At 44.7% G+C, this 245,000-nt stretch overlaps 9 protein-coding genes across 26 annotated transcripts in view; 2 read left to right on the top strand and 7 right to left on the bottom strand.

Moving 5' to 3' along the window:
* Positions 1–643: 643 nt before the first annotated feature.
* On the bottom strand, positions 644–70,626 carry LOC124882873 (filamin-C-like). 11 transcript variants are annotated; one of them, XM_047389491.1, is made up of 50 exons: positions 68,329–70,626; positions 52,116–52,364; positions 50,014–50,111; positions 49,467–49,617; positions 45,619–45,737; positions 45,460–45,537; positions 44,837–44,999; positions 44,506–44,706; positions 42,289–42,411; positions 39,723–39,860; positions 39,158–39,284; positions 38,814–38,950; positions 38,055–38,248; positions 37,851–37,964; positions 37,611–37,754; positions 37,326–37,449; positions 36,753–36,913; positions 36,573–36,663; positions 36,211–36,380; positions 36,013–36,130; positions 35,550–35,812; positions 33,903–34,500; positions 28,304–28,477; positions 26,204–26,366; positions 25,954–26,114; positions 25,706–25,873; positions 25,112–25,235; positions 24,879–25,035; positions 24,552–24,626; positions 21,102–21,291; positions 20,998–21,021; positions 18,069–18,316; positions 17,629–17,712; positions 17,187–17,286; positions 16,467–16,607; positions 14,952–15,080; positions 14,648–14,821; positions 11,931–12,092; positions 11,469–11,672; positions 11,243–11,395; positions 10,156–10,278; positions 9,764–10,021; positions 6,802–7,071; positions 5,689–5,826; positions 5,377–5,492; positions 5,133–5,265; positions 4,516–4,692; positions 4,224–4,442; positions 2,754–2,960; positions 644–2,681 (listed from the first exon to the last, which is right to left on the bottom strand). In XM_047389491.1, exons 1-50 carry the CDS (start codon positions 68,711–68,713, stop codon positions 2,494–2,496), a joined length of 8,406 nt encoding a protein of 2,801 aa, XP_047245447.1. In that variant the 5' UTR covers positions 68,714–70,626; the 3' UTR covers positions 644–2,493. The 11 variants fall into 11 exon arrangements, with proteins under 11 accessions (XP_047245447.1, XP_047245446.1, XP_047245456.1 ...); XM_047389490.1 differs by having other exon boundaries at positions 24,510–24,626; XM_047389500.1 differs by lacking the exon at positions 68,329–70,626 and adding an exon at positions 61,046–61,621 and having other exon boundaries at positions 24,510–24,626.
* A 150-nt stretch (positions 70,627–70,776) lies between these two features.
* LOC124882877 (protein mono-ADP-ribosyltransferase PARP12-like) lies at positions 70,777–78,533 on the bottom strand. The gene is made up of 8 exons (XM_047389506.1): positions 78,072–78,533; positions 76,831–76,966; positions 74,662–74,941; positions 73,725–73,817; positions 73,461–73,587; positions 73,213–73,381; positions 73,018–73,138; positions 70,777–71,730 (listed from the first exon to the last, which is right to left on the bottom strand). The coding sequence occupies exons 1-8, from the start codon at positions 78,386–78,388 to the stop codon at positions 71,612–71,614; spliced, it is 1,362 nt and encodes a 453-aa protein (XP_047245462.1). The 5' UTR covers positions 78,389–78,533; the 3' UTR covers positions 70,777–71,611.
* A 473-nt stretch (positions 78,534–79,006) lies between these two features.
* On the top strand, positions 79,007–85,231 carry ovch1 (ovochymase 1). Of its 2 annotated transcripts, none has more exons than XM_047389504.1 (13): positions 79,007–79,253; positions 80,037–80,132; positions 80,233–80,416; positions 80,505–80,580; positions 80,709–80,898; positions 80,979–81,118; positions 82,528–82,678; positions 82,973–83,011; positions 83,100–83,328; positions 83,414–83,571; positions 83,849–83,947; positions 84,791–84,924; positions 85,057–85,231. In XM_047389504.1, exons 1-13 carry the CDS (start codon positions 79,142–79,144, stop codon positions 85,213–85,215), a joined length of 1,767 nt encoding a protein of 588 aa, XP_047245460.1. In that variant the 5' UTR covers positions 79,007–79,141; the 3' UTR covers positions 85,216–85,231. The 2 variants fall into 2 exon arrangements, with proteins under 2 accessions (XP_047245460.1, XP_047245461.1); XM_047389505.1 differs by having other exon boundaries at positions 83,106–83,328.
* An 818-nt stretch (positions 85,232–86,049) lies between these two features.
* stab2 (stabilin 2) lies at positions 86,050–130,887 on the bottom strand. Of its 2 annotated transcripts, XM_047389502.1 has the most exons (69): positions 130,811–130,887; positions 129,713–129,837; positions 129,498–129,613; positions 128,561–128,646; positions 127,053–127,119; positions 126,878–126,973; positions 126,479–126,601; positions 124,312–124,508; positions 123,337–123,464; positions 123,120–123,253; positions 122,776–122,855; positions 122,532–122,681; positions 121,346–121,489; positions 121,197–121,259; positions 120,600–120,716; positions 120,456–120,509; positions 120,297–120,377; positions 119,926–120,078; positions 118,693–118,752; positions 118,499–118,600; positions 118,327–118,413; positions 118,139–118,250; positions 117,865–118,045; positions 116,652–116,745; positions 116,415–116,573; positions 114,637–114,732; positions 114,415–114,507; positions 114,291–114,338; positions 112,525–112,658; positions 112,345–112,447; positions 112,087–112,164; positions 111,918–112,007; positions 111,721–111,828; positions 103,498–103,629; positions 102,936–103,064; positions 102,772–102,834; positions 102,016–102,114; positions 101,733–101,928; positions 101,572–101,667; positions 100,357–100,414; positions 100,192–100,265; positions 99,993–100,118; positions 98,469–98,542; positions 98,304–98,375; positions 97,973–98,092; positions 97,850–97,894; positions 97,688–97,774; positions 97,410–97,559; positions 96,967–97,095; positions 96,779–96,850; positions 96,325–96,501; positions 96,037–96,126; positions 95,811–95,957; positions 94,690–94,743; positions 94,486–94,609; positions 94,214–94,363; positions 94,037–94,141; positions 93,077–93,184; positions 92,797–92,990; positions 92,576–92,717; positions 92,092–92,225; positions 91,837–92,002; positions 91,136–91,242; positions 90,945–91,064; positions 90,725–90,871; positions 90,519–90,629; positions 90,311–90,442; positions 86,439–86,588; positions 86,050–86,341 (listed from the first exon to the last, which is right to left on the bottom strand). In XM_047389502.1, the coding sequence occupies exons 1-69, from the start codon at positions 130,877–130,879 to the stop codon at positions 86,282–86,284; spliced, it is 7,668 nt and encodes a 2,555-aa protein (XP_047245458.1). In that variant the 5' UTR covers positions 130,880–130,887; the 3' UTR covers positions 86,050–86,281. The 2 variants fall into 2 exon arrangements, with proteins under 2 accessions (XP_047245458.1, XP_047245459.1); XM_047389503.1 differs by lacking the exons at positions 118,499–118,600; positions 118,693–118,752.
* Positions 130,888–134,626: 3,739 nt separating this feature from the next.
* wnt16 (wingless-type MMTV integration site family, member 16) lies at positions 134,627–140,612 on the bottom strand. Its single transcript, XM_047389822.1, has 4 exons — positions 139,834–140,612; positions 138,829–139,058; positions 136,729–137,018; positions 134,627–136,543 (listed from the first exon to the last, which is right to left on the bottom strand). The coding sequence occupies exons 1-4, from the start codon at positions 139,923–139,925 to the stop codon at positions 136,088–136,090; spliced, it is 1,068 nt and encodes a 355-aa protein (XP_047245778.1). The 5' UTR covers positions 139,926–140,612; the 3' UTR covers positions 134,627–136,087.
* Positions 140,613–140,738: 126 nt separating this feature from the next.
* On the bottom strand, positions 140,739–161,831 carry cped1 (cadherin-like and PC-esterase domain containing 1). 4 transcript variants are annotated; one of them, XM_047389818.1, is made up of 22 exons: positions 161,337–161,822; positions 158,093–158,264; positions 157,179–157,273; positions 157,019–157,097; positions 156,863–156,932; positions 156,385–156,532; positions 156,170–156,297; positions 156,019–156,091; positions 154,993–155,148; positions 154,768–154,872; positions 154,535–154,638; positions 154,411–154,460; positions 153,949–154,135; positions 153,701–153,869; positions 145,097–145,196; positions 144,355–144,491; positions 144,057–144,277; positions 143,876–143,977; positions 143,638–143,725; positions 143,417–143,563; positions 142,675–142,845; positions 140,739–142,544 (listed from the first exon to the last, which is right to left on the bottom strand). In XM_047389818.1, exons 1-22 carry the CDS (start codon positions 161,523–161,525, stop codon positions 142,428–142,430), a joined length of 2,808 nt encoding a protein of 935 aa, XP_047245774.1. In that variant the 5' UTR covers positions 161,526–161,822; the 3' UTR covers positions 140,739–142,427. The 4 variants fall into 4 exon arrangements, with proteins under 4 accessions (XP_047245774.1, XP_047245775.1, XP_047245776.1 ...); XM_047389819.1 differs by lacking the exon at positions 161,337–161,822 and adding an exon at positions 160,624–161,153; XM_047389820.1 differs by lacking the exons at positions 158,093–158,264; positions 161,337–161,822 and adding an exon at positions 157,701–157,879.
* An 8,345-nt stretch (positions 161,832–170,176) lies between these two features.
* On the bottom strand, positions 170,177–177,917 carry ing3 (inhibitor of growth family, member 3). 2 transcript variants are annotated; one of them, XM_047389485.1, is made up of 13 exons: positions 177,759–177,917; positions 177,577–177,648; positions 173,625–173,725; positions 173,450–173,515; positions 173,149–173,245; positions 173,005–173,076; positions 172,798–172,914; positions 172,551–172,714; positions 171,484–171,674; positions 171,218–171,410; positions 171,104–171,142; positions 170,889–171,015; positions 170,177–170,427 (listed from the first exon to the last, which is right to left on the bottom strand). In XM_047389485.1, the coding sequence occupies exons 1-12, from the start codon at positions 177,784–177,786 to the stop codon at positions 170,899–170,901; spliced, it is 1,257 nt and encodes a 418-aa protein (XP_047245441.1). In that variant the 5' UTR covers positions 177,787–177,917; the 3' UTR covers positions 170,177–170,427; positions 170,889–170,898. The 2 variants fall into 2 exon arrangements, with proteins under 2 accessions (XP_047245441.1, XP_047245440.1); XM_047389484.1 differs by having other exon boundaries at positions 170,177–171,015; positions 177,759–177,916.
* A 2,999-nt stretch (positions 177,918–180,916) lies between these two features.
* tspan12 (tetraspanin 12) lies at positions 180,917–187,539 on the top strand. Of its 2 annotated transcripts, XM_047389487.1 has the most exons (8): positions 180,917–181,040; positions 181,162–181,425; positions 181,797–181,879; positions 182,601–182,736; positions 184,512–184,577; positions 185,598–185,705; positions 185,796–185,939; positions 186,053–187,539. In XM_047389487.1, the coding sequence occupies exons 2-8, from the start codon at positions 181,360–181,362 to the stop codon at positions 186,395–186,397; spliced, it is 948 nt and encodes a 315-aa protein (XP_047245443.1). In that variant the 5' UTR covers positions 180,917–181,040; positions 181,162–181,359; the 3' UTR covers positions 186,398–187,539. The 2 variants fall into 2 exon arrangements, with proteins under 2 accessions (XP_047245443.1, XP_047245442.1); XM_047389486.1 differs by having other exon boundaries at positions 180,927–181,425.
* A 1,231-nt stretch (positions 187,540–188,770) lies between these two features.
* LOC124882867 (potassium voltage-gated channel subfamily D member 2-like) overlaps positions 188,771–245,000 on the bottom strand; it is a 64,810-nt gene continuing 8,580 nt past the window's right edge. The window contains exons 2-5 of the mRNA XM_047389483.1: positions 200,989–201,151; positions 196,710–196,805; positions 196,373–196,608; positions 188,771–194,176 (exon numbers count right to left, since the gene is read on the bottom strand). Of these exons, the coding sequence (XP_047245439.1) occupies positions 193,993–194,176; positions 196,373–196,608; positions 196,710–196,805; positions 200,989–201,151 (679 nt within the window). The 3' untranslated portion in view covers positions 188,771–193,992. The remainder of the gene's footprint in view (positions 194,177–196,372; positions 196,609–196,709; positions 196,806–200,988; positions 201,152–245,000) is intronic.

The raw sequence follows: 245,000 nt of genomic DNA on the forward strand, positions 1-245,000 counted from the left end.
CCTTATTTTGAGCTTGGCTGAACAACCACTCTCCAATCAGAGGTCTACAGTTTTTACTTCAGCCCATAAGACAAACTTTTTGAGAATAACAAGGCTTGGGACATCACCTGCAATACACACAACCTGCAAAAGGTTATTCAGACTAAATCCATGGATTGGGTTAGAAGGCTTTCCTCTTGGCACCACAAAGGTTTTCTTCTTAAGATGTTCCAAGCCATGAGAAGGATGATCCATCAGACAATATAACTTTGCACCAGTCTAGCTGTCCTTCCTGCAGAACGTCTGCCTGTCCTTGATGGTTTCCTTGGACAGAAGGGGCTTGTTATCTGCCCTGTTTGTCCAAAAGTCTTCACCTCCTTGTGTGAGCAGATGCACCATCTGCTGCCAGGGCTGAGCAAGCTCTACACTGGTGGCTGCATAATTCTATAGCAGCTTCCTCAGTAACTCGCTGGACTCTGCAGGTTCCTGTATTTGAGGAAGCACTTTTTTTGGAGGTACCCCACAGGTCACAATTCTTCATATAGTTGCTCCAATTGAAGGTATAGTTTGGTCGTTCCTAAAGGATCTAGTTTAGAAGAAGACAGTGAAGATACAGTTTAATGAAGTAGAAGAAGGTCTGAAAGAGCAGAGCAGCACGGACGGGGAGGTTGCAAAGAAAGTTTTTATTATGCCTGCACAATGTTGCCATACTGAAAGTTTCACTCATTCACTTGGATACATACACAACTACAACATGTCTTTCTAATAAAGTGTTTCTGCAACTTCTGCATAAAACCTCCTGTTTCATCATTTCACAAGACAACATGTAACTGGATCAGACTCAGCTCCTCTCATCAGTAAGACCATTTCTGTCAAAGAAAATCAAAGAGAGAATAAATAAAAAGTCACTGCACAGTTTGATGCAGCAGAACTCAAACATCTTGAAATCTACAGCTTCATGTAAAAGAAAGATCCAAAGGTGTCTGCTGAGTGAGAATTGTTGCTGAAACGGTTTAAAGGTGAGTTCAGACCCATTTCTTCCTCCCTTTCCACAGGTAATAATCAGGTAAGTTATGTAAGGAGTGCAAAAAGATCTTGACCCTCTCCCAGGCTTTTTTGTGATACAGACTGAATTGTGACCAAACAGCTTTCAGTGGAGGAACCGGGCTGGTTCCTGAAGGATGGTTCCTTTCTGTGTTAGCTCTGCAAATAAGGAAACTGAATTGTTGCAGCATCCAGGAAATTCTAATCAACCTGTGGGATTCACTGCTGCTACTTCATTCTCAGGTCCACTGAAGGTTTTAGAAGCCAAGCTCAGATGTTAACAGGGGAGACCTTCCACTGATGTTCTCACTCATTAAGGTGGGAACTTAACCCATCGTTTAGCTTTATCACAGATGTTCCTCTGAAGGACAGAGAGCTCCATCCATCCATCATATCCCTCAGTGACAGTCTCCATCTTCTTCTGAAGGACCATACCAAGTTCTACGACCAGGAGACCTCTGGAGAGGTCTGGATCTGTCCCTAAGGGAAAAGATGAGTCCAGGAGGCCTCCTGATCAGATGAACCAACTCAGCTGACTCTTTTAGATATGGATGAGCAGCAGTTTCAGAGTCCAGACACCCTACAGAAGAAGCTTACTTCAGCTGCTTGGATCCAGGATCTCATTGACCTGGAGGGACTTCCTTCAGTGGATAGAAGATGGATGAAAAGCCTCCTGCATCCAGAACTTCCAGATTTGCAGAATGCAAACAATGAACATGGAGAGAAGAGATTAGCGTTCCTTGGCTGATGTTAAGATCAGGACAGAACTGAACCACAGATGGATTCTCACCTTCTTCATAAAATCTGCTCCATGTGGCCTCAGAGTTGCGATTTCTGACAATTTGAACATGATCTCCAACCAACCTCAGCATTGGCATGTAGCCTTTGTAGAAATGGAAACACTTTACATGCAAACAAATACTATGAAAGCACTTTTTAGCTTCATCTGCACAGAAAGCTGCAGAAGAAGCCAACCTGCAAGGTTCTCAGGAAAAGGCAGGTTTAAGCTTTTTGGTACAATTTCATTTGTGTACCTTGTGAGATTTGTTCAGTTTTGATAAAAGAAAAGCACATATGAGCTCCGTCTCAGCGGATCCATCTCTGCAGGGTGATGGACCTGTAGGGATGGACCTGTTGATCAAGATTCCTGCTGCAAACAGCAAACATGAGAAATTCTGCCAATGTTCCTGCAGAAGTATGGAGTGTTTGAACATTATACATCCTGGATCACCTCCCCAGCAGCTGTTCAAGCAGATTAGATTGTGCTCTTCAGAGGTGTAACAGTCATCAGCATACAAGGCTATCACATTGCATATTGTGAACTGATACCAAAGGTTGTAGATGACGTAACATTTGTTGTAGAACAAGAAGTCAGCAGAAAACAGAAGGAAATGTTTCTTCCTCTATGTAGAAAAGTCTTCAGTGCATCGTGGAGGACGAGGAGTTACTGTGTGAAAATGCAGAGTTTTTTTAAGGAACGGTGACGTGGAAAGGACTTCCAGGTATGTTCTCATCCCCCCACTTCACGATGAGGATGTAGCTGCCCTGTTCCTTCACGGTGTACGTCACGTTGTACATCCTGTTGCCCATGTGCTTGACGTAGACTTCCTCACAGGGGATCTTTGGCCCGTGGACACCGACCATCAACATGTTGGTGCCTACAGACCCAAAACAAGATCAGAGACTTCCAGGAAACATCAGGGAACAGACTCATTCATGTTGTTTCTCACCTGCTTTGCTGCAGTCCACCGTGAACGTGTTCTTCTGACCGATGAAAGCTTTAGACAGGCCGGCGCCACGGGAAATGACTTTACTGGCATCTGAGGAGAATTTGGGGAAGGAAGCGAAGGCCCCGCCCATCGCCGACGTCTTGGTGACAGTTTCTACGAGAACAGATGACATCTCATGGAGATTGTGACCTCCTGACAGGCGAGGTCCTGCAGGGAAATGAGAACATTTTACTCTCTCTGCAATAGAACTGAATTGGATCTGTGTAGAAGGAAACCACCTCATGGTGTGATCCCTCAGTGATGGACTCGTGACCTTAACTGTGACCCATTTCTGCTCCTGGGTCAGTTAAACATGGAGACACCATCAGCATCAGGAGCCAATGGACTGTTATCACTTCTGACATGCAGATCATAAATATGCTTAATCATTATAGCTTCTGGGGGCTTAGAGCTTCTTTCTCTACAAAACCACTGGATTTTTGTCACATCCCTGCAGACACATCTGGTCCAAATGTCAGCAGTCTGGTTTCTAACAGGCTGTATTTGTGATGGCCTTTCTGGACCAGTACCTCCTTTCAGAGGTTCTGGTGACATGTAAAAACCTGATGGCCTCAATGGAGTTGGTGACAGAGTTTATAGACTGAGCTAAAAATAGTGGTTCTACATAGCGACTCTGGGGTACACGGACTTACACGGATCTACGTTCACCACATAATGGACATCAACATTATTCTGGAACAGAGATGACCTTTCATGTTGGTAAAGCTCAGTTTTTATTGTTTATGTCTCAAATTATCCAGAATAAAAGTTAAACACAGAACAGAAATGTTAATTATTTATTTGTCTCCATGAGCCTGCATCTCCTGATGACAGTGGCTCTTTGACCTTTGACCTTTGTTCTAGAAAAGACTTTAACTAAAGAACCGTTGTTCCTGTGCCAGAGTCAGGTACCTACAGTGGAACCAGAGAACAAGCTCTGGTTAAGCCCTGCACCAGTTTGGGGGCTTTAGTCTTAGGACACTCTGGGCTTAATTCAGGAGTCAGGACTATTCTTCTGGAGAAGGTTCTGTTGCTGAATGGACTCAAAGTTCTGAACTTCATGTTTGGTGACCAATAATAATATAACAATAATATTCAGTAAACGAAGGACTTAAAAGTAACAATAATAACCAAGTGAGCATTGACCTGCTCCAAACTGCATTTGATTTGGTTTGTACTCTGTTCCCAGTTTGATGGTTCATGTTCTACTGGAAGTTCTGGAGTTGCCTTGAGGAACGCTGCTAATTTTAACAGCTTTTCATGATAGTGTGACAGAAACATCAGGCTTTATTTTCCAGAGAACACAAACCTTTAGACAAAGAGTGCACTGTACTGGGAACAACAGGAAGTCATGCTCTTCCTGGGTTTTCCTCTAAAGGGAAACTTCAGGAAACTTTGAACCAGTTTCAGATCAGAAGACCACTGACCCACCTGACACTTTAGCTTTGAAGGGGCTGCCTACGATGTGCTGCGGTCCTCCATATTTAATGGAGATCAGGTAACTCCCTGGAGCCATGGGGGTGTAAGCCACTTTGTAGCCCTCAGGACACTCCTGACAGTCCATCTTGACCTTTGATGGCCCATCAATCGTCACAGATAGAGCTCCAGAACCAGCATTGCAAGTGTTGACCATAAACTCTGATGCTACACCTAAACAAACAGACACATGGATGTTTAAAACCTCCTGATGTTTAAAGCAGAGGATCTGAAATATAGTTTGTACCTGTGGTTCCTCCTTCCAGCCCTGGTCCAAAGGCAGACACAAGTCCTGGATCTCCAACCTGTCCTGGTTCTCCCACGCAGATCTTGAAAGGACTGCCAGGGACATGGCTGCCATTGAAGCGTACATCTATGGAGTGAACACCGTTCTCCTTCGGGATGAACCTGATGGCGTGCTGATCTGCAAGAAAAATTATAGAAAGGTTCAGTTATTCTGGAACAGTATCAGGTGTAGTATTAACAATTTCTGCTCAATTGCTAAAATACGAGAGACACTAGATGCATGATTGTGAACAGATGTACCAGGAACAAGACAATCTGAAATGTGAGGGGCTCAAATTTAAACCCTGGAGTTCCTCTAATGCAGTTCTGCTCGGCATTGGTCAGAAGCCACCACCATTAATCAGAAAAGGCAGAAAAATGTTGAAACATAACAGCGTCTCATCTAAACGTCATCACTGCAGTCTTCATTTGGAAATTATGTCATTTTTACAGTCCTAAATAGACCACATTCTATCTTGTGTAAAATTATGCAGACTAAAACCATCTGATCCTGCTCTGGTCATCTCTACAGGTTGCTGTCCAGGACTCTGGATTCATCAAGGAGCTGTTGGGTCTTACCACTGTCCAGCTCTGTGATGTGGCATTCCTCTGTGGCCCCTGATGGAGTGTGGATCTTAGCATCTATGAGGCCCCTGGCTCCATTCAGCTGAACAGCAAAGGAGGCTTCCTGACCCACCTTCAGTCCCATCTCCTGGAAAAACACAGGAGGCAGCAAAGTATGATGTACATATTACTCCAGTCAATCCAGACAGAGAACATGTATCTGTTCCATCTGGTCTGATGAAGACTCAGATGTTCTCACCTGCAGGCTGGTGATGGTGAGGTGGCGGGCGTCATCCGACAGGCTTGCAACCGGAACAATAAAAGGAGAGTCTGGGATGTGCTCCTCATTAAACTTGATCGAAACCTCATAATCACCTGCAGGTTTCACACAGAGGTAACCTCAGTGTTCTTGTGGTGTTCCTAAAGAACCTTCTCTCTAAGTTGTTCCTACCATGAATGTGTTCTTAAAAACAACAACTTCACAAAGGCAACATACAGCAGATTGTGATATCCTGTCAAAATACCCCTAAAGTCCATAAATCTGACCTGGGGTCTGTGTTTTTACTCTTACCAGGCTCCTGGACCACGTATGAGACTCCACAGGAACCGTCCTTCTGGTCTTCAAAGGTGATCTCAGCTTTGCTGGGTCCTTCCACAGCGATTGAAAGACCTCCAGCTCCAGCTTCCCTGGTCCAGATACTGAACTCAGCTGTAGAGAAACACACAGCATTAGCACATAGTCCAATCCGCCCTTTCCCAGAACCTAAACAGTACTTTCTCAGAATTTACAAGGTACATTTGCAGAGCTTGCATGCTACCTTCCAGGAACCTAGAGGGTACTTAATCTGAACCTAAAGGCTACTTATAGAACTTAAAGGATACTTTTTGACCCTTACAGGTTACCTGAAACCTAGGAGCCTCTCTCCAAAAGTCACCTAAAATGTAATCTATGCAGTCATCATGGGTACTTTTAGGACTGGGCAGTATTAAGAGGTCCTTTTTTGTAATTTTTTATGTTTTTGTTTGTTTTAATCAGGATATTTCTCATGTTTTTGTGTTTTAATGTGTTGTTTTGTTCATGATTTTGATGTTTGGTGTTTTTGTTTTCTCTGTTCCTTTGTTTTGCCCATGAAGCACTTTGAGTTACCCTGACGAGAAATGGTGCAACACAAATAAAACTTTCCTTACCTTAAATGTGAATCTGTATTTCTGGGAAATTACACAGCAGGTTCAGTTAGTAAACTTAAGGCCAGAAAATGAACCTGTGAGTTTAAGGAACGTAACTCGTAGGTTTGAGGAAAGAAACCTGTAAGTTATGAAAAATGACCTTTATGTTCCAGAAAACTACTCTGTAAGCAAAAGGAACGTAACCTGTAAGTTCTGAAAAGTATCAATGTTTTTAACTATGTAAATGTAACAAAGGGTTTGAACAGTGAATTTAATCCCTCATAGATGGAAGCCTGGTTGGCACCAGGAACATTCAGCTCTCAGCCGAGGAGGTCCTGATGAGAGGGAGAACTATTTATGTTACAGAGGTTTTGTTTTTTAATGAGTAAACTGAATAAAAATCAAACAAATGTAACTTCTGGTGCAGAGAAGATACAGAAGAAGCACCAAAGATCAAGAATGAACCAGACAAAGAAACAAAATGGGAGAAAATAGTAAAAAGTTCTGTCCAGCCTACCGGGTAGCCCTGCCACTCCACGGTCCAGTCCGGTTCCTCCTGCTCGGACCTTGTGGGCCCCTCCCTCCCCCAGGGGCCCCACAGTGAACTGGAAGGGGCTCCCAGGGACATGTTGGCTCCGGTATTTAACATTGACAATGTGAGGTCCCATTTCCTGAGGGACGAAGCGGACGCTGTAGGTGCTATCCTCTCCTTTGATGATCTCTGCACCCTCTGTCTTCCCGCCAGGACTCGTCACCTGAGCTGTCATCTCCTGGTTCCCTGCCTCACCTGAGGGAAGGAAGAGGGTGGAGACAGATTGGTTTCAATAGACTGAGAGAACGAAGATGAAAAATCATCTGCTGGTTCATGCAAGGTAAGGTTGTAACTAAGCTGCTAAAGATTAAAAGGAAAATATTTTAAATACTAACCAGGTGTAGGTCAATTAATATTTGTCTAATTCATTAATGGCACAAAAGTATTAATAGCAATAGACAAACTCCTATATTTCTACTTTGGAACAGGAACAAAACACTGCCACCATCTGTTCAAACGGTATATTACAGCATTTCCCCACAGATGGTTCACCCGTATGGAGTTAAATTTGTCTCAATATTATTCAATCAAAAAAAACTAATCTCAATCAAAAAATATTAAGTTGTGATCAAAACTTTCAGAGTTGTAACGATTTTTTTTATTTTTATGGAATATTTTATTTTGGGGAGAAAAAAAAATTGTTTAATAAAACTTTTTTTGATTAAAATGACTCATTTTTTCTCACAAAGAGAAAAAAGTTATTTGCAAAACATAAACTTTTATTTGCGCATGTCAAAAATCTTTGGTTACGACTCTCTCTTTTGGTTTTGACGCTTTCTGTTTTTGGTTGAACTCAAAGAATTTTGAGTTCTGGAAACATGAACATCCTGGGCGGGGCCTAAAGACGAACGCTGTAAGACGTTTCCCTATTGGTTAGCGCTGACTAAAGCTGCAAACTCTGATCCCCCGCATCTCTGAACTTCTGCTCGAACTGCAGAGTTTGCAGCGTCGCTTCAGTGAGGAGACATCAGCTGTACAGAAGAAAACTGAGCCGACAGTCAGAAATACGCGGTGACGTCAGCCGACACCAGCTCTCTAAAAGATTAGCTCCGCCCATACAAGGTGCATTACAGTAATGGAGCAGAAAGGACCAGATCCTGGCAACGGTTGAGAAAATAAGAGAAAAACAGAAAAGTAACCTTCAGAACATTTATATTAATTACATTTTTATAACTTCCACATTCATGTTTTATGTAAAAGAATATTTAATATTTTACTGTACAGTTTTGGAGAAATATCTTGTTAAAATACCTCAAAATGCTCAACCCTTAAATGCATTTGTCCCACTTTCAGGAATTTATTTCTCCAAAACCATGAGAGGTGACAACACAATCTCTTCAGATTATATTAGAGGGTCATCTATATTATAACCAGAATTAGTATTTCATAATTTCACTGTAGGTTTCTGGAGAAATACACAACTACCCCAAGTGTAGTATAAACAGAGTCCATGTCGGGCAGATGGCATCCCATAATCCTGTGTGCTGTCCTCACAACCCGTGATACTTCCTTCCTCTCCTGTGCAGTTCCCTCACCACACTGTCATGCTGAGACACAGAGTGCTTTCCACCGTGGCCCTGTAGACATCTGTAAGCAGCTGAGGAGATGAAGAAGAGCTGTTGTATCTTCTTCAACAGGCGAGGGGCGTTTCCGGTCCAGGAGAGGTCAGAGGAGATCTGGATGCTCTTGCACTTTAAGCTGTCCAGACCACTTCCCAGAATCTCATCGACCTCACCAAAAAGAAGCATTTGTGGTACTTTGTTGGGGTAGTTGTGTATTTCTCCAGAAACCTACAGTGAAATTATGAAATACTAATTCTGGTTATAATATAGATGACCCTCTAATATAATCTGAAGAGATTGTGTTGTCAATTCTCATGGTTTTGGAGAAATAAATTCCTGAAGGTGGGACAAATGCATTTAATGGTTGAGCATTTTGAGATATTTTAACAAGATATTTCTCCAAAACTGTACAGTAAAATATAAAATATTTATTCTTTTACATAAAACATGAATGTGGAAGTTATAAAAATGTAATTAATATAAATGTTCTGAAGGTTACTTTTCTGTTTTTCTCTTATTTTCTCAACCGTTGCCAGGATCTGGTCCTTTCTGCTCCATTACTGTAATGCACCTTGTATGGGCGGAGCTAATCTTTTAGAGAGCTGGTGTCGGCTGACGTCACCGCGTATTTCTGACTGTCGGCTCAGTTTTCTTCTGTACAGTTGATGTCTCCTCACTGAAGCGACGCTGCAAACTCTGCAGTTCGAGCAGAAGTTCAGAGATGGAGGGGATCAGAGTTTGCAGCTTTAGTCAGCGCTAACCAATAGGGAAACGTCTTACAGCGTTCGTCTTTAGGCCCCGCCCAGGATGTTCATGTTTCCAGAACTCAAAATTCATTGAGTTCAACCAAAAACAGAAAGCGTCAAAACCAAAAGAGAGAGTCGTAACCAAAGATTTTTGACCTGCGCAAATAAAAGTTTATGTTTTGCAAATAACTTTTTTCTCTTTGTGAGAAAAAATGAGTCATTTTAATCAAAAAAGTCAGTCAGTCAGTCATTTTCTACCACTTATTCCACAGTTTCTCCCCAAAATAAAATATTCCATAAAAAAAAAAAAATCGTTACAACTCTGAAAGTTTTGATCACAACTTAATATTTTTTGATTGAATATTATTTTTTTGATTGTGGTTAGGTTTCTTTTGATTGAGATTAGTTTTTTGTTTGATTGAATAATATTGAGACAAATTTAACTCCATACACCCGGACTTAAAGCAGAGTTGTTAGAGAAAAACATTAGAACAGATTTCTGACAGCAGAAAGATTTAAAGGTAGAAGATCTGAGCCAAAGTAGCAGCAGGAAGAGTTAGAAGCTTCACAAACACACACCGTCCTGCAGTTGTGGTCGGCTTCCCGCTGGCATCCCACTGAACCCGCTCAGACTCTCTCGTCCCAGAAAATCTCCAAACACATCTCTGAAAGGATCTCCTCCAACCTGTGTGCTCTCCTCTACCCGGACCTCTCGTTTGGTCTCTCCGGCTTGGGTTTTGCTGATCTCGGTCCGTTCAGTCCGAGTGTAGGTGTGGCTACTGCGGGTGAACGTCCGGGTCAGACGTTCCTGAGCTGAAACCATTTGAAACCAGTTTCCTACAGCCAGGAGGAGAAGCAGGCAGGTAGGAACAATGAGGAGAGGAGTAAGAGGAAACTGGTGAAGAGGAAGAAGCAGGAAGCTGGAAGGGTGGAGGAAGAGGAGCAAAGAGGAATCTGAAGACAAATCTTACCTGGTATTTTCAGGTTGAGGTCACAGGTGCTGCCTATTGTGGCGATGGAGGGGGCCTGGCGCTTCCTGGTGATGCTCTCCTTCATCCGGCCTTCGCCAAATGTTTTAACGGTGAATGGACTTCCTGTTTGAAAAACATCACAAAAACGATCAGCAACATTAAAGCGAACAGAGACTCAGGGCTGAAATCTATTACTTCAAGTTAAATAGACTGTAACATCTGTTTTCTGTTTCTGCCTGTAGGGTGCAGTGTTACTACAGATGTTGGCTTCAGGTCAATCTGCCTCTTCACCATTTTGCACCAACATGATGCCGTTTTGTCCCTTCCTACTTATTTCCTGTAGCTGTAAAGAAACATTTCATACCTATGTCCTAAAGTATTAAAATGCTTAAATCTGACATTGATTTAATTCAGTTGTTTATCATTATTTAAAAACTTTGTCTTCCACACTATTTTCATTGACTGCAGATCTGATCCCAGTTTAGATCAGTTTGCTCCTAGAAAACAGAAGAGATAATGACCCCTGACAGAGTCAAAAAGACTTTCAGCAACCTCTGCTTGTAAATATCATATATGTCTGATGCCTATATCACTGATGCCTCATCAGTAACTGTGTCTTTTTCTTAACCTCATTTTAAAATGTCAGGAGGTAAGGGTGAGATGGTTGGAAAAACCTCCATTGGGAAAAACAGTTGAACCTAAACACCATTTAACTGACATATCTACTTAAATATCAGGTTAACAGTATCACAATTACATATTTCCTTGATATTGTGCAGCACTAGTTTCAAGCATCTGGCATCCTGAGGTGAGTAAATCTTCATCACCACATACTAATTGCATAGTATTAGATTAAATAACATTATTTTTCAGGCATTGGTGTGATATGTGAGGCACAGTTGCATCAGTTTGCACTAATGGGGAATGAATGATGTGTGGAAGCTGCTGTCCTTATATGGCAGAATATTTGACAGGACTTAATGTCCCACAAAATCTGCTTCATTCCTCTATTTTAAATCCACTTTTTCTAGTATTCCAGCATACATGGCAAGGTAGGAAACAGTATAATAGCAGCTTTGCTTTATACCTGGAACATGTTGGTCAGCAAACTTAATGTTGATAATGTAGTTTCCAGGTTCTGTAGGGCAGTAGGTAACCTTACATGTCCCATCCTCCACATCCTCACAGTTAATGTCCACTTTACTGGGACCTTCAATGGACAGACCCAGACCTCCGTAGCCTTCCAAACACAGAAAAGAAGTTAGGGCCGAAACCCTAAACCCTGACTCTGAACAGATTGTTTGAATCCTCACCTGCATTCCTGGTGTCCACAATGAACTCAGCAACCTCAAAGGTGTGTACCTCCACCAGCCCCTGTCCATAAACCATCACCCTGCTGGCATCTCCAATCTCAGACTGGCCCACCATGATCTTAAATGGACTGTTAGTCACATGTTTCCCACTTTTCTTCACACTCACAACATGTTCGCCCACTTCCTTTGGAGTGAAGGAGATTCCTGCATCAACAACAGATCATCAGACATCACTAATTCATATTCGGGTCTGAGTGTGAAATGCAATAATAATGTTTCTGTCACAAGTCAGATCTATATGGGAGTTTGGTTTGGTTTGGTTAAAGCCAAGAATTTTCATTGCTCAACATTAAGGAGACCAACTGATCAACATTTGGATCCTGTTTAAAATTGTTAAAAAATGATGGTGAAGCTTCTCTGGATACCAGGTAAGACCTGTCGAGGATGAAAATCAGAATGTACCGATGTGTCTGTTGGGGAGCCTCTTCAGGAGACACGGTTCTTCATGACCTGATGGTGCTCTGATGGTTGCCATCAGGCTGCTCAGGTCCGTCTCTGTGATCTTTAAGGAAACCTCTGATGCAGTGCCAACGTTGAGCTGTGATGTCCTCATGGATTCATCTCCTGAAGAAGAAACATGTGAGGAAATAAATAACCAGCCCAGTTTGTCAAAGTTGGGTTAATTCCCACAGTATGTCCCGACAAAGCAGGAGGTGGAGATCTGCAGGGGTTCAATTCATGAATTCTGCCATTAACAGGAAGTTTTACACCAGGTGACCTGAATCATGGCTCCTCTTGCAGCTAGTGGAGCAGAAACCTCATCTGTTTTCTAATCACATGTTCAAACCACCTCAACTGGGTCCATAGATGAACAGAAGACTCTTCGCTAAACTCCTCACTCTGTCCCTTAGAGATAGTCCAGGAATTCTGCAAAGGAAGTTCATTTCACCTCCTAAATATCATAATACCTGGGGTCATCACACAGAGTTCATGACCTATGGTCAGTGGTTGGACTGGTAGACTGAACTACAAAAGCTGAGTTCTGTCTTCTCCACAATAGACCAGTACAATGTCTTTATAACCGCAACTTCAGCACCAATCTCCTAGTTGATAGGTAAGGTCCTCCACTTTGGGGAGTTACAGGTCCTTCTCAAAATATTAGCATATTGTGATAAAGTTCATTATTTTCCATAATGTCATGATGAAAATTTAACATTCATATATTTTAGATTCATTGCACACTAACTGAAATATTTCAGGTCTTTTATTGTCTTAATACGGATGATTTTGGCATACAGCTCATGAAAACCCAAAATTCCTATCTCACAAAATTAGCATATCATTAAAAGGGTCTCTAAACGAGCTATGAACCTAATCATCTGAATCAACGAGTTAACTCTAAACACCTGCAAAAGATTCCTGAGGCCTTTAAAACTCCCAGCCTGATTCATCACTCAAAACCCCAATCATGGGTAAGACTGCCGACCTGACTGCTGTCCAGAAGGCCACTATTGACACCCTCAAGCAAGAGGGTAAGACACAGAAAGACATTTCTGAACGAATAGGCTGTTCCCAGAGTGCTGTATCAAGGCACCTCAGTAGGAAGTCTGTGGGAAGGAAAAAGTGTGGCAGAAAACGCTGCACAACGAGAAGAGGTGACCGGACCCTGAGGAAGATTGTGGAGAAGGGCCGATTCCAGACCTTGGGGGACCTGCGGAAGCAGTGGACTGAGTCTGGAGTAGAAACATCCAGAGCCACCGTGCACAGGCGTGTGCAGGAAATGGGCTACAGGTGCCGCATTCCCCAGGTCAAGCCACTTTTGAACCAGAAACAGCGGCAGAAGCGCCTGACCTGGGCTACAGAGAAGCAGCACTGGACTGTTGCTCAGTGGTCCAAAGTACTTTTTTCGGATGAAAGCAAATTCTGCATGTCATTCGGAAATCAAGGTGCCAGAGTCTGGAGGAAGACTGGGGAGAAGGAAATGTCAAAATGCCAGAAGTCCAGTGTCAAGTACCCACAGTCAGTGATGGTCTGGGGTGCCGTGTCAGCTGCTGGTGTTGGTCCACTGTGTTTTATCAAGGGCAGGGTCAATGCAGCTAGCTATCAGGAGATTTTGGAGCACTTCATGCTTCCATCTGCTGAAAAGCTTTATGGAGATGAAGATTTCATTTTTCAGCACGACCTGGCACCTGCTCACAGTGCCAAAACCACTGGTAAATGGTTTACTGACCATGGTATCACTGTGCTCAATTGGCCTGCCAACTCTCCTGACCTGAACCCCATAGAGAATCTGTGGGATATTGTGAAGAGAACGTTGAGAGACTCAAGACCCAACACTCTGGATGAGCTAAAGGCCGCTATTGAAGCATCCTGGGCCTCCATAAGACCTCAGCAGTGCCACAGGCTGATTGCCTCCATGCCACGCCGCATTGAAGCAGTCATTTCTGCCAAAGGATTCCCGACCAAGTATTGAGTGCATAACTGTACATGATTATTTGAAGGTTGACGTCTTTTGTATTAAAAACACTTTTCTTTTATTGGTCGGATGAAATATGCTAATTTTGTGAGATAGGAATTTTGGGTTTTCATGAGCTGTATGCCACAATCATCTGTATTAAGACAATAAAAGACCTGAAATATTTCAGTTAGTGTGCAATGAATCTATATGAATGTTAAATTTTCATCATGACATTATGGAAAATGATGAACTTTATCACAATATGCTAATATTTTGAGAAGGACCTGTAGTTATTCCCTTCCAAGTTTCTCGTTCTGCAGACATATCACCTACAGATGGCGCTGTAGAGGGCTGATGAGGTGTGGATGGAGCAACAGTTGAAGCTGGTATTAAAATTGTGAAGTTTATGACCTACAAGTTATTATTCCAGCATCTCCATTGCTCCAGAATGTCGCATTAGAGGCCACATAAAGGCCAACATTACAAAGATAAACTACTAAAAACTGCTGAAGGTTAATCTAATTAGGCTGCATGAAGCCTTCAGACACCCAAGTTTAAACAAGTATTATGTTCATTACCTAATTCTGAAAATAAAAACAGATTTAATTTGTTTTATTGAGAAGAATCTTTGAAATTCCTGCAGCTAATTAGGCAGACCAAAGGTTTCTTCTCCACCAACACAAAGATCTGTTTCAAAGATGCTCCTGTGGAGTTCCCATACCGGTGATCTTTGCCATAAACGGACTTCCTGGGATGTTCTTGTCATCAAATTTGACAATGATGCTGTAGTCTCCAGGAGCGGTGGGCAGGTAGGACACCGTGCATGTCCCATCTTTGTTGTCTGTGCAGCTGATCTCTGCTTTGGATGGACCTTCAACAGCCAAAGACAAACCTCCTGCAGAGGGACAGAGGAAACACCATGAAACTCATCCTATATCTGTTTTTTGTTGATCATAAAATAGAAAATATAAATTAGACCAGTCCGGTTGCTGGCTGATTTAAATATTCCATAATGTCACTGATACCTTCACCAGCATCTTTGGTGACGATGGTGAATGTGGCTGGTCTGTTCACAGTGCCGTGGCTCAGACCAGGGCCGTATGCAGTTACATGGCCACTGTTGATAGCGTCCACAAAGAACTGGATTGGACTTCCTAAATCACACAGGATGAAAGTTGATTTATAAGAAGGACCTGAGCCAAACATTGCAACCACCAAAGTTAAGTCTACAGTATCCTTGCCTCTAATGCAGCATAAAGGTTGTTTTTAAGTGCTGCAAATGACAGAAAGACAAAAAACAGTTAAACCCAGAGTTTTACTTTTAGCTCATCTCCTTCTTCATCTCAACAGACAAAAAAATCATGTAATGTTTCCTGCTTCATCTTTCCATCACTTCTGAACAACATTAACACAAACAGGTCCCTGAGGCTTTCCAACGTGACATTCTCTTGTCCATGACTTTCAGAACACCATGCAAACCACAGACAAGGTGAGTGAGAAGGGGAGCTCTGGAGGAGACCAACCTGTGCTAGAATGAAGCTTAACTTTGTCCTGGAGATGCAGATACAGCTCTTGGTTTGGTGATATATGGTCCAGCTCACTAAGCAATCTCAACAGTCTATTTTTCTGCTGCACCTACCACAAAATTCCTTGGAGGAAAGCAGGCTGAGTGTGATCTGCTGATATTTAGGACATGCTCCCTGGTCCCCAAATGAAGCCTCCACCCTGGTCTGTAACTCAACAGGTGTAGGTATCCATACATTTCATTACCACCAGCAGGTCATAAAATCTGGATAGGTCATTACAGGGAGATATCTTTATGGTCTCACAGTTATCTGGTGGTAGAGTAAGGAAGAGATGTTTGTTAAGTGAAGTAATGCCAACAGTTCTTCTAGAACTAGTCTGAAGAGCTGCCTGCTTGCCAGGAATCGCCTGTTGTTAGAGTCTTCACTGCTGGGTTTCTGGGCTCAGCCTGAAACAGCAACTGGAGGCCACCTGCATGGGTCCCACAACCAATTATGTGATCATTTAAGACTGGGTGGCCTGTGAGTCAGGTGGAGTGAGAGGACCAAGAACTGGGTGTGCTGCATCCTAGTGTTATAACCAAGCTTCTGGGATGTGGAATGGCTTGCAGGGGGACTCGGTTCAGCCTTCGAGATGTGTTGAGGAGCTCTGCCCCCTACGGGAAGCTTTGAGTGACCTGCTGACCCCCCCCCCCCCCCCCCCCCCCTCTAGTCTGGAACTTCCTAGATATCTCCCAGAATGAAGTGGAGAGAGTTGTAGGGAAGAGGAATTTTTTTGGTTTCCCTTCTGGACCTGGTAACCTTCAAACCGAACTCAGATAGCCTGAAGACAATGGATCAATAGTTCAATGTAGCAGTGAAATGAGACATTGTTCATTGAGCCCAAATGGAGCATGAAACATCCGGCACCTAAGAGTCAGAACAGTCTTAGATTCCCCCTGAACTCATCATGTTTGCTGATGATCTTGCGTTTATAGTGAATGAATCCAGCTGACTTTGACGTCATGGAGAAGTTACCTGGGATGTGGTTTCCATCATATTTGATGTCCATCTCGTGTAGTCCTCGTTCAGTTGGGGAGTATTTCACAGTCACCGTCCCGTCCTTGTTGTCAGTGATGTTGGGACAGGCCGTTTGACCCGACGGCATTCGTACTTCACCTGCAGGAATCAAAACACCACCAATGCTTCAACTTATTACTGCGACAGAGATGTTTTAGGAGTCCATTTATGCTTGTCGCATATTATAGTCTATCCTAATGTCTGACTGCACTGAAGGTTAAATGAAATAGAAATGACGTCATTTTGGATTAAAGAGGCAAAAAGTAAATGTGTTAAAGAGGTGAAAGAAATGCATTGTTTTTATTTAATAAACATATCAAAACTAGGTTTAAGAAAATCTAGAAAAACTGAGTTTAAAGAACACAGCAAATGAAAACATGGAATCAAATGGTTTAACTATAAATTAGAGGTTTATTTCTAGCATTTATTCAACTCATCATATAATGGTAATACAATTAAAACTGAAAGTGTGGAAAATGTCTGGTTCAGAACATCTGGACAATTCGTTTCTTCATTAGCACGTCATAAATAGGTTTAACGCTGCTCTGTTTTTAAACTGAGCTAGAAATGCAACTTACCATGAGGAAACCACCTTAAAACTGCATCAGCTTTGGTACAGGACCTCAGTCCCACTCAGCCTGAAGCCACTTCTGATAATAAAAGAAGCTGCGGCCATACCTGTAATTTCTCCTTTCTGTACAGTGAAGGGAATAACCAGACTGAAGGGACGCAGCACCGGCTCCATACCATCTGCAGGACTGATGGGATCATCTGTTGCCTAAACCAGAGCAAAGGGGAGGAGTGTCACTGATAACATACTAGGAGCTCTGGGAACTGGTCCAGAAACAGAAGGGAAGAAGATGAGATCCACTGTGCTGGTCCATGACAGCATTAGCCAGCTTTATACTGGTCCTAACCCAGCAGGATCAAACTGTGAAAGTGATGAAAATGAGTTTAAAACAAAGGGAAGCTTTGGTTATTTCAGCCCACAGCAGGTTTCATGCAGCCTGAACATGCAGCAGCCAGCAGATGATCGATCAGTGAATCTGGGTCGTTATTGTCTATGTGGAGCCGGTTTGCAGCAGCAGATTAACAGCAGGTGAGGATAGAGAACTGATACCCAGTGAGGGGAGAGGCCCACATTGGGCTGCTGTGACTGGACTTTGTCACATGGTTCCTCGATTATTGGGACGGTGTCACTCGCCTGACGAGAACAAAATGGAGCAGTTAGAGCAAACAAAACAGTTAGCGGTAGGGAACAATCAACCTCATCTGGAGGCAAACACTGGCGTGAACCTTTACTCAATTTCAGTTACTTCATTCAGTCTGGAGACATTTAATCATCTTATCCACAAAATAGGTAGATAAATTAGCAGAAGTCAAACTATGCTCTTTAATAAGTCAAATTATGGTGCTGATAAGGAGCCATATTTCTTTAATATGTAAATTAAACCCAAGTTAAACCAAACCAAGACTAAACCAAAACCATCTCAAACTAAACCCAAACCAAGAATCAAACCAACTCAACCAAATCCAAACCAGTCTGCAGCACCTACTCACCAAAACATGGAAGGGGCTGTTGGGAATATGCTCCCCTCCGAACCGGATGGTGATGATGTACTGGCCGGGCTCTGGAGCCGTGTAGTAAATATCAAACGTTCCGTCTGCGTTTTCCACCACATCCACGTCCAGCTCCGCCCCGTCCGGCGTTGACACCTTACAGGTGACTTTACCTTTCCCAGCAGCCTTTGCATCCACTGTGATGACAGTCTCTTTTCCAATCTGGATGGTCTGGCCAACACCCGAACCTGATGAGGAGAGCAGCATCTTGTTGATACCAGCTAGCAGACTGGGAACTGTGGCAACTGTGTTCTGGTTCAGAGCTGCACATACAATAACAATAAACCTTGGTTAACTCCTTATCTGAGGCAGCTGCGCAGGGATAAAAAGAGGCTCACAGCAGTGGGGACCGGGCCCTGTATTAGCAGGCCAGGGACAAACTGACCAAGGAGATCAGGGCAGCAAAGAGAAGCTACAGTGAGAAGCTAAAGAAAAGTTTCTTGCATGGAGACGCTTCTGCTGTTTGGAAAGGTTTGAAAAACCTGACTCCTACAGGATCTCAGAGGAAGATGTAAACAGGCTCTTTCAGCGCCTGAAAACAAGGAAGGCCTCAGGACCTGATAACGTCTCCCCATCATGCCTGAGAGCCTGCGCTGACCAACTGGAGCCCATCTTCACTGAGATCTTTAACAAGTCTCTGGAGCTGTGTGAGGTTCTCTCCTGCTTCAAATGCTCCACAATCATCCCAGTACCCAAGAAACCCATCATTACAGGATTAAATGACTACAGGGATGTCGCCTTGACGTCTATGGTCATGAAATCCTTTGAGCCTCTGGTGTTGAAGCACCATTACAGGCCCCTTGCTGGACGCTCTGCAGTTTGCCTACTGGGCAAACAGGTCGCCAGATGATGCTGTCAACTTGGGACTACACTTCATCCTGCAACACCTCGACCGTCCAGGGATGTAGGCCAGGATCCTGTTTGAGGCCTTCAGCTCAATCTTCAACACCATCGTACCAGACATCCTCCACCAGAAGCTCATCCAGCTCAAAGTACCAGCCTCCACCTGTCAGTGGATCACCAGCTTCCTGAAGGACCGACAGCAACAGGTGAGGCTGGGAAGCATCTTCTCCCGCACAAGAACCATCAGCACCAGCACCCCCCAGGGATGTGTTCTCTCCCCACTCCTCTTCTCCCTGTACACAAGTGACTGGACCTCAATGGACCCGTCTGTGAAACTCCTGAAGTTTGCAGATGACACCACTGTTATTGGACTGATCCAGGACAGTGATGAGTCTGCAAACAGACAGGAGGTGGATCGGCTGGTACACTGGTGTGGTCAGAACCACCTGGAACTTAACCCACTCCAGACTGTGGAGATTATAGTGGACTTTTAGAGAACACCACCCCCACATACCCCCCTCACCATCCTCAACAACACTGTATCGGCCGTGGACCACTTCAGGTTCTTAGGAACCACCATCTCTGAGGACCTGAGATGGTCTTCACACATAGACAATGTTCAGAAGAAGGTCCAGCAGAGACTGTCCCGCCTGAGGCAACTCAAGAAGTTCAACCTTCCACAGGAGCTGTTGGTCATCTTCAGTCTGTCCTGTCTTCATCCATCTCAGTGTGGTTTGGCTCATCCACCAAACAGGACAGGTCCAGACTGCAACCAACAATCAGGACTGCAGAGAGAATCATCAGGGCTGACCTTCCCTCCATCCAGGACTTATACAGGTCTAGGGTCAGGAGAAGGACAGCTAACATCTCTGCAGACCCCCTACACCCTGTACACAAACTGTTTATGCTTTTACCTCCAGGTGGCGCTACAGAGCACTATCTTCTAAAACCAGCCTCCACAGAGTTTTGGTACACTGCGAAATGATATTACTAATCCTGGTCCGGGGAAAGAGGAGTAGCTCTGCATCCAAAACATGGTTTCTATTTTTCATCCATGAAATATGGTTCCTCTGATTCTTACACGTCAGGGTTCTTTGTCCAAAGTAGGATCATTTGGCTAATGACATGTTTGTCACACCTGGTTACCGTTTGAAACGAGGTGGATCAACCTAGTTTGGATTTGGTCTTTTTACAGTAGGAGAAGTTGGGGAATTGAGGGGAAGTCCTGCCAAGAAGACTACAGTTGAAAGGTGAGCAACCAAAGGACTCTCGAGTCTATAGAAAAGACTCTTAATGTGAGCCAGAAGTGGCATCTTTAAAAAGCTCCCTACACCTTTTCCTCCCCAGACGGGAGGTCTTCCCATCATCTGTGGCAAATAGTAGTGGGACCAATCAGAGGACTTAACTGAAAGCTCCGGGCTGTGTGGATGAAGAACATATCTGTTAGAATGATTATAACATCCATACAGCTGTCATTCACCTTTCCTCTCTGGTATGCACTTCTTCAGCTTCCAAGACAAAATGACTATAAACAGAGCAAAGATTGCTGTTGCCATGGTTTCAACCACAGAACGCCACAGTGTCCATGTGAAGATGGTCACCATTGTTTCTAATTATCTCCAGGTGTCCAGACCACATGGACACAAGAGCAGCAGACAATCTTCAGGTTAATGTGGACAGGGTCTTATGAGGAGGATGTGTCAGCTCAGTAACCAGCATTTCCTACTCTGTGGTTTCTACCTGTTGGGATTTTATCCACCTTTAATCACAGGGATTTTCCAGGATGCATTTATGTGAACTACTGCAAAGATAACATGAAGCTAATTAGAAGATACATAATATAGATGTGGGAATTTTTTCAGGCTAAACTGAATCTGCCGGATCAGAGCTAAATAGCAGTAAAACTGGAGTGAATCCTAAGGAAACAGAGTCCTGGGAATGTCAGTAGAACCTGAGGGAAGATCCCAGTGAAACAGCAGAACACACTTTGGTTACATCACATTCAGGAGAGTTGTAGGATACTCACCCAGCCCATGTCCTCCAATGGAAACTGTAAGGAAACAACATAATCTGTGAGGCTGAATCACTGCATATAATTGGTGACCGAGGGACTGGTGGGTGCAGCCTGACCTGTGACCAAACACTTGCTGGCATCCCCGGTGGGCACAGCGTGGATCCTGTAGGGCGAGTACGGGATCTCGTCTCCTCCATATTTGATGGTGATAGTGTAGCGTCCTGCAATGTCCGGTACGTAGGACACCGTGTACGTCCCGTCCCTGTTGTCCCGGATGGTAGCCTTCTTGGGTTTTCCCTCTGGGTCCTGGTTCAACATGGACAGGAAGTTAGTGGTGTGAATGGTTTACAGCAACATTCATCACTGGTCTCTGACCATCAGCTACCAGGTAACTGAATTCTGATTGGCTGGGACGTTCTTCTGTTGCAGTTTCTTTTTACTTTGGTTTAGCCATTCAGTGTTCCAGCTTAAAGCCCAGTTCTGAACCGAGGACACGTGAGGATCTATCAGCATTCCCTGATAATCCTCCTTCCTGGCTTTTCTTCCCATTAAACTCAACACCTGATGTTGGACTTTGGATCGATCCACCTCCACTGTGTTTAGCTTTGCTCATTGTTGTGGTCAGAAGGAAGCTTCAGGAGCTTTCCATTTCATTTTCAGACATGGTGCTTACAAAGTCACATACAGAGCTTCCAAAGGTATTCACACCCTGTGAACATTTCAACATTTTGTTTTACAAATAAAAAGAGCAGCATGGATTTGTATTCACCCCCTTCTGAGTCAGAACTTTGTAGAACCAGCTTTCTTAGAAGGTCCAGCTGGAGGTCTTCTGGGGTTTGTCTCAACCAGCTTTGAACATCTTCAGACTGAAAGTTTTACTCATTTTTTTTTTTTGTAAATCAGCTCAAACTCAGCCAGATTGGATGGGGACCATCTCTGAACATCAGTTTACAAGCCTTGCCACAGATTCTCAGTTGGATTTCAGTCTGAACTTTGACTAGAGTGTTCTAGCACATTAATCTGCTAAACCACCTTGTTGTATCTCTGGCTTTATGATCAGGGTGGTTGTCCTGCTGGAAGATACACCTCCACCCCAGTTTCAGGTCTTCTGCAGCCTCTAACAGGTTTTCTTCCAGGATTGTCCTGGATTTAGCTCCATCCATCTCCCAATTAACTTTGACCAGCTTTCCTGCTCTTGCTGCAGAAAAGCATTGCCACAGCATGATGCTGCCACCACTGTGTTTCACTGTGCAAATGGTGTGTTCAGGGGATTTACAATGTTACTTTTCTCATCTGACCAGACCATCTTCTACATGACTTGTGACAATCTTTAAACAGAACATCTGGCATTCTTCTTCTTACCCTTCTACAAAGGTGAGATTTATGGATTGCAAGACTAATAGTTGTCCTGTGGGCAGATTCTCCCACCTGAGCCTCAAATCTCTGCAACTCCTCCAGAGTTACCATGGACCTCCATGCTGCTTCTCTGATTAATGCTCTCCTAGTCCAGCCTGTCAGTTTAGGTGGACGTCCATGTCTTGGTAGGTCTACAGCTGGTCTCTCCATGTTCAGATGATGGATTGAACAGAGCTCTGGGAGATGTTCAAAGCTTGGGACATTGTTGTAGAAACTAACCCTGCTTTAATGTTCTCCACAGCTTCTCTCTGATCTGTCTGGATTTTATTACGGGGTGTCAAAGGAGGATGAATACAATTAATGCCAAAATGTAGATTATTATTAGTAAACTGTTGTCCTTCCACTTCACATTTATGCTCTGCTTTGTGTTGATCTGTCATAAAATCCATAGAGGTTTGTCCATCGGGAAAAAATGTGGGACTATTCACACCTTTATCCTGGGTTTGTGAATAGTTTTGTGAGGTTCTGCGTGAGGTGCAGCATGAACATCTGTCTTGTAGCATTTAGTCAAGCGTAATGAACAGCTGGCTGACCAATCAGAGCGCTAGACTGTCATTTAAAGCTTCTGCAGCTGCATACAGAACCTGGATGAAGCTTGTAAAGCAGCTGCAGCAAAACCTCAGTATAAACCTGTGGCTTTTTAATCAACCCATGTTCCACCTTCTCTGTTCCAGGTTTTTCTTTCAGGGATTCATGAAACATTTCCCATCTTCCCAACATCATAAAAATGCTGAGATCATGTGATAGCGGTTTCAGTGGAGGACTGAAGCCTGATTGGCTGCTGATGGTCTGAGAGCAGTGCTGTTGGGTCAGACTCTACTCAGGGCAGCGCAGCAGGACGGACGGACGGATAGAAGCAGGTTTATGAAGAACGAGGGTTAGTGAAGATCTGAAAGGACATCTGCCTGTTAGCTCAACCCACATACTGGATGGAGTCAGTCTACACGTAGACCACACAGAGGGGAGGGGTGGAAGTATGACACACTGCAGGAAAATTCAGCTTCTACAAATCTGAACCAGTTCCATGAACTGGCAGCTGGTTTATGAGGAGCGCAGCTGTCAAACCTTTGACCAGCAGGTTTTTGTTTGTTCAGCCAACATCTGATGGGGATTATGTGTTAGAACATCTAACTGGATCTCCTCAAACATATTTTGTTGATTATTATTTTTGAGCCACAGGATGAAACCTGCAGTCTTATAAAAACCCAAACTTCTGCTTCAGTTCTAAGCCTCAGACCCGTTGCTCCATCATTATCCTTTTAGATAAAACTAAACCAGAATGCAGAAGCTCTCTGAAGGTCTCACCACAGCATTTCAATCAGCTTGAGGTCTAGACTTTGACTAGGCCTTTGTAAGTCTTGATCTTACTTTAGCCATTCTGTTGTAGATCTCCTGCTGGGTTTGGATTCACTGTTCTGTTGATGACCCAGTTTGGTTCAAGCTTCAGCTGTTGGACAGATAGACTCACATTTGACTCAAGAACACTTTGGTCTACAGAGGAGCTCATCTTCTACTGAGTGACTGCAAGGAGCCCACATCATCATCCCTTCACCACCATGCTTGCCAGTTGGTATGAAGTGTTTCTGCTAACCTACTTTGTTTGGTTACCTCCATCATGGTTCTGTCCATTCTGGTCCAACATCGGCACTTTGGACTCATCTGTCCAGGGGACATTGTCCCAGAAGTCTTGTCCCTCATTCAGATGCAGTGTTGCCAACCTACATCCTGCCGCCATCTTGTTTTCTCCTTCAACCCTTCCAAGCAGCCAGACTAGTTAATTATTCCCAGCTTTTGGCTGCCTTCTGCAGTCAGGATAGACATTGCTTTTCATGGCTTCTGCATTTTAGTTTAGTTTTACCTAAACTGATGATGAGAAGTCAAATTTAATTTAATTTTAATCACTTCTAAGAATTAAATTACTTGATTCTGACCCTAAAACTGAAAGATCATGATGTATTTGTAGGAAACATTTGGTACAGGAGCCAACCAACTCTGATGTAAAGGTCTGTTTGAAGGAGCCAGGGAGGCAGCGAGGGAGGAGGAGGAGGGAAGGGTGAGGGTGGACGTGAGATGAGGTGAGGTGAAGGAGGACACAGCGCCGGCCTTACGCAGCCTCTCTTCAGAATACTGAAGGGAATGGTTTTCTTTACTATATGAGTCTGCCACACCCTCCTGCCCCAGTCCTCCACAAACACCGAGGCCTCACGCCTGCACCTGTCCTGATCCTGCAGCGTCATCAACCAGCCGCCGGGTTGGGTTGGATTGGGATTAAGAGTCAGAGACAGATAACAGAAGACGGGTGAGGTTACACTTCAATTACCTGCCTTACTAAGCTGTTATTTTCTGATATAGTTCACTGAAGCCAGAGTTCACTATGATTGCTGAAACTATCGTTTCATTTCTACAGCTCCTATCTAGGAGAACAATGGCTGTAAAGGTTCTGAAGATTGTTTGGTAGCCCACTATCTGTGACTCACCAGGATCTGGACAGTGAGGAGTCCTTCTCCAGCATCCCTAGCATCGATGGTGAACTCCACTGGCAGACTGGCAGGGACCCCAGAGGCGTTGAGGCCAGGACCTCTGGCTCGGACTTTACTGGCATCATGAGCCGGTAAGGTTTTGATCTTAAACGGACTGAGAGGACACGGTTTGGCAGATTACATCTGAACTGTAGGTCAGGTTTTGGAAGTCTGATCTGCTCAGGACAAACCTTCGAGGGACCTCCTGGTCGGCATATTTCACGCACACCGTGTACGGGCCATCACTTGCTGGCGTGTAGTTAACCGTATGAGTGCCGTCTCCGTTGTCTGTGACGCTCACTGGCTCGGTCACACCTGAGGACAAATCAGAAGATGTTCCACATTTAAACATGCATAGAGAAGAAGCTCCATACGCTTCTGAATGTCGGAACCCTCAGGGATCTCTGTGCTTATTTGGGAGTTCTTAAGAATCCCTGAAGACCTCACTAAGACCTTGCAAAGACCACCTACATCTGTCAGAGTTCTTAGTTCTTCATCACATGGTCTTCAACTGTTGTGAAGTGAACCTGAACCAAAGCTGAACTTTCAGAGGAAAGTTGCTTCTTCATAAACACTCAACATGTTCTGGTTGAGGATTATGAAAAGAAATTGACTACTTCCATTAGTTAATTAGAATAAAACATAATGTGTTGATTCTTCAGGCAGACATGGAGGCACTATTAGACACCAAAAGCCCGACTGATTCTGATAAAAGGGCCTGTTTGTAAAGGTCCATACGAGATGCCTCCCTGGACATTAAAACGTGTTTTAGATGTTTGTCTCACCTGCTGGTCCATAGATCTGGACCTCCAGTGGAGCCACTCCTGCCTTGCTACTGTCTACAGTGAAGGTCTGAGGAACATGAGCTCGGACTCCTCCTCCAAGACCAGGACCAGAACACCTCACCTTACTGGGATCAACCACCTGCTGGACTGGGACATGAAACGGGCTTCCTACAAGAGAATCAGAAGGTCCGTTTTGTAGAACACCATTCTCTAACAAGATGAAACAGTGCACAGGGTGGATCCCTCACCTAGGATAGGAAGGCCTCCAAAGGAGATGTTCACATCATATTCTCCAGGAGTGAATGGGATGTAGTCCACACTGCAGCTGCCATCTTTGTTGTCCTGACATGACATCTTTGCTTCTGACGGACCTTCAATGGCCAGACCCAGTCCTCCAGTGCCTGCACCCCTTAAAATGACAAAAGGAAATTCTGTCCAAAACATCCCAGTTCAAGTGAGCTCTGTCTGGTTCTACACCAGAACCAAGACTGAGGTTACCTGGTTTCAACAGTGAAGCTGTTCGATTTGTTCACAAGTCCTTCCTCTAGACCAGGACCAAAGGCCCGGACTCGACTGGGATCACAGCCCTCTGTAACCGACACCCTGAAGGGACTCTTTGGCACTGAGACATTATCTAATAGAACTTCAATCAAGTGCAAACCTGGAAACAAACAGAAAATCCCTGTTAAAGAAGTGAAGGCATCAAATGGTCAGTGAAGGCATCAGGGACAAAGCTGCTGTGACTCAACCGGTGTTCCAACATTTTGCTCCTCACCATCCAGCCACCACTTCTGAAATAAGATGATAAAAAGGAAAGGATGGTCTGGAGCACAGAATCTGCTGCCATTGGCTGCCTCTTCATTGATCATAACCCGACCCACCTCACCTACCTGTCAATATGAGAGACTCGAAACCCAGAAATGTTTCCTGACATCACAAATTCACCTTACACAGGACTGACCTCCAGCAGAGGTTACATCATGGTTCATGTCAATGTCACACCAGTGTCTGCTGAAATGGGAGATTATTTCACATCAGGATCAACATGAGAGTCCGGTTTCACAGAAAGGGTTTAAATTAGAGCTCCAGACCCGTTAATCAGGCAACCTGACAACAGACCCAACTGGGTTCATTGGAGTCTCCATCCTAAGTAATGTGAATGTAAACTCATCCCTAGCAGTCTGAATTAAACTGGATTAGACCTTAGAATGGTATCCATCAAACCCAGCATGTACTGTAAGGTTTTGGACTGCAAGTGAGAACCCAGAGATAACTACGGTGGCCTAGAGGTGTCAGGTCAAATACAAAAGCCGCAACACAAATACAAAAGCCACATGGCGTTAACCTATAGATATGTTACTGCACTGCGGTCAAGTGAGCCGACAGAAATACACGGTCACGCCAGCCGACGCTAACTCTCTCTTAAAGATTAGCGTCGCACATACAAGGTGCATTACAGTAATGGAGCAGAAAGGACCCGATCCTGGCAACGGTTGAGAAAATAAGAGGAAAACAGGAAAGTAACCTTCAGAACATTTATATTAATGACATTTTTACAACTTTCACATAAATGTTTTATGTAAAAAAAAAAAAAAATTTTTTATAATTCTACTGTACATTTTTGGAGAAATAACGGGTCAAAGTATCTACTAATGCTCAACCAGTATATGCTTTTGTCCCACTTTCAGAATTTTATTTCTCCAAAACCATGAGAGGTGACAACACAGTCTCTTCAGATTATAGTAAAGGGTAATCTATACTATAACCACTATTAAAAGCAACAAAGGCATTGTATTTGTGTTGCGGCTCTTGTATTTGACCTGACACCTCTGGGCCACCGTAGATAACCATGCCTGCACCAGGATTTGGATTCAGACCAGAACCTTTCATCTTGAGGTGTTAACACCTGCTCCCTATGCTGACCAACATCTAAAACCATTTTCAACAATTTATAACAGCGGGTTCCTCAAGCTGTTTCTCCCTGCGTTCTGAAGGTCAACGTGCCTTTTTAAAGCTCTGGAACAGACTGACTCTAGAACTGTTTGACACTAACCAGGAGGAGATTTAAATGCAGTTTGTGATGATAGAAAATAGACAGTAGTTTGATCCCTCTGTTCCAAGTTCTTTGCTTAGGGTTTTATTATAAAGGCAGACATGCATCAGGTTTTGGAACCAGCAACCCTTCAGTAATTGAGCTGTTTTTGTCTAACTGGAAATACACTCCCAGTATTTCTGTCCCACAATGCACTGGGCCCAGTGTGTTACTATCAGTGAAAAACATGCTTTTAATAGAAGCATCTCAGTGCTTCTTTAAACAGATGCTTGAACATCATGAAAGCTGCAAAACCCAACAGCGCCAGGATGGAAGCGTGAAGCCCACATGTCCCACCCAGTGCTCTTCTTTATGGTTGCAGAGGAAGAGCTTTATGAGGGCCTCACAACTCTTAACTTCACAGTTATGAAGTGTTGCTGTGGAAGGAAAACACCATAAAACAGCAGTTGGTCTTCTCCAGCCTGGGTGAAGCTGATCAACACTTTGAGACTCCAGAGAGCCGAGACCACCGAGTCCCTCACAGCCCAGCTGAAGAAGACTCTCACCATCTTCGTAGGGCGTGTACTCCACTCTGTAGGTCCCGTCTCCCTGATCCGAGACGTAGGCGTCCGTGTTGGTACCAGACGGGTTGGAGACATGGACTTTAATTGGACTGCCTCCACTTGTATGGTGAGCTCGAGTATCAACCATGAAATGGGTTGTTACCTCCCTGAGGATGCCTGCAGGGGCAAAACACAGAGTCAGTAGGAAGACAAGGAACCTTCAGGAGGTCTGCAGCATCTTCTAAACATCTTCACAACTTCAATCAGTCACAGAGGAACCACATTAACGACACAAACCAGGCGACAGAGACACGAGCAGCAGAAACGTTGTGGAAAACTTAAAACGCCAGAAAACCATCTTCAAGACCCACAAGACCAGCAGAGATACTAAACAACACAGGGACACATCCAGAACCACTGTTATGGACCTCCAATATACTGGGACACATACAGAACCACTGCAATGGACCTCAAACATACTGGGACACATACAGAACCACTGCAATGGACATACTGGGACATCTACAGAACCACTGCAACAGACCTCAAACATACTGGGACACATACAGAACCACTGCTATGGACCTCAAACATACTGGGACACATACAGAACCACTGCTATGGACCTCAAACATACTGGGATACATACAGAACCACTGCCGTGGACCTCAAACATGCTGGGACACATACACAACCACTGCAACAGACCTCAAACATACTGGGAAAATTACAGAACCAATGCAATGGACCTCAAACATATTGGGACACATACAGAACCACTGCCATGGACCTCAAGCATGCTGGGACATATGCAGAACCACTGCAACGGACGTCAAACATACTGGGACATCTACAGAACTAATGCAATGGACCTCAAACATACTGGGACATATACAGAACAACTGCAACAGACCTCAAACATACTGGGACAACTACAGAACCAATGCAATGGACCTCAAACATGCTGGGACACGTACAGAACCACTGCAACGGACCTCAAACATACTGGGAAACCTACAGAACCACTGCAACGGACCTCAAACATACTGAGAAACCTACAGAACCACTGCAACAGACCTCAAACATACTGGGACAACTACAGAACCAATGCAATGGACCTCAAACATGCTGGGACACGTACAGAACCACTGCAACGGACCTCAAACATACTGGGAAACCTACAGAACCACTGCAACAGACCTCAAACATACTTGGACAACTACAGAACCAATGCAATGGACCTCAAACATGCTGGGACACGTACAGAACCACTGCAACGGACCTCAAACATACTGGGAAACCTACAGAACCACTGCAATGGACCTCAAACATACTGGGGCATTACATAACCACTGCAATGGACCTCAAACATACTGGGACACATACAGAACCAATGCAATGGACCTCAAACATGCTGGGACACGTACAGAACCACTGCAACGGACCTCAAACGTACTGGGACATTACAGAACCAATGCAATGGACCTCAAACATGCTGGGACACGTACAGAACCACTGCAACGGACCTCAAACGTACTGGGACATTACAGAACCACTGCAACAGACCTCAAACATACTGGGACACGTACAGAACCACTGCAATGGACCTCAAACATGCTGGGACACGTACAGAACCACTGCAACGGACCTCAAACGTACTGGGACATTACAGAACCACTGCAACGGACCTCAAACGTACTGGGACATTACAGAACCACTGCAACAGACCTCAAACATACTGGGACACATACAGAACCACTCCAATGGACATAGTGGGACATCTACAGAACCACTGCAACAGACCTCAAACATACTGGGACACATACAGAACCACTGCAATGGACCTCAAACATACTGGGACACATACAGAACCACTGCTATGGACCTCAAACATACTGGGACACATACAGAACCACTGCTATGGACCTCAAACATACTGGGATACATATAGGACCACTGCCATGGACCTCAAACATGCTGGGACATATGCAGAACCACTGCAACGGACCTCAAATATACTGGGACATCTACAGAACCACTGCAACAGACCTCAAACATACTGGGACACATACAGAACCACTGCTATGGACCTCAAACATACTGGGACACATACACAACCACTGCAACAGACCTCAAACATACTGGGAAAATTACAGAACCAATGCAACGGACCTCAAACATACTGGGAAACCTACAGAACCACTGCAATGGACCTCAAACATACTGGGGCATTACATAACCACTGCAATGGACCTTAAACATACCTCAAACATACTGGGGCATTACATAACCACTGCAATGGACCTCAAACATACTGGGACAACTACAGAACCAATGCAATGGACCTTAAACATGCTGGGACACGTACAGAACCACTGCAACGGACCTCAAACATACTGGGAAACCTACAGAACCACTGCAATGGACCTCAAACATACTGGGACACCTACAGAACCACTGCAACGGACCTCAAACATACTGAGAAACCTACAGAACCACTGCAACAGACCTCAAACATACTGGGACAACTACAGAACCAATGCAATGGACCTCAAACATGCTGGGACACGTACAGAACCACTGCAACGGACCTCAAACATACTGGGAAACCTACAGAACCACTGCAACGGACCTCAATGGACCTCAAACATACTGGGACACATACAGAACAACTGCAACAGACCTCAAACATACTGGGACAACTACAGAACCAATGCAATGGACCTCAAACATGCTGGGACACGTACAGAACCACTGCAACGGACCTCAAACATACTGGGACATTACAGAACCACTGCAACGGACCTCAAACGTACTGGGACATTACATAACCACTGCAACAGACCTCAAACATACTGGGACACATACAGAACCACTCCAATGGACATAGTGGGACATCTACAGAACCACTGCAACAGACCTCAAACATACTGGGACACATACAGAACCACTGCAATGGACCTCAAACATACTGGGACACATACAGAACCACTGCTATGGACCTCAAACATACTGGGACACATACAGAACCACTGCTATGGACCTCAAACATACTGGGATACATATAGGACCACTGCCATGGACCTCAAACATGCTGGGACATATGCAGAACCACTGCAACGGACCTCAAACATACTGGGACATCTACAGAACCAATGCAATGGACCTCAAACATACTGGGACATTACAGAACCACTGCAACAGACCTCAAACATACTGGGACACATACAGAACCACTGCAACGGACCTCAAACATACTGGGAAACCTACGGAACCACTGCAATGGACCTCAAACATACTGTGGCATTACATAACCACTGCAATGGACCTCAAACATACTGGGACAACTACAAAACCAATGCAATGGACCTCAAACATACTGGGACACATACAGAACCACTGCAACAGACCTCAAACATACTGGGACAACTACAGAACCAACGCAATGGACCTCAAACATACTGGGACACGTACAGAACCACTGCAACGGACCTCAAACATGCTGGGACACATACAGAACCACTGCAAATGACCTCAAACATACTGGGACATCTACAGAACCACTGCAATGGACCTCAAACATACTGGGGCATTACATAACCACTGTAACGGACCTCAAACATACTGGGACACATACAGAACCAATGCAACGAGTCCTCAAACATACTGAGACACATACAGAACCACTGCCATGGACCTCAAACATGCTGGGACACATACAGAACCACTGCAACGGACCTCAAATATACTGGGATATCTACAGAACCAATGCAATGGACCTCAAACATACTGGAATATTACAGAACCACTGCAACAGACCTCAAACATAGTGGGACACATACAGAACCACTGCAACGGACCTCAAACATACTGGGACATTACAGAGCCACTGCAACGGACCTCAAATATACTGGGATATCTACAGAACCAATGCAATGGACCTCAAACATACTGGAATATTACAGAACCACTGCAACAGACCTCAAACATAGTGGGACACATACAGAACCACTGCAACGGACCTCAAACATACTGGGACATTACAGAGCCACTGCAACGGACCTCAAATATACTGGGATATCTACAGAACCAATGCAATGGACCTCAAACATACTGGAATATTACAGAACCACTGCAACAGACCTCAAACATAGTGGGACACATACAGAACCACTGCAACGGACCTCAAACATACTGAGACACATACAGAACCACTGCCATGTACCTTAAACATGCTGGGATATTACAGAACCACTGCAACGGACCTCAAACATATTGAGACACATGCAGAACCACTGCCATGGACCTCAAACATACTGGGACATCTACAAAACCACTGCAACAGACCTCAAACATACTGGGACACATACAGAACCACTGCAACGGACCTCAAACATACTGGGAAATCTACAGAACCACTGCAATGGACCTTAAACATACTGGGGCATTACATAACCACTGCAATGGACCTCAAACATACTGGGACACATACAGAACCACTGCAACGGACTTCAAACATACTGGGCCACCTACAGAACCACTGCAACGGACCTCAAACATACTGGGACACATACAGAACTTCTACAAGGAGAGATTGTAATCAAGCCTACTAAAAGCATTTTTATTTAAATATTTAGGGTTACTGATGACAACTGACTGTTTATCATTTATTCTATTTTCAGATTACTTTTGTCCACATTTATGAGAAGAATAAAATCAGTCTAAACAACAACAAACTGTGATGAGGGAAAATAAAAACCCAAAGGACCTGAGGTGAGCCGCTGAGAGTTTATGGACTCAATTTGGTTTGTTTATTGGCCTTCAGCACAGAGCTGAAGCCAGGTCACGCTGGATACAGAACATCATTGGAAAAACTGACCCCAGAGCAGCAGAGAGGATGGAAAAAGAGCTTTCTGGTGATTAAAGGTTTATCTTTAGTACATCTAGAAAAATAAAATCATTTGAATAATTTATTAAGAGACAGAAACATCAATAAAATTAATAAAGTCAGGCTTTAAATTCAATAACAGATAATAAATGTGGCCTAATGTTGAGTCAGCATCATTTAAATGAGAACAGAACAGACTAGAATCAGTGGAGAACTTGATTTGCTTTATTTTCTGCTTGAAGTGAAACATATTTAGACTTTTAAGGAGTCCTGGCGATGGCATTCATACATCAATATACTGTTAGTTAAAAACGTTTCATCTTTAATCCATAAAGCTGCGTGATTTTGAAGGGAGTTAATTTCTTGGTTTCTGAAAATTTTTTAATGCTTTATTACCTGTTTCAGGTTGTATAGTACAGAAACATAAACCTTCTCATGATAATTATCGAAATCGTTTAATAGAGAATAAAAATTTTGATAATTTCTTTGTCCATGTGGTCCTGCTGCATCTAAAACAGGGACTACTGTAGATACACGGAGAAACAGTTGAGATTATTAGATGTTTTTAGGGTCAACTGAGGATAAATGTTCAGAATTTTAAGGGTTAAGTTTACAAGGATTAGAGAAGTTATTTTTATTTTGGCAGGAATTAAATGTTTTTATTCTAACAGATTTATCTTAATAAACAGATTGGATTTTTGTTTCGGTCTTCACCTCTTGGTTCCACTCCTGGTCCATACACCTTCACCCCACTAGTGTCGACAGCTGGATCCACCTGTAGATGGACTGGGAACTTTGGGACCATGTGTCCTCCATATTTGATGGTGATGGTGTACATGCCTGGGCACTGAGGGATGTAGGTGATGGAGTATGTCCCGTCACTGTTGTTCTGAACATGAACCTCTGCTTTGGATCCATTGTCTGATATGATCTCGATGGTGAGTTCAGCTTCACCGGCCTTGGAGCTGTCCACTATAAAGGATCCAGTCTCATTGACCTTTCCCCACTCCAAGCCGGGGCCGCTGGCCATCACCTTGCTGGGGTCGAACACAGACTGGACCACGGCCTTGAAGGGGGACCCGGGGACATGCTGGTCTGCAAACAGGATGTTGATGGCGTATTCTCCAGGCTCGGTGGGCAGATAGGACACAGAACAGGATCCATCACCATTGTCCTGGCATTCAATCTTGGCCTCACATGGACCTTCCACTGTCAGGCCAAGACCACCGGTTCCAGCTCCCTTAGTGTTGATGGCAAATGGAGCAGGTTTACCCACCAAACCACCCTGAAGACCAGGACCGTAGGCTTGGACCTGGAGGTCAATGTGCAGAAAGGCAACGTCTCAGGATTGGTAAATAATAACAGATCAAATGTAACATTTAAAGCTTGATCAGAATCAGAAAGAATGGACAAACATTTATTTTATCTTCAAAAACCTCTGCTAAGAAGCAGAACTGGGCTCAGAGTAACTGGGACAAGAAGAACATATCAGAAGTAAGGGTGGACTAGATGAGGTTCACTGAGGCTACGAGGTTTAGCGGGACCATTTGCTTTAAACAGTCAAGGTTTACAGAATCATCTTAACCTGGAGTTTCCTGGTTCACAAAAGCTTTTCTCTTTGTCAAAAATATTCTCCCCCATGATCTTCTCCGGTTCCTCGTAGTGGATCCCAACGTTTTCCTGGGCCTGAGAAGATGCCGAGTCCCCCCAGAGAGTTCTTGCTCTGCTCTGGGGTCTCCTCCCAGTGGGAAATGTCTGGAAAAGGAGGCTTTCTGGTCTAAAGGACCACCTAGGCTGACTACTTTTGATATGGAGAAGCAGCCGATCTACTCTGAGGATCTATCCGGTTCCAGGATCCAGGAACCAGATAGATCCAGGATGTTGTTCTTAGAGTCATGATGCATATCTCAGGATTATAGGTAAGGGTTAGAACATTGACAGACTCATAAATCAAGAACCTTCCTTTTCCCTTATCTAATTCTTCACCTAGACAGACCCAAGGAACCCATAAGTTACTTTAGACGAAACTCTAATCCATCTAGCCGTCTTCTGCTCCATCCTGACATCTGGATATTGGAACTCCTCTGTTAAGAGGAAGTGACTCACTTTTTTCCCAGTTCAAAACCATCAACTGGTTATTTGGATTCACTTTGGATTATTTGGATTACATTTTTCTCATTTAATGACAAACTCTTCTTCGTTGGTTACAATATCTTCTTGTAAATGAAACCTTCAGTATTTTGTTTCCTCATCATTTCACATTTCATGCTGAACCTCTGTCCAGCCTGGAGAAAAACATTGTCTTTGGTTGTGTTAATTTGAAAGTTCTTCGTGTTTTAGGGGGTTAAAACATGTTTTCACCTTTGAAGGATCAGGGGGCATGATGCCCTCCACCGTGAATGGACTTCCTGGGATGGGGTTCCCATCATAGCTGATGTCCATTCTGTACAATCCTTCCTCGGGTGGGATGTACTTCACCGTGTGAACCTCATTGGCTGTGCCAGACTCCAGCTTGATGGGGACTGGATGACGTGATGGAGAGGTGATCATCACATCCAATTTACCCTGACCTCCGGCTCTTCGAGTAGTGATGGAGAAGTCCTGATCCTTTCCTACATCCACCTCTTTGGTTTGCACACAAACACATCAGGAAGATCAGTTCTCCAAAGAGCAGTAGGTTGAACTACTTCATGCAGTATTTTCAGGAATTTACCAGATGGGTATTAAAGGTTTTTGCAGGAAATCATCTCTGGGACAAACTGGAAGATGCAGCACATCCACCTCCTTCATCTTCCTGTTTGTAGCAGATTGTTGTCATACTTACTGTTGTTGAGTCCCTGAACTTTAACCTTGCTGAGGTCGAGAGGGGGGGCCACGGTGATGCTGAATGGACTTTTAGGGATGGGGTCTCCTCCATGGCACACAGTGATGGACATGTTCCCCTGAGAGACACACAGACTGCAGTTATCTCAAGTTTATCAGTCAGACTAAACTCAACCCGGAGCACGCAGCGAGGAGATACCTGCTGCACCACGGTGTAGCGGACCGTGTACGAGTAGTCATGGTTGTCGATGATCTCAAAGTCTCGGACAGCTTCAGCTTTAGCCACTCCAATAAAATGAACCTCTGGTTTGGCTTTACCGGCTCCCTTCGTGTAAATGGTGAAGTGGGTGGGCTTTCCAACCTCAACACCTGCCCAGGTCAGAAAACATGGAGTATCACTGACTGGGAGATCTAGGTCTTCCCGCCTGCTGCTTTCCATTTCTTTGACAGTTTTTCACTGTGCAGTTATCTGGGCTAATGTCTCCTTTAAACCCTCATATTTGATGTTTTAGCTCTGCTTTACCTCCAGTGTTCTGTGTGGTCCATATGAAACAGACTCACCAGTCCTGTTGAGTCCAGGTCCTTCAGCTCTGACTTTAGCTGCATCGTGGGAAGGATCCACCTTTATTCTGAAAGGGCTGATGGGGATTTCCTGTTTTCAACATTCATTTGAAAGGTTCGATTGGTTTAACCTTCAACACAACACGTATTCAGTGGTGATTTATGTGTCGGTGCCCTCACCTGATCAGCAAACAACACCATGATGGTGTATTGACCCGAACCCGGAGGCATGTACTTCACTGTGAACGTGTCATTGTCATTCTTGATGATGTCAAAGTCAATGTCCGCCTCCGCTGGTCCGACCACACCAGGAGCACACTTGATCCCGATGCTGACGTCGCCTGACAGGTAAAGAGAGATTGTTTGTGGGTTCAGGTCATCAAACCATCGTGTCTAAGATCAGTGGTTCTACTCTCGGGTAAAACTGAATTTCATATTGTTAAATATGTTTTGTCTATAGAAAATGTGCATGATGCAAAAATAAGATGGAAGAAGAAAATGCAGATTACACTTAAAAATAAGATTCTCTGAAATCAGACACTTTAATTGGCAAAGATTTGAAACATCTAAATGTTTTCCTTCACACATCTTGGATCAATCAGGGGAGAAGAAATTTCCTGGAAAATCTGCTTTCCCTTGATAACATTTCCAGATAATGCAGTCAGACAACATAATGTCCTGCACATGTTGAAGTCAGGAGGTGAAAGCTGGAGAAAGGACCAGACCTGGGTGGGATTTTGGATGACGTCTCACCTTGTCCAGCCTCACTGCAGTCTACAGTGAAGTATGTTGGCTCATTGGCCTTCAGGCCAGTCTTCTCCACACCTGGACCGTAAACCTTCACGTTCTCTGGATGGCTGCCCTCTCCAATTATCACCTAATCATCAACATGCCGACAATCATTTGGACTAGAAACTTTAAAACATTTAACACAGACCAAAGGGGAGACATTCCTGTTTGACTTGAGGCAAACTGGAGCTTCAGAAATGCTCCAAGTTCCAAACAACAAACAAAATTGGTTATTTATTGATTTTGTACCCTGAAGGGGCTGTTGGGAACATTGACTTCACCCCAGGTGATGATGACTGTGTGCTTGATGGGTTTGGTGGGAATGTAGACACAGAAGTAGGTGCAGTCTCCATTATCTGTAATCTGGATGTCAATAGGGAAACCGTCTGCATCCTGGTGAGATACCCACAGATTGACTTACTCTCCACTACAGCGAGGAAAGAAAGGGTATCATGTTCAGTGAAACTTAAAGAACCCTTCAGTTCTCACCTGAGCGTAGAGCCTCAGCTCTCCTCTTCCAGCTACACTGCTGTCGATGGTAAAGTCAGCTGGTTTGTTGACGATGCAACCCAGAGGCTCCAGACCAGGGCCATAACATTTCACCTGAAGAGCAGAAAGAAAGCTTAGCTACACCACATGTTTTACAGTCAAAATCCTGAGAAACCATGGAACCCAGTCAGGTTTTGCTCAGACCTTCTCAGGAAACACATCAATGGCTGCAGGGAGGATGTGAGCCATGAAGGGACTGTCCTTGATGTCCTCATCATCACATATGATGTGGACAGCATAGTCGCCTGGTTCAGTGGGCCAGTATCGGACATCACAGGATCCATCGCCTTTATCATCACACTCGATTTTAGCCTGAGAGGGGCCCTCGATGGAGAAACCTGCGCACAAATCATGACAAGAGGAAGTGAGGGTTGTTTTAAGCAAGGTGGCCTCATAGATTTCAGTTACCACTCTATGCTGATGACACTATGCTGTATAGTTCTGTTAGGAATACAAAGTTAATTCATTTTAATGAAATAATGAACTCTTCAATTATTTGTTAAATTATTTGTGACCAGAATTAGACAATTTTTAATTTTTCTAGCTGAATGAATCTTGACAGATACTTCAGTAAATGGTGTGCTCCTGACAGAAATAATTTCTTTCAGCTTAGATCAGATAATTATTGTGATTGTCAGTATTCTCTCACACAGGATGAAGACATAAAACATAGCCAGAACATTGATGGAGTTGCAGGGTCCTGAGGAGGTCTTCAGAGTAAATGAAGAATACAGTAGGTGTTAGAGAAATAGACCACAGAGGGTTTGGAGCATGCACAGTAGGCAGGTTGTGGTGGTTTGTAATGAGCATGAAATCTTTTGGTGTTTTTAGCCAGACAGATGTTGGTATGAATAAGCTTCCTTATGTTTAACTGGAACTGGACTGAATTTGACAATAACGTACCAAGAGTTCCCACTTCTGTGCCGATGGCCTCCACCACAAAGTCTGCGCTCTTCCCCACCATACCAGTCTCCAGACCTGGACCCAAGGCCCTGACCTTCTGAGGTCCTGCCTCCTCACTGACATGTACCTCAAATGGGCTGAAAACACACAAACATATGAAGCAATGTCAGGTATAAATCAGTGGACCATTAGATGCCACTCTATGGAGGACCTCAAGGTGCCATACTGGGACCTTAACAGTTCTGCTTTTATCAGGAGGTCTGTTATTAGATGGTGAATATGTTGAAAAAGAAAGCAGCAGCGGTCACAAGTTATGAGAACAATATAAAGTTTATAATTCCCACCTGCGGGGGATGCTGTGTCCTCCCCATGTAATGGTTATGATGTACTTTCCTGTCGTGATGGGGTAATAATTGCATTCATAAATGTCATTTTCCATCTCAAGCACCTTCACTGGTTCTTCTAGGCCCTCTGAGGAAAAATTAAATATAACTCAATCAGTGTGACTCACTCATATAAAGCTGCATCAGTACAAGAAAGATAATTTACAGACAGTTCTGCTAATTGATTCATGGTGATTAAATCTAAATGAAGTTTAATTAATTATAGTTTTCCTTATATTCATAATTTAATACAACAAAAACCTAAAATATCTTAATTAAAAGTATTTCTAGCTGCAGCAGACCAGTTAATTAGTTTATTCACCCAGAAACTGATCAACAATTAAATGTTTTTATCTCTCTGTTAAACCACCACAAACATCTGTGTGCAGAATGTTCATAATTAAAATATGGCAAAACTAAACAAACAACCAGCTTTTAATTATTAATAATAACTCTAACATTATTAAGTGTCATTTGCTCTCATTTTAAACGGATGTGATTTTGTTTTCAGCTCATGGTGTCTTACTCGGCCCCTTCACTGTGACTTTCAGCTCTCCGCTGCCGGCTCCTTTAGTGTACACTTTGAAATCGGCCACTTCCTTCACTCTCAGGCCCTTCTGCTGCAGACCTCGGCCTGATGCTCTGCAGGAGTTTGGGTTACAGGCTGTCAGAACCACAGGGAAACAGGTTAGGGTACTGGTTAGACTGGGCCAACAACAATAAGCACACTTTCCATCCAGTTAACTGTTTGCATTCAATATAACATTTCATCTAAGCCATTTTGAGCTGCAGGAGCTTCAGTTAGTCAGCTGCTGAAAGAAGCAGCAGTTTAATGAAGCTGAAACAGAAAGAACAACATTGAGACCAAAAGGTTTGGATCTCCAGGTTCTGGAAACATTTCATCTGATCCAAAATGTTAAAAATCACAGATCCCAGCATGATGCATTTAGGTCATAAAGCTTGACAATGAGAGTTAGCTGCAGAAGGAAGGACTAGCGATGCAAAGGTCAGGAGAAAAATCAGCCGCTTGATGAAGATGATCATGGTGTATGAAGATTCTCCAAAGAAATGTGGTTTTCTTCTGCTTTCAATTAGAAGGTGTTGAAATGACAGAGATGATCCAATAAACAGAACCATTTGTCATGTTTTTTATTGAACTAATTTAAACTGTGTGGCTGAGCTAAGGTTTACCTTTAGTTCAGGATGATGTCCCACGTTCCTGCTCAGAGCAGCTTAAGGTAGGATCTAGATCTTTCAGATGTCTGATACCCTGAGAAACAGTAAAACTGCTGTCGTCTCCAGATGTTGAGACGAATCCCAATCTAAGCTCCTCTGGATCATGCTAGTTCCACATAACCAGGTCCAGTGTACCATTTAACCATTAACCTGATTCTATATTAGCAAATAGCTAATATACAGATTTGGTTGCATACTGTATTTTGCCTGCATAATGCTGCATTTCATAACAACAATAGAGTTCTATGGTCTAAAAAACTAAGCAAACCACTGATCTGAACCAGAGGTGTCCAAAGTATTGCCCTGTGGCCATTTGCAGCCCCTGGAGGAATTTTGTGTGGCCCCCCCATCTGTTTGCACAGGTGGCTGATGCAGAACTGTCACGGAGCGACATTTCTGGACTCTGTTTGTGGCTTTGTGTTTGTTTACCTTTTGCTTAGATTTTTCTATTTTGGTTTTTGTATCATGTTTTTCTTTTCTCCCTCTTCTGCCTCCTAGTGTTTACTTCTTAAGTTATTTTATGGTTGTTTTTCTTATTACTTTGTATGGTTTATTATTATTATTATTGTAATTATTATAGTTCTTGATCTTCCCTGAATTCTCTAGTTTTATTTCTCTTTAGTATATTTGTGGTTAATTGTGTTTTATTTGTTCCTTTGCACTCTTCTTGTTTACTAGTTTATTTTCTGTTTCCTTTCCAGTTAATTCAGTCAGTGTGGTTAGGTTTCTTTACTTTTATATTCAGGTTTTCTTTATGGGTTCTATGTTTGTTCTCAGGTTGTTATTGTTGTTCCTATGTTTCCTCTAGTTTCTCTGTTTACTTTAGTCATGATTATTCTAGTTTTCTTATTCCCCATTTGATTATTTATCTTTGTCTATAGGTTTACTTGGTCTGTGTTTCTGTTTATTAGTTACTTTGCCCATCCTCAGCCTTTGTAATTGTTTCACCTGTTCCCTGTTTTCTCTGATTACCTGCCCTTTGTTATCCCTCAGTATATTAGTTGGTTTTGTGTCATTGTTTGTTCCATGTTCCTTGTGTTTGTCACACCTCGTTCTCATCCATGATTATGCTTTGTTTTTTGCCATGTCTTGCCTTGGGAAACCTGCAGTGACTTTGCTACGTTTTTGACCTTGTTAAATAAATCTTTGAATTACAAAGATGATCCTGCCGAGCTCTTGTCTGCACTTTGGTCCGATCCAAAACCACATCGTGACAAGAACGAGACATTTTTAATTAGGTCATTATGACCGTCCAAATAAAATATTAGGTACCACATCCAGAGGTTTTAATAACCCCAACCCTAACTTGGCTAAAAACAACTGACTCAAATCATGTTCTTATTGCTGAGAATTGACTAAATCTTTATTCAGATTTTTATAGTTGAGCCCAAACTGTATGCCTTTCTTTTAATAAGGCAAAACCATTTCTAACTTTATTATTTTTTGCCTGCCAGTACTTTTGACTTTGGCCCACGTGTCAAAAGCTTTGGACACCCCTGATCTGAACAATGACGCAGGTTTAACTAATCAAATGATCTTTGTATGGACGCTTTGAGATTATGTCCAGAATCGAAATAATTTCTGACCCATTTCCTGCAGAATTAGAAAAGAAATGAATTATGTTAAAAGATAAACAAGCCATTCACCCATAGGGGACTCCACACAACCACAATCACTCTGTTTCTGTAGAAAAAAAAGGTAGAGCTCGGGACCAAGCAGTGCCGGCACATGCTGTGAAAGCTGTGAGGAACCGTTCCACTGGGCCGAGGTGGAGAGGTTCTGAGCTCAGACTGAAAGGACCAGACGAGCGCAGGCAGAATCCATTCATACCCCCATCATCCCGGGCCTGTACTAACTTGGTCGCCTGGGTTTTGGTGGTGTTGGTGGGGGGGCTCTCCTGGTCTTTTCTGAGGGTGGGGAACGTATGGACTGTGGTACAATCTGGACCAGAGAGTCAGGAGGAGGCGCGCTCTGTGAAACTGAACGAGGGAACAACAGTCAGAATAAGGACATAAGCCACCAAAACTTTAGAGGGCAGCACTACCAAACAGGCAGGCACACGTGGTATTTGATGTGGTATATATGTGTTTGAACCACTATATGACCCATGTGTTAGACCCCCGGGGGTTCTTGTTGGTGCTAGTTGTGTTAGCATTCAGATAATCTTAGTCCTACTTCCTGTTAATTTCAACCTGAATTAGTCACTAAATCCTTGGATCAATGGCAGACCCAAAACAAAATCTCAACAAGGCCAAGAAAGAAAGTCCAGGAAAAACACCTAAATACATCCATGCAAGTCACGAAGAGTCAAACTCTAACCTTTAAACTATGAGGTAAACCTTTAAGGCAGACAGCAAGATCCAGGTCAAGAGGTACAACAGGTCAAATCTCATTTTGACTAAGATAAAAAAAAGTATTGAAACCAAAGATGGAAGCATGGAGCTGAGCAAGGAGCGGGGGATGGAGCTGGGGATGGAGCTGGGGATGGAGCTGAGGATGGAGCTGGGGATGGAACTGGGGATGGAACTGGGGATGAAGCTGGGGATGGAGCTGGGGATGGAGCTGGGGATGGAGCTGGGGATGGAGCTGGGGATGGAGCTGAGGATGGAACTGGGGATGGAGCTGGGGATGGAACTGGGGATGGAGCTGGGCATGGAGCTGGGGATGGAGCTGAGGATGGAGCTGGGGATGGAACTGGGGATGGAACTGGGGATGAAGCTGGGGATGGAGCTGGGGATGGAGCTGAGGATGGAGCTGGGGATGGAACTGGGGATGGAACTGGGGATGGAGCTGGGGATGGAGCTGGGGATGGAGCTGGGGATGGAGCTGGGGATGGAGCTGAGGATGGAACTGGGGATGGAGCTGGGCATGGAACTGGGGATGGAGCTGGGCATGGAGCTGGGGATGGAGCTGGGGATGGAGCTGGGGATGGAACTGGGGATGGAACTGGGGATGAAGCTGGGGATGGAGCTGGGGATGGAGCTGAGGATGGAGCTGGGGATGGAACTGGGGATGGAACTGGGGATGAAGCTGGGGATGGAGCTGGGGATGGAGCTGGGGATGGAGCTGAGGATGGAGCTGGGGATGGAACTGGGGATGGAGCTGGGCATGGAGCTGGGGATAATGGTGGGCATGGAGCTGGGGATGATGCTGGGGATGGAACTGGGGATGGCTAGATGAAGTAGAGCCTTGTTCTAGTCTGTGGTGGTGAAAAAAAGAGTTACACCAAAAAGAAAAGTTCTGATACACTGCTCCATCTGTGTTCCAACCCTCACCCATGGTCATGAGATTTGGATCAGGACCAAAGGGACCAGATCGTGAATAGAAGCAGCTGAAATGTGTTTTCTCTGCGGACTCTTCCTTAGAACTCAGGTAAGGAGCTCCATCATGCAGTGGAAAATTGTAGAACTGGTGCTCCTCCACATCTAAATGACTCAGCTGAGGTAATTCGTCTGATTAGGAGGCCTCCTGGATGCTTCCCTTTTGAGGTTTTCCAGGTATGTTCTGCTTGGAGAAGACCCTGTATAATGCTCAGAACATACTGGAAGAGCCATATTTTTCTTCTTCTGATCAGGCAATGCGATGAGATTCTCCAGAATGACCGGAAAGTTTCACTGAGAAACAAAAAGTTTCCCTCCTGCACCTGCAACTTCGGACGACTACGGACAACTGGAAAACGATGGATGGAACTCAAGAATAAGAGATCTAAAACCCTAAATCAAGTTTCTGTAAAGAAATAAAGTCAGGCTTATTAATGTCAAGCCCTTGGTTTTGTGCTACCTAAGTCAGCCAATGTAGCTATTCTCCAAGTCATGTCATGTATTTCAGAGGAGGTCAACATCCAAGAAGGGGAGAGCAAATTCAAGCTTTAAATCAAGGTCCAAGTGAAGCAACATCTCTAGGGTCATGTTCAATTTACTAAACTATTACAGACCAAACACCCCAACTGGCAGAACAAAGTTTCAAAGCCAAAATTCCTGATCAAAAATATCTATACTGGAGCTCATCAAAACAGAAATAAAATACATTAAGAAGATAAAGTCATGTTTCTAAGAAAAATGTGTGAAACCCACCTTCAGAGATGCTGACAGTGAAAGGACTTCTGGGAATCTGCTGCCCAGCAAAAGTCACATAGATAGTATGAGGGCCTTCCAGGACAGGCACATAGGTGCACCGGAATATACTGTCACCTCTGTTCTCCAAAACAATCTCCACTGTGTCCCTCCGGCTGTTTGAGTCCACAATGATGACGCCTACATCCCCAGCACCCGCCCCTGGTGGACAGAGAAAGAACAAGAGGAAGAAAGAATGTGGTTGTTTCTGAAACAGCACCAGAGAAAATGAGACAGGAAACATCTTTATGTTCTCCACATTCATCTCAAAATATCTGCTTGAAGAAGTTACCTGCAGTATAAATGTCAAAGTATGTGGGTTTATTGGCCACGTTTCCCATTGGCTGCAGTCCTGGCCCACGGGCCTGAACCCTGGTGGGGTCCCCCATGGCCTTGGAAACGTTTACCATGAAGGGGCTTCTGTCTATGTCCTGCCCAGCAAACAGCACCTTGACCTAGGAGGAGGAGATCAGGAGGCCTTTAGGCCTGTCCATCTGCAGCAGCAAAACATCTCTAGAAAATACTGTAGCTACACCTGGAAAGTGGCGGGTTGGAAAACCTTAGAAACACTTAGTGGAAATGGTTGTTCTAGTTTGATCAACGTTAGTTTGTGAATTTGAGGAACTTTTATCCAGGAGCTAAAGTCTTCTTTCAGGATGTAGTTGAACTTTGTTGTGTATTAGTTTAAGATTATGAAACGTTATATTCTCTGACTGGTTTTCAGGAGCAAAAATCTTTAGCAACTACTTTTTTTTACTCAAGCCTTTGAATTTAAAAGCAACATAAACAGCTAAAAACCAGATGCCACCAAGACCTTTACCATAAAATCCCATCTGGGAACGTGTGCATTGTTTCATTAAAAGCATAAACCAGATAGCATCCTGTCTTTTAGCTGCACTATAAAGTTTCCTTCACCTTATGAAGACCCTCCACTTTGGGCAGGTAAACCACAGAATAGGTTCGGTTCTTGTCATTGTTGGGAATCACTCGGGCCTGACAGAACCAGAGATAAATAAATATGAATTCTAGAGACGGGTAACTTTAACTTCTTTCTGATTGTGGGGTTCTACAAACCTCCTCGGTGTGTCCCTCTGGATCCTCCACATAGACCAGGACCTCCCCCATTCCAGCCTCCACTGTCTCCACCAGAAACTCTGCTGGTTTCAGAACCATGTTACCTCGAGCTTCAACACCTGACAGAAAACCACACAACATGTATGAGACAAGAATAGTATGCATGTTACACCACTCAGTATCCCCAGAGACATGGACTCCTTGGTCTGAAAACCCTTAGCTAGTTCCCAGTAGTGAGAAGATGGACATGATGGATCCTTGGGTTAGCTTGTGTCAAAATGAATATGAAGAGAAACTCAACAGGAATTAAAGTAACATCTTAAGGTCCAACACACTGAAAACAGCCGGACCCTTAATGACAATCTCCTCAATCATGAGGGAAGGAAGTTCATTTTGCCAAAGGGTCACATGTTGAGATTGGATCATTAGATGAACTCAGTTGTTCCAAACCTCTGATTTTACACAGTTGCTGATAACAGCAGTCATTACAACTGTACTACAACATGTGACATCCCCTACAGTCAACACGAAACCTGACATGATACTGATCTTTTAGAAGAACATGGACAATCAGCAGGTTCCTGTTTAGTTTGATGATGACACTTCAAGCTGTGGTCCCTGAGAAGAACTGGATGTTCCCCACAGACACAAATACTTCCATAACTCTCTGTGACCTTCAGCATGAGGGGCCCCAACATCTGCATGAGGTGTGGCATCTACTGCAGGGAGACTCCATCTATCAAGCTCAATTATTAACATGCAAATCAGAATTCATGATAACTGGAAATAATAACCAGGAAAATACTGCCCAGCACCCTGAAGCTATGTTGGATCGTTTTTAAATTAACACTTCATATAAGACGTCCCCAATCTTCTTCAGGACTAGAAAGCACATGGGAAGCTTCAACATCTGCACACACAAACATTCCCATCAGATAAATCAGAGCCGTTACTGAAACTACAACATGCATCATCTGGTAATTAAGATACAGAAACCTATTATTCATTTTTAACGACTGCGATGAAAGACAGAAAGACAGATATTTTCCTGATTATTTGTGCTGTATTTAAAGCTGAGTGGATCTCCATGTATGAGTCCAGGTTAAACATGGCTTGATGCTGGAAGCTCACTGAGATAAACACAAACAAGGGAATTTCTTTGGATTCCTGGCCTCGCTCCCATTTATGCCTCTTGTTTTTTTTTATCTGTGCTGCTCCTAAAATAATATAGATGGTAAATACTCGTACTCGTCGTCCTCCACTTATCTGGGACCGGGTCGCAGGGGCAGCAGACTCAGCAGAGACACCCAGACGTCCCTCTCCCCAGACACCTCCTCCAGCTCCTCCGGGGGGAGCCCAAGGCGTTCCCAAGCCAGCCGAGAGACATAGTCCCTCCAGCGTGTCCTGGGCCGTCCCCTGGGCCTCCTTCCGGTGGGACGTGCCTGGAACACCTCCCGAGGAAGGCGACCACGAGGCATCCGGTATAGATGCCCGAGCCACCTCAACTGGCTCCTCTCGATGTGGAGGAGCAGCGGCTCTACTCCGGGCCCCTCCAGGATGGCCGAGCTCCTCACCCTATCTCTAAGGGAGTGCCCCGCCACCCTACGAAGGAAGCTCATTTCAGCCACTTGTATCCGAGATCTCGTTCTTTCAGTCATGACCCAAAGTTCATGGCCATAGGTGAGGGTAGGAACGTAGACCAACCAGTAAATCGAGAGCTTCGCTTTTCGGCTCAGCTCTCTCTTCACCACAACGGACCGGCACAGCGCCCCCATTACTGCGGCAGCCGCACCGATCCGTCAGTCGATCTCCCGCTCCATTTTTCCCTCACTCGTGAACAAGACCCCAAGATACTTGAACTCCTCCACTTGAGGCAGGAACTCCCCTCCAACCTGAAGAGGACAAGCCACCCTTTTCCGGTCGAGTACCATGGCCTCGGACTTGGAGGAGCTGATCCTCATCCCAGCCGCTTCACACTCGGCTGCGAACCGCCACAGCGCATGCTGTAGGTCTTGGCTAGATGGGGCCAGCAGGACCACATCATCTGCAAAAAGAAGAGACAAAATCCACTGGTCCCCAAACCAGACCCCCTCTGGCCCTTGGCTGTGTCTAGAAATCCTGTCCATAAAATATATGAACAGGACCGGTGACAAAGGGCAGCCCTGCCAGAGTACAACATGCACCGGGAACAGGTCCGACTTAGTGCCAGCAATGCGGACCAAACTCCTGCTCCGCTTGTACAGAGACCGGATGGCCCCTAATAAAAGGCCCCCGATTCCAAACTCCTGGAGCACCCCCCACAGGGCATCATGAGGGACACAGTCGAATGCTTTCTCCAGGTCCACAAAACACATGTGGACCGGTTGGGCAAACTCCCATGAACCCTCGAGTACCCTGTAGAGGGTATAGAGCTGGTCCAGTGTTCCACGGCCGGGACGAAAACCACACTGCTCCTCCTGAAGCCGGGGTTCGACTATTGGCCGGACTCTCCTCTCCAATACCCTGGTGTAGGCCTTACCAGGGAGGCTGAGAAGTGTGATCCCCCTGTAGTTGGAACACACCCTCCGGTCACCCTTCTTATGAAGGGGGACCACCACCCCAGTCTGCCAGTCCAGAGGCACTGTCCCCGACCGCCACGCAATGTTGAAGAGGCGTGTCAACCATGACAGCCCCAAAACATCCAGAGACTTGAGGTACTCAGGGCGGATCTCATCCACCCCCAAAGCCCTGCCACCGCGGAGCTTTTTAACCACCTCGGTGACTTCAGCCTGGTTGATGAAAGAGTCCAACCCTGAGTCCCCAGCCTCTGTTTCCACCAGGGAATGCGTGATGGCAGGATTGCGGAGATCCTCGAAGTATTCCTTCCACCGCCCGATAATGTCCTCAGTCGAGGTCAGCAGCCTCCCACCCCCACTATAAACAGTGTTGGCGAAGCACTGCTTCCCCCTCCTGAGGCGCCGAACGGTTTGCCAGAATCGCTTCGAGGCCAACCGGTAGTCCTTCTCCATGGCCTCACCGAACTCCTCCCAGGCCCGAGTTTTTGCCTCTGCAACAACCCGGCTGCAGCACACTTGGCCTCACGGTACCCGTCAGCCGCCTCAGGAGTCCCGCAAGCCAACCACAGCCAATAGGACTCCTCTTGCAGCTTGACAGCGTCCCTTACTGCCGGTGTCCACCACCGGGTTCTGGGATTGCCGCCACGACAGGCACCGCAGACCTTACGGCCACAGCTAAGGGCAGCAGCATCGACAATAGATACTGAGAACACGGTCCACTCGGACTCTATGTCTCCAACATCCCCCGGAATCTGGTCAAAGCTCTCCCGGAGGTGGGAGTTGAATCCATCCCTGGCCAAGGGCTCCGCCAGACGTTCCCAGCAGACCCTCACTATGCGCTTGGGCCTGCCAAGTCTGTCCGGCTTTCTCCTCCTCCAGCGGATCCAACTCACCACCAGGTGGTGATCAGTGGACAGCTCAGATGGTAAATATTTCCCTTCAATTGGAACATTTTCCACAGAACCTGAAGACCTCAGAGATCCAACATGTTTTATAGAAATCAATTAGAAGTCCTCACTGATCCATATCCAAGACCAAAGAAAAAGCAGCTTATGGTCAAGTTGACCACTTTATAATAAAAATGATCTCTGCGGGGTTTCGCTGTCAGGCTTTAGACCACAGCACTGAGACTGCATCGGGCCATGTTCATTTAACATCTGGCTCAGCTTCTAGAGGACGACAACATCTCCTACCATCTAAATGCTGATGACATACAGCTTTTTATCTCCATGTCACTGTGTGACAGTGGGTCAGGTTGTGGAATTTACTTTGGTTCTGGTTAGTTTTCCTCACCTGGACCATAAGCTTTAGCCCTCTTTGGATGCAGCGTCTTCGCCCGCAGTGGTGCTCCGGGCTTCAGCTTGGCTTTGGGGAACTGGGACAGGTAGGTCATGACAGAGTGCTCATCCACATTTGGGTCAACAATCTCCTCTGGAGCAATCACCTGGACAAAACACACGGAGAACATGTCAGGTTCAAAATCAATGGATGGATGGAGTCACTGAGGAAAATCCTTCCAACCAGAGAGACCAGCTGCAGAGCATCCTGAGCTGCAGCAGCCACACACTGCTGAAGATCAGCTAAGGATGCTGAAGATTTTAATGGTCTGTGTTCATCACTAACGGAAATATTGTTTAGAAACAAACTGGGTTTAAAACCATGGGTCTAAAATGTAGGAATGACTGGATTTAATTCCAGGAAATATACCTGTATTGGTCCTGTAAATATTCCCACAATGCTCAAACATCTTGATTGACAGCTGCTGCAGGACATTAATTCTGCTGTTTTATTTCAGGAAAATAATATTAGTCACATATTAGCAGGAGGAGCTAATCGTTACCTGCGGGACTCCCAGCCAATCGTCGGCATGCTGCATGGCCTCCCGGGCATTCTCCACCGGCTGACTGGGATCCCAGGTTTCCCAGTCTGGACACAGACCTGAAGCCAGCACACAGACAGAAGAAAACAGTTTTGGTTTTGAAGATCCACATCTAATCACACAGGTCAGATCAGTCAGATGAAGATCAGTTCTGCTGGTGAAGGCTACTGTGTGTTTGTGTGTTACTGTGAGGACCATATTCTGTTCCAGTAAAGAGGGAACGTTATGAAACGAGGTCAAGTTTGTCCAGCTTCCACATGAACAGTCCCTGCACAATAGTCCCTATTTACACCCCTGAACATTTTCAGATTTTGTCAAATGAATGCAACATTTTCTTTTTTACCGTTTCCTGTCCGGCAGAGCAGCTCAGAACTGTTGTCTGAGTGCCAAGAAGAAGCACAATTCAATTCAATTCAGTTTATTTATATAGCTCCAATTCACAACACGTCATCTCAAGGCACTTTACAAAAGTCAGGTTCATACATTCCAATTAATCGTAACTATTGAACAGTTCAGTCAGATTCAGTTATTTATTCAAATTGGATAAAAAGTTTTTCTATCTAAGGAAACCCAGCAGATTGCATCCAGTCAGTGACTTGCAGCATTCACTCCTCCTGGATGAGCATGTAGAGACAGTGGACAGTCACTGGTGTTGACTTTGCAGCAATCCCTCATACTGAGCATGCATGTAGCGACAGTGGAGAGGAAAAACTCCCTTTTAACAGGAAGAAACCTCCAGCAGAACCAGGCTCAGTGTGAGCGGCCATCTGCCACGACCGACTGGAGGTTTGAGAGAACAGAGCAGAGACACAAAGAGAACAAAGAAGCTCTGATCCAGGAGTACTTTCTATGGGAAGGAAAAGTAAATGTTAGTGGATGTAGCTCCTTTAGTCGTTTCATCTAGAAAGAAAGAACAGATAAACTCTGATCCAGTTTTCAAGGTTAGAGTCTGAAAGAGAGCACGCTTAAAGCTCTGCTTGATATTTATAAAAGAAACTTTATTAGAAATTGCTTTCGGATTACTTAAATTGTTACCGACAAGGAGACAGAAACAAAAAGGAAAAAAAAAGAAGCAAGAAAGAAAGAAGTGGGGCAAAAAGGAAAAAGGGAGAGAAAGAGAAAATAATATAGAGAGAAAGAAGAATGAAGAGAATACAAGATACTAGAAGACTGCATCTAGACCTGCAGAAACATATATAACGACAGCAACGTTACTGAAAGTGCACGGTACTTATGAATGCAAGATGTATTTAGTGGTAACTGCAGCTCAATATAGAACATCTGTGTATCTGTTAACACCTGAATCTAAACACCTGTGGGTTTGAGTGTGAGTGCACTCAGTGTATACAAGGTTTCTCCATAAAAATATGCAATAGTGAGTGTGAGGAGCCAGAGACCGGCCCCCCTAGCCAAGACAGACACTGAGGAGTTCTGAGCACAGTGCAGAAGCCCCAAGGAGCTGCAGCGATGAGCCCACTGGCCCCGCCAGCAGCCGTCTACGCCGGAGCAAATCCAGCCCTGGACCCAGAGGCCCGAGACCCTGGGACATTTCACTCCCCAAGCAGAGGCCCGACAGAGCCAGGAGGCCTGGGCAAGCAGTCACTGGGAGTGAGCCAGCACACACCAAATTACCCAGCCCCAGATACTGAGAACCCTTAATAAACCAGCAGGCAGACACCAGCCACTGGCAGGGAGTGTGGCGGGGAGGGAATAGGCGCCACATTTAATGGGGGGGGTCTAAGCTGATCTAGAAGAGGGAACAGCCCTGAATCCCCCACCACCCATTAACCCCCACAGATGAGCTCCACTCCCAAAAGGCAGATGAAGACGCATCCTTACAGCGCTAGCTCCACACACTGCCCTGCGACACTTTTCTGCTTTTAAGTAAAAACTGTAGAAAACCACAAATCATTCCAGCTCACAGTCATGTGCTACTTTGCATCCTGATAAATGCATTAAAGTTTGTGGTTTTAATGCTTTAAATCAAACCCAACATCTTTTAAGCCAGTGTCAGTCCTCATCATTAACCCAGTCAGTTTATCATGATGATTTAGATGTCCTACCAGGGGCACAGTTGTCCACCAGTGCTCCCAGTGCTTTTCCATCCCTCCAGTCTCGGTGGAAGTTGGTGATGGGCAGCTGGGGCACCTTGTTCTGGATCCAGCCCAGCAGCCGCTGCTTGGGGGTCAGCTTCTTGGCGTCCTCATCGCCCTCGTCCTCCCACATGGGCATGGAGATGGAGTAGTGCAGGATCAGGGTCCAGATCAGACCCAAGATGAGCTTCAGGTTCCCATCCACGATGGCCTTGGAGTCTGGAGGACAGAAAAGAAGTCAGTCTGGAGGGACGTCCACTTTAAAAACCTTTCATCCAATATTTTGTTATTTTAGACATAAAATCTAAAACTCATACCAAAACAGTTTTCTAGTGGAAAGACCTTAGAAATCCATTTTTGCAGATAAAGCAGATTATAAGACCCTCAGTCAGTGACTAAAGAGCATTTTATGGTCTGAATGATGCACAGAACATATTTATTTCCTGTTGGGTCAACGTTCTGCCCCTGAGATAGTTCCTCCTAAAATTTTCAGTTTACATAACTTGGACCTGTTTCAGACTTTCGGTGTTGGTACTGTTAGACGGCACAGCGGGTTCTTATAGTTCTAGAGCATGGACTGTGGATAATGGACCAAGTTAAAGAACTCTGAACATAAATACCCATCATCAAACATGTTAAACTACAGGAAAATGAAAAGTTTGATCCATCCATCCATCCATCCAGTTATGAGGCAACAGGTCCAGCAGGGGCATCCTTCTATCTAGAGTCTATAGCTCCTCCCAGACTGTCTAGGATCATCTCCATCAGATGAAACTCCTCAGCTGACTCCTTTTGACGAGGAGAACCTGCAGCTCTATTCTAACCTCCTCTTGATTGATGAAGCTCCTCTCCTGATCTCTAAGGCAGAACCCAGCCACCATACAGAGGAAGCTCTTTTAGGCTTGCAACCAGGATCTGGTTCTTTCAGTCATGATCCATATCAGGACCATAGGTGAGGGATGAAATGCAGATGGATCAATAGATCAAGATTCGACTTTCAGCTTCTTCACCACCACAGACCACAGCAAAGTCCTCGCTACTGCAGATGAAGGTCTAATTCATCTATCCATCTCCTGCCAAATACCAGGAGCAGACCTGGAGAAGTCCAAGCTGCACTGGGAACAAGATGGACTTTGTGCCGAGGAGTCAGTCCAGCTTGTTTTAGCTTCTCCTGCTGGATGTACAGAATCTGCTGCCAGTTTTCAGTGTTGAGGGAGTTTTTATCCAGTCATGGACAGCAGAGTGAAGCTGGATGAGGAAGAACGTGAAAAAGTTCATAAGTGTTGGAACAGTTCCTGATTGTTTTCAGGGAAACATCTGTGTGGAGAGATCTTTCCTGTAACATCAGTGACCTAGTTTCTGCTTCTGATGAGCTGAGCTACAATAAAATTTTATTTTCCAGACATCAGAACATTTTTATTTTTTTTGTCATTGTGCAGAAATGTTTTATCCATCAGCAGCAGTGAGCAGATCTGCAGCAGGATGATGTCATGCCTGAGCCAAGGAATGAGGTAATTTTAAATAGGAAACACACACACACACACACACACACACACACACACACACACACACACACACTGGAGGGAGGACATCGGCAGCTGACAGAAAACCATCGTTTTGTTTCCCTGCAGCAATGTCACCGAACATTCACAGCGTGAGCTTCTGTCGGCTTTAAACTCAAAGGAAAACTCTGCAAAATTCGGTTACAGCCTAAAACAAGTAAAGTCACTGTGAACTCTTAAAAACAATAACTGATTTTAAATTAGTTGCTGTGATCCCCAAGGCATGTCTCAGCCACTTTTGCTTGAGGGAAATGAAACGATCACATTACATAACATATGTAAAATCACACCTTACTCAATAGAAGCAAATAGCTGCAACAGAATGTATATTTATTTTACAGACACAGGCTTCATCGTTTACTGCTGTCTATGGCAGAGGACTTAGGAAAATTAACTCTGGTTATAATTACAACCTGATGTATACAACAATAAAACACCACCATTAGGTTGTTTACAAGTGGAAACTCTCTGGAACATATCTAAAACCACTCCAAATTCTGTGAAAGTATGTATTTTCAATGATTTTGTGGCAGCAGAGAAAGGAAGGTGTGGTCTAATCAGAAAACACATGCATAAGTTACACCAATGAAAGTTTTACAAACGATTCATTCACAGCGGTTACACTCTACTACTTATATACATATAAATATATATATGTGTATATATATATATACACATATATTCAATTAAATTCAAAAATACTTTATTAATCCCAAAGGGAAATTAAATATTGTTATAGCTCATATTATGAAGGTTTCTTCAAAGACCCGTTGTAGATGCTGATGGCTGTGGGCAGGAAGGATCTCCTGTAGCGCTCCGTCTTACAGCAGATCTGAAGAAGCCTCTGACTGAAGACACTCTGTTGTTGTAGGACAGTCTCATGAAGAGGATGCTCAGGGTTCTCCATAATGTTCTTCATTTTATGAAGAATCCGTCTTTCCACAATGATCTCCAGAGGTTCCAGAGGAGTCCCCAGAACAGAGCCAGCCTTCTTTATCAGCTTGTTGAGCTTTTTTAAGTCCCTGGTTCTGATGCTGCTTCCCCAGCAGATGATGGCAGAAGAGATCACACTTTCCACAACAGACTTATAGAAGATATGCAGCATCTTGCTGCAAACACCAAAGGACCTAAGCTTCCTTAAGAAGTACAGTCTGCTCTGTCCCTTCTTGTAGACGGCTTCACAGTTGCATCTCCACTCCAGTCTGTTGTCCAGGTGAACACCGAGGTATTTACAGGTCCTTCTCAAAATATTAGCATATTATGATAAAGTTCATTATTTTCCATAATGTCATGATGAAAATTTAACATTCACATATTTTAGATTCATTGCACACTAACTGAAATATTTCAGGTATTTTATTGTCTTAATACGGATGATTTTGGCATACAGCTCATGAAAACCCAAAATTCCTATCTCACAAAATTAGCATATCATTAAAAGGGTCTCTAAACGAGCTATGAACCTAATCATCTGAATCAACGAGTTAACTCTAAACACCTGCAAAAGATTCCTGAGGCCTTTAAAACTCCCAGCCTGGTTCATCACTCAAAACCCCAATCATGGGTAAGACTGCCGACCTGACTGCTGTCCAGAAGGCCACTATTGACACCCTCAAGCAAGAGGGTAAGACACAGAAAGACATTTCTGAACAAATAGGCTGTTCCCAGAGTGCTGTATCAAGGCACCTCAGTGGGAAGTCTGTGGGAAGGAAAAAGTGTGGCAGAAAACGCTGCACAACGAGAAGAGGTGACCGGACCCTGAGGAAGATTGTGGAGAAGGGCCGATTCCAGACCTTGGGGGACCTGCGGAAGCAGTGGACTGAGTCTGGAGTAGAAACATCCAGAGCCACCGTGCACAGGCGTGTGCAGGAAATGGGCTACAGGTGCCGCATTCCCCAGGTCAAGCCACTTTTGACCCAGAAACAGCAGCAGAAGCGCCTGACCTGGGCTACAGAGAAGCAGCACTGGACTGTTGCTCAGTGGTCCAAAGTACTTTTTTCGGATGAAAGCAAATTCTGCATGTCATTCGGAAATCAAGGTGCCAGAGTCTGGAGGAAGACTGGGGAGAAGGAAATGCCAAAATGCCAGAAGTCCAGTGTCAAGTACCCACAGTCAGTGATGGTCTGGGGTGCCGTGTCAGCTGCTGGTGTTGGTCCACTGTGTTTTATCAAGGGCAGGGTCAATGCAGCTAGCTATCAGGAGATTTTGGAGAACTTCATGCTTCCATCTGCTGAAAAGCTTTATGGAGATGAAGATTTCATTTTTCAGCACGACCTGGCACCTGCTCACAGTGGCAAAACCACTGGTAAATGGTTTACTGACCATGGTATCACTGTGCTCAATTGGCCTGCCAACTCTCCTGACCTGAACCCCATAGAGAATCTGTGGGATATTGTGAAGAGAACGTTGAGAGACTCAAGACCCAACACTCTGGATGAGCTAAAGGCCGCTATCGAAGCATCCTGGGCCTCCATAAGACCTCAGCAGTGCCACAGGCTGATTGCCTCCATGCCACGCCGCATTGAAGCAGTCATTTCTGCCAAAGGATTCCCGACCAAGTATTGAGTGCATAACTGTACATGATTATTTGAAGGTTGACGTTTTTTGTATTAAAAACACTTTTCTTTTATTGGTCGGATGAAATATGTTAATTTTGTGAGATAGGAATTTTGGGTTTTCATGAGCTGTATGCCAAAATCATCCGTATTAAGACAATAAAAGACCTGAAATATTTCAGTTAGTGTGCAATGAATCTAAAATATATGAATGTTAAATTTTCATCATGACATTATGGAAAATAATGAACTTTATCACAATATGCTAATATTTTGAGAAGGACCTGTATATATACACCATGAAAGAAATAGTGTTTGACTTTTTCCAGTTTCTCTTAAAATCTACAATCATCTCCTTTGTTTTAGTCACGTTCAAAATGAGAATATATAAATAACTTCTGGGTTTCCAGTCTGGCAGACAGGAACCTAAATGGGATACATATACAGTACAGACCACAAGTTTGGACACACCTTCTCATTCAAAGAGTTTTCTTTATTTTCATGACTATGAATATTGTAGCTTCACACTGAAGGCATCAAAACTATGAATGAACACATGTGGAATTATATACTGAACCAAAAAGTGTGAAACAACTGAAAATATGTCTTATATTCTAGGTTCTTCAAAGTAGCCACCTTTTGCTTTGATTACTGCTCCACACACTCTTGGTATTCTGTTGATGAGCTTCAAGAGGTAGTCACCTGAAATGGTTTTCACTTCACAGGTGTGCCCTGTCAGGTTTAATAAGTGGGATTTCAAGCCTTATAAATGGGGTTGGGACCATCAGTTGTGTTGTGCAGGAGGTGGATACAGTACACAGCTGATAGTCCTACTGAATAGACTGTTAGAATTTGTATTATGGCAAGAAAAAAGCAGCTAAGTAAAGAAAAACGAGTGGCCATCATTACTTTAGGAAATGATGGTCAGTCAGTCCGAACAATTGGGAAAACTTTGAAAGTGTCACCAAGTGCAGTCGCAAAAACCATCAAGCGCTACAAAGAAACTGGCTCACATGAGGACTGCCCCAGGAAAGGAAGACCAAGAGTCACCTCTGCTGCAGACGATAAGTTCATCCGAGTCACCAGCCTCAGAAATCGCAGGTTAACAGCAGCACAGATTAGAGAACAGGTCAATGCTACACAGAGTTCTAGCTGCAGACACATCTCTAGAACAACTGTTAAGAGGAGACTGTGTGAATCAGACCTTCATGGTAAAATAGCTGCTAGGAAACCACTGCTGAGGACAGGCAACAAGCAGAAGATACTTGTTTGGGCTAAAGAACACAAGGAATGGACATTAGACCAGCAGAAATCTGTGCTTTGGTCTGATGAGTCCAAGTTTGAGATCTTTGGTTCCAACCACCGTGTCTTTGTGCGGTGCAGAAGAGGTGAACGGATGGACTCTACATGCCTGGTTCCCACCGTGAAGCATGGAGGAGGAGGTGTGATGGTGTGGGGGTGCTTTGCTGGTGACACTTGTGGGGATTTATTCAAAATTGAAGACATACTGAACCAGCATGGCTACCACAGCATCTTGCTGCGGCATGCTATTCCATCCGGTTTGCGTTTAGTTGGACCATCATTTATTTTTCAACAGGACAATGACCCCAAACACACCTCCAGGCTGTGTAAGGGCTATTTGACCAAGAAGGAGAGTGATGGGGTGCTGCGCCAGATGACCTGGCCTCCACAGTCACCAGACCTGAACCCAATCGAGATGGTTTGGGGTGAGCTGGACCGCAGAGTGAAGGTAAAAGGGCCAACAAGTGCTAAGCATCTCTGGGAACTCCTTCAAGACTGTTGGAAAACCATTTCAGGTGACTACCTCTTGGTTTTGATGCCTTCAGTGTGAAGCTACAATATTCATAGTCATGAAAATAAAGAAAACTCTTTGAATGGGAAGTTGTGTCCAAACTTTTGGTCTGTACTGTATATATATATATATATATATATATATATATATATATATATATATATATATATATATATACCCCTCCACATTCCATGGAAATGAGAAACTGCAACAACTTTTACAGGAATTTCACCCACATAGGCACATTTAATTGGATTGGTGGCAGACGACATAGGAATGGGAGTTGCAGTTGGGATTACAATCTAGTGTTTTACAGCTACAAAGTGGGATTTACACAGTAAAACACAAAAAAATCATTCCAGACACTGAGAAAATATTTAACAGAATGCTTATGTTGCTACATAGCATTCCCTGGGAGTTAGTGTTTGCTTTCAATTGTGCCTCGGAACATAAACACTGTAAAAGGTCCCAGCATTATTCATATAAAATCTTAATATACAGTTATGATGAAAGTGTTTTGTCTTTTTAATGCAAAATAATAAACGAATCCACCATTTTTTATTCAAATCTGTTCCTCAAATTCCACTGTTGGAGGACCTGTTGGAGGAGGATGAGCAGACCTTCTGAGAGGCGTTAGAGGACGTTCGCCAACAGTTATCTCCATTTTAGTCTCAGATCAAATCATTTCCACCGCCACTCGTTATGCCTCATGCCTCTTCCGCAGTTGTCAAAGTCAGCTGGTTGTTTCCACATCAGTCCTAGCAGGGTTGCCCAACACTTTTGTTCCCGTTCCAGAAGGTCCAGCTGGCGAGAAGACTTAGCTCGGGTCTGAGCTCCCCACATACTGCTTCCACTGAGGGTCCGCCGGTTGCCTCAACTTCAGCTCCTGCCTCTGTAGGTCTACCATCACCATCATCCTCGGCTGACCAGACATCATCACTGCTGTTCCTGAGTTCCGTGAAGAGTTTAAGGACAAACTGCCTCCGTTTTCAGGACTCCACCGCAGATCTTCAGGGCTCCGTCGAGGGCTCCAGTGGATCCTGCACCAGTATCCCGAAGTCTCCAGAGCCCCTCCAAGGGTTTAAGTGCCCTATGAGCTCCTCCATGGGTTTAAGTCCCCTATGCTTCGCAGCAGTCCTCCAGACAGGGATCCTCGTGGGTCCTCTACGCTTCGCCAACATCAAAGGTGCCTTCTCAGACCCTGCCGCCGACCTCCATGCGCCCTCTCCATGGATTCCCTATACACCACCACCACCACAAGCAGTCTCTAGTCTTCCAGCTCCTTCGTCGCCGGCCCCCAGACCACCTGCTCTTTTGTTGCCGGCGGAGGCTGGGGTATTAATGTCAGAATCTGCTTGTGTCAGGTTTTCAGGTTTCAATTCTGTTTACCTTCTTTGCACTTCCATGTTATTCACTTGCTTTATGTTCAGTTTACTCAGGCTTATTAGATTAGGTCTGTTAGACTAGTTTTGTTGTTCTCCATGCTCATCTGTGTTAATTAGTCATTCTCCCTCAGTTCTCCACCATTCCCTCTTTCACCAGCTGTGTCCCATTCCCTCCTTGAATACCTCCTGAGTTCATTGGTCCATTTCTCCACTTCCCTCTGTATTTATTCTCTCTGGTTTTCATTGTTTGTCACCGGCTCCAACTGTTTGCTACCTGGTCCATGTCCGTTTGCATCGTCTGGTTTCCCCTGTAACTTTGTTCCTGTTTCTTATTATTATTAATAAAGAAAAGCTCTTTAACTCACCATGCTGCTCCCAAGCGTTCACCTGCACGTTGGTTCTACAAAGACTCAGCATTATCTGACAGGAAGTGTTGCTCTATAGGATCAAAACAGGATTTTATGTGATCCCAGCTATGAAATCATGTTTTCCATCACACTTTCAGGACGCTCCAGAGACTGTGGTGATCAGCTCTGAGAGGAAATGTTGTTTTCGGAGCATCACTGTAATCTTTCAGCAGGAAACAGGAGCTACTGCCTTTATTTTCATTGCTGGAAAAACACATTCTGGGATCAGATTATCTCAGAAAGCATTGCCACATGGTTTCCTGCTGAAGACTTTCAGACTTGCTTTAGGGTCAGAACTTCTCTAAATTCTTGTCTTGTGTGGGTAAAAAAAACTTTGTCTTTGTGTCAGGAGGAAACAGGAAAATCAGGGATGGACTCCCGTTGATCTGCCGGACTCTTCCTGAGCTGCACAACCACTCATTTGTTTGAACACAACTCAGCCCGTTCGTTAACAGCACGCTAGCTGGTTGCCAACGGTTACCAAACAAACAAGCTAAAGGTCGCCGAGCTACAGAAGAACAATGAAGTCCTGACTGTAAGACAGGAAAACACCCTCACCTCGAACCGAACAGGCTTGGAGGGGTGGGGGTAACGGGACACAGAAAGGCTTTATGGGACGGATGGGATGACGACGGAGAGAAAGAATTAAGAAGATTAATGAACGCTGCTAGAGAGGTTCTCACATAAAACAGGAATGTTTCTGAGATGCCGTCAGTGGAAGCTTCTATGTTTGAATCTGAAGTTTCAGTTTCTGTAGACATCTGTGCTTCAGGTTTTGACCCGGGGACCAATCAACAGGTTTTCACAGGCAAAGCATCAAAAACTGAACTAAGGAAAGGTGGAAAATACCCAACTGAAATCTGAATGTTTTAGGTTGAACAGAACCGGACTTGGATAAAGTCTTGACTCTTTCTGAGCCAGAGGAATCCATCAAACTGTTCAAAACCTGAAAACCTGACAGACTAAAGGACTAAAATCTATTAGTGTGATTGGTGGGGAAACAAATCAGGTTCATTCTGAAGAGATGAAGTCAAGATTAAAATGACCCAGATGATGACTGAAACCTGGAACTTCTCTTATAACAGCCTGACAAAAACAGAACCTTCAGATTCCTGCCAAACTACGAGATTAATCGAACAGGAACATTTTACAGCACACAGAATTTCTGCAGCACTTACAGAAACTGGGAGCTGGTTCCTCGGGAGAGGAACTGTACCTTCATCCAGACTAGAAGATCTACCAGGGTCCTCCTACAAACTCGTGAGGCTGGAGGTCGAAGCTCAGATCCTTCAACACTGATAGAAAAGCTGCTGCTATGAATCAAACATAGAGAATCACAGAGATGCTGCAGGAACGTCATCCTGCTGTGATGAAGCAGCTCTGAGGGTGGAGGAGGTCTGATGCAGACCAGACGGTTCCTGTCAGTGCCAGGCTCGGATTCATGAGCTGATGACAACATCCGTGTTATCTGCAGGGCTGGAGGTCAGAGGTCAAACTACAGATAGGCTGGAGGTTGGTGAACACAGCTCCACCAACAAACAGTCAATGTTCCCCGACTCCATAATCTGGGATAATGAAACATTTCTAAAAGAGTTTCTCGAAAATAAACCTCTGTCAGTTAGGAAAGGTTCTGCAGCACCGACTGGAAGGAAACCAGAGAAAAATCCAATGATTTTTCTGCTTAAAGCCACAGATTTCTTCATCTGTGGAGCTTAACTCAAACTGAAACTACAGTTCTTCATTAAGTTAGAAACTGGTTCTTCATGACCATCCACATGATTGAACTTCATCTCCAACCTCCTCCTCCTTCTGCCTGTGAAGCATGATGGAACCTCTGCTAACCAAAAAAAGCTGGAGATCTGAGACACAGGCATGGCCTGCGTCTTATACAGCCAGAAGGTTGCTGGTTTGAATCCTTTCTGAGCTGCTTCTGTGGTTCTTCCCTCAGTGCAAACATGTGCACATCGGGTCATGTGACTGTGGGCGTGTATGGCTGTTTTGAAGGGAAGGAGCAAGACAGATGGAGGTGAAGATAAAAAGGAACCAAGGTGTTAAAATTTAGTGATACATCTTGGTTTTACTGAAGTTTGTGTTCTTTTGGATCATTTTCTCTTTGGTTTCAGTGAGTCTGTAGGTTTAGAACTTTGGTTCTGGTTGTTGTTTTAGTTTCTGGTTCCTGACGTTTTCTCTGCTCACACCTGAAGGAGAACATCATTTATCAACTGTCTCTAAGAACGGAAACAGCCCCAGAAACACCTAAGACTGAAACAAGAAAAGAAAGAATAGAAAAGTTATAAAACATGAAAGTAATCAGGTTGTGTCAAAATCCTCAACAGATAAATTTAAAGAATCGTCATCTATGCACCGAAGGTTCTTATTACCGCTGGGTTACAAGATGAAGATGAAGGGTGTAGGAACCAGGGTAAGATTAAGGATTCAAGATTCTTTATTGTCATTATGTCAACATAATGAAATTTAGCTGAGATCCGGCTCAAGAGATGTAGGTTATAGACACTCACAAAATTTAAAAACACTTCTAGAAAAAGATCAGTTGGTCCAAATAAAATGATCTCAGTACTGTTTTGGTTTTAGAAAGTTGAAGGTCAACCCGGCGGAGCAGTTCAGTAAAGGCTGCAGTGACTCTTTAGATTCTGTTTGTAAGGGCTGACAGATCGGCATCATTTGGTAATGAACCTAGAAGGAACATGAGGGATCAGGACGGGGACCAGGATGGAGGTCTTTTCTGAGGAACCATCATTGTAGATCAACGTCTGATGTATATGAATGGATATAAACTGGTCTGAATGGATCTGAACTGGTCTGGGCGTCAGACTTTATATCAACATGAAGGAATCTCTCCAACAACAACATTCCCAGATGAAGTTCTTTCAGTCAACACTGGATATTTGCTGCTGATCCAGTCCTCTCAGTCTGTTGATTTCATTTATCCAGATCCTGCTTCTAGACCCACAAACAACCTCTGCTCAGAACAAACCAACCAATCAGAGATCAATAAGTGAACCAATCAGAGCTGGTTATCTCTGAGATCTGAAACCCTCGTTCCATCTGCTGCTGCAGCAACAACTGTGACCACAGCTGACACACCCACAGGATCACGTGCGTGTCTCAGAGACGGAGTGGGCCAAAGTGTCAATGGACTCTTTGTTTCCTGAGTCTCAGTGTGACAGTCAGCAGATCTCCTGCTGGAGGATCACCATCAGACCAGCTGAGCAGGACCAGGCTGCAGAAAGCTGCTAACAGAACCATTTCCAACCTTAACCCACTGAATCTTAGAGACAGACCCTGTGGAAAAACCTCAAAGATAGATAGTGGTATGTGTCTTTAGGTTGCCATGGTTACAGTCACCTATCTGAAATAAACAGCTGTCTCTCTGCTGCAGCTTCCTGTCTCTCATGTTGGGCTCTTCTTTCTGATGTTTTGTGGTCTGCAGTTGTTCAACTTGACCCAGTCCCCTCCTCCTGTCTTTGCTCCCATCCCTGGTCCCGTCTCTGGTCCAGTCTCTAATCCAGTCTCCGGTCCAGTCTCTGCTCCCGTCTCTGCTCCCGTCTCTGGTCCCGTCTCTGCTCCCGTCTCTGGTCCCGTCTCTGGTCCCGTCTCTGGTCCAGTCTCTGGTCCAGTCTCTGGTCCCGTCTCTGGTCCCGTCTCTGGTCCCGTATCTGGTCCCTGCCACTGCCTCCTTTGCCTCACTGACACCATGACAATGCGAGCTGAGAGAATCAGTCGGGTCAACAGTTAGAACCAGCAGCCGTAACAGGTTCAAAGAACATCTCAGCAGATTTATTGTGTTTTCCTCCTTATTTTAGTTTTCATATGACTTTTAGGTGGGAAGTCCAGAAAATGTACCAAAATAAGATAAATGAGCCCAGGGGTCAGCAGGTTGCTGGACACACTGCTTGGATTGTTTAGTCCAGACCAGAACAGCAGCAAGGGTTTGCAGCAACAGGACCGGTTCTGAGGTGAACCTTCAATAATTTATGGTACTTTCTTCCTGCTGCATCTGTTCAGCAGCTGATGGCAGCGACAGATGCAGCGACCCATTTCTGACTCAGCACTCCAGGCTGAAGACAACTGCTGGTAATGAACTCACATTACGTTCAAAATATGTTGGACACCAAACAGGAGCAGCAACAGGTGAAAGGTTTTTCCAAGCAGCGGGATGAGCTTCAGCTGCTGCTTTACTTAATAAACTAAAGTTTCTCCACTCAGTGGTGCTGCAGCAAAATAGGCTTTATCTGGAACACTGAATTACAGCTTATATAATCATGGCAAATTGGAAAATACAATATAACCTTACCTCCAATGTAAGAAAGTAAATATTTAAAAAGAAAAAGTTGTTTTAAATGCTGAATAATGCAGTTTTTCTAACACTGTAAATCAAATAAAAGAAAATAAAATATTCATTTAAAGGCAGACAAAATAAATAGAAAAATTGACATAAGATGAAATAACATGAACAGAAATTATAGATATAGGAATAAACAAAAACATTAATCAATCTATCTCCAGCAGTCTTTGCCTGAGAGGCAGGGTGGACAGGTCTCTAGTCCACCACAGGAGGAAGCAGGAGTACCCGGAGAGAACCAACTGACATACGGGGAGAACATGCAAACTGCAGAAAGACCCCGGGCTGGGAATCAAACCCAGGACCTTCTTGCTGCAAGGCAGCAGTGCTACCAACTGCACCACAGAAAACATCTAAAGAGCTCCATGAGAGGACAAAAATGTGTCTTTTTAAGTTAAACATGGATTTAAATTAATTCAGATGAACTAGCAAAACGTTGAACTTTACCCTGACTTTCAATCTGACGCTGACTGAGGACAACGAGCCCAAATAAAAATTTCTAAAACCAAAACCTGCACCAACCTGCTTCTGCAGATGAGTCTGAGCTTAACGAGCTGTCAAGGGAAATCAACCCAAACTGGGTCTGCTGGTGATGGACTAATTTTTCAGGATCTCCTCACTGAGCACTCCAACTTTACTTCAGGAAAAGCAGACAGTGCCAAGGCTAGCATCTTAATCCAATTAGCGTTTGGTGGAAGGTGGACAAACTGGATCGTGGCAAGGTCCCGTTCTGTGGAGCTGAATAATCCTGATTGATAAAGAAGACTGTTTTTAATCAGTGAAATCCTCAAAGATCCAACATGGTATTGGTCCTGGATTCCATTGTTTTTTTTTTCCAACCCAAGACCTTCTTGCTGGAAGATCCTGGGTTAGAGACCTGTCCAGGGTGGACCCTGCCTCTCATCCCTTGACTGTTGGAGAGTAAAACACATCGACTCCAAACAGAACCACTGATGAAATTTAAACCAGCTCACTGACCAGACCAGTTCTCAGTTCCTGGTCAGTTCTCAATAGATCCAACCTGAAATTTCAGAGGAAGTCCCAGTGAGTCACAGCTCCAAAATAAGCTGTGTGTGTGTGTGTGTGTGTGTGTGTGTGTGTGTGTGTGTGTGTGTGTGTGTGTGTGTGTGTGTGTGTGTGTGTGTGTGTGTGTATGTGTGTATGTGTGTGTGTGTGTGTGTATGTGTGTATGTGTGTGTGTGTGTGTGTGTGTGTGTGTGTATGTGTGTGTGTGTGTGTGTGTGTGTGTGTGTGTGTGTGTGTGTGTGTGTGTGTGTGTGTGTGTGTGTGTGTGTGTTAGGGGGGTCCTGGCTTCAGATGGACATTCCTGAGAGCTGAGTGCTGCAACACATGGCAACCATTACACTGACAGACAAGCACGTACAGACAGAATTAGAAAATAAAAGACTGGACCTTCACACAGGGAACTCTGATAAGGCTCTGGATAACTGAGCTGATCCAGAATGAAGCAGACGTTTCAAAGATCCAGATCAAAAAACAAGAACTGCTAAAGCAGAAGAGCTCAGCTTTCAGAGACACTGAGAATAAAACAAAAGAAATAAGCTACTGCAGTCCTGAAAGAGTCCACACACTGTCCACAAGCTGATGACAAGGAAAATATCTGACTCCAGAAAAAATAAAAAACCTAACAGAAAGGACCTTAAACAATCCTGAATGAATTATTTTCAAACAAAGTCAGGGAAAGACAATAAGAAATCAAGAGATCCTGAAATAAGATAAATCCTAAAAGTCCTGAAGAAAACCCGAAGGAACCATAAATCCTGAAAAGTTCTGAAAGAAATCAACAATCAGGAGATAAAAACTAATAAAAACAAAGGAATAAAGAAAAGAGAAAAGCTAACAGAACATTAATAGGAAAAAGATCTAAATTAAAGTTCATCTTGAACGTTGAAATTGCAGAGGTAATCCAGAAGCTACTGGTGGAAAAAATTACATTTAAATTGAAGGGATCTTGATCTTTAAGATTTTCTGAAACTAATAACAAGAAATCCACAAACAATTTAGACGTAAAGAGCAGAATAAAGCAGATTGAAAAGATAAAATCTAAAGCAAATAACAGCAACACTAACTCAAACTGAAGAATCAAACAGCAAATTCTGAAATACTCCTGAGAGGGAGATGCAAAAACACGTCAAAACTATTGAATAATGTGGAAAACCCTCGAACATACAAAGCTAGCAATGATGCTGCTATTGCCAGAAAAAATCCAGATATCAAGGTATACAAACCCAAAAAAAGTTTTCAAGGATTCCAAAGAAAGTCTAGAAGCAAACTTGAAAGAACATAAACCTACAAGAAACGATGTTGAAACTCCCAAAACTATCTGGAAACTAAAGATTAACCAGATTCAATCCCAAAAAAAGCATCCCAGAGCCTGAACCCTCCAACTGTTTTAGGATGTAAATAAAATATTGATTTGAATCCAGAAACTATCCAGAAGCCTTGAAGTTGTTTTAGAAATAAACCATTCAGTAACAACACGGTGTTTTCTTGCTTTAATCACAGAGACTGAAACAGCTGAGTTGTTTGGATCAGGATTTGTTCTGATTCCGGAGGAAATTCTTATCACTTTATCACAATTGTATTTTTCAATAATTTTTCCTCGGGGAGGGGGGTCTGAGGGGTACATTGGGGCCTACAGCAGATCGTTGTCCCTGGGGCCCATCAGCAGCTGGGACCAGCCCTGCTGCATTCAGCTCTCACTGGTTTCCTCTCTGAGTCTATTTTCAGCAGCTGTCTGTGGAGATATGGAGGAGCTCAGCTGTCCTGCCATCAATCACCTCATACCCCCCTGCACCCCTCAGACCTGCAGGAGACTCCCAGCAGCTCAGCCTTTACTCACTGAAGCTTTAATGAATGAAACGTTCCAACCAGCAGCTACTGGTCCATCCTCTGCACCTGGAAACATCACCTGGGATGTTTGTATGGAGTTTCATGCTTCAGTCCGGTGTGAAGAGAGGAAGACCATCTACAGGTGATGCTGCAGGCAGGAAACCAACACAACGCTCAGCTGAAACTGCAACGCTTCTTTAAAACGTCACACACTCATGGAGAACGTCTCCAAGAACGCTAGAGTCTAACTGGCATCTTGCTTTTAGAGCTGACAGAGCACATCATCTCCAGAACTTCTTTTTCTCTGGAAACATCTCTAACCCTTGAAAAGCATCTTCTCTAGAGCTGCTGACCTCTACCTGCAATCGTCTATAAAGAACATGACCATCTAGAGCGATAAGGACATCTTCCAGGTCTCCTGAATTGTCCTAAAATCTGTTTAACTTCTCAGAGATGGAACATCTAATGAAAACTCCTTCCTGATCTTTTTGTTTTTCTGATAAAAACTTGAACTTGAAGTTCTCTGAGGAATTAAAACCTCAAAGCATTCATCTGCAGAACATCCAAGTTGACTCTTTTAAAAACCTTCACTGATATCCAAAAAACCTCAACCTGCCATTTAAGAACCCAAAGATCTTTAAAAGGTTCTGCATTTCATCCATAATTCCGTTTGAATAGCTCTAACATCAGTAGAAGTTTCTTTGTTCAAACAAGGATCTACAAGTCTGAGGGACATCCACAAAAATCTCCGCAAACGACGTCATGTTTCTATATTTCTTCTGATGGTCTGAACAATCCATCTAAAAGCTTCAGAGCATTTTAAAACAATCCAGAAGCTTCTGGAAGTTGTCTGAAATATCTCAGAGGATCTAAAACCTCCTTGTTGCCACCTCCGACGTACTCAGGTCCATGTATGTTGCTCCTCTAACTGGTCTGAAGACCCCAGGAACTGTAAGGACTGAGAAACATTTTGCTTTTCTAGAATGTCTTGCTCAATATTTTGGATCCAGATGAACTCTGAGTTAAGATGGGCTTCTATCTGCATCCTTACATCTATGAGGGAACTTCTGAAACAGCTTTAGTACCTTTTATTCTACCATTTAAAACTTCTTCATCAGTTTCAACCTTAAATAAAGTGACTTCACTCTTTGTAGACAACTTGTGGAACCATCAGTCAAGTTCCCTCACACCTGTCCTATCTGTCAGAACCACATGGAGCCCCCAGCCATGGGCAGAACCTCTTACCGATAGAGACCAGCTTGATGTGCTCCCTCTCCAGGAACTCCAGCGCGACAGAGACGTTCTCCAGCTTCATCTGGCGAAAGTTGGGTCTCAGGTGGTACTTCCTGTACATCTTCTTCTGGCTCAGCACCTCCAGCAGCCCAATCAGCTTCAGACCGTCGCTCAGGTCCTTCTGTAGATCCGCGATCCGCTTGTTGAGCACCTTCAGGTGCTCGTTGCACCACCTGGTAAAGGTGTTCTGCTGGATCTTCTTCCAGGGCGCGTCCTCGGCCAGGTCTTTCTCGGTGGCCGGCATCTCCTCCTCCTCCTCCTCCTCTTCCTCTGCGGGATCTGCGGGGCTGTGGAAGAAGAGCTGCTGCGGCTCCAGGAAGCTGCTGTTCTTCATCATGCTGCGCTCCTTTATATCGGAGGAACCGAAGAGAAGAGGAGGAGAATAAGAGGAGCGATAGGGGCAGAGCCAGGATCAGACAGTCCACAAACTGAAAGTAAAGTCCGCGGGGAGGATCCCAGAAAAGTTCGGGTTGATCCAGAGAAAGACGCGCCGACTGCGGGGCTGTGGCCCGGACTGACTGAGGCTGGGGCCCAGGGGACCTGGAGGTTTAAAGAGCTCAGCGTCACTCTGCTGGACTGCCAGGAATGACCCCCCACCATCACCAAATCCATCTGCGGGGAGGAGAGGGACCCTCCAATCCCACAGAGAGACCGAGGCTGCAGCTGATTGGTCCGCCTCTGGGCAGGGGGCGGGTCCAATCCTAACCCCCCAGACAGGAGCAGGACCCGCTCCTGGAGCTCCTCCGTCCTCTTGACGCCTCCGGATATTTTTAGAGCTTGTAAAAGCTGAGCAGGGGAACCAATAGGATCCCAGGAAAATGTCCAAATTGTGTCTTCTGACAGACACTAAAGAGAGAACAGAGGTGACAGCACGCAGATCCAAGAAAACATTTAATCAGTTTAAAACCTTTTGATTACATTTTTATTTCACACACTGTTAAAGATCAAAACAGTTTCCATGTTGAAACCGAAAAAGAAAATGAATTTAAACGTATTGAAGTTTGTGTAGTCGGAACCTGCGTGCAGCTGCAGCGCCATCTACTGGAACACGTTGAACACTACAACACAGGTGCCACATTTCCATTCAGATCAGATGTTTGTAATCAGGATAAGATCATCACTGGTGCTTCATGAGGTCATCAGATCTTAAGGGTCTGCTAACACCATGTTCCTCTTTCTCAGCGCCTCCTCTGGCTCCTTCTTCCCCTGCTCAGTTGATCCTGACAGGTTACTGGTCACGCCTGTCTACTGTCAGCCAATCAGAACACAGCTTTTCTCTGCTCTGAGTTTGATGATCAGATTAGTTCTTCCTCAGTCTGTGACCTTTACTGAACATCAGAACATCACAGCTTTATAATCCAGGAGGCCCGGTTCACCCAGGACACACCTAGACGGGCCAGTTAACCAACATACAGTTTTTAGATTGTGGGAGGAAGTTGGAGTATCCAGAGAGAGTCTATGCATGAACAGGGAGAACCTGTAAAAACACCTCTGCTGGGACCAGCCAGACATTCATGGTGGATGGCAGCAGTGCAGCAATACCTCTTCATATGGTTACTCTTATCCCAGTCTAACACCAGAACTGTCCAGTTCTTCACTTCCTCCAATCAGACATCCTGTTGAAACCTGGAATCTGAAACAGATTAAAATCAGAAGATGTGAGCTGTGTGTGAATAACACCCTCCTGGTCCCTGTGTATCAAAGGGAAGGTGGGGAATTACATGCACAACTATGGCAAACCCTTACACATACAATCTAGCAGAAGATTATCACTGTCAGATTTGCTGAAGAGCAGGCAGTCGTTTCCTTGGATCAGGTTACGTCCACCACATTAGAACTGGTTCACAAAACCCTAACAGGAGGAAATGTTCCACCACACGGTTCTCTGGTAATCTTTACATCATTAGAAAAGAAAATACACCCCTTTAAGTCCTAGTGTTCTATGCACTTTATGTGTATCAAGGGTTTTTGGGGTGCACTCAGTATATACTAAGCAAAGATTGAGTTAAAATAAAACTAAATGAGTGGAATATGTTCTGTGCTTTTTTCAACACTTGAGGGTGGTAAAAAAGAACTAATTAAAACCTTAAAATGGACAGATGTACTTTCTTTTCCGCAGTGAAAACGGTTAACTTCCACAATTTTATCCATCCTTTAGAAAGGACACCTGGACCACTGCCCACTTTAATAATGAGGTGGAGACGTGGACCTGGCCGTGGCTGAGTGAGAATTGACCAGTAGGGGGCGTCTCTCTCAGATGTGATGAGATCCAGCTAAAATTCTGGATTTCCAAATAAAACCCGACAGAACCACCATCATGGATGGAAACATTTCATTAAACTGGAGGAGTCTGAGCAGTTAAACTCACTCTGCCTGAAAAAAATCAGTCAAAACACGATAGAAAACCAAAGGTTTTACTCAATAATAAGGTGAGAAATTTACAACAAATCATTGGATGTTTGATACATGAGGATGAGCCATCCATGTTCATATCAAACATGTTACAGAAACCGGCTCTGACATAACAGAATAACATAAAAGCTTCTGAAAGTGCAAACAGCAAGAAAAATCTATTTTTCATGAAAAAATACAAAATAATGCTAAAAAATAGCAGACAGCAGCATCTAGTCCATCCAGTGCAATATCAGCTGTAAGTAATGCCACTTGAGGTAATGAAACATCATGCAAAAATATTTATTATTAACACCAGTCTTTAGGTTCAGTCTGGAAGAACTTTTCTTTTTAATCCATTTTCTGAGCAAACTAAATGTTTCCTGCTTCAGCAACTCGTCAGTGCTTTCTACACAACATGCCTAGTTCCAGATATGAGCCCGTCTCTCTTCATGCTTTCTGATGAATCATTAGTTATCTGAGTCCTTTAAATGATGGAGACCAGCTCAGCCTGTGTTCTACAACCACCGGCACAAACCAGATGATTCAAACACTAAGCTGAGATGCCAGTTGCTGCTGAGGAGAAGAGACAGCTCAACATGCAAGAAAAAGATTTCAATAAGCTTTTGCTCTAATTGAAGATAACTGGTGAGGCTAAATCTAAATGCCAAGAGCTTTTCTGCAACTAAAAACAACAAAAACGGAATCCACCTGATTATGAACAGGAGGTAAGCTTCCTGTTTGGTGGTGTCAAATATGTTTGATTGTCATATGGAGCTGCAGACTCTGTCCATCTGATCCATGGTTACAGACAACCTGAAACCAGAAACCACAGGAAAGGCAATTATCCGGAACACTTCCGCGGATTAGCCACCAGTTTGTCCACCTCAGCCTTGGAGACGAAGCGGGGACGGCGGCAGACTCTCCGTTTTGTTTTTTGTTTGGGATTCCTCTGGTACATGTCTGCAGAGTGGAGGACAGAAACCATCAGCACCTCTCTAATAACAAACACTAGTGTTCTTCAAGGACTTGTGTTAGGGTCCTTTTTATTGTAACCCATCTAAAGGATTAAGACAAAATATGTTTATATGCTGATGATACTTTTATTTATAAAACAGTTTCTTATTTGAATTCAACTGCAAAAATGAAAAAAATGTCCTGAATCCATCAATCCATCTATCAATCCATCTATCCATCCATCCATCCATCCATCTTCAAATTCCCAACTGTTGTGTTCCTAAATCAGCCATAAAATATAACCTCTCCAGTAAATCCTGTGTCTGGCTTTTGCCAGTGGGACATAACCCAAACACCTCCCTAGAAGCAAATCCAGAAGGCATCTTCACCAGATGCCTAAACCACCTTGAGATGCTCATTTCGATGTGGAGCAGCAGCGACTCTCCTTTGAGTTCCTTACTGTGTTCCTGAGGACACCGGACAGCCTACCTGCAGAGGGAGCTCTTTTCATGCGGCCGGTATTTAAAATATTATTTGTCTTTAGTCAAAGATCCCAAGGATAGGTGAGGGTCGGAACACAAAGTGAGTCTACATCTCATTGAAAATGAGTCTGAATTATTACTAGTAGGACAAACCAAGCACTCACTGCTGTTGTTCCGTGACCAAATGGTCCTGAGAAGAGGGCCCTAAAATCTTATGCTTCTGAGTTACCCCTGGTACACCCTTGTTTGCTCTCTCCAAGTCATTACATGCAAGAAGACCTGAACTCTTGGCTTTAAACCTTAAAGATGCCTTTTATATTTCTGTTGGGGTCGTCTGGACCTCTAATACTTCAACAACAAGGCCTCCTCAGATTTAATAGAAACTACATATTAAACAACGTGCTGAGGGGCGTGGTGGTAGCACAATGCTAAAGTGTGCAACACATAAACAGAGGCTACAGTCCTCGATACGCCGTCAAGTGTTCGAGTCTCGGCTCGTTGATCTTTGCCACTTTGTCTTCCCCTGATTCTCTTCAGCCCATTTTCTGTCGGTCAACTCATAAAATAAAGATCACTAGTGCCACAAAAATAAAAAATAAAGAATATGTTCTGAATGTCAGGACATGTCATGAAAATGAAAACACTTGATTATGTTAAACCTCCTCTGAACATTTGGACGGACCTTAGAATCATCAGTCTTTACATGTTTCCTTTATTTTGAGTAAAACTGGGATAACTGGTCCAGACTCAATGATCCAGACTACCTAAAGAGGCTGATCCAGGTGTGATAGGAGTGGACTGATAATGGTACCTTTGAAGGAAACAACATAAACCCTCCGGCCCTTTATCACTTCAACTTCAGCCTTTTTTCCAGACAGAAAGGCTTCCTCTAAAGTCTGGGATGTCACTGACGTTGATAGCTGCTTCTCTTCCTGACGGAACATTAACATGATATTACAATCTGAGAGTATTTTGAGATCCTCCCAGAACCTTTAGATTAACTCACCAGCTGTCCATACTTCACCCAGTCCCCCTGGTCCCCCTTGTAGTACCACAACCACTGAGTCGTAAGACTGTAGTGAGGCGGCTTCATCACTGAGGAGACCGTGGAGAGGCGGCGGACGGGCATTGACTCCAATGTCATTGTCACAAAGTCCACCTGCTGATAATCTGAGCTGAAGAACAAGAGAAGAGATTTTCAGAAAATGACCTCATGAACCCCAAACTGACCTCAGGTGAGCTGTCATGCCTCACCTGCAGGTACTTGCAGGGTTGCAGTAATCCTGTTCAATCTCCTCCATGTTCTCCAGATCTGACCAGTTGGTGCCGTCATAGACCTCCCACTTATAAGGAAGGTGGAAGTGAACCCGGCGGCAGTTTTCTACACAAAAAACTCGACATAAAACCTGCAGAACTTCTAAACGTATACTCGGCCGCCCCCTACAGGACGAGCTGTGCAGCTACACCAACAACATGCATGCTTCGGTTTGGTGAATGAGATGTTAGAAGTAAACTCACGTTGGAACCTGCAGCTGTTCCTGATGAAGTACAGACAGATTTCCTCAGTCTCGTCTGTCTGAGCTGCTTTACAGAACCAAGCAGCATCTGTGTCTGAGAGACAAAAACACAAAGAACATCTTCTCACCTGACAGGAACCGTCAAAAACAACCAGAGAGGAAATAAATCATCATATTTATTCCAGGACAGGTAGCTATTTTTTTATACAACTATTTTCTCATAGCTATCAGAAGAGACTATGGTAATGTTGATTTTAATTTAAATTTTTATCCCATTTTATGAGAGAATACTTTTTTTTTCTTATATGTTCTTTGGTGATTTACAATTTTTAGATTATTTTCTATACAGAACAACAGGCCTGTATTTATAGTATATACTGTCAACCTTCTTGAAATAGACCTACTTGATCATATGCACAAATAATATTTTCTAGTACGACGTGTTTGTGAGGTGCACAGTGGCGCAGTTGGTAGTCCTGTTGCCTTGCAGCAAGAAGGTCCTGGGTTCGACGCCGGGCCGGGGGTCTTTCTGCATGGAGTTTGCATGTTCTCCCCGTGCATGCGTGGGTTCTCACAGTCCAAAGACATGCCTGTTAGGTTAATTGGTCTCTTGTTTGTCCAGGGTGTACCCTGCCTCTTGCCCATAGACAGCTTCCCCACAATGGGATAAGCAGTAGAAAATGCCTGATTGACAATTTTTTGTAGGCACTTTATTTATTTACCCAGTTATTAACATTTCGTCATATCTGTGCAGCAGCTCTCTGATGTTCTGTCTGGTTTACGTTATGTTGCATTTTTGTCATTTCTATGTTCGTTTCTCTGTTCGTCTCTGTTTCGGTAACGCTGCAGAATGTTTGTCTCCTGATAAAAATTCGAAGGTCTGACTAATGTTGAATCAGATTGAGTTTGCATGTGTGAGAGTATATTTTTCAGCTCACTGTCTGCAGCAGGTGATGCAGTTCCAGGTGATGCAGCAGCGGCTCTGAGGTATTGGATGTTCCTGTAGATAATCGACAGGTCTTTGATGATGTCCCTGCTCACCCCTCTCTCCTCCAGGATCCTCTGACCGTGCCGGTCGATAGCGTGCTGTCGCTTGCACTTGTGTCCGAACATGCAGTCTCCCTGAACGAAGTGCTGACACAGGTGAACTTTGGTGCAGGAATCCTGGAAGCTGCAGCAGCCATGAGGAGCTGAGCCTTTGTTGTAGTGGAAACACACCTGAGGAACACCCAGCAGGAATCTTCCATCAGTTCTCTCTGATAAATGGTAAATGGCCTGCAGTTGTATAGCGCCTTACTAAGTTCCCAGAGACCCCAAAGAGCTTTACACTGCATTCAGTCATTCACACATTCATCCACATTGTAGACAGAAGTGAGGCTGCCATACAATCAGCGCCACTGTGTCCTCTGACCACCATCATCAGGCAAAGTGGGTGAAGGGTCTTGCCCAAGGACACAACAACTGAGACAGGGGTTCGAACAGACAACTCATCAGTTACATGACGAACCCCTACCACTGCTGCCAACATCACTCAGTTCAGTTCAGCTGCATAAATCCAATAAGGAAACCAGGCAATAATGATTTTAATATAGAATGTGACAATGACAAGTTTTACTTTACCTCCAGAGGATGCATTGGGTGATACAAACTTAGTTTATTTCTTTATTATTTGATGCGATTTTTGAAACATTTCTTCTTATCTTGCATTCTCTCTGTTTTGCTTTCAGCTGTAAACTTGAACAATTTCTTTCCTGTTTTCTCAGATCAGTCAGATCTTCATCATGTCTTCCTCCATCCCATCCAGGCACAGCAGGAGTTAAACTGGTGCAACTGGTTCCAGTCAGCCAAAACACAAACATAAAAACTCTTTGAAACATCAGAAAATGAAAACTGGCAGCCAGTTGCCAGATCAGGAGTTTGATTCCTGAACGTCTCCAAACGTGTTGGAAATTGTCTGATTTTGGTCAGAAGAATCTTCATTTTTTGGCCACATTTCAACAGTTTGAACTCTGACCTGAACAGACTAGCTCTCTGGGAAGTCCTCAGAGATAAACTGAGGTGAACAATGATGGAAACAGAAAGACAGCCAGCCCAGGTCGGAGATTTTTAAAATAAAACGGGAAATGTGAGTAAATAAATCAAGTGATGGTGTAGATCCTCAATTATCCGGACAAGTGCTCTGGTAGAAGGTAACTGGATGTCTCGTTTCTCCTCTTATCTAAAAAGCTTGTTCAGACCTGAAACCAACACTAACAGGGGAGGTGGCTTTTGGTTTTATCTTTCTAACACTGCAGGCCTGGCTTATCTTCCCAGGCGGTTTCTCAGTGATTCACACCTTGGGACATGTGACCTCAACATTAGTGTCTTTAACAGCCCTAATAGTGTGATTGTTCTGCTACAACTTATAAGCTCGTTACTTCCAACCACGTTCAGAACTGAAGAAGCCTTTTGGATGAGAGGCGAAACATCTTCAAGAAATAGGAGAAGACCTCCAGTTGTCTTCTACTGAAGCTTGAGTGGAACAATTACTGCAAGGAGAGGCTCATACACCAGGAGTAAGATTCAAGAGGAGCCCTGTCTGGAGCTCCTCTAGGAGCGGAAACACGTCACGTGATGAGGAGCTGGAGCATTTTGATCTGTCTGATCATTTCCATCTGAAGAACCACACAAACACATTTCTGTTTTACTTCCTCGCTGCTAATGCCATGTCTCGTTGATGTTCTTTCTACATCATCTTCCTTCTCCTGGATGCAACAGCACACCAAACTGTCCTGGTTGTAAAGGATGGACCAGAGGTCTACTTGGGATGGTGGACCTTTGGTAAAGCTGGACACACAGTCAAACTATCCTCCGTTGGTGACATCTGTCTATGATCACTGGAATCTTCTCAGATCCTGCACTGGTTCTAACATCAGGTCCCCATCACAGGTCTCCATGTAAAGCAGTTTACAGCCAGGTCAGTTCTGTAAACCGGATCAGAACAGGACCAAAGACATACCCAAACATGTATGTAGGGTGCCCTGAGATGATCTGAGGTTTTCTGAATCTCAGCGACAGGAGGTGTGTGAGCCACCTGAGCTGGCAGGTGACGTAGGTGTGGAGGTTACCTCAGGCAGCAGCTGCGGGTCGTTCTGCAGCAGCAGCAGGAACAGCTCATTGTCCTTCAGCTCGTGCAGTGTGCACTCTCTCAGTAATGCAAAATTATGAGCTGAGTGGACATCGTGGGATAGTTTACATAGCTTCCTGTGGAGAAGAAAGACAACATTAATGAACTAGAAGCCACAAAACATCCAGTTTTATTTAACTGAAGCAATCTGGCAGGAAACATCAATCATCACAGTCACCAGATCTCAGTTGAACCTTTTAGTTATAATTATTCCTGGATGATCCGATCATGGTGAAGATAAAAATATACCCTGGATTTGAATAAAACACATGTATACAAGTCACTAATCGAACAAACAAACAAATAAATAAACCATTTTATGAATAAATGAATAAATAAAATGTATTATTAAGTAATAAGTTAATTTATTTATTTTTAACAAACTGATTAGTTAAGTAAATAAAAAAATGGAGAGGATTGAAGACTTAGAAATTAAGTTCCGCTGTTTTACCGCCAGATGGAGACATTTATGGAGTTTAACTTCTCTGCTTTTATTTTTGCTTACGCAGATATTCAGGGTACACTTCCGTCCCGATGCTATAAATAACAACATGAGGTTAAACCCAGAGAGAAGATTCACATTTTAAAGATGTGAATATAAGAAGTCGAAAGGTTCTGTTAGAACCCGATGTGAGCTGCGTTTCTTTAATTCAAATTCATTTATTTTATTTAAACCGGATTTTGTGGGTTTGTTTGGTCTCAGTCCAAACAGGATGCTTGCTTTCTAGTTTCGTTTCTCCTGAAACTCAAACTCAGCTGAATGCTCTTTCTTTCGTGACGTCAGAGTGATGTCAGAGCTTTAAAATTGTTCTGTTTTATAAAGCGTGTAGAGATCTTCGGTCAGGTTTATGGAGCTGGTCTCCTGCTGGGAACTCAGGACAGAATCCCTGTTTTTATTGGTTGAAACCTTTGAAATCATCGGAACCAATTAACAGAAACTTGGTGTAATTTTTAATGTGTTGGAGCGAAGCTCAACTTCTCAGCTCTTAACTCAGTTCCTTAACTTCCACTTTACCTCCTCACAGACGCACTGACTCACTGTATCAGTCCGCGGCGGAGGGGAAATAGTCCCGGAACGCCCTTCTAATCTTTCCTCGGAATTTAATCTGATTCATCAATCAATTAGGAGTTTTACGTTTCTCAGTTTCGTTAAAGTTTTTAGTTCCTGTGTGCGCGGCTCACCTGCCCTTTCCGAACCTGCAGTTCCCAAAGACGTAGAACTTGCAGAGGTGCAGCTGCTGACAGCTTCCTTCGCACCGATCTCCCCGGCTGTAAGTCCTGCAGAGCCGCAGGGAGGTACGGCCCACCACCGTGTAGGACTTCCCCTCGGGGACCAGCAGAAAGCGCTGCGGACAGCCCTGGATGATGTAGATGAAGTCTCCATCTGAGAGTCGGCAGCGATCCTGCAGATGTTGCTGCAGCTGCTGCAGATGCATGGACCCCCTGCTGTCACACAGGCAGCTGGTGGCCTGGTGGATCACTGAGCTGATGGACGACATGCTGCCTCATCTGCGGATACAGAGAGACTGACGGCCGAGAGGAGAGTCATGGCTATGGAGGAGGTGCTGAGAGCAGGGGAGGAGCAACAGGTGCAGATGTTCTCCGCCCTCCTATACCTACACAACTCGGAATCTGTGAGAACCAAAGTTTGTTGAAGCAGCGCAAGTTGTCGATGTCCTGAAGAAGAGCTGCAGCTGCAAGATTCCAGTGGACCTGGTTACTGAATGTTAACAAATCAGAAACACAGCTGTGGTCCATCCATCCATCCATCCTCCTGAAGGGTACCTAGGTGTTCCTAGACCAGAGTGATGTAAACTGGCCACTTTATTAGGTACACCTTTTCAACAAACAGAAACAGTGAATCAGCCAATCACAGGGCAGTAATAAGCATTTACGAATCTAGTCGGTGAAGACAATGAGCTGAAGTTCAAACTGAGCATCAGAAAGAGGAAGAAGGTGGATTTAGGTGACTTTGACTGTGGCCTGATTGTTGGTACTAGACAGGATGTTCTGAGTACTTGCTGGTCCATTGGGATTTTCATCCAACAACCATCTCTCAGAACCGGACAGGATGGGAGAACATTTTCTGACTCTTTGACCTGAAAGGTCCAGTTTGGCTTTTGCAGATGGTTTTCAGCCCAGCCTCCAGTCCATGTCCTAGTCCTGATCCTGGATCAGAGACTCCACTCTGGCTGCTGCTGCTGCTGCAGGTGTGTCCAATCAGACAGGTGTGTGTGTGTGGGAGCTGACTGATGAAGCTGCAGCTCTGCAGCTCTCAGTGGACGGATCCTGCAGCTGGACTGGCAGACATGCTGCTCTGTGTCTCCTACCTTCTGTTGCTTTGGGTGGTCTCTCTTCAGACAGGTAAGAAACACCTGAATGTTCCCCTGTTTCTGTGCAGATGGGTTCAAACCATCAAGCAGAACATGGGACAGCTGGATTTGATCTTTTTCTTTTTTCTGAGGATCAACAGGTTGTATTAACTTTGAGCTCTTTGTTCTCCAAAGTCTGAAAAGGTAAAAACACATTAATCCAGGTTAGAACCTCCTCCTGGCTTTAGGCCCAGGATCTACTGACCTGGATGTGTTTGATGAGAAACAATTTGAAATATCTTCTTGTTTAACCTGGTAGAACATTTAAAGATGGCAGAGATGCAATGAAATAAAACACAAAGCCAAGAAAACCAAAATGAGCAGCTCCATGATCTCTACCCAGAACTCAAAGTTCCTGGTTCCTGCTGTAGAAATGAACTGAGGTCTTATGAAGGTTCTTGCAGATGAGGAGCAGCTACATCTCCTCAGCGGAGTCAGTGTTTAGACTATGCAGACTGGTTCTTGGTTGAGCTTTTTGCTCCTTGTAATGACATCTGGGGTTTAACGTTGAATCAGTCAATTAGACAGTTTGGATTCTGGATTCCTGAACTTCTTCAGTGGGTGTGGAGGATCCAAATAGAATGGATCATAGCTGGTTCTGACTTCTGCTGATGGTAAATGAGCTGCAGGTTCATTCATTCTTCTCAGAGCTGACCTAATTCAACAAACCAATTTGGGTCAGACTAAAAGAACTGCTACAATCAGAACACTGACGCATTAAGTGTTTTTAAAATGATAAAAATGTTCTGAGATGATGATTGGATTGTTTCTTCAGATGGAAACCAGAATCAGACCCAGAATCTGCTGAATGTGACTCTGAATGAAACTCTACAAGAACACTCGACCTTCTCTGCATGGTTTGGTTTTAGTGGTGAGTCATAGATGCTAGAGAAACATAACCGGACCTGATCTGTTGTTCTCACCTTTTAGAAGTTGTTCTCCTGCTCTTCTCTTTCTTCAACCCTTCTCAGATGTTGCAGGCCTGCGCTCCTTCCCCGCTGAGCTGGATGTGCAGACCAGGATCATCGGGGGCCAGGAGGCATGGGCCAACTCCTGGCCCTGGCAGGTCTCCCTTCAGTTCTCATCCATGCCGGTCTGTGGCGGCGCCATCATTGGGCCACAGTGGGTCGTCTCAGCTGCCCACTGCTTCAGAAGGTCAGAGGTTAAGTTGGATCTTAAATGGGGAACTTGTGTTCTTCGTGATTTTTGTATTCAAATGCTGTTCAAGCTGACATTTCCACAGGTACAACAAAGAATCTCTCTGGAAGGTTCTGGCAGGAAAACATGACCTGGATAGGCCTGGCGAGCCAGGAGAGCAGGTAAACTGGGGTCCAAGGACCAGATCTTCCTTCAACATTCATAGCTATCTTGGTCTGAACTCTTTGCTCTCTATGAGGCAGAACTATCAACATGACCTTGCCCAGACTATCTTCTTCTTTCTGCTAAGCTGGTGGGAATCTCACGGATCATCAGCCACCAAGAGTACGACACCTGGACCAAAGACAGCGATGTGGCTCTGCTGAAGCTCAAGCGTCCTCTAGTTTTCAACGACTTCGTCAGACCCATCAACATCTGGATGGCCCCATTGCCTGAGATGATGAAGTGCACCATCACTGGATGGGGGTCCACACAAGAAAGTCAGTAAAGGGGAGATTTGTAGGAAACTGTAGATGCAGAGGAATACTTGAGAAATCTGAGACTTGTGTTTTATCTGCAGATGGTCCTCGGGTCAACAGACTGCAAGAGGTGAATGTCAGCCTTCTGGCATCAGATGTCTGTAATGAGTACTACAACGGCAGAGTCCGCTCGTCCATGTTCTGTGCTGGGAAGGATGAAGGCGGGATGGATGCCTGTCAGGTAGACTTAGAACTGGATTTGGATCTTGGTTCTCCTGTATCTTTTAGCTGTTTTGAACTTTGATCATTGTCTTACCTTTTCTGTGTCAGTCTTACGTTCATTCCCTGTGTGGCTATGAGAATCAATGATCTTCTCATTCGGTGGTCGTCCTGATTTATGTCTGAATTACAAATGCAGAGAACAGTTTTTTTTTTTTTTAATCCATCGTTGGTCTAGTTTTCCTCTCGTTGGTTCCATCATCCAGTTGTTGTCGACGTCATTCCATCTAGTGTCTCCTCACTGCCGTCATTCTGCTCAGTCTGTAGCAGTGTTGCATCTTCTCATGCATCTCATGGATGATCAGTGGAAACAGTGTGCACCTCCTCTCAGCTGTGAATACCTACCTAAATGTGATTTCTTAGTTTTCTATTTGTAATAAATTAGCAACAATCTGGAAAAAACTTCTTTCACATTGTCACAGCGGGGTGTTGTGTGGAGAATGTTGGGGAAAGAGATTAATTTGATTCCATTTGGAAAAGGCTGGAACAGAACTAAATGTGGAAAACGTGCAGAGCTGTCAATACTTTCTAGATGCTCTCTAGTACCTTAAGTCAACGCCATTGACTGTCCACTGTCTCTACATGCTCATCCAGGAGGAGTGAATGCTGCAAGTCACTGACTGGATGCAATCTGCTGGGTTTCCTTAGATAGAAAAACAATTTGAATAATGAACTGAATCTGACTGAACTGTTTGATAGTTGGGATTAATTGAAATGTAAGAACCTGACTTGGAACCTGTATGATTGATTGAATTGACTTTGTAAAGAGCCTTGAGATGACGTGTTGTGAACTGGTGCCAAGGGAAGAAACCGGATTAAATTGCTGGTATGCCCCCTTTACTCTGGATAAAGAACCTTACAGTTCAGCCAGAAAATGGATGGTCTTTGCAGGGTCTTGGTGAGGCCTTCAGTGGTGAATTATGAAAACCATGTGATGAAGAGAGGTTTTAGATGGTTTAAGCATGCACAAAACGTCTGTAGTGAAGTCATGGTAGTATATCATGTTAGTAGCATTGGTTGTCTTGGGCACTGTAGCTGAAGATCTGTGGAGAGGGTTGAGGTCACAGACGTCTGGAGTTTAAAATGGGATGGGGCTCATGTCTGGGCAGAGACCTGATCATGTGAGGGTGGACATGAGTGGCTAATGTAAAAGCTACTGTGGTAGAAAGAATATAGAGGGTATCATGACTATCTTCACTCACCATTGCCTTCAACCTACATCCCCAGCAGCAGTGGGACACATAGAAACTTTGTGTGTGAACCTTGAGCTGGGATTGGGTCGGCCTAGTGCGGTCAAACTGAAAATCATTAGAGGTCTGGTCTAATGAACCTTCTATCTTTGTGAATTATCTTGTCCTGTCTGGATCTCAGGGGGACTCTGGAGGTCCACTGTCCTGCTTCACTGGAACCAGACATGAGCTAGCTGGTTTGGTCAGTTGGGGAGTTGGTTGTGGTCGAGCAAAGAAACCAGGAGTCTACACCAAAGTCCAGCAGTACGTTGAGTGGATCTCTGGCATACTAAGTGAGTTTGGGATTAATCTGACACACGAGCTTCTTTCCCACCTGGAGAAGGTAAATGATAAATGGACTGAACTTATATAGCGCCTTTTCAGTCATACAGACCCGCTCAAAGCGCTTTACACTAGAGCCACATTCACCCAGTCGCACTCACTAACGCTCACACATTCATACACCGATACACAGATCGGTAGGCAACTTGAGGTTAAGTGCCTTGCCCAGGGGCACATCGACATATGGCAGGAGCCACAGTCGCCTGGTCTGTTCTCACTGTAACATTTTGTTCTCGTCTATTCAGATGATAACAGGATGTATGATGATGGCCCCACAGTGGAGGGTATGTTTCTTCAATGCAGAGATGTTTTGGAGTCTTATAAAACCCATTTATCTTGTCTAACATTCTGACCCGTCTTTGATCACCTGAGCCACAGAGGAGAGGTGTGGTAAGCAGCGTATCTCCAGCTGTGATCAGGCTCCACGCACAGTTGGGATCGCTGTGTCCCAGAAAGGGAGGGTCGGTGTGGAGAACGTGACTGAGTCCTGTTCTTTCTTCTGGCCATGGATGGTCAGCCTGCAGTCCAACAGACGGCACTACTGCAGTGGAGTGCTGATCCACCACCGCTGGGTGGTCACACCCAAACACTGCAGTGTCAGGTGAAACCTCTGACCATGATGCTCCTCAGTTAACCTTCACCTCCACTGCAGGAACCATTCAGACCTGACTTTGTTTTCTAAACAGTGCAAAAGAAGATGTGGTTGTTCTTGGAGTTCATGATCTCAGGCAGAAGTCGACCCAAACCATTCTGGTGGATGAGGTCTTCAGCCCTATGCATGATGCTAGTTTCCCTCCTCAGTCAGACCTGTCGCTGCTCCGCCTCAGTGTCTCTGCCAGATATGGTAAGAAGCAGCTCTGTGATGGCAGAAGATCCAAACCTATCTGCAAGATGTTCTGATGATGAGAACCAGCAAGGTTGATGGTCTCCAGTCTCTCTGCAGGAAAGTCCGGTACTGTGCTGGGACTTAAAAGTAACACTGGAGAAACTGCTAAAGACAACCACCAAACTGGTTCTCCAGTCAGTTCAAGCAGGAGGTTTTGCTCTTCAGGCCTCACTTGTACTTCAGCTCTATGTTCAGACAGCAACTGAATTAAAATGTCCCATGGTTCTTTCTCAAGGTCCAAAAGTGTCTCCGATATGTGTTCCTGAGGAAGATGAGGAGTTGGACGACAGCTGGTCCTGTTTCACAGCTGGATGGGGCCAGACTGAAGCTGTAGGTAAGATCCACATCATGGTTCTGTAGAGAAGAGAACATCTGCTGTTCTGTTTGAATAGAAGAAAACTGGAATATTTCAGCTGTCTCAAAAGTGGCTTAAGTTTGGTACCGAACATTTCTGGAGGTACAGTTCCATCTATGGTTCAATTCTCACCTATGGATGGCCTGGTGGAAAATTACTGAAAGAACATCTGAATTCTTTAAGACCTGGGAAGAGATGGAGAGTGTTGATGGAAAGACGAACATGGATTAGGATGGATGATCACTAGGTGTTGCTGGACATTCAGTTCCTTCAGAGTTCTGTGTGTCTCAGGTCTCATTTCAGTGGGATCATCTTAATCAGAGGAACCAACTCAGCTGACTTCGCTGAACCTCTATGGCAGAACCCAGCAACCCTTCAGAAGAAGTGCCTCTAACTTTCTTGTAATCAGGATCTGGTTCTTCCAGTCATGGTCCAAATCTCAGCACCATAGGTAGAGGGTTAGTGTAGATGAAGCAGTAAATCTAGAGCTTCACAGACAGGAGGAAGTCCCCTGTCACTGCAGACAAAGCTCTGATCCATCTCCAGCTCCATCCTGACATCATTCAGGAAGTCTTCAGGCAGAGACTCGCCCCTGGCATGGTGGAATCCACAGTTTAGTCATTAGCATGGAAATAAATAAATAACTCCTGGTTGGCTCATTTTGAACCTTGATGAGAAGCAGCTGTTTCTTTGCTTTCTTTTGTAGTCTGCATTAGTCCTGCTCTTTCCTGACCAAGCTTAAAGTTGTCCATCTGCCCTTTAAAGGGGAAACCTCCTGGATCTGATGAGCCATTACCTTTTTCTACTTCATTTGTTCCACAGAGGAGATAAATCCCAACAGTCTGCATCACGCTGGACTGACCCTGGTCAACCAAACCACCTGCGTTCAGAAGTGGGGAGACCTTATCAGCGAGGATCACATCTGTTCACATCCTGCGGGCTCAGCTTCCTGCATGGTAACTTCAGCCTTCAGGGGGAATCTCGTATACGATGTTGAACGTTAGACTGGAAAGCATTAGTGTAACAGTAGATCCAGGGAGGTTAACCCCAAAGGCCTGGCATCTCTTAGACCTTTATTCTCTCTGCAGGGAGACTCTGGAGCTCCGTTGTTCTGTCGGAAACGTGATGCCTACTTCCTGTTCGGTGTGGTCACATGGGGCAGCCGGCGGTGCAGTGCAGACAAACCGGCAATCTTTACCAGACTCTCAGACTACCGTTCATGGATTGATGACGTGACAGAACAATAAAGATGTTTGACTTGAAGCTGAAATCTGAGACATTTTCATTCATAATGGCAACAAATGAATTTATTCAATTCCACGAGAACACAGATGAACCTCAGCATTCCTTCCTGCTGGTGATTGAAGGTCATGAAGAATCAGAGCTCTGCAGGTTGGAGGCTTTTACACGACTTATAGCCGCCTTGCTTCTGTACTGCTGATCTCTAGGCTTGAAACTAAATGGACAAAATCTGTAGTTGAACCAGTTGATTAGATGTTTTTAAAGGTTCAGCCTCATGGAAGTACATTTGATGAAAGACAGGTGTGTTAAGATGGCTAGAATGGTGTGACATGATGTAACTGCATCGGCTGCATGCTTGCTAAACTGCATTTATTGCGTGACAGAATCCATGCCTGGACAAAGGGGGAGAGGATTGGACCAATGAAGCTGTGAGGAGTAGAGGTGCTGAAGGTGGATGAGTTTAAGGATCTGGGCCAGTATTCCCAAACAACCCCAAAACTAAGAGTAGCTCCTAGTGACGGCATTCTGGAAAAAATCTTTGAATTTCCCCTCGGTTAGACAAGTTATTCACAAAGCATCTTAGGCCTTCAGAGAGCTCCTAACATGAGATGTTCATAGCAGTGAGGAGGACCTTTAGTGAGCCTAAGTGTCTTAAGCTGAGAAAATGGAGGAAAGACTGATAGAAAGGAGAGATATTCTCCTCCAATGAATAGTGAATTAATAAAACGCTACCGGCTCGTGCATTAGACTTGGATCTGAAATGGACTCTTCTTGCTGCTGTTTTAGGTTTTATTTGCATTTAATTTAAAAAGGATAAAAATCTTGACTCATTTCTCAGATCAGCTTGTTGATACTTTATTCCCTTTTTCCCAGAACTCCAACACAAACCCTCAGGTCAGGACTTTGACATCCGACCGTTTGTTCAAGCACCTGAACACACACTGTGCAGGTGTAGTGACTCGGCTCTGCAGAAATGACTCCGTCCTTCAGGTTCTTTGGTAGAAAACCTGAATCAGAATTAGTCTGGTGCTGGTTTGAGTTGTTCTGATCCAGCAGAGACCAGGTCCAGATTCAGCTGTCCTGCAGCAGGTCATACGATCCTCCGTTCACCACCTCGTGTCTGTCCACCACCTGCAGAGACGGCTCATGTTAAACCCCGGGCCTGCTCGCTCACACCTCTGCAGGTAAGACTGTGCATCAAAGCAGAACAATGGAAGCTCACTGCAACCTTAACAGATGGCTGTGGACTCCCCGTGGCACCTGATGCATTGGACCAGGTCGGTTCTGGATCTGTTGGTTGTGGACCTGCTTCATAAACAGGGTTACAGATGCTGCGGCTGTAGTTTTCTGTTTCTGCTGCAGGTTCGTTGTCGTTGTCCTGTAGGAACAACCATGAGGAACAGTAGATGAGTTGGGATGCATTTAAGATTTTATGATTTAGACTCATACTTTTAGTATTACAACAACTTTATTCAGACATTTTTATTATAAAGAAACAAATATACAATATATGTCCTTAAAGTTCAAAAACGGTCTGAAAAGGTTATATATGCAGAAGCAATGAGCTTTTAATGCCCACCCCCCAAACCAGTTTACACTGGAGTAGAAAAGATGCTACCTTTTATCATACATACAAAAATAGAATTTAGGATAATAATTTCAGTCCACAATAATAGCATTTTAGAACAATACAGCCAATAGCTTCCAGCTGTTAATTACATTCACATGGTTCATAATGTTTAATCACATTTGTCTTAAATGTTTTTACATTTTTTAATGTTGTACAGTTTTTTTTTTTTTTTTGGTCCTGCTGTAATTTGTTCCATACATCAACCCCAGAAAAGAAATACAATGTTTTATGTTTGTTCTTACTTTTGGTTTTCTGAACATTTTGTACCCTCTAAGATCATAAACGCCATCCCTGATTGAACAAACCCTGAATATATACGAACAACAAATTATTCTTTACTTTGAACTGCTCAGTTCATGTACAAAGGCAACTCATGAAGCGACTGTGGCTCAATAGGAAGAGTAGTCGTCTTGCAATCAGAAGGTTATGGGTTTGATTCCGGCTTCCTCCTGCCATATGTCGATGTGCCCCTGGGCAAGGCACTTAACCTCAAGTTGCCTACTGATCTGCGTATCGGTGTATGAATGTGTGAGCGTTAGTGAGTGCGACTGGGTGAATGTGGCTCTAGTGTAAACGCTTGAGTGGTCTGTATGACTGGAAAGGCGTTGGTTAAGTTCAGTCCATTTACCATTTTCAGGTCAACCAAATCTTTACATTTAGGCAGGTGTTTCCCCCACACTTCAATACAGAACATCAGGTAAGGTAGAACTCAGGAGCAGTCTTAGAGTTATAAAGCTGTTGGATTAGAAACGCTTTAACTTTGTCACTGCCAGTGATTTAGAGAACTGTGCTCTAATATAATCAATATGTGGTTTCCAACTTAACTCATTTTCTATTATTGCCCCAAGAAATTTTACATCACTTACTCTTTCAATTTCTGTGTCATTTATTTTCAGTTTTGTGGCCACATTAATAGGACAATTTGTGAATATGAGAAATTTAGTTTTCTTTAAATTCGAGGTTAATTTGTTTAAATCAAACCAACATTTTAATGTGTTCTGTTTCAATTGTGTCCATTAGTGTTTTTAAATCTATCAGAACTAAGGATATTATTAAAATGTAATGTTTTTTGAAACTATATCATTATTATATATAATAAATAATGAAGGACCCCAAACTGACCCCTGCGGGAGACCAGGGTCATTGTCAGTAACTGTGAGTCAGCGTTTTCAATGTGGACAGACTGTGATCTACTCTGTAAGTCTTGATCCAAGAGCCACACCACTAATTCCATATCTACACTATTTAAGTCATAATTGATGATTAACAATATCGAGAGCTTTAGTTAGATCTAAGAACAGCCCCACAGTGTATCGTTTGTTATCAGATATATTTTCCACAAGGAGTTTGTTGTGTACTCGTGTAAAAACAGGTAAATGTTCTGATATTTTAGCAATAAAAAAGTCCACTCCTCACCTCACTTTGAATAACATTAGTAGATATATTGTCAATCAATGTCACACTGTTTCTTGTTATTCATGTTGGTCGAGTGATTGATGGATAAATTCCTAAACTAAACACTCAACTAATAAACTCTGTATTTGCATTTTGCATTTGAGGATCCAACAGATCAATGATAAAATCCCCACAAACAAAACCCATTTTTCTGTTGTTTATGCCATCATACATTTCTATTTTCTCCCTAAACTTTTCAATACAGGATCCTGCTTTTCTACATATACAGCTGATTATTACATTCTTTGACTTTTCCATCTCCGTTTCCACAGAAACACACTCCATATTTATATTAATAACAAACATGTTCCTTTTAAAGTCATGATCAACATATAAGGCGATGCCCCCACCTTTTTGACAGCCTCTACTTGTGAAGAACATATTCTTCAATTTCAAACAAAAGAAGATTGTTCTTCATGAAGCCATGTCTCAGAGATTAATATTGCAGATAATGTATTTTTTATTTGTCTCAACCAGTGAATAATCTTAGAAAAATTTGAGTTTAGACTTCTGCAGTTGAAATGTATAACAGATAGTTTGTCTTTTGTAATCACAGTGCTCTCTAAAGTATAACATTCAGTATGTATGTACTGTAGTGTAGAAATGATTCTCTGGATCAGTATCATTCTGCATGTCTCGTCATTTATTCTCTGTGTAGTCAAACCTTTGCAACCACAGGCTTTTAACACATTCATTACCAGATGTTGTTCTTACTGTTTTAGTAGTTGAGGATTTTGGTTCATCCAAATTTGTTGTAGGTCTTATTTCTTCATCGTCCATATTTGATGTGAGTTGTCTTCATCATGCCATCCTTGTTAATCTCCATAAGGTGTCATACGTATTATTCAAGTTCTGCAATATCTTTAATAACTATCACTTTTGCTTGGTTTCATTCAGCTTTATCAATAATCTTCTTCTCTCTTCTCAGGATCCTTGCTTGTCTTACAACTTCAGCCTCTCTTTTTGTAAGGTGCTTGTTCACATATACACTTGCGCCCTTCAATGTTTTAGCATTTCTCAGCACCTCCATTTTGTGTCTCCTACTAGCAAGACTAATGATAATGTTTTGCTATTTGCTGTATTTTTGAGCCAAAGTATGGCAAGCCACAATGTCTTTACTATCTATCGTGATGTCTTGGCTGTTGAGGAAGTTGATCACCTCATCTTCTAGTGAAGCATCTGGATTTAGAGCAGGTGGTAGCTCACCTGCCCCGTCACCAGCTGCGGCCTGTACATTAGTGTGGTGTTTTTCAAGCCCCGATATCAGGAGGTTATCCATCCTCGAAGACTGCTCTAAGTCACCAGTTCTTCTATGCAGTTCAGTTTTTCTGTCCCTTTCGTGCATTAAAGCCTTTACTTGTTAGATTTTATCCAATGCTTCTTGTAGACCTCTCTGCTGTTTCACAGTAGTTATTTCATTTGAAATAAAATCCAAAGATTTCTTTATCTCCTCCAAATCTTGGACCAATCTCTCAGTGGTCATTGTTCCACCAAATGTTATTCTGAGGTGGTTGTATGGAAAAAGGTTTGGTGATGGTGTCCGCTTACCAACAGGTTGTACCTTATGCTGGAAAAAGTCCAAATATTTCATCAAATATAGAAAAGGGTTTTAATCGGGGAATGGTTTATAATCTAGGGGAAACCATAGCAATGACGGTGTAACCTTTAGCACCTGAATGACCTGTGGTAAAGCGGTGCCACTGTAGACTTAAGAACGTTGTGAAGGCTAAAGTTAGCAAGGTTTACTAGCTTCACATCTTTCAAAGCCAAAAAGACGGAAAATTGTGAAAACCAACAATTCAAGAACAAATGGACAGAGAAGTACTTGTTAATTCTGCGGAAAGCGACGAGTTGTAGGCTGGTGCGTTGCTGTGGTGAAAGAGGAACATTTGAACAGACACAACGAAATAAGCCATGGAGGCTTTTCTGCATGTTTTCCAGAAGAGTCTAAAGAATGGAGATCTAAAGTACAGGTGCTGCTGTTTTATTTCAACAAGCTCAAGTTGCTATCTCACCTTGAAGTAGTGGAACTGGAACGGTTTGCTGTTGTGGCTGTAGAAACGATATCCAACCAAGACGGCTCCCGCCACCAGAAGGATCAGAAGGACCACTCCCACTCCCATCCCGGCCTGGTGGGCCACATGCGTCTGCTCAGCCATTCAGAGACACAGTCACAGACCTGCTGTTTAAAATGGGATACAAACACAACATTGTGTCACTTACAACGCTATGGGGAGGAGGAGCTTTCAGAGGTCCCTGGAGGACATGGATGATCCCATTTGAAGCCGGAACGTCGGAGTCCATGACGAAGCGGTCGTTGATGTAACAGGAAGTCTGACAAGAAGAAGCAGATGTTCAAACTGCAGCTGATACAGAAATAAAGGTCCACTCTAAGAGTCTCCACATTTCAAAGGTGCTGGAAGTCTCACCAGAGAAGAGGGGTTGAGAAGGTTGGCAACCCCAAGGACTGTCAGACTACCAACTCGAGTCCTGATCCGACTGTTGTTTCTTAGTTGGCTCAGAGGAAGAGCCTGACCTTCGGACAGGTGGAACTCGATGTCCCGCTGGGACAGGGTCTGTTGGGACACACAGGTGAGGACACTGAAGCTCTGAAACTGTTGGCAGATGTGATCTGTCGCTGGGTCTCACCAGGTTCTCTGGCAGGCCACTATTCTCAGGTACAAACAGGGTGGACTGAACATCCGGGTCACTGAGACGCTTCACAAATGTCTGGCCAGACTTGGACACCTCGGAGTAGTTCAGAATTTGCTGAAGAAGTCAAAGATGTGTTTTAGTAGCAGCATGAGGAGTTGGTCTGTGAGTAAATTTGTGGAACTCACTATGAGGAAGTTGGAGAAGGTGGGGGTAGACCTGAGAACCTGCAGCAGGTTTCCTGCACAGCTGAATCCATCTCCAATGTAACCTGGTTCACACTCACACTGCACCTCTGAAACAAAGATAACATCCTGATATCTGCTGAAGATCAATAAACAACCATCACCTGTAGCTGGTTTTTATGTTCCTCAAACATTCTTGAAGTACTGCTACAGAAGGGCAGAGAGTTCTGAGCTCGTCTAGCAGAGTTATTCTGCTAGACGAGCTCAGAACCATGAGGGAGTACTGCTTCAATAAAGGGCTGAGGTTGGTCAAGGTAACATCTACATGAATAGGAGGCTCCCAAGGTTTCCTAGTAGAACATTCCCCAAAGGATCCAGCTGCACCCACTACCCCCCCCCCCCCCTAAACCTCAATATTAGAACCAGTTTGATCGAGAGCAGCCCTGCTATTGGATCAGAACAGTGTGTGCCATCCTCCCCAGATATAGTCTCTAGTTCACCAGTTTTCCTCTCTTGGACAGCTTTGGGCAGCTCCAGAACCCTACAGACTAGGACCTTACTACAGAGCTGCAGTTGTGGAGAAGTGTGTCAATGAAAGAAGGTACCATCCTGTTCAGATGATCACGTTTTGTTATCAAACCGGTCAGTGGTTTTAATGTTATGGCTGATCACTGACTTCACCTTACAGAATGTTTTCCTCTTACCCATCATCCTGTAGCAGAAGGCATCCCAGGTCTCACTGAGGTTTTTCCGGGTGCCGTAGTCCACGATGCCAACGTGTCCGAAGCCACAGTTGGGGTTGGAGTGGGTGGTGGGGTAGGCGACCCGGGCCCGGTCCAACCAGCCAGATGCACACATGTTCAATCCACCCTTCACAGATAAACCCAACCAGCAGATTAAGTCAGAAAAACGGCGTCCAGCAGATGAAATCTGGATCTGGCTGTGTTGAGTTCACTGACCTGTTGAGCGTAGGAGAGCTGAGCGTATGTAGCCAGGCTGCCTCCTTTTGCCCTGCAGTCCTGCTGAGCCTCTGTGTAGTTTAGTTTGTACTGACCTTTAACTGATCGGTAATGAAACACGCCAAGCGTTGCATCTGTACACAAACAGGATCAGCATCTAGATTTCAGTCTAGAGCAGGGCTGGTGTCTTGCATGTTTTAGGGTTGTCCCTGTTCCAACACATTTGATTCAAATGACTGATTAACCTCCTTAGTTTGTCATCAAGGTCCTCAGAGGCCTATTAATTAGTCCCTTGTTAACTTCAGTTGTGTTGAACCAGGACAACACCTCAAACATGCAGGACACCGGCCCTTGAGGACTGACTGTGGACACAGCTGGTCTAGAGTCTAATTCATGATTCAGGAACATGTGATTCCTTAATGTGATTGATTATTTTGTTCCCATGCTAATTCAGAATCTGGGCCCATTTTCTGAATGGACGTACCTTCAAAGTGGAGGTCGGTACATTTAGCATCTGGGTGGCACTGTCCATTGTCCTGGAGACAGCGGCTGATTGGCAGCTGCTTGAGATCACAGGTAACTCCATCTCCGATGTAGTTGTCCTTACAGGTGCACTTTTTCTTCCCCTGTTTACATACTTTACTCTTTAGCACACATGACACATCTGAGAATGACAGTTAAAGCGAGTGCTGCTTGGTTCCTCACCGGAGCCACCATGGTGCAGGTGGCGTGTTCGTGGCAGCCGCCGTTGTCCCCGCTGGCACAGGGGTCCATGGGTAGACAGGTGAAGCCGTCTCCAGAGTGGCCCTGAGGACACAGGCAGCTCACCTTCTCTCCTCTCTGAGAACATTTAGCTTCTCTGGCACAACCACCATTCCAGATCTTACATATGTCCACCACTGTGGAGATGGAGAGACAGCATCATGGCAGGGCAGTAGAATGTGGGAACCGGGCACTTCCTACAGGAAAACCAAGGTGTGTTTACCTGTGCAGGTGAGTCCGTCACCAACATGAAACGGTCGACAGACGCAACTGTTGTTTTCCTGACAGATGGCCTTTGGAGAGCAGGGTGGAGAGCACTGGAACACCTCAGCTGGAGCATAGAGAGACGCTGTTAGTCCTCATCGGGCATGTGCTCCAGCATTCAGCTGAGAAGCAGACGAGTGGTCTGCAGATCGGAGCAGCGGACGTTGTCCTCCTGACATTCCCTGTTCATCTCTTAGCTACATTTCATCAGTTGTCTTCCCTCCATTACTGCATTTCACACTGAAGCACATTCCAGAAACAAGGAACTTCTTCCCACTACATAATGTTTTCATTTATTCTCGCAGATGTTCTGGAACTGAAGACACCAAATTATGAAACATTTCAGGTCCTACTTTGGTATTGGACTTATTCCCAATAACAGCCTTGGTCACTCCTTTTCTTTGCTCCATTTCTTCCAACACAGTGTGATGGTCCATCACAGAGAAGTGACTCCTCCTCTGAGGTTCACATCAGGCTTCATTTGTAAATGTGACTCTGTATTGTAGAGCAGAACAAAGGTTCTCCAAAGTAATCTCTGCTCCATGTGGATCACCCCGACCAGCTAAGGCTGCTTCCTAAAATTCCTCCAGATTCCTTGGTTGGTTTCAGGATATTCTGCTCTGTCCCAACCAATCTTTCTCTGAGGAACTTGGTATCAGTTTAGGGATTTTCTTTCTCAGATTTGTTGTTCTGGCGATCACCTAAACATCTTTGCTCCTCAGAGACTCATGGAATCTGCTTTCAGACCAAATTAACTTTATTATCATTCTTTTTATTAATCCTAAACCGTCCACTTCTGAAATGTGTTGCAGCCTGGACTGCAGGAATGGAAAACAGGGACTGTTACTCATAGGACCCAAAGACTCCACAGAGTTCCTTACTTTGGATCAGTTTAAAATTCTGTAAAAACCAAACTTACTTTGCTGAACATCACATCGTTCTCCGGTCCATCCTTCCTCACAGAAACACAAACCTGTGCCCCGGAGTCCATCGTCACATGACCCGTGAGCCGAGCAGTTACAGGCTGAAACATAAAGTCAGGACGATGAAACATGGAGACTTGGAAACGTTAGAGGACACCCACCCTGGTGCTCACCTTTACAGCTGGGACTGTAGAACCCGTTCCTGCACATCTCACAGGCCGTGCCCCCAAAACCAGCATCGCAGGTACAGGTACCATTACCAAGCTGGCCGTCGTCGCATTTACCATGGTTGTTGCAGGGAGAGTGGGCTCCTCCGGGACAGACTGCAGACAGGAGTTAAATATTCATGGTGTCTCCATCAGACCTCAAGTCAGTTTAGAGCTGTAGAGCTAAATAACGTGTGGCTAAAATCAGTCTCATAAAACTAAACGGTTTGACCTCTCACCCAAACAGTCTCTTCCATAGAAACCAGAACAACACTTTGGATGCCAGATGTTGACGGTACAGATGGGTCGACAACCAGAGTTTCTACTGATGAACAAAGTTGGAAGATCACAATTCGTGACCTCCTGAACACAAAGAAACATCTGATGAGAAATGCGCCTCCTTCCTATCAACACATTCAGAGTCTACAGGGACAGAATCGGACCTTTTGTATGGTTCTTCTGGGGCAGAGAGATGCTGTGCATTGACCACAGTTCATCTAGAAGGAAAAATAAACATCTTCATCCACAGCAACACAAAGATTTATTATTTCTGCTTTCTGATTCTTCACATAAACAAACCAGGTGGGAGAGCTTTGTCTCAAACACAACATCTAACCATCTAATCTACAGGGGACCAGGTCCAGAAAGGGTCATTAGACTCATTTCAGTTTCAGAATCTTTAAACACCAACCAGAACCATGACTGGACCTTAAAGCTCCTGTTTCAGTGTGAACAACCACACTAAAAGTCCAAAGCGATCACACAGAACTTCTCTTGTTTCATCTCTGACCCAAAAGGTCGTTTCGGTGCTGATCATGCTTTAGGGGTTCCAGGCTGTTGAAGTCCAAAGCGTGACACCACCCACACCTCAGAACATGGGTGCAGGCTTCTGCAGCACTCCATGGCTGAGGAGAGGATGCTGGAGCAGAGACACGTCTAAAACATGAAGGACGGTGGGCCTTCAAGAGCTCAGGGCTGAGGAACTCTGATGACCTCCAGGTGTGCCTGAACGCCTTGCTTCTAAAACGGGGATGCAAGGTTTTACTGCATTGCAGCGTAGAGGGTTACTAATGATGATGACAGGGATGCCAGCTACCTTCAGATCATTAGCAGGCTGCTCCTGTGCAGCTCCTCGCTCATCCAACACCTTTCTTGTTCTTATCGTCAGCCCATAAGGAACGATCTGCCATGGAGCTCCAGACTGAGTGGTTAATGTTCCCTGTTTTTCTTCCATGTCCCAATAATCACGGCTGTCCCCTTCCCACCAGACTCCTTGCTGATGTCCTTGGATCATTCCAGCTTGATCCAAGTCCATCTTGTCCCTGATGTCTGGGCAGCTCTCTGCTCCTGCCCATGGTGATGGAGAAGTTGGAGTGGAACACACTGGTTCAATGGAGGTCAGGACTGATTGACCTCTGAGCCACATGGACATATAACCAATCTGGGTCAGTTGGAGAGCAAACACCTATTGTGTCAGCTTTCCTTAAATAACAGTCATCCTTCAGAATGCTCTTTCTAATGAAACCAGGAGACTTTTAGAAGGTAGGACAAATCAAGGACTTACCTTCAGATCTAAAAACGTCTGTTCATCACAGCGCCCTCCGAGGCTGGGAGGGATCAGTAGGCAGTCTATTCCATACGCGATCCCAGCTTTGAAGACAAGATGCCTCTGGATGATCCGACATGATCCGTCATTAACGTAGATTTCTCCCTGATCAACAAGAACAATCACAGACTCAGAGCCCAATCTCATCTCTTCTTCCTTGGTTCCCTTTTTCTGCTGCACTTACAATTTTGTCCAAACCACCGCAGGAGAATGAGAGAGCTGAACCATGCAGAGTCCGACCAGACTCCAGATAGATCAATTCTTCTGCATAAACCTGAGATTAAAGAAAACAAGGTGAACAAACTACAGACTGAAGGTACAATCTTTGCAGAAAGAAAACTTCTCATACAGTTTATACATGTGCAGTGGTATCTATTGTCCATTCTCCCTAAAGTTACCATCTTCAGAACAACAAGGGTGACATGGATGCTACCATGGACCCTTCTACAAGCTTCTCTCTGTTCCCTCTCACCTTCTGGCTCATCATGATGTGGTACTTCAGGTACTCCAGTAGCTGTGGTCGATTATGTTGGTGGAACAGGAAGTCCTTCTGTTGTTGTGGCAGAGAGGCCATGGCATCATCAGATGGCATGAAGATGGTCACTGGCTGGTTAATCGCATCATTTATGAGGTCCATCACACCTGTGTCCTGAAACACAGGATAGGAGATGAAGTTAGGTGGACATCTGAAACCATCAGATCTCCAGGCAAAAGAGCTATGGATCAAATCCAAGCAATGGTCCTGCAAGACATCGTGACACAGACGATTATACGTTGTTGAATGCCAACAAATAAAGTTTGACTTGTTTTAGGGCAACAGGCAACAGTGGAGTGTTTAATCTGCATGTTTGAACCCTTGGTGACCCTGCAGATGGACTGTGGTCTCTCTGGAAAATCATTGACATGGAGGTCTGCGGCAGCTTTACCTTCAGCAGTTTGTAGAATATTTTATAACCATGTCTTTCAGCCACGTCTGTCAGATTCAGCTTTGTTGGGTCCTGCAGAAAAACATGAGTTCAGAAGGTAACTGACCGACCAAGCTTCATGTAAATGATCCAGGCACTAATCAGGTTGGAATGTCACATTCCAGACTGCAGAAATGACGTGCACTGACAGGGATTAACCAGATGTTGTTTCTGTTAATGTTGGGTAGAAACAGCACGGTGTCAATTTCATGGATGATGCCGTTAACACTGATGTCGTCGCTTTTGGTCACATTCGCCTCGTTGATGGTGATTGCTCCCTGAAAATATGATAAACACAGACATGAGAGTTCACGTTTATCTGTACTTATAGTTAACTAAAGAAATTCCTAACACATGGCTTTGGTATCCAGGTGGAGAATGTTACAAAGAGCATTCAGAAGTCTGGTGGGCATATTTCTAGACTCTGTTTCCTGTCAGCAGCTGTAGGAGAGAAACTGTAGTTCACACGTGTTAGTTCAGTTCTTGGAGCAGGTGCATCTATTCTGGTACAGGAAGTTCTTTTCAGGTGGTGTACCTATGTCTACAGGAGTTTGTTATTCAAACCGTAACACACAGTTCTCTGATTGTTCACCTGTGTAGAGCTGGTAGTGAGTACGAGTCCAGACAGAGAGGTCAGGTTTCTGGGCTGGTTCAGGTCGTCAGGCAGCAGAGTGTGACACATGACGATGTGGTTGCGCAGCAGGTTGGCGAACGTCTCTTTATTGCTTAAAGAAGATTCCACCTGAAATGAAACAAACAAAGAATAAAACCAAGCAGCTGAACAACTGCAATCATTGAGGAACTACTGATCTCCGGAAGTTCTCACAGCTCCTCATCTGGAACCGTTTAATGAACCTCCGAATGACTCACTCTAATTAAGCTGGTGTTTTTGGTGGCCCGAGTGCTCGGAACAAAGACTGTGAATGGACCACGACCTTTAAGGGTAATGTCCATAATCTGAAACCAGAGTTCACTTCAGTTAATGACATTCGGCGTGCAGGGGGCAACAGAGTGAAATATCTGGTTGCTTACCATCAGACTGAAGTAAAATTGGGCAGACCCCATATTCCTCAGCTCCTGTGAAAAGCCAGTGGATGACTGATTAAAGACACGTGGAGACGCAGCTCAGTGAGGGGCTATGCTCCAGAAGCTCACCTTGTCAACGGTGCTTTTGCACTTGAAACCATCTCCAACATAGTTTTCAGCGCATGTGCAGGATCGGACACCAGGTCCTGTCATGTTGCACTGGGCAAACAGGTGGCAGCCGCTGTTTCCCTGAAGAACATCAGCAGCATGTTACTCATTCGGACTTTTGGGGAATGTATTACCGATGTATCAATGTGTAAACTGGTTGATTGAAAAGCTAAAAGTTGTTAAAGTCATCTCATTATAACAAAAACAGGATTTCTATATGGGGAAAGGAAACAAAACCAGTGATCAACAAACTGGTCACTGACAACCTTCTGGTGGTTTTAGCCAAACTCACCTTTTTACACAAGTTGACCATGCTGCATTTCTGCCCATCGCCTGAGTAACCTTTAATGCAGACGCAGGAAGTCTGCCGAGGTACAAAACATTAATTCTGAAACCAGTACCTGTGTTACTGTCTAAAGTTTGTCTCTACATCAACACTAAAGACAAAAGCCCTTACTTTGTTTGGTCCAACATGGATACAGTCTGCGTTAGCAGGGCATCCTCCATTTCCCTCAATACATGGATTTATCTCTGTGGAGATGAAAACATCACCTCCTCATCCAGTAACTACACAAACATTTGTCCTCACAGACAATTCAGCTTGTTAGCTGAAAACTAGTTTAGTTTAAACAGGATTTCCAACCTTTACACCTTCTGGTGGAAATCTTCAACTTTGTGAAGACCCTTTGAGACCAATACCTGTATTTAGATGTTAGAATATCTCTGAGACATTAAAATCTACTAATTTACTAATGGTGTCTGTGTTGCCCTGCGATGGACTGGCGTTCTGTACAGGTTGAACCCGCCTCTCGCCCATGGACAGCTGGAGATCAGCATCACCTTCCCTCGACCCACTATGGAGGAAGCGGGTATAGAAAATGACTGACTGATGAATTTATTAATTGTACTTCTAAACCCTATGCCACATACCTAGACCTGATAGATACAGTAAGCCTTTATTCTGTTCAGTAGCAACAAACCTCTACTTTCTCCTGAGAATAGGGAGACTATTGAACATGCTTTATGTTGGAGTGCCGTGCATTTTATCCCACCCAGAAATTTAGACGATTTCCTGCATTTTGACAGGTTGAGGGGATTGCCCAGGGAAGCAATCCTGCAAGAAGCGCCACTAAATCCCCTTCAAGATGAAACTCTAAGATACCTATGAACTATTTTAAAAACCATCAAAACATTCTTAGCAACAACAGCTTCAAGCATCATGAAATCACAAAGACTTCCTAATTTACAAAATGACCCTTTGTCTCTGAGACTTATCTAAGAACTGCTTCATACTTGAACTCATTAACCCTCCATATGTACCCATCTGTAAGCATCTTTAAGGACATCTTCAGATTTAAGGATTAGTGGAACCCCCCCAAAAACTTTGCATAAAGCAAACTGTAAATATATCGCCAATATATTTCAGACTGTGGAAAACCATCGGATACGTATCTGATTTAGTAACACACAGTTCGGATGTTTTTGGAGGGGACAAGATTGGAATTTGGCTGTTCTGATTGCCATGAAAAGGTCGGCTATGGGTCCCATATGGGCAAAGAAGTCGGATTTGGGTCACAGTTGCCTGCAGTGTGAGATCTCTTCAGGGATAGTAGGAATTTCCAATACCTTTAAATATCTCCTGGCAGTTCTCCAAAACCTTGAGCTTTATGCTCTGAGGTCTTTGAAGAAGCTTTTATTCAATCCAAGGCCTATAAACCTTCTACAAATACCTTTAAACTCCTTAAAAGACCATATAATATTCCTATGAACATCTACAACTTTAAAGATCAGGACCCCCCAAAGACCTTAAAAGCCACTCATTGAGAACCTTTAAAACCTTCTCCCTTTCCTGAAGAGGAGCTTTGGTTTTTATGAATCCAGTTGAATGTCAGATTTAAACGTGTTCAGTCTAAAGTTGCAGACAGAAGAACATGTATCCTGGTGCTTCAGTAGCAGTAAGGAAGTAAACAGGAGAACCTACCCACACAGACAAACCCATCTCCAGCATAGCCGCTCTTACAGATGCAGTGTCTGCGGCCGGGTCGGGTCCTTTTGCAAACCGCATACAGACTGCAGCCGCCGTTACTCACCAGACACGGGTCTACAGCTGCAAACATCATGATCAGACACATTATTCCCAAGCAGTCAGCAGATGAGGAGTGTCTGGTTGTGGTTCTTACCTTTACAGAATGTTCCATTTCCTTCAAATCCAGCAGCACAGAGACATTGAGATCCAGATGACTGGACCACACAGCTGAAGATCAGGATTGGGGATGCATATGAAGAAGAGTAGGTTAGAAGATGAAGAGGTACAATCGGAGTCCTTCAGGAAAGTGTTGACTTACTTTGCACTGCTATGACATTTCACTGAGCCACACAGTTCATCAGCTTTTGATTCAATTTCTGCAATTAGACCAACACAACAGAGCTGGTGAGACACAGTGAAGAACCACAACATAGCATCTTCTACAGGTCAGTGTAGAGCAGAATACGTTCCAAGGCAGCCCATCCAGGGTGAATATACCCTAACTATGGTTTACCTTTAATTAAGACTTGGTTTAAAACTCTTACAGGTTCTACACCTGGCTCATTGTTTCTGTGTTTGGCTCTGTCTCTCTCCTTCTTGTGTTTTTGACCTCGTATCTTTCCTGCACAGAGCCTCTGAAGGAGCCCCTCAGCTGTGAATAACTATGTGGACTCTGTTTTTCATTCAAGAACCTGGTCGTGATCCCAACAACAGCTGTGCTTTACCAGAATGTTTGGAAAGGAGCGAAGGATGAGCCCCAGAGTTTCACTACCATGTCACAAGGGGACCATGGGAGTCTCAGCTGATCCACAACAGCAGAAGTTCCTGGTGGTGTTTGGAGTACATCTCATATTGGCAGGATAAGAACCTGATTTGCTGTGACCCCCCCAAAGCACGGGTCAAGCTGTGACATCCTGTGGCCCAGTGCTTGACCTCCACCCATAGTTTAAAGCCCTGATCCAGGCCTTCCAGTTGCCTCCTGGTCAATGGCCATCAGCTACCTAAGCTTGGATTCAGTTTGCTCAAAGCATCATGGGATTCCTGATGCTCCAGATCAACTCCCTGTGATCCCACGACCAGGACTCTGTGTACTGTAAAACCCTTCCTACTGCTGGACGTGTGGTACTTTCTACATCCAATCAGCCCAATACATCTAAGAGTCCCGTGGAGCCTCAGCCACCTGCAAAGGTGCTGACTGGTCTTTCACAGCAAGTCTTCATGTGAAGACACTGAGACTTAATCCAGACCTCCAGAACAGATCATGGGATTCAGCAGGTGAAAGAACGATGATCAATCCAAACCTTGAACTCGGCAGGAAGGACAGATTTAAAACATTATATTGGTTTAGTAAAAACACCAAATCACACCTGAATTACTAAAATAAAGATCATTTGGATGTTTTGTTCCCATGTTAGTAAAATTTCACAGAAATTTTGAGGAGAACTTGAAAATATGATAAGAGGAAAACCATATAGTATTTTGTGCATAATGTTGAGGCAGATTACAAGCAGATCTTTATTTTTTGTTGTCCTACTTTCATCACAGTAAACGCCTCTCCAGCCGACATCACACTCGCAGGTCCCGTCTCCGTTCAGTCCCTCGTTACAGCGTCCGTTCGTACACTGACACTCTGCATGAGACCAGCGTTAGATGATCAAGCGAGCTCTGAGTTTTAGTTTCATGACCTTTACCAACCTTGATCACAGTGAACTCCGTATTTTCCGCTCTGACACGTTTCACATGCAGTCCCGTTGAACTCTTTGTTACACCTACAGGTTCCAGTGCCACTCACCCCATCTAAACACAGGCCATTACCGAAGCAGGCTTGCCCCTTGGGACCTGGACAAGGCTCACAGTGCTCCCCGAAAAACCCTTCACAGCATCTGAGTTCCTGCAAATACAGAAGAATACATATTTAAGACTTCTGTGGTTCATTCATGTGGTGAATGTTTTCTTCCTGGAACCTGCAGGGACATACATAGGTCTTCTGGATGCAGGTTGCTACGCAGCCAGAGGTCAAATGGAATCCTCCTTCAATGACTTCTCTAAACCAGCACTTCTTCATCCTGGTTGATTTCTGCAGACATTAGCAACCACAACTCACCTGTAAGTGTTAGTTTGTTCATACTCAAACTGTACTAACTGTATCTGCGTTTTGCATCCCAGCCAACGAGCCCAGATGGGAGCTTCTGCTGGTTGCATTAAGTTTTTAGATGTTGGTGAAATTTGGACTAATATCAATTTGAGATCCAGCTACGACATACTTAAGGTCGTATTATCAGGCTAAATGGGTCCAATTCAATTAGCTCACTTGGTTCCCATCCAGCTGGAGCGAATCCACATGAGGCCCATTTACACATTGGTTAAAAGAGTTGGTTTAAGGTGATGACTTCTAACCTCTTAAAATGACTAAAATATAAAACATCATCTGCAAGCATGTTGACCTTTCATGCGCTCTCAGCTAAATATGCTTTTAATTTTAGCTCAAGAACAGAAATCACATCTTTCCTCTCATCCTTAGAGCGCCTGGCCTTGGTTGTTGGTGAGGAATCTGTAGAAGAACATTTTGAGGAACGTACCAGTTGTGCCATTACCTGTTGGGGAGTAACTCCCTGAACCTGTTCTTAAAATGTGTGCGCACCTTTGTATGGTCCTATCATTGTGAACCCTCTTAAATAAAATATTAAAACACGGGGCAGTGACATCAGTTCTGACTAAAAGAGAAAAGTCTTACATCAGGAGTGGTGCCACTGGGACATTTTTGGCTTTTGGGTAAAAAACAGTGTCCACAAGGCCCCTGTGAGAACAAAGAAGTTAATAATCAGTTTAAAGTCAGAGTCATGATAACTTTCAGCAGACTTTGTTGTCTGGTGATGTGTTGGTGTGTCTAGATTTTACCTTAACTTTGTTAAATGTGAGTTTGTCGCAGCGATTTCTATTGATGTGCAGCACAGCTGACAGACCATGAATCACTCCTTTACCGCACAGCAGGTTGGATGAGTTTATCTGAGCGTCGTTCACAAACAGCTGGAGGAAGAACACAAAGAAACGGATGACTCAAATTCTCCTGGTTCCGTTTCTGAAGGATGGCTCTAGCTCTGTCTTTGTACCGGACCGTTCTGTGATACTAAACAGATTCAGGCTCTGAACAGATCCCCTATTCTTTTTAGAACTGTGTCTCTGAACTGATTTCTGACTCTGAGCAGATTTCTGGACACAGCAGATTACGGACCTTTTAAACAGCGTCTGTAAAGATACGGTTTCTGGATCAACGGGATTTTGGCTGCTTTTCCACTGTGTTTCGTTGGTGTCTTTATTCCTAGCGGCTTTTTAGAGGAATATTTCTACTTATTAAGCCACTTAACTCTGACCACTGAATCATTAGGTGTGCAGAAACCATTGACATGACATCAGCGTGGGTTGGACTGAGACATTTGTGTGTTAGGTGGTGAGATCAAACCTTTCCGTCTCGGGGGTAGATCCCAAGCTGAAAGCGAAATCCAAGGAGGGTCTCCTTGTATCCTCCAGGCTGAAGGTCGGTCTTTAACAGGCGCTCCGCCAGAACCACGTGGTACCGGGTTGTGTTTACATCCTGTGAACAGGAAAAAACAATGACTCGGACAGAGTTGAGTTTACTGGATAAGCTGTAGGGGACCTCAGACCAGGAACAGGGCTAAGATGGTTTTACTGACTAACATGAGGTCATAAGTCAGAAACAGCTCTGCAGATCCATGCTGTTTAAGGACTTCTAACCACTGTCAGTTGGACCATCTAAAACATATGCAGGAAGTTCTGAGGAGCGATGTTTTCAGCTGTTGTCATGATGTCAGGTGTGGGACGTCCTGGCTGACATGTTACCATCAACTCAGCTGCCATATACCCTGGAATCAACCACAACATTATGACCAGAGACAAGTAAATGGGAGGATTATCGATGAATGTGTTCTGGTGGCCCCTGTCAAAAGATTTGGACATTATGGATCAGAGCATCTCTTCAGATGGACCTTTGTGGGCTGAGTCCAGTCTGTATGGGTCAGAATTTACCAGAAGTCATGTAAAGAATGAAAACCAGAAACCTGGAGACAGGATCATGGAGGACCATGGCTGGATCAACAAGACCCGGTTCTAAGAGCCTGGGTGGTCAGATTATCCATGACCCCAATGAAATCAATGAAAAACCTAACAGAAACAGTTTGGATTCTGAACAGCAGGTCTGTTGCTCTGATGAGTCCAGACCAGCAGCACATTCCAAGGGAAGGGACTACCTGCTGGTGGAATATGAACCAAGGACAACCTGTTCAGTTCTGATCCATATTACTGACTAGCTCCAGATCCCAGTGTTATAAAGGCTTCAGCAGAACCGCGACCTGCAGTCCTCAGGTTTCTTAGCGTTTGGTTTGAAATAATGTTCTGCTACGTTAGTTCTACTGCTCAGTTTCTTTAGTTTTATATATGGTTCTAAGGCTGCTTTAAACCAGTTCTGAGATGTATTTTGTTGACCAATGTAAACAGGTCTCTAAGTTCTGTATCTGGTTCTATTACATCCTGTTTTCTGTTGAAATATAATAGCTCTGGCAGGAATGTTCCCTTAGCACTGAATGTTCCCTTCACGCATGCGCAGTTCGAGTAATTATACCAACAGAGTCACACCTGTGACACCGGATGACCACAGAGGCTATATATGCCTACGTCATCCGAGGCTCTGTTCCTTATTTCTTCTCGCGTGGTGTTTGTATGAGCTTTGCTTCCCCATTGCCTGGACACCCTGTCGCTTGCTGGCTGGAGTTACGGTTTTTTCGCCCTCCTAGGGTTGCAACGGGTTGATCTTCGTGGAGGATTTCTGCAGGTATGTTTGTTGGTGACTGCAGCGTTCGCGGCCCCTCTCCCTGCTCACAGCTTGTTGTTACTGTGTCTGTGGTGTTATTGCAGCTTGCCTGCTGTTAATTTGGCTCTATACCTGGTGATGGCAGCGGTGTTCGACCCCTCTCCCAGTGTGCTCGACTTTGTGGTCCGTTTTGGCTCAGGGCGTGAATTCTTCCTGAGAACTGTTTGATTTTTATACCTGGTGACGGCAGCGGTGTTCGCCCCCTCTCCCATTGTGACCGGCTGTGTGGTCCGTTTCGGCTCACGGCGTTAAGCCTTCCTTAAAACGGTTTGATTTACAAAACTGTTTGATTTTTATACCTGGTGATGGCAGCAGTGCTCACCCCCTCTCCCAGTGTAACAGACAGTGTGGTGTCTGTTTTTTCTTAGTTGTGCCTGGCCTCTTTGCGTTTTCCTGCTCTGCTATAATTGGTGACAGCAGCGTTGGCGTAAGCCCTGCGTCCTGTGTCCGATGCCCACGTACTCAATGTCGGGTTACGGATAATCTCCTGTGTAAAGCATACAATGCAGGAGCGCGTGCTGGCCGCCTTGGCAATTCTATGGCACATCTCATGTTTGCCCTCTCTGCATCCCTTCAGGACGCTGGTGGTGCAACTGCGGCAGTGGGGTTTAGCGAAGCAGCATTGCAGGCCATTGCGCTGATGACCAGAGAGCTAGGCCGTGTCATGTCTTTTCTCGTCCAAGCTCGTCAACAGGCCTAGCTGGCACAGTCTCCTCTGACCGAAGCATGCCGGCGGACCCACAGGGGTGTCCCTGTCATGCCGGGGGAGTCGTTTGGATCAGCATCTGTGGAGGCGCTGGAGCGAACTGTTCATGCGCGCCAGACTAGCCAGCAGCTTTCTGGCCTCCGCAGGAGTATGCCCCCTCCTCCTCAGCACTTGAGCCATCCTTACGTTAGCCCGGGTGCTCGGCTACCACCTCGGCATGGTGATAAGTCTGTGGGGTTCTATCCCCGAGAGATGCGGCAGAGACCCGGCAGGGACTTTCGTCAGCCAGTCCGCCGCCCAATTAGACAGACTCGGGGGCCCAATTAGACAGACCCGGGGTCCCACCCCAGGGCTCCCAGGGGCAGTGGGGGTCAAAGATGATGCCATCGGGCCAGCCGCCGGACATTTTTCCCATCAGCAGCTCAGTTTCTGGGCTGCTCTTACTGTGGATCCGTGGGTGGTTGCCACTTTGACCCACGGATACAGGCTACAGTTTCGACGGCGGCCCCCCTTCTCACGGCGGGTCAAAATGATCATTATCACCAAGCTGGTGAGATCCCAAGAACTGGATCAGGAGCTTTCTGCCCTCCTGGCCAAGGGCGCAATCGAGGCTGTAGACCTTCTGCGGCAACCCAGGGGCTACTATTCGATGTATTTTGTCGTGCCAAAGAAAACAGGCAGTTGTCGCCCCATTTTAGATCTCAGGGGACTCAATCAGTTCCTGAGGGTGCTTCCCTTCCACATGCTTACGACATCAGAAGTTCTTCAGGCTGTTGCGAAGGGAGACTGTTTACGTCAATAGCTCTGACGGACGCCTACTTTCATGTGCCTGTTGCGGCTGAACATCACTTTGGTCAGGCGGAGGTAGATCTGTTTGCCACGGAGGAGTCATCTCATTGCCCCATGTGGTATTCCCTAACAAGGGCATCAGGCGCACTGGGCCAAGATGCGGTAGCTCATCCCTGGCCTCGGGTTCTCTTGTATGCTTTTCCTCACCTCTTGCTGATTTGGCCTACACTACGGAGGGTTCTCAGAGAGGGCCACAGGTTGTTGCTGGTTGCTGGTGGCTTCGTTATGGCCAGTGCAGCCATGGTTCCCGCTGCTTCGGAGTCTGTGTCACGGCACCCCATGGTGTCTTCCAACCAGGAGGGATCTGCTGTCCCAGTTGGGGGGACGGATATGGCACCCCGACCCTCGACGTCTCCAGCTATGGGCATGTCCACTGGGAGGCTGACTGGGTGTTCGGACCCTGTCAGGCGCACCATATGTTGAGTGCTAGCGCACCTTCTACTCGTCAGCAATATGTCAACAGATGGTGACCGAATGGTGGGGAGCCATGATATGGTCTCTCTTTTTCTGCACGGTGTGCATAGGTTGCGCCCGCTGCTGGTTCGGAGAGTGCCCGATTGGGATCTGCCCTTGGTTCTCGAAACTTTGTGCTGCTCCCCTTTCGAGCCTTTAGTGCAGGCGGACCTCAAGAGACTCTTATAAGACTGCCTTTTTGTTAGCTTTTGTTTCGGCTAAGAGGGTTAGCGAGCTGCATGCTCTTTCTGTCAGTCCTTCATGTCTCCAATGGGGTCCAGATGATTCTGGTGTTGCCTTGTGGACTAACACTGCATTTGTGCCTAAGGTGTTGTCCAGTTGGCACTGTAACCAGCCATTGAGATTGGCTCGGTTTCGGCCTCAGTCAGGTGCAATGGCGGATGGGTCTGAGTTATTGTGCCCGTATGGGTGCTGGAGGCATACGTTGCAGCCACTGAAGCTGTTAGACGCTCAGACCAGCTTTTCCTGTGCTATGGCGGTCCCAGGCTGGTTCGTCTTCTTTCTAGACAACGTATCTCCCACTGGATTGTGAATGTCATCTGCCACGCCTACAGTGCAAGACGCCGTTGGCTGCCGGTCCGTGTGAAGGACCATTCTACCAGGAGCGTCTCTGCTTCCTGGGCTGCTTTGAGGGGGATTCTGCTGGAGGCCATATGTGCTGCTGCATAATGGGCTTCCCCAAGCACGTTTGCCGGGTTCTACAATATTAACGTGGCCACTCCTCATCCCCTGGGCCAGGTTCTTTTGCGAGGCTTCGCTGGGCCCTCTCAGTGAGGTATGTGCTCAGGATTCCTCGTGACATGGTTGGTATTAGTCATCCAGTGCTTTCAGCACCGCCCTCTGGCGGTCAGTAGGGATGAAATAGAACCAAAGTTACGTATGTAACTATGGTTCTACGAATCCTGGATGACCGGATGTCACTCAGAATCCTTGCTTCCGCGAGAAGATTCTGTAGGAACAGAGCCTCGAATTACGTAGGCATATATAGCCTGTGTGGTCATCCGGTGTCACAAGTGTGACTCTGTTGGTATAATTACTCGAACTCTGCATGCGCGAAGAGAACATTCAGTGCTTTCAGCACCGCCCTCTGGCGGTCATCCGGGATTCATAGAACCATAGTTACATACGTAACTTTCGTTTCAACTTAAATAAAATGTTAAATGGATCTCGTTTAAATAAAATAAAAAGAAGATGGCGCCGCAGATGGTCGCCTCGGCCTGTTGGTGCGCATTGTTTTGTTTTGTTTTTTGCTTTAAAACGGTCTTCTGTGATGGTACCCGGAGCTCTCTCACCAGAGAAGAACTCATGAACATCAGGGCTACTACACCAGAGGAGTTATTTCCAACTTTTCTGCCTACTGCTCTGGAATTTTTGGACATTCTGGTCAAAGGTGCGCTCACCTTTGTTCACGCGGTGAAACGCCGGAAGAGAGGGAAACGGGCTGGGGTGCTGGTACGTCTTCGCCAGCGTGGACTACGAACACCGTTACCTGGAATATTTCTCTCTAACGTGCGCTCACTTCCCAACAAAATTGAGGAACTACAACTGCTGTTGGGGAAAAACAGGGACTTTTATTCATCGGCAGTTTTGTGCTTCACGGAGACGTGGCTGTGTGGATTAATACCGGACTCTGCGCTGCAGCTGGCAGGATTCCAGCTCTACAGAGCGGACAGAGACACGGAACTCTCCGGCAAAGCGAAAGGTGGAGGAATCTGTTTTTACCTCAACAGTGGTTGGTGCAACGACGTGACAGTGATTCAGCAGCACTGTTCTCCAGACCTGGAATCCTTCATCATAAACTGTAAGCCTTTCTATTCCCCCCGTGAGTTCGCTTCGTTCATCCTGGTCGGTGTTTACATCCCGCCGCAAGCTAACGTGCAGGTCGCACAGCGCATGCTCGCCGACCAGATACTGAGTGTGGAGCGGACCAACCCGGACTCCTTAGTAATCGTCGCTGGTGACTTTAACAAAGGTAATCTCACTCACGAACTCCCCAAATATAGACAGTTTATAAAATGTCCGACCAGAGAGGACAACATTCTGGATCACTGTTACACCACCATCAGAGACGCTTATCACGCCGTCCCACGTGCTGCACTGGGCCAATCCGACCACATCATGGTCCACCTGATTCCTGCATACAGGCAGAAACTTAAGCTCTGCAAACCTGTTGTGAGGACGACAAGGAAGTGGAGCAGTGAGGCTGTGGAGAATCTCCAGGCGTGTTTAGGCTGTACAGACTGGGATGTGTTCAGGACTACTACCAACAGTCTGGACGAGTACACAGAGGCTGTGATTTCCTACATCAGCTTCTGTGAGGACAGCTGTGTACCATCATGCACCAGGGTGAGTTACAACAACGACAAACCCTGGTTCACAGCTAAACTCAGAAGGTTAAGACTGGATAAGGAAGAGGCCTTCAGGAGTGGGGACAAAGACATATACAGAGAGGCAAAGTACAAGTTTGGCAAGGCAGTGAAAGAGGCCAATCAACTGTACTCTGAGAAGCTCCAAAACCAGTTCTCAGCCAACGACTCTGCGTCTGTCTGGAAAGGGCTCAAGCAAATCACCAACTACAAGCCGAAAGCCCCCCACTCCATCAACGACCGACGCCTCGCCAACGACCTGAACGAGTTCTGCCGTTTTGAAAGACAAAGGGACAGTCCTGCAACCATCTCCCACGACGCCCCCCAACAGCTGCAGCCACAATCCACCACCCCCACCTCCCCAACCTCAAGAGGGGCCTTGGCACCTCCAACCCCCACCCTGAAGTTCCCCCCCACCAGCCCCCTACCCACGCCGAGGACGGCTCTTTCCATCCAGGAGAGGGACGTCAACAAACTCTTCAGGAGACAGAACCCCCGGAAAGCTGCTGGTCCGGATTCTGTCTCACCAGCCAGCCTGAAGCACTGCGCTGATCAGCTGTCTCCAGTCTTCACAGACATTTTTAACACCTCACTGGAGACATGTCATGTGCCAGCCTGCTTCAAGTCCTCCACCATCGTCCCTGTTCCCAAGAAGCCAAGGACCACAGGGCTTAATGACTTCAGACCCGTCGCCCTGACCTCTGTGGTGATGAAGTCCTTTGAGCGCCTTGTGCTCTCACACCTAAAAGACATCACCGACCCCCTCCTGGACCCCCTGTCATTTGCCTACAGAGCCAACAGGTCTGTAGATGATGCAGTCAACCTAGCCCTTCACTTCATCCTCCGGCACCTGGACTCCACAGGAACCTATGCCAGGATCCTGTTTGTGGATTTCAGCTCTGCCTTCAACACCATCGTCCCAGTTCTGCTACAGGAGAAGCTCTCCCAGCTGAGTGTGCCCGACTCCACCTGTAGGTGGATCACTGACTTCCTGTCTGACAGGAAGCAGCGCGTGAGGCTGGGGAAGCACGTCTCTGACTCCCTGACCATCAGCACCGGTTCCCCCCAAGGCTGTGTTCTCTCTCCTCTGCTCTTCTCTCTGTACACCAACAGCTGCACCTCCAGTCACCAGTCTGTCAAGCTTCTGAAGTTTGCGGACGACACCACCCTGATCGGACTCATCTCTGATGGTGATGAGTCCGCGTATAGATGGGAGGTGGACCATCTGTTGGACTGGTGCAGCCAGAACAACCTTGAGCTCAACGCTCTAAAGACAGTGGAGATGGTTGTGAACTTCAGGCAGAACCCAGCCCCACCTGCCCCCATCACCCTCTGTGACTCCACAATTGACACTGTGGAATCTTTCCGCTTCCTGGGAACCATCATCTCCCAGGATCTCAAGTGGGAGCCAAACATCAGCTCCCTCATCAAGAAAGCCCAGCAGAGGATGTTCTTCCTGCGGCAGCTGAAGAAATTCAACCTGCCAAAGACTATGATGGTGCACTTCTACACAGCCATCATTGAGTCCATCCTCACCTCCTCCATCACCATCTGGTACGCCGCTGCTACAGCCAAGGATAAGGGCAGGCTGCAGCGTGTCATTCGGTCTGCTGAGAAGGTGATTGGCTGCAGTCTACTGTCGCTCCAGGAACTGTACACCTCCAGGACCCTGAAGCGGGCAGGGAAGATTCTGGCTGATCCCTCCCACCCTGGTCACAGACTCTTTGAAACTCTCCCCTCTGGCAGGAGGCTGCGGTCCATCCGGACCAAAACCTCACGCCACAAGAACAGTTTTTTCCCATCTGCCACCAGCCTGGTTAACAAAGCCCGGAAACCACACTGACACTCTCCCTTTCCCCCACACCCCCCCTGTTTTTGCTGACAGGACACCTGTAACCTGTAACTCTATGAGTTACATTAACGCTCAGCTTGGACTCCTGCCATACTTGCACAATGATCATCTGCACTGTTGTATTGCTCTTGCATCTTATACTGCTCTATATTTACTCTCACTCACTTAAAACTGTGCACATATATTTATATTATATTGTAGATATGTTTATACTGTTTAATTTGTATTGTATTGCACCGACTACGCCAAAACAAATTCCTTATATGTCCAAAAACGTACTTGGCAATAAAGCTTTTCTGATTCTGATTCTGATTTATTCTCATTGGTGGGTTAATTAATGACTGCAAGAAACTGTAGCAGGAGATTTTAAACAGTTTTCATTGTTATTTCCTTGTGTTGTTGTTTAGGACCACTTTCACAAAAAACCTACATCACCAGATACCGGCTGACCCGGATGGAAGCATCATTGGAGTCTTCATCAGTCTTGAATAAACATGGACATGCTTATCAATAGTGTTCTTCAGATATTCTCACACGGGTATATTTCCTACCAAAGCAGGTGCCGCCATGTGCTGGAGGTACTCTGTGATGGCAGCATCTGTCGGGGCGAACATGGTGAACTCATTGGCCTGCTCAATCTCCTGAGTCAGGTTGTAATCCTGCAAAAAACAATGGATACAATCTATGCAGGGCCTTGCTGTAGAGGGAGTGTATGTGTGTGTGTGTGTGTGTGTGAGTGCATCCGTACGATGAGATAAGATCTGAAGATCGAGAACTGAGGCCTCAGGGCGAGCACGGCCAGCAGACCTTCACTCAGCTTTCTGTCAGGAACTAGAACCTAAGGACCAGATCAGAACCATGAATGTAGTGAAGAACCAGTTTGGTGCTGATGCATTAGCATTCAATCTGCTCTGTACCTTGTTAATAACATGGATCAGGCCATTGGTGGCAGCTCCGTCTGAGGTGATGATGGTCGCTCCTCCAACAGATGTGATCTAACAGAACAAAGACATTAAATTACAGCTGGATATCATCAATCCAAAGTTTCTGACCCAAACTGAGCAAAACAAAGACAGTGACAGGATCCAAAGCCAGGATCTGGGATGATGCGGGTCACCACATCAAGAAAAGCACCCATGCAACAGCTTCTTCACATTTAACCTCAGACTTTATACCTCCTGGCTGGTTGAAACAGGAAGAGTGGCCAGCAGCATAGAAGTCACTGATGAGGTGTTCCTCAGTGTGGATAAGGAGAAGATGCCTGGTATGATATGGTTTCTGTAGGACACAACAAACATCACCTGTCACATCTTCAACCTGTATCATTTCAAATCTGAATCCCACTGAGAACAAACCTGATGAGGCTTGGCACATTTCCCTTCATTGTCCAGAAGCTTCTGTCCTTTGAGGACATCTGAGCGATGGCTGTGGATGTTGGAACTAGGAGGGTCAGGTTCTGATCCGACAAAGAGCGAGACAGGCCAGAATCCTGAAGGTGTGATGAGAACATGGAAGAGTTAGTTTCCAGTTGCAATCTCAAGTCTCAAAACAAATCAAACATGAAACTTTAAACAGTTGTTCTTGTCCTCGGGTGTGAAATAATCTACAGGAGGCCTGAACATCTGACTGAAGGTTCCTGTGACATGCTGACATCACATTTAATGCAACAGAACCTTCAACCTGTCATTTGTTTGCAACTATATCCCTCAGACTCCATCCAACAAGCGACTCCACCTTGTATTAACACCTTCTCTCTGGAACTGGGTCCTGGACTTTCTGACACACCGACCTCAGTCTGTGAGCTACCACCCCATCCTGGTCCTCCCCCATCGTTCTCCACTCTGGATCCCTCCATGGTTGTGTCCTGAGCTCCTGTTGTACAAACTCTTTCTACATGACTGCTCAGCCAACATCCAGGAAGCCATATCATGGAGTCTGCTGACACCATATTGGTGGTGGGGCTGAAATCCCACAATGATGATGAGCTGGAAGATCTGCTGTACTGGTGGGGGGAGAATAGCTTCTTCCTAAACTTAGGGAAGATGAAGGAGTTGGTCATGAACTTCAGGTGGGGTTGCCACACTCCTACACCTGTATTCATTGGTTGATGAGCAAGAGTTGGAGACGGTCCACACTGTAAAACATCTTACCATCTACCTCTCCAGGGACCTAAAGTGGACCATACATTTTTTACACATCCAGAAGATGCATTAAAGCTAAAACCAGAAGACTCAGCTGGAGCTTCTACCCAGAGGCCATCAGACCTGAACATTTATTGTCTGAATGTGTCTCTAAGCTGTTCAGGTTTAATTCAAGTTTTATTCACTGCCTCTCTTCATGATGTTCCCAACGTTTTCATCCCACACATTCAGTACCTATGGAGCTCCTGGAGGGCACCACCTTCATGTTTAACCAAGCCCGTACCATGATGCCTCCCCCTACCATCACAGCCGGGCTGCAGGGACGGGCTGCTGACAACAGGCTGGATGCTCCAACATCTGGAGAACCGATCCATCTGATCCATGTTCCCACTGTAATGGTCCATCCCAGAAGCCCAGAAGCTGACTCCACCTCTGAGGTGAACATCTGATGAATGTAATTCTACTGCAGAGCTGGAAAAATATCTCCAGAGTAATCGATGCTCCATATGGTTCCACCAGCTGTTGATAAATAATGGTTCTTGATGCAGAACATCTGAAGGATCACTTCGGCCCAGCTGAAGCTGACCCCTGATGGTTTCAGGGTGTTCTGCTCTGCATAGCAGAAAATGTTTCTGTGAGAAAGTTTGTTTTTAATCCTTTTAAAGATTGAAGATCCTCAGAAGATCTCTGTTGCCCAAAGAGGCAACCTTTCCGAGATACTGCCTCACTATCACCAATAACATCCTGTTCAATTTGTTCTGTTATTTTTGCAAACTCCAGCAGGATTAAATCTACTGCAGTCTGAAGGTCAGAAAGGAACCCAGAATTAAGACGTTACAGCATCAACTATTAAAGATCTTTGCTTCATTTAGTCTGTAATAAAATACAAAATAAAAGTCTGAGTACTTTTATTTTGTAACAGTTCAGACTGTTTATGACTGTGAGGCTGCGCTCTATCAGATCATCTGAGGCCCACTCACAGTGGTCCAGGTGAAGAAGTCCGAGGCGGTCTGCAGAACCATCAGCTCCTGAAATCATCAGACAAACAAACTCAGACTGGATAGAGCGATGAGCTGAAGCTGAGGCAGAACAGGTTCTACTCACCTGTTCGATGGTACCGTAACACAGGTGTCCGTTTCCAACATATCCATCATCACAGAAACATGTCCACTGAGATGACAGCAGGAGACAGCTGGCCTGAGGACGGGAACACCACCCAGAACACATTTCGTTGCACTGTTTGATTATTTTATGATGTGCAGCATTTATCAGCCTCCTGCTAGAACCTGCGGTTCTGAGGTCAGATTGGAGATGATTAATCCTCACCCTGAAGTGACAGCCTCCGATTGCCGTCACACACTGGTTAACAGCCTCACACACGTGTCCGTTCCCCTTATAGCCGGTCTTGCAGGCGCAGTCGCTCTGAGCACAGAGAGAAGGTTCTGTTTCAGACCGGATCTATGGCACCGCAGTTTGTTTTTATCGTCCGTCTGTACTGAACAATGAAGTTCAATAAAGGTTCCTTTGTTGAACTTTAATGTTCAATAAAGGCTCAATGTTTGCTCAGTGTTCTTCAGCATTTTCTGGGTCTTAAGTTGTTTCAGAATCGAGTCCAAAACCGGCTCTGACATTGGTCTTGGACTGGTCAGAAAAGGATTCTGAAACTGGTCAGAAACTGGTTCTGAATCAGTCTCTAGAACTGGTCAGAAACTGGTTCTGAAACTGGTCAGAAACTGGTTCTGGATCAGTCTCTTGAACTGGTCAGAAAATGGTAGAGAATCTGATTCTGAAACTGGTCAGAAACTGGTTCTGGATCAGTCTCTTGAACTGGTCAGAAAATGATTCTGAAACTGGTCAGAAACTGGTTCTGAATCAGTCTCTAGAACTGGTCAGAAACTGGTTCTGAAACTGGTCAGAAACTGGTTCTGGTTCAGTCTCTTGAACTGGTCAGAAAATGATTCTGAAACTGGTCAGAAACTGGTTCTGAATCAGTCTCTAGAACTGGTCAGAAACTGGTTCTGAAACTGGTCAGAAACTGGTTCTGGATCAGTCTCTTGAACTGGTCAGAAAATGATTCTGAAACTGGTCAGAAACTGGTTCTGACTCAGTCTCTAGAACTGGTCAGAAACTGGTTCTGAAACTGGTCAGAAACTGGTTCTGAATCAGTCTCTAGAACTGGTCAGAAACTGGTTCTGAAACACTCTCTTGAACTGGTCAGAAACTGATTCTCAAACTGGTCAGAAACTGGTGGAGAATCTGATTCTGAAACTGGTCAGAAACTGGTTCTGGATCAGTCTCTTGAACTGGTCAGAAACTGGTAGAGAATCGGATTCTGAAACTGGTCAAAAACTGGTGGAGAATCTGATTCTGAAACTGGTCAGAAACTGGTTCTGAATCAGTCTCTAGAACTGGTCAGAAACTGGTTCTGGATCAGTCTCTTGAACTGGTCAGCAAATGATTATGAAACTGGTCAGAAACTGGTTCTGAATCAGTCTCTAGAACTGGTCAGAAACTGGTTCTGAAACTGGTCAGAAACTGGTTCTGAAACACTCTCTCAAACTGGTCAGAAACTGGTAGAGAATCTGATTCTGAAACTGGTCAGAAACTGGTTCTGGATCAGTCTCTTGAACTGGTCAGAAACTGGTTCTGAAACTGTCTCTTAAACTGGTCAGAAACTGGTTCTGGATCAGTCTCTTAAACTGGTCAGAAAATGATTCTGAAACGGGTTCTGAAACAGTCTCTGAAACTGGTCAGAAACTGGTTCTGAATCAGTCTCTTGAACTGGTCAGAAACTGGTCCTGAAACAGTCTCTTAAACTGGTTGTTCTCCAGCAGAATAACATCTATTATCTGTCTGGTATCTGTTTTTCTATGGATCTGGTTTCTGAACACCTGGAAATGGGTTCTATATCTGGATGCTAGGTTTTCTGCGGAACCGGTTTTCCTGATGTCCTGATCCCATATCCGCACCACCTTCTGGACAATCTAAAACATTTCTAGGATTCTTGGAGCAGATGATCCTGCAGTGTGTTATATCAGACATTTAGAACGTCCATGTTCTGCTGGTTCCTGTTGGTGGTGAAACAGTAACTCTGAGGGTGGTACCTGTCCGGGTCCGACGTAGATGCAGGAGGCGTTGGTGTGGCAGCCTCCTCTGTCAGGACCATCACAGTTGTTTATTGGTCGACACTCATCTCCGTCTTCTGTCCAGCCAGTCAGACACTGACAGGTGTGGGTACCTGGGCCTGTCTTTATACATTTAGCCTGGAGGGGGCATTAGAGAACACAGAGCTAAGCACAGAAGATGAGGCAGCAAAGGATCAGAAAACACGAGAAACTTACGTTGACACTGCAGCCGCCTCTGAGAGGTGGAGCACACGGGTCAGACTCCACACAGGTGATACCGTCGCCTTGGAAACCAGGTTTACAAACACACCTGACACAAGGAAGAACATCTAGTGTAACTAAATCCACGTTACCAGCATCCTTAGTCATGAATTTAAAGTAGAACAAGATCGTCACTTTTCAACCAATGGTCTAAAATACTTGGGTTAACTAAGGAGAGTTTGGACGTTCTATGCAAACAAGAGCCTTGGTAACGTTGTAGTGGTTCACTGCTGGAACAACATAGAAAAGCTCACTAGAGTTTGGGCTGTTGGAAACTGGGTCATTTTTGGCACATCTGAGGATTCTGTGTGAAACCAGAACTCCATGAACAAAATCTAGACTCAGAAAGTCAGGAACTGGACAGGAACATGTTTCTGAAACATTATAAAAGTAAATCTGCTGCAGTTACTGATGCCAACAAGATAGAACTGAGCATCGATTACATTTAAACTGAGTTTCTGAAAGCTGCGTATGAAGAATGGTCCCGGCCTGTTTCGTATTGTTCTGTGAGCTTTTAGATGTTTCTCTGAATCCTGTCATCTGGTACTAAAACTGTCTGAATTCTTTGTTGGATAGAAACTCCATCAAACAAGATCGAATGGACCAGACCTCAGTGGGTTTCAATCTGCCCTCAGAACAGTCAGCAAGGTGTTCTCTACAGAACTTCCCTGAAGGGTGGGTTCTGGTTGTCCACTGTGTGAACGTCATGTGGTCAGGTACCCCCTTCATTAGGTGAAGGCAGGGTTTTATTTGGGATCTTTCACACTGGATGAAAACCATGGAGTCCCTCCATCGGTCATGGAGAGGGTGGCAGAACATTCATTAACATCAACCCTCATGCAACAAAGTGAGCCTCTGCTGACATGTAGATATGTTTGTACTAAATATTTATTTTAATCACTAAATCTAAGGAAGTCGGGCCATTTAGGGGGAAAAGTTTGAAGCACATACAGGTTTGAGGGTGTTATCAAAAAGTACAGTTGAGGGTTTAAATGAAGACATTATAATGTACTCTTTGGTGCTGAATAAACTGGCCAAGAGGGAAGATGTAAATGGAAAAGAGCAATGGACCAAAGCCAGATCCGTGTGGCACACCAGAGCCTAGCTGGTGTGAGTGACAGCCCTGTGTTTCAGCGGTTGTGCTGAGGAAGTATGCAGGTATATTTACCTGGGTGATCCATCACTGAAGTCACAGTCGGCGTGTGCATGGCAAAACTGGGCCAGGCTTCCACAAAAAGATGTTCGTCTATCACAGAACTGACTGGTGAAACCTTGAAGACAGGACCCCTGTTTACATCGTCCGTTTGAGCCTGGGCGGTTGTCACACTGTCCGTGGACGCAGGGACAGGCTGTGGACATACAAGTGAGATTTGACACCGATAACGTATATCATCCAAATGTCACAGTTGAATGAGGGACAACACGAAGTACTCATCACCTACTTCTGTCGCAGTTTGGACCATATTTGTTGGAGGAGGAGCAGTACTGACAGCGAGAGCCTCTGAAGTTTGGTTCACAGATACACGACCCATTTCCACCTATTCCCTCCATGCACTGAACAAAAAATATCTGCTTATACCAGTCATAAAAACGTGTCGATTTTCCCAGATCCTTGGTGGTAGAATGTTACCTGGCCATGTCCGGAGCAGAGTGTTTGAAAGCCACCTGGGCAGGGAGTGCAGTCTGGACCATAGAAACCTTTACAACAAGCTGGAGTCTGAACACACACAGGTCCATTAATGTTAGCTGTTCACAGATTACATTCTAATCCCACATCATTAAACACAAAATGGTGTTTGTACCATCACAGTCGTGTTGCAGAGCGGGGAGCAACCTTTTGAAGGGACCCTGATGGGTGATTTGTTGAAGGAGAGGGTGTAAACACATCCATATGTGAAGGTGCCCTGATCACCAAAAGATACATCAAATTATCTTTTATAATTCCCTAAAATATGATATATAAAACAGAAAATGGCAGGATGGTGAGACATCTTACTATGTAGATTCCTGATGAGCACTGGGATAGATGGACTTTTGAACAACTGACACATTCACCCTGAAAGATTTGACCGTTAGAGAAAATGTGTGTCACTGTGGGAAAAAGCTGGAATCAACATGAATCACTTCATTGCTCCTTAAATTCAACCAACACTGGCCCACTACTCCTTTACAACGTTGCTTCAGTTCATGAATGTTTCCGCTCAGCTGTCTGAAGATCTCAGCACACAATTTAATCAGTCTGAGGTGTGGACTTTGACTAGGCCATTGCTGCACCTTGATTATTTTCTTTCTCAGCCATTCTGTTGTTGATCTGCTGCTGTGTTTAGGACCATTGTTCTGTTGATGACCCAGTTTGGACCAAGATGCTGGACTCAAAACTATCTCTAGAATATCTTGCTATACAGAGGAGATCATGGTCCACTGAAAAACTGTAGTACCCCCTTTCCATTAGTACCTACTCAGCTCGGTCCGTCCCGGGTCAGTTCTGCTCTACAAGGTTAGGTTCATTTTCCATAACGATGAGCACCGTCTCAGTGTGGGCAGGATCGTCATAGCAAGGCAGGCCCACAGTCCAAAAACATGATGCAATTTATGGAGACACAAGCACAACAACCATGGAAGACCTGCTGCTCTATGGCTGCAGTCAGACTCAGGGTGAAAGCGCCAGAGGAGGCTGCAGGCAGCAAGACGAAGCATCTGGATCAGTAACAGAGAGAGAGGGAGGCCATGAGCGGTACCAACTAGAGAACGTGTGAAGGTAAGCTAATGCTACCTCAAGCTAGCTTGCTATAGTGATCATAAACACAATGGGCCCAGCATACAATGATTTAACTGTTGAAGATATTAGTTATTAACATATGCTGTAACTACTGACCCCTCTAACCAATCAGTGACCCTCAGTCGTCTCATGTTGCATTTTCAACATGACTCAAGCAAGCAGGGACTAAAAATAGTAACGGTTCCACGTTACAGTTACTAATGGAAAAGCCTAAAAAGTGAGTGGAGCCGTACCAAACCAGGCTGAGTAGGAACTAGAGGAAAAGGGGCATAAGGACTTGTAGCTCCAGAACAAGCCCACATAATCAGCCCTCCACCACCGTGCTTAAGAATTAAAAGGACAATGCCCCAGAAGACTTGTCTATCATTCAGACAGAGCCTAATAATCCTTTCATGACCTTTAACCTTTAACCTGATAACCTGTAGATTGAAGAACACTGATAGACCTCACCTTAACTGTCCTGGTCTCTGTGATGTCACACCTGTGGGGCAGCAAAGGTTTGACGGAAGGTGGAGTCAGAACTCCATCCATCACATACAGCCGTCCATTTCTGGCCTCCACGGCTGCCTCGAGAACGGCCGCACCGTTAACCAGAATCTGACCCTGAATCAGCCAGTAAGAGGGAAATTAGAGGTCAGCAGCGTAGCTAGATTCACGTTAGCGATCAGTATGTTGAATGCAGGCATGAATATGGGAGGGTTTCATACACCTTAAAGGTAACTGAACTGAGTTTAGGAACAGCCATCAAAGCAAAGCAGATGAACCTCTTGAACTGGGTCAAATGGATTGGTGGTTGTATATGTTTCAAGACACAAACTTACGTTTTCTGTCACGTTGATGATCAGGACCTGATTTGCCATCGTCACAATAGTGGGATTCGACACAATGCTATAGACCTCCAGCTTTAAGGCAGCAGACATGACAACAGTCAGAGAAAAAATAAAAGCAGATTCAAACTATAACAGCCAGCTCATACTCACGGCGGTGGACGGGACGATGTGGTTCCTGATTAACTCTATCAGCTTTGTGTGACCCTGAGGGTTCAGATGGATTTCAGGTGATTTCAGGCAGTAAAAAGATGTTATCAGAGTTTCCTTAGGGGTCAAGATTTGTTTATTACTCACTTCTGGACTGCGGAGGAACTGCAAGTGTCCCTCCTTCATTGCATCAAATGCTGCAGCAGTGGGAGTGAAGACTGTGACGGGTCCAGGAAGGTCCATCACAGACGCCAGGTCCGTTTTCTGCAGAGACAGGAAAGATTTCATTGTTTTCAGCTGTTATACTTTAGTTTCACTGGCATGTTGAACACCAAAATTGTATCCGGGTGCAAAGAACTGTTTCCAAAGAAAAACAGGAGGTCATCTTGCAGAAGATAAACTAGATCCTACAGAGTCATGATCCTAAGTGAGTAAGTAGAAGGCAACCAGACTCTTGAAGATGCATCTCCTCTCGGTTTTGGGCAAGATGTCTTCAAGAAACAAAAGAAGAAGTCCAGTTGACTTCTATTTAATCACAGAGCAAGCAGAAAACTAGCCAAAGTCTTCATCAGGCCCTTGCAGGTTCTTCTAGAGAATGTTCTTGGAAAACAAGAGTCTTGATGTTACCATTAAAGGAGTCTGTGAGGGTGCAAATGAAGCAACAGAAGGTACTGAGAAACATTAAAAAACCAGATGTGATGAAACACCAAAATATATGAAAGTAAAGTAATCTGATTACTGCACCTCCAGTAGGGACTTGAACGTCTCAAATTTGCCATAGTCAGAGATGATCTTCATCAGGTTCTCCTGTAAAAAACATCATCATGTTAGAGTAGTGTCCACATGCAGGTCAAACAGAAGGACCAGAGTTCTGCAATGTTAGAAGGTCTCACATCTGGTTTGCTCTCCACGGTGGCTGGAACACTGTCCATCAGCTTAGTGATGATATGGATGACTCCGTTGGATGCTGCGAGGTCAGACTGGATGATGGCACCTTTCTTTCTGCTGCCATGGATACGGATTCTGATCTGACTGTCCTGGAACAAAACAAAAATGATGTTTCTGGTTGGTGTAACCGGGTGATCAGTGTGACTGCAGGACATCCTTGATCCAGGTCAATCTGGCCTCCATCCCAACAGCTCCACTCTTGGTTGCAGAGACCCTGAGGTCTAGCCAGACTTCAGTCGTCATATCACACCTATCAGACATCTCTGCTGTTTTCCCATCTCAGGGAAGAGCCACTCTTCTGCCAAAGGGGAATCCAGTCATGGTCGAAGCAGGAGTCAGGATAACCAAATATTCTGTTTTCAGCCTACTTCTTTCTTATTAGGACCCCTGAAGGCTCAATGATGGGACCCCTTCTTTTCCCAGGGCAATGTCCTTTGTCCCTCCTCATTAAGCCAGGTTAACATACATATACAAACAACGTACATATTAGTCCTACCTAGAGATTCAACAACAACTTCAACTTGTTTTCTGGTAACCCGGCGGTTTCTGACCAGGAGGGATAAACACTTCCTCCTGAGAGGTCTGGGTCTGACCTGGAGTATCTTCCCAGTGGGACATCCCTGCAAAACCTTCAAAAGGAAGTCTCCAAGAGGCTTCCTGATCAGATGAACCTCCTCAGATGGCTAATTTCACTGAGGAGCAACAGCAGTTCTTCAAGCTTCTCCTGGATGTTGGATCTCCAACCCGCTCCACAGAGGAGGCTCCTTCCAGCTGCGTGTGTAAAAGGATCTGACTCTTTTAGTTCTGACCCAAATCTCAGGACCCATGTGAGGGTTGAAACATAGATGGAGCAGTCAACCTAGAGCTTCATCTTTCAACTGAGCTCCTCCTTTTCCACCACAAACTGGACCAATATTCAATGGAGCCACAGCAAGAACAAATATAATGTTTTATCAGTCTCAGTCAAAGCTATATAATTATTAGATATTTATTTTAAAGGGGTTTACCATCCTTCGCAAAATCCTAATGATAATGTGTGTGTATTAAAAATAACAATAAACTTCTTTATGGCCTTTTAAATGGTTTCGGTTACATTTTCCTATCGTGATGGAACCGGTTTCTCCTCCTCACCCTATCTGAAGTGTCCGTCTCTCCTGATTTTCCTGACAGCGTGTAGAAGACATCAGTTTTCTTCAGACTGGAGGATGGCATTGCACCAGCAACCAGGTGCATCTTACACAGGTACTTGGCTTTGAATGGATCTGCAGTCAGAGACCGTATCTGGCAAAAACAAATAAAAGAATCAGAAATTTCTCAGAAAACAAAAGAAGAGTTTCCTGATTTTTTGTATGAAATTATTGGATCTAGAACTCACTGAAAATCCCCTGAAGCCTTTGTTGACAGGAACAAAAACAGTATAAGGACCCAAGTTCTGCAGAGGCCACGACAGAGAACCTGAAACACACAAAACCAGTTTTCACATTAGTGCTGACATGAACCAAATGTAGCGTCCAGAATCTCTCTGTTTCAACCCAGAACACTGGGTCCAACCAGCATAAAATGTTCATATATCAACCTGAAATATGGTTCGGATTTGCACAGGAAAATGAAACGAGATGCAAATCTACTGACAGCATGCAGACCTCACATGTTCAGGTCGGGTATGATTTATCATGTCATAATTGTACTTTTAATGCTGCTGAATATGAAGACACTCACCAAACAGAGACAGAGCGTAGCTCAGCTGACCACTCCACTCCTTCCCAGGCTGAGTATTCAGTTCCCTTAGACGCTCCATGATGTTCCCAAAACAAAGTTTACCATTCCCGATGTACCCTTGGAGACAGGTGCACCTGAGAAACAAAGCAGCAGGACATTCAGGTGAACCTGAAGGTGAGCATGCAGCTGTGCATGAAAATAAGTAAGGGGTTCTAACTCGACTTGACCGGGTCCCAAAGTAGTGCAGTTGGCGTTCTGGTGACAGGAATCGGGTTTGCAGACATCCCTCAGGTTGCAGCTCCCATCTGACAGCTTCACAAAGCCCGGTAAACACTCGCAGTGAGACTGAAAGAAAATGAACTGAGGATTTTTAGTCTGGAATCATCCTGACAAACATTCCCCCTGCAGCCGGTACTCTACATTGCAGCCACTGATCCTTCATCTTCAGTCTGTTCCTGGTTCTGATTTGGGTCCTGATCCAAGTCCGTTTATTAGTGATGATCCAACCTTCTTAAGTATTTCATCCTTCACCTGTTCAACAACCTAATGCTCTCTGTGCTCTGAGCCTAAAAGCGTTCTTTCTATTTCCTGCTTGTCTTCCAAAGAAAATAAACTCCAAATTTGGATCAGAACCCACCTTCTTAAAAGAAATTAGCTTTGAATCGTGTTCCATCCCATGATTACGGCCCTGAGATGGTTCCTCATCTCACTCTGGATCATAGCAGAGCATGGCTGTGTTCTATTACTAATTCTGATCCTGATCATGTTTTTGTACAGATGCTGACATGAAGCTGAGCTTAAATCTGTTCCCGTCAAAATGCTCTAATATGAAACCGAGTTCTAAACCGGTTCTGTATGAATAACATTCATTGAACTTGACTGAATTAAACTTTCCCTGAACTTGTTACTCCTACTGGTCCCAAAATGGTTCCACATCCTGTCCCAAATGAAGATGGTGCTCCCTGCTGATCCCAGTACTAGTTCTGGTGTTAGTTTTGTCTTGATCCGATTCCTGTTTAAGATGCTATTGTGTTATTGTTCTGATCTTTTTCAATATAATCCTATTCTTATTCAGTATTGATCCTGACCCTTTGGAGTCTGGACTCCTGATTTTACTGTCTGCAGCCCTGATCCAGATCTGGTGTTTAATCTGATCACATTCCTGATTCTTCCTGGCCTGGAATAATCCTACCTGTCCCGGTCCATCATAGACACAGCGGGCAGACTTTGTGGAGCACCCTCCGTTTTTGGTCTGACATGGATCGACCGGCATGCAGACCCGTCCATCACCACTGTAGCCCTTGTTGCAGGCACAAAGGTGCTGGTTTGGTCCAGTGTGGATGCAGGAAGCCTGGGAATGGCAGACTGACTGGAGGCACGGGTTTTTAGCTGTGGAGGACAGAAGGAACAATGTGAGTGAAGCAGGTTCACTCCATGGAGCGAGTGAAGACCATGAACAGATCACTGTGGAAATAAGGTCCTGGTCTTCCGTAGTTAAGGTGGTGATGAATTCAACATTTCCATGTTTTCTGTGTTTCCAAAGTCAACTGAAGAACAATTACAAGGATTTCACCAGTTTCTAGAGGCTGTATCTGTAGAAACATATTAAAGTAGGGACTGAATATTCCTAGTTATGCTTCTTCTTCTTCCTAACTTATGGAATTTTGTCTGATCTGATGGATATCGGCTTCTGGACCAAGTCCTGACTGACAGAGACCCATTCTTGGAGTTGATCACAGTTTGCTGGTTCTGCTTCTCCATCTGCTTTTTGAGAACAGACCCCAGGTTCTTAGTGCGGATCAGATCTGAGGGGTTTCTCGATCACAGGTCCAATACAAACATGTTCTGATTGTTGAGTCGGTTTGTTCTCATTTCCACGGATCATCACCAAGCTGGTCCTGGAGGGTTGGAATAATTTACTCCTGTAGCAAGTTTTGATCCCAAGCTTCATCCATCATGGTGTTTTGGGAGCAGAACTTGGAGGAGAACTTCTTGGAGAAGAAGGTACCTCACTCATGGATTGGATCAGGATGCGTCTCTGTTGGCTGGATGCCAGTCAGGTGGAGTATTGATCAGACAAGATAACTTTGCTCCAGTCTCCTGCTGGCCATCCTTGTTCTTCCTGTAGAATTCCAGTCGATTCTTCTGTTCTTCTTGTCTCAAAATCTCACGTCCACCTACTGCCAATGCTGAGCAAGCTCTGCAATGGTGGCAGCATGCTTCTGTAGCGCCCCCCTCAGGAGGAGATGGTTCTCCAGCTTGCTGAATTCTTTTGGACGCCCTGAAGCTTCTTCCCTGCAGCTGAATCACTCGGCTTGAAGTTCTTGATGGTCCAGGTACTTTCAGATGAATCAGGTTGTTTGTGAAGTGATTCTGACTGCAGTTAGAACTGTTATGTTAGAACACAAACACATTCATTTAAGGAACATCTGACTCTTTTAGAGTAATCAGCCTGCTGATAAGATCATCAGGAAGACTGTCACCACACACACTATGTGGAGAAGTTTAAACCTTTACAACCATTCAAGACGTCCTGTCAGTAATGACCTAGAAGGAGCCTGATGGAGGTTTGTTCCCAACACAACTATTAGAATTAGAATAATAATAATTATTATTATAGTATAAAGGAATCATGAGGTGAGGAAGCCATCGTTGCATTAGTGAGACACATCTGAGCATCACTAATAGGTTCCACATATATTGAATGAAGATGTTTTCTATTCATTAAAGCATATTGACTTCCAGATGGGGCCCTTATAGCAGTATGGGTCCAGTCCGTAGCTCTGATTACATTCAGAAATCAGCTCCTCGCTGCAATGAGAGCCACAGTTTAGGGGAACTTTCTATATCTGAGCAACATCTGGATGAGGCCGACCCATATGGCTGGCACGGTCCGGTTCAGGGAGGACTGGTAAATACCCGGCATGTGTGACCGCTCCAGCTTGTCCACCTTAGGAATCATCAAACCTGACTTGTTAGGAGTTAATCGGCTGATCTGACATCGTTTTCTTCTCAGTGAGAATGAAAGTGTCCCTTAGATGATTCTCATGCATTTGTGATTTTGTGATTCAGTTTCATCGCTCTGGTTTAAACCATAAAAGCTCAAAGTCATGAAGAAACATCAGGTTTGATGCTCCATGAATTAAACTGGATGGAGTCATATTTCAGTGGATTTAGGGGAGGTTTAGTTCTCTGTAGTTTACTATTGTCAACTGAAAAAGTTAACTGCATATTTTCACGTTTACCGTTCATTTTTATACCTGCTGAGTTGTAAGTGAAACGCTGTGCCGCAAGGAGGCCCCTGGATCTGCCTCAGTTATAAAATAAAGCTGAAGGTTTCTGTTCATGTTTGAACTCACAGATGCACTCAGGTCCGAGTCTCTCATAGCCGGGCAAACACTGACACACCAGCTTTCCAGTCAGAGCTTCCTCCATACAGCGAGAGTTCTGCTGGCAGCTGAGGGCCACACACTCAGGTAACTCTGAAAGACAAGACAGGGATTGGGTCGGGTAGCGGGGAACCGATAACTTCGACACAGACGGTAACAGGTTCTAATGATACCCTGGGTCCACGCTGTACACATAGAAAGAAAGTGCTGCAGTGCAGAAACCGTGAACATGTGTGAACTCAACCACAAGACACACCTTGTGAGATGAGACAGAAAGCAGGTACCACCCAGAAGATCTGCTGCAGGTGTGGTGACCTGCTTTCTGTTACAATGAAGGCCACAGGTCCAGGTACAAGCGGAGGGACTTACCCTGGTCACAGCTGGGACCTTTATATCCAGAGAAGCAGGTGCAGCGACCATCACCTTTCAGTCCGGAACCACAGAGACCGTGGACACATGTACACTCTGAGACCAAACACAAGAACAGCAGGTCAGGAACACAGTCAGAACCAACTGAGGTCAGGACAGTGTGATCTGATGGTACCTGAGCTACAGGTGGCGCCGTAACGCCCAGGTGCGCAGTCCTCACACGCAGTTCCTGCAAAACCAACCTGGACCACACACAAAAACATCATGAGCACCAAAGGTCCCACCGACTCTCCTCCAGCTACTGCAGCAGGTTCTCAATGTGGTATAAAGGGCTCTGCTGCTGTTTGTGAGTCATCCAGAAGGTTCTGTGGTGCCAGTCCTAATCCAGTTTAGAAAAACCTAAAAGGCAGTCTGGTGGTCTTTTGAGCTTGCTCTGCAGTTTAATTTGGGTTCTAACAGATTCTGCTCAAGTGTAGAACCAATTTGTTGCTGTTAGGTGTTTGTTTCAAGGACATTTCAGGTTATTTAAACGGCAACAAAAGCTTCTCAATGGCTGAAACACGTTCTGGGCCAACATATGAAGTTCTTTGGGTCATTCAGCCTGGATTCTGTTGATGGATGTGGGTTTCATTTAGGAGGGCTCTAATGTGCCACGGGAAGTGATATTTGTAGTTAGAACTGTTTTTATGGTAGAAACAGTAACACTAGAAGGATCCATCGGATCATCTACGGATGTCTGGGATCTTTACATCAGTTCTTTTCCAGAACAGAACATGATTTTATTTCCTCTGATGGTCTTTGGGGTATGTAATGGTATTCCAGAGTTTATGGATGCAGCTTTGAGAAGGAAAACATCTGAAATGGTTCTGGGATTCCTTCAGGAATTCTTCTTCAGTTTTCTACAAACATCTGCTGTATGGCACAGACGACTGGCAGCTCTAGAGAGCCAGAGCGAGTTCTACACCAGAGCACTGGGTTTTGTCGGTCCTGATGATTCATTTCGACTGAAGACATACAGAACAAAATAATTTGGTGGATAACTTCTCACCATCTGGTGGTCCTGCAGTTTGTTGTGGACTTATTTTCAGAGGTCTTAATGGGTTCTTTGTGGGTTGGGTTCTGGAAGTTCTGGAAGTAGTTTTAGCAACCCTTCACATTTCCGAAGGACTCCAGGAACCTCAGTCAGGAACATCTGAGTCCATCTCCAATCTCCAAGGCTGGTGTCATGCATGTTCTAGATGTGTTCTAGATGTGGCTGAATTAGCTCCTCAGCAGGTCATCAGGTTCTACAGGGTTCTGGGATGATCCATTCATTTCATTCAGTTGGGTGGAACCAGAGAAACATCTGAAACATGCAGGACACCAGCCTTGGAGACTGAAGGAACCTTGGTTCAAGGAAAGCTGGTCTGTCTGAGTTCTACTAGATTAAAAGGTTCTGTGTGTAACCAGATTTAATTGGACCTTTTCAATCAGCCAGAGTAGATCAACATATCTAGATGGTGTGAAGATGATTTCTTGAAGCTCAAACCAAACATTAGAATGAGGAAAAAAGGATTTAAGTGACTTTAAATGTGGAGAGCTGGTTGGTACCAGGTGGGCTGGTCTGAGTATTTCAGAACCTGCTTATCTACTGGACTTTCCACCTACAATCATTGACATGATGAATGCAGGTGTGTGTGTCACCTGGCAGCTGCAGGTGCCGTTCCCTCCTAGCCCATCAGAGCAGACCCCTTTGCTGCTGCAGGGTCTGTTGGCCCGATCGGGACACTCTGAAACACAAACACAGGAAGCTGACAGAACAGGTTTGTGGAACGCTGCTGCAGTTTGTTTGCAGATCTTCTGACAGGAAGCTGCCTCCCTCCATCTTTCCATCCGCTTCCTCTCCTCCTTCCTGTCTCCAGCTTTCATCTGGTCCTCTCTTCCTGTCATCACCTCACCGGTGTCTCTGTTCCAGCAGTTAGTGTGAGTATTTCACGGTTCTGTTTAGATGGTGGGCTCTGTTTCTGAACATGGGACAGAACCAGGAAAATAGTAATCCTAGAGTTTATAGAACCCAGACCAGGACTTCCTCAGGTCTTTCTCCTCCAGCTTCTTTATAATCCTAACAGAAATGGCTCCATGCTGAATGTGCAGATCCAAAGTTGTACAGCATGAGCTCCAAGCTTCGCTTCCACAGTTTCATATTTGTTTCTGAGCTGATCGCCATGTTCCCACTCTGAAGCCTCGCTGGTCTAAAGGAGCGACTCAGCGAATGAGTCAGCAGATTTCTGTCCTGCTGACAGAGTCTGCAGAGAGGAAGGAAGTCCTGATTCCTAGAGGAGGATCTGCATCCTGCAGGACTCAATCTAGGTCACGAGTCACCTGGAAATGATGTAGAGAGCTCGGGCTGCTGCTTACTGTCAGTACAAAGCTCCACAGCATCAGCTAGGGCTTCTCTGTTGGTTCTGGTCCATTCTTTGGTAATGTGCTACAGATTATAGCCAATTAAAGATCTATGAATGTCCTGAATTGACCCATTTTCTTACAGCACCATGATCAGCTGTAAGAGCATGAAGTTAACTAATCAGGTGGAGCAAAACCTTCTAAACTCATCATTTGAACAGAACGGAACAGTACTGACCCATGCAGTCTGGACCCCAGTAACCAGGACAGCAGTTCTTCACCTGCACCTCCCTGTAGCACTCAAAGGAGCAGCCGCTGATGGCCAGCTTCAAGCTGCCGGTCTTGACGTGGTACCTGAAGGACAGGTGTACTCTGAGACGTCTGATGAAGAACCTGACGAGGCTTTCATAAAATGATGCAATCAGCAGACATCTCAGTCTTTGGGTGTCTTACTTGCAGCCGGAGGTCAGGGATCCTGGAGTCCTTTTGGATCCTGATGGGCAGGGAATAAACATGGAGATGGTGCAGGAATGACAGGCCGTCTGCGTCCTCAGGACCGTTGTGTTCAAACAAAAGTTCTGCCAGAAACAAACACAGAACCTCTTTACCTTCAAGTGACACCAACATGGACGTTCTCTATGTAGGAATACAGCAGGAACATTTTAAAGACTTCTCCTTAAATGCCCAGTTAGAACCGAGTAGAGGAGATATGGAGATGGATCCAGTTGCTCTGGAACCAGGTGAGTCTTCAGCACCTTTCTACAATTTTCCAAAAATGAGAAAATCAACAAAAATACAAACATGAAGCTACGATTCCCGATGCTTTTATTTTCTGACTCTGCTCCAGTTTTACATCCATTCAGGAGAAGATCTGATTGTTCTCATGGTCCTCATCACTACACAACCTGGGAATGTTGGAAAGCTGGAGATGACACCAATCCGATGGCGCGTCAACAGGAAGTGGGAGTAATAGCTTTAACTGCTGCTTATCTACTGCATCTGATCCACCCAAAAGCTCTGCTCCACACACGGTTAGAGTCAGGAACAACCTCTATATGAACCCCTGGGATGAACTGGACCTACAGTCTCTTTCACCACTAAGATTTACCACCACTTGATCCAGCAACCCAAAGAACCTCCTCCAGCAGTGGTTTCTCTCAGCCGTGGTTTTCTGACATCGTCTCACATCATTATGGATATTAGATGTCTCTGAAGGTCCCACCACACCATTTCAAGCAGGTGTAGGTCTGGACTTTGACTAGACCATTGTAACATCTTGATTTGTTTTCTTAAATGGAAAAATGACCTGAAGCTGGTGAGATGTTTCAGCTTCATAACATCTGAGAGAAAATGATTTCATTTTATTCAACTGATCAGTGAAAGCAGGAAAAAGCCATGTTAAACCTACACTAACCCCACAGACAACAGACCAACATCAACATCTCTTCACTGATTCCAGCAGATGACCTCAGTCTGAAGGACCTTCTGGAGGGTCTGGAGCTTTCCTGTGTCCTCCAGAGAAGAACGTAATGTTAGGATGGATGGTCTTACCTGCTGTGAGGCAGCTGACGCCATCATCAGAGAAGCAACCAGCAGCTGTAAACTCAGTCGGATCTCCATCTCTTCTGGTGTCCAACTCATCCTGAGCTGGTCTTTTCAGGACTTCCTCCTCCCTCCTCCCCTCCCTCCTGTTTCCTGAAAACTAATCTTAAGGGAAAACTGCTGAGCTGCAGCTTTATACACAAACAACCACAGGAAGACAGATCATCCTGCGTCTTTACAAGCTACACCAGAAAGAAAAGGTTCTGCCTGGTGTCATTAAACCAGGCTGGGAAACCCAGACTGTTGGATATTTGGTCTCATTTCATCTCAGACATAAAAATCAGATTTACTGATGTTTCTGGTGATCAAACTGCTTCAGGTAACCAAGAAAAGATCCTGGAAACCTTTCTGTTCCATGGAAAACTCCTCATTTTCCAAAGGGAACTTTCTGTTTGGTGTGATTCTGTTTCCAGAATTTATTTCAGAACCAACATTTAATCTGGAAGTTGAACTTTGTCAGAGTGACCCAAACCTCAGCTGAAAACTCCAGACAGTATAAAACAGACAGATATCCAGAGGTGGTAGTACTGGAGAAACTTTAAAAAGTAGTTAGTAGTTCTACTGCATCATACTTTTACTTTAGTAATATCATGTAGTAACGCTCCTCTTACTACTCTGCCCACCTCTAGATACTTCACTGAATGAAGAACAAACATGTTTTAATCAAAGATGTGAGACTTTATTGTCCTGATGTTGTTTTCCATCTGCTGATTTTGCTGGAGGTCAGATGATCTTCACTGGACGTTCTTGTCTCTGTTCTAACATGCATCATCACCTGCTATACCCATCGTCTGCAGAAGAAGAAACACGTTTCCAAACATGAAGTCATGTTTCTGTCTGCTGCCTTTCTCGTTAGATGGGTTTGATCTTCAACCCGAGGTGGGAAGAGGAGCCAGAAATTTTACCAGTATACCCGCCTCCTCAGATGGGAAACAGGAACAAGAAAACCAGAATGAATCATTATTTAATGTATATTTATTTATATTATTTAATATATATTATATATATACAGGTGTTGGACAATGAAACTGAAACACCTGGTTTTAGACCACAATAATTTATTAGTATGGTGTAGGGCCTCCTTTTGCGGCCAATACAGCATCAATTCGTCTTGGGAATGACATATACAAGTCCTGCACAGTGGTCAGAGGGATTTTAAGCCATTCTTCTTGCAGGATAGTGGCCAGGTCACTACGTGATACTGGTGGAGGAAAACGTTTCCTGACTCGCTCCTCCAAAACACCCCAAAGTGGCTCAATAATATTTAGATCTGGTGACTGTGCAGGCCATGGGAGATGTTCAACTTCACTTTCATGTTCATCAAACCAATCTTTCACCAGTCTTGCTGTGTGTATTGGTGCATTGTCATCCTGATACACGGCACCGCCTTCAGGATACAATGTTTGAACCATTGGATGCACATGGTCCTCAAGAATGGTTCGATAGTCCTTGGCAGTGACGCGCCCATCTAGCACAAGTATTGGGCCAAGGGAATGTCATGATATGGCAGCCCAAACCATCACTGATCCACCCCCATGCTTCACTCTGGGCATGCAACAGTCTGGGTGGTACGCTTCTTTGGGGCTTCTCCACACCGTAACTCTCCTGGATGTGGGGAAAACAGTAAAGGTGGACTCATCAGAGAACAATACATGTTTCACATTGTCCACAACCCAAGATTTGCGCTCCTTGTACCATTGAAACCGACGTTTGGCATTGGCATGAGTGACCAAAGGTTTGGCTATAGCAGCCCGGCCGTGTATATTGATCCTGTGGAGCTCCTGATGGACAGTTCTGGTGGAAACAGGAGAGTTGAGGTGCACAATTAATTCTGCCGTGATTTGGGCAGCCGTGGTTTTATGTTTTTTGGATACAATCCGGGTTAGCACCCGAACATCCCTTTAAGACAGCTTCCTCTTGCGTCTACAGTTAATCCTGTTGGATGTGGTTCATCCTTCTTGGTGGTATGCTGACATTACCCTGGATACCGTGGATCTTGATACATCACAAAGATTTGCTGTCTTGGTGACAGATGTACCAGCAAGACGTGCACCAACAATTTGTCCTCTTTTGAACTCTGGTATGTCACCCATAATGTTGTGTGCATTTCAATATTTTGAGCAAAACTGTGCTCTTACCCTGCTAATTGAACCTTCACACTCTGCTCTTACTGGTGCAATGTGCAATCAATGAAGACTGGCTACCAGGCTGGTCCAATTTAGCCATGAAACCTCCCACACTAAAATGACAGGTGTTTCAGTTTCATTGTCCAAACCCTGTATGTCTCATGTCCTGAAGAAGACTTCTGGTGTGAAGCAGCTGGGATGAAGATCAGCTCCTCCAAGTCCGAGGCCATGGTTCTCGACTGGAAAAGGGTGGCTTGTCCTCTTCAGGTTGGAGGGGAGCTTCTGCCTCAAGTGGAGGAGTTTAAGTATCTTGGGGTCTTGTTCATGAGCGCGGGAAGAATGGAGCGGGAGATCGACAGACGGATCGGTGCGGCTGCCGCAGTAATGGGGGCGCTGTGCCGGTCCATTGTGGTGAAGAGAGAGCTGAGCCGAAAAGCGAAGCTCTCGATTTACCGGTTGGTCTACGTTCCTACCCTCACCTATGGCCATTTTCTCAAATTATGATTTTTAATTATAATTCTTGATAAATATTAATTAATCAATAATCATAATCCCAACACCTTTATGTAATTAGTCCAGATTAACAGTTCTCCAGGCTGTATGAAGGTCTTCCAAGCTGTTTCTTTGAACTCCAGCTGCTTCAGTCCAGTCTTAGAATCGGACCATTTTCCAGAGGACCGTTGACTCATTCAGATTCCGAACCAGCCTTGTGTCAACAACCTTAAGAACCATCTTAAATCGGATCTTTGTTACCAACTTGTCCCCGCCTCTGTTGCTGGAAAGCTTTCTTTTTTTTAGATTTTTCCAGAGCAGGAAAACCTCCAACATTCCAACCCTGCTGACAGAATCCGGAACTTTGTTGAGGATTTAATAGAAATCAGCTGCAAGTTTCATCTCTGGATCCCAGCGTCCAAACTGGGAGATGATACATTAATTATTCAGCAGCTGGCTCTGCTTTTATTTGAGCAGTGATGAACTTTGACCCTGAATGAATGGGCCTCAGTCCCTGCATGCGTCCTCGACAAACCCGGTCCAGTTGGGTTTTAGAATAACAGGAAATCCTGGAGTGTAACTAGGGACCTGCAGCTTGTTTTCCCTGAAACTTTCTGCTTCATCATCGAACATGGCTGATAAGACTCTGAGGACTCAGCAAACCAGAACCAGGCAAAACAACACGTGTCCCAGAGTGAGGGCACAGAGTCCACACAAAAAAAAATGTCCTTGGAGACCAGAGCGGGCCTCAGAGGAACAAAATGATCCAGAGAAACAGAGACATCTGAAACAGGAGAACCTGGAAATGTTCAAACATTTAGTTTATTTTGGTTTCTGGAGGTAAAAAGGAGGATTTTATTTATGGACTTTTTAAAGAGTTTCTAAGAGTTTCAGTTGTGGAGTTGCTGCTGATGCTGATGTTCTGACCCGTCTTTAAAAGCACAATAAATTACTGCACAGTATGGAACATCAGTGAAGTTCTCCAGGTCCTTCTTCTCCACCACAGACCAGAGCAACGTCCCCATTACTGAAGATGAAGCTCTGATCCAGCTATTCATCTCCAGTTGGAGGCACCAGGATCCTGGAACTCACCCTGACCACCATTAAATCTGGATAAACCGAAACAAACAAATAAGCTGAGATAAAGTTCTGTACATATAAATAAAGTTTATTGAATAATCATACAAATTCCTCATTCAGATGATCACCTGTGTTTAAGCAGATATGAACCGATCCCTGCATCGGGTTTCTGACCGAAACCTTGTGCAAGCACTCGTATTCATGAGTGTTCTGATACTACAGAACCTGATACCAGGGTGACAGCAGCTAGATTTCCCCTGCAATAGCAGTATAAGTCTGTGCACTCATACTGCAATCCAGTAGGTGGCAGTAATAAACCATAAAAATGAATGTATAATGCATAAAAAAGAAGTACCTGAAACCACTTGGAGAGTGTGACTCCATGCAGAGGGTAGCAGAGGAAGAGCTATGTCAGCGTTTTAGAGGTATCTCCAAGTGAAAGAACGTGACAAACGTAGCACAAGTAGTTTGATAAAACATCTAGAAACCAACAACGCTGGGTTCAAACATCTTCCAAATAGCAGCGGTTCACCAACCTTGGACCAATCTCTGAAGGAGTGGGAGAAGAACCAGCTGCAAACAATATGGGATATCTACATCTTCTCAGCATGCTGAAGCTGAGGAGATGCCTAGCCACCACCACATCTCAGAGACAACGTTTCTGAAACTACAGGACCTGGTGAAGAGGAACATCCATGGCCTTCCCAAGACATTTCAGGCCTTAGCCTCACATGTATAATTGGAGGAGCAGTGTCATCCCGCTGTCCCTCATTAGCTTCACCGTGGAGAGACCAAGAGTTTACTCTGCAGAGATTCATCCTGCATGAACAACGGTTTCTGGGTACCAACAGCAGCCGAGCCATTCAGATGTGTTTGGTGATACGCTCCAGATGTGGGAGGTTGGTCAAGGTTCTGTTCATGTTGTGCATGGATAAAGCCATGACTGATGCTGGACTCCTGGGCCTGCCGTGTGCTGCACACAACCCAGCTGGTTAACGTGGGCCTGCGGGTGTGGTAACTCTGCAGAACCAACAGAACTCTGTGGTTCTGTCAGTTCCAGGCCAGTAAACGGGACAATAGTTCTAAACAGATAAAGATAAAATGTACCTGATGAAAATAAAGGATTTTTAACTTAGTTCTAAGAAGAGTATTGGTATATCAGTACTCGTAAAGTTCTCAGTATCAGCAAGTACTCAAATGTAAGTACTTTTGCTTGTACTCGGTGTGAAAAAATACTGTATTAGTACATCCTTGGTTTTAAAGAGTTCTACTCCAGCAGCTGTAAACTAGAAAACTAATAAAAATCTCCCAGCTGAAGATCTTGTTTGGTCTGTCCCACAGAGAATATCTGGAGAAGGTCCAAGTCCTGCCTGGAGGTTACAGGTTTTATCCAGGTCATGTTGTATCATAACTCTGTTAAAGTAGAGCTGTGCTTCTCACATTCAGTCAGAACCTGGTCTGATCAGAAGCCTCCATTCATATGGGACTGTCTCTGTTTCATTGTTCCAGGTGTGTTTCAGGTATAGACTCATTTACAGGTGTGCATGTCATTCATGCTCTCACACCGCCTGCAGTGGACGTAGCAGCACCAGACAAACTTGCACTCGCAGCGTTGGATGTTTCTCACCACATGAGTGTTGTAGCCTCTGCCGCAGCAAAGCAGGTTGCAGCCGTCCGGTCCGGTGGAGGTCCGGTTGCAGCGGCGCCCACGTGTGCCGGCGATGCTCCGCCGCCGGTCCTCCAGGCAGTAGTTCGGAGACTTATTCAGATAGATGAGTTGGTGTTTGTCAACAGGGCGGCGCTGGTCCTTTTTTCTCATCTTCCTCCTGGAGCGGTCTGACACCTGGACGCTCTGCTCATATCGCTCCTTCAGGTAAGCACCGACACGTTTGAACGGTGCCATTGACCTCCAACAGGTCTTCACAGCGCACGAACCAGAAATACCGTGACAGCGACAATCTGTGGACATGGTCCTCTCGATGGCCTGCAGGGAGACAGGTACAGACTGAGCTGGAGGTTGTTTCCAGGTGGGGCAGCAGACAGTGAGCAGTCAGAACCAACCTGCAGCAAACGGAAGGTTGGTTCTGACTGCTGATAAATAAACTATAAACTTTAGATAGGGTACTGTCAAATCGGTTTTACTGAGGTCAGGTGTATGAAGGTCCTCACCTGTCGTCCGGCCCCACAGTTGTGCTGGTTCATGGTGCTCAGCGTGTACCCGCCCCGGCTCGTCGACATGTTCTTCACAGAATCGTCCATGAACTTGCGGCTGAACCAGGTTCCGAACTGGATGTGGTCCGAGCAGCCACCCCAGTGCCAGCCCTCTGGTGCCGTACCTCCGCCTCGCAGTCGAGCGTCACAGCCACACTCAGTCATGTTGCCCTGGCTGCAGGAACGAGTGACGCTGTGGACCAGACCTGCCGCCATCACTGCATAGATGAACGCCGTCTCTTTGGTTCCTGTGGGATGGAGATGTCAGAAGAAGAGAGAAAACAAGACTTCTTCTGCAACATCAGCTGTCTTCACTAAACTGGAGGGAAACACATCAAACATACCAGCACCAGACGTCTGAAACTATAACTTAACTTTTGACCTTTCTGTCCAGGCAGTTATCAATAAACTCATCAGAATGATATATTTATTCACTTAAGTTTAATTATTCAGCTGTTTTCCCAGATTTCTGACCACATGTTGTCTTCTAACTGCTGCTAAACAAGACGTTTCCAGAGAAGGAATGAGGGAACTTCCTGCAGAAAGAAAAGCTCTTCTGTCTGAAGCAACTCCAACATTTCTGTTGATTAAATCCATTATTCTGGATTTGAAATGAAAGTTCCTATGATCCCTTTAGGGCCCAGCTGCTGTCTGTGACGGCCTGATCTGACATGTAGCTCCTTTGTTTGGCCTCTAGGGGGCAGACTGGGCTCGGTTTAAACTCTATCACCGACAGAGTCTTTCAGCAGTAGCTACAACACAGCAGAACTTTCCCAGAACCTACAGCGTGTAAAAGGTGTAGGAACGTGGTCCATGAGGACCTGAGTTCGGTACTTTTCCCTAAAAACCAGAGATGTCCAAAAACTGTTGGTTTCTTTAAATCAGGACTGAAAACATGTTTGTTTACTTCAGCTTTGGGTCAAAAGTTCTGACTAATGAACGGTTTGGTCCCTGATGAGCGGCTGAAGACTGGATCACGCTGATGTCCAGTAAAGTACTTTGGATCCTGTGAATGAATGATGTGACAAACTAAATAGCCTAAAAGTACCTGACAGATTCTGGTCAGTAAGCCCAGAGTTCTGGTACTGGTTCTGGTTTTATGTCCTGCAATCAAACATTAAGCTTTGCAGCCAAACTCACACATCAAGTCACAACAAAAGTAAGTGCACCCTATCAACCAGCAGGTTCTAGAACCACCTTCAGTTGTAATAATAATTCAATCAGGTTGAGGTTTGGACTTTGACTAGGCCATTGCAGCACCTTGATGATTTTATTTTATTATTTTTCCATTCAGCCATTCTGTTGTAGATCTGCTGCTGTGTTTTGGATCATTGTTCCATTAATGACCCAGTTTGGACCAAACTTCAGCTGGTGGAGGAGGTCAGGTCCACTCAATGACTGTAAGGTGCTCAAAACAAACCCAGATCCTCATCCCTCCACCACCGTGCTTGGCAGTTGGTGTAAGGTGTGTGTGTTGAGATGTTGTGTTTGGTTTCCATTATGGTTCTGTGCATAATGGTCCAACATCTCTGCTTTGGTCTCCATACAGAATCCTGTAGGTTATTTATCCTTCTGTTGGTGGTGAGCTGATGTTCAGAGATCATACATGTGGACCCCTCGGGTCATCAGACACCTGCTCCCTCTGCAGTCCCAGAACCAGAACTAAATATTTAGTTTGTATCAGGAAACCTCCAAACCCATGAAAACCCGCATGGTTTTGGAGGTTTCCTCTTCTAAATCTAGTTGGACTGAACCTCGGTGATCCAGTCCCAGTGACGCTACAAAAGTGTTTTATTTGGGTGGAAATTATTTCCATGATTTTATGACATTCCGCGTTCAGTTCTTATTACTGAGAGAAAATCCAAATAAAACGGACAGAGACGCTGAAATCAGCCGAACCTTTAATTAATTGTTGGTGGATTTAAAGAAACTTGGGTTTTATGCTGCAGAACCTGTCAGCAACAGGTAAAGAATTCAGAACAATAAGCAGTAGACCTAAATCACACACAGAGCAGTTAGAAAGTGGACACCGGACCCAGATGGGCCTGCAGAACTCACCGCTGGTCAGTTCGTGGCCGAACACAGCCGTGGTCTCCCGGGACGTGGAGCAGTTCCAGCGCTCCTGACGGAACTGGTTCTGACACTCGGACACGGCCATCTGGGCTCCGTCCCGAACGCTGGGAAGCAGGAAGGGTTTCCTGCGGCACAGCTCCCGCTGCCGGGCGCTCAGAACCGGGTCACCGCAAGACAGCTGCTCCGGGGCACCCGCGGAGGTCACACCCAGCCACCTGTGGAGGGCAGCGGCTGCTTTTAGCACAGAACCCGGTGGAACATTTGATCGGTACAGGCCGACCAGAACTTGACTCAGTCATTAGTTGTCTAATGAGTCTGCAGGCTTGGTTCTGATTGGTGAAACCACGTCTGTTCTGTTGAATTCCGACATGAAGCCGTGGATCAGATGGATCTGTTTAGGACCCATCTGATCCAACAATCTGGATTTATTTGATCCGGATCTCGGAGGAAACGGTTCTAAAAAGACCCAAATGCATCAATAACTCTGCTCTAATCTGGCTACATGTTGAAGAGAAACGAACTATTATAACTGGGTCGGAAATGTCCGCATCAGAATGTCCGGTTCGGATGATTCATGTTAGAACCATAAGCGAACTTCACAGTTATATTAATCCGATTGGCTGATGGAAATATTCTGAAGTATTTTACAGTGCATTCGCAAAACCAGCTGGTTCCTAACTGTTCGGTCTTAAACCGGGCCTCTGTGTAGAATTCCAGCTCACTCTAAATAAACTTCATGTCGGAACCACATGCGGACTCAGTAAAAGTTGGATTAAAGCGACAGCAGGATGGTTCCGTTTAATCTGATCCGTGTTTTTAGCCCAGACAGCTGATCCCACGCTGCGTGGCCAACCTGAACAGGTCACATCTGGCCCATTAATGAGGCTTTTAGTTGGATAAAACTGGACCTCAGACCAGGAGACCAATTGATTTGTGTCCGTGACCCAGTTCTGCCTAATGTAAACTCGGTTCGGTTGGATTGGTACTCACATCCAGCTGGCACTGCAGCACAGCGGGCACACGGAGACTAGCAGCAGAGTCAGAGCGCATATGTGTCGGACTCCAGAACTCCGTGTCTCCATCCTTCCACATCAGAACCGCTGGACCCAGTGGATCATCCTGGAAGTTGCAGGAAATTTCGATCCCGGTGCGTAAAGATCCCACTGCTCCTGATGCTGCTTCCATCTGCAGTACCAGCAGCGGCGGACCGAACCAAGTACCAGTCCAGGACGACCCTGATTGGACTAGCTCATCAGCAGGTGACGTCAGAGGATGATTATGAAGCGCTGCTGAGGAAAACTGCGCAGCGCCAAGGAAAACATTCCTGAAAGACATTCCTGTCAGTGTGGAGAGGAATTATAACCCTCACACTGACTGAAAGACTTCTCCCAGTTTTCCACAACTGTTTGATGTCTGGATGTGAGGAAAACTGGATCTGATCCGTCCTGGATCGAGGTTGTTATAGTAAACTCTAAAAACGGAATAACCCAGGGGGTTCTGGAAACCCAGACCCTGAAGGAGTACTGCATCCTTCTTTAACAATGAAAGTACTCCCGGATATGTGTTTTTGTGTCTGCCCAAACCTCCAGTCAGTGGTTCTGGTTCTGCTGGAGGTTTTCCTTTCCACTGTCACCACATGCCTGCTCAGGAGGAGGGAGTCAATGAGTCTGCGATCCGATGGATTCTGATGGGTTTCCTTTCATCGACTGGATGAACAAACTGGACCTGACTGCACTGTTTAATAACCGGGATGCAATCAGAATGGATGTAACTGACTTTGGTTCTGTCTGTATGAACTGACTGGATATTCCTCTATTTAAACTGGACCTGCTTGCTTTAGTGAAGAGGAGAAATCACTTGGAAACGGGATAAAAATCACTCACTTCAAAAAGGAATCAGAGGAATCAAAAACTTTATTCAAAGCATTTTGCATCAGAAGCTCAGAATGAATCCATGAATATAAATACAGACGTTACTAATCTATAATCTGAATAATCGGTAGAAAAATAGACAATTATACACAAACACATAAGACATCTGCTCCATCCTGGAGTCTTTGGTTTAAATCAGGATCTCAGATATAAAATACTGAGCAAAGAACATCAACACGGATCCCTGCAGGAATCCTCCGGAGGACAGCTGCGATTGGACATGGAGGAGTCACCTGACTGCTGGTTCTGGTCGATCTGCAGCTCCATTTGGATTTGCAGCTAACTCTAGAGTCAGTTTACTTGAAGAACGACTGCTAGCTGTTTGTTCTGGAAGCTGGAGACTTTTAGGCATGGAAATCTCTCCAGTGGCACCTCAGAAAACCAGAAAGGAACTGGGAACAAGAAGTGAACTAAACACGAGGAAGTTCTGACTCAGAACCAAGCTAGTTAGTCCACATCACTAAGTTCTGTTCGAGACCACCTAGTGTAGACCACAGAGATCCAACACTGCAAAGTTCCAGTAAGCAGCAGCTGGTTCTGAACTGGAAACCAGCAGAACTACAGAGACTAAATGGGTCACCTGGTCAGCTCTTTCAAAGAGAAGAGTCAGAACACAACAGAACCTTTGGATCAGAACCCCGCTGGTCTGTTCTGAGAGGATCTTTTCTGCAGAACTTTCTGGGAATTAGAACACCAGAATCTAAAACAGGAATTAATGAAAAATTCTCTGAATTATTTTAAAGCTGCTTTTATAAAATTACTTCTGGAAATCAGTTTGGAAAACCTGGAGTTGGGTTTTCGGACCTCCCGGGTCTGGATCAAAATGAAAAATGCTCAAGTTTAGAGAAATCTGAACATTTACTCTGGAAAAGCCTGGAATTGTGCATCTTCCACGTCTTCATCATTTATCATCAAACCTGACAGTGACAGAAAATATCAAATACATGAAAACAGTCAGAATTCCAGACGGATTTTTTCGTTACTCACGAAAACAAACGTTCCGGTTTGTGAAACAGCAGGAAACAACTTCCTGTTGGAAAGAAGCAAACTTCCTGTGCTAATTGTAATGTTTCTTTAGGACAACAGATTCCTTCTTCATGGAAAATCTTTCTTTTGGAGACTGGAAATTTCACCTTTAGCAACATATAAGCTTCCAATGTCAAACCTTGGAAAATATAGTAGAGAAACGAAATGTTTCTTGCGAACTTTCTTGGAAGTATGAAACTTTACTATTTCTCCTGTTTCAAGAAGCAGAAACTCGTCTTGGTTGTGGGAATTCTCCTTTTTGGAAAGGAATACTCCTGGTGCAGTAATGGAAAAAATATAGAGTGTGGGAAACATTTTGGGGAATTTACTGCAGGCAGCCGGTAACTAGAAGAGCCTTTTGGAAAAAAATCAGATGGGGAAAAAAAAAGCTTTTTAGGAACAGGAAACCTTTTTCATTTGGAAACAGGAATGTCAGCACTGACAACTAAAAGTACTCTCTTGGGAAAACTCTTGTTTGGACGCCTGAAACGTCTGTTCAGGAAACTTCTGGGAATGTGAACCTTTCAATCAGAGAAGGTTTTAGATAATGAAGTTTTTCCTTAAAGGATACAGTTGGAACCTGATGATCTTGGAATATTTTGATTTCCCAGATAATCTTTTTTATTTTTATAAACTCAGGTTACCTGATTGGATTTTTTTCACCTCTCCCTGATTAAAGCAAACATAATTCCAAATAACAGTCACTTCCAGCTCAGCTGGACTCTTGGACTTCCATGTTTGATCCTGGGAGAAAAAAAAAGATGACTCAGCAGAACTCTTCAGTCCGTGACCCAGATGAGACGGGTGGGTCTCACCTGTTCCCCGTGTCTCTGGATTCAGGACACAGGCGGCCCAGCAGGATCTCAGAGTATACCTGGTTTATGGCTCCTCTAACGTGGAAGGTCGGAGTGTTCGATCCGGCATTCTGCTCTGCGTCAAGCACGGTTGATTGGCTGTCAGGTTCAGGTCCGGTTCTGGTGATTCTACCCTTGTTTCTGGTGGACGCCATGTTGTCTGGGGGTTTGGAGGATTGGATCTTCTCTACCTGAGAGAATAAAAGATTTGGTTTGAGGAAGTGGATCAGGAGGAGATAATGACTGGAAACAGCCTATATGAACTGGGAACTGAAAGATGTCCAATAAGGCTCTGGATGTCCTTCCAAGAATGGAAAAGTCTCCACTTTCATTTGGGAACTGAAGGGCCTTTACTTTGGAAGCCAGAGCTTTGTGTTGGGAACTCGTAATTTTCTCTTGGGAAGATGGAAGTCATTGTTAGGAAATAAAAAGAACTGGTTGGGAAGTGGTAGCTTTGCTGGGATCTGGGAATGTTCTGGACAGGAAGAAGCTGGTTTTAGAACCTGAACATTTTGTCAGGAAAATTCATCTTTTGTTGCAAATGTTTTTTTAGGAACTGGAACCCTCCCCTGGAGACCTGGAACTTTTTTGCGGAGGGAAACTATAACTGGACCTTTCTTTTTTTTTCAGATTTTTCGCGGCACTAGTGGCCTTTATTTTTCAGTATTTTTATGACAGTAGATAGACAGGAAATGGGAATAGAGAGAGAGGGAGAGACATGCGGCAAATGTCTCTACGATGAATGAAAGGAAGCAGCGGTACCTCATGGAAGTGGCAGGCGCATCGTCCCTGCAAGAACTCTTTGTATCGACCCATGGTGATGCTGAACGTGTCGATCACCTCGTAGCCCAGATGTTTTGCAGTGGAGATGATGTCTCCGTTCTGTCTGAACAGGTTTTGTATCTCCATCTGAAAATAAAACCATGTCAACCCACCAGAGAACATTATGAGATGTTTTCTTCTTGGTGGAAACATGAACCTACCAGACTCAGAGACCTGATGCCATCCACAGGAAGGTGGAAGCCCATACCCAAAGACTTCACCACCACCAGGATCTCACTGAGAGACTCCCTGATGAGGACATGGACAAAGAGGAGAAACGAGAGTCAACAGTCTTAAAAACCTTGATGAGGAATTCCTCAGGGATGACTGTTAGGACCTCTGCCTCTTTGAGTCTGGTTGGATGGACATCTGTGCTTTGTTTGTGTTTTTAGTGTTTACCTGTCCAGTACCTCCTGGATCGTCCTCAGGTGGTTGGTGTTGAGCCACTGGACTCCTCCCACCACCAGCACTGTCTGGTTGGAGTTTTCCAATGGTTGAGACCTTCACAGATGTGAAACAGAGGGCGTCAAGAGGTCCTGATTGCAATCTAAGGAAGTAAAGATGGTTTACATCCTGTCACCTGTTCAGAAGCTGCAGCAGTGCCTCCCTGAAGGATGGTCTCTGCTTCTTTTCCAGCCAGAACTGAGGATAATACGAGTAGCTGACCTGAGTCCGTCCTGCGTTCAGGTTCTGGTAGACGAGCGTGTCGTGAGCTTTTCCCCAGTCCTCCAGGCTGGAGTTGACCCGCTCCATCAGGAAGTACATCATGCCACGATTGGTGGAGTCCCCGATGAACAACACCTGAGGAGAGATGAGTCAGTGAACCCAATCAGCTGGAAGTCATAAAGGTTGCATGAAGTTTGGTCACATGACCTCACCTTCCTGTCCATCATGCAGTCCTGCAGCAGGAGGCGCTCCACCAGCGTGTGATAACAGCCGTCTGGTTGCCAGGTAACCTCTCTCCAATCACACGTCCTGTTGTCGGAGCAACTGAGACACGGAATGACCCACCGACCTGACAGACAGATGATAAACAGATACAGAACCGGGCCTGGTGTAATATTTATAACATTTATTTTATCTTCTGGGAATCACGTGTGGAGCAGAGCAATTATTGTTTCCCTAACCTGAGGATTTTTTCCACACTAAATAAATTAAAGTGGGATTTTCCTACATTTTTCAGAGGATTAGAGGAATTTAGTAGGGGGGCATTTAATGGTGGAGGGTGCAGAAGATGGACAGGTGAGAGCCACCGGTACTCAGGTTTTCAGACACATGCAGCAGCAGCAGTAGCAGAAGCTCAGCTGCAGCTGTGGATGACGTTCAGACCAGTTTCTGCTGGTTCTGGTTTGTTAAGTCAGATTATCCTTCTATTACCTCTCTGTTTCTACGTCTCCTTTGGCTGGAAGACGTCAGCTTTAACCCTGTTAGAAGGACGTCTGGCGTGTCTGCTGAGAAACAGCCATCTGCTGGCGCTGCTGAGGAGGATTTGGACGGATGCAGCTGACCTGGCCTGTTTTAGAAGCTCTGCTGCTCTGAAACTGAGGAGCAAGTCTGAACACCAGAGTGGGCTCTGGCTTAGACTGAAGAGACAAACAGGAGACAGATAAGACATCAGACCTGGGACATGTCCTGAGCTGCAGGGCTGAACCGGGCTCTGGGATGTGAAGTGAGGCCGGAGACCGCAGGAGAGACCTGGCTGGACCTGCAGACCACAGTCCTGAAACAGACGAAGCACAGTGGGGGGTCAGAGGGACTCTGTTCTGTTGTATAAATTTCCCAGCATGCACTGTGTTTGTGTTTGCAGTTCTAAGTTTCTCAGTCAGACTGTTGGGTTGTCTTTGTCTTCTTTACAATCAAAGCTGGCTTTTCTTTCATCTGAGCATCCTTCCATCATCCTCCTCAGCCCAGAGGTCAGAGGTCAGATAAACCCATCCAGCTCAGATCAGGGGCCCCGTGGGAGCCTCCACATCTGGCCATTGACTTCACAGCCGCCGGTGTCCTCACAGACACTCGCGCTTCTACTCTTCCTGCGCTGCCGCAGGTTTCTTCGCGGTGGCGCCACATTCCTCACGGCGGTGTCGCAGGTCACAACAAAGTGCCACAAGAAAACTTAACAGGGATTTTCTTGTTCGTACCTGAGCTCCGAGTAAACGCTCCACCTGGGCCCGAGGCTGCTCCGAGATCAGCCGGAGCACCAAACAGGCCGCTGAAGCTTTCATCCCACAACAAGGGATTGTCTAAGGCCGGGTCGCCGCCACGTCGGCCGGAATCACAAGGAAATGTGTTCGGTTTTCATTTATTAAAGTAAAAACAGACAAAAAGCTGCAGCTGCTGTGATGTTGAGCAGGTGAAACATTTCAACATTCAAATGATCCAGAAAATAAGACAATAAATAATAAAGCTGGGGCCTCAGTCAGCATCCATCCTCTTAGAACGAAACCTCTTCAGAAACATGTCAAATGAAATAAAAGGAAAACTACATTTTATTTCCTCACTTTATTAACCAGGCTGCCGAGAACAGGAATTATTTCCTCAGTTAAAGAACAAAGTCCCTTGTTTCCACAACTTCTCATCCAGTCCCTGAATTTAATCCAAATCCAAACAGGAAGATTCTAAACGGGAATCATTAACCAGAACTTTGATAAACATAAAACTAAAAGATGTGGTTCTGATGAAGTTAAGATGGAAGAAAACGTTCAAACATCTGCTGCAGAACATACTGGATGTTTCATTTTTGTCCAAATCCAGGCTCACGTTCTGGACCTTCAAGGAATATTTCAGGACAAACTGCAGGAGAGCCCCACGACAGCTCAAGGTTCCTCCATGTAGACGGAGACACTGGACGTTCTCCCAGATGGAGCAAATCAAATCTTCCAGAGATATTTATCAGATTAAGCAGTTCTGCTGGAATCATGTTTCCCTACAGAAAACATTCATTATCTCCAGTTTTCCCTTCAGGATTCTCAGCTTCCTGTTTTCATTCCCTCTGTCAGCGATTAAAGGTGTTCCTCCAACAACAATCTTTCTCACAACAGAATAAAATCTTTCCTGTGGAAAATCTGAACAATCTTTTCAAAACCTTTTCAGATTCAAACTAAACGTCCAGCTGCCGGATTACTGAAACAGATCCCAATCCTGAAAAAACGAATCCAGAGTTTGGAAACGTTCTGCATGGGTTCCACGTTCTTTAAAGGTCTGAAAACCTTTCAGATTGTCAGGGGAAACCTGGACATTTCTGTGGGATCCCTGGATTCAGCCGGCTTGCGGAAGCCAAAAACATTATTTAGCAAAGCCAGACTCTTTGTTGGGAAGTGGAAAACCTTCTGAGGTTTGGGGACTTATTTGTGGGAACGGGAACATTTGGAACCAGTTAAACTTTGTTGAAATTTAAACTCTGATTTGGGGAATTCATTCCCTTTAATTCTCAGACTGGAACAATTTATCCAGGACCTGAACTCTTTATTTGTGGACTTCAATCTTTGCGCACCTCAGATGATTGTTGTTAATCGGTTTAATTGTGAATCAAAATGTGTTCCAGGAACCAGATGTCATGTTTTGGTTCTCTGTTGAAAACTATAACGTAGTTATTTGGCAATTTGCCTTTTTGGATCCTTAACAAAGCTTTTATTTTTGGATGTAGAACCTTGATTTTGGGAACTAGAGTATTTTTCTTAAGAAATTATTGGTGTTTTATAGGAGGCTTTAATTCTGGGGGGTTGGTACGTTCCCTGAGGCGCCGCCACAGGAAACTGACGCCTGTGAATCAAAACTCCCCCACAGGAACTGGAAAATTTGTTATGACCTGAAAATGTAGTTTTAGAGACAACTGCGAGAAAACTGAACTCGTAATTTAGAAACTTTGATTTAGTGAACCTTCCTGTTGGAACCGGAAATCTTTTTGTGGGAACTCTGTGTTTTTTTTTTGGGGAACCTGGAACCCTTCATTATCTGCAGCTCCTGGAAACTCTGAGAAGGTCACCGAGGACCGGTTTATTCACAGCACCAGTTCTGGATTTTACTGTTGAACAAAGTGAGTTTTATTTTTCCGCAGAAAAAAGAAAGAAAAATGTAAGTTTCTATTGAAAGAAGTTTTTTCTCAAACTGGAAGAAAACAACGACTTTATGTTGATGTTCAGGTGAAACTGACAGATCCAAAGTAAAAACTGTTTCTGTTCTGTCGGCCTGAACCCATCCTGGTCGGACAGAAACACTCATGATCCTGCAACGTGATCAAAGAGCCGCACCCAGATCCGTTCAGAGACTCCGATAATCCGGATCAGCTCTCATCAGATCATTTCTGTGTTTTTGTGGGAATCAGTGAGGGTGGAGGCTCTGTGGGGAGAGACGGAGGAGAATCAGGAATTTGTAGCTCAGACCAAGAACCCAGGGTTTAGCGGTCCGAACCAGTGCCGTCACGTCCAAGAACTGAGATGAATGTTCTTAATGTTTTCTACACATCAGCCCAGAGATCTGCAACACAACAAGGGCCCAGGGCAGCCAACATTTGTTCTGTTCCTTCTCTGTTGCAACACATTTGGCTGGAAATCTGAAGAAAAAGTCCAGCTCAGGCTTAAAGACAGGGTTTCAGATGGTTCTGTTTAAAACAAATGATCTGAAAAGAAGAAAAGGTGAAAAGATTCTTCAAGCTGTCAGGCTGTAATAAAAGGTCCAAACTCAGAAATAAAACTCATCAGGTTCTAAATCTCTGCAAAGCCATCAAGAACTGAATACCTTAAACCCGGTCTTCCCCATTTACTCACCCAAATCAGAACCAGGACATGGAAACCAAGCCCATCCATCCTTCTTTTGCAGCAAGGATCAGATACATTCATCAGCTCATCATCACCTCTACAGGAGCAGATGTAGCTGCTGCAAAGCTGCATGCGGAAGGAGGACTTCTGGACCAACCTCCAACCAATAAACTGCATTAATAAATATCTTCTGGAGGTCATCAACACGTTGTTGGATCTGGATTTGTTTTCTGAGGAACGTAGAGATTATTCTGGACTTAAAAATGTGTCAGAGTTCAGTTTCCTGTCAAAAGTGATTTCATATAAAACCAAACCTGATTTATTCAGTTAAACAATTAAGAAACTCAGACTTTAATCTTGACTTATCTTCTTTCTGTTCTTCTCTAGACCTTCATCTCTGATCCAATCAGATTGGTGCTGACTCAGTCTGTAGAAATGGTTAATCAGATTCTCACGTCAACGTTCTCCAGCTGTTCAGGAGCAGGAGGTCAGGAAGCTGAGAAATACCATTTTATCTTCAGATCAGAGACTTTCATCTGTGGCTTCTAGGTGCAAAAACCCAAAGATGAGGTTTGATGTTCTGGCTCCAGAACCATGTGCAGGTGACGATGGCATGCTTCATGCTCTGTGTCCTGCTGGGGGGACAGGAAAACATCTGGAAAATGATGTTCCTAAAGAACACGTCTGTATGAAATAGTCCTGCTTAATGTCCAGGGAAGGTTTCCGATCAGAACCAAACATTCTCAGGAGGATCCAGATATGACCTTAGACCTGGACCAGAGAATCCGCAGTATAGAACGCCCTGATCCGACCCGGAGAGAATACATCACAGCAGATGTTGTAACAACCAGCTACAGCACCTACAGATCAGAGTCCAGATTAGAATCTTAATTAGGGGAAGGTGTCCTGGTTCTGATCCAACATATTTCTGTGTAATAATGTGGAAGGAGAGTTGCTTCTTCTGGGATTTATTTTATTTTCCAGATTAGAACCGTTCCAGCTGAATATAGACCTGAGATGATAACTGCTCTACAGAATGATGAATGATCAGGATGAGAAGAACCAGAGATTCAGTTTTTACCAGAACCTGCAGGCGTGTCTCCTAATTTCCAGATATTTGCGTACAGTTTAAGTTGTTTTGTGCAATAAAGCAAAAATAAATCGTTTTCCGGACGAAATTAACAGTTTAGGAGAACTGTCATTATTGGCAGCAGAGTCGTGGAGGCAGAGCTTTGAGAAGAAAGCTTCAGGTAATAAAGCAGTGATGAAGCTCAGCAGCTTCATTAGATAAAACTTTAATAAGATGGAGGAAATGAAACGTTCAGCAGCTCCGATTTCTCTCGTTCAGCATGAGAACAGCCTCTTTGTCTGTTTAACAAGAACTTCATCAGCAGCAAAGAAGGAACGTTGTAACTCGGCTTCATCAGGAGGAGACACGAGGAACAGCTGAAATCACAGCAACAACTGCTGGTTCTGCTGGATCCAAGAAGGATCAACAGAAAACTCAAGATCAAACAGATGCTATAGCGCTGGAAAATCTAAAAATCCTGAAACATAAAATAATCCCAGTGGGTCTTTGCTTTGGGTTTCAATGAGGAAAACTCATTTTAAAATGAGCCTTTGAGTCCCACCCTGTAAAACAGGAAGCCCCTAACATCTATGGATGCTGCTGCTTCATCCATCAAGACATCGCCATGAAGCGTGTTTCCTCACAACGGCTTTTATTAAGGAGAAACTGGTTGTTTTCTCAATAAAGATGGGAACATGTTGAATGGATGTACACTCGCTATTAGCGACAAAAACAAAAGGGTGAGACCTCTTGCTACAAAGATCTTCTGTGGAGGAGCCACCAAGATAACTGTACATGTTTGTGAGCATAAAGTGTCTTTAACTGATAACTCGCTGCAGCCACATGAAATGAGCTTATTGTTTGTCAGCATTTTAACTCCTCCATCCACCACATCAAGTCACTGATCGTATGCTAGCTGTAGGGAGGAACTTCCTAATGTCTGCCTGGACATACCAGAGTAACAGTGCTGCTCAAAACTGGAGCAGAAATCAGGTCTACCTGAATCACAACTGCTGACCCTCCCTTAAAATGAGTAAAGGCGGGCTGGGCATTTTGAAATCCCTGAATATGATGCCGGTTTGATAGGTCTCCAAGCTCCAAATCTCAGACAGCAGTTTTCCTGCCATCCTTCTTGTCAGTGAAGAAAGCACAAAATCTTCACTATATCAACTTTGAAGACCAGTCTGAGCCTCTTGAGCTTTTTGCTGATGGTAACAAATATGTCTAGAAGACTTAAGCCTCCAAGTGACTCTTAGTGCGTTGGAATGACTGAAGTGAAAATAAATGAGTTAAAACATTATGACAGTTGTCCTGTGATGGAGACCTAGCTGAGGTCTTTGTCTCTGTCTGCAGCTTTAACTCCTCCAGCTCCTGAAACACTAAAGAAAACTGCTGCTTGGTGTGTTTGAGGCTCCACTGGATATGCTGCCACCTGCTGTTTGAACTCATTACTGAGTGTCTGAACATCAGCAGATGGGAGGTGGAACCATGATGGCTGGAGGACTCTGTAGTGATGACCTCACCTCTGTTTGGTCCTTTTATAACTAACTCAACTACAGGTGTTGGACAATGAAAGTGAAACACCTGGTTTTATACCACAATAATTTATTAGTATGGTGTAGGGCCTCCTTTTGTGGCCAATACAGCATCAATTCATCTTGAGAATGACATATACAAGTCCTGCACAGTGGTCAGAGGGATTTTAAGCCATTCTTCTTGCAGGATAGTAGCCAGGTCACTACGTGATACTGGTGGAGGAAAACGTTTCCTGACTCGCTCCTCCAAAACACCCCAAAGTGTCTCAATAATATTTAGATCTGGTGACTGTGCAGGCCATGGGAGATGTTCAACTTCACTTTCATGTTCATCAAACCAATCTTTCACCAGTCTTGCTGTGTGTATTGGTGCATTGTCATCCTGATACACGGCACCGCCTTCAGGATACAATGTTTGAACCATTGGATGCACATGGTCCTCAAGAATGGTTCGCTAGTCCTTGGCAGTGACGCGCCCATCTAGCACAAGTATTGGGCCAAGGGAATGCCATGATATGGCAGCCCAAACCATCATTGATCCACCCCCATGCTTCACTCTGGGCATGCAACAGTCTGGGTGGTACGCTTCTTTGGGTCTTCTCCACACCGTAACTCTCCCAGATGTGGGGAAAACAGTAAAGGTGGACTCATCAGAGAACAATACATGTTTCACATTGTCCACAGCCCAAGATTTGCGCTCCTTGCACCATTGAAACCGACGTTTGGCATTGGCATGAGTGACCAAAGGTTTGGCTATAGCAGCCCGGCCGTGTATATTGACCCTGTGGAGCAAAACTGTGCTCTTACCCTGCTAATTGAACCTTCACACTCTGCTCTTACTGGTGCAATGTGCAATCAATGAAGACTGGCTACCAGGCTGGTCCAGTTTAGCCATGTAACCTCCCACACTAAAATAACAGCTGTTTCAGTTTCATTGTCCAACCCCTGTAGATGGAGCAAAGTGAACTTTAACTTTTAACAGCATGATGTAAAATTTATGCAGAAAAATGTTTCCATATTTTTATGTTTATGTTGTTTTATTTGTTAAATCTGTTCATGCAGAGCAAAGTGAAAAGATGAGGAGCATGAGGAACCTCCACAGAACCCTCAGATGAAGGATGGTTTTCACAGAAAACTTTAAGCCAAATAAAGGACCTCTGCTTCCTGAAGGAACGTTGTTGTTGGATTTAAGCCTGGAGTGGTTGAAGCAGAGTTCTGCAGTAGGAACATCAGGAACAGTCTTCAGAAGCTGTTGTCGGTTCCAGCTGAATGCTTAGATCATCTTCACCAGCTTCGAAGAACAAACATGATTAATGGGTCCTCTGTGGTCAGAGGGCCTCGCTGGGGGCCTGCAGCTCTCCTCACCTGTTCCTGCTGTGATGGAGATCCCAGGTGGATGACAGGTGGACTGAGGGGGGTAGGCAGGGGGTCACCTGGGGGTCAGGGCCCCACACAGCTTCTGACAGGAGCTGCTCAGATGGAGACAAAGCAGTAGGAAGTCTGCCAGGTTAACTACTGAGAGCTGCTTCAACATTCACTCTGCAGCAGGTTTCATTAACGGAGGAGAAGGAAACACTTGGTCCAAGTGTAGCAGAGAAAGCAAAGTTCAGAACGTTTCCCTTTGGTTCCTCAAAAACCCTGAGGATTGTTTTGGAAGCATCTGCAAGCTTTGTTCTTCTCTGAGACATCAGAGATCTTTAAAGGTTCTGTTTACTGGAACATGGTTCTTCTAAGGCGTGTTCCTAGCGTGTTTCAAAGGACATGGGATGTATCTGTCCCTTCATAAGGATGTTTTCTACACCTCAGATGTTCTGATATCTTGGAACTTGTTCCTTCTTCAATCGTCTAATTGAGGCATAAAATATTGTCTCTGGTGACCTTATTAATATTAAGGTTTTGTGGCCTTTTATTCATTGGTAGCGGAACAGCAAGTAGGGCAGTGAGACACGGGGAAGATGTGTAGTATTTGGACCCGGCCCGAGAACCAGAACCAGATCTGTAGCTTCAGCATGTGGAGCTCCTGCTCTTCCACTGAACCAAATCAAACTTTTGGGTTTTTTAACATTGTGTCTGAATTTTATTGGCTTTATTTTTGTGTTTCTTCTGTTTTATGAACAGAAAAGTTCTCCAGAACTTTCCGGAATCCATTTTCCATTTTTCTGAAACATTCTTTTTTTCCCAGAATCTTAAACGTTCCCTCCTCTGAAACGTGAACATTCTCTGAGCTGTTTCCTTAAGTTCTCTGATCCGTTTGGGTTTCAGGTTCTTGCACAGAGACAGCTGATGGATCCAGAGTCTTCTGAGAGTTCACTGAGGTCGACTCCACAGCCTGAGTTTAAGCAGTGAGGTGTGAACACAGGCATCTCCATATCTTGAGTGGTCCCCTTGACCAGCAAACCTGACCACCATTACTTTCTATCTCTAAGGAACCAACTGAAAGGAATCAAGTTTCCTGCAGCCTCAGCCGGAAGCTGATGGAAACATTCCCGGACTCTAAATGCAAACTCGCGCTCCGTTCTGCCCCACCAGCATCAGGCTGGGAAGCGAATCGGAGCAGGATTTAAATTGTGACCCAACTGAGACTGGATCCACATGATGATTCCAGCTCTGAAACCACAGATCGGTCCCATTTCCTGCCAACACGTTTCTGTTGAATGATCCTGTCAGAGTCGGGTTTGGATTGGATCCGGGTCATGAGTGGCTGCTCGGTTTGGAACAATGCAGAATTTACGGTCTACACGGACACTGAGCCGTTCTGCTGTTTGCATCAGATCCAAACACACTTCCAGGTTCGGAATCTCAGCAGTGATCCGAAGGAACCAACTGATTCCAGATAGTTTCACCTCTTTGACCTGCCCTGACCCACCTGCAGGAAGCTGCAGGTCACATGGTCTCCAAACATGGGCAGGCTGGGCCGGCTCTCGCGGTACACGTGGATCGTGTAGATCGTCATGACGACGGGATAAGGCTCTGCTGCATCCGTTACCAGGATGCTGATCCGGCTGTTCCCTAGGCCGACTGGGAAGTTTGCTATCCTAAGGAGGAAAACAAGATTAGATCAAAAGATCTGTGAGGTCAGAGGTCAGATGTGAGGGGGCGGGGCACTGGGCTCACCCGGGTCCTCGATGGTTGTCCAAGTGGACTACACAGGCAGCACTGATGGGTTCTGGTCGGATCCGAACCGTCACTGTGTCGAAGGGTACCTCAGCGCGGTATTCCTTCAGGGCGGGGCTAAAGGGCGGAGTCAGGATGAGGGGGGGATCAGTGTAGATCTGTCTGAGGTGGGGGTCTACACAAGAACCTGGGGGATGCAGAGGGATCGACCAATAAGAGAGCAGATCCTGGGACTGACCAATCAGACATCCTGTAGGAGGATTTTTGATTAAAAACCCAACCAGACACCAGTACAAGGTCCGACCAGTTCTGGCAAAAATGAGGCCTCATCTCTGACCCGGTCCTGACCCGTATCAGACCTGATGTCTGACACAGTTCTGGTCCAGTCATGTTGTGACCCAGTAGGCAGCAGGTGGCGCTGTGCTTCAGAATAAAGAAGATGTTTACCATAAACTGTCTCACCTTCAGGCTGCAAGGACGCTGACTGCTGATTGGTCGGTTTGTTCACCTCTCTGTGGAGAGCAGGTAACACTGTCATGTGACTCATCAGGGAACAGTGGATTGGCTGAAACCTTCAATTCCTCACCTGCTGCTCCTCTGTAGCTCGTAGTGACGACCGATCCTGAGGAGGAGGTCAGAGAGGCTCAGAGGAGCTGAGGAGGAGGACGATGAAGAGGTGCTGGGATAAAGCTGCAGAGAGACAGAGACAGACTGACCTCAGATCAGCTTGAAGCTTCTATCTCCTGGATGCTGAGGAAGTCCAAACATCTGACAGCTTTATGGTCCATAAAACAACCAAGAACCAACCGGAGAACATACCAGCTGGAAGGCTGAGGGCCTCTTCAGCTGCTGGTGGAACCGGAGCAGAAGCAGAAACTCATCCTGGGATAAACAGGTACGGTGTGTCCCTCTGCAGCCACCGTACTGAACACATTTTATGACATATTTATACAGAAATAGAACTGTTCGACACATTTCTATTTTAATGAAACATTTTAATAAAGATTCAGTTTTATTCTGTTGATTTAACAATATTAAACTCACCTGCCACCTCAGGGTTTCTAAAGACAGGTGAGTCTCGGAGGGCAGGTGAGTGGGCAACGGCAGCAGGAAGAGCAGGCTGTCCTCCAGGATCAGGTCTTTGATGATCTGTCTGCTGAACGTGTCCTTCAGAGCCGTGAAGGTTACCTCTGTGTCCACCTGAAGACAGGAGGACAAACATCAGAGAAACGCTGACCTCTAGTAGACAGCTACTATATCTTATACCAATTTCTTTAAACAGAACCATTCCTGAACAAATGATATCAGACTGAACTTTATAAGACAAACAGATCCAATTCGTATTACAGAGGCAGATTCAAATTTAGTTAAATAAAAGATTTTATTGTGAAATGTTCCTTTAAAACCTCCCAAAATAAACAAGATCACTTGGTTCTATGGGATTTTGGTCTGAGCTTTGTACCCGACCTGAACCACAGAAACCAACCAGGATGGAGAAGTTCCAGAGTTGATAAGTAGGGGACGGCTCAGTAACACAAAGTTGATTGCAGGTTTGAAACAATCAAGTCCTTCATTCAGCCAAATGATCTCAGATCAGGAGTAATTAGAGACTCTTCATCTCAATGTTTCCACAACATGTTGCTGAGGCCACCGTCCTCACCGGATCCAGAACTTAGATTAAAAACATCTGATGGACGATCCACATAATAATGATCCTAATGACACATCCTTAACCTTTTTATGGAAATCTTCTTCTTAGAATAACCCCAGTGAATTAATAATGCATTCAGTGCATCTTCACTGGGGATATATTTGTCTTTTTCTAGAATCTGGAAAAATATCCACTTATTTTACTGGTTAATCATAATATTCCCATCAATGTTTTTATTACTGAAGAGGATCAGATGGTGAAACATCTGACTGGATTGCGTTTATGAGACCTGGAAACAGAAAGGTTCCCTGGTTTCACTACTTCAGGTTTATAGCAGCATTGATGTTTGACCAGTAGGTGGCAGTAGCTAGTGTGGTATTCTAGGACCTACACTTGGATCAGAACTGCAGAACCCTTACCTGTACTACGACAGGTGTGATGGAACCGCTGAACATCAGAGTGAAGGTGAGCAGCTGGAAACACAACAAACACCTAGAACAAAGAACACAGGTGAGAACACGATGAGGCCCGTAGAGAGATGAACATGGCGAGAACTTGTTTACAGCTCACCTGCCACCTGTTTCCTGGTCCTGATAGGTCGATGCTGCCTGCAGCACCGATCCAACCACCCTCTGGATCTGAAGCCAGGCCTGCTGGGAGGTGGGTGCTCCCAGCTGCTGCAGCAGGAACGTTCTGATCTGAGACGAGGAGATGAAGATCAAATGCTCAGGAACTCAAGTTGAAACTGATTCTTTCACAAACAGCTTGATTTGCAGATGTTTCACCTCTATCTGTTGCCCAGGAACATTCTTGTTGGTCATCACCACGCTGATGTCATGAATAAAGGAAGTCAGAGGGGTCACAGAGGTCACCAGGACAAAAACATTCACCATGGCAACCAGAGCAGGAGACCGGGCTTGGTCAGGAGAGCGTCTGTCACAGAAACAGGAGACACCCAGGTTCATGTCACCATCTAACTGAAAGAGGCTTAGCTTCCTAAGACAGTAGGGTCAACTGGATCCCAGTCAGATTATACATAGATCAAAGGGCAGAAGATGGACAGATTAGAGATGGATCCAGATTCATCTCTAGATCCAAAAACACCCAAAATATCATGAAACACACGATGAACTAGAAGACCTGGCAAATTCCTGAATAAGAATATGAAAAGTTTAAAGAACATCAGATCTCAGTCTGGATCAAATTCTGGATCAGAGGCTTATCGCAGGTGCAAAAGAATCTGAATGATAATTCCATACACACCTGTCCTGAGGAAAGCGAGGCTTCTGATTGGACGAACCACAGGAGTGAGGCTTCATGTGAAGGTCAGATTCTGGACAAAGAGGTCAAACGTTGCTTTGAGAACAGCAGTTCTTTAAATAAATGATACTTCCTGTGGTTTACCTGAAACAGACTTACCTGCCAGCTGTGGGTCAAACTGACACAGGCCTCCACCCACATCTGAAAACGCCTCCATCAGCTCCGGTAGCAAGTTTACCTGCCCACACACACACACACACACGTGAGCTCTGATGTCATCAAACTGGATTCCAGGTGATTCTGGACAGGTGAGACTCACCATCTGATGCTGCTGCAGCGGACAGAAGCTGACCCTCCTCAAACAGCTCTGCTCTGAAGTACTGAGACACAGCAGGAGACTCCACCCAGCCACACCTGGAAACAAGAGAGCGGAGTCAACAGGTGAGACAGGAGGAGGATCTTCACCCTGGACAGGGTGTCGTCAGTTGAAATGTGTTACTTCCTGGTTTCTTTCAGTGTTTCTGGTTTTATTTCCATGTGTTGCTGCTGTTATCAGGAGCGTTTAAGTGCTGTTGATGCTTAACTTCATAGAGATTCTTCTCGTTGCTTTCACTATTGGACCATTGGTGCTGATAGAGGTCAGAGTTCAAAATAACTTAAAGCAGAGTTGATGAAGAACGCCTCTCAGCTGCTTCAGATTCTGACGTTTCGCAGTTTAATTTGGGCTAAAAGGGGTTAAACTGCTAAGGAGTGTAGACAGGAGGCGGTCAGAAAAACGTGGAGCCTGAAACATTTGGAAGTGATTGTGGAGGTCAGAGGAAACGTTGAGCAGGAAAATAACCTCAAGAACTCAGCAACAAGGTCCAGCAGAGGCGATGGGAGACGTAGAAGATGTGGAGGTTGATGTTCAGAGATGACCAAAGAAGAACTTTAAACATCCTCAAGCCAAAACCAACACAAAAGATCAGACCTGCTAAGCTCCAGAACACAAATCTGAGCTCAGAACCTAAATGTTTCCCGTACAGAACCACAGAAAGCAGGTCCAGTTGTTGGCATAAACACTCTCAGATCATCCTGACTGGTTTTCTTATACCAGCAGACGTCAGGCTTACTGGATTTTGTCTGGACTGTATAACATAAACAGCTGCTTTGCTTGAATGTTTCCAGCTGTTGGACAGGAAGTCTCCACCCAGGTCACATGACAGGAAATCCTGTTAACTCGTGTGTGTTTACCCTGCTGCGTCCTCAGGAAGCTGCTGGACTCTGCAAACCGGGACACATGGACTTCATAGTCCATCTGCTGCAAGATCCGCTGGTGCAGCCCAACCTCTGTGTCAGACAGTCGATGTCGACCCGTCAGAACCAAGGCCTGGCGCCGGCGGTGTCTCTGATAGGAGAACCAGGCCTGTGGAAACATGCATAGGGGTCAGATGAGAATGACGATCCAACCTGGAGCTTCTCCAAAGTCCCTTTGAGATCTTTACTGATGGTAAACGGAGGCTTGATCCGGTTTCTGAGCTCCGGCAGCCTTAAATCTAAACCTTCTAAAAAGAAAGTCCAGACAGGATTGCTCAGATCTCTAAATGTTTGAACCCTAAATCTGCATCCGGTTTAATCTAACATCTGTGTTTGTTCTCAGAGATCAGCCATCAAGAATAAGGAACCTCGGAGCGAAGAGGAAAACATGTTGGTTCTTTAGGGTAAAATAACAGCTACCTGTAGGAGAACCTGTTGATTACTTTAGGAGAACTTGCAGGTTCCTTTATTATTTTTAAATCGAAATCTTCTCTAAGGAAACCTGGGTCATTCCAGAACAAATCTGGGCTCAACATTTAAAGTTGCTCTAAAATCAGACAATCACAACAATGATGATTTGTATTGAATAAAGTTCTATTAACTCTGTTTAACATCAGCTTTAATTTGAGGGAACACAGTTGGCTTTCCTCACTGTTATTTATGGACCCACAGGTGGAAAAACTCCCAGAACTCTCAGAACCAGTGAGCACGAGTTTGGGTCACGTTCAGCTTTGAGTTCCACACAGATGAAGTTCTGAGAAGAACAATGACCTCCTGCTCCATCTTCAGACAGAAAACAGAAAGAGGCAGGACTTGATCATCTGGAGGTAAACTTGGTTCTGTTGAACCAAACCTGACCCATTCCATTCATGTATTCAGCCTGCAGCCCGCTGACTGATCTGTGGTCAGTCAGAACCCAGCTCAGTACAGTTTGATGGTCTGTTTGACATTCAGCTCAGGTCCGCTCTGACAGGAGACAGCGGTGAAAAGAATTGGCAGAGATTCTGTTTTTCTTTCAGCTCGGGTCCAGAAAGCCTCTGAGGAAGTTTTACTGATTCAGTTTTAGTGACGTACGGAGATTTGATCCACAGACAGAAATATGTGACAGATGATCCGTTTGTTTCAGCGATCTACCATTTCTGGTTCTGCTCAAGAATCTGATCCTACATGAGAGAAAAACCAGCTGAAGATGAGGACTGAAAACATTCCCAGAATCAGAGCAGGCCTCGTTCCAGACGGATCACATGACCTAAACACAGCGAGTCACATGACCCTGGATACACTGACCACAGGCTCGTCTTCTTCCTTTTCACAAACTAACAGAAACAACTGGACACAATTCATCTGCTTCCATCTGGGGAGCTGTGGTTCTGTTGGTTCTGTTTGTTTGTTTTGCAGCTGACACCAGTTTGACCCAGTTCAGCAGCTGGAGCAGCAAAGCTCTGCTGGTTTCCCACCTGTCAGTAAATCTGACCAGATGGTTCCTTCAGACCACTTCAGCTTGGTTAGATCCTTCTTACTGGTTTAACTGGATACAAACAGATGATCATACATGGGGTATTATGGGATGGTGCAGTCTGGAGGTGAAATTAATGGCTGCCGAGTCCTCTGAACTGGGCCACTGTGACTCCCAGTGATTAACTGAGGATTCCTGAGATGAGACTGGATTTAAAATTAGACACTTGGATTCCTAACAGGAAGCAGTGACACAGACTGGAAGCTGTGGGAAGAAACCAGAGAAGCAAACAGCTGTCATCTGTCAGCTGTTTGCTTCAGTGACAACAGAAGAAATGAGAAAAGATCAGAAACAATTATAAAATGTGGATAATCTAAAATTATTTCCCCAAAACACCTAAAAAAACACAACCAAGTAAGATTAACCACTAAGATTTTCTAGAACATCAAAGATATCTCAACATCTAAATCTTCTAACATTTGTAAGATCGCACAACAACAAATATCTTACAAATACAATTTGGAAAAATCGTCCAACATCTGGAACATCCTTGAACACTTGAGAAACCTAGAAATAGAAAGTCGCTAAAATTTCTAAATGTTTGAGTGGATCAGATGTTCAGTGTTGACTCCCAGACTTTCTCTGATGGAAAAATAAACTCTCCCTGTTGACTTTTTCAGTCTAGAACAAGAACACTTATTATCCTGAATGGTGAGCTCTAGAAGACCCGATCTGATCTGGAGACATCTGACCTAGAGCAAAGATTCTTCTGACAGGAACCTGTCTGAAATCATTGGATCTTCTAGCCCCTCTTCAGTCATCCCGCTCCTCATTTTTCCAGATCTTGGAGCAGTTTCAGGTATTTGTTGTGGTGTTTCTCACAGGAGACATTTTAGAGCCCTAATAAAACAGGACAAACACTGAGAGCCTGTCTGCTGTCAGTTTACACTGCGTTATCCAACACAAACTCGATCCTCAGGAATATTTTTATCCGGGCACACACTTAACATACCCCGCACACATAATGGAGAACTTCTGGATATGGTTGGTCCGCTCAGCTGTCCGTCATCCTGTAGGAAAATCAAACCTTCATGCAGTTCGTCCCTTCAGATCCTAAAAATATTCCCAGCATGAGTTAGGAGGAGCAGCATGACTTTAGCCAAACAGAAGTCCTTTCAGGAATGTGATCTTCTCACAGTGAAGAGAAGGGTTAAAAGTCACAGGAAGTCTGCACACTGCTCCTGCCTCAGTCTTCTGGGATGCGTAGCGTTGGGAAGGATGTGTTCAGGTAAAACTGGGCTGAGCTGAGGAGCTGGAGGATCCACTGCAGCCAAACTTCTCAGACAGCAGAAAACAGCTTCATTAAAAACACATTTTATTATAAATATTAGGAATATCTTTTCTGCATCATTGTTCATCATCATGTTTAACTTCTAATTTATTTTAGAGTTAGCAGAAACCAGACTTGAGAATAAAAACACTGAGCTGTTTGAACTTTGACACTCAAAGGTCAGAAGATCCGCAGAATTCAGACCCATGAAAACCAGAATTTAGATTTATTGATAAATATTCACCAGGTTACTGAAATCATGGCATTTTCCTGTTTAAGTAAAGAAGGTTCTGCAGAGAAGGCAGGAAATATGCTCAGCTGGACCAGATCAGAACCCACCTGAAGCAGACTCAAGCTGGAGCTCAATGCGCAGGCGCAGTTCAGGTGAGCCTTACCTGTGTCTCCTCCTCCAGAGCCTCAAGATCGGAGATCAGTCGCCTGGTCTCCATCAGGACCACCTCTGACTCACTCCGGTCCTGGTTCCAGTCCATTAGGGTCTGGTAGCAGAGACAGAGCAGCACGAGCAGTAGCACCAGCGAGCACACACGCCGCCGGAGCAGCATCCTGAGGAGGAGATGCCGCATTAGGAGCAGCTTCACTTCACCGCACTCCTCTTCATCGCCTTCATCTGCCTGACCGCAGAACTCAGAGGACAATCTTAATCCAGGTGAAGGTCACATGATGCTTCCTTTATCTTCTCCTCCGTGTTCACAGAGCGCCAGCTTCCCTCAGAGTGTGGGGGTTAGAGCGCCTGAAGTCTGGAGAAAACAGGCTGCAGCTTCACCATCTGGTTCCAGTTAAACTCCAAGAGGAGGAGGAGCAGCTCAGGTTTCAGAGAGTCTTCCTCTGAACTTTCTAAAAACAATACTAGTTTTCAGCTGCAGACTGGACAGTTCTGAATCTGAGCTGCTCAGGAGGAGGTCCAGACCTCCCCTCAGCCCTCCTCCTGCTGGAGTTATTTCAGGAACACACATGTCCACAGAGTGTTTGAAGGCAAGGACCTGAGAGGAAGTGGCTGTTTAAAGAAACAGAACTTCAACCAATCAGGCAGGTCAGGTTCTGATCTCAGATCACTTTATGTTCTAACAGAACCAGGAACTAAACACAGTCCTGCCTGCTTTAAAGGAACCTCACCATGTTCCTTTATGGGTAAATGTAGGATTTATTGGAAAACATTCCTGTAAGTTTTCCCTCCATTTGTTTTTTGTCGTTGCTTTGAGTTTTAATACTTTATGTGAAATCTTTCAACGGGTCCTGGTGTCCCACCGTTGTGATTATGAATCTGAGATTATTATTTAATATTTAATATTAATATTTTATCAAATAATATCTGGGTCTGTTAAGGGTTGTCCTGTGAATACCAGCCCAGTAAGGTGATGGTTTTAGGACAAAATAGAAAGGTGTGAGACGAGCTCTGACATTATTGAACAGCATAAACTCTGCACATATATGATGAATTCACACAATTTATTAAAATACAAGAATTTATTAACAAAAATAAGTCAACTCAAAGTCAAACATATTTCAATCAACAAACTCTTTACTTTGCTAAAACAATCCAACTAAACTACCAAGCAGAATTAAAGAATAATGAAGACTAATGGACTATGTACAATATAAACAAGTTGATTAAAGATGATTAAAATCATGACCAAAAGAGTGATGCAACATTACCATGCAATGTTTATGTTTGAGAACCAAGGATTATCTTGAAGAATCTGGAAATGAAGTTAAGTTAGTTTTAGAACTAACTTAGAAAATAATCAGCAACATTTAGACAACCATTCACAATGTAAGATCAGATAAAATATTACTTTAATAAAATAATGTTTTAAATAATGATCTGCTGAATAAAACCAACCTTCTGGATGAATAATTCTCAACGGTGTCTCATTAGCTGCCTTTATTTATTAAAATAATATTTAAAAAAATATTATTGAGTATTTTGGAAAAGAGCCAAATCTTTCTGGAGAAATGGGGCTTAATGGTGTTTACTTAGTTATCAGATTTAGTAAAATAATGTTTAGGGACACAATATTTACTAGCTTGAAAACTAACAACCTTTCTGGGTAAATATTATGTAGCAGCTAGCACGTGTTCTTAGCTGTTAGCAGTTAAAGTTAACAAAGAAGCTGATAGCTTAGCACCAGAATCAAACACACACCTTTAAGATACCAGGGTTAATAAAAGGGTTAAAATGCATGAGCGCAGACAGCGCGTTATGATCAATGTTCTGTGTTTAAAATCATCCTTTAAATAAAGTTTGTCTTAACTTTAAAAACACACAAACAAAACTTCATGAAATGAAAAACGTTTACATCATTTCAATCTAAATCCTTCTCTATTACTCTGCCCAAACACCAAACCTCGTATGAACGTGTTGAGGAAAAGCTGTCCGGGCGACGACAAAGTTTGAAGAAAGCTCTGTGAACAAAGGGTCGAAGCCATGGTAACTACACGTTACCATGGTGATGCGGCTCCTGTTGTCGTCCTTTCAGACCGGGGAAAAACCGCACCACTTTGCTTCGTAGAGACAGCGTCTCTGCAGGGAACTCTGGAACACAGTTTGCTTCTGCAGTCCTCAGAGAGAAAGTAAAGCAGTGCTTATACCTTAATTTCCCTTTTTATGAATGAATATCGGATTCTTTCAACAGTAATTCATCAATACTTAACTTAGAGCATATGATCGATGATCTTATGACACCCTTGGATCCAGTTTGTAGAGTTTATGTCTGTTTTCCAGCAAAGACACATTAGCGAGCTGTCTCACCGGCCAGCCTCGCACAGAGTCCGGATGGTAGAGGCAGGATGTAGCAAGAACGGTGCTTTTATTTGGACAGTGACGTCACAGGAACTCCACAGTTACCTCGTTTCTTGGCTGTGCCGGAAGTAGGTTAATGCAGTTTATTTTGAAAGTCCAGGAAAGTTTCTACTGGCCTTTCGCGTTGTAACCATGGCTGTGGTCCCAACACCACTGTCCCCTGCTCTCCCACTGTGCCCCTGGTGTCCCAGTGTCTTCTTATAGTCCCAGCATCCTCCTGGTGTCCCAGCGTCTTCTTATAGTCCCACCGTCCCCCTGGTGTCCCAGCATCCTCCTGGTGTCCCAGCGTCTTCTTATAGTCCCACCGTCCCCCTGGTGTCCCACCGTCCCCCTTGATGTCCCAGCGTCCCCCTGGTGTCCCAGCATCCTCCTGGTGTCCCAGCGTCTTCTTATAGTCCCAGCATCCTCCTGGTGTCCCAGCGTCTTCTTATAGTCCCACCGTCCCCCTGGTGTCCCAGCATCCTCCTGGTGTCCCAGCGTCTTCTTATAGTCCCACCGTCCCCCTGGTGTCCCACCGTCCCCCTTGATGTCCCAGCGTCCCCCTGGTGTCCCAGCATCCTCCTGGTGTCCCAGCGTCTTCTTATAATCCCAGCATCCTCCTGGTGTCCCAGCGTCTTCTTATAGTCCCACCGTCCCCCTGGTGTCCCAGCATCCTCCTGGTGTCCCAGCGTCTTCTTATAGTCCCACCGTCCCCCTGGTGTCCCAGCATCCTCCTGGTGTCCCAGCGTCTTCTTATAGTCCCAGCATCCTCCTGGTGTCCCAGCGTCTTCTTATAGTCCCAGCATCCTCCTGGTGTCCCAGCGTCTTCTTATAGTCCCAGCGTCTTCTTATAGTCCCACCGTCCCCCTGGTGTCCCAGCATCCTCCTGGTGTCCCAGCGTCTTCTTATAGTCCCACCGTCCCCCTGGTGTCCCAGCATCCTCCTGGTGTCCCAGTATCTTCTTATAGTCCCAGCATCCTCCTGGTGTCCCAGCGTCTTCTTATAGTCCCACCGTCCCCCTGGTGTCCCAGCATCCTCCTGGTGTCCCAGCGTCTTCTTATAGTCCCACCGTCCCCCTGGTGTCCCAGCATCCTCCTGGTGTCCCAGCGTCTTCTTATAGTCCCACCGTCCCCCTGGTGTCCCAGCATCCTCCTGGTGTCCCAGCATCTTCTTATAGTCCCAGCATCCTCCTGGTGTCCCAGCGTCTTCTTATAGTCCCAGCATCCTCCTGGTGTCCCAGCGTCTTCTTATAGTCCCAGCATCCTCCTGGTGTCCCAGCGTCTTCTTATAGTCCCACCGTCCCCCTGGTGTCCCAGCATCCTCCTGGTGTCCCAGCGTCTTCTTATAGTCCCAGCATCCTCCTGGTGTCCCAGCGTCTTCTTATAGTCCCAGCATCCTCCTGGTGTCCCAGCGTCTTCTTATAGTCCCAGCATCCTCCTGGTGTCCCAGCGTCTTCTTATAGTCCCAGCATCCTCCTGGTGTCCCAGCGTCTTCTTATAGTCCCAGCATCCTCCTGGTGTCCCAGCGTCTTCTTATAGTCCCACCGTCCCCCTGGTGTCCCAGCATCCTCCTGGTGTCCCAGCGTCTTCTTATAGTCCCACCGTCCCCCTGGTGTCCCAGCATCCTCCTGGTGTCCCAGCGTCTTCTTATAGTCCCACCGTCCCCCTGGTGTCCCAGCATCCTCCTGGTGTCCCAGCGTCTTCTTATAGTCCCAGCATCCTCCTGGTGTCCCAGCGTCTTCTTATAGTCCCAGCATCCTCCTGGTGTCCCAGCGTCTTCTTATAGTCCCAGCATCCTCCTGGTGTCCCAGCGTCTTCTTATAGTCCCACCGTCCCCCTGGTGTCCCAGCATCCTCCTGGTGTCCCAGCGTCTTCTTATAGTCCCACCGTCCCCCTGGTGTCCCAGCATCCTCCTGGTGTCCCAGCGTCTTCTTATAGTCCCAGCATCCTCCTGGTGTCCCAGCGTCTTCTTATAGTCCCAGCATCCTCCTGGTGTCCCAGCGTCTTCTTATAGTCCCACCGTCCCCCTGGTGTCCCAGCATCCTCCTGGTGTCCCAGCGTCTTCTTATAGTCCCACCGTCCCCCTGGTGTCCCAGCATCCTCCTGGTGTCCCAGCGTCTTCTTATAGTCCCAGCATCCTCCTGGTGTCCCAGCGTCTTCTTATAGTCCCAGCATCCTCCTGGTGTCCCAGCGTCTTCTTATAGTCCCAGCATCCTCCTGGTGTCCCAGCGTCTTCTTATAGTCCCACCGTCCCCCTGGTGTCCCAGCATCCTCCTGGTGTCCCAGCGTCTTCTTATAGTCCCACCGTCCCCCTGGTGTCCCAGCATCCTCCTGGTGTCCCAGCGTCTTCTTATAGTCCCACCGTCCCCCTGGTGTCCCAGCATCTTCTTATAGTCCCAGCATCCTCCTGGTGTCCCAGCGTCTTCTTATAGTCCCAGCATCCTCCTGGTGTCCCAGCGTCTTCTTATAGTCCCACCGTCCCCCTGGTGTCCCAGCATCCTCCTGGTGTCCCAGCGTCTTCTTATAGTCCCAGCATCCTCCTGGTGTCCCAGCGTCTTCTTATAGTCCCAGCGTCTTCTTATAGTCCCACCGTCCCCCTGGTGTCCCAGCATCCTCCTGGTGTCCCAGCATCTTCTTATAGTCCCAGCATCCTCCTGGTGTCCCAGCGTCTTCTTATAGTCCCAGCATCCTCCTGTTGTCCCAGCGTCTTCTTATAGTCCCACCGTCCCCCTGGTGTCCCAGCATCTTCTTATAGTCCCAGCATCCTCCTGTTGTCCCAGCGTCTTCTTATAGTCCCACCGTCCCCCTGGTGTCCCAGCATCCTCCTGGTGTCCCAGCATCTTCTTATAGTCCCAGCATCCTCCTGTTGTCCCAGCGTCTTCTTATAGTCCCACCGTCCCCCTGGTGTCCCAGCATCTTCTTATAGTCCCAGCATCCTCCTGTTGTCCCAGCGTCTTCTTATAGTCCCAGCATCCTCCTGGTGTCCCAGCATCTTCTTATAGTCCCACCGTCCCCCTGGTGTCCCAGCATCCTCCTGGTGTCCCAGCATCTTCTTATAGTCCCAGCATCCTCCTGGTGTCCCAGCATCTTCTTATAGTCCCACCGTCCCCCTGGTGTCCCAGCATCCTCCTGGTGTCCCAGCATCTTCTTATAGTCCCAGCATCCTCCTGGTGTCCCAGCATCTTCTTATAGTCCCAGCATCCTCCTGTTGTCCCAGCGTCTTCTTATAGTCCCACCGTCCCCCTGGTGTCCCAGCATCTTCTTATAGTCCCAGCATCCTCCTGGTGTCCCAGCATCTTCTTATAGTCCCACCGTCCCCCTGGTGTCCCAGCATCCTCCTGGTGTCCCAGCATCTTCTTATAGTCCCAGCATCCTCCTGGTGTCCCAGCATCTTCTTATAGTCCCAGCATCCTCCTGTTGTCCCAGCGTCTTCTTATAGTCCCACCGTCCCCCTGGTGTCCCAGCATCCTCCTGGTGTCCCAGCATCCTCCTGGTGTCCCAGCATCTTCTTATAGTCCCAGCATCCTCCTGGTGTCCCAGCATCTTCTTATAGTCCCACCGTCCCCCTGGTGTCCCAGCATCCTCCTGGTGTCCCAGCATCCTCCTGGTGTCCCAGCATCCTCCTGGTGTCCCAGCATCCTCCTGGTGTCCCAGCATCTTCTTATAGTCCCAGCATCCTCCTGGTGTCCCAGCGTCTTCTTATAGTCCCACCGTCCCCCTGGTGTCCCAGCATCCTCCTGGTGTCCCAGCATCCTCCTGGTGTCCCAGCATCTTCTTATAGTCCCACCGTCCCCCTGGTGTCCCAGCATCCTCCTGGTGTCCCAGCATCCTCCTGGTGTCCCAGCATCCTCCTGGTGTCCCAGCATCTTCTTATAGTCCCAGCATCCTCCTGTTGTCCCAGCGTCTTCTTATAGTCCCACCGTCCCCCTGGTGTCCCAGCATCCTCCTGGTGTCCCAGCATCCTCCTGGTGTCCCAGCATCTTCTTATAGTCCCAGCATCCTCCTGGTGTCCCAGCGTCTTCTTATAGTCCCACCGTCCCCCTGGTGTCCCAGCATCCTCCTGGTGTCCCAGCGTCTTCTTATAGTCCCAGCATCCTCCTGGTGTCCCAGCATCTTCTTATAGTCCCAGCATCCTCCTGGTGTCCCAGCGTCTTCTTATAGTCCCACCGTCCCCCTGGTGTCCCAGCATCCTCCTGGTGTCCCAGCATCCTCCTGGTGTCCCAGCATCTTCTTATAGTCCCAGCATCCTCCTGGTGTCTCTTTGTCCACTCACATCAAACCATCAGTTATTTCTCACTTCTTAGTTTTACTTTCCACATTAAGCCCCAGATCCACAGGGAGGCGCTGCTACCCAACTACACAGGATTTTTCTGGTTCGGTCTAGATCCTAGAGGAATATTTAGTGTGCAGATCCAGACTGTCATGGTGAGAATTTTGGGTCAGAACATCTCTACAGCTGCAGCTCTGTGGAGATCATACTGGCCTGCAGGATTCATCCGTGGCACCAAGCAGAAAACCTGGAGGAATGGATGACCACAGAAAACATTAAGGGTGGACCAAGTTGTTCTGATCCAATAGAAGAGCTGCTGTAGTGTAAACTGGTTCTCACAGTTCGAGTTGCTGAGGGCAGTGAGGTGCTGTGAATAATGTTCTGCTAGAAACCTTGGATCCAGCAATCAGGAGCACCCACTTCAACATGACTGCAGTTTCACAGCAGAAGCTGAGAAGGAACAAGACCAGTCTGCATGACTCAGGACCATTATAAAGACTGGTCTGAGGTGCTTGAACCTTAGACCAGTCGACTGGTAGACTGAACTCCACTCTACCAGGACCTGCAATGAATTTGTTAAATTCTTTACTGAACAAACCCAAAAGATCAGAGAGGCAGTCAGCACATCCACATCAACTCCAGGACCAAAGTTGTCTCCAACTAGAACTGATTTTGACTAAATTTCCAAATTTTACCAAATAAACTACAAAAACTTAGAAGAAATTGTACAGCAACTAAGCTCTTCTTCCTGCTGTCTCGATCTTTTACCCACAGCTTTCCTTCAGAAAGTTTTGCCTGTAATAACATCTGATTTAACACAAATAATAAACACGTCCCTTTTATCAGGTGTTTTCCTCCAGGCCCTGAAAACAGCAAATATCAAACCTCTATTGAAAAAGAACAACTTGGACAAGCTGCTACTACAGAACTAAAGGCCTATATCAAACCTCCTCTTCATCTGTAAGATTATTGAAAAAGCTGCGTTTCAGCAGTTAAACAACTTCCTAACAACGACCAACCGCTTCGATGTCTTCCAGTCAGGCTTCCTGATCACCACAGTACAGAGACTGCTCTTGTCAAGGTGTTCAATGACATCCGTATAAATGCAGACTGTGGAAGAAGCAGAGTGCTGGTATTATTGGACCTTAGTGCAGCATTCAACACTGTTGATCCATTTTATTAGAGCGCCTGGAAAACTGGGTCGGCCTTTCTGGTACAGCACTCAACTGGTTTAAATCCTACTTGAAGGACAGAGACTTTTTTGTGTCAGTAGGTAACTTTACATCAGAGACACAAAAATCACATGTGGTGTTCCCCAAGGATCCATCTTAGGGCCCCTCCTATTCAATATCTACATGCTCCCCCTAACTCAGATTTTAATAAACAACAATGTAAGTTATCATAACTATGCAGACGACACACAGCTATACGTTACGATGTCACCAGGTGACCATGAACCCATTCAAGCGCTGGGTAAATGCTTAGAAGAAATCAATGCATGGATGGGCCAGAATCTTCTTCAACTGAATCCAAACAAAACTGAAATAATAATCTTTGGACCAAAAGAAGAGCGTTTAAAAGTTAGCACACAGCTTCAGTTAATACAGCTAGAAACCACCAGTCAGGCTGGAAACCTGGGTGTAGTGATGGACTCAGACCTGAACCTTCAGAGGAACATAAAGACAGTAACAAGGTCATCCTTCTATCACCTAAAGAACATCTCCAGGATTAAAGGAATATTATGCTCCACAAATCTGGAAAAAACTCCCAGAAAACTGTAAAAGCTGAAACTCTAAGTTCCTTCAAATCAAGATTAAAAACGTATTTGTTTAGAGCGGCCTTTGACTATGCCATCTATACATTATTAGTTAAGTTTTCAGTCCAACTTTCCTTTCATTTTCTTATCCATCATGCTATTCTCTTTATTTTTTAAATCACCTTTATGTCACTGTAATGAACTTTGCCTATTATGTTTATTTTATCCTTCATGTGAAGCACTTTGAACTGTCTTGCTACTGAAATGTGCTAAATAAATAAACTTGCCTTGACCTAGTAGGACCTAGGGGTCCGACCTTCATCAGTTTGGTCCGTCCTTTGCAGGTTTAAACTTCAAAAGATTGAAGAACAGAAGATCTTCAGCATCAAAGAAACCAGATGGACGAATAATTAGAAAACATCCTCCGTTTATTTACCCTCCACACACACACACACACACACACACACACACACACACACACACCTGCTGAGGTGCTGTACATTCAGAAAAACATAGCACTGTCCATATGAACTACACAGGCTTCCATTGATGTAGTCCAGCAGGGTTTGTAGTTTTTGTAGTTGGAGAGAGGGGAGCTCGGCCTGATGGGAAATGATTTCAGTTCCTGGACTCTTCAGAGCGTCGGATGAAACGCTTCAAGCTGCGGAGGAAGAAAAACCGGAGCTGAGACAAAGAGCAGGAGGTTCAGAGAGGAAACCTGGACCGATCACTGATGATGTCACAGCTCTGGTTAAACAGTCTGAAGCCTTCACACACACACACACACACACACACACACACACATTAAATCATACTTGGACACATCAGGAACATCTGGATGCAGAAGAACTGAGATGATTAAGAGGACATGGTAACATCAGAAAGCTCTTCGTCTGTTTCAGCTCAGAGTTCAAGTTTTGACCAGCACGTATGTTCTGACTGACCCAACCAGAGTTCTGACTCGGATCTGCTCTCGGGAGCCAACGTCTTGGTTAAATCTGCCAGGGGTATGAATATTTCTGACCTAACTGTACAGGATGTGATCCAAACTGAAGGAAGAACTTAAACAGAATGAAGAGGAGGAGGTGAAGCTTTAGATGGTTCTGGTTGTTGACCTCTGACCTCTGATGGTCTATTTGTGGCGGCTTCCCCTCCTCTTCATGGCAGCCGTGCACTGTGGACAGAACCATTTCCCTTTGGGCGCCTCGGTCAGGCCCACGCAGCCGTAGTGGAACCACTCTATGGGACACTGGGGACAAGGAGAGCAGAACCATCCAATTTAGAACCAGTCAGAGCTGGGAGCCCAGCAGCCACTGGATCTAAACTGGAATACTTACATCCGTGTTGTCACAGCCGACCATCTCTCCGTAAGAAACCTGCAGGAGATCAGAGAAATGAAACCAGAACCAGAACCTTGAACCCAGCCTCCAGCCTGTGTCCGGCCTGCCTACCTGGTTACAGATGCAGTAACGGGGCTCGTTAGGGTCATAGGTCCAGTCCACCTGGTTGTTGGCGTCAGCTTCAGGCAGAACCGCCGCTTGCTGGGAAAGCTCCTGAGCCAGCGCCGATGAGGAGGAGCAGGAAGACAGGGACGAAGAGGAGGATGAGGAGGACGACTGGTGATTGGAAGACTTGATGCTGCTCCTAGAACCAGAGGAAACGGACCTGTTTAGATCCATCTATGTGTTTGTGTGTGTGTAGCGGAACCAGGACTTACTTGGACTTGCGGCCCCTGGAGTCGGAGGCGGTGGTGGGGGTGAGGGTCTGGCTGAGTGTGGAGGCGAGAGCCGAGGAAGAGAATCCCGTGTTATCCCGGGACAGGGAGAATTCCCGGCCCAGCTGGAAGTCGTTGTTTTTGATGGCCTCGTAGCTCGCTTTGAGGCTGGAGGTCCGTCTGCCCTCCTTCATCTAAGAGAGACAGAACCAACAGAATCAGAAGCAGCTTCTAACAGACCGGATGCTCAGAGATTCTGGTAACTGGGTTAGAGTTCTACCAGGTTCCATTCAGGACGACCAAATATGTCAGCCCAGAATCCAGACAACGTTCAGACAGAACCTCTACACCGGGTTCCTACAAGATTTCAGATAGAATCAGATACAGTGTGGGCAACAGCGCCATCACCAGGTGAATAGGGTCGGCTGGTAGAGAGTCGGGTCTGCATATTCTGGACATGGTTCTGGTATATCTGACTTAAACCTTCAGCGTTACAGGAAGGGTGGTGGTTAGCAGAACCAAATTATATTATAATGAAGAAGGTTTCTGGAATATCCCAGTTTTCCCAGTAAGGTCCAGTTCCTACAGATTTATTACTGGGCCATGATGGACAGAAATGTGGAGTCCGACCAGCACACGGGCTTCATAAAGAACACAAGCTCCTCGCACCTCTCAGTCAGATCAGAACCTTTTCATCTGGGTTTAATGAATAATGGCTGTGTGGGTTCTGTTCTGTGTGTTTGGACCACAGGGAGCTTTCACACTGAATGAAAACAAGAACCAACAGCAACACCGAGTCCAGTTCAGACTCACTGTGTTGTACCGCTGAGGTTCCCGACATGTTACACAGAACCTAACCCTCTGTTAGAACTGTGTAAGTGCAGTTTGTAGGTAAATGAGACTGTTTGGTTCTGAAGGTCCAGACAGAAACATCAGATTGATTCGGTCTGCAGGTCGGCTAGTTTCAGCCCACAGGTCCAGGACCACGAGTCCAGCCTGTGGACCGAAACCCTTCCACACCTGCTCTACCAGCAGAGGCTCCGCCCCCCTGACCCCAGTCCGTCTCTGACCTGAGCCGTGGCCTGGACGGCCTGAGCAGCAGCCATGGTGATGGCCCCGGCTCCGGCACCGGGCCCCGCAGGTAGAGAGCTCAGGCTGTAGGAGGCCAGAGACTGGGAGGAGTTGACGCTGTACGCGTTGTTGGTGGACGAAGGCGTGCTGTTGGTACGGCAGCCTGCAGGGGACACAGTGACCGGGTCAACTGGTGAGCAGGGGACAGTAAGGACGGAGACCAAACAGGTCCAGGTGAGCAGGTACCTGGTGTGTTCTCCTTGGAGGCGTCTGAAGTGAGGGTGGACAGTAGAGCTTCAGACTTGAACTTCTTCTCTGGAACGTGTTCTGTGGTGTGGTGGGTCGGAGCGCTGTACTTCCTCTCTGGAAGAGAACAGAACGAACACCAGAATCAGGCTGGAGACCTGAAGATGTTCCACTTACAGATGCTGGAGCTCAAACAGCTGGACTCACTCTCAGAGCTGCTGTGGGAGTGGACATGATGGTTGTTGATGGGCTGAGACGGGCTGTCCATCTCTAGAGATCCTGAGGAGGACAAGGAGGAAAGGTCACAGCTGACAACAAACCATCATACCAGTGTCAGGCCAAGGAACTCACTTCTCTCCAGGATCTCCGTGATGCCGGCATTGTCCGCCTCCAGCTCCATCTTAAACTTGGCCAGCTCCTGGTCCAGTTTCCGCAGGTGCCGGTCCACCTGAGGATGAAAACATGACACCCGGGTCCCTTAGCTGGAACCAAGTAGACCTTCAAGCTGGAGTGACTGTCAGAGAAGCTAAGGTCGCCACCTAGTGGTGGTCAGACTGAACATCTAGATGGAGGAAAGTTTATTCTGGACCTTCTGCTTCACTGCCAGTTTGACCGAAGCTCTGACTGCATGTGGAAACACAGATCTACTCACCAGATCATAAATCTGATTGGCCAGCTGGACCTTCTCGTCAGCATCTTCCAAAGCTTTGTAATAATCCTGAAACAGAGGAACGTTCCTCAGATCAGCAACTGTTCATCACATCACAAACATCAGAGAAAATATGAAGGTCTAGAATGTTCCTCTTGAGCAGGTCAGATGTTCAGACCTTTTTGATGATCTCCATCTGCTCCTCTCTCCACTCAGGTTTGTTCTTCTTAGCGTTAATGAAAAACTCCGTCACCTTCTGCTCCAGCTGATCTGTGGCGTCTGAGACAAACAGGAGGAGACACTTAGTTCTCTGGAATAACAGGAGGAAGCAGATGTTACATCAGAGAGGAAAGGTTGTTCCTCATAGAGCAGAACCTCACCCATGCCAACGTGAGAAGATCTAATTATCTCTAGACTTTAACTTCTACAGACAGCTTACAGGTTTAAAGTTTCATACAGAACATCTACTGGATCTACTCCACCTCCAGGTTATTTACAGTATGTTAAAAAGTGATGAAGATCCAGAGATCCACACTTCCCACACCAAACATGTCAGTATGACCTCAGCTAACTGGGTTCACTTATGAAACATCCTGCTGTAAAGTCAACATGAAGTAATTATGGAGGTTTATGCACCAGGAGTCCCACGTGGTCCAGATATCATTAACATCTGACCTCTTCATAGGGCTGCTCCATTATGACAAAACTTAGAATCACCATTATTCTGATTATAGTTGAGATGTGGATTATTTAACGAGATTATTCATGAACTTTGATAACATGAATTTACTGAACATGTTTTCCTTAAGATCGCAAACATTTTGGAAAAAATTCCACGAATAAAGTAAAACGTTGTCTTGACCAACAAATAAATACTGCTAAATAACAAGGATATACCTCCCATGAACGTACCGCATGAAAAATAGAAAAATAAAATCAACTGTGTAGTTAGTGTCTACATTTATAGATAAATAATCCAACATCAAGGCCAGTTGTAGAGCTAGACCACACAGTTGTCCAGAAGACCCTTTCTGATGAGACGCTTGTGGCTGGGATGCTAGGATGGAGAGTCGTCCCACGTCGTCATCCTGTGTCTCAGACCAGACGTGGTCTTCTGGGAAACACCATGTCTGGAAACACTTTGTTTTCGTTTTGAAATCTGCGTCAATGAAGAGAAGCGTGAGGCTTGTATACGGCCCCACAGGTCCGGCACGGTGGCCAAATATTGGGCTGTGGCCACGTCCTTTACGACCCTCATCATACAGGGCAGGGAGACACGACTAAAATGGTGACGAGATGGTAAGTCATAGCGTTTGTCCAGTTTATTCACTGTGTTGGTTGGTCTTTGGAAACAGAACGTTTTTGCGCTTGTCGTTTCTTGGCGTCTCTGGGAGCTGGTTGAATATTTGTAAAGTGTTTCCTAGGAGGTAGCAGCAGGAGTGGAGAGGCTGTTCTCTCTTTTCTCATTATGTTTTTATGATCGTTGAAAAAGCGAACCGTAATCGAGATCAAAATCCGATTAATCGCCCAGCCCTACCGATTCAGAGATTTATATTAAATGAAATAAATATTCATCAAGCTGTACAATAGATGCATTTTAGAGAGCCACTCTGTTTCTTACTGCCTTGCTTGCTTTTAATGCTCTGCACTCGTTACTTCTTTCCATTTCATTTTAAATTATATATTTATTACTCAGACGACTCTCTATGGAAACAGAGCCGAGCATCCAGAGAGCACGCTCTCTGCTCACTGTTTGTTTCGGCCCGTCATGGCGGCAGACACCTGTGGACCGCTGTGCGACCCGGCTGTGACGCAGGCTGCATGAAGCGGGAGAGAGAGGAAGAGGAGGAAACTCGTCTTTCTCAACACAGACCTGCCAGACGATAACAAGGTGAAACAGAAGAACCCTTAAAGCAAGTTGCTGCCTTTTTTCAGGGCTAGTTTTTATTGAGATGTTTGCACACTTTAATGTTTTCATCCATGTGTTCATCATCAGTACGTTGGGCTAATTATTATATTTAATGGTGCAGTCTGTGATTGTTGTTTCAGCCAAAGCGACTCAGGTTCACTATTTTCTCTTACTTTTTGCTCTTTGTTTTGTTTCTATATAACAAACAGCATTAAAATGTTATTAACGGCCACAATACTTAAACAACTATATGGCTATCTGATGTTTAGATAATGTTTAGATATTTTGTACTTATTTTATAAGAAATTATGCATAAAGGTTTTATTTTTGCATGGACATACCTTGCTTCTATTTTAACCCTTTAAATACAAATTAATCTTACTTAATACAGATGATTTGAGTTTTTTGGGTGGATTTTACCCACACCTTGCCAGGTATATTTAACCCTCCCTATATTAGGGTAAAATGGGTTGCTCCAAACGGGGACATTTTCAGAGACAGACTCTTTGAAATGAACCATAAGTCGCATCACTAAACATTTAAATCATCTGAATTTTTCTACCAGATACAAGGGACCAATGCAGCAGCTGCATTACTGCAGTGGCAGCATCGGTCCGTCTGTCGATCTCCCCTCACTTGTGAACAACACCCTGAGACATGTGAACTCCTCCACTTGAGGCAGGAACTCTCCTCCAACCCGGAGAGGACCAGCCACCCTTTTGTGGTCGAGAACCAAGGAGCTGATCTTCATCCCCACTGCTCGGCACTCGGCTATGAAGCGCCCCGGTGCATGCTGGGCCGCTTATAACTACAAATTATTTCATTTGTTTCAAGTGAAAGTTTTTCTGATGTACCTGACAGAACACTAAGAAAATGAGTTTTTACATCAGCGCTGGGCAATACGTCCATGACAATACTTTAATGAGAAACAGAAGATTATGATAAAATGAAATAATAAAAGACAATCCATGGGGTCACCAGCATTTTTACAACATGGAGAGATTTCAACCTGTCGTGTGAACTTAATCATCATCATTTTCCGCTTGAACTGAAGCATAATGGCACTGTTAAACAGGAAGTTTGGTGCAACGACATATTGATCCTTGTTATGTTTCACAAAGCTTAAGATAACTGTGTTTAGTTGGTCCGTTTTTCTAAATAAGTTCTGTTCCTGTTCATTTGTTCTTTGAAAGTATATCGAGCTAATTATCAAAACAGTTCAATAGAGAAAAATATTGTCCATACTTTTAACCTTTTCTGCATTTTGTCCTTCTGCAATTCATTGTGACAACCAAAGTGGAAGAAAATGACAAAATATCACTGGAATTAATCTGATAACCATAAATAACATCCAGTAAAAGCCATTAGTCAGGCACCACTGTGGAAGAGCAGCAAGAACAAAATAATTGTAGAGAGAAAGCCTTTAAGCTACATGCAATCACTGTGTGGAGGAAAACTGGCTCTGCAACACAACCTCCCAATGCTCAAACATGGTGGTGGCAGCATCATGCTGTGGGGATGTTCTTCAGCAGGAACAGAGATGCTGGTCAGAGTTGACAGGTGGAGCTAGATCCAGGACAAGCCTTGAAGAAAAACTGTTAGAGGCTGCAGAAGATGTTGATTCAACATCAAGACCTAAATCCAAGAAAAGATTTGGCAAGACCTGAAAACTGATGTTCCCAGATGTTGACTGAACTGAATTTGTTTTATTAAAAAACTAAAATAAAAATGGGGAAAAATTTCGGTCTGTAGATGTTTGAATCTGGCTGACACAAACCCCTAACAGCCTGCAGTCCAATCTGGTTCTACAGAACAAAGATTCGGGGCGCTGAATACAAATGCACGCCACACTTTTCAGATTTTATTTGTAAAAACCTTGAACTCATTTCCTTCCACCTCTCAATTCTGCACCGCTCGGTACTGGCGTGCCTCATAAAATCCTAACGAACAGGCTAATGATGCTGTCTTAGTCATTTTATTCTAACGGAGTTTTAATGGAATAAAAAACTTTTTAGTATTAAATTAGAAAATTAAGCAAGTGCATCTGTTCCTACAGTTACCGGTAGGGACACTGTCGAGCACTCAGAGTCTGTAGAAATGACTGATTTTCAGTCTGAAAGATGAACCACCGCTAACTAAAGCAGCTGCTGCACTAATTTATATTCTCTCGGATGGTTAAAACAGGTGTGTGTGTGACTGTGTGTGTGTTCGTTGACCGTACTCTGAACCTGCAGGTCCATCTCCCTCATTTCCGTAAACCTGTCGCGGAGGTCCATGGGAAGCTGCTCGATCACTGCGCGAGAAAAAAAAGGACGTTCAATGCTCCGACCGAGAAATAACTCACATTTACCGATTATTAAGCGCCCAAACCCCGCAGCCGCTCAGCTGCAGCCCCGTACTCACTCTCCAGGTAGTCCTCCAGGTACAACATCTTGCTGCTTTTAACCTTTAGGCCTTTTTTCTGAACAAATTTCGTCTTTCAAGATGGCGCCTCCAGCCTTAGACTAGCTCAGAAAAAGCATCCTAAAAATAGACGCAGAGGCGTATGACGTCAACTGCTTCCTGTGATCTGATTGGTTTGTAAACACTGATCGCTTTTGATTCGCGGGTTTTTATGCTGTTGCATCATGGGGGTTGTGGTTGTTTTTATTTTTCATAATGACCCTGAATTCTACTTTATTTTCGCGTTGTTCCCGTTTATGATTTACAGCAAGAGACATCGTTTTTTTTTACTCTTATGACTCAATATATTAACATCTGGATTTATTCCTTTATATTATGTCTATAGTATTTGGTTTCATACTTGCTGATATATGTATTGCTTTAATGCTACTAAAATTATTATACATTGCAGCAATTGTACATTGTATTCTTTTTTTATTTTTATATTTCTTCTTTTTATTATCATTATTAGTAGAAGTATTACATTGCTTAGTTTGGTAACTATTGCTGCAGTGACATACAAAAGGCAAATGGAAGCAGGCAGATTTACACAAAGGTAAAGAACAGAAAATAATAATAAGAGACTGAGTGAGGGTGCATTTAAAGCATTAGAAAAAATACTTTACAGTTATTAAAAATAGCAAACTCAAACAAATCCATGTTTCAAATCAAAATAAGACAGAGCAACCATAATTCAAACAGTGTGATTAAAATGTTCTCAAATATACAAAACCACTTCATTTAATTCAATTGCAATGATCAAACTTTGTTTGTACATTCATTTTGTTTTGTGTTTTGGGGATTTGAAGACCTGCCAGATGTTCATCTGTGGTGATAAGCTCCAAGTCTTTGAGGTTGGAAGGTCTCCTTACCAACACCCTAATCTTTAGCTTTCTTCCCAGATTCTGCATGATATTCCAGGCAGGACTGCGTCGCTCCGAAACATGCTGGTAAAACAAAAAGCTGACTTGAAACCTAAATTTCCCAGGGTAACTGAATTATTCTGCACTAATCAGGTGCCTCCACCAAAAACTGATTCTTTGTTTCCACCATGGAGATGTGATCTCAGGTGTTTAATCAACCAATAACTGACAAATCAGTTGTTGGTTTGAAAGCCCCAGATTATATCAGTTTCTACTCCTGGGCCCAATCTAGGCCTGGGTCGGCCCTGTTTACAGTGAATGGAAATGAATGACATATCCTAATAAAGACAGCAGCGGAACCTTCTGTGTGTGAGTGGCTTCCTCCCTGCAGATTCAATACAATTCAGTTTATTTCTATAACTTCAATTCACAACACATGTCGTCTCAAGGTTCTTCACAACAGTCAGGTTCATACATTCCAATTAATCGTAACCATTGAACAGTTCAGTCAGATTCGGTTATTTATTCAAATTGGATAAAAAGTTTTTCTATCTAAGGAAACCCAGCAGATTGCATCCAGTCAGTGACTTGCAGCATTCACTCCTCCTGGATGAGCATGTAGAGACAGTGGACAGTCACTGGTGTTGACTTTGCAGCAATCCCTCATACTGAGCATGCATGTAGCGACAGTGGAGAGGAAAAACTCCCTTTTAACAGGAAGAAACCCCCAGCAGAACCAGAACCAGGCTCAGTGTGAGCGGCCATCTGCCACGACCGACTGGGGGTTTGAGAGAACAGAGCAGAGACACAAAGAGAACAAAGAAGCACTGATCCAGGAGTACTTTCTATGGGAAGGAAAAGTAAATGTTAATGGATGTAGCTCCTTTAGTCGTTTCATCTAGAAAGAAAGAACAGATAAACTCTGAGCCAGTTTTCAAGGTTAGAGTCTGAAAGAGAGAACATAGAGTTAGTTACAGTAGAAGCTCAGTCAGTAGCCATGTCTAGGAGAGAGAAAGGGTTAAACACTGAAAGACAGGGCCATGTGGATCATCTGTAGAAGGTGAGCATTAAGTTGTTGCCAGCAGAAGCTTGGACGATGACCCTCTCCAGAAAGGTGTCACAGGTAGACACAGAGCCAGGCCAGGTGTAGCTTCTAGGAAGAGAAAAGAGAGAACAAAGTTAAAAGCTGAAATAACAGCAAATAATGCAGAATTGGAGAGTAGTGTGAGAATGTAGCAAAGAGGGTGAAAGTGGTCGTTATGGAGCGTGGCGCTGATGGTGTTGGGGTTAAGCACGCGACCATATACAGAGGCTACAGTCCTCGAAGAGGCCGTTCCAGGTTCGAGTCCCGGACATTTGCCGAATGTCTACCCCTCTTTCCTCTCTGCCTACTGTCAAAAAAATTAAAATAAACGCCACTAGTGGTGAAAAAATATATTCAGAAAAAAAAGTGGTCATTATGTCCTCCAGCAGCCTAAACCTATAGCAGCATAACTACAGAGATAGTTCAGGATAAACTAAGCCACTCTAACTATAAGCTTTATCAAAAAGGAAAGTTTTAAGCCTAGCCTTAAAAGTAGACAGGGTGTCTGCCTCACGGACTAAAACTGGGAGCTGGTTCCACAGGAGAGGAGCCTGATAACTAAAGGATCTGCCTCCCATTCTACTTCTAGAGACTCTAGGAACCACCAGTAAACCTGCAGTCTGAGAACAAAGTGCTCTGTTAGGAACATATGGACCAATCAGATCTCTGATGTATGATGGAGCTAGATCATTAAGGGCTTTATATGTGAGGAGGAGAATTTTAAATTCTATTCTGGATTTAACAGGGAGCCAATGAAGGGAAGCTAAAATAGGAGAAATATGATCTCTCTTTTTAATTTTCATCAGAACTCTGGCTGCAGCATTTTGGATCAGCTGAAGGTTTTTAACTGCATTTTGTGGACATCCTGATAGTAAAGAATTACAATAGTCCAGCCTTGAAGTAACAAATGCATGGACTAGATTTTCAGCGTCACTCCTGGACAGGATATTTCTAATGTTGGCAATGTTCTGGAGATGAAAGAAGGAAATCCTAGAAACCTGTTTAATATGGGATTTAAATGACATGTCCTGGTCAAAAATAACACCAAGGTTTTTTCTTCTCCCTCTTCCTCACAGCCTGCTGACCCTGCGGCTGGAGGCGGACACATTCCTCTGTCCTCCCCTAGGACCCGGAGCCGCTGACGGAGGGACAGAGGGAGGGACAGGGAGGGACAGAGGGGGGAGCCCGCCTCAGCTTTATTTAGGAAGAGGAGGCAGCGGGACGGGACGGTCTGCAGCTCGAAGGTTTGGAGTTTTTACAGCAGCAACAGGTTCTGAAGCAGATCACTGGACTACTGTATGTGTACAGCTCTGCACCTTCAGTCTGGTACTGTTGGATCGTATTAAAAGGAGACTAAAGAAGTTTTATGTCTTGTTCTGGTCGGTTTCCTCGGTGATGTTGAATTTGGGACTATCAGCTGCAGAACCTCCATCACTCTGCCTAAGAGCTGAGAAAAACTAGGAAACCACCTGTTGGGAGCAATATGGCTTTTACGCATGGACCCAGGATCCAGTTCTAGCAGCCAGACCCTCCACAGTGTCAGGTGTCCCCAGTGAGTATGGGGCCATGGGGTCCTGGGCCCAGGTGAGCCGTGCACAACAGCTCCGGTCTGGATATGGCTCAGGAGGACGCGGTGAGGTGTCTGCGCTGCCTGCTGTACGCTCTCAACCTGCTGTTTTGGGTGAGACAGAGGACACCAGCACTGCACCATTTACACTAACCCTGATTCTACCGACACCATGTGACAGTTTATGTAATCAGCAGGATCATCTGAAGGTTGATCAGGCTGGTCCTGATTCATAGCTGTGAATACTTAATTAGCAGTCCTAAGATGTGCCGTCCAAACAGATGGAAGCTTTTGGAGCTCATGTGAGAACATAAATGATCTACAGTAAAAACTGAGGAATGCAACTTCATAATGAGAGCAGCAGGTCTGCTGGGCCATGCTGCATCTGTCACAGCATGTCTCACATTCTGAAGGGTTATTTCCAGGCGTCAGAAACTGATCTGTTGTTTATCTCTCTCTCTCTCTCTGTGTGTGTGTGTGTTCAGTTGATGTCGGTCTGTGTGCTCGGAGTGGCTGCATGGATCAGAGACACCCTGAACACCGTCCTGACCCTGACAGCCCACACTAGGTGAGTCCCACACCTCCTGCAGATCTTCGTGGACTTTGTGTTTACTCTGAGACGTTTCGGTCCATACATCTGCCTGTGAAACCGGTCTTAATGCAATGAAGTAAAAAAGTTCTGGATCTTAATTGAGATGTTTCCTTTGACATTGTGAATGAGACTCTCGGTTGGCTAAACTGTAAAATCCACCATTCTCCTGTGATTTTTGCAGCTCATTTATGCTGGTATATTTTGGATTCATCTCAGTTCTCTCCTGATCATATGCAGGTTTCATTCTGATGCCATCATGCCGTGGTTCTAACTGGATCCCGTTTATCTCTAAATAGATCTTGATTTGTATTCCGGTTCTTTCCTAATCTCTTTTGGCTTGGATTTATCTTAATGTTGTCATTTTAATAGCCTGGTTTTATCCAGAGTTGATCCTGGATTTATGCAGCAGATCAAACAGACCTGCTGCCACGCACGTTATTGGAGGTGTAATGATTCAGGCTTGTTTTGCATGCACAGGACCATGATCTCCTCTGTAGACCAAAGCTTCTAGCGTTAAATGTGAGTCCATCTGTCCAACAGCTGAAGCTTGGTCAGAACTGGGTCATCAACAGAACAATGATCCAAACACAGCAACAGACCTACAACAGAATGGCTGGGAGAGAAAAGAATTGAGCCCAGACCTGTTTTAGACCATAAAAGCAGATTCTGTTTCTGAAAGGTGTATTTCCTGCTGCAGGTTGGAGGAAGCTGCTGTCCTCACCTACTCTCCAGCTGTCCATCCCATCATCATCTGTGTGTGCTGCCTCCTCATCATCGTAGCCATGGTGGGATACTGCGGCACGCTCCGGTCCAACCTGCTGCTGCTCTCATGGGTAGGAACATTTTACCAGATCATAAAATAACAGCAGCCTTTAGACATTAGGTTGGGCTGGAACCGGTCCTGGCAGAACATGTTATATCCAGAAATTGTGTATTTTATAAAAGAATAAAAATCCAACTGCACAACTCAAACGGATCATAGCATTAGCAGAACGTTTCAGAAACAGTTGAGCAGAGGTTTGTTGCTGTCAAAGGCTGCTTGGAATCAGAACCTGAAGAGATCCGTGGGATTGTAATCCAGAACCTGAGAATAAAATCAGATACAAGAGACTAGATGCTGGTGAACTTCAGGTCCTCAGCTCAGATATCCCAGCTTGAAACCTTCATCTGAACACAGTTTCTGAAGTTTGACTCAGGTGGGCCCATGTGGAGTTATCTCAGCAGGACAGACTTCTTGCTGTAAGCACCACCACATTATGAGTCACTGACCTTCTGAGAGCATCTGGAAGTTAAAGCCATCTGTCTCAGCCGGTCCTGTTCCAGATCCAGTTTGAGATCAGGGTGTGATCCTAACAGAGGCTGGTCTGTCTCCTCTCTGAGCATCACCTAGGGGTGGGGGTGGAGAAAAGATTGGCTCGTTCCCTGGCAGGAGAGACAGTTGGCTAAGAGGCCTCCCAAAGGGAATGATGGGGAAGATGCAGTAGACTGGGATATCTAAGGAGATCACACCTGGCTCAGGAACAACAGAGACCAAACTGTGGATGTAGTTTGGTTCCTTCAGTCTGCTGTAAATGATCTGTGGGGTTCTGTGTGGAACCACATTGTTATTATCCAGTGCTGCTGCAGGTTCTAGGAGAGGAAACTCTGCAACCAGCTGATCTCTCTGTCTGGATCTGCGGGGTGATCCACACAGCCAGGTCTGCTCAGCTGGGACACACAGCACAACAGGAACACCACAGAGACATATTTCACCTGGAAACCAGTTCCAGATAAACCTCAGGAAATGATTCCCATCATCATAAAGATTCCAGCTCCATACAATCCTGTAATCTTCTAAGCTCTTCTGTATCCACCCTGATGTTTTAGGGAATGATCTCCAATCTTAAGGTGACCATCCAACCTGTTCCACCAGATGACCATGGCCCTTACCCTAACCCTGAAGGTCTCCACTCAATGGGAGCAGCAGAGATGAACTCTGAAGCTCCCTGATCTGGAGACCCTCAGGAGTTCAGTCTGTAACCATCCTGAACAGAATCTGTGAGAAACTAGAAACCAGAACTTACTGAGAACCATTCTTACTCATGTTGTTCCATCTTTTATAAGAGACATGATAAACATCCTGGATCCTGGTCACCCAGCTCTGGAAGCTGCTGCTACCATGGAGGGTAAAGTTAACGTTTGCTGATTCTGTAAATAAAACAGGAAGTAACTGAGGCAGTAACTTATTGAGATGGACCCGTTCCAGCTGAGAACCTGTCCCTCCTGAGAGACTCGTTCCTCTCAGTACCTGTAGGAGACTCTAGTCAGCTGTTTTCTTGCTCGGTTCTGCCTGTGTTCCTGCTGCAAATTAAAATCTTGGTTCAGTTTTTCCGTGAAGGACGTCTCTCATGTTATACCAATGAACAGCAACACTGTTTTCACTGTTTCTGTCTGTTTAAAATGGTTTTTTATTGGTTTAAAGTTTTAGGAATTACCATATTTGGTTCTGGTTCAGAAAACATCCCCATAAGTTGGGCTGCAGATGGAATCTCTGATAGAAGACCTGCAGAGGGTTTGGTTCTAGTAATATGTTTGGGTGACATGAACTCGGTTCTGCTGTGTGTTCCAGTACTTCTGCAGCCTGCTGGTGATTTTCTGTGTGGAGCTGGCCTCTGCTGTGTGGACATACGATGAGGTAAGACACTTTCATTCATGCAATCACAAGCACAGGTCCTCTGAAGCCTGACTCTACGTAGGAGTAACAGAGACGGACCGGAACCTCAGACCCATGAACAATGATTTAAGCAGGTTTATTGTTAGAAATTTCTATCTAAAGGTTTCCTGCTCGGCCCGGTGCATCCAGCTGTGCAGCTGCAGCATTTACAAACATTCAGCTGCTGGTGCAGAACCAGAGGCTCCAACACGACCCGGCTCTAAGAATAACCAGAAATGAGAGATATGTCCAGCTTGCTGCTCTCAGATCAGCTCATCTTTCAGCCTCGTGTGAGCTGGTGGAGTTAGGGTTGGAGGTGTTCTCTTAGGGTCAGATGAACGCCAGGGAGGAACCACCAATGAGAATAGGCAACATTCCCCACAGTAACTCATCGGTCCAGAAGGAGCTTCACCCTGTTGGAAGCATCAGTGACTGCATTCTGTGGAGCTTGAGAAGGAACGTAAGGAGATCGTGTAGAACCTGTAAACCTATCAGTAAAAACATTCCATCCACCGTATGACAAACATCATCAATATATCAAAATAAGCAGTTTTGAAAAATGTCCACATTGGAAAGCTTTTTTTAAAAAGTTCCAAAAATTCAGTTTGCTTGAGAAAAAAGGTGCAAACACAGTATAAAAGGTTCATTTCATAAAACATCTGTATTAGTTTAGGCAGGGCCATATGATGGAAACATGCAGGGTGAGAACAGGAGGAACTGAGAATGAAGCCTAGAGGAACTCCACAGCTTTTAATTCCTCCACACTGTTCATGTCATCTTAAAAATAATCCTGTGTGGACGGGAAAGCTCAGGTCTGAAAGCATGAGGATAACACAGGTCCCTGAGTCAGCAGTTTAACGAGGTTCACAGCTGTAATCTGAGGAACATCTCAGGAACCTTCAAATGTAACACTGTGTCACTCTTCCAGAACAACACATCTGAGCTTCCTGTAAACACTGATTATTGATAAACAGGCGCATGTGTGTGCGTGTGTGTGTGCAGCCCTCAGTACAGCGAGCTGACATGATCAGCCTAAAGTTTCGGATGCCAAACTATGGCCTGCAACGTTATCAGTGGCTCACACACACCTGGGACAGCTTCCAGATACAGGTAACAAACACACACACAAACAGGTGTTGTGTTTATGTGATGCGTGTGCCTACAGGTGTGTGTGTGTGTGTGTGTGTGTGTTCACATCAGTTTAAATGCTGTGGCGTAATTTACTTCACTGACTGGCTGGAGATGACAGAGATGGAGTGGCCTCCTGACTCCTGCTGCACCAATCAGTATCCTGGCTGTGCTCGCCATGCCCACCACCATGACCTCAGTGACCTCCACCAAGAGGTGAGACACGGCAGCCTCTGACTGGACATCAGCACTCTCAGCCAATCATTGCTGTTAAATCTGAGAGGTGGAAATGAGGATGAAGTCTTCCTTCCTTTCTGTGTCTGTTTCAGGGCTGCGGTCCAAAGATCTACAGCTTCATTCGAGGGACGAAGCAGCTGCAGGTTCTGCGTTTTCTGGGGGTTTCTATTGGCGTGGCTCAGATCCTGGCCATGGCACTCACGCTCACGCTGCTCTGGGCGCTTTATTGTGGTCGACAGTTTCAGGAGTTGGACTCGGGAGTGACTCCTGGGCTGCCGGAAGACTCCACTTCAATTGCAGCAACCAACGGAACCACCACTGATGCTTCAAAATCAGGCTGTGGCCGTATGACTAAAGGACGTACAGAGACATCTGCTGCTGAGGCCCAGTTGAAAGATCCTCAGGTGGAGATGGAGTGGCTTAACGCTGCAGGATAACTTAGCAAAGAAAGACTGGTTTATTTTGACACTTGTGTCCATTAACAGAACTCACTTCATGCAGATCATCTGTAAACCAAAAAGCCATGCAAGTTAAAAGCAGTTATTCAAATTATTGCACCTGCAGCCAGTTTGATGCACACAGGAGCTCTGAGAGCGCATTGTCCACATCCACTCAGCTCAAATTCGAAAAAGGAATCAACAAACAACATGAAGAACACGTGTTTATAAAACTGGACCATTTACAGAATAATTTACCTGATATTTGACAAATCATTTAAGAGAATTTCAACTGAATTTAACCAAACATCAGGAGCAGAAAGTGGAGACCTGATCTGCTGCTTGAACCAGTTTTCCACCATCAGAGAGCCAGCTCAGAGTTACATTGTTCTCTCAGAAAATTGTCTCTGATGTTTGATCCTCACGTTGATGTGCTCAGAGTTCCTGTGGAGGATCTCACAGCATGGAGATCTTTTATCTGCACACATCGCTGGAATTTACTCATTATTCCTGACCCAAGGAGCTAGTGCTAAGCAAGTACTGCACCCAGTTTATCACTGAAAGAACTTTGATCAGAAGGCTTCAAGACTCTTTGGTTATTCTAATTTCAACCAATCAACATAAGGTGTTATGAACCAATTGAGCTGAGCCAGAAGTATCAAAACAATCTGCTTTATTTAAAGCTTCTCTGCTTTGTCTCCAACATGCATGGTCTCAGATCCAAGGCAGGGTTACTGCTGCAGGTAATAAAGGCACAACAACAATAAAAGTTTAATAAGCTAGAGATCTGGAACTCTGAAGTGATCTGAGTAGAAACAGTCCTGAATGCAACCTGATCGAGGTTCTCTGAAACCTCGGTCAGGTCTCCTTCCTCTGGATTTCTCTCCATTAAAGAGAGTAAACATCTCAGCTTTGGGTCAGACTGGGAGATAACTGGATGGAGTTTGCTTCCATCAGCTGAAGATGAGTCACCAGAGGACATGCGAGACCTTGAAATTAATTATATCTGAAGCTCAAGGACACTCTGGACTTGTCAGTGTGTAACTTTATATGAGAAACTCAGGAGGATGTTAGATATTTATTATTTGTCTTGAAGGTAAGAGTTTGATAAAATGCTCACTGGAATAAAACCATCAAACATTTGAGTGACCTCCTCTAACTCCTTCAACATTATGTCCATGCAGCAGCCTTACTGCCAGTTTCTCTGAAGCTTTCTTCCAGTCTGAGCTTCATTTGGTTTACTCAGCTTTCCTTCATGTACCTGCTGGTTAATACATCTGGGCCAGTTAACATTCGCCCCAAAATGTCTAAAAATCATGTGCTCCAAATTGTGACAGTTCGGAGCACAAGCCCAATCGTCCCACCCCCCTCCACTGCAGTCCACCTGTGGGTGGGCTGGGGGCACACACCCAGCCCACCCCAGGGTCAGACCAACCCCAGCCAAGGAGGAGAGCCATACCAGCAACTGCCAAGAGGGGCAGGAGACACCCGTGCCAAGTCCCCATCATTAAAACTGAAGACCTGGACTCCATGTCAGTACCATGTCCCCCTCCCGCTCTCCAAACCCGTCCGCAAGAGTCCCCAGAACCCTGACCCCCTTCACCTCCACTCGTCATCACAGTACATTTCAAAAATAACGAGTTTGAGTCTTTTTTTAAACAGTCTAATGCTGGAACCATGATGGTTCCACCTTCAGCCCCCACAATCCCATCACATCCCAGGTCCTGGGCTGAAACAGCTCTGAAGATGCAGCTCCATCCTTTAAATCCATGTTGCATTAGCAGCACACCACCCCCACAGGTATCAGGTGTGCACCCCTACTTTAAATTCTCAGCAGCCAACTGCACCCATGCACATGAACCCATTATCATGGAAACTGTGCCAGCACTCACTGCCCCCCATGCTTCACACAGGACCCCTGGACATTCATGTTCCATATCTCAGGACCATAGGTGAGTGTTGGAGCATAGATGAAGCAGAACATCCAGAGCTTCAGCTTGCCGCTTCTTCACCAGCACTGACTCAGGGAATGTTCTCATCACTGCAGACTAAACTCCAGTCCTATCTGGGTCTCCTGCTCCAATCCACTGTACCTTCTCTTCCAGGATCTTTAGACTCCTTCAGCTGAGACAGTCCTTATCCCGAACCTAAAGGTGCTAATCTATGGGAACTAGAGGTGGATTAACCCCACTAAATGGGCCCAACAGCACCACAGTATTTGTACAGCTAAAATGTGAAGCCTCCTGAGCTGCAGACCCTCAGAGACCTCGGTGCTGAATAAAAACAGACCTCCCAGACCTGCCTAATGTGATGGGACAGTTCATTGTGGTTACTGCAGCAGACCTCAGAACCATGAAGACCAGAAACAACAGGTGTGATAATAATCCTCTTTATTGTACAGATAAATAATCATTTCTGTGTCAGCTCCATTCACATGCATGGCTTTAGAAAAATATCATGTGGAATAGAATGCATCAAATTCTCATGGGAATCATTGAAAAAATAGGAAATAACCGACTACACCAAAGAAAAATTACATCATATGATCACTGGGAACAATGAGAATAACTCAGGTCTTTGTTTTACAGCCAGAAAGATGTTTGTCTGAGCTGCTGGAGTCCCTAAATACAAACCAGAGGAGGTAACCAGAAACAGCCTGGCTGCAAGCATTACATTAAAGTCAAGCAATGGTGGAGAATGAAGGTTGGTCATTTGATCATTAACTTTAAAAATACTAAAACATCTGCTCTGAGAGAAGTTCAGGCATGAACTGATGCTGAGGTTAAATCCTCATCTTCTGCACTCGATCATTCCATTCATCTGTAGAGAATCAAGGTCCACACATCCACCCCAGAGATGACCAACAAAATGTTTCAGTTTGTTTGGTTTACAAAAAAGAACATCTTCTCTGTATCAAAAATCACAAAGGTTCATCAGTGATAAGCTCAATGAATTCTGGATGATCCATCTGGACCAACCTGCACCTTAATGTGTCTTTCTTATCCAGCAGAGGGAAGACTGGCAGCTCTCCTCCATCAGGTTAACAGATCAGCTGCAGATCCTTAAGTTCCTGATACCTCCACTCTTAGAAGTTCTGTCAGAGAGGAACCCAGAGAAACCCTCTTACTTGTTGCTGAACATCACCTGCTGTCACTTGGAGTTTCATTTTGATGTTGGAAAGCTGATGGAGCGAGTCCTAACTCTGTTGAGCCAGGTGTACCTTTAGCTCTCTGATGTGTCTTTGTCTGCACTGTTAGACCTCAATGGATCACACCGTTCTCCTACAGAAGCTAGAACATCCTGCGGAAATCATCCGGACCATCAGGACTAGACTGGTTTAGATCAGGTTTGTTCATGTTCAGAAGAAGTCTTCAGCAGGGTTTCTGCAACTTAATATTTAAGACATTAAAAGTCCCTCAGCTTTTACAGACTTAACATGAATTAGATAAAAACATTAACAATAACCTAATAACTCATATGTACATTAGGAGTTAAAGGAAGGTAAATATAACTTGTTTGAAGTTTCCAGCTCTGTCTTGAATTTGTTGCTTTTATACAGAGGTTACCTGACTTTAACACCTTCATCACAGCGTTACTGTGACTGACTACTGAGACCCAGGCAACCTTGGTAAATATATGTCCTCCCATGATGAGGGAGAACCGTTTCTGGAGCAGAACTGGTTGTAGCAAACACTTCTTGTCTGCTACACTGCATCATGGGCTGTGGAGTTTGTAACTGGGTAATAAAACCTCAATTCATTTTCCAGAACTACATGTGGAACAGATGAGCAGTTTTCTCAAAATAAAAAACTCGTAGAAATTTAAGACGTTAAGAAATTCAAGATGTCTGAATATTTGGAGAACCTTTGGGCCTGAGGCATGGGATAAAGTTGCATCAGCATGTTGATGATACTCAGCTTTATTTATCCATAAATCCTGATGAATCCATAAGTTAATTAGACTATGGGCCTGTCATGAAGATATAAAAACTTGATGGATAGCTACTCTGAGTGGCATTAACTGAAACTGTGGTGTGATCTTTGACCAGAGCCCGTTCTTTAAACCCAACATAGAAGCTGTTTCTAAAACCTCCATCCTCCACATGTTATTAGCTTTCTGGTTCAGAACCATCACACTGCAGATCGCAGTCCTGGAGAACTACGCTGGATCTCCAGCCAGCCGTCCACAGGTTAATGGCTGCAGACAGTGGTATAGGTCACATCACCTGATGAATAAATTCAGCTTAAAATATAAAAAAGGAATAAACTAATTAAAAGTTAAACAAGGACAGATTAAATAAACAGAATTACAACTAAATTAGCTTAAATAAAGAATTAAATCCCAAAAACAAGTAGGTTCTACAGCAGTGGACCGGTGTCTGAACAGCAAGGCAGGATTTATCTCCAAGCCATGTACTGGATCTCAGACGTCAGCCCTGATAAAATGGCAGGTTTATGTCCGGTCAGAACCGAGACCAGGATCAGCCAGATGGTTTGCAGGACAAACAAACCTGTTAGAGGGGCAAATAAAATAACCTGCAAACCTTTGTTAAAGTAGCTTATGATTTAGTTTCAACAATCGGTCCTCTGTTGTTCACACCTGATTGTCAATCTGATGGACCTGAGGTTAAGCTGTCCTGCTCAGACATTTAATTTCTTCAGCTGAAGCCATGGTTTGCAGACAGGCAAGCAGCACACAGCACCACGGAAAGAGGTGCAGGAACATCTGGTTTGTTCTGGTTGTGTTCTACATGCAAGGATGCAAGGTTGGAAGACAGAAGCTCTCGGGCCTTTCCCACATAACCACAGGGAAACACGTTGGTGGCAGCATCATGCTCCGGAGCTTCTTCAGAAAGACCAGAGGTTTTGTGAAGGTGGGTGGAATCTTTTACAGGATGGCTGAACATTTTCAGGCCAGGATTATTGATGACAGAGTCCCAGCAAAGAAAACTGAAAGCTGAAACTGAATGAAAAGGTGCTTCAACATGGTTCTGGAGAACCCCAGGCCAGACCCAAAGCTCTCTGTCGGGACCATACATCCCTTCTGTCCCAGAAACATCTCATTATCATCCAGGAGTAGGTGAATGTTTGTGTTTCTGAACCTGTTTTTTCTCCCTGACCTCAGTTTGGACAAAAATAATCATCATAAACACATTTTCATTGTATTTGGAGCCGGATGGTGAAAATGTTGGTCCGTACCATGTACGGAAAAAATTGTCGTATGACGACCCAACCTATGTCACAGGTTTTGATTTTTCTCATTATCAGCCGTGACAAATATAGTTTTTAGTTTACTTGCGTTTGTTGGAAATAACCCAAAATGTTCTGCTGCCGAGTTTTTGTTGGAACCTTTAAAGAATCGTCTGAACGTTAACAAACCGATCAGAACCTGTGTCCTGATAGCGAAGCGGTACCCCAAAGATTCCAGCATCTCGTCTGGGTTTAGCTCAGATGCTCCACAAATCCATGTTAAGCAGACAAACATGCTACAACAGACTTAAACAATCTCTGTCCAATCCTGTTACCATGGAAACAAACATTTCCATGAAGGGACAGGGTGGCACGTGACATGGAGGCGCATCAGCAGGAGAAAATGCAGCGCTGTTATCCAGTAAGTCTCATTTCTATAATAATCATAATCATTTTCTCAGCCCCTTCCTGGTCATAAATTAGAGTTTAGGAGCAGGCTGTTGATACCGTTGCTGATCCAGATGACTCAGCTGTTTGTTTATATTAGCATGCATCAGTAAAAAGATTAAAATTATAATAAATTTGCAAAACATAAAGACACCACAGCAAATGAACCTACAAAATGCTCACGTCTTTTCACATAACAACCAAACATCCTACCAGTGAAAACATAAAAATCTGGTCTGCAGGACCTCCAGACTACAGGTCACTCTTCTCCTCCCATCAGGCTGCTAGACTGCTGACAGTTCTCTGTGACAATAAAAGTGAAACTAAACCAGGAGACAGCTGCTCAGTCAGCTGAATCTTCTAGGTTTTGGGGCTCAAACACCCCCTCATGTGTCCAGACAACAACATTAACATCCTCCTTATTACTCCTTGTGTCTCTGAAAGACAATCCCTGCTCTGTGCTAGATGTGGTTCTACGCATTGTTTACTTTCTAGCAGAAAGCAATTAAACTCCCACAGGGAAAGTGAAGCCCTCCTTTCCCTTTACCCTGCCTCCTGGTGGTGATTAGACATACATTTTCAGCTACTTCTCTTTCCCTATTTATTCCATTTTCTTAAAGAGTGTGTTGGTTTTTAAGAAACACCTGTGGACTCAAAATCACATTCCTTGGCCAGAAACAGCATGACATTGAAAGAGGTTCATAGTGGTAAGATAAGGCCTTTGAATGTTTTTTCATGGTGGCCTTTCCTTACATGACAAACACCTGACATGTTTACAGGGCCGTGTTCACTTTTGAAGCCAACAGCCATCTTTAAAGTCCTATGGCGCATGTTTAACAGCCATCCCTGTATTGCTTTGGTGTGGGGTGCTTTAGACCATCCAAGGTTTTTGGTTTAGACTCAACACTGCTTTAAAAACCTGTTGCTGCTTGGATTTCTGACAATCCAAGTTCTTGCAAAAGGGAAAACAAATAGAAGACTATTGTGAAGGTTGTGTTTATAGTTAGATGTTCGGCCGTAGGTCTGAAAGGAAATACTCCAGGAGATAAATGAGCTGGTGCATGAGTGATGTTTGCATGTGACTGATCTACTGGTTGTTGAATTGGTTTCTCCAAACTGTGATGTCTGAGCTGGATGGTTTAGGCCTGACAGATGTACCGCTACACCCACACCATTTTCTTTTTAAATGTAGAAATGAGATGAAAGAAGAGTTTTCTGCTCCATTTATCAAAGAAAATTAGCTCCAAGGACTTTGGTTTGTGGTTCCAGGGGGAATAACAGAGAACACCCTCTTAGAGATCAAGGATGATGTCAGAATGGCTGGATGTGTTTAGTGTTGGAGATGTGTTTTCAGTAGAGAACAACATGAGGAACATGTTTGGTTATCATGGGGTATCTCAGGTCCACCTTGGACCACATGACTCAGTGGGATATCCCAGTAAAATCCCTGGAAAAACTGTCCACCTAGCACTGTGATACCAGCATTATGGCCTCCAACCTAGTTTGGCCTGAAGTCAGAAACAGTAAAACCATGAGATCTGTAAGTTCTTGTTTGTTTATGTGTAACTGGATTGTTTCTACTTCCAGTTTTTGTGCTGAAGAACCCGATTCACCACATGTTCTCTCTAAATCCAATCAAACCTGAAGCAGCAGGTCTTCTAGTGTTCAGAATAAATAAAGCATGATTTGGGTTTCAGGACTGCAGAACATTAATGCTGATGTGGTTGGTTCTCCTGTAACACACAGAGACCGTCAATTAGCCAAGCTGAATGTTTCATCAGGGGGTGAAGATCCTTCCAAGGGGAAATGCAGGAGAAGAATGTTATCCCATCCCCAATCAGTGATAGAGATGTTCCTCACTGGCACCATCTTCCATCATCAGTCCCTGCTCTCTCAGTCGGAGCCCAGCCCTTCGGCACAGGAAGCAGCAGTTTGGAGGGAAGGGAGGCCGGATGGACTCTAAAGAGCTGAAACCCGAACGATGTTGGCCTGGGAGTAGTCGTAGGAACTGGAGGATTGGTCTCCTTCTGGCGTGGTTCCGGGTGTGGGAATGCTGATGACAGCCGGGGAGAGGTACGGCTGCTCGCAGTTCAGAGGGAGTGTCTCCTTGAATTTGGCATTCAGACTGGATCGGCTGGATCGACTGGGACAGGAAAGAGAGACAGAAGAAGATGTAAGAGCAAAGATTACGGAGATAATATCTGGATCATTAATGTGGAGAACATCTGTTAATGTAGTTTTTGTTTTATGGTTTGTGAGAATTAAAGTATTTCTCTGAGGTTTTCATGTAAGGTTCTCCAAGCCACCTGAAGACATTCAAGATAAATCTTTAAATTATTCTTCCCTTGCAGATGAAGGTTTAAAGTAACCAGCTTATTTGACCAACATGTTTCTTCTGACTGACTCTAATAAGAACATGTTGGAGCGGCCCAGCCAGAGTTCTGAGTGGATCCTGATGGAGAATCTGCAGAGGAAGCTAAAGGTTAGGATGATGGTAAGGAGACCTTCCAACCTTCACCTTCATCACCAAAGATAAATCATCTAAATACCAGAAGAAACATTGAAAAAGAAAGAAGGGATTGGTTGCTGTCTTCTTATTTATTTTTTGTCGTCGTTTTGTTGTCTTCTAAGAAATGTTTGTCTCATTTCCTGACAGAAACAAACTTCTCGTTTGACAAAAAAGTAATTTAACTCTAAATCTGACAAAGGTATGAATCATTTTGGGCTTGACTGCTTGACTCATCTACCAAACAGGACAGGCCCAGACTGCAACGAATAATCAGGACTGCAGAGAGGATCATCAGGGCTGACCTTCCTTTCATCCTGGACTTATACAGGTCAAGGGTCAGGAAAGGGGCAGCTAACATCTCTGCAGACCCCACACACCCTGCACATAAACTGTTTAGACTTTTACCTCCAGGTAGCGCTGCAGAGACACCCCCCTTTCAGTATTTTAAGTGAATTTTAATAATCTCTGACCTTCTGGATTTAAACTGATGAAGTGATGATCAGATAGGGTAATTTATTAAAAATGAGATACAATAAAAATGTTCCTATTAAAGAAAACCCTTTAATAAAGTTGGACTCTCTGTAAACCACTGAAGAACCAGTGAACACCTCATCTGAAACACTGTTGGGGTGTAAGCGTGTTCAGGTTCAGCTGCAGCTTCAGTCTCCATCAGGTCTGTTCATAAAGCCAAACATAAAGACACATGTAGCAGGAAACAGCTCTTCGTAGAAAGTACCACCAGTCATCATCTCATCACTGCAGCTAAAACAGAAGAACCAGAAACAGGAGCTGGCTTCTGTTTAGGAGACAGTTCCCAGAGCTCCCACACCATCCCACAGCTGGACATACTCTGAATTCCTGCCGTCTGACTCTGCATGGGAACCCACCATCACATGACTGCTTGCTGCCGTGTGTTTGTACAGTAAGGCAGCAGAGCTCATACCAAACAGTTTGGAGTTTGAAGCAGAAAACTTCTCTGATCGGACCAGAGCCATCTGTCTGTCATCCAGATCAGGTCTAGAAGTGAAAAACTGATCTCTGTAACTACTACTGTAGATGATATAGAGAGTGGAGGAGAACTGCTGATACAGGATTTAAGACCACCTATAATACATCCATGGATCATAAAATGTGTTCCTGAACCTCCTGAGACATTCAGTTGTCGACATCTCCTCCACGTCATTTTAGATCTGCTCAGTAGTACCTCAATCATCTTTATGATCTATAAATCAGTGAAACCTCTAAAGCTTTCCTAAAGAAACCTCTGTCTTCCAAAGCACTGTGGATCTGGTGGAATCCAAAAACTCCTCAATGGCTGCAAATGTTCCAGGAATGTCACCAAGATCCATGGTTCTTCTAAGGAACACCAGGGACCCATTAAACACCAGAACCCCTATAAAGATCTCTAGAACCTGCTACCTGATCCTTCCAAAGAGCAGAAGATCTTCATTCACCACTCAGACATTACCCAAGGTGTGTAAAAACCTTCTCAATGTGACCCTCTTGTTCTTCTTGGTGCTTTTGTCCAACATCTGCTTACCTCTGCCGTTCGATCAGATTCTTAAAGACCAGAAACTTTATCAATCTGCTCAGGAACCTCTTTGTGACCTCTACCTACAACGTATTCAAGGGCCTTTGATGATCTTCTGGACCTTCCTAGTCATTTCTTTATGTCCCTAACAGCATCTGAGATTTCCCGATGGACTCTTGAGCAGCATCTCAGCTTTCATCTCCTCTAGCCCCCTAGAATTGTCAAAAACCTTGTACAACAGCATGAAGATCATAAATGATGACTAATTTGACGGATTATCGTCGTCCTGGTTCACAAACCTGTTGGTGATTGGTCGTTCCCTGATTTGGATGGTGCTCAGCTCCTGGAGGCTGCCCTGCAAACCGAGAGACATGTTGGAGTTCGGGACGTTGAAGGTCTTCCTCCTCTTGCGCCCGCAGCAGGAGAAGCCATGAGACGAGGAGGAGGAGATGGAAGAAGACTGAGACAGCTGCTTTACTGGACTTAACTCCCTGCAGCTTGACTCGTACGACTTCTCATCAACAAACTCATGGTTCTAAGGAGCAAAGAGGTTCAGAAGGTGAGGAAATTACAGAGTGATTTTACATCCCTTATCCAGACTTCATGGATGGGTTCTTTCTAACCACATATTCTCACCGTTGTTTTCTCCAGACATTTCAGCAGGTGGTGATGCTGCAGATCAAATTTCGCGTTGATCTTACACACCAGCGCCTGGCCGGCTTCTTTGGATGCCTTCAGGACACAAAGACAAATCACATTCAATTCAATTCAATTCAGTTTATTTCTATAGCTCCAATTCACAACACATGTTGTCTCAAGGTTCTTCACAACAGTCAGGTTCATACATTCCAATTAATCCTAATCATTGAACAGTTCAGTCAGATTCAGTTATTTATTCAAATAGGATAAAAAGTTTTTCTATCTAAGGAAACCCAGCAGATTACATCCAGTCAGTGACTTGCAGCATTCACTCCTCCTGGATGAGCATGTAGAGACAGTGGACAGTCACTGGCGTTGACTTTGCAGCAATCCCTCATACTGAGCATGCATGTAGCAACAGTGGAGAGGAAAAACTCCCTTTTAACAGGAAGATCTGTTGTGAGGCAGCCGAGCCTCACAACAGATCTGATCAGAATCCACGAGGAGAACAACAAGAAGAAGAAGCAGCAAATGGGATAAAATGAGATGGTTTATCATGTTAATCATGTTCATCATAATTAGGTCAATGATGAGCTGGAACTGACCACCAGTTTGAAATGAGACCAGATGTTATAATAGAATAATAATAGAATGTAGAATATTATAATATTAGATGTTCTTTAAATTGTTTAGAAATGACCTCAGATCTCACTAAAAGTGACCTTTTCAAGCGCAGATATTTGACTTATTTAACCCGTCAGCACCAAATTTGGACCAGTACACATTTAAAGACTGTAGTTATGCATCGATTTGAGCTATACTGAAAAATCCCATCTCCTTCAGTTAGTTTGAACTTTTCATCAACAGAGACGGGAACAAAGGTAAATATTTTCAGTGTCTTCATTAAAACTTTCACTGCATTCAGAAAACATGAGCTGATCCAGAGTTTAATGCAGCAAGAGACAGAAAAGCTTCAGGAGTCTATGGCAAAGTTCATCCTGGAGGACTCTGATCTGCAGACTGGCTGCTCTCAAGTGAGGAGGTCCAGACGATCCCCAAACACCCAGTCCTGACACCTTCACTGCTGCCAGATGAGACCTGAAACTCATCATCAACATAGCTGACAGCTGCGTCTAGAAACGTTGAGAGATTTCTGGATTTCTGGAGACATCCGAGGTCTTCTGGTGTCAACTCATTTCAGAGAGATCGAAAGACAGGACATGTCTTCTTTGAACAGAAAGCCTGTGAACACATCTTTGGTGGACAGATGAGTCCATGTTTCAGCTGGACATCTGAGTAAGACCACCCAGGCTGCTCTCAGGGACAGGAGGATCTCTGTGATGGATGAGTATGAGTGTCCATGGCTGATCTACACATGATCCAGAGGTCGACACTGGAACTCTGCAGAGACACATGCTCACATGCGTGCGGTGTGTCTTCACTCAGGAGCTCAGTTTAGAAGGATGATCTCAGACGTTGGTCTGCAAGACCTCCAACACTGTGGCTTTATCAAAAAGCCTTATTGACCTTCTTCCAATTCTGATTTGTCCCCATCTGCCATCCAGATCTGTCTCCGTGTCTCCTGCCTGTTATCAAATCTGTCACCCACCTGCAGTCCAAATCTGTGCCTGTTTAAAATATTTGGGGCATCATGAACAGGAGAATCAGGTTAAGGCTGCACACTGCTGAGCTGCTGGGACCCAGGATTGAGTAGGAGTGATCAGACTCTAATCAGAGGACACTGAGACTATTTTCTGATGACAGAAAATCATGTCCTTCTTACTATTGTTTGTAGGATCACATTTAAAGAAACAACCAAACTGCTGATTTGGTTTCAGTTTAGCTGTTCAAAGAGATGTGAACATTTTCCATCTTCTCATTTGACCCGGCTGTCTCCAACCGTGGCCTGTCATTGGTCAGTTGATCATCAGGTGCTTCTGCCTCCATGGACTTCAGAGCCATCTGGATTTTGTTTCCATCAATACCTGAAGCAGACGAGCAGAATGGTGCAGACAGGGAGGATGTTCAGGAGATGAGAAGAATCAAGATGCAGTGAGAGAACCTTCAACAGTAACATTTCCTGTCCAACCGCTGATGAAAAGCATGCATCCCTTAACACCCAGCATGATGTGACTGTGACAGAGGAATACACAGTTACATGATTAAACCCAACTCAAGAAAACTGATGCAGGGACCTTCAGAGTCAAACTGTCTGTGGACCTCGATCACCATCATCAGAAAAGAGAGGATCTCTGTCTTCAAGAGGAGACAATATTCAGGCTTTCCAAAAGTTGTCACACCCCCTCAACTTGTCCACATTTTCTAGTACAGCTCTGAATGCCAGTTTTTCAGTCTTGCTAGAGATCATCAGTTAGATCTAGGTCTGGGCTTTGACTAAGCCATCGTAACACATGCATATGCTCTATGCTCTAATCTAAACCATCCATAGTATCTCTGACCAGCTTCCCTGTCCCACAGCATGATGCTGCTACCACCATGTTTCACTTTGCTGTGTTCAGGGTGATGTGGACTTTTAGTTTACCACCTCGAATGAGATCACAAAGTTACATTTTGGTTTCATCTGGCAGAACGCCTTGATCCACATGTTCCACATTTCTCCTACATGGCTTTGGATAAACTGTAACAGGACTTCTTCTCTGCAGCCTTATCACATTATTATATCTGCAAATGTAGTTGTGATGAGATAAATTGTGTGAATAGTTCGGAGGCTGCATAAATCAGCATCCACTCAGCCCTGAAGTCTTCCTGAAGTGAAATCAGCTACCTGAAGCTGACCAGGTACAGCCCAAGTATGTAAGACTGCATCAGCAAAAAGGTACCACCATAAAACTTCAGCAGGTGGCGCTAAACGTACTACAGACAAGGAAGACAATACAACAAGCAGAACAACATTAAGGCTGCTTGTTTTATTGCTCAGAGGCTGAAGAACTCAACTTATTTAACCCTTAACATTATTTCATAATTTAACGTCTAACACAGCTCATTATTGGCACCTAGTGGACTAATGTTTGAAACTGCTTGGGATTAGGCCTAACACTACTGTGCATTTGGTTTGAACATGTATGAGCATGGTCCAACTGGTTTCTGGACCAGAGAAAGTTGCAAAGTTTTGACCTCTGACCTTTGACTGCTGATAATTCACATGCAACAGTTTCACATGCTACTGTTGCAGCAGACAGGTGAGGAGACACATGAACGTAGAGGAGCTCAGGATGGAACAAGTGAAGACGGAAGGAGCAGAGAGAGGAACCTGCTTCACATCCTGCATGCAGCAACCTGCAGCCGGTCGGCTCACAGCTGGACCTGAGAGGAAGAAAGCAAGAGCACGGTCTCCGTGGTTACCTCTAGACCAGGGCCAATCAGCTGCTGGCTGCGTTCGTATTGCATATAAGCAGTAGCTCCTCCGCTCTTCACCGTGTGAACTCTAGCAAGCCTAGTTCTCTGTTTGTGAACACAGACAGGTTTAAGTTGAGTAGCATAACCTGCTGGCCTCAGACACCTATAGATGAAACACATGAGAGGAGACAGCCAGCTCCCGGAACACCTGCAGCCTTCAAAATATTAAGTTAAGCTTTACAGAGGAGCGGATCTATTTGATAAAATCTACACTTTGATATTTATTATTAATATTTCTTAATTAAATGGAATTAAATAAAAAAATATTTTTATTTTTACCAGAATTTGATTCCAGTAGAAACTGTTCAGGAATCTAAACTAGAGGAAATGTATCCACCAGACCAACACAACATGAGGTCTGGTTGTTTATAAAGGCCTCTGCAGGCCCATGAAAACCTGATCCAATCATAGAAACACGCTGCATTATTCTGATAAGATCTTGTGAACTCCTGCTGGTTTTAGTTTTCAGGAAGTGTCCAAGTTTGTGTCTGTGTCCTGATGGGACAAACATTCATTAGGTGATGTTAGGAGGAAGTGAGAAGCAGCTTGATCCTCCCTTTGTGTCTTCCTCTGTTTTCTCCTGTAGATTCTGCAGACTTTCTAATGAAGACAAAGGGCCAACCTCAGACTGGACCTGTCGGTTCTCCCTCCTTTATTAAATTTCAGATGTTTGAATGCTGCTCCCCTCTGACCCGATAATTCACCCATCAGTTTCAATCAGTCAGGCCCAGTTAAGCAGCACAACAGAAACCGTCCTGGTTTTGATCTGACTACATACAGCCCCCCCTGCTGACCACATGCTGAACTGGGGCTTTGTGGACCTCAGCAGGAAGGTTCTGTGCAGATGCACCAGGTATACCTTCTGTGCTCGCCTCTTCTCAGCTCTCTGGCTCTGATGGTAGATCCGGCTGAAGTTGGAAACAATGACGGGCACCGGCAGGGCGATAACCAACACGCCGCTGAGGGAGCAGATGGAGCCGAAGATCTTCCCTATGATGGTCTTTGGTACCATGTCACCGTATCTGAGGAGAGGGCAGACAGTCATGGGTCAGACCTGGAACAACCAGAATACAGTCTCATCTTGGAGTTGTGTTATGTTGCAGGACCTTTTGATGGTTAAGTTCTATCCAAAGCCTGGAACCTTCTGCGTATGGAACACTACAGGACAGATTTTCTTTCACTGAGTTTTAACACAAAAACTGAACACCGATCAACAGAGATCTGCTCAACTTGAACGGACTTTTAGTTATTCATAGCAGAAGCACCAAGTAGTTTAGTGTGATGGCTGGAATCAAAGGAGAAATGAGGAGACATTTAAAGGTCGAACATGAAACATCTGGTGCCATCTAGTGAAAAAACTGTAACTAACTCTGACACGCTCCAAAATACTTGTGAACTGACCAAATAACCCTGGAAAATGCACCCAGCTGACTCAGATAGCTCCCCTCATCTGAGTCAGCGAGGGGTCAACACCTACTGAAGACCACCCACACCTAGAAACCTGCCTTAGGAGACAATTAAAACCTCTCTGGGGATCTTTCTGAAGACCTCTAAAACCTGAAAAAAGACATGTTTTCATTTCTAGGTGATGTATTTAAACACCATAAAGACCATTTCCACCTTTCTAAAGGACCTCCTCAGAGTTATGAAAAGACAAAGGCACTAATCCCTTATTACACACATCTACACATTATCTAAAAGTTGGACAGGCTGGTTCCTCTGGAAGACCTCCAGAAATGCCAGAAACAAGATGAAAGCCTTCATAACACCACCACAAACTCTAACAATAACTGAAAACAACTCTACAGTCCACCCAGAAACCTTCTCAAGATATTTAGAGCTTCAAGAACGTCCTTTGATGAGAAAAACCTTTTTTTTATATAAATGGTGTGGAAAGAGTGGGGTAAGAGAGTGCAGAAAGCATCAACGGGCTGGGATTCGATGCTGTGACAGCCAGCGTTGAGGACTGAGGTCTCTGTACATGGGCTGCACGCTTAAGCAACTACACCACCAGCGCCGGCCCAGGAAAACATTTTCATGGATTGCATGGTTGACAATTTATTCTTAAATATATCCAGAGACACCTTCAGGGAAAAGGTATTCAGTACAACACTAATGGATTTACATTCCCAAGAATCAACCATGCTTTAGTTCTACTCAGAAGATCACCTGCAACCGATGGGTATAACTGCCCCGGATAAAGTCCAGTCCTGGTTCCTATCCTCATCTAGGAGCTGTAGAAGATGGATGGACAAACTGATGGATGGAAAAAAGATCATGTTGCCATTTTACACAGATTCTGGAAGCCTTTGATTCCAGTTTAAGTTTCTGGAATACCTGTGATAACCAGAATGCTCTGGAACATCCCAGGTCTTCCGTCTCCATGTTGAACAAATCCTGCATGTCAGTAAAATGTTGTGGACCAACAGACTCAGGATTACTTCCTGTCCTTAGAGTGTCCTTCAAAAATAGATTCTACGTTTCTTTGACAATATTTTAATTTTCCTTTTAAAGGTTCTAAAGCCCTTCTGGTGGTTCGGTCCAGTAAGCTCCTAGTGGACCATGTTCTCTTCAGAAGCTACTGTTGTGTGTAGATGCAGAGAAAAAGACAGACAAATCAGACTGTGTGGAATCCTGGTTCTGGGTAAAATCCAGGAATAATTCAGAGATCTTCAGTGAATTGATTAACGGTAGTTCCTCTGCACAGGAACTGTCGCCTCACCACACATCTTCATTTATGAATAATGACTTTGCTGCTGTTGACAGGAACTCGATGAATAAACTAAATGCACATCAAGTTTTTCAAACCATCAGCAGAAAGCTAAGCTGATGCAGCATCCGCCTGAAGGCTGTAATTCAGCCAGCGTCCACGTGGAGGAGCAAGAGAACTGCTTCTCCTCACCACATCGTCATACTGTTAAGACATCCATCAACAGTTTACTGTGCAGCTGCAGCTGACCGGGACGTGGAAACAAATCCTGCACTTCGCTACATCCGTCTCCTGAAAACATTCCTGACTGGATGGAGGAGTTTCTCCTCATCAGGACACGATCGGCTGGAGGGCCTGCAGAGACCTTCACTCTCACACTGCAGCTGAACACAGCAGGGAGGGCAGAGCCAAACACTCGACACATGAATGCTTCGTTAAAGGACTGATCTGGGTGACATTACCAAATAATTATGTTTTATGGCTCCCAGCTACACATCACAGCACAGTGTCAAAGAACAGTTCCTTTAGGAGTTCAAGTTTATCCAGCTTACATGGAAAATCACATCTTCTCCCCGTTTACTATCAGACACAGTCTGCATTAGCAGTTAATGCCAGCTCTGTTGGGTTTGCAGACAGACTTTAATCACAGGCCAGATTTTATGTTCTTTGAGTTTCTGCTGAATACAACACGTTCTTTCACACATCAGATGATCATCTTAATGCGTCTCCAAAGCACGTTTAATTTCTTTACACAACAGATTCACACATATTTTCACCCTACAGTCAGACAGATAACTTCATCTTCTTTCTTTCACTTGTGAGCTTTTATTCTGGTCCTGATCAGGTCTTCAAAGTCTGTGAACGAGACCACAGAGGAACAGGAGCTTCATTTCACACTATGTGATGATTAGTTAATCAGAAACAGTCTGAGTCCATCCTCTCTGCTTCTTCAGCAGTTCAGAGGGGAAGTATGAGCCAGGAGTTGCTGATTAGATGCATTTATCAACTGATTTTCAGTGTGAGCTCCTCTATTCTAGCAGGTGTGTGACTCTGAGGCATGTAGGTGTGTTAACACAATGCCAAGATGGGAAGACATCAGCAGTGACCTTAGAGAAGCATCTGTTGTCGATGAACTTGGGAAGGGTCATAAGGTCATCTCCAAACTACCTATCATTCTGCAGAGAGGTATTTATTCCCAAGAGAAAAACATCTCATACAGCTGCCAGTTTTCCAGGAGTGAACATCCCAGCAGATTCAGCCCAAGGTCAGAGCGTGAAGCTCAGAGAAATGACCACAAACCCAAGAGCTCCATCTCAGACTCTATAGGTCTCAGTTAGCAGGTTAAAGGTTAAAGGGTCATGGCACTGAACCAAGATGTATGCTTGGATGGGTTGAAGGAGACAGCCTCTTCCCTGTAAAAAACAAAATGGCAGCAGGCCATTTTAGGACAATGTCCTTTGGCCAGATGAGACCAAAGTAGAGATGTTTGACCATGATCCACTGAACCATGAGAGGACCAAACCCAGCAGATGACCTCATAAACCTCATACCAGCTGTCAAGCACGGTGGTGGAGGTTTGATGGTATGGGCATCTTGCAGTCATTGAGTGGACCTCTGTCTCCTCCGTAGACCGAACCATTCTAAAGTAAAATATGAGTCCATCTGTCCAACAGCTGAAGCTTGGTCTTAACTGGGTCAATAACAGAACCAGGATCCTTGCCCAGGTGTGACAGTGGAGAACGACCAATCACACGCCATGACCTTGCCCAGGTGTGACTGTGGAGAACGACCAATCACATGCCGCGACCTTGCCCAGGTCTGACAGTGGAGAACGACCAATCACACACCGAGACCTTGCCCAGGTGTGACAGTGGAGAACGACCAATCACACGCCGAGACCTTGCCCAGGTGTGACAGTGGAGAACGACCAATCACACGCCGAGACCTTGCCCAGGTGTGACAGTGGAGAACGACCAATCACACGCCGAGAGAAGTGTAACGTCTCTGAAGGTCTTCTGCAGCCACAGCTTCTTCTGTGCTTCAGGATGAACATCACTGTTTCTTCCAGGATTATGACTGAAAATGGACCCAGTGGAAAGGAGCAGAAAAAGGTTCAAACATCAAGCATCACGTTTTCCTGATCCTTGGAAGCTTCTGGTGTTTCTGATACAGCCTCTCACTTACTGGACGAATAATTAATCAAACTGAAAACTGAAGCATTAATTACTCTAAAATACTTTTATTTACCTGGTTAATATTTCTAACCCAGCATCAGCTGAAAGGTAAACAGCAAACCGTTTTGGCTGAATGCAATCACAGTGTGAAACAATCAGACAACAGTTACCTGTGTCAGGATCTGCCATTTTGGACGTGGTTTTGTGTTTGTTTACATTTCAGCTAGATGTTTCTATTTATTTGGGTTTAGTAGTTATATTTATTTATTCCTTCTGTTCCCTGATAGTTTTGTTCTCTCTCCTGCCTCCTAGTTTTAGTAGTTCTTTCTCCCCTCGCCCATAGTTCCCTTGGTGGTTGCTTTCTCATTTATTTATTACTTAGAATGGTTTTCTCCTCTGGTTATCATTATTATTATTAGAACAGTTCTCTTTGCTTCTTTGGGTTAGTTTCTTGCTTAGTGTCTCTGTGCTTGTTTACTGTTAGGTTATTTGTTCTTGCTGCATTCTTCTAGTTTATTAGTTCCCTTTCCCCTTTGGCCTAAGACTCCCTTTTGTTATTATATCCCAGGCTGTACAGACTGGGATGTGTTCAGGACTACTACCAACAGTCTGGACGAGTACACAGAGGCTGTGACTTCCTACATCAGCTTCTGTGAGGACAGCTGTGTACCATCATGCACCAGGGTGAGTTACAACAACGACAAACCCTGGTTCACAGCTAAACTCAGAAGGTTAAGACTGGATAAGGAAGAGGCCTTCAGGAGTGGGGACAAAGACATATACAGAGAGGCAAAGTACAAGTTTGGCAAGGCAGTGAAAGAGGCCAAACGACTGTACTCTGAGAAGCTCCAAAACCAGTTCTCAGCCAACGACTCTGCGTCTGTCTGGAAAGGGCTCAAGCAAATCACCAACTACAAGCCGAAAGCCCCTCACTCCATCAACGACCGACGCCTCGCCAACGACCTGAACGAGTTCTACTGCCGCTTTGACAGACAAAGGGACAGTCCTGCAACCATCCCCCACGATGCCCCCCAACAGCTGCAGCCACAATCCACCACCCCCATCTCTCCAACCTCAAGAGGGGCCTTGGCACCTCCAACCCCCACCCTGAAGTTCCCCCCCACCAGCCCCCTACCCAGGCCGAGGACGGCTCTTTCCATCCAGGAGAGGGACGTCAACAAACTCTTCAGGAGACAGAACCCCCGGAAAGCTGCTGGTCCGGATTCTGTCTCACCAGCCAGCCTGAAGCACTGCGCTGATCAGCTGTCTCCAGTCTTCACAGACATTTTTAACACCTCACTGGAGACATGTCATGTGCCAGCCTGCTTCAAGTCCTCCACCATCGTCCCTGTTCCCAAGAAGCCAAGGACCGCAGGGCTTAATGACTTCAGACCTGTCGCCCTGACCTCTGTGGTGATGAAGTCCTTTGAGCGCCTTGTGCTCTCACACCTAAAAGACATCACCGACCCCCTCCTGGACCCCCTGCAGTTTGCCTACAGAGCCAACAGGTCTGTAGATGATGCAGTCAACATAGCCCTTCACTTCATCCTCCGGCACCTGGACTCCACAGGAACCTACGCCAGGATCCTGTTTGTGGATTTCAGCTCTGCCTTCAACACCATCGTCCCAGTTCTGCTACAGGAGAAACTCTCCCAGCTGAGTGTGCCCGACTCCACCTGCAGGTGGATCACTGACTTCCTGTCTGACAGGAAGCAGCGCGTGAGGCTGGGGAAGCACGTCTCTGACTCCCTGACCATCAGCACCGGTTCCCCCCAAGGCTGTGTTCTCTCTCCTCTGCTCTTCTCTCTGTACACCAACAGCTGCACCTCCAGTCACCAGTCTGTCAAGCTTCTGAAGTTTGTGGACGACACCACCCTGATCGGACTCATCTCTGATGGTGACGAGTCCGCGTACAGATGGGAGGTGGACCATCTGTTGGACTGGTGCAGCCAGAACAACCTTGAGCTCAACGCTCTAAAGACAGTGGAGATGGTTGTGGACTTCAGGCAGAACCCAGCCCCACCTGCCCCCATCACCCTCTGTGACTCCACAATTGACACTGTGGAATCTTTCCGCTTCCTGGGAACCATCATCTCCCAGGATCTCAAGTGGGAGCCAAACATCAGCTCCCTCATCAAGAAAGCCCAGCAGAGGATGTTCTTTCTGCGGCAGCTGAAGAAATTCAACCTGCCAAAGACTATGATGGTGCACTTCTACACAGCCATCATTGAGTCCATCCTCACCTCCTCCATCACCATCTGGTACGCCGCTGCTACAGCCAAGGATAAGGGCAGGCTGCAGCGTGTCATTCGGTCTGCTGAGAAGGTGATTGGCTGCAGTCTACTGTCGCTCCAGGAACTGTACACCTCCAGGACCCTGAAGCGGGCAGGAAGATTCTGGCTGATCCCTCCCACCCTGGTCACAGACTCTTTGAAACTCTCCCCTCTGGCAGGAGGCTGCGGTCCATCCAGACCAAAACCTCACGCCACAAGAACAGTTTTTTCCCATCTGCCACCAGCCTGGTTAACAAAGCCCGGAAACCACCCTGACACTCTCCCTGTAACCTGTAACCTGTAACTCTATGCGTTACATTAACGCTCAGCTTGGACTCCTGCCATACTTGCACAATGATCACCTGCACTGTTGTATTGCTCTTGCATCTTATACTGCTCTATATTTACTCTCAGTCACTTAAAACTGTGCACATATATTTATATTATATTGTAGATATGTTTATACTGTTTCATTTGTATTGTATTGCACCGACTACGCCAAAACAAATTCCTTGTATGTCCAAAAACGTACTTGGCAATAAAGCTTTTCTGATTCTGATTCTGATTTACCCAGTTGCTTGTTTCCCTTATGATTAGTTGTTCTTTCCCAGCCTTGCTCTTTAGTAAAGTTCTTCATGTCTATACTCCGGATTTAGTTTTGTGTTTTATGTTAGGGGTTTTATTTATATAGGTTTCCTTAGGTCTGTTTTCCATTAGTGTAGTTTTCCCCTCCTGTCTCTGCATTCTCTAGCTCCCGTTCCCATAGTAACTATTCCCTCAGTTCCCTTCACCTGGCCTGCGCACCTGCAATCATTCACTCTGATTACCTGCCTCTCTCTTGCCCATTGTTTCATCATTCACTTCCCCTGTATTTATACTCACCTGTTCCCAGTGTTCCCAGTCGCCACGTCCTGCTATGTTCCTGATTCTCAGCCAGTGTATCTACTGCAATGCTTTCCAGTCAGAATTGCTCCAGCTCATTCCAGTGACTCATGCTAAGTTACCATCTCCTGTAAGTTATCCTCATTCTCCATTAAACCATGACCTCTGCTATAATGTGGCTGCCTAGCGTCTCTCTGCATCCTGGTCTGACCTCAACACCAACCATGACAACCTGTAGAGTTGACCCAAAGCAGGTCCAGATTTTACTCAGAACCTTTGAACTGATTATGCTCCACATGCTAGTGATATCCAAACTAAACAAAACTAGTTTGATCATGAAGTTACCCCAACAGTAACTCTAAACACTCTCAACAAGCAGCTGAGTGAAAGCAGCTGCTGAACATAAAGGTCCAAATGCAGAAATTGGACCAGAACTGATAGGAGTTAAAATGAGTGGAAGCTGGTTTGACCTAATCTGATCTGTGCTGACCAGTGGTTAATGAATCTAGGATCGGATAAAGCACCAGACGATGCTTAGACACAACTGAATAGATGACTATCATCATCATCATTAGAGGAAAAAGTGGGAACCTTGGAAAAGTATTCACACCCTTGGCATTTTTCATGCTGTGCTGCATCAAACCTGGGATTAAAATGAATTGTTTGAGAATTTGCACCATTTCATCTACAGAACACTCCTACAACTTTAATGATGCATTATTAAAACATAGTATAGAACATATAGGAAAACAACAGGAAACCTCAGTGTGTAACTGCCCCCCTCCCCCCTGAACTTTGACTAAACCAGTATCCTTTGGGTCATTGTCCTGCTGGAAGGTGAACCTCCGGCCCGGTCTCCAATCACAGGCACATTGACAGGTTTTGCTCCAGAATATCCCTGTATTTAGCACCATCCAACTTTTCCTCCACTCAGACCAGTTTCCCAGTCCATGCAGCTGAAAACCATCCCCAATAACCTCAGCTTCTGCCTCTCCAGTCAGCCCCACACTGGCAGTCTTTGCTTCAGTTCAGGATAATCCATCAGATGTCCACAGAGGTCAACAAGAAGGAAGGTCACAGAGTGCTGCTTCCTACAGACCAGTCGTTCCCAACTTCCCACCTCCGAAATACCAGGAAGTGACTCATAACCCTGCTTGTGGGTTCAATACACAACCAGAGACACGACCCAACAGAATCAAATGATTTAGTTGGGTCAGCACACCATCAAGTGCTACAGTAGCATCTTAACCCCCAATGGGTCCCCAACCCATGGATCCTGAGGACCAGGGTTGGGGACCTTTGCCTTAGACCCTTTCTGACTGACTCTGGTAAAACAAGGTGCAGCGGGTCAGAGGTTCAGCAGGTTCTGTTCATCACATGAACATCTTCAGGTTTTACCCTCCGTCAGCTCAGAACTGGACCTGGTGTAGCTTCGATTATCCTTCCAACCAGCCTGTTTGGTCAGAAAACAAGCAGAACAACCAGACTAACCTGAGCCCGGAGTCAGACATTGGTCCCCAAGGACGGTTCTGTCTGCAGACAGGCTGACCCTGATTCTGCTGCCGCCTCTATGGTTTGGCAGGACCCAGAAGAAGAATTATGGGCCGGACTAAAACAAGCCGACAGCCACACAAATAAGATGAGGATGAAGTACATGGAGCACTGAGCTGGGATTTTGGAACCCAGAACCAACTTTTCTGCACAGAACACTCAGTGGGCCGGCATGAATGGTTTCAGCTTTAATTACAGTTCATCTGACTTGAGAAAACAATGTTTTTATCCCTGCAGGACCCAGTTCCAGCCCACAGAACCTGTGATTTAAAGCAGCTACTCACTCTGTCCTTTAGAGGAACAGCTCAGCATCTATGAGTCCAACATCTAACACAAGTTGGTTCTAGTGGAAATAAGATCAGGAATGTTCAGCAGAGAGCAAGAACCCAGCATTACATGAAATCAGCCACATCAGGATGGAGGTCCACAGCATCAGGACACAGAACCAGACCCAATTCCTGAGATGGAAACACCACATTTAAAGGTTAGATGTATAAATAAGTGAGTGAGAGTGTGTGTGTGTGTGTGTGTGTGTGTGTGTGTGTGTGCAAGAACATCAATTGTTGGCGGCGTGTTTAACGTTTCAGAAAGAGAAGTAACGCTTGCCTCGCTGCTCCTGAATCATTCATGTCTCCATGTGAACAACCGGCGCTCTGCTGCAGAAACACTGTTAACAGGACGCTCAAACACACACACACACACACAAACACACACTCTTGTTTTGCTATATGTAGTGAGGACCATCTGTTGACTCCCATTGACTTCCACTGATTTTCAGTCATTTTCAACCCTTTCTATGCCCTAACCCTGACAATAACCCTAAACCTAACCATTACCAGTGCTTACCTAACCCTAACCTTAACCTAAACTCAATTCACATCTTAGTCCTAAACCTAACCGTTAACAAAATAGGTCGTGAGGACCAGCAACATGTCCTCACTTTGGTACAAACGGTCCTCAATTTGATGGTGAAATTGGGAAAATGGTTCTAACTGTGATGCCAAGACAGGAACACACACACACACACACACACACACACACACACACACACACACACACACTGCTGTTTTCATCATAGATTAGTGTTTTCTCTGTGCAGGCAGGGCCGTGAGTTATTAACACGAGCATCTGACTGATTGAGGACAACTTGGAACAGATTTTCTTCATAATTCCCACCACCTGGTTCTTCTTCATCCCTGCTTGCAGAACCTCTGGTCTTGGCCAGAACTTTCTGTCTGAGCTCAGCTGGAGGCGTAAGCAGCATCTTCACAAAGTTAAATCTGCAGCTCAGTTTAAGCAGCTTTCAGACTATCAGCCGCTGGTTAGTCAGATTAACAACATGTATACAACACATTATCTGGGTCCACGTAACTGGATTAACTACTGCAGGTATGTCAGGGATCCGGACCTCTCAGGATCAGAACATCTCTTCTGGCTCAGACTGAGCTCATTTGTTGGCACTGACGTTAGGCAGACAAAACAAGCTTCTCATCAGTCTGGTTAAAAACCCAAATGTGTCCCATTACAAAACCAGTACGAAACAAGAGCAAAACCAGTCCCAACTGAAACTGGGCAAAACTCACCTGAAGCCAAGTTCAAACCAGTTCAAATGCAGTCTGAAATAAAGTCCAAACCAGTGCAAAAATAAAACCAAATCACTTGCAAGTTAAAATAAAATAGAGACCAGTAACAGGTTAAAACCAGTATAAGTTAAAAGCAGTAAAACTAACCTAAACCAGCACAGAACCGAGAGGAAAAATGTTCACATACCTGTCCAAATACAGTCTGAATTTCAAACCAGTATGGAACCAGTCTAAACACCTAAAACAAGATATCCTGAGTGAAAAGATTGTTCTCCAGGAGATGATTGGGAAGCAATGCAGAGTTTAATGGACAGAACGGGTTGCAACGACGGTACTGGAAGTTCAAGTTTCTTACTGGTGGAAAGTTTCCATGCCCAGCTTCAAGCAGAGATAGCTGAGGAGAAAACTGATGACAGATGAAAGCAGGCAGATGATCATGATGATGGAGCCTTTGGTGAGAAGATGACAAAAGTTCCTTTCATCAAAATAAAATGAGTTAAAATTTTTCTGTCGTTAAGTAAGAAATGAAAACATGATCAACATAAAAATTATTGTTGATCTGCAGAGCTGTGATCAATCTGCTGCCACTGATAAACTTGAATGACAACTTTCCTGGTGTGGAAGGTTGAAGGAGATCTTTCCTGGTGTGGAAGGTTGAAGGAGATCTTTCCTGGTGTGGAAGGTTGAAGGAGATCTTTCCTGGTGTGGAAGTTTGAAGGAGATCTTTCCTGGTGTAGAAGTTTGAAGGAGATCTTTCCTGGTGTGGAAGTTTGAAGGAGATCTTTCCTGGTGTGGAAGTTTGAAGGAGATCTTTCCTGGTGTAGAAGTTTGAAGGAGATCTTTCCTGGTGTAGAAGTTTGAAGGAGATCTTTCCTGGTGTGGAAGGTTGAAGGAGATCTTTCCTGGTGTAGAAGTTTGAAGGAGATCTTTCCTGGTGTAGAAGTTTGAAGGAGATCTTTCCTGGTGTGGAAGGTTGAAGGAGATCTTTTCTGGTGTGGAAGGTTGAAGGAGATCTTTCCTGGTGTAGAAGTTTGAAGGAGATCTTTCCTGGTGTAGAAGTTTGAAGGAGATCTTTCCTGGTGTAGAAGTTTGAAGGAGATCTTTCCTGGTGTAGAAGTTTGAAGGAGATCTTTCCTGGTGTAGAAGTTTGAAGGAGATCTTTCCTGGTGTGGAAGGTTGAAGGAGATCTTTCCTGGTGTGGAAGGTTGAAGGAGATCTTTCCTGGTGTGGAAGTTTGAAGGAGATCTTTCCTGGTGTAGAAGTTTGAAGGAGATCTTTCCTGGTGTGGAAGGTTGAAGGAGATCTTTCCTGGTGTAGAAGTTTGAAGGAGATCTTTCCTGGTGTAGAAGTTTGAAGGAGATCTTTCCTGGTGTGGAAGGTTGAAGGAGATCTTTCCTGGTGTAGAAGTTTGAAGGAGATCTTTCCTGGTGTAGAAGTTTGAAGGAGATCTTTCCTGGTGTAGAAGTTTGAAGGAGATCTTTCCTGGTGTGGAAGGTTGAAGGAGATCTTTTCTGGTGTGGAAGGTTGAAGGAGATCTTTCCTGGTGTGGAAGATTGAAGGAGATCTTTCCTGGTATGGAAGTTTGAAGGAGATCTTTCCTGGTGTGGAAGGTTGAAGGAGATCTTTCCTGGTGTGGAAGATTGAAGGAGATCTTTCCTGGTGTGGAAGGTTGAAGGAGATCTTTCCTGGTGTGGAAGATTGAAGGAGATCTTTCCTGGTGTGGAAGGTTGAAGGAGATCTTTCCTGGTGTGGAAGTTTGAAGGAGATCTTTCCTGGTGTGGAAGGTTGAAGGAGATCTTTTCTGGTGTGGAAGGTTGAAGGAGATCTTTCCTGGTGTGGAAGTTTGAAGGAGATCTTTCCTGGTGTGGAAGGTTGAAGGAGATCTTTCCTGGTGTGGAAGGTTGAAGGAGATCTTTCCTGGTGTGGAAGGTTGAAGGAGATCTTTCCTGATGTGGAAGGTTGAAGGAGATCTTTCCTGGTGTGGAAGGTTGAAGGAGATCTTTCCTGGTGTAGAAGTTTGAAGGAGATCTTTCCTGGTGTAGAAGTTTGAAGGAGATCTTTCCTGGTGTGGAAGGTTGAAGGAGATCTTTCCTGGTGTAGAAGTTTGAAGGAGATCTTTCCTGGTGTAGAAGTTTGAAGGAGATCTTTCCTGGTGTGGAAGGTTGAAGGAGATCTTTCCTGGTGTAGAAGTTTGAAGGAGATCTTTCCTGGTGTAGAAGTTTGAAGGAGATCTTTCCTGGTGTAGAAGTTTGAAGGAGATCTTTCCTGGTGTGGAAGGTTGAAGGAGATCTTTTCTGGTGTGGAAGGTTGAAGGAGATCTTTCCTGGTGTGGAAGATTGAAGGAGATCTTTCCTGGTGTGGAAGATTGAAGGAGATCTTTCCTGGTATGGAAGTTTGAAAGAGATCTTTCCTGGTGTGGAAGGTTGAAGGAGATCTTTCCTGGTGTGGAAGGTTGAAGGAGATCTTTTCTGGTGTGGAAGGTTGAAGGAGATCTTTTCTGGTGTGGAAGGTTGAAGGAGATCTTTCCTGGTGTGGAAGGTTGAAGGAGATCTTTCCTGGTGTGGAAGATTGAAGGAGATCTTTTCTAACCAGCGGTTCTATGCTGGCAGTCGTGGCTGCCGGCTGCTGATTGCACACCTGTCTGTAATTCCCTCATCCAGGTGTTGGATATTTGAGGAGCTGGTGGACGACCAGTCTTTGTCTGAAGATCAACGTTGCAGAGCCGAGCCAAAGCCTTGTTCTTCAGCCAGGCGTGTTTTTCCTCTGTGCCTCAAAGATCTCTTGTGTGGTTCTACAGCAACTACGGATCACTTCTGCAAACCTTCTCCAGACATCCGTCCACAGTCATCCTCTGCAGCTCCTCCATCTCCAGCGGTTCTCTGCCGACTTGCTCTCCAACATGCATTCTGAGTCCTGTCTATGATTCTGCATGAGAGTCAGGAAAATCTCCAGAAACACCACAGAAAAAAGTTCCAGGATAGTACTGCAACATCCAAGAAAAAAAACCAGTACACTTCAGGAAAGTTCTCTGAATCCTATTTATTTTGCCTTGATTCATGGTTTTGGGGTATGGATGGAGAGTTTGGACTCTCCCGTTCAATTCAGTTCAATTCTGTTTTATTTCTATAGCGCCAATTCACAACACTCAGGTTCATACATTCCATTTAATCCTAATCATTTAACCATTCTGGTGGTACTTTATGGATGTTCTGCCAGAATCTTTCATCTGATGCTTCCTGTCATAGGAGGAGGAAGATGAGTGCATGGATATGGAAGGTCAGACGGAGTCCTGAGGGGAGGAAAGAGGAAGATAAGTGGAGACCAGTCTCATCTCACAGGAAGAGACAAGAAATCCAATTTTCTCTGATGTGACTCACAGATTAGATCAAGATTAGAAGCTGGCCTCGTGCTGCAGAGCTAAACTCCAGAGAACGTTCTCCTAATGAGCAGGAAACGAGCTCTGAACTCACACTTGGATCACAGGGAACTGGTTTCAGCGAGCATCTCTAGGTCCATTTATACCAGAAACCCAGAAATCTGACCTGATGGGAACACAGTGCCTCATCGTCACTCTGCTGCTCAGACAGAAGGTCGCTGAAGTTCAGAAGCTCCTCCAGACTCACCTGAGATTTGTTCCAGAACCAGAACCAACTGTTCCAGAACAATGTGGTCCAGAACCATTGGTTTCAGTGCCATGTGATCCAGAACTGTGTGATCTGGTAATATGAGCAGATTAATTTGACCCAGTCCTGGTCCAGTAGCTGAAGAATGTCCACAGCTTTTCCTGAAACAGGAATGGTTCTGGTTGGGAACATATAGAAGCTCAGTTTGGAGCCAATCAGAATGTGAGGATGCTGGTCAGATCAAAAAGGTTTCCACACAAACCGGATCGGTGGGAGAGAATATGGGAATAACTGGGGAATGTGTCTGGATAAATGGGACTGATGCAGCAGCAACCTGTGGGAAGAAGAAACAACCTGAACCGGAAGGTCAGGTGGACAGAGTTTCCTGCTGTGGGTAAATCAGCAGTTATATCAGAGCCGTGGATGTGGATCTGAGGGTCTGCAGAGGTCCTGAGGATCTCCGTGCAGTTAAACTGTGAGATATGGGGGAGAGAGCAGCGTATGGAGATAAAGACAGGTTAATACTCTCCCCCTCCCAGCGCCTGCTGTCTTTTAAACCTGTGAAGGAAGATAAAAGGAAAGCCTTAGTGTGGCGAAAGCTGCGAGGCCGAAAGGTCGACAAATCAGCAACAATCAGACAGACAAAGGCTGTGAGATTCATAAAGACGCCTGGAAGCTCATAAGGAGACTTTTCTTTAACAGAAAGGAAAGAAAGCAGGTCAGCTTATTCCCCTAGGAGCCATTTTTCCATTTTACTGCTCTCTTTTTTCCTCTTCAATCAGCTGCAGAGCAGATTTATGTTCGGTCGGAGTAAAAGTGCAGCCTTGGCTGCAGGGATGGTTGTGAAGCAAAGAGAGAATCATCAGCTGCAGGTTAGACTGAGTTTCTGCTGCTGATTCCAGGAGAAACTTCCACCAACTTAACACTGAACCACAAATCATCCTTTCAGTGAGGTGCAGAAGGCTCTTTGTTATCATCTTAGGATAAACACAAGTTTACTCCCAGATAAATCAGCTGTGATGAATAATGAAACCTCTTATAGTAGAAGAACATCTGCCATCTGAGGTTTATTTGATGTTTTCTCAGGCTTCGATTATTCAAACCGGAGTTTTTTAGATCAGTAAGAGATATTTGTTTTGTTGATTGTTTCTTCTAATTCCAACATCACTCACTGCAGTTTCCAGATTCACCTCAAAGGTTCTGAAAAGTCCACTAAATGGGAGAAATATGCTACTGTTTTTACTGGTGTTCAGAAACGTGCAGAAATCTTAGAGTAGAAGTGGGATTTTAGTGAATTGAAGTTAATTTCCCATCAACCTGGGAAGGGTCATAAGGTCATTACCAAACTATCTGAAGTCCATCATCCTACAGAGAGGAAGATTATTTCCAAGAGGAAAACATCTCAGACAGCTGCCAAGGTCAGAGCGTGAAGCTCAGAGGAATGACCAAAAATCCAGGAGCTCGATGTCTACAGCTCTCAGTTAGCAGGTTAAAGGTCATGACACTGCACATGTATGTGAGGAGAAACCTCACTGAACTGAAGCAATGATCCAAAGAAGAGGGGACCAGGACTCCTCCGTATTGATGTAAGAGACTGTTCCAGTTCTGGCTGCTGAAGGAGGTTCTACAGGTGTTAGAGGTGCTGTGCAGCCTCTTCATAATATCATAATCATTTTCTAGATTGTTATCAGTGTAAGGGTCAGAAAACTGCCTGCTGATTGTCTGTTAGCCTGCCTCATATTACTGATATTTCTGTGTGGCTTTGAGTCCAATAATGATGCTCTGATGTTTGACAATAAAAACCAGCTGGAAGACATTGAATAAATTAAGACCAAATCTTTTTTCTTTTAACATTTCAGCCATAGCATATATGGAGAAGCTGGTTGACTTCAGGAGCCAGGCCAGTTTTTCCTTTACAAAATCATTTCTCTAGACGAAATCCTACTTATAATTAAATCAAGACTGTATCCAGCACCAAAGTAGTAACCTGTGTTATTATGACCTTCAACCATTTGAGTTATTTGTGTGTCGGTGAGTGGGTGTAGAAATAAGTGTTTTTATGTTGAGTGGATCAATGTGAGAGTTTGTCACCTGGAAGTGTTCAATTGATGGAGAGGGAGTGATCCCCACCAGGGCCCTGCGTTGTCCCCTGCGGTACACGACCAGCCCAACAATTCACCAAGAGCCGCTGGCTCCCCGACAGAAGCTCACCACTCTGGAATGTGGCCCCCACACAAACAACACCCCATCAAAGGGAGCAGCCCCCTGCCAGCCATCCGCATTTATGTCTAAAGTGTGTTAAAACTGAGGTTGTGTTGTGTAAAAATCCCACTGCTTGTTGACAGCCACCCCAACCCCGACGCCCTAAGTGTGTCTAGTGTATTAACACTGAAGTGCAGGATGGGGCTAAACATAGTGGATGGGGGGCACTCGATGGTGCTCCTCCCATGCCTACAAGTCCCATCTCCCCACACATCAAGACCCTACTGATGTGTGGTGTTGCATATGCTAGGGAGGATGGGATGGGTGCCAAGGCGCCGGCACGAATCCCCCTGGGGGCCAGCTCCCCCCACTGGTCACCTCTGCTCCGGCTTATTAGGACAAAATCTAATAACTGACTCTCCCCTCTGGCAGGAGGCTGCGGTCCATCCGGACCAAAACCTCACGCCACAAGAACAGTTTTTTCCCATCTGCCACCAGCCTGGTTAACAAAGCCCGGAAACCACACTGACACTCTCCCTTTGCCCCCCCCCCCCCCCCCTTTTTTTTTGCTGACAGGACACCTGTAACCTGTAACTCTATGAGTTACATTAACGTTCAGCTTGGACTCCTTCTTTACTTGTACAATGATCATCTGCACTGTTGTATTGCTCTTGCATCTTATACTGCTCTATATTTACTCTCACTCACTTAAAACTGTGCACATATATTTATATTATATTGTAGATATGTTTATACTGTTTAATTTGTATTATATTGCACCGACTACGCCAAAACAAATTCCTTGTATGTCCAAAAACGTACTTGGCAATAAAGCTTTTCTGATTCTGATTCTGATTATGATTTACCCAGTTGCTTGTTTCCCTTATGATTAGTTGTTCTTTCCCAGCCTTGCTCTTTAGTAAAGTTCTTCATGTCTATACTCCGGATTTAGTTTTGTGTTTTATTTTAGGGGTTTTATTTATATAGGTTTCCTTAGGTCTAAAAACGTACTTGGCAATAAAGCTTTTCTGATTCTGATTCTGATCCTGGGCCTCCATAAGATCTCAGCAGTGCCACAGGCTGATTGCCTCCATGCCACGCCGCATTGAAGCAGTCATTTCTGCCAAAGGATTCCCGACCAAGTATTGAGTGCATAACTGTACATGATTATTCGAAGGTTGATGTTTTTTGTATTAAAAACACTTTTCTTTTATTGGTCGGATGAAATATGCTAATTTTGTGAGATAGGAATTTTGGGTTTTCATGAGCTGTATGCCAAAATCATCCGTATTAAGACAATAAAAGACCTGAAATATTTCAGTTAGTGTGCAATGAATCTAAAATATATGAATGTTAAATTTTCATCATGACATTATGGAAAATAATGAACTTTATCACAATATGCTAATATTTTGAGAAGGACCTGTAGTGTTGCCTAACATGGAGAGGATATTTACTCCCAGAAAGTTTGATCAGGCACAGGAAGGCTCAGTGCTCAGATGATACCCTTTCACCTGCACGCAGCAGGAAACTGTCTCTGATTGGAGGAAACCTGTTCCTGAATGCAGCCAGCAGACGTCCTGGAGCACAACATCACCGCTTCCTACTCTAGCTGGAAAAGGCTTCACCACTCAGCTGATTGGTGGAGCTGCTGGTGAAAGACCAGAGGGGATTATTAACACAGCTGCAGGAACTTGTTGTTCTGTTTCACTGCGTCTCATCAGAACGAGGCCCAGTCCGAAGGCAGCTCCACTTCTTTCTGCTATTTAACGCAATCAGTGAGAACATGAGCTCATGCAAATGAAGATGTTCTCAGACTGGAGGTGGGGAGCAGGGAGTGTGTGTGCAGCTGCATCAAACTGTGTGTGCTTAATTAACTTCACCACCCAGAGGAGCTCTGCTCTTCCTGCTCCCATAGACACTCCAGTCAAACATTGACAGAGCTTCATGTAGATCCTAATCAGGTAGAACCTCTTCAGGTGGTTCTCTGTGCGGTGTTCTCACTGTAACATCCGGGTCCCCATTCTGTTTTCACACTTTCCCTTTGGGCTCCATCATCACTAAATGGTGCTGATTCCTCAGGCCTTACTGAACTGCTCAGAGGACATCAGAGGTTGGTGGACCTTCAACCTTCTGCAAACTAAATAGAACCAAGATCATTTTATTTGGTCAAACTGACTAAAGAAGGGGGTTATGTTGTGATGCGTTCTGACTGGAACAGATCCTAGCAGAGATGTTCAGATTTGATGCTGTCACATTAACTGAGACCTTGCAGCATCACAGCTAATCTCTCCATAGCTCGGTAATGAGGCAGCGCTCCCTGATTGGCTGCTTTAAGTCCTGATAAACAGCAGAGACATTCATCTGCCACGGCTCTTCATCTCATCTTCCTCTCCTGCTGGTAGGCCAATTTCTGATGAAGAGCAGCCGGATCAGAGATCAGGAGTCATCGGGATGAGATCCAATCTAATTGTAGAGTGAATCAGAGCAACAAGGATCGTCTGTCCCTGCAGGATGTGGACCTTTGATGCTGCAGATAATTATCTTCCTGCTGTTTGAACAAATCTCTGGTAAAACGCTGCAGGGACCCAGTTTTTCAACGGGTCACTGTGTTCAGAGTGAAAGAATCAGAACAAGGTTCTGAAGCTGTTCAAAGGTAAAAGCAAGAAGCAGAAAACCTGGACTCAGTATTTAAACATTTTGACTCTCTCCAAAAGCATAAAATTGGACTTTGACCTGTTGGCAAGTGGAAGGCAGAAATCAGCAGCTCACAACTTTAAACGGTCCTGCTCCAGTGAGCACAAACAGCCTGTAACCGTCCATGGTCCATTGTCTCCTCCAGTCTCTCACATCCTTCACCTGTCTCAGTGTCAGTCAGTAAATTATTTTCTACCGCTTATTCCATAGTGGGTCACGGGGGGAGCTGGTGCCTATCTCCAGCAGTCTATGGGCGAGAGGCGGGGTACACCCTGGACAGGTCGCCAGTCCATCACAGGGCAACACACAAACAACCAAGCACACACTCATTCATACACCTAAGGGCAATTTAGAGAGACCAATTAACCTAACAGGCATGTCTTTGGACTGTGGGAGGAAGCCGGAGTACCCGGAGAGAACCCACGCATGCACCAGGAGAACATGCAAACTCTGATCTGTTTACATTGGCTTTTAATTCTGGGGAGCTTCAGCATCAGGCCTGTTTTATTGTTTTATTAATTCTAAGCATGTTTTGTTGCTCACCGCTTTTATCTTTATTGTTTCGTTTTACCTGAAGCAGTTTGGTCACTTCACTGTGTGTAATAGTGCTACATAAATAAAGGTTGACTGATTGACCTTTCACACAGGATTATTATTTTAACTGTGACCTCTAGATCATTTGGGGTGAACCAGAACCAGTCAGTGTGTCCCGCACAGATGAGGTGATTCCAGAAGAAACGAGGACTTGGAGTCTCTCAGAGTGGTCAGTATAAGAAAAAGCGTCACAGCTTTCACCAGCAGAGAAACGTCGCCTCCTAAAACAAGACCTGATCTGGATCATCCTGATCATCTCCAGCATCCCTGGAGAGCTGTGTGAAGAACATTAAATGAAACCAGAAGAAGATCTTTCTGACCAACTCAGATGGATCCTGCAGTGATTTTCTCTCTCATCCCCTGACTGACTGGTCATGGTGAACATTGAGCTCATTCTGAGCTTCTGCTGCATCTTCTCCAACATGGAAACCAGTGTTTGCTGCTACTTAGTCCTGTTTATGGATGTTGTTATCTACTGGTTGTAAACGAAAGATAGCAGCAACACACACACACACACACACACACACACAGTCTGCAGCAGCTCCTGCTTGTGGCTGGATTTAATGGTTACTGTGACGGATCGCAGCGGTTCCTTGGACCTACTGCAGGTCGTTAGGAACCATTCCTGACAACAAATCTGGCTTCTGATGAGCTTGATGGTTTATCAGAAGACTGTTGATGCAGTGATTAATGACATGGTGACTCACCACAGTCACAGCTCCACACCGTGAGGAGTGGAGCTGGCTGACGTTGTCAGGAGAAAGCCACCCACAGCCTCCTGTGTGAGGCTGACACCTCCATCAGAACACGGGCCGCAGCGGAGTATGGCAACACATCCAAGAAGCTGAAATCCAAGCTGTCAGGGTCCACAGTCATTACAGCGCTTCACTTAGTTGGAACCACACAGAAAACCCATCTCCACTCTGACAGCCTCTCCATCAGACTCATTCCTGAGTGGGAGTGGGCTTTAATCCTCTCCAGTAGATCCATGGTCCACACTGATAGGAGCCCTGACAGCAGTCCTGCAGTTCCTCAAGTTTTAGAGAGCAGAAAGAAAAGAAGACCCAACAGAACCGCCTGCAGATGTTTTTGGGTAGAATATCATCATCAGCAGCACTAAGGCTGATCTGTAGTTTTCCGACAGCAGGAGGAATCCTGATGTGACCCGGTGAGAACCCATCCGTTCTTCTCTGCTCTCTCAGAGCAGAGCTGGGCCATCAACATGGACACAGGCGATTCGCTCCTGATGTCAGGCCAGCGTTGCCTCAGTCCTGCTGATAAATGCTTCATTATCAGCAGGAAAATTCTGATTCAACATTGTTGTAAGACAGTAATGGTGGGCCGTGGTACCGGTTCTGTGTTTAGGCCTAGATTGGGCTGTTTTTATTTCCCTGAGACCTCAGCTCTGGTCCATTTCACCTGCTTTGTGTTTATGTTTGAATGCATGAATGAGATGATGGGTTCTGCCAAACAAACAGCAGGAAGAAAAGCAGAGAAGAGGATTAGAGTGAGTGGGTTTTACTGCTGCACAGAGAAGGTTCTGCTCATCTTCATTGTCTCTGATCAACAATAATCCATTTCTCCCTGCATTTAGAGCCATGCAGATGATAAACCAATCAGGGCACATTTACTGAAAATATCAGGCAAAATATGCTGCCAGGGGTGGGCCGGAGAGGCCAAAAACACACAGCCTCCAGCTCACTCTGGCTGGCCCGGAGCTGGGACTGATCCAGCAAATACCCACAGCCGGGGGACAGCTTCCTGAGATACTCAGAGACACAAAGGGGATTCAGGGAATAAACTGTGCTGATGTGCAGTTTGTCGGAAATACTTTTGGGAATGTCAAGCTTTTTGCTTCTGCAGACAAGAAAACACAAGAAAACAAGTTCAGATATACACAGATTCTACCGGGCCACATGGGAACTGTGAGTTCTCAGCTTTTATGGACACATCTGACCCCTACAGCAGGAAACAATTACAGAAAATCTCTGAGAACCAAACCAGAACCATACCTGCCAGAAATGTTCTCAATTAAAACCTGAACATAAAATGTGAAATGTTCCATCAGGGTTCTGTTATGATCCAAAGGTGTTTGAGTTTTGATCATTTTCTTGTTGTTTATTTATGTTCTAAAGGTCTTGCCTTATTTAGTTAATTTCTGTGTTGACTATTGTTAGCAAGGTGTTTCCATGTTAGTTTAATCTTGTTTCTGTTCTTTGGGTTTATTTCTCTTAGATCAGTCTTCCTCCCCTGGTTAGTAGATCAGGTCTCTTTGTGTTAGGTAGTCTTCCTCCCTCAGCGTCCCTGCCTTTGTTCTGCCACAGCTGTTCCACAACTACATGATTAGCTCTCCTGGTTCCTTTGCCATTTTCCACCCCTGCCTCAGTATTTAAACTCCTGGTTTTTCACTGTTCACTGTCTTCCTAAGGTTCATCTGCAAGTTCTGCTTTGTGTTTTATTTAAAAACGTTTGCCACAGTCAGCTACTGAACTGGGGTCCTTTACAAACCATTACAGGACAGACACCTTTTTTACAGGTCCTTGCTGAAGGGTCCTCTTCATGGACTTTCCTTCTCCTAAAGGGACACCTAAAATGTCCTGAGTTTCTCATTGAAGACCTCTACAATGTCCTAAGGTCTTCTGCAACATCTGTAAAGACTTTCTAAAGACTCCTGAAGTGCATCAAGAAAAACAGCATCTTTCATGAAAAGCATTCACAGGTGAACATCTGCAGGACCTCAACAGCTGCTTCAGTTTCCCTTCAGACAGGGAAGCCTTTATGTTCTGCAATGAGAACCCAGAAGTAGTCACAAAGGACCCAGCTTTCCAGCTTTCACAACAGTTCCTCAGGAACACAGGGAACTTGATGAGATTTTTCACTACTGTTAGGAGATCCAAACAGGCCTTAACAGAAATGAAGAACTATTTTGAGGATCTTCAGGAATGTTCAGATCCTACAAGGTTACCAAAAACCCTCTTACCAGCAGTACCTTAAAGGGACTAACAGAGAACTCACTGAGCTTCTGGGAACCCTATCCACAAACTGTCACAATGGACCCCAGAGTGCAGACGAGCAGGCAGAGTTGCGTTGAGTAAAGTTTTAATCAGGAAAAAACCCTCACAGCATGCAGCTGGTGGCAGAGGCTGGCGTGAAACACAGGCTGGCATGGCATGGTTAATAGGCGAAGACAAGGACAGGCATGGCATGACAACAGAGTAAACCACGAACATTTCCACAGAGAATGAGCAGAATAATGGTGTGTATATATGGGCATGGCAAAGGAGAAGCAGGGAGACTGATTGGCATGGTGCAGGTGGACCGAACGAAGCTGATTTACAGGCTGTGACAATACAAGGACACAATCAAACCTAAGGAACATCTTACAGATAAAAGAGAACATAGTCTAAACTGCACCATGAACAGAATACAAGAACCGTAGAAAACCAAGCCTAAGGAGAGAACTAAAGCACCATCTGGAAAACATTAAGCTCAGAAGCAAGATCCTAAACAGCTTGGAGAACACAATCAGAATCAGAGAAAAACCTAAAACAAAAACACCCTCAAATCATACCAAAGTCAGGATGCAGATCTCTTCTCTGTATCTCCTATCAGCTCCTTTAGTCATAAATAATGTTCATCTGCTGAAGATCCACTGATTCAATAACAAGGCTCCACAGTTAGAAGATTAATACTCCACCAGCAAGGAGATAATCATCTGCTGTCTTCAGCCACAGATGAAACCCACCAAATGATCCTTATCAGTGTCTTCTACATCAAGATGAAGCTTTAGAAACAGAACAATTAAAGGACAGGAGAGACACAAATGACAGAACCAGGTTCGGATCAGGAAAACATGTACATTCAGGTGGTTTTTCTGCCCTGATGAACTGAAACAGGAATCTGAAGAATTACACCAAAGAAAATCAGTTTAAGATCAGGATAAGGAGACAAAATAACAACATAGACGAGAAGTGTCTGAGGCCCAACATATCCAAATCTACTAAGCAACCACTGACACCCCACAGGGGACGTTGACACTCCCAGAAGACCTCCACATCTGTACCGGTCACAGCAAAGTCCTCCAGGATCTGTTTGAACCCATAAAAGCTAGCAAGGGAGCTGAGGAACCAGCCAGGATCTAAGCTTCAGTCTATGGGCAACAAGACTGTTTAGGATTGGTGGACTGGAGGAACCCAGGACTCTGTGGAGATATTAAACCTCACCTCTGGTTGGGGAACACCTTGGGAGCCTCAGATGAGCTGGATGAAGTAGTTGAGTGAAAGCTCTAGAAACTTCTTCAATAAATGAAAGAATATCTCACACATTGGTTGTCTCAGAGCTTGCACCTGATGTTAGAAGCGTCTTTCACTGGACTTGTTCTGTAAGGATTATGATTATTGATTAATTAATATTTATCAAGAATTATTATTTAAAATCATAATTTGAAAAAAATGTTTTATTTCTTAACCAAAGATCATGACTTACGAATAGAAATCAGAGATATCCTCTGGTGTGATTATGGGCTCAAAGCTCATTAATAATTACAAATTATTAACCAAAACCACAAACTGTCACTGTTTATTCAACCGCTTCACCGAAGGTGGAGGAACTTCGACCTTATTTTTACAGATAAATCATTCTTGCACAAAATAAACACAAACGCTTCTCTTAATTATATAGATGAAGATTTATTGAAGCCAAATAATCCTGATATACCATTATTCTGGTCCAAAAACCTTCACCTAACTAACAAGCACTATTCTACACAAAGGGGAATAAAAATGACTACCTAACAATAATAATAAAAGTATATATATGCATTTAGTGTCTATGAAGATCAAACCAGCAGTTTTATGGACAAAATGTGTAATTTGGGTTAAATGGAAAGAAATCCTCCTGGTGTTGATGTCAAGCTTGCAGCAATCAACTGATAAAATGGTGAGCTGGGTGCTCTCAGCCACTATCAGCTGATTGCTCCAAATCTAGACAAATGTCATAAACTCTGAGGCGGGAACTCAGTGGAAAATCTCCAGCAATAAAACTGGAACAAAGAGTGGTCAGGTGAGGTCCAGACCGCAGTTGCTTTGAAAGAAAAACTTTTAAAAGTCCAACTTCTAACTCCCGGCTGATTTGAGATCAGCCGGACAAATCAAAACACAGCTCAGCATAACATAATTCAATCAGTGTTGGATGCAACAAGTTAATACCTTAGATTAACTACTTGTGATTGTAAATCACCTTCACTATGCCTCATCCTGCCCAGACTTCTAAATGTACCTATCCCGTTTAATATAAAAAGAAAGAAATTACTGTGACGTTGATTTCTTCTCTCCACTGGTTGAGGATGGGTAGATCTGAAGAAAAAGGAGGGGGGGGACCACGTGGCCTTGATTAAATTAAGAAAAAAAACTAACGGTAATTTCTCTTCCGTCCAGGAGGGGAAAAGATGAAGAACCTTTTAGTCGACTGAATAACAAGGAGAACTCATCTCCTTGGAAATAAACCTCGGTAGGTTTTCACCTGCGCCAGGTGTGGCATGGTCTTCAATCGGCGTATAAATCTGCTGATCTTCGTGTATCAGACAGATTTTCAGCCTTCAAGCTCTTCCAGGAATGGTCTTGTGGAGCAAAAGTCCACCTGCGAGCTCTTGTCTCTGCAGATATGCGCCTCCGTTGCGCTGTCCTGTGAGACACGTGGGAAATGGCCACAACACTTTCCCCCTCGGCCGATTTATACTCTTGGTGACGTCAGAGCTGTTGAGTGTCTGTTGAGCTGCGCATGTCAAAAGGTGCAACCAAAATGGATGGTCCCAACAGTTCTATCAGACTCTCACCAGCAGAGAAGCTACAATCTTAACTGGATTTTACCAATAAATGACCAACATCTGGACTATCAGCATTCCACATATGCTAGATCATCCCAAGATCTTCACAAAGTCCTAAAGTGCTTCCACACCTGTAGATCTCCCTGACAGAGCTTCAGAAAATGCTCCATAATTTACCACCTTGTAACAACTGCAGCAGCTGCGAACATCACTCAGTATTTCTGATGAATGGTTTTCCAAGTTCAATTTAAGCCTATAATGATGGGAAGACAATTCTCAACTGATTCCAGCAGGATTTTCATTCGTATGAGAAAACCTCCTCTGTGGCGTCATTCAGCAATGGATGGAACCTCCTAACCAATCTGTTCAGAAACTTCTTCAACCTACAGGAACATTCAGTAAAACCTCTACTTCCTTTACCTCCACACAGACTAGATTTCTTCATGCTCATGTTTGCCCTGCAGCTCTCAGATCAAACTGTTTCTCCTCTGATGGAAACTGTTCTCAGATCAGCTCCTCACAGTAGAACCCAGCTGTAACCTTCAGCGTGCTGCTGTGAGAACAGACTGCAGCATCTCCAGGCTCCTCCAGCAGCAGAAACAACAGATCTCCTTCCTCGTCTTCTCCGTGTTTTACACACTTTATTACATTTGGTTTCTAATTTAGGCAGAGGAAGCGAAGGCTAATTGCATTGTGGGGTAATCAACTCTCTGAGCCCGAGGGATGCTGCGGTCGCCGTGGAAACTCCCTCATCCTCCCCCTCCCATGAGGAGGCTTTCTAACCATTTACTCCGTTCAGATCAGTTAGCTCATCAGCTTCAGGCGTCTTGCAGTGACAATAAAATCTCTTGCAAGAAAACAACTGTGCTGCTGCTGTGACGACAGGAGGAAACTTTTCACATTCCTGCAAACATCTGAGAGGAGCCTTGGAGATCAGAGGTTGCAAACAGCCAATGAAGGAAGTGAACCCTTAAAGACCTCCAGAAGCCGCAGAATGATGAGCACCAAGAGAACCCTTCATGTCCATGGTATTAAACAGTCAGCTGACCTTGTCAGTATTCTAACAGTAGAAAAGTCCATCATTAAACCACAGGCTTCATTAACTATTAATCAAGACCGTTTCCCTTTGATTTCATATTTTATAGCATGTTAAAAGTTGACCAGTATGGAAGTACCTTTCCGATTTAATTATGCTGACTAAGACTGTGTTGGTCTCTGATGATAAAAGAAATTAGATCATTTTTTATGCATTTCAATACAGATCACAAAGAGGAGCACTTTAAAGCACCATGAGGTCCCAAACATCTACTGGGTGCTGCAGCAACATCATGTTCAGTATTTATGGACCAGAATAAACTGTTTAGAAGATGGAGAGATCAACAAGGTCTCTCAGAGAGTAGAGGGATCAGAAAGGATGCACGTCCTTCACCAACAAGCTCCAAGTGGTTCTAAATGTTTTCTAGAAGGAAGAGAACTGTTACTGAAAATAACTTCACAGAACCTCTGTTTAAAGATCCAAACTAACCCTTTAGCTGACTTGTTCAGTCCAGAAGAGCTTCACCCTGAAGGTTGGAGTTTGGTAGATCATCAGTAAATCATCAGCTGTAGGAGACCATTACCTGTGCAGCCCATCATCTTGCCAGTTCCACCTTGTCAGGTTCTCCAAATGTAAAGTGGTTCTGGGTAATGGGCCTGAAAAATCATGATTCAATAAACCCTTCAGTGAAGTCCCTGGACCCGGTTCCTCCAGCAGAGCAAAGTTCACACAGACTGGATGGCTTCTACTATTATAGATCTCAGACAATCTGTCATACAGATGTCCCCCTGTCTCCATTTAGATTCATCAGAGACAACCAGAGGACATCTTTAAACTGGGAAAAGGAGGAATGCTCAGTCTGGGTCAGCAGTGAGACTCTTTCCAGAAGCAGAGGTTCTGGTGCTCCTGAGTGATGGCAGGATGCAGCAGGAGATCAACAGATGTATTTCTGGTGTTTATCTTCCACAGGTTCTTGTGAAAATGAACCAAACTAAAATCCAGTGAGAATCTTTACAGAAAGTGGGCCGGGTCAGAGAACAAGCTGAGTTCAGCTGGAAAATTAGAACCTTTCTCATGTTTCATCATGTAGATGAACATCAGCCCTCTTTAAATGAATCTTAGCAGTTTGGTTCTTATTGGGTCGGTTTAATCTCAATGTTCTGCAGCTCGCTGGCTGACCCAATTGTTTCATCTCTGCTTCTCATCTCCATGAGCTCTCTGTGAAGGCAGAACCAGCCTCATCACCCCACACAGATTATCCTGCAGAGTTCAGCACCGAGTCTGACACAGACAATGAGCCGGTTCTGGGTCCAATCCATGAAAAGACAGAGAAGGAAAAATGGGAAAAACTGGATTAACATATAAAGTTCAGTTTGTTGGAAAGACTGAAGTGGAGCCAAAGAAGCAAGAAATCTGACTCTAAGTCCAACTCATCAATCTGCATTCATCTGGAAGCACAAACCAGAAATTAGATGGATGGATGACAATTGATGGACGAATGGATGGATGGACAGATGGACAAAAGCTAATTAAATATGTTCAGGTAAAATAATATTTTAGTATTTTTATGCAAGTTTGTGGGATTAAGGAACACTTCTGCAGAGTGGAGGAGAAGTTCTCAGAGCAGAAAAAACTATTCTGTCTTTCCTCCCCCTCAGATTCTTCTTCTTCTTGTGTGTCTGATGCTGGAAGCTTTGGGTCCATCTGTTGAAGGAGGAAATTAATATTTAACAGCTGTTGCTGAGGCTGGATTCAGACTGAAGCATCTGAGAATGAGGAGCACACCGAGTCTCCTGAGCAACCTTCAGACTGAGCGTGCTCCCTCAGAGCAAACTCTTGAACTAAGATTAGACAATTTGACTTGGTTTGTTTAGCTGCTGGGAGGACCAAGTCAGGCTGCAAACTGGGACTCCGTTTGTTCTCACCTTCAGGAAAACCAGAGCTCAGGTGAAGCCGAAAGAAGCAGGAGAATATCAGACATGATGTAGATGGAACTGGGTGCAGCAGGTATGACACAAACAGCAGCTATAGATGCATGAAATCACCAGAACCAGGCCGGTCCGGTTAAAGAGGAGTGACCATGCACCGTGGGTTTATTAACCAGGTGTTTCTTCAGAGAAGGCGATAAAGTGTGTGTTGATCTGCAGGTTTCATCAGAAATAAGCTGAACTGAAGATCATTTCATGTTGTGATGAATGTCCTGCTCAGCTGCAGGATGTAGCAGAATGAGCTCAGAGCATGACAGGGATGTCAGAGCAGACTGTGTGTTTGCACGGTGGTTCATTCTTATTCCTTTTTCCTCTGATTTTAGAGCTGAAGCTGAAATTAAATAGCTGCTGTCCTCCACCAGCAGTGTGCAGGATTATAGTGTGATTCCATCACATGTCCTCAGGTCCAGATGCTGCAGCTTTGAAACAAAGAAGAACAAACTTCTGAGCCGTGATTCTGCTCTGAACAAAAATTTCTGAGCACCTCAGATGCAGACAAGCATCAAACCTTCAAAGCTGGGAAGCATTATCTTGCAGATCATCTCAAACTCTGTTTGGGATGATTTGGAAAAAAATAACAAAACTGGGAATTTTTTGTTTTCCCAAAAATATTCTTGAAACATTATCTGATCCTGATGAACCCAAAATGGTGTATGATGTCATCTGATGGGACATTTTCCCATTATGCCAAACAACATAGGCATATGGTCTAAAAACACAGCGCCACCAAGCTTCAAGCTGGACACAGTCACACGAAAAGATAACACAAGGTCCAATGTGTTCCCTGTTCTGGTGTCGGCCCAGACACACACAGTGTAAAATTAAGAGTCATAGAGGCTTAAAATGTCCTTCACCAAAAGGTTGTCAGAACAACACACATGGCCAACAAGAACAACTCTGTCATATTTGGACATTATTTCATCAAAAAGTTGGGTAAATCCTTTGAAGTCCTTCTGGTTGGTAACTTACTGCACACAGTATGGGTTTTGTCATGTTTAGGTGCTGAGTGACTCAACTGAAGAGCAACTAAAGTGAAAAACGTTAATAGAAAAAACAACACAAATGAAAAGAACTTGCAGAAAACAACTGAAGATATCGAGAACCCAAGCATGGAGCAGAGAAATGGACCAGATGCCAGATGAACAGAAGGAACCAGTAAGGAACAAAGAGAACCAGTAAGTATATATACTGAGGCAGGGGTAGAGAAATGACAGGCAAACCAGAAGGGCCAATCAGAAGGAATACATTGCAGCTGAGGCAGAGAGAAGGCAGAGCAATCAGGGGAAATGTGGAGCAGCTGAGGCAGAAGAAAAGAGCAGAGAAGGAGAGAAAACCAATAAACATGAACGGAGCTGAAGAAGAAGCTGTAGAGAACATGGATCTAACAGGAAACAATCTAGATGTAAAAGGATCACAAGAAAAACATAAAGAATGAACTAAAGGCATACACCTAACAATAATGAGCACAAGGAAATGAAATATATGGCAAAACCCAAGTGTCAAAATAACAGAATATGGCAAGACCTATAGAACATAACTAGAAACATGCTGAAAAACATGACTACAAATTAAAACCATAACCGAACATCTAAGGATCTTGACAGTAGAAGAAGTTCAAAGCTGGAGAAAGATGAAGACCGAGGATGCTGCTCACATTCGTAACCATCCTTAGGAACGACTGCTCTTCCTCTTCTCGAAACATGGGAGGAGCTCAAATAACCGCAATCCAGTGGCAACAAGGACAGGCACTAGTCTGACCGGCTTTAACCCAGGTCTCCGTCAGGTAGATGTGACTTGTTTTCATACAAATGTGCAAGAACATGTAGTGGGAAGGTATTTTGGTATCCACAGGTGTTTATTTTAAGTTGTGTTGTTAAGGACTCTTTAATAAAGAAGAGAGAAAAGGAGCTCTGGATGAAGGATGATGGAGGACACCACCACAGATTTGAAAATTTATTCCATAAACCTGGAATCAAAGGAATTTTCTGCTTATGTTTTAGTTAGAAACCAACATCTGAAGTCTCCTCAGGCGCAATGGTTCACTTAATGTTAGGAAATATTATTTGAACATTTAAAATCATCAGAAAATGTAGAAAGTGGCAAAATGTTACTGAAATTATTGCTTTTTATTTTCTTTCAAATATTTCATATTTTATTTTATTACACTTGTCATTAGATTTAGATTTCACTGAAATAAACTGTAAAAACATTTTTCAATTTATTTTATTGTCAACGTAGAGGTTTTTATTCTTAGCTCAGTCTTTTATATTCAAAGGTTATTTTATCAAATAAATAATTTCAGATAATTTTTAGTTTACTGACGTTATTTTGATATTTTTATTTCATTCTTTTCAGATAATATTTGAAATAACATATAGTGAAATTATTAACTTCATATTTTTTATGCTGTAGCTGGAGCAGTCCTCCATCACTGTGCCTTTACCAAAGAGATCTGCTCTGACTGACTTGAATGATTACCGCCCAGTCGCACTAACCCCAGTCATCCTGAAGCACATCAAGGATAGCTTTCCTGCTGGCCTGGACAAGCATCAGTTTGCCTATAGGAGGAACCGGTCCATAGAGGTGCTGTCTCCATTGCACTACATACAGCCCTGACACACCTGCAGCATCCTGACACTTATGTTAGGATGTTATTCGTCGACTTCAGTTCAGCATTTAATACCATCATCCCGGAGAAGCTGATAGTGAAGCTACATGACCTGGGACTTTCATCATCAATGTGTCTTTGGATCTGGGACTTTCTCACCAACCGACCTCAGGTGGTGAGAATAGGGAACCGAACATCATCCACTCTGGGTTGTGTGCTTAGTCCAGCTCTCTTCACACTGTTCACCCTCGACTGCACAGCCATCCACTCCTCTAACAGGGTCCTAATGTTTGCTGATGATACCACCGTAGTGGGTCTGATAACGAACAATGAGGAGACCTTCTACAGAGAGGAGATCCAGCACCTGTCCCAGTGGTGTTAATTGAACAACCTGGTGCTCAACACCAGTAACACCAAGGAGGTCATAGTGGATTATAGGAGGTCCCAGAAAGACAGTGCACGCACCTATTACCATTCAAGGGGAGATAGTGGAGCGTGTGGACAATATCAATTTCCTGGGTATCCACATCACCTCTGACCTGACCTGGTCACTGAACACCTCTTTTCTGACGAGGAAGGCCCAACAAAGACTCTTCTTCGTCAGGAAACTGAAAAGGATTGGACTTCGTGCTCAGTTGCTCAAATATTTCTATATAGCTGTGATTGAGAGCATCCTCTGTCTCAGTATGACCGTGTGGTACGGCCACTGCACAGTCCAGGACAGAAATGACTTGGCCCGGGTCATGAAAACTCCCCTATGGATTGTGGGGGGTCAGTTACCAAACCTGGACTCAATTTACGCTGGCAGACTACAAAGGAAGGCCAGTTGTATTGCTGCTGATCCCACCCACCCAGGATACAAATTGTTTGTACCATTGCATTCTGGGAAACGATACAGATGTATAAAGACTACGACCACTCGACTAGGGAACAGCTTTTTCTCAAGAGCTGTTAAATCCATCTGTCCACTTTCCATCTCCTCTGCCCCCCTGCAGACACACTCACACCCATTTGCTGCACCTTAAGGACAAATTGAGATTCAGCAACATATATAAGATTTATTATTTTATTTATTCATTGACTTATTACTGAGGGTAACACAGCAATTTTGTTATGTTCTAGAAACATAATAACAAAGAAAATCTTATCTTATTTATTTTAACTTTATTTCTTGGTTTAATTATTTGCTTCCTGATCATAATATAAAATATATCGTATTATTGGAAAAGCAGTTTTTTTAGTCAGAAAAGTAAAATATCAGTCTCTTCTCCTTGATGTGAGAGAACATGATGAAGAACATGATGAAGCGCAGATGATGAGTGAAACATCTGGGTGTGATCGCCATGGAACTGAAAGTTACTTCATACCAGAGTCGTGTTTCACATCTGCTGAATATATAAACAGAGAGGCTGAAATTAAACGTGTTTAATGTGAATCAATGTTTATTTGGTTCTGATCTGACCCAAAAACTCCTCTGTTGACTTGAACCCTGAACATTAGAAGCACATCTGTATTAAATATCTCTTTGATCGGTTTTCTTAGCTGAACGTTTTAATATTACAAAGGCCTCAGCTCCTTCTTTACAGGACAAAAAAATCATTTTGTTACCAATTTCAGCGGAGCATGTGGGGCCCACAGCTGTACAAACATCTCCAGCTGGTTCTGATGGGACTGGGACACACGGTGTGAGATTATCTGTCAACAGGGTCAAACAATCAAATTAACCTGAGCTGCTGCACAGTCACATCCCTGGGAAGAGCTCATTATCACACTGAGTCCCAGCTAACGGGCTCAGAGTACGATTCCTGCACACACCACACCGGCAATACAAGCATCAGTCAGTCAAACCACACAGAAGGTCACTGATGATTGTAGAACATCACTGAAGTTCTGTCACCAAGATGGATTCTGCATCATTGGAACCTCTCGTCCTGCCATCTGTCCATGTTCCTGCAGATCCCAGATGTTAATGACTTAGAGGTCATGTGATTAATACCCAGGATTGCTTTGTGTATGTGTGTGTGTGTGTGTGTGTGTGTGTGTGTGTTTGTATAAGATAGCTGCTGTTTTTCTGAGGACACCATCTCAGTGAGGACACTCAGAAACATGTTATTTAGGTAGAGCTGCACTTATTTTCTTGTTGTTGGTGGTAAAATGCTTCACACCTATAAGGGATGGAGTTCCTCAGGGCACCCTAATTGGTCCCCTTTTCTTATTATTTATTAATGAAGCGGTAAGGTCCATTAATTGGGGTTGTCCTCTAACATCTAAAAAAAAAGCTGCCAGCAGACAAAAAAATAAATCAGAAGGTTCAAACCTGGATGCAATTTGGTCCACATGAAGACCAGTGATGGAGATGAAGATGATTTGATCTACAAGAAAGCTGTATGTGTAGAATGGCCATCAGAGGGCAGAAGCTGTAGTTTGATGATGTAATCAGGCAGTTACAGAAGCACCTGACAGTCGGTCAGAAAACTGAGTTCAAGTCAGTGGACACAGAGGGTGCCTCGTAGACACATTAGACAGCATCACCAGAATTGGTGTAGTTTGATAGAGATCACATTGAGGGTTTAATGATGGTCCTACCACTCAGGAGATGGGTCATACAGATGTTACAGTGGCCTGACGTTAGAACCAGTGTACATGAAGCCAGCCCAGCACATGGTTCCTACGAGCTCATCATAACTTAATACACAACCAACAATCTGAGCAGCAAACACTGATTTAATATTATTCATCCCTAAACCATTTATTCTCTTTCAGACATTTCTGCTGATTTAAGTTGGTTCAGAATATTTCTAAGACTTATATCTGGAGTAGAATAATATCTCCACTTCAGTTTCCATTAGAAAGTTCTATAATTATTATCCATAGCAGCCTGACAGGCTGGTTTCTGTGTGCTGGAGGAGCACAGCAGGAGCAGCCTTGAGGTGTTCCACTAATTTCATCTTTGATGAAACTTCTCCCTGCTCTGCACCCAGCATGTATTTTTAATAAGCAAACATCTAAAAACAATCTTCTGCAGCGTCTATCCTAGAGGAACTCTGTCCAGGTGGGTTTGCTCACAGTTCTGACAGATGCTTGATGGATTTCTGCTCGCACAGGTCGTTACCCCACCAGCTCACAGGTCACCTTGGCAATGATCTCTATTAGGCACCATCTGGTCACCGTGGTGATAATTTCACAGGTTCAGCTCTGCTGATCCATGCTTGTCCAGGTGGTACATGCCAAACGCACACGCAACATGTGACGCCTGGATTTTCAGAACCAGACTGTTATCAAAAGGTTCTGGAGCAACCTGGCAAACATCCCATCCCGGCTAGATAATGTGTCTGTTGCTATGGTAACACGCTCCACTATTGGCAAAGACTTAGAAAAGGTGATAAAAACAAGTAAAAAAATCAACAAGTCACAAGCAAGTCAGGACAGAGTTCAGAAATATTCTAACTAGTCAGAAAGAAGCCTGAAACAAGTCAGAAGCAGGTCATGATAAGTCAGGAAGGAATCCAAAACATATAAGAAATAAGTCATAAATTAGCCTGAGTAGTGTCAGAAGCGAGTCATCAGCAAGTCAGAAACAGCCAGACAACACTAAGACTAGTGAGTCAGGAATGAGACAGAAACAAACCTCAAACAAGTAAGCAAGTCAGGAACATGTCAGCAACTAGACACAAGTCACAATTTAATAATCCTAAAGTTTTCAACGAATCAGTAATGAGTCAGGAACGAGTCAAGAACAAGTCAGGAGCAAACAGAAAAAAATGGACAAAAAGGTGACGGACGAGTCAATCAGGAGTTAAAATCCAAACCAACAAGAAGGTAAAACTGGGAACTAAACTGGAAACATTGTGCCAGACTGATGATTCCTCAGCTGAATGTGGATAAATAAAAAATATCAGCTACCAATCACTAGGAGGAGCACATCCTGAAGCATCGCCTGTGAGAGTAAAGCCAGCAGATGCTGCAGAGCTCTGACAGGAGGACGATTCAGATCCTGCAGCTTTAACTCAGCACCTCATTGTTCAGCAGTCACACTCTCCTGATGGAGGAGGGGGAGGCGGATCATTGTGTCTTTATCTCCATGTTAGCGTGCTCTCCAAGGTGAATGTTGTAGCTCCAAACCTGAAAAATAACACCTTCCTCCCTGATAACATCAACTAATCCCAGCCGGCGCCCCAGAAATAACTGTGTGTTCCTGCAGAGCCTCAGAGTGACTTTAGGTGCAGCATGAAATAGATTCAGATTCTTCAGCTCGCCTTTTCACCATGAAAAGAGCTGCAGGAACACGCAGATAAGAGATGATGCACTTCTATCCAGTCTAAAATGTTTTTAGACACTGCTCCAATGTGTACAGAAGGTTTGCAGGAAGCTCCAGAATCTTGAAATATGCTCATGAACATTCCTGATCTTTTGTTGCCAGAAACTGACTCATTTCTACTTTTCAAATGAATCTGCAAGGCGACAAAGAACAAATAAAACATCCAAAACAGATTTATTGTCTCTTGTGTTGATTAGATATCTGCTTTGTGATTAGATGTGACCAAAGGCACAGAGGCAGTGTAGGATTCAAACCAGCACACCTTACTCCGTCTACCTGTTGCTGTAGAAACAAACTCCCCTGCAGCTCCTTCAACAGTCGGTTGAATTATAGAAGAAACAAGGAAAAACAAGCAGCAGCAACAGCGAGTGGCTCGTCCATCATTGACCCACTTCACAGCAAACAGAATCTCCTGTTCTCCTCGACCCGCAGCTCCTCGCTGCTTCTGCTGCTCACATGTCATCCTGACCGACTCAATGTTCGTCCAGAATCTGAAGAGCATCTTTCAGAACCAGGGAAGAAGGACAGAGTTGGATCCGTTAATGAAATGTTTCAGAGATGGTTGTTTTTTTCTTTTCACATTCTCTCAAAGGTGGTAGGTTCTGGTTTTGAATGTGCACAGACCCAAATTGGCTATCTTTTCTGGGATTGAACCACCACACGATGGACAGGGTCATGGTTGGGAGAAAAGGTTCTGGTTGTTCCTCCTGTTAGATCCACACCAGCTGCTGGAGTTACCTGACGACAAATGGATGACAGTAAAACACAGCAACAGCTGTCAGGGCCTCTAATGAGCAGGTAACACAGATGGACGGAGGTCATTGAACCCAACGGCACAGAAGGTCAGCAGAAACAAAAACAAAACATATGGATTTGGGTCAGAACCTTTACATCTAAACGGAGACAAGGCTTGAATTTAATGTTGCATTTAATGTGGTTCAGAAACTGGAGTCTGGACTTCAACCTCAGCTCAGTTCTAAACTCTGACGTCGCAAACTTGCAACAAATATGGCCAGGAGAGGCTGGCCTATCAGAATTACTCCAAGAGCTCATCAACGACTCACCCAGGAGGTCACAGAAGAACCCAGAATAACATCCAAAGCTCTACAAGCCTCACTGCATCAGGTCAGAGGTCATGATTCAACAATAAGAAAGAGAAAGATTGTGCAAAAATGGCCTCCGTGGGAGAGTTCCAAGGCCAGAACCACTGCTGACCTAAAAGAACACAAAGGCCCGTCTCACATTTACCTAAAAGATTTTGATGATCTTTCTTTTCAGAAAATATTCTGTAAACTGATGAGACGAAGTGGACTTTTTTGGAAGGTGTGTGACCCATTACAGCTAGTCTAGAACTAACAAGAATTCAGAACAAGAACATTATAGCCCCAGTCAAACATGGTGGTGGTAGTATGATGATCTGGGACTGTTTAGCTGCTTCAGGACCTGGGTGACTTGCTGTAACTGATGGAACTTTGAATTCTGCTCCCTAGCAGAAAATCCTGAAGGAGGATGTCCGACCATCAAGAGCAGGACGATGATCCAAAGCGCACCCGCAAGTCCACCTCCCAATTTAGAGCGGCCTAGTCAAAGTCTATCTTAAATTTGTTTCAGATGCTGTAGACTTTAAACAGGCCCTTAATACTGGAACCCTCCAGACAACAGACGTCTTGAATCCCAGTGAGATGTTCCTGCTCATATAAAGGTGGTCCTGTAAACATCCCATGAAGTCTGCATTTTGTTCTGATGGTCCACGTTCCTGTTTCTGGACGGTTTCTGGAGGGAACCGTTGCTTTATGGATGAGCTAAAACAAACAAATCTCTCCGAGGTCTTTGTTCCACAGTTTACGGACCGAGCAGCGTTCTCTGTGTTTAAATATTTAATTAGCATTCAGCAGGTCCAGATCTGGAGCACGTTCTGTCAGACAGAAGATCTGCTCCAGCAGACGGACTCGGGTCAGATTTGACCCTCTTCAACATGTCTGCAGAGCTGCAGTCAGGAAAGGAAAAGAAAAGCTTCGGATGCAGCTGCTTCTGTATTTTTAGCCTCATTGAGAGCGAGGCGCCTCTTCACACAAACATCAGCTGCTGCTGCTGGACACCAGCCCAGTGGAACTGGACTTTCACTGAGCTTTCACTTGGTCAGCAGAAACAAGCAGAAGCAGAGATCTGCTGCAAGAAACCAGATTAACATCAGGCTGCCCATAATTCTCTGATTGTTAAATCCAGCTTCTGTGATTCTCCACTCTGACATAAAGTTCCCTGCAAAACTTTTCACACCCCTATAACTTTTACACATTTTGTTTTGTTTTAACTGCAACACTGCAGACAGGTCAAGGAGAAGGTTCTGGAGAAGGTTAAAGCAGGGTTAGGATCTACAACAATATCCATGCAGGTTGTGGACCAACAGTCCAGCTAATGTTGGTTCTCCTGGAACCATGCAGGTTGTGGATGAGCAAAGTGTATCTTCTGGTCCTGGAGTTCTGAAGTTCAGAGCTGAGGTCTTCTCCTCTGTTCTTCCTCTCAGACTAATTCTTGATTAGAAAACTGCAGCTCGTTGTTTGTGAATAATCGATGGATGTAAATATTCCGCCTCCTGCTGTTCTGAAGAACATTATTGTGTCTGTTCTGTTCAACAGCTCAGCTGCAGATCATCAAGTCATCTGCCTGATCAAGATGGTTTCACATCGGATTATTAACCCAACCTGTTCCTGAGCATCAGGTGCTGTAGTACTGGAGCTCCAGCAGCCATCGGAGGAACATCTCAGGCCGTTCATCAGGATCTGATCCGATAAACTCGGGTCAGATCGCTTGTAGATCAGACGTTACACAGTTTATGCCAGTCCCAACCAAAGATCCCTGATTTTAACAATTATCTCGACTTTGTCCTAATTTGATCCTGGTTTTAACCTGGATTTATTCCAGATATTATCCTGTTATATCCTAATATTGGAAAAAATATCATCCGGCCTTTATTCCAAATATTTTCGGTTTTATCAAAACGTTTTTTCCTACAGATCATGTAACTTGTCTGATGGTGACCCTGGACTGACAGCCTAACCTCAGAGGGAGAACTTTCCACCAGGATGAAGGTCCAGATAACTGGTTTCATTCCTTACTCCGTCTCTGGGTTCGGCAGGATGAGTAGCTGGGTGAACCCTCTGAAGTTCTGGTTTCTTTGCTCTTCCATCTGTATAAAAACTGCTGATCATCTCTGTGTGCTCCACTTCAGATTCATGGAAACACTATAGTGTTTCCAGGAACCATCAGGAACTTCCAGGAGACATTCACTGACCTCTGAAGGTCATATCCATCCATTCAGGTTGTGACTCAACAGAAAGCAAACCAAATTCAATCCTCTGTCAGCAGGATTACACCAAGGGAGCTGAATGTTTCAGGAGAACACACACATTAAATCTGCAGATGTGGACACGGTCATCTGGTTCTGAACACAATTTATAGTTAGTTGCAGCAGAAACCTTACGCCTGCGACAGTGACAACAGAGAGGTTAGAGGTTCAGGTGTGGAATTAAACTTCTGAAATTTATTTCCACTGTAAATGTCCATTATGAAGCTGCAGCAGTCAGAAGTTTAAGAGGAGACTGTAGTCTTCACAGATGGTGAGACACACCATGCAGAAGCAGAGCTGACTTCAACAGTCTGTAGAGATTGTTAAATGACTTGGAGTCTGCTCACAGAGGTCTCAGCAGCTTGTTGCATGATGACTGAAAATCACACAGACTGCTGAAGCTAAATGGACACAGAAAGACAGTAATGCAATCCAAACATTAGGAGAAGAAAAGGAGGAGGAGGGGGAGCAAGCAGTGGCGTGCACAGACATTTTGGGGGGCAGGTCCTCAAGTGGAAAAAAAGGGCACCTTGTGCGGCACATGGAGCTGTTGGTTGCCTTTGTAGTGTGAGATTTATTACAGGCACAACATGAACATAATTTATATTTATTACTAAGCACCCCCAAAACAAACTGTCCTGTGGGTTGAAGGGAAATGACCACCCAGGAAAAAAAAAACTCAAAACAAGAATACATTTGACAAAATTCTTAAAATTAATAAAGCAACAAAATGATCATAGACTGATTTAAAGTTAGATTACTGATTCACAACCTGAACTTCCTGAGTCAAATTTGAAACTTACGTTATCCTTCATTTTCTTTCTTTTTACCCACTGAGCACAACGTGTTTGTCTTGACTATATCATTCTGTACTTTTATCACAAAATGTCTTCTGCACCAAATAACCGTATGATGTAGCAAAGCCAAATGTACCAGGTAGGTCACACTAAATGAGTTATCTTCAGTAACCAGTGAACTTTCTACAGCGTAAATCAACTATACCCAGAAATGAGTTATAAAATCTTTATAGTCAAAATGAAACCAACATCAGAGAATATGATCATAAGAAGAATCATTTATACTTCTGCATGTAGCCAGTGTGATATTATTCTTAGAGAATAAAAATGAATGAGATTATAAGTCCTGAGAACTGATAAGATGTCTGCTATTTAGAAATTTAAATATTCTGATCACATCATCATCTTTACACACACAGAAGTAGAAAATACAACTTAGCCTACATGCCCCACATTTACTGAACTTTATTAAAGGTATTTTAGTTGTGTATGAATTGTAATGTTAACCAGCTCATTTAGCCATATTTGCAATAAAAAAAAACATGAGTCAAACTGAAGTCATCAGGGACCATAATAGCCAATGTAATACCGACATCTATGAGATAGATTTGAATTGATTTATTTCTTCTAATTTAATCTAAGAGTTAAATCGTAGACTTTCTCCTGGCGCCTGGTGGCGACCATAGAAGACATGGTGGGTAAAGGTCTGTCATTTATTGGCCTGTTCTGTGTAGATAAAATGGAGGCAGGTGAAGTTTGAACTTTTTCATCTGAAGTTTAGGAAGCAAGAATATTCGTTTTGTTTGTTTCCTGGATGGTTAGCCGACCTGTCTGCAGGGCAGGGTTCTATCTGACGGTGGAGGGGAGGAGAGAAGAGGTCAACTGGACCAGCGCAGGTCCAACTCTCCGTTCTGCTCGCAGCCCGTCTCCGATGAGACACACGAGGCGGGACCAGTGTTACCAGGTGAGAAATGTAGGATTATCGTACTAGAGACATAAAATTATCGCATTTTGAGGGAAATTATCGTACACTCGTCATAACCAAAATAACAAGTCTGTTGATGTGTTGAATATCGTCTAACAGGAACTCGCAGCTTTGTGGCGTCAGTACGAAATGGATTCATCAACAGCTGCAGCCCCACAGTGCCGGGCTCTGCTTCTTCTTTTATTTTCCTCAATCATGGTCGGGCGCAGTGGACTATTCAGCCAATCATGGCCATTGTTCTGAGGTCAACGCATCACGTCACTCGTAGGTCACATTTAGAAAAGCACGATTGGCTGGAGTTTCCAGCATCTGTTTCCGAATCCGGACACAGATGCCTTCAAGGTTCACAAAAATCTCCGACAGACTTTGTCGATAGGCTGATGACAACTGATTACAACCACACATTCACGGAATGGTCAAATTATCGTACATTTGGCCTTTTTTTAGGAACATTGATCGTACATCGTACAGAGAGCAAAATTATCGTACAAATACGATAATTATCATACACCTGGCAACACTGGGCCCAACACTATACACTGTTAAAAAAAAAGATTTCAGGAGGGCACTTTTTTCTCCAAAGGATAAATGGGCAGGTGCTCTAGCACCACCTAGCGTCTATCTGTGCACGTCCCTGGGAGCAAAAAGACAAACATGGATGATCTTCAGCAAATTTACCTAAAATGAGCACTTTGTCATTTATTTCCAAGTTATTCTGGACTAATTCCATCTTTATTATATAAAATATAATATTTATTTTATTTATTTAAATAAAAACAGATTTAATTAACTCTTTTAAATAATAGTAATTACCCCTTTTAGAAAAGGACACGACCGCGGTGAAGTTAGTTTTAGGTTGGATGTTGGATCTTTGTGCTCCATGGATTCAGCAGGTCTTCCTGCCGTTTGACCTGATGAAGGCAATCTGATTACGGGCAGCTGCTCTCTGCCTGCTTCCTCCTCCTGTAGACGCTGGTTCTCTGAAGGACTGTCAATAAATGACCCGGTCGGACCTACAGTAATGGAAATGCTCGCAAAGCGGGCTGAGTGGAGCGGAGCTGGGCTGAATAGAGCCAGCGGAAAAGGGGCTTCACGTGCAGTTAATGGACAGTACCACAAGCCTGTCTATGCAGACAGTATATTATGGGATGAATTAAACATGGTGACAACATCTGGACCTGGTACCTTCAGTATGTGACCCATCACTCTGATCTGTCTCAGTAGGTGCAGAGCTCCATTAAATTTGTTCCAGACGGAGAAAAACCTGGTTCTGTTGAAATAAACGCTGGTGTCTGACTTGTGATCTGAACGTGTTGGTGGACAAACTAAATGCAACTTCAGCTTCAGACAATGACCAGAAACATCAGGCAGCAAACCAGGTCCAAACCAGGTCCAAACCAGGTCCATCAGACAGGATCTGATTAACAATCACAAACATCTTACAGCAGGAAAAACAAATTCCAGCTTCCACAGGAATAGCTCCATCAGCTGCATCATGCAGCTTCCAGGAACACTCTTAAACTGAGACATGTTCTCCAGAATTCATCTGTACTGCTTCACCAGAATCCTGATGGATCCCAGCTTCAGTTTGCTCCTGACTGATCCGAACAGAGACCTCCCTCCTCCTCATTCTGGAGCCATTTCCATGCACATGTTGTTCCATGTTGTTGTAATTGTCTCTAAATGAACTCGGACTTAGTGAGAGCGTTCTCCAACTCCTCAGTGAAACATTAGAGTCACAGGAAGTAATGAAGAGACATTGGTTCTGCAGATTTACTTCTTCCTCCAGTCTTTTAATGGATTTACATTTGCGGAGTGAGTCGAGGGAGTTTGTGTTGTAATGAGAAAAACAGACGCTTCGTGTTCAGCAACATCGATCAAACGCTGCCTGCTCCTAAAGTCAAAGATTCTTCTGCTTATTGAGGTTTTATTGAGCCGCTGCATCTTCAGGCGGGGAGGGTCTCTCACAGAAACTCGATGTTTTAATCTCATTAAACACTCGGCACCATCTGGTGGTTGACCTGAGATCAACAGTATGCAGGTGAACATCTTCTCCAGCTATCTGAGACCACTAGATCCTCAGCTACCTCCAGACTCAGACATTCCCGTGCCAACAGTGGGACATACTGGTGTCTCTGCAGGGAATTCTGGGTAAGTTTAAGTCATTTATTTATAAAGTGCTTTTCACAGACCCAAAGCTGTAAGACTCGTCCACAGTTCTGTTTCTGGAGAATAAAAAGCCTGTCCATGGAGCTTCTAATCCTCTTCAGGTAAGAACCAAGAGATTCTGAGCTCTGGGTGGAGACTGAGATGCCAGGATGGATCATCTGGAGTCTGGCTGCTCAGAGCTCTGCTTTGAGGAACACGGTTTTAAAAGAGATAATCTCTGCAAGGAGCTGTGCACATATTGTAGATATGTTTATACTGTTTAATTTGTATTGTATTGCACCGACTACGCCAAAACAAATTCCTTGTATGTCCAAAAACGTACTTGGCAATAAAGCTTTTCTGATTCTGATCTGTTTTAAAAGTCTGACGTCTGGATCAGCTGCTCCTGCTTCCAGTTAATTATCTGCTCCAGTTTCTCACTGAGCTTCGGGTCCAGTTGCTTTCTTCCGTTGTTATTTCAGGACTAATTTCCATCTTCTGGTGTTTTTGAGAATCATTTTAATTCATTTTCACTTTTAAAGACATATTAGATGTTTAGGTTTTATGTTTTACTTATTGTGAATTTTTCTTATCAGGCCTGTTTCTTCCTGGTCCATTTTTATCTGACTCAGGGGGTTTATGTCCTTCTTTTGTCCATTTCAGGGTCCTGTTTGTATTTTGTTGGATTGATTGTATTTTGGTTTCTCTTTCTCAGGTTTCTGATCTCTTCTCTTGTGTGAGGGAGTTATTCAGTGTGTCCGCTGTGTCTTTGTGCTTCATTTAAACTTTTTGTATCTAGGCAGAGATTTTATGTTTGTCCCTTAAATAAGAGCAGTATCTTAGCTTTTATCTCTCATTTCTCTGTCTGAGGTGTCTCTATGTTTCTAGAGATTGTTTTTGTGTCTCGAGTTTATTTTGGGAACATATCCGTCCATACGTTTGAGCCTCCATGAACGAGAATAACAAGCTGACCCCATACTGGGATCTGTCCAACAAACGGCAGCGACCTGACAGGATTTATGGAGTGTCGGCGTGACGGCTGCACATGCTGACTGATGGCCCTGAACGGGTTCCAACAGCACAAGGAAAACGCTGAGAGGACACACTGACAGTTTGGAGACAGAGGTGTGTTGACACAGAGAGGAAAAGCTCTCAGCTGAGGGAGGGGGAGAACAAATGGACTCTGTGACAGACCGAGATGCTATTTTCCTGGGGAACAGTCAAAGTGTCCTCCCACAGTTGCAGAATGCTGCTCCTGATGGACATTTTAATGTTTCTTCATGCTGCTGTTGGTGCACATCGCCACACTCAAACTGTCCAACAGTTTCACTGGGAAAACTTCTTACCTCAAAGGATGTTTTATTCCCAGATTGTAGAAACTACATTGCCCATGAGCCTTGGTGGCTCAGAGGGAGTTTATCTGCTTGAGGGAAGGGTGGGGGCAGAGATGCATGGATGAAGATGTTGGCTCTGTCACACATAACAGAAAGAAAGGCTGCTGCACAGAGAAGAGGGACTCCGGTTTTCCATGT

The sequence above is a fragment of the Girardinichthys multiradiatus genome, chromosome 17 (genome assembly GCF_021462225.1).
Source record: "Girardinichthys multiradiatus isolate DD_20200921_A chromosome 17, DD_fGirMul_XY1, whole genome shotgun sequence".
NCBI classification, from domain to species: Eukaryota; Metazoa; Chordata; class Actinopteri; order Cyprinodontiformes; family Goodeidae; genus Girardinichthys; species Girardinichthys multiradiatus.

Coding starts and splice junctions, on each gene's coding strand:
- LOC124882873 (XM_047389490.1), bottom strand. CDS start 68,713: ATGATGAAGAACAGCAGCTTCCTGGAGCCGCAGCAGCTCTTCTTCCAC. Junction 25,036..25,111: donor GACCAGGAGGTCCCTCGAAG/GTTTGTCCTGAG, acceptor GTGTCCTCTCAG/TCCGTTTAAGATCAAAACCT. Junction 17,287..17,628: donor TGGGCCTCTCCCCTCACTGG/GTATCAGTTCTC, acceptor GCTCTGGTTTAG/GCAACAGATGATCCCATCAG.
- LOC124882877 (XM_047389506.1), bottom strand. CDS start 78,388: ATGTCGTCCATCAGCTCAGTGATCCACCAGGCCACCAGCTGCCTGTGT. Junction 73,382..73,460: donor AACCCTGCAAGTACCTGCAG/GTGAGGCATGAC, acceptor CTTGTTCTTCAG/CTCAGATTATCAGCAGGTGG. Junction 71,731..73,017: donor TTATGTTGTTTCCTTCAAAG/GTACCATTATCA, acceptor TCCACTCTGCAG/ACATGTACCAGAGGAATCCC.
- ovch1 (XM_047389504.1), top strand. CDS start 79,142: ATGAAGCTGCAGCTCTGCAGCTCTCAGTGGACGGATCCTGCAGCTGGA. Junction 80,133..80,232: donor TGCATGGTTTGGTTTTAGTG/GTGAGTCATAGA, acceptor AACCCTTCTCAG/ATGTTGCAGGCCTGCGCTCC. Junction 83,012..83,099: donor TGATGGCCCCACAGTGGAGG/GTATGTTTCTTC, acceptor TGATCACCTGAG/CCACAGAGGAGAGGTGTGGT.
- stab2 (XM_047389502.1), bottom strand. CDS start 130,879: ATGGAGATCCGACTGAGTTTACAGCTGCTGGTTGCTTCTCTGATGATG. Junction 102,835..102,935: donor TCACATTTAACAAAGTTAAG/GTAAAATCTAGA, acceptor TTGTTCTCACAG/GGGCCTTGTGGACACTGTTT. Junction 96,502..96,778: donor TATTCTACAAACTGCTGAAG/GTAAAGCTGCCG, acceptor CCTGTGTTTCAG/GACACAGGTGTGATGGACCT.
- wnt16 (XM_047389822.1), bottom strand. CDS start 139,925: ATGGAGACACGGAGTTCTGGAGTCCGACACATATGCGCTCTGACTCTG. Junction 139,059..139,833: donor TGCTGCAGTGCCAGCTGGAT/GTGAGTACCAAT, acceptor TGCCCTCCACAG/GTGGCTGGGTGTGACCTCCG. Junction 137,019..138,828: donor CGGCCACGAACTGACCAGCG/GTGAGTTCTGCA, acceptor TCCATCCCACAG/GAACCAAAGAGACGGCGTTC.
- cped1 (XM_047389818.1), bottom strand. CDS start 161,525: ATGCGGCATCTCCTCCTCAGGATGCTGCTCCGGCGGCGTGTGTGCTCG. Junction 156,533..156,862: donor CCTCGCTTTCCTCAGGACAG/GTGTGTATGGAA, acceptor TTTCTGTGACAG/ACGCTCTCCTGACCAAGCCC. Junction 154,136..154,410: donor AGCGTCCTTGCAGCCTGAAG/GTGAGACAGTTT, acceptor TGCATCCCCCAG/GTTCTTGTGTAGACCCCCAC.
- ing3 (XM_047389485.1), bottom strand. CDS start 177,786: ATGTTGTACCTGGAGGACTACCTGGAGA. Junction 173,516..173,624: donor AGATGGAGATCATCAAAAAG/GTCTGAACATCT, acceptor CCTCTGTTTCAG/GATTATTACAAAGCTTTGGA. Junction 173,077..173,148: donor CACGGAGATCCTGGAGAGAA/GTGAGTTCCTTG, acceptor TGTCCTCCTCAG/GATCTCTAGAGATGGACAGC.
- tspan12 (XM_047389487.1), top strand. CDS start 181,360: ATGGCTCAGGAGGACGCGGTGAGGTGTCTGCGCTGCCTGCTGTACGCT. Junction 181,880..182,600: donor ACCCTGACAGCCCACACTAG/GTGAGTCCCACA, acceptor TTCCTGCTGCAG/GTTGGAGGAAGCTGCTGTCC. Junction 184,578..185,597: donor CTGTGTGGACATACGATGAG/GTAAGACACTTT, acceptor GTGTGTGTGCAG/CCCTCAGTACAGCGAGCTGA.